Source organism: Pyrus communis, chromosome 3 (genome assembly GCF_963583255.1).
Source record: "Pyrus communis chromosome 3, drPyrComm1.1, whole genome shotgun sequence".
NCBI lineage: Eukaryota > Viridiplantae > Streptophyta > Magnoliopsida > Rosales > Rosaceae > Pyrus > Pyrus communis.
In genome coordinates, this window is record NC_084805.1 from 1,085,772 (window position 1) to 1,369,867 (window position 284,096).

General features: G+C 36.7%; 22 protein-coding genes, 3 long non-coding RNA genes, 2 other non-coding genes and 6 pseudogenes across 45 annotated transcripts in view; 14 read left to right on the top strand and 19 right to left on the bottom strand.

Annotated features, from left to right (window-relative positions):
- Positions 1-257, top strand: part of LOC137727859 (TMV resistance protein N-like) — a 4,774-nt pseudogene extending 4,517 nt beyond the window's left edge.
- LOC137727862 (uncharacterized) overlaps positions 1-5,839 on the top strand; it is an 11,045-nt gene extending 5,206 nt beyond the window's left edge. Inside the window, exons 2-3 of the long non-coding RNA XR_011067876.1 lie at positions 4,239-4,704; positions 4,791-5,839. This is a non-coding gene — a long non-coding RNA (uncharacterized lncRNA). The remainder of the gene's footprint in view (positions 1-4,238; positions 4,705-4,790) is intronic.
- On the top strand, positions 2,020-4,216 carry LOC137727863 (uncharacterized). The gene is made up of 3 exons (XR_011067877.1): positions 2,020-2,334; positions 3,024-3,108; positions 3,457-4,216. It is a non-coding gene; the product is annotated as an uncharacterized lncRNA (long non-coding RNA).
- An 18,948-nt stretch (positions 5,840-24,787) lies between the features above and the next one.
- Positions 24,788-31,971, top strand: LOC137727858 (disease resistance protein RPV1-like). Of its 6 annotated transcripts, XM_068466692.1 has the most exons (10): positions 24,788-25,146; positions 25,442-25,476; positions 25,615-25,707; positions 26,179-26,263; positions 26,552-26,614; positions 27,140-27,827; positions 27,914-29,015; positions 29,115-29,393; positions 29,712-30,809; positions 30,914-31,970. In XM_068466692.1, exons 6-10 carry the CDS (start codon positions 27,304-27,306, stop codon positions 31,457-31,459), a joined length of 3,549 nt encoding a protein of 1,182 aa, XP_068322793.1. In that variant the 5' UTR covers positions 24,788-25,146; positions 25,442-25,476; positions 25,615-25,707; positions 26,179-26,263; positions 26,552-26,614; positions 27,140-27,303; the 3' UTR covers positions 31,460-31,970. The 6 variants fall into 6 exon arrangements, with proteins under 6 accessions (XP_068322793.1, XP_068322796.1, XP_068322794.1 ...); XM_068466695.1 differs by lacking the exon at positions 25,615-25,707; XM_068466693.1 differs by lacking the exon at positions 25,615-25,707 and having other exon boundaries at positions 24,788-25,142; positions 25,223-25,476.
- A 1,473-nt stretch (positions 31,972-33,444) lies between these two features.
- Positions 33,445-38,343, top strand: LOC137727861 (disease resistance protein Roq1-like; annotated as a pseudogene).
- Positions 38,344-41,199: 2,856 nt separating this feature from the next.
- Positions 41,200-46,521, bottom strand: LOC137727554 (uncharacterized). The gene is made up of 11 exons (XM_068466399.1): positions 46,498-46,521; positions 45,701-46,407; positions 45,239-45,480; positions 44,417-44,521; positions 44,073-44,323; positions 43,502-43,793; positions 42,861-43,382; positions 42,423-42,519; positions 41,700-41,777; positions 41,490-41,607; positions 41,200-41,394 (listed from the first exon to the last, which is right to left on the bottom strand). Exons 1-11 carry the CDS (start codon positions 46,519-46,521, stop codon positions 41,200-41,202), a joined length of 2,631 nt encoding a protein of 876 aa, XP_068322500.1.
- Positions 46,522-47,977: 1,456 nt separating this feature from the next.
- Positions 47,978-48,189, bottom strand: LOC137730404 (small nucleolar RNA U3). The gene has a single exon (XR_011068163.1). It is a non-coding gene; the product is annotated as a small nucleolar RNA U3 (small nucleolar RNA).
- Positions 48,190-55,125: 6,936 nt separating this feature from the next.
- Positions 55,126-58,615, bottom strand: LOC137727860 (serine carboxypeptidase-like 42). 3 transcript variants are annotated; one of them, XM_068466700.1, is made up of 10 exons: positions 57,923-58,615; positions 57,394-57,501; positions 57,181-57,273; positions 56,940-57,032; positions 56,660-56,745; positions 56,287-56,565; positions 56,040-56,095; positions 55,839-55,931; positions 55,621-55,738; positions 55,126-55,526 (listed from the first exon to the last, which is right to left on the bottom strand). In XM_068466700.1, the coding sequence occupies exons 1-10, from the start codon at positions 58,170-58,172 to the stop codon at positions 55,359-55,361; spliced, it is 1,344 nt and encodes a 447-aa protein (XP_068322801.1). In that variant the 5' UTR covers positions 58,173-58,615; the 3' UTR covers positions 55,126-55,358. The 3 variants fall into 3 exon arrangements, with proteins under 3 accessions (XP_068322801.1, XP_068322799.1, XP_068322800.1); XM_068466698.1 differs by having other exon boundaries at positions 56,040-56,173; XM_068466699.1 differs by having other exon boundaries at positions 56,040-56,100; positions 56,265-56,565.
- A 4,419-nt stretch (positions 58,616-63,034) lies between these two features.
- Positions 63,035-67,668, bottom strand: LOC137729818 (pentatricopeptide repeat-containing protein At3g09040, mitochondrial). 2 transcript variants are annotated; one of them, XM_068468861.1, is made up of 2 exons: positions 64,235-67,668; positions 63,035-63,431 (listed from the first exon to the last, which is right to left on the bottom strand). In XM_068468861.1, exon 1 carries the CDS (start codon positions 67,641-67,643, stop codon positions 64,578-64,580), a length of 3,066 nt encoding a protein of 1,021 aa, XP_068324962.1. In that variant the 5' UTR covers positions 67,644-67,668; the 3' UTR covers positions 63,035-63,431; positions 64,235-64,577. The 2 variants fall into 2 exon arrangements, with proteins under 2 accessions (XP_068324962.1, XP_068324961.1); XM_068468860.1 differs by having other exon boundaries at positions 63,036-63,431; positions 64,205-67,668.
- Positions 67,669-68,800: 1,132 nt separating this feature from the next.
- Positions 68,801-71,486, bottom strand: LOC137727555 (putative UDP-glucuronate:xylan alpha-glucuronosyltransferase 3; annotated as a pseudogene).
- A 4,528-nt stretch (positions 71,487-76,014) lies between these two features.
- On the bottom strand, positions 76,015-80,442 carry LOC137729304 (putative UDP-glucuronate:xylan alpha-glucuronosyltransferase 3). 2 transcript variants are annotated; one of them, XM_068468205.1, is made up of 4 exons: positions 80,186-80,440; positions 79,419-79,625; positions 78,550-79,187; positions 76,015-77,579 (listed from the first exon to the last, which is right to left on the bottom strand). In XM_068468205.1, the coding sequence occupies exons 1-4, from the start codon at positions 80,242-80,244 to the stop codon at positions 76,549-76,551; spliced, it is 1,935 nt and encodes a 644-aa protein (XP_068324306.1). In that variant the 5' UTR covers positions 80,245-80,440; the 3' UTR covers positions 76,015-76,548. The 2 variants fall into 2 exon arrangements, with proteins under 2 accessions (XP_068324306.1, XP_068324308.1); XM_068468207.1 differs by lacking the exon at positions 79,419-79,625 and having other exon boundaries at positions 80,186-80,442.
- Positions 80,443-82,236: 1,794 nt separating this feature from the next.
- Positions 82,237-88,513, top strand: LOC137729114 (vacuolar protein sorting-associated protein 45 homolog). The gene is made up of 13 exons (XM_068467944.1): positions 82,237-82,444; positions 82,550-82,751; positions 82,857-82,936; positions 83,649-83,876; positions 84,101-84,226; positions 84,355-84,435; positions 84,524-84,665; positions 84,781-84,959; positions 85,150-85,305; positions 85,645-85,752; positions 85,833-85,954; positions 87,375-87,506; positions 87,983-88,513. Exons 1-13 carry the CDS (start codon positions 82,355-82,357, stop codon positions 88,038-88,040), a joined length of 1,704 nt encoding a protein of 567 aa, XP_068324045.1. The 5' UTR covers positions 82,237-82,354; the 3' UTR covers positions 88,041-88,513.
- A 9,089-nt stretch (positions 88,514-97,602) lies between these two features.
- Positions 97,603-98,950, bottom strand: LOC137727556 (uncharacterized). Its single transcript, XM_068466400.1, has 3 exons — positions 98,813-98,950; positions 98,121-98,313; positions 97,603-97,928 (listed from the first exon to the last, which is right to left on the bottom strand). The coding sequence occupies exons 1-3, from the start codon at positions 98,948-98,950 to the stop codon at positions 97,603-97,605; spliced, it is 657 nt and encodes a 218-aa protein (XP_068322501.1).
- A 2,134-nt stretch (positions 98,951-101,084) lies between these two features.
- On the bottom strand, positions 101,085-106,542 carry LOC137729909 (GDP-mannose transporter GONST1-like). Of its 2 annotated transcripts, XM_068468962.1 has the most exons (10): positions 106,255-106,542; positions 106,122-106,155; positions 105,634-106,008; positions 105,383-105,522; positions 104,857-104,986; positions 104,053-104,151; positions 103,215-103,369; positions 102,265-102,381; positions 101,601-101,698; positions 101,085-101,488 (listed from the first exon to the last, which is right to left on the bottom strand). In XM_068468962.1, the coding sequence occupies exons 3-10, from the start codon at positions 105,850-105,852 to the stop codon at positions 101,436-101,438; spliced, it is 1,011 nt and encodes a 336-aa protein (XP_068325063.1). In that variant the 5' UTR covers positions 105,853-106,008; positions 106,122-106,155; positions 106,255-106,542; the 3' UTR covers positions 101,085-101,435. The 2 variants fall into 2 exon arrangements, with proteins under 2 accessions (XP_068325063.1, XP_068325062.1); XM_068468961.1 differs by lacking the exon at positions 106,122-106,155.
- A 795-nt stretch (positions 106,543-107,337) lies between these two features.
- LOC137729393 (ABC transporter I family member 10) lies at positions 107,338-112,280 on the bottom strand. Of its 3 annotated transcripts, none has more exons than XR_011067994.1 (8): positions 112,128-112,280; positions 110,954-111,166; positions 110,641-110,812; positions 110,384-110,470; positions 109,721-109,846; positions 109,506-109,628; positions 108,189-108,476; positions 107,338-108,003 (listed from the first exon to the last, which is right to left on the bottom strand). XR_011067994.1 is itself a non-coding variant. In XM_068468337.1 (7 exons), the coding sequence occupies exons 2-7, from the start codon at positions 111,025-111,027 to the stop codon at positions 108,267-108,269; spliced, it is 792 nt and encodes a 263-aa protein (XP_068324438.1). In that variant the 5' UTR covers positions 111,028-111,166; positions 112,128-112,280; the 3' UTR covers positions 107,338-108,266. The 3 variants fall into 3 exon arrangements, 1 of the variants encoding a protein (XP_068324438.1); XR_011067995.1 differs by having other exon boundaries at positions 112,086-112,280; XM_068468337.1 differs by having other exon boundaries at positions 107,338-108,476.
- A 1,690-nt stretch (positions 112,281-113,970) lies between these two features.
- LOC137728873 (protein LAZ1 homolog 1-like) lies at positions 113,971-119,569 on the top strand. 3 transcript variants are annotated; one of them, XM_068467664.1, is made up of 10 exons: positions 113,979-114,095; positions 114,930-114,977; positions 115,131-115,454; positions 115,564-115,620; positions 116,602-116,710; positions 116,941-117,125; positions 117,223-117,311; positions 117,601-117,856; positions 118,487-118,738; positions 118,839-119,569. In XM_068467664.1, exons 3-10 carry the CDS (start codon positions 115,239-115,241, stop codon positions 119,133-119,135), a joined length of 1,461 nt encoding a protein of 486 aa, XP_068323765.1. In that variant the 5' UTR covers positions 113,979-114,095; positions 114,930-114,977; positions 115,131-115,238; the 3' UTR covers positions 119,136-119,569. The 3 variants fall into 3 exon arrangements, with proteins under 3 accessions (XP_068323764.1, XP_068323765.1, XP_068323766.1); XM_068467663.1 differs by lacking the exon at positions 114,930-114,977 and having other exon boundaries at positions 113,971-114,095; XM_068467665.1 differs by lacking the exons at positions 114,930-114,977; positions 115,131-115,454 and having other exon boundaries at positions 114,022-114,095.
- A 761-nt stretch (positions 119,570-120,330) lies between these two features.
- LOC137730385 (small nucleolar RNA Z221/R21b) lies at positions 120,331-120,416 on the top strand. The gene has a single exon (XR_011068145.1). It is a non-coding gene; the product is annotated as a small nucleolar RNA Z221/R21b (small nucleolar RNA).
- Positions 120,417-128,207: 7,791 nt separating this feature from the next.
- On the top strand, positions 128,208-130,547 carry LOC137730133 (pathogen-related protein-like). The gene is made up of 4 exons (XM_068469195.1): positions 128,208-128,396; positions 128,633-128,765; positions 128,867-129,168; positions 129,790-130,547. Exons 1-4 carry the CDS (start codon positions 128,259-128,261, stop codon positions 129,931-129,933), a joined length of 717 nt encoding a protein of 238 aa, XP_068325296.1. The 5' UTR covers positions 128,208-128,258; the 3' UTR covers positions 129,934-130,547.
- Positions 130,548-131,240: 693 nt separating this feature from the next.
- LOC137730287 (glycolipid transfer protein 3-like) lies at positions 131,241-134,090 on the bottom strand. Of its 2 annotated transcripts, XM_068469346.1 has the most exons (6): positions 133,885-134,090; positions 133,678-133,733; positions 133,070-133,200; positions 132,306-132,441; positions 131,940-132,083; positions 131,278-131,849 (listed from the first exon to the last, which is right to left on the bottom strand). In XM_068469346.1, the coding sequence occupies exons 2-6, from the start codon at positions 133,714-133,716 to the stop codon at positions 131,814-131,816; spliced, it is 486 nt and encodes a 161-aa protein (XP_068325447.1). In that variant the 5' UTR covers positions 133,717-133,733; positions 133,885-134,090; the 3' UTR covers positions 131,278-131,813. The 2 variants fall into 2 exon arrangements, with proteins under 2 accessions (XP_068325448.1, XP_068325447.1); XM_068469347.1 differs by having other exon boundaries at positions 131,241-132,083; positions 133,885-133,999.
- An 8,340-nt stretch (positions 134,091-142,430) lies between these two features.
- On the bottom strand, positions 142,431-146,025 carry LOC137729693 (uncharacterized protein C57A10.07-like). The gene is made up of 3 exons (XM_068468697.1): positions 145,067-146,025; positions 143,617-143,738; positions 142,431-142,898 (listed from the first exon to the last, which is right to left on the bottom strand). The coding sequence occupies exons 1-3, from the start codon at positions 145,659-145,661 to the stop codon at positions 142,569-142,571; spliced, it is 1,047 nt and encodes a 348-aa protein (XP_068324798.1). The 5' UTR covers positions 145,662-146,025; the 3' UTR covers positions 142,431-142,568.
- Positions 146,026-148,985: 2,960 nt separating this feature from the next.
- On the bottom strand, positions 148,986-151,172 carry LOC137728720 (eukaryotic translation initiation factor 6-2-like). The gene is made up of 6 exons (XM_068467469.1): positions 151,011-151,172; positions 150,738-150,920; positions 150,572-150,616; positions 150,329-150,459; positions 149,507-149,617; positions 148,986-149,392 (listed from the first exon to the last, which is right to left on the bottom strand). Exons 1-6 carry the CDS (start codon positions 151,018-151,020, stop codon positions 149,135-149,137), a joined length of 738 nt encoding a protein of 245 aa, XP_068323570.1. The 5' UTR covers positions 151,021-151,172; the 3' UTR covers positions 148,986-149,134.
- Positions 151,173-152,571: 1,399 nt separating this feature from the next.
- LOC137729049 (uncharacterized) lies at positions 152,572-155,305 on the top strand. Of its 2 annotated transcripts, none has more exons than XR_011067960.1 (6): positions 152,572-152,873; positions 153,539-153,617; positions 153,716-153,775; positions 154,368-154,547; positions 154,656-154,712; positions 154,856-155,305. XR_011067960.1 is itself a non-coding variant. In XM_068467872.1 (6 exons), exons 1-6 carry the CDS (start codon positions 152,629-152,631, stop codon positions 154,946-154,948), a joined length of 579 nt encoding a protein of 192 aa, XP_068323973.1. In that variant the 5' UTR covers positions 152,573-152,628; the 3' UTR covers positions 154,949-155,305. The 2 variants fall into 2 exon arrangements, 1 of the variants encoding a protein (XP_068323973.1); XM_068467872.1 differs by having other exon boundaries at positions 152,573-152,873; positions 154,503-154,547.
- Positions 155,306-163,069: 7,764 nt separating this feature from the next.
- On the bottom strand, positions 163,070-164,095 carry LOC137727425 (dof zinc finger protein DOF3.5-like). The gene has a single exon (XM_068466288.1). The coding sequence runs from the start codon at positions 164,075-164,077 to the stop codon at positions 163,169-163,171; it is 909 nt and encodes a 302-aa protein (XP_068322389.1). The 5' UTR covers positions 164,078-164,095; the 3' UTR covers positions 163,070-163,168.
- A 7,744-nt stretch (positions 164,096-171,839) lies between these two features.
- LOC137729993 (uncharacterized) lies at positions 171,840-177,442 on the bottom strand. 3 transcript variants are annotated; one of them, XR_011068072.1, is made up of 9 exons: positions 176,911-177,442; positions 176,723-176,813; positions 176,533-176,616; positions 176,360-176,409; positions 175,715-176,009; positions 175,489-175,556; positions 175,083-175,160; positions 174,308-174,418; positions 171,840-173,362 (listed from the first exon to the last, which is right to left on the bottom strand). It is a non-coding gene; the product is annotated as an uncharacterized lncRNA (long non-coding RNA). The 3 variants fall into 3 exon arrangements; XR_011068070.1 differs by having other exon boundaries at positions 176,498-176,616; XR_011068071.1 differs by having other exon boundaries at positions 175,083-175,173; positions 176,498-176,616.
- A 2,733-nt stretch (positions 177,443-180,175) lies between these two features.
- On the bottom strand, positions 180,176-184,352 carry LOC137729462 (ABC transporter G family member 22-like). The gene is made up of 9 exons (XM_068468420.1): positions 183,893-184,352; positions 183,482-183,570; positions 183,088-183,320; positions 182,636-182,791; positions 182,144-182,327; positions 181,758-182,027; positions 181,090-181,668; positions 180,886-180,993; positions 180,176-180,793 (listed from the first exon to the last, which is right to left on the bottom strand). Exons 1-9 carry the CDS (start codon positions 184,350-184,352, stop codon positions 180,536-180,538), a joined length of 2,337 nt encoding a protein of 778 aa, XP_068324521.1. The 3' UTR covers positions 180,176-180,535.
- A 21,997-nt stretch (positions 184,353-206,349) lies between these two features.
- Positions 206,350-207,795, top strand: LOC137730295 (protein MKS1-like). Its single transcript, XM_068469359.1, has one exon. The coding sequence runs from the start codon at positions 206,694-206,696 to the stop codon at positions 207,387-207,389; it is 696 nt and encodes a 231-aa protein (XP_068325460.1). The 5' UTR covers positions 206,350-206,693; the 3' UTR covers positions 207,390-207,795.
- A 4,312-nt stretch (positions 207,796-212,107) lies between these two features.
- On the bottom strand, positions 212,108-214,041 carry LOC137727327 (PHD finger-containing protein 1-like). The gene is made up of 4 exons (XM_068466192.1): positions 213,951-214,041; positions 212,843-213,687; positions 212,624-212,748; positions 212,108-212,497 (listed from the first exon to the last, which is right to left on the bottom strand). Exons 2-4 carry the CDS (start codon positions 213,082-213,084, stop codon positions 212,490-212,492), a joined length of 375 nt encoding a protein of 124 aa, XP_068322293.1. The 5' UTR covers positions 213,085-213,687; positions 213,951-214,041; the 3' UTR covers positions 212,108-212,489.
- Positions 214,042-216,532: 2,491 nt separating this feature from the next.
- On the top strand, positions 216,533-218,378 carry LOC137727707 (L-type lectin-domain containing receptor kinase S.6-like; annotated as a pseudogene).
- A 197-nt stretch (positions 218,379-218,575) lies between these two features.
- Positions 218,576-223,821, bottom strand: LOC137727706 (TMV resistance protein N-like). The gene is made up of 7 exons (XM_068466527.1): positions 223,685-223,821; positions 222,507-223,072; positions 221,198-222,305; positions 220,819-221,097; positions 219,703-220,695; positions 219,046-219,640; positions 218,576-218,907 (listed from the first exon to the last, which is right to left on the bottom strand). The coding sequence occupies exons 2-6, from the start codon at positions 223,028-223,030 to the stop codon at positions 219,065-219,067; spliced, it is 3,480 nt and encodes a 1,159-aa protein (XP_068322628.1). The 5' UTR covers positions 223,031-223,072; positions 223,685-223,821; the 3' UTR covers positions 218,576-218,907; positions 219,046-219,064.
- Positions 223,822-233,548: 9,727 nt separating this feature from the next.
- LOC137727564 (L-type lectin-domain containing receptor kinase S.6-like) lies at positions 233,549-237,201 on the top strand (annotated as a pseudogene).
- LOC137727565 (TMV resistance protein N-like) lies at positions 236,395-241,553 on the bottom strand (annotated as a pseudogene).
- A 16,357-nt stretch (positions 241,554-257,910) lies between these two features.
- LOC137727317 (L-type lectin-domain containing receptor kinase S.6) lies at positions 257,911-260,199 on the top strand. Its single transcript, XM_068466183.1, has one exon. The coding sequence runs from the start codon at positions 257,957-257,959 to the stop codon at positions 260,057-260,059; it is 2,103 nt and encodes a 700-aa protein (XP_068322284.1). The 5' UTR covers positions 257,911-257,956; the 3' UTR covers positions 260,060-260,199.
- A 1,633-nt stretch (positions 260,200-261,832) lies between these two features.
- On the bottom strand, positions 261,833-265,890 carry LOC137727320 (TMV resistance protein N-like). The gene is made up of 5 exons (XM_068466186.1): positions 265,373-265,890; positions 264,178-265,273; positions 263,724-264,002; positions 262,493-263,587; positions 261,833-262,399 (listed from the first exon to the last, which is right to left on the bottom strand). Exons 1-5 carry the CDS (start codon positions 265,888-265,890, stop codon positions 261,833-261,835), a joined length of 3,555 nt encoding a protein of 1,184 aa, XP_068322287.1.
- Between the last annotated feature and the right edge of the window lie 18,206 nt (positions 265,891-284,096).

Sequence of the window (284,096 nt, forward strand, 5' to 3'; positions counted from 1 at the left end):
ATTGGCAAAGCTGGAGTTGAAGCAGGACAAATACTATCCGACCGCCGTGGGGTCGGCCTCCATGTTTCTTCCTGGTACAAGAATGAACCACGAGGTTCATTTTCTGAAGACACCGGGGAGTTGAATTTATTTTTAACTAATGGAAAAACACTGTTGTCTTGGTCTGCAGTCATCTATTGTTGTACAAACAACAAAATTCGAAAGGAGTATTTGGATGAAACACGAAACTTAATTCAATCTTTCGAACATCATTTGAATTATTAAGTCCATCAGATTATAACAAAATGCTTGAGACCATGTCAATCATGATTAAACAGACAAGGCAACTCAGCATTTCATTACTATAAGACATCAAACACAATTTCAGACTACAAATTCTGCAACAAGAAGCTCCTACTTTCTCTTCCACAAACTGCACTGAAATCCTACTAATTGTGAGGTTACTTGATCTATTACAAGTTTTGTGCAGTAAACTTGAAGTTTAATTTGATGAAATGGTTTAGCTCATTCTTTTAGTATCAAGTGTTGTTTGAAAGCGTCAAATGTGAAACTAGTTAATTAATTCAAAAACATTTGACAAAACAAACAATTCAAAGTGACAAAAGATTTACATTGATTTGACATAAGTTTACATCTAGTGCAAAGACGGTAAAGAAATTTTACTAATAACCAATGGAGATCATAAATAGAATTTTAACTCTCAAACCCCAAATCCTAGAGACACCCAATAGTTCTCACTCAAGCAAAATATAAAGGGAGAAGATGAAAATACATAATCTCCCAAAAGCCAAAAAATGTAGCACCAATATCTTGGATGTGTAATTGCCAAAACCTTTTATTTTTCTCTTTGCTAATGGGAACCAAAAGAAAAGCATCCAATGCCTGCTGCTCCTTTTTTTTTAATAGGAAAACTAATGAAAATGATTTGAAAACTTTGAGTTTAAACAATAAGAACAAAATAAAGGGTAAAATAAATATTACCAGGATTAACTTTTTAGTATAAAAATATGATTTTTCGTTAAAAGGAACAGTACCATGAACTTTCGTTAAAGTTCTTTTTTTTTTTTTTTTTTTTTTTTTTGCCGGCCTTTGTTTTTAAGGAACCGAAAGTCATTGCTTGCCTTTCTTTTTCTCTTTGGTGATGCGAACCAAAAGAATAGCATCAAATGTCTTATAAAATTGGCTCCTTGCTGCCTTTAACATAGTCATCACGTGGCTCGACCGAAGTCAGAGAAAGTGAGCCAGCCTTCCGGAAATGGTGAATTCATAATATAATGTCCTTATTTTGACGTAGGTTAGGGTTTCCTTTATGTTTTTCCAGTAGTCCGCTTTCCCCTTTTCGAAAAGGGTTGGGGTTTGAATTCCGATTCCCACATACACCTTGATTTTGATGCCGTCGGTCGGTCATTATTATCTACCCCGGACGCAAGGAAATCCCGGAAAAGCAGAAGGCCGGCGTGTAACTTAACCAGTAATGGCCCGAGAACATGGAGCTATTAACAACCAATCAATTGGCTTCAGTCAAAGTAAACGGCCCAGTCGGAATGAGCCACTAAACCCATCAGTAAGCATCGGCTAAGACGATCAATTGTTTAGAATTTTAACCAAGAGTAAAAAATATTTTCTTCATTTATTTCCTATACTACCTCTCTGAATTTCCTATCCTACACCTCTGAATTTCCTATATCCTATAACTTCGCTGTGAGAATTTTCAGTGTGATTTACCTACTTTGCCTTGTCATTTGTCACTTTTGTGTACCTGTGTAAGTTTGTGTTGATGCTGTATTTTGTTTGGTAATTGTCAAAGTCCTTTCTCAGCCTTTTTGCTGTTGCACGTGTTGGTCATCGTTGCAAAAGGAAGGAGGTTCATTTTGCTTCCAGAACGAATCTCTCAAGTTCTCTCTCAGAACCACGAAACATCCTCATCCGTTCGACAGCATCTCCCCATGCAGGCTTCTCCCTCCTCCTCCGTTCGACAGCCTTTCCTCCGCTCCTTCTCGTGGGTATTTTTTTCATCTCTATTTTTCCTCAGAACTCTTGAGAAACTACTAACGAGAACGTCCTCTCACCGAAAAACAGCGAATCTGGTGTACATTCGAAGAAAATCTTAATCCCAGAAAATCTATTCTTTGGGTACTCTTTCCAGATTTATAATTTTGGCTTTTTATTTTTCTAATTTTTTAGGATTTTCTTCCATCAGCCTTTTTCTCTCCTAATCTTAGAGGGGGAAAAAATGTATTTCATTTTTTTGATTGTGTGGTTTGGAGGGTTGTTTTCTGATGGTTGAAATATGTTCCAGGAATCAGCTTCGGAACAAGCAATGAGCCTTCCAAGGTTAATTTTCTTTACTTTTTTTTTTTTTTTTACCTAATCGTGCATAATTTGTTTGAGGAGAATTTATGGAGCTTTCTGAGAGGTATTAACTATTTACTCTTCAGTAAAATTTCATAATGTAACTTCTGGAAATGCAGAGAGCAATGCAAGGGTTCACAGAAAAGACTGCGGAAGTGAAAAATTGTTTGAATCCCAGGGTGGTCCCATCATTCTCTCTCAAGTATATGAGCCCTTTTGAATTATAGTAATATATGTTAAATTTCTGAACCCCTAACTGTTTGTTTGTTTTTCATTTTTCTATTGATAGAGAAATATAATCAAGAAGGACATAGGCCAGAAATTCAAAAAATTAAGAAAAAGTCGGATGGATATGTGTTTGTATTGTATATTGTTTTCATAATGATTTGCGTTGAACTAATAATCAAATGGTTGTTGGATTTTGATTCCGCAAGAATTCGTTGAAGCATTTTCTTTTGGGATTTGATGATTTCATTCCACGTGATTTTGCATTCCATCTGTAACATTCAATTGTTTATGCGTACACTGAATCTTAACTGCTTTGATTTCGAACATCCTATTGTGTCACTCGGTGACATGGATTTGTGAGAAATTTATGTAAACTTTGGTGATTGGATGCACATGTTTGTTTCCCTTATATAAGTGCACTGGTGGTGATATTTTGAATGCAGGGAAAGTGGAGATGACAATTGTTGTTGTCCTTTTTATTTAGAGCAAGTGGAAATGATCTTCGGATAAAAAGATAAACTTGCCCAGGTACTTCAACTTTCCATTCTAATAACTGGCATTTGATTTTTTTAAATGTTTTACGCATAGAGATGTGTACTATGAGTATCAGATTTCGTTCCCTAGACTTTGGTTGTTTGAGGTTATGATCGTTTAAGTTTAACGTTGATGAATTTTGATTGTGTTTTCAGTTATATAGTACTAATACACTAAATGTATAAGGTCTGATCGGTTACAAATGAAACAACTTTTTATTCCCAATTGCTTTCTTTATCATTTTTCCTTAATGGGTGATCAATTCCTGGCTTTTGAACTGTTTTTTGGCTGTGGGTGCTTTGTATTTATGAGCTTCAAGGCATAAAAATTTCTGAAATGCAGGAAAAGGGGAACAAGATACTTTTAGTTCAATGGGTTCTATGCGTTCTGCATTTCTTTTCATGGGGCTACGAATTGCCTTATCAGTGCTGCCAATTGTGGCTATTTAGAGGATAGTCTTTTACAGATAATAGGTTGCTTGAACATTTTTCTTTACTCAATGTTGAATATAGCTACTTAATTAGGTGACATGTATAATATATCATTTTATCAGACTCACTTTGCAGACAATTTATTAATCGAAATAGTGAAGCTATAAATTTAGACACACAAAACTAACACATTTATTGACAAACTCTATGATGCAGATTAGTTCAATATGCAATTGTAAAGCTCACATCTAATATGTCATCAAATATCTTGATATTGTGTGTCTAAATAGTTTTATTGAAAAAGAATCTGGACGTTATTTGAACTGCCTATTGTTATAAAAAGATCTGTATACATAAGTTTATAATTATCAAAAGATTGGCACTGTTCAATTGCTCATTGTTCAAAAGATAGAGGTTCTATGAAAGCTAGATTTATATACTTACATCCATAGTTATCACAAAGAAAGCGTGTATGCCTGATTTTTTTTGTTGACTACGTTTTCTAATCTTTGGGGTTTAACTAATTAAATTGGCATGCCTGTAGTTGGACCTTGCTTTGTTTATAGTCTATTTTGGGGTTTTATTCACACACATACATATATAACTAATTAAATTCTGTTTGTCAATAATTTTACTCACTTAATTAGCTAAGAATTGGTTTACATTTGGATAATATAGGTGTTGGTATAACAGGGGAGCTTTATATCTGCAAATGGTTGTTGGGTTGGAAGGTCTGCTCTCAAAGAAGAACAAATCAAGAGTAGAGTGAAACTGTACTTCTCGTTGATCTTCTATCGTTTTACTTGTTCATTCAGTTACTGTTTGCAGTACCCGATTTACAACAACTGTTTGTTCTGATGGCATTGAGTTTGAGCACCCAAAGAGCCTCTGCATGTTTTCTTTCAAATGAATCAGCTCCTTGATGGAAGTATGATGTGTTTTTGAGTTTCCGAGGTGTAGACACCCGCAAGGGTTTTGTATCCCATTTATATGACGTAGATCCCTCCGACGTAGGAAATCAAAGGGGGTCTTTTGCCAAAGCCTTCGCTGAGGATGAAGAAAAGTTCATTAGTACTGAAGACAAAAAGAAGGTGACCCAATGGAGAGCAGATTTGAGAGAAGTATCCAAGATTTCTGGCTGACATTTGAAGAATTTTACGTAAGCATGCATATGTGAATGTTTCGTTGTTCTTCTTGCTTTGGTGCCCCTGTTTGGTTAACTTATTATGCTTTTCTTCCTTCCAGGTGTGAAAGAGAGCTGATTGATGACATCGTCAAATGCGTGTGGAAGAAAGTGCAAGCTACATGCACGCTATTAGATTCCTCACAGAAGTTAGTCAGAACTAATTCTGCACTCGAGCAACTAAGTTTGCTGTTAGCTCATGACGCAAATGATGTTCGATTTATTGGGATAACTGGGATGGGTGGCGTAGGCAAGACTACTCTTGCTAAGCTAGTTTATGATAAAATCGTCCATCATTTTGAAGTTCATTGCTTTCTTGAAAACGTTAGAGAGGTTTCTGTAACAGAGCCTACTCTAGTTCGTCTTCAAAAACAACTTCTTTGCCCAATCTTGAAAGAAAATATTGGAAACGTTAGAGACCAACAACGGGGAATCAATTACACGAAGAAATGCTTATGCAACAAAAAGGTTCTTCTTGTACTTGATGATGTGGATCAAGTAATCCAGCTACAAGTACTAGCTGGAAAGAAAGATTGGTTTGGCACGGGCAGTAGAATTATCCTTACAACTAGAAATCAACGTCTGGTGGTCGAGCATGACGTGACATTGTGTCATAATGTCGAGGTGTTAAATGATGCCGAAGCACATGAGCTGTTTAGCCTGCACGCCCTTAGAAAAGACCAACCTGAGGAAGATTTTTTGGAACTGTCTAAGCATTTCCTAGATTATGCTAGAGGCATTCCATTAGTTCTTAAAACCTTGGGGTCTTCTTTGTATGCGAGAGGCCAAGATGCATGGAACAGTGTACGAGATAATCTAAGGAAAATTCCTAATCCAACAGTTGTTGATTCACTCAAAGTTATGATGGACTAGGAAAGACGGAGAAGAGAAATTTTCTCGATGTTGCGTGTCTCCACAAAGGGAAGTCCATGACAGAAGTATTGCGGATACTAGACAATTCATTTGGAATTTCTAGTAGTAGTATGATAGATGTGCTAATTGAGAGATCTCTCGTATACAAATACAATTGTTGATGCACAAAATTGGTGAGGACTTTGGTACAATAGAAAGTGTGAAGTTTATGACATTCGCTAGATTGCTCTGGTCATTAGTGTGGATAAGTATGTAAATGAATAGAGATAGGGAAGCAAACAACACAAGATGTACGTGGTTCACCCAGATTGGTTACATCTACGGAGTAGAGGAGTTCTCATTAGTTGTGAAGGGTTTACACAAATACATAGGTTCAAGCTCTCTTTTAGTGAGTTCTAGTGAATAGTTTAGTACAAATAACATTAGGGATTATTGTGGGAGAATGATCATCTTTTATAGAAGAGAGTTTCTAGCTTTGTTCTGACATTGACACGTGTCGTGTTGTGATTAACCTCAGATATCAACACGTGTCGCGCTGTGATTGGCTTCTGATACCGACATATGTCGTGTTGTGATTGGCCTCCTGGTTGGAAGAAAAGTCTTGTGGGTCATTGACGGTATGCTGTTGACCGGTGCTTAGTAGTTTCGGGATTGGTCAAGGATGGTACAAACAGTGCTCCCTTAAGTTCCCGAGTGAGGGAAGCTCCTCGGTTGGGGACTTGCAAGATCCAAGCCATTGAGTAATCACGAAACTTTCAAGTACCGAAGTGTGGTGTCGCCTTCACTTGCCTTCTCTGTCCTGTAAGTAGATGTGGCATCTTCTCTTGGAAGTACTTTTCCTTCATCCAGGAGTGGTATCTTTGGTTAGCGTTGACGCACAAGGTAATGTATCATTTTCATTTGAAGCTTACTTGTAGTTTTGGGTTTGGTCAAGTGCGATACAAACCATATAGTAGGAGTCCCCCAAGTCTCAAAGCGAGGAGATCTGCCGAAGAAGGTGACATGCAAGGTAAGCAATCAGGGTTCCAAGCAATCAGTCTCAGATCGGTAAGTTGATCTTGGGTTCCGGCTGATTGTACTCATTCTCCTTGTCTCTCATTCAGCAACAAGGATAAAGAGAAGAAACAGGGAGAAGAGATGATATGAGGTATTCTTGTTTTTGGAGAAGACAGACGAATTGGTACATGCTTTGTTGTACTTGACTTTCCACAGGTGTATTCTTGAACTGAGTTGGAGGGTTTTTTGGTTTCCTCCAAAGGAGCAAGTCGACTCCAGAATTTGAGAGTCAAAACAAGTCCGTCAAACCTGTAGTATGTTCGATCCCGATGATATGAGATAATTTTGCTGTTTGACAAAGTAATAGATGTGGTATGGTGAAGCTTTGTTCTTCGACAACGGTGTTGGCAAATGGCTGTTGATGCTTCTCGCTCTCTTCAATTAGAGCAATGATGCCGATGCCGATGTTGGATTTTTTATTTTGTTGAAGTTTGCATGTTGAAACTTCGTGGGTGGACCCTGTAGGTTGAAGTAGTGCTCCCTTGATTTCTTGAGTGAGGAAAACTTCTCGATTGGGGACTTGAAAAATCCAAGGCACTGAGTAGTTGCGAAATTTCTGAGTACCAAGGTGTGGTATATGGTAGGAGTCCCCCAAGTCTCCGGTCGAGAGACTTGACGAGGTAGGTGGCTTGCTAGTAAACAATTTTCCAAACAAAACTTTACAATTTTCCTTTCTAAGTGGTTGCCCAAAATTCCTCCTTTATGTATATTTGGTATGAAAGTTATTAGGTCCAAAGAAGAGGAGGCCTAGGCTCATTTCTTTTTTTTTTTTGAATTTTTGGCTTTTGTATTGAAGCTTTGTAGGTGAAGCTTTTGTGTTGAAGTTTTGTGGGTGAAGCTTTGGTGTTGAAGCTTTTGTGTTGAAGCTTGTAGGTGAAGCTTTTGTGTTGAAGCTTGTAGGTGAAGCTTTTGTGTTGAGGATTTGTAGGTGAAGCTTTTGTGTTGAAGCTTTGTGGGTGAAGCTTTTGTGTTGAAGCTTTGTGGGTGAAGCTTTGGTGTTGAAGCTTTTGTGTTGAAGCTTGTAGGTGAAGCTTTTGTGTTGAGGATTTGTAGGTGAAGCTTTTGTGTTGAAGCTTTGTAGGTGAAACTTTTGTGTTGAAGCTTTTGTATTGAAGTTTTGTTGGGCACCGTAACTTGATTTTGCTTCACACTATCTTGATCAAGAGTGTGAAGTTTTTGAGAATTGTAGTTGCTCTCCATTGATGAAACTTTGTTGTTAAAACTTTGTTTGATGTTGAAACTTTGTAGGTGAAGCTTTTGTGTTGAAGCTTTGTTGGGCACCATAAATTGATTTTGCTTCACACTATCTTGATCAAGAGTGAAATTTTTGAGAACTGTTGTTGCCCTTCACTTGTTGAAGCTTTTGTTGGCACCATAAATTGATTTTGCTTCACACTATCTTGATTAAGAGTGTGAGGCTTTTGATATTTATTGTTGCCCTCCATTTGTTAAAGCTCTTGTGGTGAAGTTTTTGTATTGAAGCTTTGTAGGTGAAGCTTTTGTGTTGAAGCTTTGTATGTGAAGTTTTTGTGTTAAAGTTTTGTAGGTAAAGCTTTGTATTGAAACTTTGTAGGTGAAGCTCTTGTGTTGAAACTTTGTAGGTGAAACTTTTGTTTTGAAGTTTTGTTGGGCACCATAAATTGATTTTGCTTCATACTATCTTGATGAAGAGTGTGAAGCTTTTGAGAATTATTGTTACCCTTCACTTGTTGAAACTTTTGTTGGCACCATAAATTGATTTTGCTTCACACTATCTTGATCAAGAGTGTGTGAGGCTTTTGACATTTGTTGTTGCCCTCTATTTGTTGAAGCTCTTGTGGTGAAGTTTTTGTATTGAAGCTTTGTAGGTGAAGTTTTTGTGTTGAAGCTTTGTAGATGAAACTTTTGTGTTGAAGCTTTGTAGGTGAAGCTTTTGTGTTGAAGGTAGGTAAAGCTTTTGTATTGAAGTTTTGTAGGTGAAGCTCTTGTGTTGAAACTTTGTAGGTGAACCTTTTGTGTTGAAACTTTGTTGGGCACCATAAATTGATTCTGCTTCACAATATCTTGATCAAGAGTGTGAAGCTTTTGAGAAATGTAGTTGCTCTCCATTGATGAAGCTTTGTTGTTAAAACTTTGTAGGTAAAACTTTTGTGTTGAAGGTTTGTTGGACACCATAAATTGATTTTGCTTCACACTATCTTGATTAAGAGTGTGTGAAGTTTTTAAGAATTGTTGTTGCCCTTCAATTGTTGAAGTTTTTGTTGGCACCATAAATTGATTTTGCTTCACACTATCTTGATCAAGAATGTGTGAGGCTTTTGACATTTCTTGTTGCCCTACATTTGTTAAAGCTCTTGTGGTGAAACTTTTGTGTTGAAGCTTTGTAGGTGAAGCTTTGAGGTTGAAGCTTTGTTGGGCACCATGAATTGATTTTGCTTCACACTATCTTGATCAAGAGTGTGTGAAGCTTTTAAGAATTGTAGCTACCCTTCATTTGTTGAAGTTGTTGAATTTCCCAATTTCCTTTTCTTTTTTTTTTTTTTTTTTTTGGGAAAATTAGAAATTTGAAAATGTGGTAGAGACAACATATACAAATTTTGTGGAAGAGAGACAACATATACAAATTTTGCTTCCACACTGTTGAGCAAGAGATTGTGATGCAAGCCACACCTTGTAGTAGTCACGATAAACGGCTTTTGATCCTTCCACTCCTTCTGCAAGAAGGTGCCTTCCCCCACTTCTCCTGCTTCAGGTCGAAGCAGCTGGATTGAGAGAGGTTTCATGTTGATCAACACCTTGATGAGTAACTCGCTCCCCATTAGGGATATCCATGTTGAAGGCAGGTGATCCCCCGTGTTGGGGGGCACCCAGGTGGTGGTTGACTTCCCCGGGGGCAATGAGTTCGTGTGTTTGAGTATGCCTAGCTTTATGGAGCATTCCGAAGAGCTTCTCATACTGCTTCTGGAGGATCTCATTCTTTATTGCTATCTTGTTGTTCTGAGCCTCTAGCTCATCGACTTTAGCCTGAAAAGCAAACCTCTTTCGTTTATTCTTTCGTTGCTTTGCACTAAGTGCGATGGGGGTGTCGTTCTGCGTGTTGTGGCTTCCTTCACTCCCTATGTTGGAGAGGGGTGCCTGGTCGAAAGAAAGTGTGCGAATGGTGGAAACCAGCTTGACAAAGCTGGAGAGAGTAGGAATAAGTGTGATTCCCACAGACGGCACCAAATGTTGATGCACAAAATTGGCGAGGACTTTGGTACAACAGAAAGTGTCAAGTTTGTGACCTTCGCTAGGTTGCTTTAGTCATTAGTGTGGATAAATATGTAAATGAATAGAGGCAGGGAAGCAAATAACACAAGATGTACGTGGTTCACCCAGACTGGCTACGTCCACGGAGTAGAGGAGTTCTCATTAGTTGTGAAGGGTTTACACAAATACATAGGTTCAAGCTCTCTTTTAGTGAGTTCTAGTGAATAGTTTATACAAATGACATTAGTGATTATTGTGGGAGAATGATCCACTTTTATAGAAGAGAGTTTCTAGCTTTGTTCTGACATTGACACGTGTCGTGTTGTGATTGGCCTCTGATATCGACACGTGTCGTGTTGTGATTGGCTTCTGATACCGACATGTGTCGTGTTGTGATTGACCTCCTGGTTGGAGGAAAAGTCTTGTGGGTCCTTGACGGTATGCTGTTGACCGGTACTTAGTAGTTTCGGGATTGGTCAAGTATGGTACAAACAAAATGGACTAAAAAATACAAGTGGTTCACGTCTAAAAATTGAGCTACATCAATTGTGTTGCTCTCAATATTGATTTCAAGGCTAAGTAGTGTCTGACTCATATATTCACTCTATTCTCTCTAATTTGTCCGAACCATATATTGGAGGTCTCTATTGCTTTTTATAGGCCACCCCCTCTTGGGGCCTCTCAATCGGCATTTAATGTGTCAACTACTTGTACTAGCTTACTAACACCTCTAAATTTTCTAACTCAAAATATTTGCCCTTCATAGCTCTGCATTTCTGCAGAAAGAGTAGTACTTAGACACATATCATCAAACACATGATGTGTCACATTCTCATTTGCTTTTTTATGAGAACATTTGAACAAGATTAACTTCCAGTTTAGTAATTTAACAAATTAGAAAAAAATAAAAAAAAAAGAAAAAAAAAACCCAGAAATCTTGAAAAACTCTTCAAGAATTGAAATTTCCTCGAAAAGTTTGGAACGTTTCTGAGGCAAAACGTATATAAACCATTCAGTGAATGATGCTTCAGTCTCAACCAATTTCTCTCCATTATTTCATTGGTTGTTCGCTTTAAATTAATCCAATCTCACTAGTTAGAAAACGCTAGAGTCTTACCAAGCAAGTAGTTGGAAGCCGTCTAGATAATTGATGTTCCTAAAAGATAAGAAGAAAAATAAGGATTGAGTAAAGCAATGTTGGCCCCATAAAAAGAATAATTATTTTTGGTCCAACTTAAGAGCAGGAGTGAGAGTAGGTCGAATGCTTGCTGTTCACGCTGGTTGTTTCAATCTATTTTTGTCATTTTCTTGCCAATTAAGTCTGCTTATTTTGTGGCTTCTTTTTGTTGGATTGATTCGTATTGTCCCAATTGGCCAGCCTCCCAACACACACACACACACTCTCTCTCTCTCTCTGGCTTCTTTTTGTTGGATTGATTCGTATTGTCCCAATTGGCCGGCCTCCCAACAACTTTCACACACACACACACACACACACACACACACACTCTCTCTCTCTCTCTCTCTCTCTCCATTATTTCCTTTCACCAAAACCTTTGTTTTGGTCTATTCTTACTTTTAAATCAAATGTGCAAATAAAATAATGTGTCACTAAAAAAAAAAAAGTGATAATTCAATCATCAACAACTATATCATTTTGTTAAAATTTGGTCTCCTTAGTATTATCCTTGTGGTTTTTTTTTTTTGTTGGATTGATTCGCGTTGTCCCACTTGGCCGGCTTCCCTACAACTTTCACTCTTTCTCTCTCTTCCATCATTTCCTTTCACTGAAACCTCTCGAGTGTATTTTTGCTCATCACCCTTAAATGGTAGTAATGTTCACCACTATATTTATCATCGTTAATTGAGTTTGAATTTTGGATTTATGTATCCACTACACGAATTTTAAATTTCAAACTCGTCTAATGATGATAAATAGAATAGTGAGAAAACACCATAGTTTATGATGATAAACAAAAATACTCCCAAACGTCTGTCTTCTGGTCTACTACTCTACTTTTCTGTGAGTATTTTCATCGAGGTTTTCATTAACTTTCCATTACTTTCCTATGGCATTGAGCAGTCAGAGATCCTCTGCATCTTTTCTTTCGAATGAATCAACTACTCAATGGAAGTACGATGTGTTTTTGAGTTTTAAAACAAAAAAACAAAACAAAACAAAACAAAACGGCATGAATATCTTCTCTTTTTGGTCAAAGCGCGTAGCGAGGAAGAGTGTTCAATGTTGATTAGTACGATGACATGTCTTTTAATTTTTTGGATGATCAAATAATATTTAATTGTTAAATTGCATGATCAATCAAACCAAGAAAGTAAACAAAAGTTCCACATTTTGTAAACATTTAAATTTTCTCCCCCATTGAATAAGTCAATTGCACCGTTACTAGAGAGACTGTTTATGAGTAATATAGGTAATTTGATTTTCCTTAATTATGTTTACCAAAAAAATTATTTTCCTTAATTATTTGATTATTTGATCATTGACAACGAAAGCACATCTATTAAATTGCTTGCACCAATATTGTCTCTGACCTCACTGCTGAGGTCAACATTAGCCCAAGCTCATCCCCTCTGAATAAATACATATACATAGAGCCAAATCAGAGAACTGGGAAATATCGAGGAATCCCCAAGAAACAGTTGAACCCGGCCAATTCCAAATTGAAAGGACAAAACTTAACTACCAAAACCGCGTGAAAGGAGACTTGACTTAGTCGTTACGAAAGTTCAAGAAAGCTCACTCTTGATGTTTTGGGAAATTTCAAAGAAACTCACTCTCAATGTGTTGCGAAAATAACTAAATAATTACGTAAAGCGCATGTTTGTGAATCAAAGACTTTAGTTAATGGATAGAAGAATCCATTAACTAGGACGTTTATTGATTCTACCTCTTTCTTCAATTGAATTTCCGACTCAAATAGCAAGGCAAACCAGGCTCACCAACCGTCTCTAATTTTTCCGACTCAAAATTTTTGCCCTTACACAGCTTTGCATGTGTGCAGAAAAAGCTGTACTAATTCTGAGATGCATTTCATCGAACATGTAGTGTGCCACGTTCTCATATGCTTTCTTACGAGAATAACTGAACAAGATTAACTTCCAGTTTAGCAATTTTGTTTAGCAATTTAACAAATTAGAAGCAAAAAGAAATCGAGCAATCTTGAAAAATTTGCCTTCAAGAATTGAAATTACCTCGAAAAGGTTGGAACACTTCATTTCCTCAGACAAAACGTATATAAAGTATTCAATCAACATTTGCTTGGACGATGTGGGAGTATTTCCTCACTGCTATCCTGAAACGCACTGTATGACATATTATCTCTTGATAAGTACAAATAGATGATGGACAAACTCCCTATGGGATGGCGACTCCAACTCGCCTTAGTCAACTCGTTATTGTTATGAATGAGCATATTTTATTGTTTGTCGGACTAATTTATTGGGATTGTTTTCCGAAGGGTATAAAACCGAATTATAACAATATCGAAATTACTTTTGTATAACACACAAGCCGAAGCGCGTTTTTATATTTTCTTTTAACGTTGTTAAGAACTTATAGTTGATTAAAAGTATTCACATTTATACTTAAAAGTTTGAGTACGATTATGCCCTCCTGAATATCATTTTGTAATTTGCATATAAAAAAATAGAAAATACTACCATCATTCCTAAGATGGTGGACATAATAGTTTATAAATGTTGTCAAAAACTTGAAATTCCTCACGTATAAAAAAATAAATATCACTAGATTGTAGTACTATATGGTATAAAAAAAAAGTCTAAATACTTAATTTTCGCTCGAGTTCTAACTTATAGACAAAATTGATAGTTTACTTTTTCTTTTCCAGCTCATATTTCCCAAAAGATTTAAAGCCCAAAAAGGTGGAAAAGCACAATATACATAACACAAGTCTAGCTCGTACTACCGAAAGACAAAAGTAGACTAAACAAACTCAAGTTAAGAGTGACACAGAACACGAGATGACTTACTTATGAGAAGAGGCAAGTCACCGAGCCTAACTTTTTGGTAAAATCTTGTTCATTTTGGCACTTGTACTCTACAGTCTATACATATGATTTTATTGTTGTTCTTTGTCAATTATTCGGTGTTACTTGTTTTAGAATATATAGATAAAATAATGAAGTTGGGAAAAAATTTCACGTAAGCGTAGAATTGTAACGAATATTTGCAACTTCAACAAAACAAAGGCATTAAGATGTTAGACTCTGTCATACCGGTGTCTCGTATGCCTAAATTAAGACTTGGAAGATGAATGAGAATTAAAGAGCTAAGGGTTTCTTGTAGAGGAAGTGGTCTTTACTCTACAAAGTTTGGTTAATTATTCGGTGTTAATTAACATTTGAAGGATAATCATTGACGATGCCTCAATCTCAACCAATTTCTCTCCATTATTTCATATATCGTTTTCACATTGGTTTTTGTGGTTTTTTTTTTTTTGTTGGACTAGGATTCTCTCTCCCTCCTCTTTCTATACCCTTCCATCTCATCCTCTCATATTCTCTATTTTGTCTTTCTCTTTCTATAAAAAAATTAATATAAAATGTTGATGTGGCTTAACTGTGATCGTTCAAATAAGAGGGGAGGGAAAGGGAGGAAAAAAAGAGGGGAGAGAATCCTACTTCTTCCAACTTAGCTTTGGCTCGATATTGGATGCCAATGTTTAATTGCTGATGTTCTCACTCAGTTAGTATTTGTTCTTCCTTTTAATCGAAGTTTATCTTCATACTATGTGATGAAGCATTCAAATCAATCAAATGAAACCAATATGAGCAGTTTTGTGCAGTAAACTTGTAGTTTAATTTGATTAAATGGTTTAGCTCATTCTTTTAGTATCAAGTGTTGTTTGAAAGCGTCAAATGTGAAACTAATAAATTAATTCGGAAACATTTGATGAAACAAACAATTCAAAGTGACAAAAGATTTATATTGATTTGGCATAAGTCTACATCTAGTGCAAATACAATAAGGAAATTTTACTAATAACCAATGGAGATCATAAATAGAATTTTAACTCTCAAACCCCAAATGCTAGATACACCCAATCCTAGAATCACCGTTTTTTACCATTAGTGTCCAAATGTTGCGGTGCTTGATGTGGTTATGTCCTCTTTTACCGATCAGTAGGGGAAGGGGGAATAAAGAATTCTGATTTGGTTGACTGGTTTTATCAGATTTTGTGTTGCTAATTGCTGGGGTGATATATTTAGCATTTATATGTGTGTGCAATTCGTAACCTTCCACTGTTCCAATTCGTATACAATAAAAATGGGTTTATTGGTTCATTGGTGTAGCAGTTGTTATTTGATTCAGGGGTATTAAATAGATGTTTTTAATGGTGATCTTTGTCTAAATGTCAAGGTTTGTGAAATCACACTTTGTTGGCTGACTCAAAGATTAAGGGCGAACGGAAACATTTGTTTTTTTAATTTTGGAACTTTGGATTGTTCATATGATTTAAGGGTTGAATGGGTGAAATTTATATTTTATCCACATCACCTTAATACTTTATGCTTCTTCTGTTTGGTTGCTTATATGCAGTTAGTATTTTGCTAGTATTTTGGTTTGGGCCGTGGGACTTCCGATTGTTGTTATTTCCTGCATATTTATTAATAAATAGGGAAGAAAAACGCTAACGTTGATTATGGTGTACTAGATGCAGGTGACTGTTTGTCAAACGCGTGGGGACAAAGGTATCGAAGATGCTTTGCTCTACTGTGACAAGTGCCAGAATTACGCTCTTCATCGGTATAACTTGTTTCAATTGTGCTTTTGTTTTTCTTTTTTCAGTCCCCTTAAAAAGATGTGACAATACTGTTATATATGTGCCACATTATTAAATGGACTCAAAAATGCAAGTGGTTCACGTCTAAAAACTGAGCTACATCTACTGTGTTGCTCTCAATATTGATTTCAATGCTAAATAGTGTCTGACTCATACATTCATTCTATTCTCTCTACTTCGTCCGACCCATATATTGGAGGTCTCTACCGCTTTCTATAGGCCTCCCCTGCTTGGGGCCTCTCAACCGGCATTTAATGTGTCAACCACTTGTACTAGCTTATTGACACCTCTAAATTTTCTAACTCAAAATATTTGCCCTTCATAGCTCTGCATTTATGCAGAAAGAGCAGTACTTAGACACATATCATCGAACATGTGATGTGTCACGTTCTCATATGCTTTCTTATGAGAACATTTGAACAAGATTAACTTCAAATTTAGTAATTTAACAAATTAGAAGCAAAAAAAAAAAAAAAAAAAAAAAACCCCCAGAAATCTTGAAAAACTTGTCTTCAAGAATTGAAATTTCCTCAAAAAGTTTGGAACGTTTCTCAGACAAAACGTATATAAACCATTCGATGAATGATGCCTCAGTGTCAACCAATTTCTCTCCATTATTTCATTGGTAGTTCGCTTTAAATTAATCCAATCTCACTAGTTAGAGATCGCTACAGTCTTACCAAGCAAGTAGTTGGAAGCTGTCTAGATAATTGACGTTCCAAAAAAATAAGAAGAAAAATAAAGATTGAGTAAAGCAATGTTGGTCCCGTAAAAAGAACAAATATTTTTTGTCCAACTTAGGAGCTGGAGTGAGAGTAGGTCAAATGCTGGCCGTTCACGTTGGTTTTTTCAATCTATTTCTGTCATTTTCTTGCTAATTAAGTCTGCTTATTTTGTGGCTTCTTTTTGTTGGATTGATTCGTATTGTCCCAATTGCCCCGCCTCCCAACAACTTTCACACACACACACACCCAATTAAGTCTGCTTATTTTGTGGCTTCTTTTTGTTGGATTGATTTGTATTGTCCCAATTGGCCGGCCTCCCAACAACTTTCACACACACACACACACCCAATTAAGTTTGCTTATTTTGTGGCTTCTTTTTGTTCGATTGATTTGTATTGTCCCAATTGGCCCGGCTCCCAACAACTTTCACACACACACTCTCTCTCTCTCTCTCTCGTCCATTATTTCCCTTCACCAAAACCTCTGTTTTGGTCTATTCTTACTTTTAAATCAAATATGCAAATAAAGTAATGTATCACTAAAAAAAAATGATAATTCAATCATCAATAACTATATCATTTTGTTAAAAATTCGTTTCCTTAGTATTATCCTTGTGATTTTTTTTTGTTGGATTGATTCGCGTTGTTCCACTTGGCCGGCTTCCCTACAACTTTCACTCTCTCTCTCTTCCATTATTTCCTTTCACCGAAACCTTTCGAGTGCATTTTTGCTCATCACCCTCAAATGTTAGTAATGTTCACCACTATATTTATCACTGTTAGTTGAATTTGAATTTTGGATTTATGTATCCATTACACGAATTTCAAATTTCAAACTCATCTAATGATGATAAATATAATAGTGAGAAAACACCATAGTTTATAGTGGTAAACAAAAATACTCCCAAACATCTCTCTTCTGGTCTACTACTCTACTTTTCTGTGAGTATTTTCATCGAGGTTTTCACTAACTTTTCATTACTTTCCTATGTTATTGAGCAGTCAGAGATCTTCTGCATCTTTTCTTTCGAATGAATCAACTACTCAATGGAAGTACGATGTTTTTTTGAGTTTTAAAACAAAAAAAGACAAAACGACATGAATATCTTCTCTTTTTGGTCAAAGCGCGAAGAGAGGAAGAGTGTTCAATGTTGATTAGTACGATGACATGTATTTTAATTTTTTGGATAATCAAATAATATTTAATTGTTAAATTGCATGATCAATCAAACCAAGAAAGTAAACAAAAGTTCCACATTTTGTAAACATTTAAATTTTCTCCCCCATTGAATAAGTCAATTTCACCGTTACTAGAGAGACTGTTTATGAGTAATATGGGTAATTTGATTTTCCTAATATTTTCCTTAATTATGTTTACCAAAAAAAATTATTTTCCTTAATTATTTGATTATTTGATCATTGACAGAAAGCACCTCTATTAAATTGCTTGCACCAATATTGTCTTAGACCTCACTGCTGAGGTCAACATTAGCCCAAGCTCATCCCCTCTGAATAAATACATATACATAGAGCCAAACCAGAGAACTAGGAAATATCGAGGAATTCCCAAGAAAGAGCTGAACCTGGGCAATTCCAAACTGAAAGGACAAAACTTAACTACCAAAACCGCGTGAAAGGAGACTTGACTTAGTCGTTACGAAAGTTCAAGAAATCTCACTCTTGATGTTTTGCGAAATTTCAAAGAAACTCACTCTTAATGTGTTGCGAAAATAACTAAATAATTACGTAAAAGCGCATGTTCGTGAATCAAAGACTTTAGTTAATGGATAGAAGAATCCATTAACTAGGATGTTTAATGATTCTACCTCTTTCTTCAATTGAATTTCCGACTCAAATAGCAAGGCAAACCATGCTCACCAACCGTCTCTAATTTTTTTGACTCAAAATTTTTGCCCTTACATAGCTTTGCATGTGTGTAGAAAGAGCTGTACTAATTCTGAGACGCATTTCATCGAACATGTAGTGTGCCACATCCTCATATGCTTTCTTATGAGAATAATTGAACAAGATTAACTTCCAGTTTAGCAATTTTGTTTAGCAATTTAACAAATTAGAAGCAAAAAGAAACCGAGCAATCTTCAAAAAATTTGCCTTCAAGAATTAAAATTACCTCAAAAAGTTTGGAACACTTCATTTCCTCAGACAAAACATATATAAAGCATTCAATCAACATTTGCTTGGACGATGTGGGAGTATTTCCTCACTGCCATCCTGAAACGAACTGTATGGCATGTTATCTCTTGATAAGTAAAAATAGATGATGGACAAACTCCCTATGGGATGGCGACTCCAACTCGCCTTAGTCAACTCGTTATTGTTATGAATGAGCATATTTTATTGTTTGTCGGACTAATTTATTGGGATTGTTTTCTGAAGGGTATAAAACCGAATTGTAACAATATCGAAATTACTTTTGTATAACACAAAAGTCGAAGCGCGTTTTTATATTTTCTTTTAACTTTGTTAAGAACTTATAGCTGATTAAAAGTATTCACGTTTATACTTAAAAGTTCGAGTATGATTATGCCCTCCCGAATATCATTTTGTAATTTGTATATAAAAAAAGTGATACTTTGAATGCGGTCCCTAATCCTTAACATTCTTTGATTAAAACATTAATAGTATTCAAAGTTTGATCAAGGTTCATTGACTTTGTACACCTCATTATATTACTATTAATATTTATATTTTTATAGTTTTGACATTAATTGTTTGATATTTTATGAGATTTATAATCCTATAAATTTAAAATCCCTCACTATAATACTATTAGAAACGGTTACAATAAAAAAATTCAAACATTTTGATTGAATAAATGGATAAAAACTATGTAGAAATAAGAAAGAATAAATGGCAAAAGAATGTATCCATAGTGTTAAAAAAATTGGTATATTTTACAAATTAGGGTATGACACACCCCGAACCAAAAACTGGAGCGTGATGGCTGTCACATGAGTGTGATGTAGCCAAGTGCGCAATGTAGAAGTAAAAGAATGAAAATGCGAGGAAAATAAAGTCAACAAGATAATTTACAATAAAAGATCAGTGAGTGCTAGTGATAAACATGGAAGGAAAAATGCAAAGTAGGAGTTCAAGTATCCTAGGTGCAGTCCAGAACAAACAAACACTACACAAGTGACTACTAGAAAATCCTACATAGAGGGTGCTCTGTCAGAACTGCCTCGATGCCTCGCTCGCCACCCACGACCTCGCTACCTAAAACCTGGAGGGGCGCAAAACAGAAAACGTGAGTGGGCAAAAACAAAGTTTGTTTTTCAAACCATTTCAATAACAAATACTAACCCCTCTCTGTAAAACCTGTATATTTTCCAGAAAATATTATACGTACTCGTATCTCAAAACATGCTAAAAACAATAAAGCTCAAATATGCGATGCCAGAAAAATATGCCATGTCAGAATATTCAATCAACAATGTATGTATCAAGCAGGTGAGATAACACAAATCATAATAGGCTGATAATATCAACACGTCAGCCGGAGTCACCTAAAGTGACCTGTACGACTGAAACTATAACTCCTCAACCACTATCCTGCACATAAGTCGGAACCACCTATTGTGGTCTATACGACAGGCTAGTGTAATATAAATACGCTCAGTACTACGATCACGTGAAGGCTGTGCGATGTATCGCAAATCACCTACGAGTCGGAACCACCTATAGTGGTCTATACGATAGGCTAGCACCTGCCTTGGATCTAAGGTGAGCGTACGGTGCAGGAGGTGAACGATCACGTGAAGGCTAGGCCCTACTTTGGCAGAGCACAACCACCGAGGTGCAGGAATATAAGGTATAACTCAATCTCATCATCACCACATCGATTACTAACAAACATACTCACCTGACTTACCTGAGCGTCCACGGCACCAATGCATACATATAAGCAACTATTAATGCATAACTAAATATGCAAACGCTAGGCATGGCATTTAAAACATATAAATATTTGATTGCATTTTCTGGAAAAATACTCAACTATATAGGTATATACGGAAAACCAAAAGCCCACTTACTGATACGTAGAATGGTCGTAAGCCCCAAGCCTCGCGTGGCTGTGCTCGTCCTCCGAATAGTCTTCACCTATATGTGAAACAACTATAAAACCATCAATTTAACGCACATAACCAACCTTAGATAATAACTTCTCATACATTGCTCAAATGAGGTGTTTGAATATACCAACGTGATCTACTCAACCTCACGAACATCCCCATATTTTAAAAATAATTTTCTAACCTCCCACGCGCGAGCCAAGGCACGACCAGACGCGCCGGCTAAGGCACGCCCAGACACGCCGGCCACGAGCGGGCACGTGCCTGGCACGCGTATGAAACCCTAACGGCGTTAAGGAATATTCCGTTAAAACCCTAATAGTCGTTAATGGCCGTATCTGACACCATTAGAATATTCCGTTAACTCTGATGGAATATTCTCCTCCTTCTCCGGTGAGCCTCACCGGTCGCCGCCGTCTGCAACTCGATTTCTCGCCAGAAAACTGGGAAAATTTCAAACCTTAATATCTTCTTCATTTCTCAACCAAATTCCATGAAATTTGTACCAAAATGAAGCTTACAACAAGTAGAACAAAACCTTACCACTTTGGGGACCTAAAACCAACAGAATCTCGCCGGAGAAACCTCGAAATTCCAGCCAAACCTGCAACTCACTGAAACTGGGCTTCCCAACGTCCAAAAACCCTCAAAATTGTTCCTCGAGCTTCGTGAGAAGGTTCTAAAGCTCCCTATAACCTTAAAAACTTCTAAAAACCTCACGATCACGTGTGCATGAACAGTGCACCAAAACTGGGTTCACGGGTTCTAGGGTTTTCAAAGGTTTCACGTCCAATCAACACCACCAATCGACTCCTGAGCTTGAAAGGAGTCCAAAAACACCAACATCAAACATGATCCGTGCCTGGAAATGGTTGGATGAAAGTTGTCCGTACGATGAGGAAGAAAATGGAAGGAATCCGAGAGAATGTGAGAGAGAGAGAGTCATGGGGGAAATGTTAGGTGTGTGTGTGTGAGTGTGTGGTCCAAGTGACAGCCCACTAAACAAAAATAATTCAACCCATACACCGAACAACATAAAATACGTCCAGGTGCAAAATCGTCTTTTCACACTAACAGTACAAAAGTTCGGGACGAGCTGTCACAGGGTACATTATAAACAAATTAGGGTACAAATAAAAGATTAGAAATTATTAGTACAAATGAATTTTTAAAAATATAGGCGCTAAAAGAAATTAATACATGGGTACAAAATAAAACTAAAAAGAAAATACTACAAATTAAAAAAAAATGTTGCAAATTAAAAGTGGGTACAAACTAAAAATATAAATATATGATACAAAGTTTAGGCATAAAACATAAATATACCATACGTAATTTTTCCTTCATTGATTAAATATACAATGTCACGTGACGGTATACACATAGGTACAAACACAAATAAAACTTTAAAAAATATGGGCACAGAAAGAAACTAATATATGGGTACAAATTAAAAATGAAAAGAAAATTGGTACAAATTAAAAAATATTTGCAAATTAAAAATAGGTACAAAATAAAAATAAAAATATATGATAAAAAATTTAGCCATAAATATAAATATACTAATTGTAACATTTTTAACACTAAAGGAATATATTTAAAAATAAAAATATTTTATTATTCAAATAATTAATCATGTTATTAATACCTAAGGACCTTGATCAAAAATTCAAAATGAATAGGATTTTAATCAATAGAGTAATAAAAAGAAGGATGTGAACCTAATGTTCCCATAAAAAAAAATTAGAAAGTACTACCATCATTCCTGAGATGGTGGACACAATAGTTTATAAATGTTGTCAAAAACTTGAAATTCCTCACGTATAAAAAAATGAATATCACTAGATTGTAGTACTAGATAGTATAAAAAAAATGTCTAAATACTTAATTTTCGCTCGAGTTCTAATTCATAGACAAAATCGATAGTTTAATTTTTCTTTTCCAACTCAAATTTCCCAAAAGATTTAAAGCCCAAAAAGGTGGAAAAGCACAATATACATAACACAAGTCCAGCTCATACTACCGAAAGACAGAAGTAGACTGAACAAACTCGAGTTGAGAGTGACACAGAACACTAGATGACTTACTTATGAGAAGAGGCAAGCCACCAAGCCTGACTTTTTGGTAAAATCTTGTTCATTTTGGCACTTGTACTCTACAGTCTATACATATGATTTTATTGTTGTTCTTTCTCCGTCAATTATTCAGTGTTACTTGTTTTAGAATATATAGATAAAATAATGAAGTTGGGAAAAAATTTCACGTAAGCGTAGAATTGTAACAAATATCTGCAAGAAAACAAAACAAAGGCATAAAGATGTTAGACTTTGTCATACTGGTGTCTCGTATGCCTAAATTAAGACTTGGAAGATGAATGAGAATTAAAGAGCTTAGGATTTCTTGTAGAGGAAGTGGTCTTTACTCTACAAAGTTTGGTTAATTATTCGGTGTTAATTAACATTTGAAAGATAATCATTGATGATGCCTCAATCTCAACCAATTTCTCTCCATTATTTCATATATCGTTTTCACATTGGTTTTTGTGGTTTTTTTTGTTGGACTAGGATTCTCTCTCCCTCCTCTTTCTATACGCTTCCATCCCATCCTCTCATATTCTCTATTTTATCTTTCTCTTTCTATAAAAAATTAATATAACATTTTGATGTGGCTTAACCGTGATCGTTCAAATAAGAGGGGAGGGAAAGGGAGAAAAAAAAGGAGGGGAGAGAATCCTACTCCTTCCAACTTAGCTTTGGCTCGATATTGGATGCCAATGTTTTATTGCTCATGTTCTCACTTAGTATTTGTTCTTCCTTTTAATCAACGTTTATCTTCATACCATGTGATGAAACATTCAAATCAGTCAAATGAAATCAATATGAGCACTTTTGTGCGGTAAACTTGTAGTTTAATTTGATGAAATGGTTTAGCTCATTCTTTTAGTATCAAGTGTTGTTTGAAAGTGTCAAATGTGAAACTAATAAATTATTTCGAAAAGATTTGACAAAACAAATAATTCAAAGTGACAAAAGATTTATATTGATTTGGCATAAGTCTACATCTAGTGCAAAGATGGTAAGGAAATTTTACTAATAACCAATGGAGATCATAAATAGAATTTTAACTCTCAAACCCCAAATCCTAGATACACCCAATAGTTCTCACTCAAGCAAAATATAAATGGAGAAGATGAAAATACATAATCTCCCAAAAGCCAAAAAATGTAGCACCAATATCTTGAATGTGTAATTGCCCAAAACCTTTTATTTTTCTCTTTGCTAATGGGAACCAAAAGAAAAGCATCCAATGCCTTAAAAATGCTGCTCCTTTTTTTTTATAGAAAACTAATGAAAATGATTTGAAAACTTTGAGTTTTAACAATAAGGACAAAATAAAGGGTAAAATAAATATTACCAGGATTGACTTTTTAGTATAAAAATATGATTTTTCGTTAAAAGGAACAGTACCATGAGCTTTCGTTAAAGTTCTTTTCTTTTTTTTTTTGCCGGCCTTTGTTTTTAAGGAACCGAAAGTCATAGCTTGCCTTTCTTTTTCTCTTTGTGATGCGAACCAAAAGAATAGCATCAAATGTCTTATAAAATTGGCTCCTTGCTGCCTTTAACATAGTCATCACGTGGCTCAACCGAAGTCAGAGAAAGTGAGCCAGCCTTCCAGAAACGGTGAATTCATAATATAATGTCCTTATTTTGACGTAGGTTAGGGTTTCCTTTATGTTTTTCCAGTAGTCTGCTTTTCCCTTTCTGAAAAGGGTTGGGGTTTGAATTCCGATTCCCACATACACCTCGATTTTGATGCCGCCGGTCGGTCATTACTATCTACCCAAGGCGCAAGGAAATCTCGGAAAAGCAGAAGGCCGGCTGGTCGTGTAACTTAACCAGTAATGGCCCGAGAACATGGAGCTATTAATAGCCAATCAATAGGCTTCAGTCAAAGTAAACGGCCCAGTCGGAATGAGCCACTAAACCCATCAGTAAGCATCGGCTAAGAGGATCAATTGTTTAGAATTTTAACCAAGAGTAAAAAATATTTCAAATATTTTAACTGTTAAATAGTTCACCATAAATTATCTTAAAATTTTAGTTTTCTTACTCCTACTTAAGTAAGTAATCATACTAACTTCTCTTCGTTAAAGAAATAATTCACCTGATACTATCACCGATATTAAATCAATGATCCCCACCACCTCCATACCAATATCTCCCATTTATTACCTATACTACTTCTCTGAATTTCCTATCTCCCATTTATTTCCTATCCTACACCTCTGAATTTCCTATATCCTATAACTTGGCTGTGAGAATTTTGAGTGTGATTTACCTACTTCTTGCCTTGTCATTTGTCACTTCTCTGTACCTGTGTAAGTTTGTGTTGATGCTGTATTTTGTTTGGTAATTGTCAAAGTCCTTTCTCAGCCTTTTTGCTGTTACACGTGTTGGTCATCGTTGCAAAAGGAAGGAGGTTCATTTTGCTTCCAGAACGAATCTCTCAAGTTCTCTCTCAGAACCACGAAACATCCTCATCCGTTCGACAGCATCTCCCAATGCAGGCTCCTCCCTCCTCCTCCGTTCGACAGCCTTTCCTCCGCTCCTTCTCGTGGGTATTTTTTTCATCTCTATTTTTCCTCAGAACTCTTGAGAAACTACTAACGAGAACGTCCTCTCACCGAAAAACAGCGAATCTGGTGTACATTCGAGGAAAATCTTAATCCCAGAAAATCTAATCTTTGGTTACTCTTTCCAGATTTATAATTTTGGCTTTTTATTTTTCTAATTTTTTAGGATTTTCCACCATCAGCCTTTTTCTCTCCTAATCTTAGGGGGGAAAAAAAGTATTTCATTTTTTTGATTGTGTGGTTTGGAGGGTTGTTTTCTGATGGTTGAAATATGTTCCAGGAATCAGCTTCGGAACAAGCAATGAGCCTTCCAAGGTTAATTTTCTTTACTTTTTTTTTTTTTTTTACCTAATCGTGCATAATTTGTTTTAAGGAGAATTTATGGAGCTTTCTGAGAGGTATTAACTATTTACTATTCAGTAAAATTTCATAATGTAACTTCTGGAAATGCAGAGAGCAATGCAAGGGTTCGCAGAAAAGACTGTGGGACTGATTAAAAGTGAAAAATTGTTTGAATCCCCGGGTGGTCCCATCATTCTCTCTCAAGTATATGAGCCCTTTTGAACTATAGTAATATATGTTAAATTTCTGAACCCCTAACTGTTTGTTTGTTTTTCATTTTTCTATTGATAGAGAAATATAATCAAGAAGGAAACATAGGCCAGAAATTCAAAAAATTAAGAAAAAGTCGGATGGATATGTGTTTGTATTGTATATTGTTTTCATAATGATTTGCGTTGAACTAATAATCAAATGGTTGTTGGATTTTGATTCCGCAAGAATTCTTTGAAGCATTTTCTTTTGGGATTTGATGATTTCATTCCACGTGATATTGCATTCCATCTGTAACATTCAATTGTTTATGCGTACACTGAATCTTAACTGCTTTGATTTCGAACATCCTATTGTGTCACTCAGTGGCATGGATTTGTGAGAAATTTATGTAAACTTTGGTGATTGGATGCACATGTTTGTTTCCCTTATATAAGTGCACTGGTGGTGATATTTTGAATGCAGGGAAAGTGGAGATGACAATTGTTGTTGTCCTTTTTATTTAGAGCAAGTGGAAATGATCTTCGGATAAAAAGATAAACTTGCCCAGGTACTTCAACTTTCCATTCTAATAACTGGCATTTGATTTTTTTAAATGTTTTACGCATAGAGATGTGTACTATGTGTTTGAGGTTATGATCAAATGGTTGTTGGATTTTGATTTCGCAAGAATGCTTTGAAAAGTTTTTTCCTCTGGGATTTGATGATTTCATTCCACGTGATTTTGCATTCCATCTGTAACATTCAATTGTTGATGTGTACACTGACTCTTAACTGCTTTGATTTTGAACATCAGTGCATGGATTTGTGACAAATTTATGTAAACTTTGAACATCAGTGGTGATATTTTGAATGCGGGAAAGTGGAGATGATCTTCGGATAAAAAGAAAAACTTGCCCAGGTACTTCAACTTTCCATTCTAATAACTGGCATTTTATTTTTCTAAATGTTTTACGCATAGAGAGAGATGAATTATGTACTATGAGGATCAGATTTTGTTCCTTAGACTTTGGTTGTTTGAGGTTATGATTGTTTAAGTTTGAACGTTGATGAATTTCGATTGTGTTTTCAGTTACATAATACTAATACACTAAATGTATAAGGTCTGATCAGTTACAAATGAAACAAGTTTTTATTCCCAATCGCTTTCCTTATCATTTTTCCTTAATGGGTTATCGATTCCTGGCTTTTGAACTGTTTTTACAGATAATGGTTTGCTTGAACATTTTTCTTTACTCAAAGTTTAATATAGCTACTTAATTAGGTGACATGTATAATATATCATTTTATCAGACTCACTATGCAGACAATTTATTAATCGAAATAGTGATGCTATAAATTTAGACACAGAAGAGTAACACACATTGACAAACTCTAAGATACAGATTAGTCCAATTTATTAATCGAATTTGTGTTGGTATAACAGGGGACCTTTATATCTGCAAACGGTTGTTGGGTTGGAAGGTCTACTCTCAAAGAAGAAAAAATCAAGAATAGAGTGAAACTGTGCTTCTTGTTGATCTTCTATCGTTTTACTTGTTCATTCAGTTACTGTTTGCAGTACCCAATTTACAGCAACTGTTTTTTCCAATGGCATTGACTTGGAGCACCCAAAGAGCCTCTTCATCTTTTCTTTCAAATGATTTAGCTCCTGGATGGAAGTATGATGTGTTTTTGAGTTTCAGGGGTGTAGACACCCGTAGGGGTTTTGTATCCCATTTATACCATGAATTGTGCAAGTGCCAAGGAATTACGACTTTCTATGACGATCGAGAACTTGAAAGAGGAACAAGTATTTCTCCAGAGCTCCTAAGTGCAATCAAAGCATCGCATACAGCAATCGTTGTTCTCTCTCCAAAATATGCTCATTCCAAATGGTGCTTGGACGAACTCACAAACATTGTTCAATGTATGGAAGCGAGGAAATCAATTCTGCCAATCTTTTATGAGACAAATCCATCTGACGTAGGCAATCAGAGGGCGTCTTTTGCCGAAGCCTTCGCTAAGCATGAAGAAAAGTTCAGTAGTACCGAAGACAAAAAGAAGGTGACCCAGTGGAGATCTGATTTGAAAAAAGTATCCAAAATTTCTGGGTGGCATTCGAAGAATTTTAAGTAAGCATGCATATTTGAATGTTTCGTTGTTGTTCTTACTTTGGTGCCCCTGTTTGGTTAACTTATTATACTATTCTTCCATCCAGCTCTGAAAGACAGCTAATTGATGACATTGTCAATTGCGTGCGGAGGAAGGTGCAAGCTACATGCAGGCTATTAGATTCCTCACAGAAGTTAGTCGGAACTGATTCTGCACTCGAGCAACTAAGTTTGCTGTTAGCTCATGATGCAAATGATGTTCGATTTATTGGGATAACTGGGATGGGTGGCGTAGGCAAGACTACTCTTGCTAAGCTAGTTTATGATAAAATCGTCCATCATTTTGAAGTTCACTGCTTTCTTGAAAACGTTAGAGAGGTTTCTGTTACAGAGCCTACTCTAGTTCGTCTTCAAAAACAACTTCTTTGCCCAATCTTGAAAGAAAATATTGAAAACGTTAGAGACCAACAATGGGGAATCCATTACACGAAGAAATGCTTATGCAACAAAAAGGTTCTTCTAGTACTTGATGACGTGGATCAAGTAAACCAGCTACAAGTACTAGCTGGAAAGAAAGATTGGTTTGGCATGGGAAGTAGAATTATCATTACAACAAGAAATCAACGTCTGCTGGTCGAGCATGACATAACATTGTGTCATAATGTTGAGGTGTTAAAAGATGCCGAAGCACTTGAGCTGTTTAGCCTGCACGCCTTTAGAAAAGACCAACCTGAGGAAGATTTTTTGGAACTGTCTAAGTATTTCATTAATCGTGCTGGAGGCCTTCCATTGGTTCTTAAAACCTTGGGGTCTTCTTTGTATGCGAGAGGTCAAGGTGCATGGAATAGTGTACGAGATAATCTAAGGAAAATTCCTATTCCAACAGTTTTTGATTCACTCAAAGTTAGTTATGATGGACTAGAAAAGATGGAGAAGAGAATTTTTCTCGATGTTGCGTGTCTCCACAAAGGGAAGCCCACGATGGAAGTATTGCGGATGCTAGACAATTCATTTGGAATTTCTAGTAGTAGTATGATAGATGTACTAATTGAGAGATTTCTCGTATACAATTTCGAAAACATGATAGGGATGCATGATTTGATGCAAGAAATGGCGTGGACAATTGTTCATGAAGAGTCTGAAGAGCTTGGTCTACGCAGCAGGTTGTGGCTTTATGATGACATTTTTTATATACTCACGACCAATACGGTAAGAAGTTAAATTCTAAGTTTGAAAGAAGATACGATTTCTTTTTACACTAGTAGACTTGATTGTCAAATTAATTTATCCTTTTTTCTTAATTGTTAGGGTTCGAGAGCAATTAAAGCTATATCCTTACGCCCGCCCAAAGTAGAAGAGGTGCCCCAGTGGAATTGCGAAGCCTTCTCTAAGATGCATGGACTGAGGTTTTTGGAATTCAATAATTTGATATTTTCTTCGGGTCCGAAATTTCTTCCATGTTCCTTGAGAATTATAAATTGGAGTTGGTATCCTTCCAAGTTTCTTCCAACCAGCTTTCGCCCGTACTTGCTTACTGAACTTAACATGCCTAATAGCAATCTTCTTCGGCTTTCGGAGGGAAATATGGTAAGAGTAATATTAAATAAATCCCCAGTCAGTACTCATTTTCTAATTTTGTCCAATGATACTTTAACACATATTTTATTGTTTAAAAAAATAATGGACATGTTAAAAACAAGAACATGTGACATTTTTTTATTGGACCAAAAAAAAAAAAAAAATAGTCGATGTACTTGCTAATGAGTACCTAATTATTATCCATCCTTGAATAAATGTAGTTTAATTTACAAAATAATCATTTACTTTTTATTTATTTATTGTTTTGAATAAATTTTAAGATTGTAGAAGCCAAATATATGATATGAACCTTACGGTGTTGAATAGGACTTGCCCAAGTTGAAATATCTCAATCTTGCCTCCTCCAAGAAATTGATTAATACCCCAGATTTCAGTGGTTTTCCAAATCTTGAGATGTTGGATCTTTGGGATTGTAAGAATTTAGTTGAAATTCACCCGTCTGTTGCATTCCTCAAAAGACTTAAAATTCTGAACCTTAGAGGATGTGAAAGCATTAAGAGCCTTCCAAGTGAGTTTGAAATGGATTCTCTTAAATCTTTATCGCTTGGTGGCTGCTCAAATGTGAAAAAGATACCAGAATTTGGGGAGCAAATGAAGAATGTGTCCACGATTTACTTGGATGGGACTGCGATCGAGAAAATACCTTCATCAATTGGACATCTGGTTGGCCTTAATAGTTTGAGTCTAAGTCAGTGCAAAAATCTCTTAAACCTTCCAAGGGATATTTGTAATTTGATGTCTCTTACATATCTCAATGTGATGGGATGCTCAAAACTTGACAAATTCCCAGGAGACATGGATCACTTAAAGTTTCTTAGATGTGGAGACACAATGACAGAGCCGCTTGTGGGTATGAAAAATCTTAAACTTCTATTTTTTAAATGTGAACTAGATGCTAAACTAAGGGAAGGGTGGGGCCTTCTCCGCTTATTAGGACTTGGAAAGAGCCGTCCTGATCCTCCTTGTTGGGGTTTGGTGCTGTCTTCTCTAAATCATTTTTGCTCTATGAGACAGTTATATCTAGAAGATTGTGAACTCTATGAAGGAGATATCCCAAATGATATTGGCTGCTTGTCCTTTTTGGAAGAGTTGTATCTCGGCGGAAATAATTTCGTCAATCTACCTGAAAGCATTAGACGCCTTTCTAAGCTCCAGTATCTTGGTTTGGAGGGGTGCAAAAGCCTTCAAGAATTGCCACCTCTTCCATCAAATAGCGAATTATATGTACGTCTAGGGGAATGTACATCCTTAAAAAGGTTGACAGATGCATCCAAGTTGAGCAGCAGATTCACCAATTTGTATGACTTTGACTTCACTGGCACGAATTGCATTGCATTGGTTCAAGATGAAGGCTGGATTAATACAATACTCTCAAGGATTCCAAGATTCGTCGCTCAATATGAGGTACTCTCTCTCTCTCTCTCTCTCTCTCTCTCTCTCTCTCTCTCTCTCTCTCTCTCTCTCTCTCTCTCTCTCTCTCTCTCTCTAAAATAGTTCTTTTCTTACAGGTATCGTCTCCAGATCCCGCCAATAAGTACCTTGTATTGCCTGGAAGTGAAATTCCAAAGTGGTTCAGTAATCAGAGTGTGGGAAATTCAGTAAATGTGAAGCTTCCACCACCATCATGTACCGACTGGCTGGGGATTGCCTTTTGTCTTGTTTTTCAAGATCCTAACCAAAACTTGGCCAATCAACCTGCTTATATTGGTCATGTCATTGAGCTTTTAAATAACAATTTGCGTCATAACACAGGGTCACTTCTGTCGGAACATCTTTGGGTATTTTATTTGCCTCGTAAATATTGTCATGAGGAACAATTTTTATTCAGAACTTACATTTCAAATGTGAGAGTGCCAGAAAAACAATACGCAGACTTCAATTGTGTGAAGAAGTGTGGGGCTCGTTTGGTGTACAAGCAAGATTTGGAAGAACTAAACCAAACATTGACAATCCTGAAACGAACACATGAATATAGTGACGAGGAAGCTTCAAGTGGACCTGTAAGTGCTAGCTTTAACGACACAAAACAAATCCACAAAAGACATTGTTACTAGTCACCATCTTATAATAAATGCAGGCAAGTCCCCATCAATTTATCCCATCAGCTTTGTAGTTTTAAAAGATATTTTCTGCTTCACCATCTTAGTCAATGGATCTAATCTCACGAGTTATAAGGAACGAAGAAAAATCTGCTTAATTTCTCATTGCAATAGTTTTTCATTTCAGTCCCCTGTAAAGTCAGTTGCATCATAAACTTGGGAAGAATTGGCAAAGCTGGAGTTGAAGCAGGACAAATACTATCCGAGCGCCGTGGGGTCGGCCTCCATGTTTCTTCCTGGTACAAGAATGAACCACGTGGTTCATTTTCTGAAGACACCGGGGAGTTGAATTTATTTTAACTAATGGAAAAACACTGTTGTCTTGATCTGCAGTCATCTATTGTTGTACAAACAACAAAATTCGAAAGGAGTATTTGGATGAAACACGAAACTTAATTCAATCTTTCGAACATCATTTGAATTATTAAGTCCATCAGATTATAACAAAATGCTTGAGACCATGTCAATCATGATTAAACAGACAAGGCAACTCAGCATTTCATTACTATAAGACATCAAACACAATTTCAGACTACAAATTCTGCAACAAGAAGCTCCTACTTTCTCTTCCACAAACTGCACTGAAATCCTACTAATTGTGAGGTTACTCGATCTATTACAAGTTTTGTGCAGTAAACTTGTAGTTTAATTTGATGAAATGGTTTAGCTCATTCTTTTAGTATCAAGTGTTGTTTGAAAGCGTCAAATGTGAAACTAATAAATTAATTCGAAAACATTTGACAAAACAAATAATATAAAGTGACAAAAGATTTATATTGATTTGGCATAAGTCTACATCTAGTGCAAAGACGGTAAGGAAATTTTACTAATAACCAATGGAGATCATAAATAGAATTTTAACTCTCAAACCCCAAATCCTAGATACACCCAATAGTTCTCACTCAAGCAAAATATAAATAGAGAAGATGAAAATACATAATCTCCCAAAAGCCAAAAAATGTAGCACCAATATCTTGAACGTGTAATTGCCCAAAACCTTTTATTTTTCTCTTTGCTAATGGGAACCAAAAGAAAAGCATCCAATGCCTTAAAAATGTTGCTCTTTTTTTTTTTTTTTTTTATAGGAAAACTAATGAAAATGATTTGAAAACTTTGAGTTTTAACGATAAAGACAAAATAAAGGGTAAAATGAATATTACCAGGATTAACTTTTTAATGTAAAAATATGATTTTTCGTTAAAATGAATAGTAGCATGAGCTTTCGTTAAAGTTTCCTTTTTTTTTTTTTGCCGGCCTTTGTTTTTAAGGAACCGAAAGTCATAGCTTGCCTTTCTTTTTCTCTTTGGTGATGCGAACCAAAAGAAAAGCCTCAAATGTCTTATAAAATTGGCTCCTTGCTGCCTTTAACATAGTCATCACGTGGCTTTCACATGGAGCTATTAACAGCCAATCAATTGACTTCAGTCATAGTAAAGGCCAAGTCGGAATGAGCCACTAAACACATCAGTAAGCATCGGCTAAGACGATCAATTGTTTAGAATTTTAACCAAGAGTAAAAAATATTTCAAATATTTTAACGGTTAAATAGTTCACCATAAATTATCTTAAAATTTTAGTTTTCTTACTCCTATTTAAGTAAGTAATCATACTAACTTTTCTTCGTTAAAGAAATAATTCACCTGATACTGTCACCGATATTAAATTGTTGATCCTCACCACCTCCATACCAATATCTCCCATTTATTTCCTATACTACCTCCCATTTATTTCCTATCTCCCATTTATTTCCTATCCTACACCTCTGAATTTCCTATATCCTATAACTTGGCTGTGAGAATTTTGAGTGTGATTTACCTACTTCTTGCCTTGTCATTTGTCACTTCTCTGTACCTGTGTAAGTTTGTGTTGATGCTGTATTTTGTTTGGTAATTGTCAAAGTCCTTTCTCAGCCTTTTTGCTGTTACACGTGTTGGTCTCTCTCAGAACCACGAAAGATCCTCATCCGTTCGACAGCGTCTCCCCATACAGGCTCCTCCCTCCTCCCTCATCCTCCGTTCGACAGCCTCTCCTCCGCTCCTTCTCGTGGGTATTTTTTTCATCTCTATTTTTCCTCAGAACTCTTGAGAAACTACTAACGAGAACGTCCTCTCACCGAAAAACTCCGAATCTGGTGTACATTCGAAGAAAATCTTAATCCCAGAAAATCTAATCTTTGGGTACTCTTTCCAGATTTATAATTTTGGCTTTTTATTTTTCTAATTTTTTAGGATTTTCTTCCATCAGCCTTTTTCTCTCCTGATCTTAGAGGGGGAAAAAATGTATTTCATTTTTTTGATTGTGTGGTTTGGAGGGTTGTTTTCTGATGGTTGAAATATGTTCCAGGAATCAGCTTCGGAACAAGCAATGAGCCTTCCAAGGTTAATTTTCTTTACTTTTTTTTTTTTTTTACCTAATCGTGCATAATTTGTTTGAGGAGAATTTATGGAGCTTTCTGAGAGGTATTAACTATTTACTCTTCAGTAAAATTTCATAATGTAACTTCTGGAAATGCAGAGAGCAATGCAAGGGTTCACAGAAAAGACTGCGGAAGTGAAAAATTGTTTGAATCCCAGGGTGGTCCCATCATTCTCTCTCAAGTATATGAGCCCTTTTGAATTATAGTAATATATGTTAAATTTCTGAACCCCTAACTGTTTGTTTGTTTTTCATTTTTCTATTGATAGAGAAATATAATCAAGAAGGACATAGGCCAGAAATTCAAAAAATTAAGAAAAAGTCGGATGGATATGTGTTTGTATTGTATATTGTTTTCATAATGATTTGCGTTGAACTAATAATCAAATGGTTGTTGGATTTTGATTCCGCAAGAATTCTTTGAAGCATTTTCTTTTGGGATTTGATGATTTCATTCCACGTGATTTTGCATTCCATCTGTAACATTCAATTGTTTATGCGTACACTGACTCTTAACTGCTTTGATTTCGAACATCCTATTGTGTCACTCAGTTGCATGGATTTGTGAGAAATTTATTTAAACTTTGGTGATTGGATGCACATGTTTGTTTCCCTTATATAAGTGCACTGGTGGTGATATTTTGAATGCAGGGAAAGTGGAGATGACAATTGTTGTTGACCTTTTTATTTAGAGCAAGTGGAAATGATCTTCGGATAAAAAGATAAACTTGCCCAGGTACTTCAACTTTCCATTCTAATAACTGGCATTTGATTTTTTTAAATGTTTTACGCATAGAGATGTGTACTATGAGTATCAGATTTCGTTCCCTAGACTTTGGTTGTTTGAGGTTATGATCGTTTAAGTTTAACGTTGATGAATTTTGATTGTGTTTTCAGTTATATAGTACTAATACACTCAATGTATAAGGTCTGATCAGTTACAAATGAAACAACTTTTTATTCCCAATTGCTTTCTTTATCATTTTTCCTTAATGGGTTATCGATTCCTGGCTTTTGAACTGTTTTTTGGCTGTGGGTGCTTTGTATTTCTGAGCTTCAAGGCATAAAAATTTCTGAAATGCAGGAAAAGGGGAACAAGATACTTTTAGTTCAATGGGTTCTATGCGTTCTGCTTTTCTTTTCATGGGGGTACGAATTGCCTTATCAGTGCTGCCAATTGTGGCTATTTAGAGGATAGTCTTTCACAGATAATAGGTTGCTTGAACATTTTTCTTTACTCAATGTTTAATATAGCTACTTAATTAGGTGACATGTATAATATATCATTTTATCAGACTCACTTTGCAGGCAATTTATTAATCGAAATAGTGAAGCTATAAATTTAGACACACAAAACTAACACATTTATTGACAAACTCTATGATGCAGATTAGTTCAATATGCAATTGTAAAGCTCACTTCTAATATGTCATCAAATATCTTGATATTGTGTGTCTAAATAGTTTTATTGAAAAAGAATCTGGACGTTATTTGAACTGCCCATTGTTATAAAAAGATCTGTATACATAAGTTTATAATTATCAAAAGATTGGCACTGTTCAATTGCTCATTGTTCAAAAGATAGAGGTTCTTGAAAGCTAGATTTATACTTACATCCATAGTTATCACAAAGAAAGCGCGTATGCCTGATTTTTTTTGTTAACTACGTTTTCTAATCTTTGGGGTTTAACTAATTAAACTGGCATGCCTGTAGTTGGACCTTGCTTTGTTTATAGTCTATTTTGGGGTTTTATTCACACACATACATATATAACTAATTAAATTCCGTTTGTCAATAATTTTACTCACTTAATTTGCTAAGAATTGGTTTACATTTGGATAATATAGGTGTTGGTATAACAGGGGACCTTTATATCTGCAAATGGTTGTTGGGTTGGAAGGTCTGCTCTCAAAGAAGAACAAATCAAGAGTAGAGTGAAACTGTGCTTCTCGTTGATCTTCTATCGTTTTACTTGTTCATTCAGTTACTGTTTGCAGTACCCGATTTACAACAACTGTTTGTTCTGATGGCATTGACTTTGAGCACCCAAAGAGCCTCTGCATGCTTTCTTTCAAATGAATCAGCTCCTCGATGGAAGTATGATGTGTTTTTGAGTTTCCGGGGTGTAGACACCCGCAAGGGTTTTGTATCCCATTTATACCATGAATTGTCCAAGCGCCAAGGAATTACAACTTTCTTTGACGATCAAGAGCTTGAAAGAGGAACAAGTATTTCTCCAGAGCTCCAAAGTGCAATCAGTGCATCGCATATAGCAATTGTTGTTCTCTCACCAAACTATGCTTCTTCCAAATGTTGCTTGGACGAACTCACAAAAATTGTTCAATGCATGGATGTCATGCCAATTTTTTATGACGTGGATCCCTCCGACGTAGGAAATCAAAGGGGGTCTTTTGCCAAAGCCTTCGCTGAGCATGAAGAAAAGTTCATTAGTACTGAAGATAAAAAGGTGACCCAATGGAGAGCAGATTTGAGAGAAGTATCCAAGATTTCTGGCTGGCATTTGAAGAATTTTAAGTAAGCATGCATATGTGAATGTTTCGTTGTTCTTCTTGCTTTGGTGCCCCTGTTTGGTTAACTTATTATGCTTTTCTTCCTTCCAGGTGTGAAAGAGAGCTGATTGATGATATCGTCAAATGCATGTGGAGGAAAGTGCAAGCTACATGCACGCTATTAGATTCCTCACAGAAGTTAGTCGGAACTAATTCTGCAGTCGAGCAACTAAGTTTGCTGTTAAGCTCATGACGCAAATGATGTTCGATTGATTGGGATAACTGGGATGGGTGGCGTAGGCAAGACTACTCTTGCTAAGCTAGTTTATGATAAAATCGTCCATCATTTTGAAGTTCACTGCTTTCTTGAAAACGTTAGAGAGGTTTCTGTAACAGAGCCTACTCTAGTTCGTCTTCAAAAAACTACTTCTTTGCCCAATCTTGAAAGAAAATATTGGAAACGTTAGAGACCAACAATGGGGAATCAATTACACGAAGAAATGCTTATGCAACAAAAAGGTTCTTGTACTTGATGATGTGGATCAAGTAAACCAGCTACAAGTACTAGTTGGAAAGAAAGATTGGTTTGGCACGGGCAGTAGAATTATCATTACAACTAGAAATCAACGTCTGTTGGTCAAGCATGACCTAACATTGTGTCAAAATGTCGAGGTGTTAAATGATGCCGATGCACTTGAGCTGTTTAGCCTGCACGCCTTTAGAAAAGAGGAACCTGAGGAAGATTTTTTGGAACCGTCTAAGCATTTCCTAGATTATGCTAGAGGCCTTCCAATAGTGTTCTTAAAACCTTGGGGTCTTCTTTGTATGCGAGAGGTCAAGATGCGTGGAATAGTATACGAGATAATCTAAGGAAAATTCCTATTCCAACAGTTTTTGATTCACGCAAAGTTAGTTATGATGGACTAGAAAATGCGGCTTAACCTCCCAAACCAAGAGCCATCTCCAGTACCTTTGTTTTCTTCCATGGGAACGATTTTCTGGGCTGCTTTTGGTACTTGAATCTTCTGGTGAAGAGCACGTAAACCAGTCCCCTTCTTCAAACTCATCCGTAGTAATCCCGGTTGGAAGAGATCCGTAGTAACAAAAAATGGGATCCAAGAAGGATATCAACAAGCCCTGCCCATTCGAGGCAGAGAAACCGACACGCATGAACTCCTTGAACTGGTTGGAGAGGTCAATCTGAGCAACAAGAAGAGGCGTTGGAGGCCTAGTTGACGAGTATCCGACCAAAACCCGAACCATCTTGACAGCATCTCTGCACTCAATCAAGCAATAATCTCCTTCCCACTTTTCAAATCAATTCCTCTTAAAACAATATCAACACAGGCAACATACACAACCGTGTTCACATCAATACCAATGTGGTAACCATTGATGTCAGCAACCACAGGATCAAACCCTTCATTATCACCCACATCTTCGACCCTACGCATCGGTCGATCAACTCTGCGTATTTTCCAGGAAAAAACCTCTAATGTGGATTCATAGTTTGACTGAGAGAAAGATGGCCCCTTCCGAACCTTAATTCCCTCACATTCTTGCTCTAAATTTCCCCAAAAACTCTCGCATTGCAGTCAATTTCTCTGAAAATTGAGACGCTTCGACCTTCATGTTGGACACTGAGCTACTAACGAACTATGGTATGTTTCTTTGCCCAATTCCCAGTTCATTTTTCTTGCAATTTTTCAACTGACTTTTGCAAGTTATGGAATTTTAGGGTAGAAAGAAGTTTTTTGAAGTTAAGTTTTTGACAGTGAAGTGGGGGTGATCTGGGTTTGTGCCATTAGGAAAGTGAAAACCTTTTAGCTTTTGAACTTTGTTGATTGGTCTCCTCCTCCAAGTTTTGTGGTCATAAAGATGTCAGTTTTATCGGGAAACCGGTAGAGAAAAAGAAACAACTTTTGAACTACTCTGTAATAAGGAACATGCAAAGTGGATCTCTTTATCGTAAAGAGATTCATTGTTCTTGATCCTGCTTCACCTTAATTGTTATTTGAACGAGGAAAAGTTATGTCTTGGTCTAAGTGGGAATAGCATTTCTCTTTTGCATGTCCATTTAAATTGACATATTCCAAATAAAATTACATATGAAAATAGTGATCAAATTAATATATAATATATTTAATATGTACACATAAATCAACAAAATACAATAATAAAATCTTAATACACGTCTATTGTGGTAGTAGTGGTGGGGGATATGGTCTGATAGCATCCTAATCCTCAACTTTAGCCGTCAAAGTCTCGACAATTCTCTACGAAAAAATAAACATGGTCAAATAACCAAAAAACAACACAAAATAATATAAAAAAAGGGGCATAATCTCCCCTAAAATTGGCATACCCCAAATCCGACCCCAAACTCCACCCCCTCACCCGAAACTCGACCCTAAACCCCACACCAAACCCAAAATTAACTCCAAAAACATATATTAATGAAAAAAATTTAAAATTTGGGGAGAAAATACCTTTTGGCAAGATTGAGAGTGAGTGAGAATAAGAGAGAGGAGTGAGTGTGAGAGAGTTAGAGGAGATAGTGAGAGACATACGAGAGAGTGAGTGAGAGTGAGAGATAGAGAAGAGAGATTAAGTGAGAGGAGTGAGTGTGAGAGAGAGGTTGGATTTGGGGAGAGGGAAAGAGAGAGGAGAGGTAAGAGAATAGAGAAAGACATTGAGAAAATTGTGGATGAGTTATTTTGGTTTTAAAAACTTTATCACTTTGCACGACGAAGGATACGAGTTTGCACAACGAAATATAGGTCGCGCGAAGTCTTAGAAAAAAGGCGTCCCATTTTTAGGGTTTTGCATGAGGAAGTGTTGGTCGTGCAAAGTCTTAAAAAAAATTGTAAAAAAAAAAATTCCCATCCCATTTTTGGCGCCCATCCAAATTTAAGGATTTTGCACGACAAAATATAGATTCGTCACGCAAAATTTACAAAATAATTTTCATAAATAATAAAAAAGAAAAATTATTTAGGAAGAGTTTTTATGCATTAATTTGTGTTGGTAGATTGCTTGTATGTTTGCATCAAGTTCCTCTGAAAACTGAGGGTTTGTATGGTATTCCACTTGAATCCAACTTTTTAAACTACAAAACAATTTTGAAGTTTTAGGCCTTAAAAACTTGTTAGGTAGGACTAGGGGTGCATCTTAGGTTGGGCCAATCCGAACCCGTCCATATCCAACCCGACTTTAAACCCAAACAAGTGGATTTTTTTTTAGTTATAACCCGTCTGAACCCAACTCAATTTCAACCCGTTCATTAATTGAGTTGAGTTGGGTTGATCATTTGCCGGTCCATCCCCAACCCGACTAACCAAACCCAATTTAACCATATTGTTACTCATATCAATTAATGCTAATACTACACCCAAGTGAGCCAAGTCCAAAAACCAACGCTCTTTCTAATTTTATTTTTTTAATAAATTATCCTTTATAATTACTTAAGCTTTTAGGGAATAAGAGACTTTAATTAGTCAAACCATATTCGCAGTCTCTAAATCCTAAAGCTTTATAGTAGATTGATTTATGTAAAGTTAGCTAGCTTTGATGCTACTTGGCTTAATTTTTTAAAAAATTCTTGGAAGCTAAATTGTTACAAAATTAAACTTAAAAAAGTTGGGCAACCCGAACCCAACCCAAGTAAACCCTAACCCAATTAAACTCGAGCCCAAATGAACCCCAATGAAACCCAACCCGAACCTGAGCTCGAGCCCGAATTGTAAAAGTTGGGTTAGGATTGAGTTGGTCTTCCAACATGCTCAACTTGCCCAAGTTGCACCCCTAGGTAGGATTATTTTCAAAAACTAAACTCAAGACTAAATAAAAAATATAATCTATTCTCTAAAAACATAAAAAGTGAGTTTTTAGAGTTTTTAAACTTAAACTCACTCCTTTCTTTTCTCTCTCTCCTACCCTCTCACTCCAAATCTCTGTGTCTTTTCTTCTTTCTCTCTCCTCTATTTTTTTATACCTTTTTCGCCTCTCCTCCAATCCGCTCTCTTTATTTTCTCGGTTCTTTCTCTCACTACTCTTCCTCTCTATCTCGTCCGATCCTCTCTCTTCTTTCTCTTTCCTTCAATCATCTCTTACTTTCTTTCCTCATCTCTCCTCTTTCTCCCTCTCCTGCAACCTCCTCTTTTTAGATCTATTTGTCTAGTTTAAATCGTAAGATTTAAAATTTTTAAATCGCAAACCAATCAAGTTTTTGAGTCTTAAGGAAAATTGTTTTCAAGAAATGTTTGGAGAAATGATTAAAATTTTCAAATAGGATACCAAACAAGCCCTGAGCTTTCTTGGTGGTTGTTGACGAATCCACTCCAACCACCGACTTATTAGTTATTACTTCACAAATTCTTTCTTCGACGTTTACTCTCAATTGTTCGGCCACACAGAACTAAATTTCAACGATTCAAACTGTCTAAGTTTTAGATTTCTAAACATCATCTTTGCAAAAAAGTATAGAACTCCGAAGTCGTTTGACCATCTGGTTGTCTCTGTGAACATATAGTTCATTTAGAACATATATATTTTATATGATCCAAAAACAAAAGTAATCTTCCCATAAAGACTGCATCAAAAACAAGAGCTATCAATGAAATGTTATCGAACAAGAAACAAAGAATGCAGAGTTTTTCAGTTTATATTATTCTCTAAACTTATCGCCCTCCCTCTTTTCTTTTTTTTCTTTTTTTTTTCCGTACTTTTGCCGAAAACAAATCAACTTCTGAAACTAGCAACTTCTACCACTACATTGTACCAGTTCCTATAACTTGTTTACTCGTCAATGGAAGGACGCGCTGTGTTGGGCAGTCTCCGACACGAACAAATGCACTGAAGAGGTGCAGTGCTCTTGAAGGTTGAGCATAGGGTACCATATGAGCAGCCCTCCTTACTGTGGCAAACGTCAACAGATTCCCGTACTCTGTAGCCCAACCGTCCACCTATTCGTAAAACATGTACAGACATTCATAAGCAATGTTGGAGAGAGACAAACTGTCAAACTTGAACAGGATTACCGAAGGAAGCGCATAAGCACCTGTCCTTTGTGAAACCAAGCTCCGTATGGGACTGTTATCGGGAACTTTAGGTCGTGTGCTAGTTCACGCACCAGTGTCCGAGAGCCCAATAATGGTACAACGTAATCTTGATCCCCACTGCATTCGGTTGAAAATCATGTTATGTAGCAACACTAAAGAGTAGGTTATATTCAACTTAGCCCCTTGTACATAATAAGCATAACGATTACCTGAAAACCCAAACGGGTATACGGTTTTGAACTATCCTTGTGAGCAAGGGAAGGATGTTAATGCTACCATCTGTATCGCTGTAATTAAGAATGTTGTACAATACAAAAAAAAAAAAAAAAAAAAAGAACATCAGTCATAAGAAATATACAGATAAGTCACCAGATTCTATTGATGTATAAGAAAGGTTATATTCACTCACCGACTGCACATACTCCATGGATAAGGCAAATTTGTACGATTTGCATGAAGGGCTTTTTGAACTTTGGGAAGGTTCAAATAAAAACGTCTTTCAAATGTCACACATAAATCAACTCCAACACTTATCTTAGTAGCCTGCAGAAAAGCAATATAAAATACACTTCTCTTAGTGTATTTTATTTATTTGAGTTATGCAATATAAAGATAGAGAGAGGATTGAAGGATGCAAAAAAAAAAGAATGAATGTTCTTCTTCTCACTCGTAGAAATTGCAAAGAGGAATATATTTTCTCTTAATGGAAAAAATGAGCACACACATGTGCATTTCATGACCGTTTCGCTATAGCTGGATCCACACACACATCACATTTGATCTCAGCCACACATCTAACTAATTTCTAGGATCACTACACATGGCTATTTTAGCCTTACATATTGGAGCCTCGCACTTGTCATTCTATAAGACTAAGTGCATACACAATTAACAGTCAAAGCTTCTTATTTACTAATCAGCTCATTACTTACAATTCTACACTCTCCTTTAAGTTTTGAGCTGATTTCACTCCAAGTTTATCCCTGAGATAGCAAAACCGATCCTTAGCCAATGACTTTGTGAAGATATCTGCCAGTTGCTCATTTGTAGGGCAGTAACCAGATCAATGATTCCTTCTTGTAGAGCATCCTTGATGAAGTGATATCTTCGATCAATATGCTTATTTTTCTGGTGAAACACAAGATTCTTTGTGATGGCAATTGCAGCAGTATTGTCACACTGAAGTGGAGTAGCCTCAGTTTGAAATTCACCAAAGTTTTCCATAACAAATCTGAGCCAAATGGCTTGTGCAGTTGCCTCTGATGCACTGATATATTATGCTTCTGCAGTTGAGAGTGCAACACAATTCTGTTTAACCGAGGCCCAAGAAAAAACTCCACTACCAAAGGAAAAAGCATATCCTGAAGTACTTTTACTATCATCAAGTGAATCACCCCAGTCACTATCACAATAACCAATTAGAAGTGCATTTCTTCCCTTCACATACTCCAAACCATAGTCAAGTGTTCCTTTGATATACCTGAGAACCTTTTTGGCAGTTCCATAGTGTTTGTTGGTGGGGCAGTGCATGAACTTTGCAAGTAAACTTGCTGCATACATCACATCAGGTCTTGTGGCTGTGAGATACAATAGACTTCCCACAATCTTCCTATATTGTTCTTCATTCGCTGGACCACTACCATCATCTTTGCTAAGCTTCTCAGTTGTAACCAAAGGTGTAGCAACAGATTTACACTCACTTAAGCCAAATTTATTCAACAAAGATGCATCATACTTTCTTTGATGAATAAAAATGCTTGTGTGTGTTTGGATGACTCCCATTCCGAGAAAATGATGCAAGAGCCCCAAATCAGTCATTTCATACTTTGTCATCATGTCTCTCTTGAATTCTTCCAACATTGGTTGACTATTCCCCGTGTACACAATGTCATCTACATATAGAGACACAATCAGAATTTATGCTTCTCTTCTGGTTTTGGTATATAGAGTAGCCTCACTTTGACTTTTTTCAAATCCACATTGAGCAAAATAAGAGTCAATTTCACTATACCAGGCCCTTGGTGCCTGTTTAAGCTATACAAGGCTTTATGAAGCTTGCACACTTTGTCTTCACTCCCCTTGATCACAAAACCATATGGCTGTTCTACATAAACCTCATCTTTAAGTACTCCATTCAGAAAAGCAGACTTGACATCTAGTTGGTATAGTTTCCAACTTTTTTGTGCTGCCAAGGCAACTAGTGTTCGAATTGTATCAAGTCTAGCCACAGGTGCAAATGTCTCATTATAGTCAACACCTGGTTTCTGAGCATATCCTTTGGCTGCCAGCCTTGGTTTATTCTTCTACACTGATCCATCAAGGTTAAGCTTAGTCTTGAACACCCACTTAACCCCAATTATAGGTTTATCAGTTGGCTTGTCTACTAGCTCTCATGTTGCATTCTTTTTAATCATTGATAGTTCATCTTTCATAGCCTTCATCCATGATTCATCTTTAGCTGCATCATCAAACTTTTCAAGTTCCATAATGCAGAGAATGCATTGAGCTAGAACATCATCCAGGTTCCTTCACCTCAATGGAGTATGATCAAAGGCTTGAGATTTTCTCATGCTGCTACTCACATCACTTGCTGATTCATGAGAAGATAACAAGCTTGGTGACCGAGCATAGTCATGACCTTCAGGAGTTGCCCCTGGTGAAGTACTCTTGGGCATTTTAGATAACTCATCATGATTGAGCACAATTACATAATTCTTAGAGACCTTCTTCCACTCCCATGCTGCATCTTCATTAAACACAACATCTCGCGAGAGTTTAAGCTTCTTAGTAAGAGGATCATATACTCTGTACCCCTTTTCACATGTTGCATAACCTACAAATATGCCCTTAACACTCTTTGCATCTAGTTTCTATCTCAACTTACTTGATATGTGTACATAACACAAACAACCAAAAATTCTAATACGTGCAATCCTTGGTTTTCGACCACTGAATGCTTCAAAAGGAGTTATATCTCCGAGAGCTTTTGTAGGATACCTATTCAGTATGTAGGCAGCTGTGTGTATAGATTCTGCCCACAAATAGTAAGGTAATCTTTTATCATGAAGCATGGCTTTTGCCATTTCAACTACAATTCTGTTCTTTCTCTCTACAACTCCATTATGTTGTGGAGTATAGGCCATAGAGAGTTGTCTTTGAATACCTTAATCTTCACATAACTTGTTAAACTCACAAGATGTGAATTCACCCCCTTTGTCACTTCTCAGGCGTTTTACTCTAAAAGCACTCTGTAGCTCTACTATAGATTTGAATTTTCTAAAACAATTCAATGCATTTGACTTGTATCTGAGAAAATAAACCCACATCATTCTTGTGCAGTCATCTACAAGAAGCATAAAATACTTGTTACCAGCAATAGACTCATTTTGCATAGGCCCACATAAGTCTATATGAATCAATTCTAGGGGATTGCTTGCTCTCCATGCCTGACTCTTTGGGAACCACTCTTTATGCTGCTTTCCAAGCTGACAGCCTTCACAAACTTCATCAACTTCTTCTAAGTATTGAAGTCCATGCACCATTTCCTTATCTTTGAGTTGTTTTAACCCCCTTAGATGCAGATGGCCTAGCCTTTTGTGCCAGGTCCAAGTAGAGTGAGACAAACTTGTTTTCAGGGCTATATGATCATTAGGTAATAGTGCTAAAGGATAACATCTATTCTTCTTCATTTCTACTTTAATTACAAGGCATTCCAGTGAAGAACCATAAAAAATACTGCACATTTTACCTCCAAACAACAAATAATACCCATGCTCATCCATCCGTCCCACATTTAGTAAATTCTCCTTCAATCCAGGTAGATACATTACTTCCTTGATGTATTTTCTGCCCTTGCTAGTATCGATTACTAGAGTGCCCATTCCAGCTACATTCATAAGCTCACCAGTTGGCATTTGTACTTTGCTTACCACATTTGTCCTTATATCAACCAGTAGCTTCTCATTTCCAGTCATGTGGTTGCTGCAACCACTGTCAATATACCATTCACCATTGACAATTGATTCAGAGATAGTGCTATTGGCATAGAATAAGTTCCGTCACCTCTACTTGATTAGCACTGTTTGCCTTTTGCACTGGTTTGCCTGCAGTGCACTCTCTAGCCTAGTGACCAAACTTTTCATAGTTGTAGCATTTACGCTTCCCCTTTTATCTACACTCACCAAAGTGAAATTTAGAGCATACCCTGCACCGTGGTTTTGTAACTGTCTGACCCATTGACTGTGCATTTTGTGCAAGACTAGCAAGAAATTTATGCTGAAACTTGGGTTTTGAATCCCATTTCTTGCCCTTGGAATTCCAATTCTTATGGAATTGAGATGGACCAGATTGTGCTCCACTTCTATTTTGCCTTTTTGGACTCACTGAGAGAGATGTAAATGCCTTCGCAGTAGTATCAACAATATGTAGATCAAATCGTTGTTCTTGGCCCTTTAAGATTGCGATTACCTCCTGCAATTCTACAGTCTCCAAACATTTTGTATTTTCTATAACCAAACAGATAGGATCATACGGTTTACTTAGACTAATTAGAACCTTTTGCACAAGTCTTTCATTAGAAAGAGATTCACCAAATGTTTTCTGATTAATCAATTCATTCAGCCTTGTAAGATAACCAGATAGAGATTCATCATCTCGCATCCTAGCATATTCAAATTCTCGTCTAAGATTTTGAAGTTTTACCGATCTAACCTGATCACCTCCGTGGTATTCTCCATACAACAAATCCCATGCCATCTTAGCTGAATTATTGATGGCAATCCGAGGGAAGATCTGGTCAAAGATTGCATTTTGTATGATTCCTAGAGCCTTCGCATCCTTCATGAACACAACAGTCATTTCTTCATCGACTGCATCTTCAGATAACCCTTCAGCTTCCTTCTTCTTCTTCTTCTTCTTCTAGTCGAGGGTTGTAAGAGATTTGAAGATCGTTACCATCTTAATTCTCCAGAACTCATAGTTCTCACCGGAGAAAATTGGGGTTCTCACCTCCGAGCTTCCAGATCCAGACATCTTTGGCCTGAATGATGATTTCTCTTCTTAGATGATAATGAAACTCCGGCGACCTTCACCGAGCTTTGAGTGAGCTTCGATTTAGCTCAGTGACTTCACAGATTCACACCCAGGCTTAGTTGATCAAACCTGGCTCTGAGGCCATGTTAATGTATTTTATTTATCTGAGTTATGCAATATAAAGATAGAGAGAGGATTGAAGGATGCAAAAAAAAAAAGGAATGAATGTTCTTCTTCTCACTCGCAAAAATTGCAGAGATGAATATATTTCCTCTTAATGGAAAAAATGAGCACATACACGTGCATTTCATGACTGTTTTGCTATAGCTGGATCTCCACACACATCACATTTGATCTCAACCACACATTTAGCTAATTTCTAGGATCCCTACACATGGCTATTTTAGCCTTACATATTGGAGCCTCACACTTGTCATTCTATAAGACTAAGTGCATACACAATTAACATTCAAAGCTTTTTATTTACTAATCAGCTCATTACTTACAATTCTACAACATCAACTCCAACACTTATCTTAGTAGCCTGCAGAAAAGCGTAATACTTCATGGGTAGCAGGTTCAAGAGAATTTCGTTCCACAGATCAGGTACGCCCGGTAGGCACCAATGGCTACAATCAGGCACTGATGGATTATTGCTCCAGGTACCCACATGCCCATCGCTTCGGAATGATATCAGTCTGAAATTGCGCTCCGGTCCTTTCCACATGAGCTTGACCAAGGATGTTGAGTCACTTTGCAAGAATTGCGGTTTCGGCCACTCGTACATATACAAGAATTACCAGCAGTCGACTACATCAGCTTATATGTATCTCAACTCAGGAACAAGAATGAACAATTAAACATATATCACAATTTAAAAGATTTAGCTTCTACGGAGAAGAAAATAGGACAACTTTATAGATTACTTCAGATCAGCCAATCGAACGTGCATTTCCACGATTAACCGTTAACTAAATTATTTAGAGGCATTGAAATTCCTTGCTAACCCCAAACTACATTAAAACAAACTAAAAGTAGAAGAAAAAAAAAAAAATTAAGAACTCAATCATTCTTTTATTTCTCTAATAGTTTGTTAAGTTCCAACTTCCATGAGGACTTTTTAGCAAAACTGTCCATTAAGTGGTAATTGGCATTCCGAGCTTCAGTGATTTACGCACTTGAAAATAGCAGCCCCTGTCTAAAAAACTGTTAAAACTTGCATATTTTTGGGTCTCTGTTTGAAAATATAAAAAAATTCTAGAAGCGATCTCAATATGCTTTTCTGGAAGTCACTTTCTTAACTTCATCTCAAGTTTAATCACTGAAAACTCCACGAAAGCTGATTGTGAAGTCGATGATATGTAGAAAAAAAAGTTGCAGGTGCAAGTACATATCCACTCACACAAGCAATCACAAGAACGTGAGAACCCGAAGTGGAGTGAAAAAAAGAGGGGTTAACCTGTCAGACAACCGTGCGACCATCCCAGACAGTGAAACTGGCTGAGAACGATCATCTACCGCGTGATGGAACCGAAGTACCACAAGCTATTAATCACGCTCTGATCGCACGGTCATGATTCATCCACCAGGTTGAGGTTTCTGTCTCCTTAGAAATCAAGGATACAGAGGTACGATCCTATAGAACAGATCCTGTTCAAGTAAGGTCGTGACCCATCCTCCGTTGTCTAGGTATATGAAAAGCTTCATCATTCTGGAAACTGTCGATGTGGGACAAATGCGCAGTGTTTGGCATCCTAGCAAAAGAACTCGCTTTCTCCCCCTTCTTTGTTCATTTGCTTTTCAATACTTTGAGGGCCCCGAAACTGCCATGTGTAAATTCAATTTATACAGCAGAGCCGTGTCTTTAAAATATAAACAAATTAAAATAAATAAGGTTTACATGTCCAAATGTTGAATCGTTGTGCAAAAAAAAGATAAAGAAACTAATTTAATTTAACAATATAAAATATAAAATAAAATAAAAAATAAGTAAATGCGGTTTAAGAGACAAAATTTTGATATTCGTCACGCAAAGTTTTTGAAAAATAATAAAAATTTATGAAAATAATTATTTTTAAAATTTGTAATATAAAATTAAAATTTAGTGATTCACACATATTTTTAATCATTTTGTTGCATTATTGAAATTTTTACAGCTTAAGTAATATATAGAAGAAAATAATGTGTTTTAGGCTTGTATATTATATAATGTCTCCATAAGCACTGGTATACGTGAAGAGTGAAGATTTCGGAGATGGTTAATCAGATTTATCTACTATGATGAAAGATGTATCATTAGCAATTTTTCTTGTTTAGAGATTCATACATTTTTTTAAAACATGTTGTTGCACTACTAAATTTTTTATAGCTTTAGTGATATATAGAAGGGTTTTTGTCACAAATGGTGACAGGCCCAAATCCCGATATTCCCCGAATACCAAGATAGGCACGTGCTGACCGACATCCGAGGGTGACGAAAGCCATTTATTGAGTGCAAATGCTGAAAACAAGGGGTAGATAAGGCTTATAAATATAACAGAATAATGAATATGCATTTAAGGAATATGTTCAGAGCATACAACTAACTAGAATACTAAAAGAAATCATATAAAATTGAATGAATAAAAGAATAGGTCCTACACCGAAAGGACTCGAAGATGCCGATGCGGAAGTACCTTGAAGCCGGGATTGTATGCCTCGATTCTAGGTCCTGAAGGGGGCGCAAAACAAACACGAGTGGACCAAGTTGATATATATATATAAAATAAAACAGTTATCAACGTACTAACACCCAGGTTTTATGAACACACATACATATAATGATAAACATAGGTTTTCCAAAACCTAGCTTGTCGTACAATGTCTCAAATCATAACTTGTATATATAATAATCGCTAGTGAATGTCCGATAACCCCCAGGCCCCATGCCGGCTCCCCGTCTCTGAGCAGACAGTCAGAGGAAAATACACTCCAGGCCCCATGCCGGTTTCCCGTCCTTGTGCTAATAGCCAGAGGAAACACACTCCAAGCCCTATGCCAACACCAAACCGTCACTCGGGACGGACCAGAATCTATCCCTACGTCCCGTAGCGGAATAAGGACCACTAGGTAAGTACAAAACCATTGAACATACATATATTGAAAAGCAACTTCATAGTATAAAGTCATCCATCATCTATACTATAAAGAGATGTTCTAAACATGTTCTAAATATCATATCGTCATCCATCAGATATTCTATAAGAACACGGATTATAGGAAAAATAGTAATAATTCAAATTAGCCTCAATAAGCATGTTATCTCATAAAACGTTCCATAAAACATAGTCATCAAATCATGCTTTTCATGTATGCATTTCTACTATCAAAACATACATTTTTAGAAGGGGTCCGTCCACTCAAAATACTTAGCCGCTGAAGAGTCACGTAACTAATGAAAACAAAAACACCACAAATAATTGCCCCTAGGCACATAAAGGGTATATTTAGTCAAACTCTACTCAAATGATTGAATTTGGGAAAATGAACTTCAAAAACAGGTTCAGGACGTCGGAATTAGCCTAGGAGACGTCCTGGACGAAGACCCAAAAAGTCAACGGTCAAAGTCAATGCCAATGTTAACGGTCAAAGTTAACGTCAACGGATCCGGGTTAAGGGTTTTGGGTTAGACTGGGTTGGGCCTAAAGGGTTTGGGTCCAAGGGTTTAAAAGGTTTGGGCTTTAAGCCCAGCCCATTGTAAAAGGGTTTTGGGGTTTAAATAAAAAGGGATTTGGGTTGGGCTTCACAAGGCTTGGGCCTTTGGACATTTGTGCTTCGAGTTTAGGTCAAATGGGTTGGGTAACCCGACCCAAAGGCCTGGGTTGAGGGTGGTTTTCAGGCCACCCTTTGGCCGGTTTCTAGGTTGACTTTAAACGCCTATAACTTCTTCATTACTCAACCAAATCAAGTGATCCAAAAAACGAAAGTCATAGTTCTCGAAGAGACGAAGAGAATGATACCTCAATAGCTAACTCGCCGTAGTTTGACCAGAAAACACCTCGAAGCCTCGGAGGTCGTCGGAAACTGGGTAAGATTCAAATGGATATACCGTCTTCAATACTCAACGAAATTGAGTGATTCAAAAAGGAAAGTTGTAGTACTCAGCGAGATGAAGAGATTGATACCTTGAACGCCGACCAACTTGCTGTGGTTTGGCCGAAAATTGCCTCAAAAGGGGCGGTGCTTGCCGAAAAATTTGGAAAAGCTACTCCAAGCTATTTTTTGTGATTCAAACGTATACACAACTTAAAACAAGCTTCGATCTAACCCTAAAACACATCCCAAGGGTTTTTAGAAGCTTACCAATGTCGAAAAAATACGAAACACGACGGAGAATATGATGAACAGTACTGGCTGAAAAGAAGAGAAGGGTTTGTGGTGTTCTTTCTTTGTTTTTAGAACAAAAAGAGGTTGACTCGGGGGAGAACATAGAGGAGAGAGACCGGGGACACAAAAGCAAGGTGGGCCCCCTGGGCACACCATTTAAGACCCAAAAACCATTTTTTAAAAAGGAAAAATATCTTCAAACTTAATGAAAATACAAAAATACCCTTTTTGTTCTGTAAATCTCGGGACTGGTTGTTACAAATGGTCCCTCATATTGATCAAACTCATCATTTTGGTCCCTCACTTTCAAAATCAATCAATGTCGTCCTTGACATTCACCCCGCACATCAATTTGGTCATTCTGTTAAGATTCCATCAACTATTCTGTTAGTTTATATGTGGGATCCACAAATCCAATGAAATGGTGACATGTGGATTGCACAAAATAAGTGTTGTTATCGCAAATGGTCTCTAACATTGATCCAACTCCTCATTTTGGTCCCTGGGTTTCAAAAATTGATAAATTTAGTCTCTGACTTTCAATATCACACATCAATTTAATCATTTCGTTAAAGTTTCGTCAATATTTTTTGTCTCACTAATCCAATCATATGGCACCACATGGATTAACTATAAGAAACTTCTTTTTTTCAAGATTTAAAACTAAAAGTAAAATAAGAAACTAAAAACCAAAACTAAAAGAAGGAAAAAAGTCATCGTCGTCTTCATCAGGGCATGCTCAAAAGGAAAAGGAAGGCACCATGACCCCACTAAAGTACTTGGCCCCTGAACTCACTTCTTATTCTCTCTAGTTGGTTGTAAACCTAAATCCTGTCAAATTTGAATTGAATTTGAATTTGATTTTATCGAATTTAGATTGAATTTTTTTTCCAATTGCGGTTTGTGGGATGCGAGAAAAATGTCAACGCAAAATACTCTTTTTTTGGTTCACTCTTAAAAAAATAGTTTCTTATAGTTAATCCATGTTGAGCTATATAATTGGATTAGTGCAGGTTGTGGCTTTCTGATGACATTTTTCATGTACTCACGACCAATATGGTTAGAAGTTAAATTCCAAGTTTGAAAGAAGATATGATTTCTTTTGACACTATAGTAGACTTGATTGTTTTTTATTTTTTTATTTTTTTTGGTCAAATTAATTTATCCTTTTTTTCTTAATTGTTAGGGGTCAAGAGCAATTGAAGCTATATCCTTATGCCAGCCCAAAGTGGAAGAGGTACGCCAGTGGAATTGCAAAGCCTTCTCTAAGATGGATGGACTGAGGTTTTTGGAATTCAATGGTTTGATCTTTTCTTCATGCCCCAAATTTCCTCTGTGTTCCTTGAGAAGTATAAATTGGAGTTTCTATCCTTCCAAGTTTCTTCCAACTAGCTTTCGCCCGTACTTGCTTACTAAACTTCATATGGATAATAGCAAACTTGTTCGGCTTTGGGAGGGAAAAGTGGTAAAGTGTAGTATTAAATAAATCCCTAGTCAGTACCTATTTTGTAATTATGTCCAATGATATTTTAACACATTTTATTATTTAGAAAAATAATTGACATGTTAAAAACAAGAACATGTGACATTTTCTTATTGAACCAAAACAAAAAATGAGTCTTAAGTACTCACTAATGAGTATCTAATTATTATTCATCCTTGAATAAATGCTATTTAATTTACAAAATAATCATTTACTTTTTATTTATTTATTGTTTTGAATAAATTTGAAACTTACAGTGTTGAACAGGACTTGCCCAAGTTGAAATATCTCTATCTTGCCTACTCCAAAAAATTGATTAATACCCCAGATTTCAGTGGTTTTCCAAACTTCAGATGTTGGATTTTTGGAATTGTAAGAATTTAGTTGAAATTTACCCGTATGTTGCATTCCTCAAAAGACTTAAAATTCTGAACCTTAGAGGCTGTGAAAGCATTAAGAGCCTCCCAAGTGAGTTTGAAATGGATTCTCTTAAATCTTTATGGCTTGGTGGCTGCACAAATGTGAAAAAGCTTCCATAATTTGGGGAGCAGATGAAGAATTTGTCCCAACTTTCCTTATGTGGGACTGCGATCAAGAAAATACCTTCATCAATCAGACATCTGGTTGGCCTTCAGGGTTTGTTTCTATGTAATTGCAAAAATCTCTTGAACCTTCCAAGGGCTATTTGTAATTTGAAGTCTCTTAGACATCTCGATGTGAGTGGATGCTCAAAGATTGACGAACTCCCATTTTATGGAATGAAAGAATGATGTAAAACTAATAATTGTTGATTAAAATAAAAGGTTGTTTTCTCACCGTTTCATCAAGCAAAATGCAATGCAGAGATGTGTATTTTTGAGTAGTTCCGGGAATTACTGATTTCTATATTCTACACACGCGAGCTTTTACTTTAGCAGCTTTTGTATACGGACGTAATTCAGAGATGGAAGTTACCTTTACCTCTTCCATTCAGTCTGCTCAAACCAGATATAAATTTTATAAATTATAGAATTGTTATGATGCAGATGTTAAAATAAATATTTAAGTAAGTAATAATTTACTAGATATTAGTTGCATGAGAACATTATCTTACCTAAGTAATCTAGATAAATAAGGAGACAGAAGCTTATTTATGATTAATTACCTAACAAACAAAACCTGCAAAACAAACCATGAACCAAAAAAAAAAAACAAATTATATATCATAAATTTCTAAAAGGCTGAGAAACTAAATTTTAAAAAGAGCAAACAGATGGATACAAAAAACACATCCTTTTGTTATAAAAACCAGCAAAGACCGTTCAATTTTAAACAAAAAAAACAACAGATCAATTTCGTTATCTCTTGTTCAATGTCTAGACAAATCGTTCGTCTCAACAACCCATAATTGGCAAAGCTAAACAAAACCCCAAATTGATTTAAAAAAAAATAAAAAAAATAAAAAAATAATAGAAAACATTCCACCCCGTTGATATCGTGCATCTCTTCTATATATCGTCTGCATCTGAGACCAAATAAAAACGTCTAAATTGAACTTAACCACCCATGAAAAGGCACAATACAAAGTGGGTTAAAACATTTACCCAAAAAAATATTTAACTTTTTATATTTTCGAATCTAAGAAAACGAAACTTACAGTTTGAAACAAAACAAAGCAAAAAAGCTGAAATACCTTACACTGAAGGCGGAGAAAAAATGGAGCAGAAGTGGAATGAAAGAAAGAAGCAGGGGCAAAAGTGGGAGTACACTGTATAATAAACAGTGTCCACAGAAACATAAAATGGGTAAAAACGGAAATACACTGGCGAAGGAAGAGTGAAAAGGACACAAAGGAAATTAACCAGAAAGTTAGGCGTTTTGTATGTATATAATATTAAGAAAATTGTGGAGGTTGATTTTAAAAACCGTATCACTTTGTGCGACGAAGGATATAAGTTTGCACGACGAAATATTGGTCGCGCAAAGTCTTAAAAAAATTTCCTGTGTCTCATTTTTAGGGTTTGCGCGAGGAAGTGTTGGTCGCGCACGAATGATTGGTGGCAAAAAGTCTTTAAAAAAATTTAAAAACCTGTTCCCATTTTTCTAAAAACATAAAAAGTAAGTTTTTAGAGTTTTCTCTTCCTCCTCCCCTCTCACTCCAAATCTCTCTCCTCTCTTTTTTTTTTTTATTTTTTTTATTTTTAATTTACCTTTTTCGCCTCTCCTCCAATCCACTCTCTTCATTTTCTCGGTTCTTTCTCTCACTACTCTTCCTTTCTATCCCGTCCAATCCTCTCTCTTCTTTTTCTTTCCTTCAATCATCTCTTACTTTCTTTCCTTTTCTCTCCTCTTTCTCCCTCTCCTGCGATCTCCTCTTTTTAGATCTATTTGTCTACTTTAAATCTTAATATTTAAAATTTTTAAATCACAAACCAATCAAGTTTTTGAGTTTTAAAGAAAATTGTTTTCAAGAGATGTTCTTAAGAAATGTTTTGAGAAATGATAAAAATTTTCAAATAAGATACCAAACAGACCCTGAGCTTTCTTGGTGGTTGCTGACGAATCCACTCCAACCACCGACTTATTAGTTATTACTTCACAAATTCTTTCTTCCACGTTTACCTTCAATTGTTCGGCCACACCGTAGTAAATTTCAACAATCCAAACCGTTTTAAGTTTTAGATTTCCAAACATCACCTTTGCAAAAAAGTATAGAACTCCGAAGTCGTTTGACCATCTGGTTTTCTCTGTGAACATATAGTTCATTTAGAACATATATTTTATATGATCCAAAAACAAAAGTAATCTTCCCATATAAAAAGTACCAAAAACAAGAGCTATCAATGCAATGTTATCGAACAAGAAACAAAGAATGCAGAGCTCTTCAGTTCATATTATTTCCTAAACTTATCACCCCTCCCTCTTTTTTTTTTCGTACTTTTGCCGAAAACAAATCAACTTCTGAAACTAGCAACTTCTACCACTACATTGTACCAGTTCCTATAACTTGTTACTCGTCAATGGAAGGATGCGCTGTGTTGGGCAGTCTCCGACCACGAACAAATGCACTGAAGAGGTGCAGTGCTCTTGAAGGTTGAGCATAGGGTACCATATGAGCAGCCCCCCTTACTGTGGCAAACGTCAACAAATTTCCGTACTCTGTAGCCCAACCGCCCACCTATTCATAAAACATGTGCAGATATTCATGAGCAATGTTGAAGAGAGACGAACTGTCAAACTCGAGTAGAGTTACTAAAGAAGCGCATAAGCACCTGGCCTTTGTGGAACCAAGCTCCGTATGGGACTGTTATCGGGAACTTTAGGTCATGTGCTAGTTCACGCACCAGTGTCCGAGAACCCAATAATGGTACAACGGAATCTTGATCCCCACTGCATTCGGTTGAAAATCATGTTATGTAGCAACAGTGAAAAGTTAAGAGTAGGTTATATACAACTTAGCCCCTTGTACATAATAACCATAACGAATTACCTGAAAACCCAAACGGGTATTTGGTTTTGAACTATCCTTGTGAGCAAGGGAAGGATGTTAATGCTACCATCTGTATCGCTGTAATTAAGAACGCTGTACAATACAAAAAACAAGAACATCAGTCACATGAAATACACGAGTATAGACTACAGGTAAGTCACCAGATTCTACTGATGTATAAGAAAGGTTATATTCACTTACCGACTGCACATACTCCATGGATAAGGCAAGTTTGTACGATTTGCATGAAGGACTTTCTGAACTTCGGGAAGGTTCAAATAAAAACGTCTTTCAAATGTCATACATACATCAACTCCAACACTTATCTTAGTAGCCTGCAGAAAAGCGGAGTGAAGGAAAAACTCGTTGAAATGGCAAATTGCTGTAATGAGAATGAAAGATGAACAAGAAAAACCCATATTAAACAAAAAAGAAGTATAGAGGGTACCATTTTCCGCAGTCTCAACTCTTGCTCCACTATAGATGGATAACAAACATCAAGAATCACGTCGTAATTGTTTATGTACTCACCAACTATCTGATTGGCTTGAGATATTGCTTTGTTGCATTGATGGCTTACATTGTGAGGATTTCCCAAGACATAATCGTCAAAATCGCATTCGTTCATGATAGTAAGGCCAGTTTCATCAGAAATCATTCCATGAGACCAAAAGTATTCATATGTTGCCGGAGCATCACGATCAAGTCTCAGCAGTGGATTCCCAAGCTGACAGATAAGAAATAGAAAAGTCAAAAGAGGAAGTGACAACTATAGAGATAGATGAAAGCAAGGAATTCAAAAATATGTGCAGTCATCTTACAGCAACCCCTTTGAGATTGAACTTGAAACCAGTTGATTGTTTATTATGGTCCAATATGGCAATAGCCAATTGCGGTATGTAGTGCCCTGTACAGTAAAAGTACAGATGGTAAGAACCGATTCTAAATGATAAGTCATGTAGACAGATGTGCGAAAAAAAAGAGTAGAAAATAAAAGCGCAACTGCAACGATTATATTTGGAAAAAGGTTTGAATATATTGTAAGAGTTCCATTTCCTAGTACTCCATAATAGAATTGACATTATATCAGACTTTGCACACCTGCATAGCTTTCTCCGGTAAGAAACAACTCTCGCGATCTGAAAGTTGGAAACTTCTCATACCATTCCATCAAGAATGTGTGCATATCCCTTGCTGCCAAAATCAAATGAAAGTGAAAAAAAGGTTGCTGTTAAGCTTGGCTGCCAAGTTTTATCAGAAATAACCAAAAGCAAACATATAGGACAAGCACACCCTTAAATGAGTGTAAAGAAAAGGAAGCGGAATTAGCTATTCACTGTACCAGTTGAGGCATCCCCAGAGTCATAATCCGAACTTGTATTCGAGTATGACCATCCTACTCCAGCAGGAGACTCAACAAAAAGGAGATTTGATGCTACAAGGGAAAAGCAAATGGTACACTATTTAGTTAGGTTTCCGATTAATAGCTGAACAGTGACACACTCCGAAAAGAAGGAAAGTTGACATGTTCTGTAAATGTTCCATACGGATATACCTCTGTTCCATGACATTGGATTTCTCCGGAGGCCTCTACCGTCACCTGTTGGATAAAATGGACCCAGCTCGGTAAAGGCACCTCCGCCAACGGAGGAACAACCTGGACCTGAACAAAAAGTTGATCATCGAATGTTGTCAACTACTCAGTGTTAAAGAGCCTCACTTTCAAGACAATAGTAAAAGCTACAAACGTTGAGATAAAGTTTCATCCTGCAGAAAAGGGCATGGTGTACATAAGAAGTTGTTTAAACAAGCAAGCAACCATACTCAAGTAGTTTACAACAAATGCCAAAAAAAAAAAAAAATACTAACATAAAAAAATGCAGCAGATTTGAGTAAAAGTCCAGCTGAAGACAAAGGTATCAAAACCTTTGATTGACACCCTTTTTTTCAATATAATTTGAAGAATTCATTATTACAAATAACATGAAAAATATCTGTTAAATACACCCACGAATTACGCAACAGAGTTCAACTAATATTTACAATTTGCTCTCAAGAAACCCAGAATAAGGGTGAGAGGTTACCTCCATTGAGCCAAAGAGTGAGGGGCTTCTTGTCAGGCTGCTCATCTGCTTCAACAAAGTAGTAAAACAAGCTCCTCCCAGCTTTCACATCCACATCAACATACCCAGCATACTGCTTGAACCCAACACTTGGTTGACCAGGCAGACTCACCACCAGATCCTCAGCTGGGTATCCCTCCACTGCACCAAGCAGCACCAACCACACACACCCCAACACAATCAAAACCCCACTAAACCAACACCTGCCCATCTCCTGAAATCCCAAAATACCCCAGAAATTCCAGTCCCTTTTCAATTCCTAGGCAATTCTCTCTTACCAATGTGTGTCTATATATATTATCATCTGTATGACATTTGCATCCACGTACAGATTATACAGCCTCACTCACTCAAAGCATGTTTCTTTTTTTTGCAAAGGAGAAAAAAATGGTTACCCAAAAAGAGTTAAGGAGTATATGCAGGGTGTATGTATTATCCTTAATAAAAAGGCCAACTTTAAATGTATGACAGGAAACGTGAAATCTGGGCTGCTTTAACCGAGAGGCGTGTGTGTGTGCATATATAATTAATGGTAAATGCCAGATCTGATTTATGAGGATTTGGTATAATACATAAAGATAAATGCATAAATGCAGCCTCTCAGGAATCGAATGGAGAGAAAGAGACGTTAAGGAAGGTGCAGAGAAAGCAGAGTCGGGTTGTTTAGTGTGCTTTGCAGGAGTTGCAGTCATACTTATGAGAGTTTTATAGAGAGAGAGAGAGAGAGAGAGAGAGAGAGAGAGACGTTGGGAAGAGTGGCATATTGGCATACATAGTAATAATCGCATTGGCAATTTCGAATGTTGATAAGATAAAACTATGCAACACAGATCACACCTACACTGTCAAACACCTCCACATCTTATTTGGCTTTCATTGATCTCCTTTGGCCAAATTTCCATTATTTGCAAATCACACAACCCAACACATGTACAAATTAACTCATTTCTTACAAGAGGATATTTATGTTTGTCTACTAATTAGTGTAACTGTTATAATCGTTAAGCATCAATTCCTCAAATGAATAGATCAGTTATTCTTAAATTGATTAAGCAGTTGACTCTTCCTATTGAATTAAGTGTATTATTAGGCTAGTGTTATGTACACACTTACTTCTCACAATACCCGTCTCCATTTTCGATCGTTGGAATGAATTTAAAAATATCAAAGGACAAAAAATGATAAGGGTATGTGAGAAGTAAAAATGAGCGTATGAGTAGCACTATCTTTTGTGTAATTTGCCATGATAGTCACTCTATTATATAAAGGTGGAAATGCCTCACATTGTAACACACTAAGAAATTCTCTAATAAGAATTTTCTCACCCTCTCAAATTATTTTCCTCTACAAGATAATTTAAATTATAAAAAAAGAAACTTTTACGTGCATATTTAGTTATAATTTACCCTTTTTTTTTTTTTTTTTTGCCAGCGATACTCTATACTAATATACACTAAGCCTACTTCTGTAAGTGGGTAAGAAAGCTTGGAAATGGAAAAGTGTTGTCTTCTCCATGTTTGGTTAGTGTAGGCTTGGGAAATGATTTTTTGATTCATGGAAAAATAGGGGGAATGTGAAACCCTCCATCCCCTTGGTATTCCCTTTCCTCCTTCATGGGAAACCAAAAAAAGGCAGATTGCCATTTTTTATGACATTGACAGTATAAAATGCCCATTATATCTTTAAGAGTAGTATTTTCTACCCAATTTCTCATTGTTAGCAAACATAGCTGGAAATGGAAATTATTTCCAATAAATTTCATATACCAAACGCAACCTAGGAGAGTAGAAATAGAGAGTTTAAATTTGAGATGCAATCGGGCGAAGAGAAAGATCCTAATTATCAAGCAATCCACTTGTAATTATAATCTATCTTAGTGGAGAACGATTCATATTATTTATAGGGAGTCAAGTTTTCAATTTGTAGTTATGGCAAACCCTTGTGAACTTGCCATTCTTTTTCATTTTATCATCGAAATAGCTTTGAAATTTGACATAACATCAAATTAGTTTAACAATATAATCAGCATAATTTCATTCACAAAACAGCTTATCCGATTGAAATAGTTAACAAAATACGGTATACCAAACGAGGCCGATAATACTACTTAATCGCATGAAAAATAGTGTACAAGTAAAACTAACATGGTTCATCATGAGGGAGTTTTAGGACAACGACCCAAGAGTCATTTCACTGGACAAAAAGTTCATGGTTTGGAGTCTCTTTTGTGGTTAAAATAAGCATGGAAAGAAGATAAGGTTGCCGCCATCATTGTCCAACCGTTTGCTCTCCCTCACGGTCACCGTGCACCTTTCTACTTTACTACTTTGCTTTACAGCCGACATGAATATATATTTTATTCATTAAGAAATATAAAAAATTATTACCATTTTATATAATATAACCCATGCTCGTGGGGCTCAATTTGAAAGAGCCAAACTTGGTCATTCTCAATTCTAAATTAATACTTTAATTGGGGTCTGAAAAGAAAAACCTAAACAAACAAAATTAATCATATTAAGATAATGCAGTTTAAGGTGAGGTTTGACTACTTAATGTATTGTTTAGCAGCAACATGCAGTTACGTGCATGTACGTTCCCTAATTGGAGGAACTCATTAGGACTTTTCATTTTTCTATTCGTTTTTATTTCACGTTATACAAACGTTATCGAGGTCGAATCAAAACCTCAAAAGTAAGATGAAAGCTTTTTAATAGTGTGAATTTTATTCCGTTTTGAGAGTTGCTATGATACTTGAAAAAGATCATTTTACATTTTTTTAAGTACATTTTTTTTTTTATATTTTTACACATTTGAATTTTCATGTACAAGATGGCATTTTTTTAATTCTAAGGTCGTCTCCACTCATTTTGCCGCTCCTTTAAGATTTTGTGCTCAACGTCTCTCTCTCAAATACTTTGAGATTTTGTGCGTAATTTCTTCTCCCCCTCCCCCTCAATATAAGTTTTTTTAACTATTTTTTGTTCGATTTTCAGTACTGTTACTAAGCTAAAACCTGCTCTATAAATGTTACCCATAAGAAAAACGAAGAGGAAAAACATAAAATACAAGAAAAAAAAACATAAAATCTGACCTCGTGACAGAAGAATTTGACCCCTATAGAAACAAGTGAGAATATATGACCTCAAACAAACCTACACCAGGTGAGGAAATTGGAAACAATAAGTTAAACAAGGAGAGTGGCGCTAGTAGAGTAGACTGGTAGACTAGCATCTTCCAAAAATGCGAGTACAAGATAATAATGTGTACAAGGAAGAGTTAGAGAACTGAATTGGTCAACAGAAGAGGAAGGGAGAGTATTGGATTTGGAAACTCACCTCTACTTGTATTTTCATGTTTCTACTCTACAAAATGGCAATTCCACCACCTAAGTTTTAGGGTGCTCCGTTGTAAGGGATATTTAAGTGTTTTAATTATTAGATCTTGATTTTGCATTTTTAAACAAAAATCTAATTGTTAAAAAACTCAGAATATCGAATACTTCTAGATAGTTGTACAAATACTTCAATACCATCACCTATTGTACTTGTAGAGCATCAAAGGAAGAAGAAAGTCAAACAAAAGAAAAAGGATGTAAGTAGGCTCTGGCGAATAGCTCACTGGCCCCTATTTTGCACGGGTGGCTGGCTCAACTCCATTTTCCGTTCATCTAGTTTGTTCGTGGATCCTTCCTCTTGGTGGTGGTGGCGGATCGATGATGGCAGCATAGCTGGTGTGGTGGAGTCTTCATTCTTCCAGATGTAGGATTCTTTGTTGTTCTGAGCTTTGCTCTTTTTAGGCTTTTCTGTTTTATTTATTTTTGGACTATGTTTGTGTTTGGTTTACCTTTGAACTTTTTATTCTTGTATTAGTTTTTGTTTTTTAATTAATGAAAGTAATCTAGTTTGACAAAAAAAATGCAATGGGTGTTTCTTTTATACCAAAATAAGGAAAGCATTTTACTTGTATTTGAAATGCCTTTGTTTCATTAGGGTTTAGGATCAAATAATTGAGATTCATAGCAATGCCCTGTCCACGGCAATATCTCCTTCCTCTATTTGCTATTTCAAACACAAATTGGCATAAGAGTGGAAAGCAGAACAAATTGGAGATCATAACAAAGAATTCAAAGAAAAATAACATGAAGATTTGACTATATGTAAGCAATGTACATTACTTTCTCCCAAGAATGACCATGCATTAATCATGAAAACTTTAAAGATCAATATCAAGAAGTTTGTGGAACTTCTAGGGTATCCATTGGGGAACATGAAATATACGAGAAAACTTGAGTTGTGCAACCTAACCACACGCTAGGTTAGACTACTCTTACAAAAGCATGAGACCCTTCAGGGTTTTGGTCTCACCAAGTGTGGAAGCTGCCTTAATTAGCCATATGCACATACCGTAAGTTTCTCTCAAAACACACAAATGCATCGCCATAACATGTTTTTAATCCCCACTTAAGCTTCCCATCCGTCGCTCTTGCTGACCTAAACACCACAACAAGATATAATAAGGAAGCTGTTATTAACACTCCAAATGAAGAGTGCATAATGACCTTTTTCAAATGTCAATAACAACTCCCGATTAAAGGTTGGATACCTTTACTGTCACTCCTCTACTTAGCTTCTTGGATTTCAAAATGGATATTTTCTAATTTCTATGTGCTCAAAATATGGAGTTTAAGAAGCCAAAGAATAGCGCAAAAACGGTAGACATAAATAAGCAATCACGGTTTTTATACTCTTCCACAAGCATTCAAACAATAAAAACCTCAACCATAATATCTTATATACTATCAAAACTAGGGCTGCGAAACCAAAATAAAACAACTGTTAAAAAACTCTTTGCGGTTGTTTAGTATCCTTCTTGGATTCAATTTTAATGTAGCTACATTTACTATTTTTTAAAACCTAAAATTGAATCCAAGAAGAATATCAAACAGGCCCAAAACTACTCGCATAAGCCCTAATATGCAGCCAATAGACAGAAGAAGATAGATTTCGTTACAAATGTAAGCTCAAAATGTCCAGAAAAAAGAACAAAGAGCGAAGATGGCAAATTGAGAAAATGATCTTTTATCTCTCTATTATTCTTAGTTAGCTACTACAACACCATTAGATAGCAACAGACATTCAACTGATGTCGACACCTTGTCACACCAACATTAGATATTAGACGACCAAGTCTGATTACAGCCTACATAGTCCATTGATCCCTTCTTACTAGCTGCATGAGAGTATCCAAGTTGTTTACCAGTAGAACTCGCTCGTGTATCCAAGAGAACAATTAGTTTGACAAAAACAACATGAATCTCGAGTTTTCCAGACTCCAGATCAATTATTAGCTCTTCTTGACTTCATCTATGGAGGACAAGCAGCAGCAGCTAGATCCACTTTCTCAACATGTCAAAACATTGAGAGAATCATTCTTCTTGCCTTCACTAATACCAAGACCACAGCAGCTTCTATAAAAAACACAAATCAGACAGATGAAAGGATCAGCTACATTCATCATTGCACGTGTACACTTCAGTTTGGTTAAGTTTCAGTGGAGATTCTACACATGAGAGGAAGTGTTAGTGAGCAGTTCAGTAGTGCTTCATATGCATCATTTCGCTAAATAGCTTAACCTTTTCCTATGTATTGCCCCCCGCTAAAAATTTCAGATCAACTGCCCCCCAGTAAGAATTTTCAGATCATATAATAGCTATACATAGAAGATTAGTCATGAAGAGTTATTACAATATACGAAAACCATTCCCGTGGAGAAGGCAGAACTCTGTAGACATCTTTTCAAACAAAACATAGATGCCTGTTTAACAGTAACAACATTTCCATAAAACCTCCAACCCATGAAACATAATGTTGACAGAAACCAGCAAGTACATCAATCAACTCATTGATTGCTTCTCTGAAAATTTCCAAGACATGCCCTTAACATGGAAAATACAATCACCGTTCTTGCTGACATTTAGTTTTGTTAGATGCCTACCTATTAAAGAACATCTCTATATGCACTTTTTTTAAAACATTTTTTTTTTACTATTATTAGGGGGAGACAGCTAGAAACTATTACAATAATTTAGGGTAGGGGGGAGTTTTGAACCCGGGACATGGATAGAAATCCAACAGCCTATCCACTAGGATATTGGACGACATGCCAAAACAAATAAATGGTGAAAGTAACAGAAAATAAGGAACCTATGAATTACAGAATATAAATACATTTAAAAGTCACATTTTTTCCAAGGAACATGAAGGGGCTCACTTTTTACAATTTCCAGATATGTTCACTGGATTCCGTTGAAGTGGACCAGATGAACCAACCGCCATTGAGACAGTGAGAGGGAATTCCTTGTCAGTGTATGTTTCTGCTTCAACAAAGTAGTAAAAACAAAATTCCTCCAGGTACTGATATTGGCATCAACATACCCTGCATGCTGCCTGAACCTGGTTAACATCTCTCTCTCTCTCTCTATCTCTCTCTCTCTCTCTCTCTAGCAAAGTTGCAGAATACTACTGGGATCTTAATTCTGGTTGCAATCTCTCTGAGAGAGAGGCCTTGGGAAGTTCCATGCGTAGTGTTACATTATTACCACTGGGATATTCTCTCATTCTTCTTCATTAAAGATAGAATCTGTCTCATCAACATAGCCCTCTTCTTTCATTACTGCGGCCAAATACTTTAAAGCCGCAATGATTTCACTAGCATTAGGATGAGACTTATCCCCAGCAACAAACAAATTTGTTGTCTGTCCCACTACAATCCAACTACAACCAGGAACCTTTGTCAATTTCTTTTCTTTCATTTCTCTCCTCAAAGAACTAGCCGCATCCCAGTTTCCTGATGCAGCATGTATATTACAAAGCAGCACATATGTTGAAGAATTTTGCGGTTCTAACTCAATGAGTTTCTCAGCCGCATGCTGTCCCCTTATGTAATCTCCATGTAATCTGCAAGCACCAAGTAATGTGGCCCAAATCATAGCACTTGGTTCTGAATTTAGTCTGTCAAGAAGTTCCTCTGCTTCTTTAAGAGAGCCCCATCGGCCTAGAAGATCAACCATGCAGGCAACATGATCGACCCTGGGTTGGATACTATACCTATTAACCATAGAATCATATATCTGTCGGCCTTCAGCTACCTTCCCTGCATGACTACATGCAGTGAGAACACCGAGGAATGTGACATCGTCAGGCAAAATATGAAAGTGTCTCATCTCGTCAAAGATCTTCAATGCATCTTCTGCATAACCATTTTTAGCAAACCCAACTATCATTGAGTTCCAAGAAATGACACTATTTTTAGTACCCATTTCTTTAAAAACATGCACAGAACTTTCCATATCCCCACATTTAGCATACATGTCTACGAGGGCACTACAAGTTAACTCATCCAGATCAAAACCGGTATGAAAAATGAGGGCATGGATCTCTCTACCATTTTTCAAAGAAGAAATGACAGCACATGCTCGAAGAACACTGGCAAATGTTGCTTGGTCAGGTAGGGCATTATCGCTACGCATTTCTCGATACAACTGTAACGCCTCCTCGCTACAATCATTTTGACTGAGTCCTGAGATCATAGCGGTCCATAATATTTTGCTTTTTGGCCTTGGGAATTCCGAGAAAAGAATAGTTGCATCTATTTTGCCTTGGGAGTTCATGTACATGCCTAAGAGAGAGACACCCAATAAGTCACCATCACACAAAAGCCCTTTCTTTAGTACTATGCTGTGGATTTGCCTTCCCACTGTTAACATCACAGGCCCACTACATGCATCTAAAAGGATTGAAAAAGTAATTTCAGTTGGATTCAATCCTATGTCCTGCATCTCATGAAGCAAATTTACTGCTTCTTCCAAGTTGCTATAACCAAAACCAGCAATTAGAGCATTCACGGAGACTACACTCCAGTGGGGCATATAGTAGAAAGCTTTACGTGCATCCTCAATGACCCCACATTTGGAATACATGTCAATAAGGGAACTACCAGAATAAAGGCTTGTTTCCAGACCATTTTTAACTGAGAGACTGTGGACTTGTTGTCCGATCTTTAGTGCTTGAACATTTGCACATGCACTTAATATACTTGCTAAAGACACTTCATCAGGCACAATTCCATGCATATTCATTCTTCGAAACATACTGAAAGCCTCATCTTCGTTTTCTTCCTGTACGTACCCAACAATAATTACATTCCAAGAAATATTGTCTCGATCTCTTATGAGCTCAAATTGTTTCCTTGCTTCCTTCAGATCCCTTGATTTAGCATACATATCAACCAATGCATTTCCCACATATAAATTTGATGCAAGTTGATTCTTGATGATATGTGAATGCAACTGACAGCCCATTTTTAGATATTCCAAGCTAGAGCATGCGCTAAGAATGCTAGTGTACGTAAATTCATCAGGGCAAAGACCACACCCCTTCATATTGGAAAACAATTCTATTACTTCACTGGCATACCCATTTTGTGCATAACCCCCAAGCATTGCATTCCACAAGACAACATTTTTCTCAGGTAGATAATCGAATATTTTCTTCGAAGAATCCATCTTATCACACTTGGCGTACATATTGATTAAAGAACTTCCCACATAAACATTAGAATCTAACCCCAGTTTTATTGCCATATCATGAACTAGCAAGCCAATGTCTAGAGCAGCTAAACTAGCAATTGCGCTTAAAACACTTCCTAGTGTGGATCTCGTTGGTTTTTCGCCAGCTTTCCTCATTCTCAAGAAAAAGTTAACAGCTTCCTCCTCATTGCCTCTCTTGGCATGCCCAGAAATCATCACATTCCACGCTACAACATTAGGACTGGGCATCTGGGAAAACAACTCACATGCATCATCTAGCCTACCTAGACCAACACACGCATTTATGACAGTCACAAAACCTACCTGGTCCAGAAAACCGCCAACTCTCTGCATCTCCTTAAACACTTTAAGTGCCTCCTCAAGCAAGCCAGCTTGGGCATACCCTGAAATCATTGTTGTCCAAGCCACTGTATCCAACTCCAACACACCATCAAATATCTGTCGAGCATCACTTATACAATTGCCCTTGGCATACATATCAATGAGTGCACCTTCACAAAATGAACTCAACTCGAACCCCATCTTAATAACACCACAATGAACTTGCCTACCATATTCAACATCCACCAATCTCGCACAAGCAGACAAAACCATTGCGAAAGTGAACTCGTTCGGCATTACCCTGTCATTCCACATCGACCCGAACAACCTAACAACCTGTTCCACCAATCCCTTACTTGAATACATTGACAAAACCGAGTTCCAAGCAAACACATCCTTGCTTTCAAGGCAGTTAAATGCCTTCTTGGCACATCCCACATTACCACACTTGGCATAAAAACCCAGAATGGCATTTCCCAGAAACCCTTTGGACGCAATGCCAATTTTCAAGCTGCGGGCGTGGATAGTCTTGCAGGTTCTGGAAGCATGAGCCAGCAGCCTCTCAGGCATTTCGTCGAACACCTTGTGGGCTTTGATATACTTGCATTGCTGCAAACACATCTGCAAGAGGTGGGTGTAATGGGAGTCAGGGTCTCCATCTTGGCAGACCGACTCGGATGGAAAAGTCGAGAGGCTGTGCTTTCGGTGGAAGGAGTGTAAGGCTTTGGAGGGAGGAGGTCTGAGAGGCATTGACTCATGACGCAGTGGTGCCAGCCTTAACCGAGACGGGTGCGACGTCGTTCAGTGTTGGCTTCAAAAGAGCGCGCCGAATAAGAACGTTGGTGGGCCGTGGGCTCAACTAACCACTCCCTCCAGGAGCCCAACTTCTGTTTAAAAAAACAAGCCCATCTTCTTTCTCTAATTTTTTGGGGCGTGAGGAGAGAAAACGCGGGATTTAGACAGAGATGTAGGTGTCATTCTTTGGTGACATGCGCGTGAAAAAAAAAAAAAAAAATGCTGTGAAAACTTTCATGTGCAAAATTACCTTAATGTCCATGGTTTTGATTTTCTATTATTTTTATTGAATGGGAGCATTTTTGCTCATCATCATTTAGTACGATGTATACTCATCACCTTATTTATCACCGTTAGATGAGTTTGAATTTCGAGATTCGTGTGGTGGATAAGCACAAATCTCAAAGTTCAAACTCATCTAACGATGATAATAGAGTAGTAAGTATACATTACACTAAATGATGGTGAGCAAAAATGCATTCTTTATTAAGTTATGATTAAAATATTAAATCGTCTTTTCACCCCTCTTAGTTAATTTTTGTCAATAAATAGTATAAATACGCAACCATGACGGTGGCAGGACCATCAAAGGCGGCAGTGTAAGAGAAATCAAAAGCGGAGGAGGCAGAAGGATCGCAAGGATTAGAGGAGGAGGATTTTGAAGGATTGGAGGAGGAGGATGATGGTACTTCTGCTCTTTTGTGTGTTTGAGGAATTGTTTGGAACTCCTCCAATGGCAGCTTTGCTTAAGACATGAAAAGGGGGATTTGAGAGGGAAGTGACCTCTACAAGAAGCAGATGGCTCTCTTTTAGAGCAAATATTCTTTGTTTGACAAGATAATATTCTAAACTACCGTAATTTAATCGGAGGGAGTTTCAAACTTGAATTCGAGGGACTACAAAAGTAAACAATTGTGCCAATAGTTCTGAAAATTTGGAACAAGAGAGGCACTAGCGAACTTATAAAACAAATGAATGCCGCCTGGATGGAAAAGTTGGTATAGGGAAATACGAGTACAAAATTTTACAAGAAAATTGTTGAGCTATACTAAGTAAGGAGATACATTTTTCTTTTCTCACAGTCGTATTGATTTATGTCATCGTGACGGTATTCAAGTATGAAAGAAGAAAACAGGTCGAGAAGGAGTGACCGATCAAGTAGTGAGTGCTGGTAGTGTGGGAGTAACAATTGCGTTATCTGTCCAATTTTTTTCACCCCAGTGCTGTAACATGTTCTTCCAGGAGCAGAACTCCTCGTTGCACGTCTTCAAACGCTTGTCTTCGATCTTAATTTTCCAGTGACCATCCGTGTAATTTGCTTCTTCCGCTTGCCTCCGATCCCACTCAAGTCCCGCCTTTTGCTCTGTCCGAAGCAAACAGAACTTCTGCAAGTTTCCTGGCATAGCATCGTGCACTTTCCACCACGTTTTATGCGCAACATCACTCGCAAACTCCTGCATGAAATCCACGTTCCAATTGCAGTCATAGTCGCGGAAGCAAAGCCACGGTTTGTTACCAAGGTAATGGAGGACATAGAGGATTGGAGGGTCAGCTTGAAAGAGGTGCGTTTTCATTTGCTTTATCTCCGGCTCATCACCTTCCCAGAAATGTTTCAAGAAGTTCATGTGTTTCGGAATCCTGTGCCACCATGTATATACCTCATTCAGATACCCCTGGTCACCACCGTTGTAGGATACAATTTCGTTGATATGGTCCATGAGCAGCTGGAATGTACAATTTGAGGGTTCGACAACCATCACACCTGAGTTGAACAAAGTAGCATTATTTCCTGTGGCTGATATTTCTGGCATCTGAAACAGGAAGTCGATATTCCTGAGTATAAGCATGTCGGCGTCAATGAAAATGATCTTGTCGTAATCAGTCAACTGCCAAAGACGGAACTTGCTGTAGTTCCATTCGTTGTAAGCTTCGGCTTCAGCTTTAGGGTTCCTGATTCTTTGGATTGTGTGGATCTTCCACCCTGCAGCCGCCAGTCCTCCTCGATGATACTGAGTGATTGTTTCATCGACCAGTATCACAAGATCTCGTGTTGAACCAGCCATACGGATGCTTTGAGCTGCAGCAATGGCTCCACAAACATATACATCTGCAGAGTGTAGGATCGTTGCATATGCTTCTCGGTTGGGTCTTTCCGAGTCAAAATCTTCTGCGTACAAACATGTATCTGATCAGTTTTCAGGTATAATGCAGTTACAAATTCAGCAAAATTTCAAAGAAACCATGAACTTCTCGGTTGGGGCATACCAAAAGCTGTCATTGCGACAAAACAACTCAAAAGAAAATTCAAACTTTGAAACAGAAGAATTGAAAAAAGCAACACGAGACACTGTTTTAAATCTTACCTTTAGCCTTGAGAGGAACTGCAAGCTCACATGATCCTACAGGGAGCTGTAGCTTCTCTCTCAAGGTATTAAGTTTCGGTTCATAGAGCCATGCGTTCCCTTCATGTCTAACAAGATCTTTGCAAGTGAATAAATTTGGGATGGGAAAGCAGTCGGTCACCAAAAGTACATGCACCGGGTGATATCCTTGGGACAAGGCCGCCAGCCTTGCTGCTTCAAGCTGCAAGTGCAAACGAGCCACGTCTCTTGACCAGCTGCCTGACTTGTTGCAGGGAAGCTTGACAGCAACCAGATCGAGCGGTGAGCTTTCGGGAATTTGAATCTTTGGTAGAGAGGGACAAGCAGGAACTTCGGATTCTTGTTCTTCGTCTATCCATTCAGGATACAAGGATTCCCATGTTACGTTGTTTGGCGCATGGTTGAGATGCAGAACAACCTGCTCAGAATCTGGAAAGAGCTCCTTCCAATTGTCAATCTCGTTGTCATTAAAGTTTAACAGGCCAATTCTCCGATAATCATTTTTGTGAGTGAGTTTTTCAACAAAATCCAAAATTTCATTCCAGTTTATCTGTAAAGATGATACATAACGTAAGTCTGCAGGAACGCTCATTCTCATCCATCTGCGTTGAGAAGTTAGCCTGCAGCCAATAAACTTGTGTTACAACTATTGCCACCGGAGAGTGATAGAAAGAAACCGAAGAAGAACAAAAGGCAATGCCGTTTTGCCTGTTAATTACGAACAATACATTTTCCCCGGAAGAGGAAAAGGGTAAACTTTCAAAAGCCTCAACATCAGAAAAGAGACAAATGTTGAAGCAAGAAAATACCTAATTATGAGTAAACAAATACCACAAAATAACAAGTGAAAGCAAGGTGGTCAGCGCATAGGACTTACTGAGATACAGAGCTGGAGAGGTGATCTGTATTATAAACAGCAGAAGAGAGGAAGAGCGTCACAAAAGTCCCGAATACAAGAACGATCAACACCAGTTTCAAGGTAGGTTTGCAGTTTAAGATTCTTTCTTGAGCATGAAAGTGGAGGGCCTTTTCAATATCTTTAAGAACTTTGTTTCTCTGGGGCCTTCTTTTGTTGGTGTCTTCACTGAAACACAAAAGGGATTCATAACAACAAGAGCACATTCTAAATGGCAAGCGAAAGATAGTACGAAGAGCAACAAATGGAATTGGAAAAACTGTTTATAGCAGTAAACAATTGGATGCCACTGGAAACAAGTTCCGCTCAGAATTCTACTCAGAAAGACAAAAAAAATTCCGCAATCAACTCCACCGTACGAAATACATTGGAAACAACATAAATATGAATGTTCTACGTTCCATTCAGCACATTACAATTAGAAGTGCTCATATCATTTGCAAAAACTAGATCCCGAAACTTCGATTTTGAAATCTCAAATGCACCATGATCATTGACCATGACAAAGTAGCTAAATCCCCGGAATACATAACCTAACATGATCATTAAACATGATCATTGATATCAACTCTCCAAAACATTTCGGACTTTATCAAACACTACTCACAGAGCTGCATAATACATAAGCTGCACGATTTTCTGACGATGCTACCATACACATCTCAAACAGTGTAAATTGGACCTAATTATTAGCAAGACTTTACACTTAATCATAACAAGTACAATATCCATCATCAAAACTTCTACACCACTGTTCATCCTTATCTTAGGCCAAAATTTAGTGCTGAAAAAGAAAACTCTACCCAATTTAAAAAATCTAGTTTCATCTCTTGATCTGTATACACTATACATTCACATATATGTAACGGAAAAAAAAAAAACCATCTAGTGAAGTGGTAAATCAGCAAAACCATCAATAGCTTATGTCATCAGTAGTGAGTTGATATCATTATCGCCAACAAAACATATCAATATGTTCTTGATACAGTTTCGAGTTCGTTCTTGCAAAGGGATTTCTTACTTACATGTTTATTATTCTAAACTATGGAACTAAAATATCAAACACTCCTATCAAAATGAAGTCATTAATCACTAAGAAAATGTAAATTTGAATTGGGGGGAGAGAGAGAGAGAGAGAGGGAGGGAGGGAGGGAGACTGACTGAGGTGGTGAACAAAGGCGGTGTCTGGGTTCAATGGGAGTAGTAGTCGGGGAGGGACCTCTCATCTTTTCTGCTATTTCAACTGAACCATTTCCTCGTTTGATATATAAATACACCTATATATACATATAAAAGAAACAATGAAATTCAAAGCAATAGAAAGACTTGCAAAAAAAGGATTTACAGTCGTTATAAGAGCTCTGTTGTGTGATGGGATGGAGTGAGTTTGGTCGGCCGAGTGAGCTAAGTCACTGAGAGACAGACGAAGTCACGAGACGGTTGGTCAAATCGTGGAACTTGCTTTGGCTTTGCCTTGCGGGTTGGTCATCCTATTCTGGTTTTTGGTACACACCTTTTTCGGTCTTATTCATTCCTCATCAGTGCCACAGTTTTTACGCGAAGTTTTTCATTTGTTTTGCCTCTCTCTCTCTCTCTCTCCCCCTCTCCCTCTCCCCATGTTGGAAGACATTTTACGCAATAATGATTAATCATGAAGAAGAGTAGGCTCAAATGTAAAGCAAACCTACTCTGCAAACAGTCAACAACAATTCTTATCTCATTGTTATAACATTAAAAAAATTGACTGATTAGAAGCTTCTGTGTCGCGTCATTAGTTCATCTATTATATTTATATCATACGAGCTTAATTTTGTAATCGAAGTACAAGAGATCTCTCTTATACGTATCTTGAGCCAAAAAGGTGACGTGGCACCAAAGCAGAGGCGGTCTGAAGGCAAGTTAAATAAAATTTGTGCTTATTTAATACATTATTAAATTGAGAGTCACAAATAATAAGAAAGCCGATACATATCAGTGTTATTGTATGCATGGGCAAAGCTACATAAGGGCAAGGAGGGGGGCGGCCCCTTCCCAAGTCAAAAATGGGGTCAAAAATCAAGCCCAGGACCCGTGGTTCTGCCCTTTTGGTCTCATCTGGTTTTCTGGTGTTCTGGGTTCCTGCGCGCAGACTCTCTGTTTTTTTTTTTTTTCAAAATACCCAAGCTTTGCATTTTGCAGCTACTGAAAAGTAACGAAGAAGAAGGGTGAGAGGAAGAAGATATATTTTCTCTCTCACCCACCCCACCCCACCCCACGTGCCGTTTTTCAACTATTGTACCCAATCAGTTTGGGCCACATAGCTAGCTATTTAATGTGCTGATTATATTGAGATTTGTTTTGTTTTTTAATTATTAATTGATTAATTTGCCTACTTTTTCAATATTTTTTTAGCCACATTTTTCACACTATTATTTATCTTCAAATTTATTATAAATTCATAAGAACTTTAAAAAAATATTTTGTAAAGTAATACGAATTTGTAATCATTTGAATTTTTATCTCTACCGTCAAATGCAACAAAGTAATAAAAAATTTGTCAATATTTTTATATATTAAATGTTTTATAGTCAATGTTCTTACATATTATATGTATATAATAAATAGATACTTATTTATACAATATATAATAAATTTTTTCAAATTCATCTAATCCGTCTAGGTCAGGTTATGTCCAATTCCTATTTCGAATATTTTGATTAGTGCAAATTGTCCTACAATATTCCTCGTAGTTCACATTTTTTCAGAACCTTAAACCGTTTAAATTTCCCCTTCCCTCTGAACAATTTATGTCTTCGCCATGTATGCATATCCTTCCTTCATTTTGGTCAGAAATCTTCTTTAATTCCATGCCATTCCTCTGACCAAATTGAAGCCATGTATCGTTCTTTCATCTAGCTTTAAGCATTTTTAACATTACTTTCCAAGCCACGTCAGTTAGGTTATGTTGTCACTGTCAATTTTCTAGGTAACATTACAATTGTTATTTTTGTTGTTGTGGTGCCACAAAGCCTCTCCAAATTATGTGGAAAAAAAGAAGAGAAAAAATGGCATGTTTAAATAATTTTGTGGTGCATAAGTATCACGTTTACTTCGGGAGTATAGGATCGACTTGAATTGGTTAACTAAATAAATTTAGAGAGGTGTTTTCTCCACACCTACTTTTACCTGTCACATACTCGTCTTAGTTATCGATCGTCGGAATGAATGAATTGAAGAAGATCAATTGACAAAAATCAACAAAGGTGTGTGAAAGGTAAAAAGAAGTGTATGAATAGCCCTATCCTAAATTTAATGTACTGAAGTGAATGGAAGAAACTTTTAAATTTTGAATTTAATGAGATATCTTATTCAAGAAACTTTAAACGCCAAATGTAACACTCAAACGCATTTAAATGGATCAGAATAGCGTGCTTTCCTAATGCACCTCAAATCGAAACGAACACATTAGGTAGAATATCGCTTAATTCAAAACAATAATTATAAAACATTTTAGACGTGCTTATAGAATAAAATAGACAGCTAATCTGTATGTCAACCCTTTCCTAATTTTTGGTTAAAATCATCTGCATATTTATTAGCATTGCTCAGATAAGAATTCCGAGGCTTATCAAATTTTAGAAGGCCTTACCTTAATCTGACCTTAAATATTATTAGACTAATAAGATCTCATTAACTAATGGCTGGTTACAGTGAGTGTTTTCAAAAAAAAAAAAAAAACAAAAAAACAAAGGTGATGGTGATGTGATAGACACTTAACACTAAATTACTTTAATACGCTTTGTTTGGTATGTGGTTTATGTTAATTAGCAGTGTGATTAGATGAACCTAACCACTCACACCCCTTCTTGTTAAGTACCTATGTTTGGTACTGGTTTATCCATGTTAACTAATTAATGACATCTTACCCTAAACAACCAAGCTTTGTCTTTTATTTTCATTTTTTATTCATTTCTTTATTTTGGGAATATGTGGGGTTGGTATTATTTTTATCTTTTATTATTGCTTATTAGTGTAGTTGGTGATCCATCAATAATTGTGGTCAAGAATGTTAAAGAATGTTCCAAAAAGAAGTTTCAAAAAATCAAATGATTTTAGGAATGAATCATGGCAAACTTTTGATTCATCAACAACTCACTAAAAGAGAGAAATATTTTTGGTAGGTTACATTACACCCATCATATGGAGAATTTCTTAGGCTAGATTCATTGGCGGAGCTACAATTTAAAGTTGATAGAGCTTACGGATCTACGATAAATATCGTGAACAAAACTAAGAAAATGGTAATGTGTTAGTTTTTGCATGAAGAAATTCTTAGGTTAAATTCAGGGCATAGCACGAGAGTAAGGTAATACTAAGAGCATCTTTACCGATTGATGGAAGGCAAGAACAAGGGCACAAAAGATGCCTTCCAACCCAAAAGGCAACATTCACGAGTCCAAATTTGCAAGGGCAACTGGTGGCCATGCAAAACCTATCTAAATGGCTGAGCAAGATCGGGCAACCTTTTGCCTGGAGGCTGGCTGACGTCAGCCACATGAGATTTTTTATTTTTATTTTTTTTGTCAGACGCGTGTAACACATGTGCGTAGGAGAGTGTTCGACAAAAAAGTACAACGGTGGGCCCGCGACAGCAATTCAACAGTAGACAGCCCAACGGCTAGTTGATGTGGCTTCTTGAGGGTCCTTGGATTACCAACGGCCAGATAATTTAGACCGTGGGATTTCTAACCATAAAATCATTGAAATGCTAGTTAGGACACGTGGCTCGTTCTAGTGCGTTTGATTTAGATCGGTTTGAAAATCAACGGTAAAAAAAATAGAAAAAAAGCACAACAAAAAAAATTAGAAAAAAGATGTGAAAAAATATACTGTCACAATCTCTAACAACCCATCTTATTCATTTCCCATCACAACTCAATATTCAATTTTATTACAATATTCTATATTTGTTTTCCACTTTCCAAATTCTTTATAAAAAAAAAAATAATAATAATTATGCTTGTTGTAATATCATGCTTTTCCCTTGTATTTGAAATAATTTATTAGAATTGACAATCGTTTTATTCTCAAAGCATAAAAAAAATTAAAATGTTTGTGAATACTACTTGCACTTTCCAACCAAGTGGAGTTGCACAAATGCAAGTACTATTCCGAGTGAATAGTAAGGGCAAGTTACATGCTATTGCCCTTGCCGTCCACTAACGGGTGGAGATGTTCTAAAGGACATTGAGGTTTGACCAAACAACCAATTAGCAATAGAAAAAGTAACCCAACTCCTAATCACTAGTAAGGTTTGGTAAACTTTTGATGCGGGACAATTCTTCATAGTAAGAACAGGTAAAAGCAACCAAACCCAGCTGGAAATTTAGAAAAACAAACCGGACAACATGACACGCACCTTAAAAAAAAAACCAATGACTATGAATTGAATTACAAGGAAGTTGTTGAGCTAGATACTAACTGATTTTTGGGAGATATACTTTTCCTTCGCGCATTTGCAAGCATGCATTGTGTTTTGATTTGTGTCCTCAGTATGAAGTACGAAAACGTGACGCAAAACAAGTCACGAAGAAGCGACGGATGCAGTGGTAAGTGTAGGTGGTGATAGAGTAGCAGTAGCATTATCGGTCCAATTCTTTTCACCCCAATGCCATAACATGCTCTCCCAGAAGCAGAAATCCTCAAAGCATGTCTTCAAACGCTTGTCTTTTATCTTAATTTTCCAGTGACCATCAGTGTAATTTGCTTTCTCAGCTTGTCTCCGATCCCACTCTAATGCTGCCTTCTGCTTGGATCGAAGCAAACAGAAATTTTGTAAGTTTTCTGGCATAGCATCGTGCACTTTCCACCACCTTCTATGTGCAACATTACTGGCAAACTCCTGCAGAAAGTCCACGTTCCAGTTGCAGTCATAGTCACGGAAGCAAAGCCATGGTTTATTTCCCAGGTAATGGAGGACGTAGAGGATTGGAGGTTCAGCTGCAAAGAGATGTGTTTTCCTCTCCTTTTTCTCTGGCTCATCACCTTCCCAGAAGTGTTTCAAGAAGTTCATATGTTTTGGTATCCTGTGCCACCATGTAAATACCTCATTCAGATAACCCTGGTCCCCACCATTGTAGGAAACAATTTCATCGACATGATCCATGAGCAGCTGGAATGTACAATTTGATGGTTCAATAACCATGACACCTGAGTTGAACAGAGTAGCATTATTTCCTGTCGCTGATATTTCTGGCATCTCAAACAGGAAGTCAATGTTCCTAAGTATAAGCATGTCAGCATCAATGAAAATGATCTTGTCATAATCAGTCAACTGCCAAAGACGGAATTTGCTGTAGTTCCATTCATTGTATGCTTCTGGTTCAGCTTTAGGGTTCCTGATTCTTTGGATTGTGTGGACCTTCCACCCAGCAGCTGCCAACCCTCCACGATGATACTCACTGATTGTTTCATCAACAAGTATTACAAGATCTCGTGTTGAACCAGACATACGGATGCTCTGAGCTGCAGCAATGGCTCCACAAACATACACATGGGCAGAATGTAGGATTGTTGCATATGCTTCTCGGTGGGCTCTTTCCGAGTAAAAGCTTTCTGTGTGCAAGTATTTAGTTCATCAGTAAAATTTCAAAAGTATCCATGACTTAAGTAGCTTTCTTACGGGATGCAACCAAAGTCACTGAACCTACTATACATATGAGTTACAAGATGGAGTCTAGATTTAACAATAAAAACCCAAAAGTAAAAATAAAAAAAATGATCTTCACAAATTTCTTCAACAACTAACGTTAAAGCTGGTCAGGTGGTCAGCACTAACATCAATCACTGACGTAGCGGATCTCCTTAGCATATGATAAACATGGTGCATCAGTTCTGTGGTTTACACATTCATACATCTATAGGGTTTTCAGTTGGATGACAATTTTGGACATCATGAATCATGCTCTGACCACGTGATGAGCCAGCAACTACAATCAGCAGCACTTAAGGATGTCATGCATTTGCATCATGCATGCACGTCGGGATGGACCTGCTGTACTTGACCCAAAAAAGTTGACTAAAACTTATAAACACCTAATCAGTTGTTATAACAATCTCTGCCTATGTCTGGAATGAATACACAACTTGTTTCAAGATTATTTAGTTCATTTGATGTGGGATGACCTTTATATAAGCAATATTATCTCCTTGGTGTGGGTCACTACCTACACCTCAAACTAACTCCACATAATCAACTAAAGATTTCTGAAACAACTACCAATTGAATTCTACGATGCCCAGCTATAACATATAAAACCTACACCTCAAACTAAGCTCCACAGAAACAACTAAAGTTTTTTGAAACAGCTACCAATTGAATTCTACAATGCCCAGCCACACAAAAAATGTGAAAATCATTTATGAATGAACTGAAATCTACATTTTAAAAGAATCCAAGAAAGTGAAATTTGAAAAATTAAAAGGAAATAAAAAAGAAAGAGTAATTAAAGAGAGGCAGACAAGCAGCTCTCGTTGCACAAAAACAAATTTTGATTAAAAAAGAATAAACTAGTTTAAATCTGACCTTTAGCCGTGAGAGGAACTGAAAGTTCACATGAACCTACAGGGAGCTGTAGCTTATCTCTCAACGTATTCAGTTTTGGTTCATAAAGCCATACATTCCCTTCCCGTCTAACAAGCTCTTTGCAAGTGAACAAATTTGGGATTGGGAAACAGTCTGTCACCAAAAGCACATGCACTGGGTGATACGCTTTGGAAGCTGCAGCCAGCCTTGCTGCTTCAAGCTGCAAGTGCAACCGAGCCACATCTCTTGACCAGCTGCCTGACTTGTTGCAGGGAAGCTTGACAGCAATCAGATCAAGCCTTGGTTTTCCAGGAATCTGAAGCTTGGGTAGGGAGGGACAAGTAGGAACTTCAAAGTCTTCCTCTTCATCTATCCATTCAGGGAATAGGGTTTCCCATGTTATGTTGTTCGACGCATGATTGAGGCGTAGAACAACATGCTCACAATCTGGCAACAGCTCCTTCCAATGGTCAATCTCAGCATCATTAAAGTTTAACAAGCCAATTCCCTGATAATCCTTTTTGTCTGCCAGATTTTCAATAGCATCAGAAATTTCATCCCAGTTAATTTCTACAGATGATATGTAACGTAAATCTTGAGCAACACTCTTTCTTGTCGACCTGTCTTCAGAAGTTGGGCTGCAGGCAGTAAACTTTTGTTACAAAATATTTCCACAGTAGAGCGGGCAAAGCCAACCAAAAAAAGACCAAATCCCATTTTCTTTACAAAGAAGGGTGCACTGGCTATATTTTTCCAGGTGGGGAAATATTTCTCGAAAACCTCAATGCAAAGAAGAAGTATATATTGAAGAAAGAAAATGGGAATAAAATAATAAGTAAAAGCAAGGTGATGAGCTAATAGGGATATACTGAGATACAGAACGGGATTTATCATCTGAATGATAAACACCAGGCGAGAAGATGAGCGTGAGAAAAGTTCCCAATAAAATAACAGCCAACACAAGCTTCAAAGTGGGCTTGCAGTTCAAGGTTCTATCTTGCACAGGAACGTGGAGGAACTTCTCAATATCTTTAAAATCTTTGTTCCTCTGGGGCCTTCTTTTGTTAGAGTCGTCACTGAAACAAGGGGATTCATAGCTACATGAGACCATCATTCAGTAAATAAGTGAATGCAATTGGAACCAAGTTCCACCCAACAATACAATCGATTGTTCAGCAATCCACTCCATCATTGGGAACGCACTCCTCACTGATATGTTAAAACAGCACATATATGAATACTGTAGAACATACATCCCCATTGAAAGAACCAAGAACCCGATCGCGAAAGTAATCCCTTGCACCATCACCATTCACCAACTATAAGCCGTTCAATTCAGACAATGTAAATAAACTATAACCTAATCATTACCAAAACTCCTCAATTCAAATTCACACTAAAATAATAAGATAAAAATCATAAATCATAAATGGTTCCAGACCCACTATTCATCAAAATTCATGAATCCTGACCCAAATTTTGAATTTTGAGTGCCAACACATAAATTCAAGTGAGGGTTTTCTAACATGATCCTTTTTTTGGAGTATGGAAATTAAAAATCGAACACTGTCGGCAAAACGAATGCAAATTACACTAAAAGTAGTGAGAATATATATAGAGAGAGTGGGGTAGTGACCTGGCAGAAGCAGAAAGGCGGTGTCGGGGCTCAATGGGAGTTGGGGAGGAAGCTCTCATGGTTGCTGATTCAGTAGAAGAAGAAGCGTGGGGAGGCACCACCACCACCACCACCACCAGAGTCTGTTGTTGCTGATTTGTGAAAACGACCAGATGGGGGGAATATTTGGCAAGACACAAAACAATTGGGGAATATTTTCTATAACATTTATAAAAAAAAATATATATATATATGGAAAGAGACAAATCAACGAATTCTGCAAAAAAAAAAACCTGGGAATCCACGATCCGTGTGTGATGGAAGGACTCTCTCTCTCTCTTTCTCTTGCTGTCAGTATTATTATTGTGTGTAACGAAAAAGAACGGTCAATGCAAGTGTAAGAAAACGGCGAGTCAGAACAAGTAAATAAAATTGAAGTAATCCATATTTTCCTGTTTTTGTTTTTGGTCAAATAGTTTTCATAGTAAGTCTTTTTCATTATTCTTGAACCATTTCTCACCCACATACATTCACTCATTTGGGTTAATAATTTAATTAATTCAGGATTCGTTTTGATGTACTTTTAAAATGACTGAGACTCTTTTAAACATAAAATTTAAAGGTTTCAAAAGCACTTGAAGTGCTTCTTGGAAGAAGAAAAAGTTTTTTTTTTCTTTCAAAAAGCATTTCAGGTGTTTTTTTTCAAATTCACTTATTTTTTTTTACTAATGATAGATTCAAAAACCATTTTAACTAAAAACGTTTCTAAATGAGCTCTAATTGCATCTTAATAGCAAAGAGCCTTGGAAATTTGTTTTCTTTAGGAATGTTGCGGTTCTAACTATTCCCAAACCATAATAGCCACTTAGCACTACAGTCTAATAATATTTTTCTTCACTTGTAAGTAAGAGCTATTAGGTTTGATTCTCACAAACGGCGAATTTGAACCAATTATTGCTAGCCCATTGACTCTCATCCCCTTTGTAAATAATATCATTTGTTAAAAAAAAAAAAAAAAACTATTCGCAAACCACAGTAAAAGTAGTTTATATAAAAAAAACTACACTGATACTAAACCACGATAAGGGATGTGAGATTGGTGCTAAGCCTGGACAAAATTGATGCTCTCCATTTAGAGTATTACTAATCTCACCCCATTGTCTTATTTTTCCACCCACCTTATAATTTCATTTACCATAAAATGTTAAAAATGAAAAACTCTCTTTTCCCACCCACCCTTATTCCTAATATAAGCTTTTATATATCTCTAAATAATTTTAAATTTTATTTATAAGAATATATAGGATATACATACATATATATATATATATATATCTCTCTCTCTTTAACCAAAAAAAATGATAAAAATCCGTTAAAGAGAAGGTAGCCGTCATCGACACTGCCGTGAGGGAAGCGTGTGGTTGTGCACTTGTCGTGGTTATAATAGTGAGAACGGAGTGGAGGTTTACTGATTTTTTTTCTGCTATTTTAGTTTTTACTGAAAAAAAATCCATTGCTTACGTGACAAAATACAATTGGTTATTGTTTTGGTCCTTACGGTCGTTCTCTAAAAGGACATAGTTGTCAATGGAGTTTTCACATTTAAGTGGGGTGGGAAAATAAGAAAATGGGAGGAGGTAGATTGTCTGTCCTCTTGTTTTGGTGTCCTTCTCATCCCCTCCTATTTGTGTAGTCACGGTTAAATCATATCAATATTTTATATTTTTATTGTTTTTTGTCTTATTATCTTTATAAAAAACATCACTATAAAATATTGACATGACTTAACAGTGACCGCACAAAATAGAAATGGATGAAAAGGGCACCAAACATGAAGGTAGACAATCTGCCTCCAAAATGAGATGGGTTTAACGCTCATCCCCATTTATAATAATTTAGTTTCAAGGACGCTTTTATGAAAGTCACATTTTAACCTTTCACTAACAAAATGAGAAAACTGAGGAAGGATGAGTTGAGGCTTATTTTTACTTTTACCCTCACTGCAAAAGAGAAAAAGAAAATATTAAGGAAAACGTCGCGTTTTAGGGACCTGTCCTTCACTTCTTCTTCCTTCACCTTTCCCCTTTCCCCCTCCGTCTTCTTTGATCTGCAACTTTTTCTTCTCCTACACACAATTGAACACATCATCATCACAATCATCCGCTTCAGATCGTAGCCGTATATCTGAAAATGGTGCTGGTCTCGGCCGTAAGGGATTACCTGAGTCGGATGTTGCAGGACATCTCCGGCATGAAGGTTCTCATCCTCGATTCCCACACGGTAACAACCCTTTCCACTCTCGAAAAGTTTCAAAATTTTTCTGAAGCAATTTTGATCGAGTAAATAATGGGTTGTTTTTGTTTGTTTTGATTGATTGTGGCGTAGGTCAGTATAGTCAGCGTGGCGTATTCGCAATCCGAGCTTCTTCAGAAGGAAGTGTTTCTGGTGGAATTGGTAGACTCCATTTCCAAGTCCAGAGAATCCATGTCTCACCTCAAAGCCGTCTACTTCCTTGCACCCACTTCAGAGAATATACAGTATTTGCGCCGGCACTTGGTCGCTCCTCGATTCGGAGAGTATCACCTCTGTAAGTTTTGATGTTTCTTGATGTTATATTGGTTATGGAGTGTGTTTGAAGGGTACCCAGATAATATTTGGAGCTTATTTCTCTTGGCATTCTGGAATTTTACAGTTTTCTCCAACATATTGAAGGATACCCAGATTCATATTTTAGCTGATTCAGATGAGCATGAAGTTGTACAGCAGCTTCAGGTAATTCATCATTCACTCAAATGCTCTCTCGCATGTTCGTTACGATTATCGGAAAATTTATGTATGTAGTAATGCACATTGCTAACTGAATTTGGACTTCCAATTTTATTTGAGATGCCAGCAATTTGAGAAATACATCATAAGTAGTAAGTTTGTAACTAACAGCCAGAGAAATGTTCTTTTGGTCACCTAGTGACCAAGGAATGCATGGTCATTCATCCTTTGATTTGATATTGAGGTTGGATAAGAAATGAATGCGCATTTAATGTTTTAATCTCAAAACTTATTATCAAAGCCAAGGGTGAGGGACCATTCTGGGGTCACCTAGTAACCAAAAGAACGGGACTCACGTAACGGGAACATACATCTCAAGTAAGCTTATTATAGTATTATGTGGAAGCATGGTTTTTGTTTCACTCGCTTTTGTAAGGAAGTTGATGCAAAATATATTGTTTTTGTTTGAATATAGTTACTCTGTGCTCTGCCTGGTTGGAATCAGTTTTATTTCTGTTAAATCCTTGTTCTAATGCATGACTATACAGATCAAATTTCCAGTAAAGTTCTCTTTTAAGATAAAGAAAAAATAAATTCTTGTGTAACATAGTGGTTATGCCATTCTAATATTAAACTTAACAATAAAAAATTCGCCATGAAACTGTACATATGGGTTTAGTTTCTCAGTCTTCATATTAGGTTTATCTTGGTCTTGCAGGAGTTCTATGCAGACTTTGTTGCAACTGATCCTTACCATTTCACTTTGAATATGCCATCAAATCACATGTATATGCTCCCAGCAGTTGTGGATCATTCAAATTTACAGCGCTTCTGTGATCAAGTAGTTGATGGAATTGCAGCTGTTTTTTTGGCATTAAAACGAAGACCAGTTATTCGTTATCAAAGAACATCTGATATTGCAAAAAGGATTGCGCAGGAAACAGCAGTAAGTATAATATGTTCCAAAAAGTTTTGTATGTGGGCTTGTATTGATAGTACTATTTTGAATGTCAACTTTATCAGGGTTTTGTATTCTCCTGTCTCTCTTTTTCTATATGCTCAACTTTTTATGCATATTGTATGCCATATAAAGTGGATTTTACAGCATGCAGATTCTCTCCATGAAAGTCTGTACAGGGAAACTGATATTGCATTTTGGGCATGTAACAGAAGCTGATGTACCAGCAGGAAAGTGGACTTTTTGATTTCAGACGAACAGAAATTTCTCCATTGTTGCTGGTAATTGATAGGAGGGATGATCCTGTGACCCTATTGTTGAATCAGTGGACCTATCAGGTAATTGTGTCACGACTAACATTTACTGGATGTGTGACATTGTCTCATCTTGATGCTTGCTTTTGAAATTACAATGGGACAAAATCACCTGAAATATAAACAGAGCTCATTTATTAATCTAATTTCAGGCAATGGTTCACGAATTGATTGGTATTCAAGACAACAAAGTCGACTTACGAAACATTGGAAATTTTCCAAAGGATCAACAGGTTGAGTTTTGTTTTCCCTGAGTACTTTAAGTATCTGTATTTGTAATTTTTCTTGCTAAACAAATACATATGGTATTGATGCTCATAGGAGGTTGTGCTGTCATCAGAACAAGATGCTTTTTTCAAAAAGAACATGTATGAGAACTTTGGTGATATTGGGATGAACATCAAGCAGTTGGTTGATGAATTTCAGCAAATTTCAAAAAGTAACCAGAACATCCAGACGATAGGTTCGTAGGATGCAAAAATGAAAATTTGAGTCTTGACTTGTAGTTACTAACTATTGCATAGCCCCACAGGGAACCGTTGTTGGTAACTAACTGTGTAAATTCATTATTAATGCAGAGGACATGGCCAAGTTTGTTGACAATTACCCTGAGTACAGAAAGATGCACGGAAATGTTTCAAAGCATGTGGCACTGGTAACAGAAATGAGTAAGCTAGTTGAAGAGCGAAAACTTATGGTAGTTTCACAGACAGAACAGGAGTTGGCTTGCAATGGTGGGCAGGTGGCAGCTTTTGAGGTACAAACTAAAACAACATATTTCTCAAATAAGCAAAATGAAACTGAACTTCGCTTACATTCTCTCTACCCTCTTTATTCCTCTGTGTACCATAACTTGTTCTGTTATTGACTTTGAGATAGCAACTATTTAACCATCATCGAAATTTGAATTCAGAAGCAACCATCTCTTTTTCCTATGTACATTGCAGGCGGTGACAAATCTATTAAACAATGAAAGTGTATCTGATATTGACCGCCTACGTCTTGTCATGCTGTATGCCTTACGCTATGAGAAGGAGAGTCCTGTGCAACTAATGCAATTATTTAACAAACTGTCATCCAAGTCTCCCAAGTACAAGCCTGGGGTAATGTAACCAAGATAGCATCCTTGTTTGGATTCTTTCACCTCATGTCATTTTTTCCTTCATTTTTCTTTGGGAGGGAGTGGGGTCGCATATCTGTGTTTAAGTGGAAAATTTTAATTCCTAAAGCCTGACCCTTGAAGTTCAACAGCTACCTTCATTTAGATCATTGGTGATGGTAATTTTTATTTTAGTTTTGCTTATCCAATTGTTTTGGAGATTGACCCTTCTTTGGGAGGCTCAATAAGAGCAGCAATTATACCTTATGCTTCTAATGTAACTTTATTTTAGCTTCCAAAATTATTTCACGGGTTTAATAAATTGTCTATTGTGGAATTACAGCTTGTCCAGTTTCTCTTGAAGCAAGCGGGTGTGGATAAGCGAACCGGGGATCTTTTTGGAAATCGAGATTTCTTAAACATTGCTCGTAACATGGCTCGTGGGCTGAAGGTTTGTTTGGGAAAGTTACACTCTTTCCATATTATAGGTTGTGCTTTATAAGCTTATAGATAATATCTTAAATGCTGTAGGGGGTTGAGAATGTGTACACACAACACCAGCCTCTTCTCTTCCAAACTATGGAAAGCATCAGCAAGGGACGGCTGAGAGATGTGGATTATCCATTTGTGGGAAATCATTTCCAGCAGGGCAGGTTGGTCTCTGAAATCTTATTTTATTTCATTTTGAAGTACTTTCCCCAGGAAGTCAGTTTTAAGTTATAATTTTACTATCTCCAAGAGTAAAACCTCGAGGAACATTGAAATGAAGCTCCTGCACCCTGAAACCCGTATGCTATGCATGCTGCCTGGAGCCCATTTCTTGGTTGCTTCTTAATGACAGTTCATTCTTCAGTGTTGAGTTTACTAGTGAGATACATGAAAGAGTGGTTCTGTTTACACCCAAAATTCGTCTCTCGACAGTGGACACCCAAATTTACAAAATTTGTTTGAGGACAAATATATCCTTTAACAAAATGACCAAAAAGTCCAAATTATGATTGATTACATGATTTTGAAGATTCTGTTAAGGAAACTATAATTTAAAAAGTCAAAAAGGCCTCAATTAAAAAAGAGAGAAGGAAAAGGGGTCAGGGAGGTTGCTGGGACATCATGGAAGCTAACATATTAAGATCCTAAACCCTACATATTAAGATCCAAGGGTACGGATGTCGTCAAATATATGATCTGATCCTTAAAAATCAGAGGAACGAATTGCAAGAGTCTCATAGGTCGATACAACACCCACACCCGTCCTGCATATCTGTGGTCGCCAAACTTTACGCTGAACAATCCTCACAGGCTGTTCTGCAAATCTAGGTACCTGATTGCCAAAACTTTGTCTTTGTTCCCACCTTCTCTTCGACCTCTTCCTCCAAATAAACTAAGAACTTAGCCTTTGTACACTATTGCTACTGTTTTTTAGGAACTGACGGCATAGTTTGCCAGTGATGGCGTTGTCGGTTTAAAATCATGATTTTTGTTTCTTATTATTCAGTTTTTATCCTTCTCTTTTAAATTTTAAACGAGGTTAATAGTGGGATATTATAAAATACTATGGGTGTCCAGAGAAAGATAAATGAATTATATGGGTGTCAGGAGAAATTTGGTTGTCCAGAGAATACTAATGGGTGTAAAGAGAATCACTCTACATGAAATCAGTGCTTGCGGACAAGTTTGGAGGTCATTGAGGCCATACTACCTTCTGTAGACAGGATGACCGTCTAAAGGACCTTAAATTTAAGCACTGGTTTTCATGATTGCTTCGCAGTTCATAATTTTCATAATTTCAGACACTCCGTGTTAGTGTCCAGGTTTCTTGCTGGTTTCTCCTAGACATCTCAAATGACTTGAATATAAGCCTTTACTGTTTTTAATTATCAGCTGCTTGGTCGTACCTTTCTTTTTCTTCTCAAGTTACCCGACCTTGTTTCTGTCTACCCACTTCATTTTGTCCGGTTTAATCTCTAAGGACCCACAGACTACATTAATCTATGAAACTTGTCGTGGTGCGAGGGTAGAAAAATACAATAATTTGGATTAATATTCTAAATTACGCCTATGATCTCCATGCAGGCCTCAAGAAGTGGTCATTTTCATTGTTGGGGGGACAACTTACGAGGAGTCTCGTTGTGTAGCTTTACAAAATGCTATGAATACTGGAATTCGCTTTATACTTGGTGGTTCTGTGATTCTCAATTCTAAAAGGTATGTTTCAGATCACCGTTGTAATTTATGCAGAAATACTTGCATAATAAACTTATAAGTGAAAAAGAAGTTTACCTTGCTGTACTAGCTTCACTTAATGCTTGGATTTCTAAAACTGTCTTTTAGTGGTCCGACTTGATACCACTCCTTTCTTATGGATGTAAATTTGAGAGTTTTGGCATGATAAATATTCACTTATTTGGGTTATTTCGTGTCGCACTACTTGTTTGTATTGGTCCAATTCATCTACAAATTGAGTTCCTAGAAGTTTTCAAGAACATGATAAATAAGCATTCACTTACACCTAAACAATTACGGAAAATGGGAGGTCGTGATGAGTAAATACTAGTACATTTTCTTTGGAGGTCTTGAATTATCAGTGGTAATTAGAGGGTATTCTAGTTAGTTACTGTAGCTAATTGAAATTGTCTAAAATAAGATGCCCTGCTTCAATTATTTCTTCGCTGGCAATGCAGGTTCTTGAAGGACTTGGAAGAAGCTCAGAGACTAGCTCGTACTAGCAACGCCATCTGAGTTTCGGTTTCTGGTATGTCTAGCGTTTGAAGAGCGACGTGGATAAGTGGTTGTGGATGTATATGGGTGTTCTTTATGTCACTTGCTGTAATATAAAAAATTGCTACACGTGCTTGTGGGATCACCGAATCAACCCTCTGTTGCTGCGAGATGGCCTTTTGTTTACCATTTTGTGGGGGTCAGAACTGAAGGGAAGACGTATCCCATAAATTTGGAGGCTACAGCAGTTCCCACCCTCCCTCCGATAAGAACCGCCGAGAAAAACCAAATTTTCTGCTAACCAAGCCAGATATCCGTAGGTCTTAATTAACATAACATGTACTTTGCCTTGTTAAAAACATGCCAATACCAAGATCTTCCTATTCTTTTATACATACAGCTTGTATTCATGTAGTTGTACTTCAGATATTGTGAGAAACCGAGTGTAGATTTACAGCAGTGGTTTCTTGTTCCAATTTCAGCTTTTGGTGAGACTTTTTCGTTTTTGATCCAACGCAACTCTAAGGATTGGGGAGTACGAGGGTTTTTTTCCCTTCTTATTAGGGTTAGGGTTACTTGGACTTGGAGGCCACGTTCATGTTTCTTTATTTTACAAAGTCATGTTCTCCTAGACTCCGTGGTCCAAAGAAATGGTGGTCATTCATTGTTCGATCTTAATTTAACAATAGGTGGTCATTGAACTTTTGTTGTACTTTTTCCTCCACCAGTGGATTCAGATCAAATGTTTAGTGACCACATTTTTCTTGAACCATGGCTATTATTTTACTTTTATTTTACATCATCAAAGGATTTAGCTAATGAAATATTACATATACACCCTCAAACATATAAGTACTAGTATGTACAGCTTCTTTGTTGTAGATTGGGTGTATCGCAAGTTTGCCCCTATGAAGTTTTTGGTTATCCCAGTTTGGTTACAACACAAATTACATCCAATAAAAGATAAATGGGGCCAAACGGAAGTCACAATTCACAACCGTGAAGAGAAAAATTTGTGCGGAGTATAAATTACCACCTGGACGTTGCTAAATGACACTTCCAATCCACTCAAAATTCATCACATGGAAATCTTAGATATAATCTTTTATCATTCTTTTATATTTAAAATTCTCATAATTATTTTTCCCACTAATTAATATGCACCATGAAATTAATCTAGGTGGAATAGAAGGCTGTAGGAGAACCATGGTGTGAAGGAAGTAGATATAATTGTGAATCGGGGGATTAGATTTGGGTGATTAGTCAAAACTCACAGCTTTTGGTTTGCAGTTTTGAGGTGAAAGTGTAAATTGGGGTTCACGCATTGTTCTATGGATGGCTTTTGGTTTGCAGTTTTGAGGTGTAAGTGTAAATTGTGTTCACGTATTCTTTGTCATTATTAGCCTTTTAAGTCACGTGAAAAAAAAAAAATACTAATATAAAGATATTGTATCCTTTCTTTATATCTAAATAGAAATTTACATTTAATTTTTCGTCTTACATTTTAGCATGCATTTTAATTATTGGATCTCATTTTTAATGTTTTTAGTTAAAAAAATCTGTCGTTTAAAAGCTACAAAAAAAATCCGATATCCCATATTGCCATAAAAAATTTCTTCATAAAGGGCACCCACACAGGGCATATGTCATCAACTAACTTTTGTACTTGGGTCACTGATCTACTACGGTCTAGTATTTTTTTGCATGCATGGGAAAGTGAGAAGCGACAGAGATGTCTGCGTGCCTTATTTTTGGTGGGTAGTTGACAACCTGCACGAGACGAAAAAAGACCAGCAAGAACCTGACAAGCTATCATAGCTTCTCTTAGCTTAGCTAGCTTGAGAGTTGGGTGGACTTCAAAAACGTGAAATGATTAAGCTTGGAGGAATAGCAGACTAGGAGAGTGTACGAGACTTGGGGGAGGGGAAAGGGATAACGTGAAATGATTAAGCTTGGAAGAATGGCAGACTAGGAGAGTGTACGAGACTTGGGGGAAGGGAAAGGGATAACGTGAAATGATTAAGCTTGGAGGAATGCAGACTAGGAGAGTGTATGCGAGACTTGGGGAAGAGGAAAGGATACTCTCCAGATCCCTTCCATCAAATTCCCTCAATTAATCAATCTGAGTTCTTGAAATTTGATTCAACGGTTACAAACAGGAGGTCTCTTTAAAAGTTATAATAACTTTAACCGTTGGATCAAATTTCAAAAGTTCGAATTAAGTAATTAAATTGATTTGATGAAAGGAATCCGAAAAGTATCATTTTCCTGATGTCTGAAGAACAAGAAGCAAATCACAACTCTTGTCTCTGCTGCAGATCTATATAAATACTAAATGACCGACCTACCGATCCGTCCCAAGGACAATAACTCATCGCCCACCACCCTAGAAATGGAAAACCATCATTGCAATTTGCAGGAGATGAATATATTTGAAAAAAATGAAATGAAAAGTAAAGAATGCTTTTCAGAAAGGTAAACAAATGGAAACTACATAACAAGTGTATCTCAATTTCTCAAATACATTAATTTTATTTTAAAAAATCGATGGTACGACAGCAATTGTCTACCTTGCACTATACTTCTGAGATACATTATTTAGTTAGAACTGAAGGGAAGTCGTATCCCATAAATTTGGAGTCTAAAATCTGCAGCAGTTCCCACCCTCCCTGCGATAAGAACCGCCGACAAGAACCAATTTTTCTGCAAACCAAGCCGGATATCCGTAGCTCTTAATTAACATAACATGTACTTTGCCTTGTTAAAAACATGTCAATACCTAAACCTTCATATTCTTTTGTACATATAGCTTGTACATGTAGTTGTACTTATATTGTGAGAAACCAAGTACAGATTTACAGCGGTGGCTTCTTGTTCCAAGTTCAGCTTTTGGTGAGACGTTTTTGTTTATGATACAACGATACTCTACTCTAAGGATGGAGGATTGCCAGAGTTTTTTTTCTTCTTAGTAGGGTTAGGGTTACTTGGACTTGGAGGTCACAAGATCCGGGTCACAATTTGTATCGATTAGGCAAATCGTTAGAATTCCTAAAGTGATACATTCTCTGTGAGCCGATCATGTTTCTTTATTTTATGAAATCCTATTCTCCTAGGCTCCATGGTCAAAGAAAATTATGATTATCTACTGTTTTTATCTTTTTTTTTAACTGTCATGGTCATTGAGCTTTTGTAGTACTTTTTCCTCCACCATTGAATTAAGATCAAATACTTAATGAAATATTACATGTAGCAGTTACATAAATACTAATATGTACAGCTTCTTCGTTGCAGATCCGATTTATCGCAAGTTTGCCCCTATGAAGTTTTGGTTATCCCACTTTGGTAACTTACAACACAAATTACTACCTATAAATGTGGGCAAACGGAAGTCACAATTCACATGGTGTGGAGGAAGTCGATATAATTGTGAATCGGGGGATCAGATTTCGGTGATTAGTTGAAACGAAAGTCAAAACTCACAATATATGACACTTGAAAAAGTTCAAGGATTTACTTGGAACAAAAGATGAATTAGGGAATGAAATAGACAAATACAAAACTCCAAAGGCAAATGAATAATTAATTGTTGGACATAACATGATTGTTCTCTCAGAAAATTTTCAATTTGCTGGAAAAACGATCCGGTACATCCGGTATCATAATATACGTAGTTGAAATTTTTTTTTTCAAGTATTCAATTACTGGTATTATAATATTTGGTTTACCGGTCCTTATTTCCAACATACTAAAAAACATCTCGTTCTTTGGATAGCTTTTGGTTTGCATTTTGAGGTGTAAGCGTAAAGGAGGAGAATGTTCTTCCCTTCTAATCTCTTTCCCTTTTCTTCTCCTCCTACTTAAAGGATTACATTTACGTTAAGTTAACATCTTATATTAATTTTTTAATAGAGACAAAAAGATAAAAAACACAACGTAAGAATAGGAAAGGAGTAGGGAATAAGAGAAAAGAAAAATCTTACTCCAATTAGTTGGCATATTCTTTGTCTATAAATATTAGCTTTGAATTGTAAGTGCGTGTGCACATTATCCCGTGAAACGAGAAATACTAATATAAAACTATACTATCTCTGCTTTACAACTAAACACAAATTTGCAGATAGCATTTTGTCTTAACATTTCAATGAGCATTTTAACCTTCGGATCTAAATAATATCTACAACAATACGAAAAAGGAACTCCGTACAAGGCATATGCCATCAACTTTTGTACTTGAGTCATTGATCTGCATGCATGGGAAAGTGAGTAGTGAGAGAGATGTCTATCTTGAGGGGCGTATTTTTGGGTGTGTAGCTGACAAGCTGTCTGGGACTACAAAAGACCAGCAAGAACCTGACAAGCTGTCATAGCTTCTCTTAGCTTAGCTAGTTTGAGCGGAGTTCAAAAATGTAAAATTATTGCTAGGAGGAATAAAAGACTGTAGGAGACTAGGGGGAGGGAGGGGAACCTGTCTCAAGAACAAGATGCAATTACAACTCTGTCTCTGCTGCAGATCTACAGATCTGCAGATCCTCTACTTAAAAAAATACATCCCAAGTACCATAACTCATCCCCTACAACCCTAGAAATGGAAAACCATTGCGCGAGATGAATATATTGAAGAAAAAAAATGAAATAAAAAGAAAAGAAATGCTAATCAGAAAGAATGGTGAACAAATGAAACTACATAACAAGTCGTATTTCAATTTCTCAAATTCATTATTTATTTTCTTTAGCAGTGTTATACTATGATATAATGAACAGAGAGATCACATGAAATATCTTATAATAATTTACACTAAATTCATTTAAATTCTAGGAAGGAGAATCGAATATAAGATTTCTGATGCATAGACAAATACTCTTTAACTAACTAAGCTATAAGCTACTTAATGTTCTACATTATATATTAAAAAATTAAAACATTCGATGATGTAGTTATTAAGATACTGCCACAATGTCATCTCAATTATAATTAAATAGATATTATTTGTAACACAGTATGAGTCCTACATAGAATATTAGTGATTCCATAAATCTTACAAATTTCTCATGAATAAATTGTTATAAAAGTTGGGATAAAAGAAAGAGCTTGTAAGTAACGAGTACCGTCACTCATCAGCGACTAGTCAGTGCCATGAATTACGACGGCTTGGGTTAAATAGGAAATCACACATCAACTTTGGCTTTGGAGAACGTTTTCTGGCTTGTAGTGATGGAGTTGAGATCTATCCAGATCTTATCATTCGGAGTTTAAGGACTAGCAAATTTGAATCACTAAAATTGAATTTTACTGTTTTCATTAACTCATTCCGCTAGCCGTCTCATACAAACCAAGAACTTGGATCTCTCTTTCTCTCCTTAGGCGGTTTGAATTTGTTAGTCTTTAAGCTTTGGACAATGAGGTCGAGAAAGGATCTCAACTCGTAGTGATGGACTGAATCTCTCTTTATATTATGATTGAGTGTTTTATGAAGGTCTCTGCTAACTTTGGGTTCTGAGGCTCTCTCATCCTGCACAATGAATGACGATTTCATTTCTATCTTCGAATCTGTGAAATTTACACACGCTTTTAACTAGCATTGTTGCAACACTACCCCTAGGTCCCCTACAACAAAAGATATTTAAGTTTATTTATTTGCTCTGAAAAAAAAAAAAATTTCCATTGAATATTTTCACGGCAAAATTCTGAAGACAAACTTGTAGATATCAGTCTTATCAAATTAGATTGAATGAAATTGTAGATGACGTTTTACTGCAAAGATGAAAATCAATTATATTTGTACAATTTTGTGCAGATTTGATCTACATCAATTATCTTTTCCTCTAACAACCAACAATTTAATCATCTAACTCTATTGTTTTTGAAAAAAAGAATCACATAAAACTTTGACAGTTATATCTTCAGAATCTCAATTAATTGCGTTACACTGATATTTGTAAACAATTTTAAATTGTAAATCAACACATGATTTTTTATTGTTCTCATATATTTCAAGAAGGAAATGTGATTGCCAAAGAATTAGTTAACTTAGAGTTGCTCTCGTCTTTATTTGTTCTATCCACATCCCATACATCGAACTCACCACCCCAAATTAATGTGATGGACACCTAGAGATTGCTCGTTTTCTGCATTTGGATTTTTTGGACATCCCAACTTACACGTTGGTCTGCCCTTTTTGATGCGCCATTTTTCGTCTTCCCTAATCCTTTTACTTTGGTAGTGCAACCTGTTTTGCAAGCTCTTACTTTTTAGGTTTTATTTTACGGGGTTTGGTCATATAACCCCCTCTTCTTCTCGCCGGATCTCTTCGATCCTGCAACCGTTCACGGTCAAATACGCGCCATCTCTTTAATTTCGGTGAGATCGTTATCCCCCTTGTGTTGATTTGTCTTGATTCATTGTCTTTTTAACGGATCGATGACTCAGGAAGTCTATGCACTATCTTTTGTCATTTGGTGTATCTTTTGTTTTTCTTTTCTTTATTATCAGGAGTAAAGTTTATAATAGGAAGCTTTATATATAGAGACAAAAATTTTCATTATGTTTCAAAAAATTCCACTAGTTTTAAAACATGTTAAGGACGGACAAAAGCATAAAAACAACTAAAGCTCAGCACAAAAACATGGAAACAATGTCTAAAATGCCAGATATACCCCTAAAGCTTTAGGGCTGTTAATAGAACACAACCCTCACAACTCCAACAAAATTAATATATGTCATAAACTCAACTCATTATCAACTATTTTTGCAGAATTAGTCCAACCCTTCTTCGACCATTTTTGCAAAATTAGTTCAATCAGTCTCCAACCATTTTTGCAAAATCAGTTCAACCCATCCTCGACCATTTTTGCAGAATCAGTTGAACCGTCTTCAACCATTTTTGCAGAATTAGTTCAATCAATTCTAGACCATTTTTGCAAAATCAGTTCAATCCGTTTTCAACCGTTTTTGCATAATCATTTCAACTCGTCATCAATTGTTTTTGCAGAATCAGTTTAACTCGTCATCGACCGTTTTTGCAGAATCAGTTCAACTTGTCCTCGACCATTGTTTTTTATAATCAAATCAATTAGTCATCGACTATTTTTGTAGAATCAGTTCAATCTGTTCTCAACTATTTTTTTGTAGAATTAGTTCAACTCGTCCTCGATCATTTTTGCAGAATTAGTTCAAATATATGCAGAAGCAATTTTGGTATGCTTTTTAGTAGAACCAATTTGTAAATGCATATACTTACATTCAGTTCCCTATTACTGTAGCTGATTACTTCAACTATAAGTGTGCAGTCATACGCCGGATGATCAAAGATTGTATGATCATCTTATTCTAAGTAACTACAAGTCTACTATGCCCAAACATGAACCCACGATTCAACACTGGGGTGGGCTGAACTTTGAAGCCAAATTTCGATAGTGAAACTATTTTCTATAAAAAAAATAAAAAATAAATAAAAATTCACAATTAACAACCAACAACTAACAACTTTGAGAATTGCAACATGCCAATTAGCTACATCAGCTACATGGCCCAAGACAAGAGAAACAAGTGAGTGGAGGTGGTCAACAAGAATTGCCCAGATTGGCTCATTAAGCTATTTCACTGATTAATGATTAAACAAAGTTATTCATATTATCATACCCATAATTGTCCAGATTGGCTCATCAAGGCACAAATGATTAATGTTATATCAAGATGAAAAGCAAGAAAAACTCAGAAGGAAAATGAAGATGAAGAGGGTTAGAGGAGCTGCTGTAGCAGCAAGCCAAATAAAGGAAGACTCAAGCATAACCGACTCATATTTATCTTCTTGTACCTTTGTATCCATTATTTCATCTACTTTTGATTTTATCTGAGCATTGCTCTCTTGAACACAATCATATCCTAGAATAATTTAACATGACATTCACAGAATATCTATATTCTGTTTTATTGATGACTTTATATAAGCTTTTGAAAATCACATGTTGTGTTTTTCAAGGATTAAAAAAACAAAGCAACACTTTGAAATGTTGATTACTATATGATCTGAACGATGTTCATATAAAAATATAGAAAAATAATAATCAAAAGCATCCTACCTTTTTATATACCCATTATTAATGAAAAAAATCCCCATATCACATCGACCCCAGTCGCCTATGATGAATGTTTATGTACAGATGGAAAATGGCTGCGTGGGCATATGATGTTTGATGAATGTTTGATGAATGTTTGATGAATGTTTATGTCATTTTGTGGGGTGTTGACTTTAATCTGAATGATTGTAATGCTAAAATCTAAGTCAATAAAAGGGTATTTTGTACCTTAAAAAAAAAGCCAATGATGTCATATTTCACATGTATTAATTTTTGTCTTATTAAAATATTTAAAAAATATTGTTTCAATATACAATTAAGTATTAAAAGTGTACTGTATGTATAAATTTTCCTTTATATTAACGGAGTATATTATTTTTTTATTTAATAAAATTTCACTTAGTACCGGACAAGGAGGGAGCTATAATAAAAACAGTTTTTCTAAACTTCTTATTAACAATAAATCATCTGATAACTTTATTTAATAAAAATAACTTACACTTTAATGAAAATATCCTAAATTTGAATTAAAATGAAAAAAAATTAATATAATAAAAACAAAATAAAAAAAAACTAAAAATTGCGGCAGAACCCTGTGTGTCCATCACAAACTCTCTCCTTTTATTCACTATTTTTAAAAATATTAATTATTTCTCAAACTGAACACATGTATTGTACTACACTATTTCTTAAACTAAACGCTGACTATTTCTTAAAATTAAACACGAGTACAATCATTATTTCTAAAACTGAACATTGATACTATTATTATTTTTTAAATTGAACACTGATTATTTCTTAAACTCACTATTTTTGAAATTAAACATAGGCACTACACTATTTTTTAAACAAACCATTTGATTGGTTTTTTTTTTCTTTTATTCTTATTATTAAATAAATATTTTTTTTTATCCTTATCATTAAATAAATTTATTAGATGACTTTTAATTAAAATTAAAAGTTTTAAGAGCTTTTTTATTAATTTTTCTAAAAATAATGGACACAGAAAATTCAAAAATATCATCACCTTCGTGATGCTCTGACTCGGAGACTTGGATCCCAAGTCTCTCTGACTTGGACTTTTTGGTAGACAAAGGCGCCAATTGGCAAAACTAGCATTGGCCCACAAATTATTTATTTATTTATTTTGGTAGTGGCCACTTTTTGGCTGTAGTGAGGTGATCGAAGACAATCAGAAAAAAAAAAAAAAAAAAAAAAAAAAGCAAAAACAAAACATTGACACGCATTTCTCCTTTGATTCCTTCTGCTTCAAATACAATCTCAAAACTTCATGAGCAAGTTACTGTAAGCTAGCAACCAACGAAGAAGAACTTGCATAAAACAAATTAACTATCACGCAGTGTTCTTATCTTACAAAGCAACATTATGTGATATTGACCGAAAAGCTGCAACGACAAACTGGAAGACCTCAAAACACCAAAATAATTGGCTAGTAGTACCTCAAAGTGCAGTATCCAAAATTATCCCCTTCAACATTTTTTTTGGGTTAGATAGAGATTTTTTTGCAGTCCTTGGAAAGCCACTTGGACTGCATGTAGCTCGCTTGTCTCCAAGGAGGAATATGGAGGCCACTCTCCCTGAGAGATTGCTTTGCAGCTGAGCAAAGCAGAGATATGATCTCGTCAAGTTTCTGTTCAGTCCCAACAAAAATGGTGGGCAGAGTGTCTTTGAGCTGCTTGTAGTTCTGTGTAGGTCTTGCCACTTCAAATTGTGACCTGAAATCCATGTCTACTATCAGCCTTGTCACTTTTCCACCATCTTTAACATTGTTCTTCTTCTCCCTCACCATTACATCAACATATTCATATCCACCTGTATATTCAACGGCTTAAAAACCAAAATTAACCAATCAAAATCACAACATGGGTACTCAAAATGAAATTTATCCGATACAGCGAGAGCGGAGGAAATGGATCTCAGGATCTTTAAGTCCAGAATGAATACTCTTAACCAACTAAAGTACAGAATATCGCATAAAAAATGAAATTTGAGAGTGAGGGTTACCTTTAGGGAGCCTAAAAGATGAAACCCATGAAGTTTTGCAAAGGGAAGCTTCATAACCATCCTCATTTAGTTTCATCACAACCCATTTGTTTTTCAGATTGTTGGGTTCCACTACAGCCCCCGTGTCTCTCAAATACTTCAAGATTTTCTCAAGAATCTCAATCTCACAATCTATTGCCTTCCATATCAAGTCCTAATTAAAAATAAAAAAAATAAAAAGAAACACCAACATATATAAGATCAAATAAAGAAGAGGGTTTATATAATTTTAAACATATTTGAACATGAAAACATTCAAAATTCTAGTTCATTCAAGTGTGAGAGTTATATTAATTCCTTGTTTCAATTAGAGGCAAGCTCTTTGTATTCATCATCTTTCAGATAAATCTTTGTTTCTATTAATTTTCTTCGCTTAAATTCTCGTCTGAAAGTGTAACGGTATCTTAAAAGCCAAATACTTGTATTTGGCGAGTATCCGATGAGGATCGGATACAGAATATGCGACCAAACTAAAGCATCCGTGATTCATTGCCGTTCCGCTACAAAAATTATAAAATTAGAAACACAAGGAAAACTGAAGGAGAAATGTACATACAGATATACACACCCACCCACCACACACAGAGAGATAATATATATACATACAGACACATATATAGGAGTAAGAGGAAGACTACGAAAAGAGAAGAGACCTGTAAAGTGAGAAATTTGGGTTGACGAGTGGGAGAGAGAGGGTTTGAATTGGGAGCTGCTGAGGAGGAGTCTGATGAATAAGATTCATTGAAGTCTCTCACCATTTGCATCAGTTCTTCTTCTGTTAAGCTCCCCATTATTTTCTTTTCTCTTCTGCAATTCTTTGGTCAGTTTCCTTTCTTTCATCGGAGATAAGGAGCAAGAAGACTTGTAAGTGTAAATAATTTCTGATGAGAAAGTTTCCTCCTTCAGTTTATTTTTCTTGACTTTTTAGACATATAGAGTGATGTCATCAAGAAAAGACGGAAACAAATAAAAAGAAGTGAAAGTAGCAGTGCCATTGTAATCATTACTGCATATATTCATATCCCTGATTAATGTTATGCAGGAATTAATCCATTAGTAGCATGGCATTGATAAAGCTATGAGCCCATGTATTTATTTAATTAATCCCCTCGAAAAATAGAAATCTGTTTATTGGAGATTAATTGTTTTTTTAACTTTTTTATAATAAAGCTAAAACTACAAAATAAACCTCAGAAGCAACTGGATTCAGCTATAAAGTCAACTGAATCACGGATGAAGTATGAATAATGCTTTTCATACTAAGTTTTTATACCACATTTTTATATCATCTTAGGTGGCATCTGATGTGGACAGTCACTTCATTTGAAAAATTTGCAAAACCCAAGGAAAGGGAGGAGAAAGACTCCTCGTATACCACAATCATCATTTAATTAATTAGTTTTTCTTAATTATTAGTTTATTAAATAATGAATTAAATTTAAAAATCTGATTAATTCAAATGATGTGGCTGTTCACATCAAATATCACCTAAAATGGTATGAAAATGTGGTACGAAAATGTGGGAATAGCATTACTTATAAAGTATGTGCATGATTAGAGACTCGTTTGGAATTACTTTTAAAGTTTGAAAGCGCTTTTGTTAAAAATGTTTTTATAATCAATATTTAGTAAAAAACGCAACTAAATCTTGAAAAAGCACTTGAAGTACTTCATGAAAGAAGTACATAATTAGGGTTTCTTTCAAGAAGCATTTGTTCTGAAAAAATACTTGAAGTGTTTTCTGGAAGAAGTAGATAACTGGTGTTTCTTTTAGGAAACATTTCAAGTGCTTTTGGAATTCAAAACATTTTTTCTAAAAGCGTTTTTAGTCATTTTAAAAGCACTTCAAAATTAACCTAAACTCCAAAAGTGGTAGTGAGGTGAACCCTATGCATTTGAATTTTTTTTTGTGCGCATGAAGTATCGGTTTTAGACATAACTGCATCAATTATAAAATTAGTCTCTCTAAAAATGTATTTAAAGTATAAGTGGCGGTTTGCTTTCATGATTAATTAGGATATTTCTCTTCAATTTATTGTATTCCACATTCAAAATGCTCTCGCTTTCTTTGGTGTACAATGTTGTAAAATATCGTTCGTAATAGAAAAAATGAACCTTTTTTTTTGTTGAATGAAAATAAAAATGTATTTAATAGGAATATTTTGAATTGGCTTTTATGGGAATGTATTAGAGGGAAAAGTAATCAGTGTACACAATTGTATTCTGATTATGACATTTAATTACTACAATATTATCCGACAATTGCACTTTGACTTTGATTCGTTGCTGCAGTATAATTGGACTTTATATATAATCATCTAGTTACGCATAATTAATCATGCAACTTAGTTTATTAGAAAATGAAAACCATGTGAACTTACTTAGCTGCTAAAAGTCTTCAGGTTACATGGACATCTCAGTTTGTCCTCGTTACAAAATAAAAATTGATCGGATTCATTTGGCATAGTGTTGACGCGTTTTAATGTACTTTTTTTTGGCAGCAAAGTCAAGTTCAAGTTTTTAACTAGACTCTCACTTAGCCAACTTACGTAACTTATTTAGAACGTTGTTGTGCTCGCTTTTCTACATTCAAGTTTGATTTCTTCCTATAATTGAGATGAAATTAGTCTAAAATATGACTTCTATAAGAAAAACATAATGTAAAGAAAAACAAGACGTGAATGATTTCAGCTGTGCTCATTAACTCTTTTTTAGTTTTTTTTTTTGATCAAGATGTGCCTATTAACTCTTTATTTTACCCCTCACCGTAAATATTAGAAAACGAACTTTTAATCTAATGGTGCAAGCATTGAGCATTCATCCTTAACCAATTGTGCTTGGGTTCAAACTCTCGTCCTCCCCTTAGTATAGCTTGGAACACTTACATCGCTTGTAATAAGAAACACATTTAATCTAATGGTACTATTTTCTTCTTGAGGAGCTAATTTATTTCCTGATTTAGCAAAAGATGTTTCTATAGAAAAGATTAGCAAAGGTGATATAGAAGCATGAGTTACGGTACAAAAGAATGAGTGGTGATGTATTCCTTTTGGTACAATACAACATATCCAGATGGCCTGATGAAGTCGAATGGAAGTTTTCCGACGGGCAAAAATCTTCCTCACTCCTTTCTCCGTCACTTCACGAGACTCCATGAGAATCTACAAATGGTTTCCCACAATTGAAGAATGAGATATTAAAGCAGCCGGACGCAGCCTTCACCCAGTAAAAACTAGGCCGTCATTAGATAATCCAAACAAGTTACAATGTTCCGGGTTAAGCTCTCTCCCGCATTTTGGCTCTAGCGAAAAATACTCCGGCCACGAGACCTACAAATTGAAAGAAAAATTCATGGTGGGTGATGCTACAAAACTCAAGCTTGCATTTGCAAAGTTGTATGGTACATCATATTCTTGTTCCGGTTTAATGGAGAGAACTTACCAAAGAAAATGCTAGCAGCGTTCTCTAAACTGGTCGGCACTTTGAAGAGTAGAATACCGGCAACTGATAGAGGGATCTTATTCAACGAGCCAACAAGGCTGCAGATATAGAGCAGTGATTAGAGCTGTCCAGTTAAATGGATCACAAACACCACATGACTGGAAATAAGCATAGCAATGTAATCATGCTAAACCAATTGGATGGTATAACACAAACTAACAAGGTAATGTTTTCACATACAAAAACTGGGATCGTCTTAATTGACTTCCAAGTCTTGAGTTGTTTTCTTATTTTATTTTTATTTTTTAATTTTTTTGAAAAACCGAGTTCCAAGTTCTTATTAGTTATTACATAAATGGAAAGTCGAGAAGCAACCGGAGAAACTGACAAAGTGAAACACAAGAATCCTATGATCATCTAAACTACATAAATCACGAATATAAGCTATCAGCTGGCCCGATTATGTTGTGTAACAAAATTATTCAGCCTGGAAAAGGGGATATCAAATTTATCGCCCGGTCTTCTAAAGTTTATTTTAAGCAATAAATAGTTAATTTGAAATTTAAGAATGAGGTATCCAGCTTTAAGTTGAGTCATCAAAGTCTCACTCAAACCAGGTAGCAACAACATATATCATATTATGTATCGGCTACATTCATCTTACCTGTATGTGGTGGCACCTGTTTGATGAAGAAACCACATAGACGTGAAGCTGATTGCAAGACCCAAAAATCCACTTAGCGTCATTACCAACCAGAAGGTTGGAGACCTCAAAAGTGGTCTGCATTTTGATTCAACCTTTCATTAGATTCCGTAGGATAAAAGAAAGGAAGATTTATAAGAAAAACAATGTGAAACGCAACCCTAAAATTTCCTCCTTTCTGTTTTTCTTTTGACAAGTAAACAAGGTCCCAACTCCTAGGACATCCCACAATGTGATTCTAGACCTCACTCACAGCTAAAACAGTTTGCAACTTTGCATACACATTATTAGCTAGTAATTGTAGTTTCAGGCAGAAAACAAATAACATAGTAAACCAACAATGAAAAAACAAAACTTGGGAGACGTTGGAGTGCTTCATGCATACTTTTTAATGATTATATCATACGTTAGAGGAAGTGGTGTCAATCTGGAATGCTTCAAACTTTACAAATATTTCAGAAGGGAAAGAGGAAAAGGAATGGGCATTACTGTTAAACGACACCCATAAAATAGTAGTTGCAAGATTTCGGTCCATGCCTCTCATCTAGATTCTAATTTAATCATCAATATGACAAATTCTAAAGAGGATGTGAGTTTGTGTAAGTCATTCCTTTCCACTAGATGATTCACACTAGACTTTCTATTGTAGTTGTTTCCATACTTCTATATATCCCCAGAAACTTCCAAAGTTAACTACGATGACCAAAATGACCTCGAATAAGAGAAAAAGTGCTCTGATAATCCTCCCCCACATTGAACTATGAAATATGCCTAAACTTGTAACATGAAACATATCATTTAGACTCCAAACGTCCCATCTTTATCATCAAAACTTTCTTACATCAATATAGCACAGTAGAAAGAGTGTGGCGGTAAACATGGGGAAACAGTACCAGAAATAGAATACTCACGTTGTAAAGAGATAATCAACCTCTCTGAAAATAAAAATAAGGAGAATCCCCAAAGGCAGAGAAAGCGTGTTATTTAGCAAGACCATTGAAAACTCATTCAGCTTTCCAGATTTTGTGACAAGCTTTGCTGTATCCATGACCCTACGTAGGGTCAGCTGTCAAAATAAAATAATAATTAGCTTTATTCAACAATTAAAACATAAACCAAGTTAATCAATAGCCAGTAGACGGAGTCACAGATCATGAAAATACAAGCAAGCACTTATATTTCAGATCCAAGCAGAGGGCCCATTTCTGACATCTTGTTGATTTTTCACTATAAAGTAAAAATCTTATCAACTCAATAATAGAAGGGGTACAAAATCTCTGACATATAAGAAACTGAGTTGTATTAGACCTAACCAAAAGACCAGAAAAAAAAGGATACTGTTTTGCCACCTGATAAGCATGATTTGTTTTGTCTATAATTAGTTTTGGAAAGTACTGCCTTTCTTTCACTGAGGAATTGCATAACTAGTAATGGCCACAATTAACAATTAAAGACTTGTTTTCATAGATTTGAAAAGAATCCTCATCAAGGAATATCTAAAACCAAATTATGATGTAGCTTCCTAATTCATATTCTCAAATAAAAGAAATTAGGTTAATCATTTTTATTGCAAAAACTTCCTCACAAAGGAAAGGGTCTAATTACATGAAGTTCTGATATGAAACAATTTAAAATTCTTGTTTCAAAGTATACAAAAATAGGGGGGAGGGGAACGGATCATGGAAGGAGGTGGAATAAAGACCATACACAGAATGACATTCTAAAATGTACAGAACAGATAGAACTCACAGAATACGACGCAGTCAAGATACAATTCATAAATTGCCATGCATAGCCGATGGCATGGAAAGACAGATCAGTGGCCCCTCCAGAAATTGCTGAAATTATCTGCAAATGTTAGATTCAAAACCATATCATCAAATGAAAACTCACAAAATATGTTAGAATAGTATTAGGTTGGTGAAAATTGGTCTTGGAAATCAAGGAGAATAAATCTATGAGCATGCAACCATGTATGCAAATGCACTTACAGAACATCATCAGCTTACCCGACAGGACATCAAACCCCAAATTTGGAGAACTACTATAATGCATCAAAGATGTAAGTGTTGCCAGAAGACTCCTATAAGTTAATATTTTCATCAATTCAACAGAGTATTGGCCTAATGACTTTGGCTTGGTTCATCAAAATCAGAACTTCAACAATTAACTAACCCACGCATGCAATCTGATTTGGCCTTTTCAATTCTTATATTCATTGCCAAGCTCCAAACCAAAGAAAAAGACAAAAGAATTTTTTAGGATAATAATTTTGAAGAACAGATTTTTTTTACCTAAACATCATTTTGTTCTTAGCATCAATCTGACAAATTAAGATGTGCACACGAACTTTCAAAAAATAAGAACACAAGGGAAAATGATGAGGCAAATAAAAACACTAAAAGGGAAGACTGGACAAGAATTATCAGGTAAAAGCAACGAGCCATTAATTACAAGACGAAAGAGTAAGTTGATTTGTTGTTTTACATCCCGATTGAAACATTCATCAACAAGCGAATCTCCCATACTGACATTCTGACTTATTGAACGTACCATTAGAAAAAGAGCAGCCCATACTCTGCCGTCGTGGTGCTTCTGGAATAGATACATTTCACCAACCGCAGTTATCACATTGGTAACATTCTTTAGGACTGTGACCATCGCCACATTGATGTACTTCAAGCTGCAAACGTGAATTTAACTAAACTGAGAAAAGCAAGAGGGCATGAATTTTTAATGGTTATACACCGACAACAGATACACCCTAGTGCCCCTACGTAAGGGGGTCTAACCAGATGAGCAACACACTGGTTGTAGAATAGAAACAATGCACTAAATACTTAATACAATGTGGAGAAAAAAGACAACTTTAGGTCTGCGGGAATTAAAGACCCATGAATACTATCATAAATTGTAATTTTCTTAACGAATTATGGAAACCTCAATTCAAGATTCATACAAGATTTTATGTAACAAGAATATAAGCATAAGTATCACAAACCTAGATAGACTGCTTGTCAAGTGTTGTTTAATAATGTATCAAGATAAACTTAAATAGAACACACTTCCTACTTCATACCTAAACATGCTTGTAATGAGCATCCCAACGAATATAACATTCACAGGCAACCAGACCTTAACCAATCTCCATGTTAGTGGCTCTGTTGATATGATGCCCGTAAAATTCAACACAGAAACTATTATAACCGAGACTAGGTTCTGCATCCACATGAGCAACATGAGATAGTTAAATCTCAACAACTATTTATTCGATCAAATAAAGTTGAGTAAAACACTCTTTTTATGCAAATGCGATAACCATCATGTTACCTGGTACAGCATCAAAGAAATTCCAGCATCAAAGTCATAGCTTGAGAGGACAAATTTGTTAACTAATATCATACTGCAGGAGGATAGGCAATATGCAAGGCCAGACAACAAGGCCTGATTATGTATTTTAACCACCTTATTACCCCTTGTTGCTTTATCTCCATCTTTTTGCAAGTTTCCACCTTCCAAATCGGTATCATTCTTTTCAAAAGAACTCATTGCCAATACAAACCTATATAAAAACTGGTAACTACTTCTCAATCCAATACCGAATTCGAGTGACAAAAGAGGTCACTTTCCCAACTTCAGATAACTATATACTTTGCTGATCGGATGAACAGATGGAAAATTCCCAAAACTTTGTAGAAAAATCACCTGAAAAATTATCGAAATCGAATATTAAGAAGAGTAAAGAGGAGAAATCCCTAGAACCCTAAAACCCAATATTTAATCAGAGTTGTAAAATCATAATTAAGCAAAATCTAAACCTCAAGTACCCAAATTAAGCCAATAATCCACCAACTGCAGCAAATTAACAACTCTAATTAAGCTAAACCTCAACATAACAGAGCTCTCAGTACTGGGTAGGAAAAAAAAACGGCGGAGCTAAAGAAAAAGCACCTCTTTCAGACACCGTGAAGCATCTCTACGCGACCACCATGATGCAGTACAGAGAAAGCTCGAGCTTGTCCTCCTTCTTCTGCTTCTTCAGCTTAAATTAGGAGATGGAGGAGTGCGAATTGCCAAACAGTGACGGATGAAGGTGGTCGTTGGAGTTGGAGGTCCAACCGAGGAGGGAGGCGTCAATGCTGACATGAAAATCCAAGACTGAAAATTTTGACTGGAAATGGAGGAGATTCTTACGCGTATTTTTCATAATTATTTTTATTTATCTGTTGATAATTTAATAATGCAGCTCTAATCTAAGGACTCTAATTACGGCTTTTTTGTTGTTCTCATTTGTCGCATTAGATATTTTTATTCTGTTTCCCTCACTACCTAATCATCCTTCTTCTAGAAAAAATGGTTACACTTGCAAATAAATAAGAGTATGCATATAAAAATAAAAATATATTATATAAAATAAAAAAAAACTCTATTAATGCTTTTTGTTAAAAATAACGATGGGTGGTTTCGTCTTAACAATCCACTCTTCTGGATTGAAAAGATCATCGTGTGACTCACCAGAGCTAGAAATCGAACTAAAGCGTGCATTGTGAAATATAAGTCTGGAATTTGTCTCAACCACTAGACCATTTTGTAATGGTTAAAATATTGTATTAATTTTTAAACATGTTACATCATGCTAGGCAATTTTAATCATTATCCGTGAGATTTGAAATTAGATATAATTGAAAATTTATATAGAAAAATAGTTAGCATCTCTTGAAATCACTCTTTTATTCTTAACTTGGTAGTAGTGCTAAACATGTTATATCATGGTATAATTTTAATCATTATCCTTGAGATTTGAATTTAAATATAACAACAAAAAAGTCTTTTCTCACTTATGAGATTGACTATATGAATTTTAAAACGCCATTGTGTTCGATTTTAAATTTAAATATAATTGAAAAATCATATAGAAAAATAATTAGCATCTCTTGAAAAATATATTTGACATCACTATTGGAGATGTAGACATAAATCAAATTTGTCCATGAAAACGTTTTTCATTTATCTTTAGTAAAGGGAAAACACTTTATTCATAGTTTTACAACTCTAGAAACTGAATCAAATTGTATGTTACAAGCCAATAATTAAACTCATTAGGGGAGATTATGAACCAACAAAAGATGCATCATTCACGGGCTATTTTAGCATTTAAAAAGTGAAGCATGTTGGGCGATCATCCAAAGTCTGGTGGAGGCTCACCCAACCAAATTTGGCAGCCTTCAACTAAAATATTGGAATGCTCTCTGTTCAGCAACGAGCAAAGTTCTTTTTGAATTACTATTGGTGGATGTCCAAACCAAAACTTCGACATCGAAAAGGACACGAGCGTAACACCTCGGGCGAAATATGCTAGCGTCAGTCGCGTGTAGGCATGACGCTAACCAATTCATTGATGATTGCAGGTCCTCAACAAATCCCGCACTTGTCAAGGGATGTGCCATGAGTCTGATTTAGCACTTGATTCCACACACTGACCATCAAAGTAAAACTTGATGCAGCAAAATAGGCTTAAATTACAAATGATCCAAGCGTAACATATGTCGAGCGTTCTTTATATGCAAATAATGCCAGTTTTACATAGTTATGTTACATACAAATAAAATAGGCGCGCAGCCTTCTCAGACTCCGGAAAACCTGCCAAACGCAGAATCAGCAGTGTTGGTTTGCTCACAAATGCCTCTTCCCTCATCATTCCTGTAACATACATTACATAAACGACACAATCCCCTCTCCGCAGAAGAAAAAGAATAGAAACAAAATGATCTAGCTAGGGAACTAGGTTGACATAATGGCTTTTTATCACCAATCCACCTAAAAACTATTGCCCTGTTAATTTAGCACACGATATATGGATATATCAATTGCATCAACTTTGGTACCTGAACAATGGCGTTGGTCATCAATGCAGTCCCTAGAGTCAGACTTGTTAGTTTTTCTGCAAAGAGTGGGATGATCTCTCAAGAATTGATTTCCTTGATATAAGCTGATTGCCTGGTCATAATGAAATCCATGATGTCTGCTGCATTGCCATGCATTTTAACTCTCCCATCTTCCATATAGACAGCACCATCAGCATACTCAAGTTCCTCGAGACGATGGGTGACCCATAAAGCAGTAACATCTCCAGAATTATCCAAACAGTTCCTAACTGCTTTGATCACCCCAATCTGGTTATAAAAGCCAAAACTTAATAACAGTGAAGTAAGGTGAAACAAAGAAATGGAATTTAGTTTTGTCCAGAAAGTGTTTATTTCGCCTAGAAACTATCTCAGAAACTCACACTCAGTATATGGAACTGGGAATAAGATGACTGATAACGGAAGTTAAATAGTAGATAATAAAAGCCATATGAAGGTATCCAATTGACTCTACAAGCAGCAGCTTATTGTCTGATTATGACCTTAAGCACCGTAATATGGAGATCGCTAAACCAAGACCAGATTACAATAAGCCATGTCCTACCATCTGCCTTTGTGGTGGCTGTGTGTAAGCTATATGCTCATGAATTCAGATTTAAGTTCTTTGGTCCATTTGGATGGAAGGATTTAAACTGAGAGATCTGAATTCGAGATTTTAGTTCAATTTTCTTTGTTGAAGGTTAGAAATACTAATTTCTTGTGTTAATAAAGTTCTCATGTAAATTGATTAAGAGAAGAAGAGATTTCAAATGCTCAAGAAAAACTTGTTATTTCAAATCCCTCCATTTCTTAAATGATCAAATTTTTATGTAAATTTTATCAAAATAGAAATCAAAATTTTCAAAGTCCAAATTCACCGTTTTGCTTCACTTATGCTTCCCTCTTTAAATTACTTCTTTTCTATCTCCTCTCTACGAAACCCCGAAAGTTCTGGTTAGAGAAATAGATTTTCCTATCCCTCATGAAGATACACCAGTAATGGAGTTGTTCTCATGATTAATTTCAGGGGGCCGGAAATAGAGAAGACAATTTGTACAAAATCTACAAAAGCACTCATGATTTTATTTTTTTCCTCTTCACAGAAGATTCCTGACATTTTCTTAGTCTAAAGAATTAAATGGGAGTAATGTCATCTTGCCAAACTTATGTTGCAAGCAGAATGCTTATGTTGACCTACAAATCTGGACCACACATTTTGGCAAAAATCAACCCGATCAATGGTCCAACATAGTTTGGCAAGAAAACATTTCCCATTTGGATAGATGGTAGAAAAAGTACCTGATCATTTTCATCCAAAAATGTTGTCAGCTCATCCAATAACAGAACTTTACATGCTTCCGCTAAAGCACCAGCAATGGCAACCCTTTGCTTCTGGCCACCACTGAGAGTCTGAACTGACCTCTAACGTGACAAGAGATAAAGTTGTGAACTTCTTGCTAAAATATTTGGTGGATGTTGTAGAAATATGTTAACTCATATTGTTTCTACGTTACCTGCATGAACTTCGACATGCTGACAGCATCCAAAGCCTTTGACACTCTAGATTTGACTTCATCAGGGGTCAGGTTAAACTTACCAAGGCCAAATGCTACATCTGCTTCAACTGTAGGCATCACTACCTGCAACATGAAAAGATTCTGACATTGGATATTCGCACAGACACCAGTAGTTATGTCCATAACCTTTACAGTAGTGAGATACCGTTAAAACTTGTTTTAGTATTCAATTCAACCTAAAATTTTCTTATTTTCTTGTCAATATCCCAGTCTCACTCAACATAGAGCTCTCACAGGCCAATCCACAGTTTGAAGTTATATAAGAATAGGCCTCCTAAGGAATTCATCTTCAAATCAAAATTATCAGTCAGGACTCCTCTTTCTAATAGGACAATTGACTCCTATCTTGATTGGTTTAGCGTCGCAGTAAACATCCTCTAACCTTGACGACCAAAAACCATGCCTGACAATCTTGAAACCTAAGCAGATATCCAACACTACAATTTCATTCTCTCACATTTCAAAATCAAACTTCTGTACTGTTTTCTTTCTTGAAGCTCTCTACAACTCGAGAACATAATTTTTTTGATTTTGAAGTCACAAGGCCAGCAAAGTGAAACTAAAATTTAAAGCATAGAATCCATCATGATAATAATGAACCTGATGATCAGGATTTTGAAAAACAAAACTCCTAGGCCTCTTCACATGCACACTTCCAATTGTTGGATTCAAGAGACCAGCCAAAATCTGCAAATTTCAGAACAATATAGAGGAAATGAACTATTATTCCTTTTTTTAATTCCATATTGAGAACCAAAATTTTAGCATACAAACTTAAAGGAACCATGAGAAACAACATCAAACCAAATAACAAATATCCTTCAAGAAAGAAAAAGTATGCCGGGAATTTTATATACCTTCAAGAGGGTAGATTTCCCGCACCCGTTGGGTCCAAGAAGCATCCAAAACTGCCCTGAAGGTATGCGAAGAGAGCAATCTCTAAGAATTGGTAATGTTTTACCTTGCCTCGTCGCAACCGAGTAGCTCAGGTTGCGACCTTCAATAGCAATGCTCTCAGTTACATTGGTCCTGAATAGACGGATGGACACATACACATAAGAAAATTTACCAAACTGAATTAACTTCAACAAGCAAAACAGGTATTGGAAAATAGTGCATAAAAGATGTTTGAAGAAAGTTCCAGCTGAAAAGATATCGTGTTGTACGAACCTGGTGCGAGGAGTGGAATACAGAGGAGAGACAAAAGGCTTAGAGGGATGCATGAGCATTGAGGGATTCATCATTTTATGACTTCAAGAAGTTCGTGCCTGAGGTAGGAGAGCTAGGAGGGCGCTGCTCTTGTCTGTATGAGTGATAGTAGCTTCAGTTGCTAGCACAGGCACGGGAATAGTCTATGGCTTCTCATTTCTCCTCTCTTACAAGCTGCGTAACCAACTAGAGTGTAAGGGTGAAAATCGTTTTGCAGGTAGAATTTAAGTCAAAGAAAAAAAATAGGAAAAGACTGCAAAGAGAATTGTGACACTGGTATATTCTGCGTTTGGAAATCCTTTGTTCATTGGGAGAATTTGAGACGTGCATTTTCTGTTGCCTATGAGAATACAAGGTAACAAGAAAATGAGTCGGTTGTTCTACCACAAACGGGATTAGTGATTGTAAACACAAAATGTTAATGCTTAGTCTTGAAACTTATTCTACATGACAAGTATATGTTGTCTTTGTTGAAAGGGTACATTTTCGCTCACCACCCTCAGGTGATGGTAATGCTCACCACCCTACTTATTACTATTGGATGAGTTCAAATTTTGAGATTTGTCTCTGTCCACTATACACATCTCAAAATTTAAACTCATCCAATCCAATGATGATAAATAGGGCATTGGGCATTACTATCACTTGAGGGTCTTGAGAAAAAATATTTCCTTGTTGAAATGTAAAAGTAGCTTAATTTTGACTTCTGATATAGACAAGGAGTGAAAAATTTGTATATATAATCTGAAAATTGGAAAGGGAACTAAGAACAAAGTAGTGCCATTTACTTGTAAGAAGCTGCATTTTCAACGACTAAATTTCAAATGGTAAGGTTTATGCAAGGATTTCTAGTTTTTGTTTCTATTATTTAGTTTTCTTTTAGTTTAGGACATGTACGATTGCAAAGGGTAAATCGAATAAGAAGAAGAGGAAGGAGATTGAAATCCCTAAAACCCAATACTTAATTAGAGTTGTAAAGCGTAATCAAGCCAAATCTAAACCTCAACTATCTAAATTGAACTGATATTCCAATAACCCAGCAAATTAACACCAACAAATCAAAAGCAATCAACAATGGCAGAGCATTCGGTACCGAGTAGGAAACCAAAAAACGGCGGAGCAAATGAAATATCACCTCCTTCCGCCACTGTGAAGCATGAGCCACTTCTTCTTCTTCAGCTTAGAGACAGAGTGCCAAACAGTAACAGATGAAGGTGTTCTATGGCTCTTGCGTTTTTATTTTATTTTGCACTGACAGATGAACTAAGGTGTTCCAACTTTTCATGAGGATTTCGGATTTCGGAATTCGTGATCCTGATTCTTCATCATCGCATATTATACAGTCAGAAATTATTTAAAATTTAAAATTAAATATAAATAGCACTTATCAAAAATTAATCCGCATAATATACGATAAACATTCACGATTATGGAATTTCCGAAACCCTCAGAAAAAGAATCCAGCGAAGATCCTTTTCCCTAATCTAAATCCTATTTTAATTTTCAGTTTTTTATTTATTTATCTAAACTACGTCCTATTTATTTATTTAGATCTTATTCTAATCATCTAATTAAAATTAAATGTAAATAAAAGGATGTAGTTATTATTAAAATTGAAAATTAAAATTGAAGAGAGTAAGAGAGAACCTACGAGTGATGAGAGAGGGAGAGAGGTTGTTTTTTATTTTTTATTTTTTTTTAAATTAGAGATGATAAAATTACATGTAGGTAAGGTTTAGAAAAAAAATAACAAAATTTTGTTTTGTGAAATTACGTTATAGTCTTTAATTTTTTTGTTGTAATAGAAGACAAATATATATTTTCACCCTCATTTGATTGGCAAAGAAGGTTTCATTAATGTAGTTTTAGATGTTATGTTTATTTTGGAAATAATAGTAGGTAGAGAAATAAGATTTTAGTTTTTAAACTTTTTACAGTAGGAGTAATTATATGTAGGTAGAAAAATAGGACTGCAATATTTTTACTCACCTACTTTAGAGTAATAAGCAAAAATACACATATAGAAAAAAAAAATGATGAATTATAATCCCATACATTTTTCCCACTTATTTAGACTAAACATCTGTTTTTTATTACAAAATTTAATTAAGATACTTTGATTGATTGTCAACTCAACAAATAATTTGCTACAAGATAAAAATTTTAAATTCGTGACTTTATTAGAATTTAACTAATTCTTCATTATCATTAAAAGGTAATTTTTTACTTATTATTTTTATATTTAATTAGTCTCTTATTTAGAAAATGTCAACATTGTTAAAAATTTACGTATAGGTATATAAAAAGTATATTTAAGACTTATGACATATTTGAAAGTAGACATATCGACTTTTAAAACATGTAAGTTTAAAAAGTATCAAAAAAAACAAAACGTAACAAAAATATAAATGTATCATAAATTAAGTGTACCAATATTTTAGAAAATGTTTAATTAAATTCTTAAAAAAATGATATTTAATTAACGAAATTGAACACGAGCCACATATATCAAAACGCAAACAAAAAAGGATTGTGCTATCCATACACCTCTTTTTACTTCTCACATACTTTTTGTAATTTATATCTGTTAATCTTTTTTAATTCATTTGATTCGACAATCAAAAACTTAAAAAACATGAGAAAAGTAAAAATGGGTCATATCCCACAAAAAAATGTCTTGAACCGAGGCAGTGTAGACTGACGTGGAAACCGGGAGTGAGATCTTGCCACGTGCACTTGCTTGCGTGGAAATAAAGTTACCCTTTCCTAATTCGACGTCATACATCTAAAACCACAGCCAATGAGCTTTCTCGTAGGACGACAACCCGAAAGCCGCACGATCATACGCCACTGCCAGATGTAACGCTGGCACGGTCAGATGTAAATCCGTCGCAAAAATTTAGGTCACTGCCCTGTGAAGCTTAGTCGTGTTTCTTTATTTAATATTAAATTAAAAATAAAAAATTAATTCTACGACGGTCTTCCCCAACCAGCCGAAGCAAAAGGGAAAACGTCTTCTTTCCGGACGAATTATAATTTTCCTTGCGATTTTCGCGGAAAGTAATTTCACTGTCAAATTTTCCCGGGAAAAACCCAAGCACAGGTTCGTATGCAATCCCACCTATCAGTTTCCTTTTCAGAAATCTTTTCTATTCCTTTTTTCGTCTTGATGAATTATGACTGTTTCTGGTCCGTATTCAATTATTTCGCAAAAGGTTAAGATTTTTCTCTGTGATGGAAGTTTTAGGGTTTATCCTTTGATTTTTAGTGACGAATGTGAATTAATTGCTGTTGCTTTTTGAATTCTGCTTCTGGAAGTTAGAGGTTTTGGTGATGGAAATAAATTTGTTGCTAAATTTGTCCGGCTGCTAAGAAAATAAAGAAAAATAATTCTTATTTTTTGTACTAGAATGTTTTAATTTCATAGTCAATGGCAGATTAGTAGAATGTGTTACACTAGATAGGAAATAATATTCAATGGTTATTATTTGATACTGATTAGTGTACTAATCACTGTGTTTTGTGTCGATTTTATGTGTATTAGAGATCTGGTACTGTGTATTAATGATACAAATTATGACTTCTGTAAGCGTTGATAAGGTGCAAGGTTTGTACTTTAAGCTTTGTAATTTTGGTGCAAGCGATGATGACAACTAGGAATGGGCATTCGGTTGGTTGGATGAACCTGAACAGCTGAATCCAACCCGGATTAAACGCTGGTAGACAGACACTGGTTGTATTTGGGAAAAAGAGTTATATTTGTTTTTAACCCAAACTAAATGTTGGCAGATAGACGGGTTGAGGAACTCCAACCCTAGGACAACCCGCAGATATCATGCCTTTTGAAGCAAGCTATAGACTTTTGAATGTAGTGATTTGAAACTTATGAGTTCCTGACATTTATCTTGTTTGGTTTTGCATGTTGCTTGTAATGAAGAGTTATGTTGATGGAAGTCATTTGAGTGCATCTTTTGCTTTGATCACGGTATTATGTTGGAATTAGTATTATACATCTCTGTATGTTTCACTGGAAATATCACGATTTAAAAGATCGGTATCCGTTATGATATTTGTTTTCTGACTGTTAAATAGTAGTGCTTGTACTTTTTACATTAATTAAAATGTTCCATTCTTGCAGATTTTCGTTTTCCCTGGATGCTTCTTCCTTATGTTCTCAAAGCCTAACCAAAATTATAAAGCACGTTCATTGGCTCAAGTTTAACCATATATTTGAGACTCTAACTCAATGGGATGGAGGGGAATTTTATGTTCTTTCTTTTTCTTTATATCCCTAGTTGAGTCCTCGAGCAGATTAGGAGAAATGTGGTCACTCAACCTTGGTGCTGAATCATCAGCAGCTTTCAGCTGGCCAATCCTCAGTGCTAGCATTTTCGTACTTGTTGCTCTCTTTCTCTCCATGTACCTTATCTTCGAGCATTTAGCTGCATATAATCAGCCAGAGGTCTAATCTTTGTATTCCTCCTGAGAAATTTTATATTGCTTCTGTGTTTGAAGATAACTTTGATTCATCTTTTGTGACAATGTTTTCTTTTCCGTTTATCTATTTTCAGGAGCAGAAGTTTCTGATTGGTCTCATTTTGATGGTTCCTGTTTATGCATTGGAATCGGTATGACTGTACTTTTTGCTATCACTTTCTTCAGTTGTATGCTAGTTTTTCGCAATATTCTATATAAGTATAATTATTTATATTGCTACAAATCAACCTTTATATTAATATATTCAGAACAATTTGAGTTTTGTTGGGGGTGATGAAGTGCTTTTAGTTTACTGAGAATACGCATACTGTTCAAGGGTAGTTAAAAATGAAGGCATACCCTTATCAATTAGTTAGAAAATAGTTACAAATTTAGTATGTAATGGAATAACAGTTCGTGGAATTCTTTTCAAGGAAAATACGCTTGGCACTAGAGGTGTGACATAGTTATTATTATAGATATGGAGCTCAAATGAATGCACATTCCTTTGGAATGTGTACTGGATTGAGTATTGGCAGGATCTTATTTGGAAGGCTACAACTTCAAATGGATGTATTGGAAGAAGTTGTGTTTGCTTGTGTGTTATGAAAGAAAAATTGTAGTGTGCCAGATATGTTGATAAGTATAGGGATTCAATTGCAACATATTAGTTAGCTAATACCAACCTGTTCAAATGATAGAAAACAGAATTGAGATGTATTTCATGTCTTGTGCAAAATTATACTATTACCTCATTCGTAGAAGAGAGAGAGGGGGGGGGGGGGGGATTTTTGTTACTTGTTAAAACTGGAGATAATTTCGCAAAGTTTCTTAGAGGCAGGAATCGCCTTTTGACTGCAAATCCTAGAGTTATGACAGGCATAATATTTCTTCATAATTGGTCCTTTGTCTTCAATTCTTAAAGATATTCAATTTGTGAAGTCTGCTCTGGTTGTTGGAATTCTAATTGTTGGAAACTGTATTACAAAAGTAATATGTCGACATACAGTTGGTCTTTTTTCTTGGTATCTGTCTGCTTTTAGTCTTTGAGGTATCCAAATTGCTATTTTAATTAGTATTTACCATTTTGTGGATTAATTAGCTGTTGTGGGTATTTATGCTGTTTGCTGCAGTTTTTGTCACTGTTGGACTCAAATGCGGCCTTCAACTGCGAAGCAATTCGGGACTGCTATGAGGCTTTTGCACTATATTGTTTTGAGAGATACCTGATAGCCTGCTTAGGTATGTAACCGAAATGTGAATGCTGATTCCTCTGTGATTATTAATAATGAGATTAATCAGTATCTTTTTTCCTTAGGACTATTCTTTGCTCAGCGCACATTAATGAAACGTTATATGTTGATAAGTAATCTTCCTAGTGATGAGAAAATAACCAAGTTTTTTTAACATGTTTAATAATGTAAACCTGAAATAATTTACCTCCTTGTGGACATACATTTTTGTATGTGAAGGTGGTGAAGAGAGGACAATTGAATTTATGGAGAGTAAGAGCGTAGTTGATTCGAGCACACCTCTTTTGAAAGAAGCTTATGCTTATGGAGTTGTAGAGCATCCTTTCCCACTGAATTGCCTCATAGGAGACTGGCCTCTTGGCTCTACATTCTACCATGCTGTGAAAGTTGGCATCGTTCAGTATGTATGTACTCATTTTCCTGTTGAAAATTTATTTAAATTATTTGATTTCCTTGAAAATTTTCAGCCTTATTTGGTCATATTGAAACATTATTTTCCAGATGATAGTGAAATTGATCTGCGCTTTGCTAGCTATGATTCTCGAGACTTGTGGTGTTTATGGAGAAGGGAAATTTGACTGGAGATATGGGTAAGATATTTGTTTCTGTTTTATTTAGGTCTAAAATCTTGTTTGTCTGACCTTTACTAGTCAACAATTATTCCATGTCTTCTTAGATGACAGGTTGAGTATGCCTTATGTATTGATGCTTGATCCATACATGCGCACACTTCCACATACTTTCTTGAGCACATAAATGTTTGCACATGCTTAGGATGATTCACAACAGTGATTTTTGTACAATGGTTTTTGTAGTGTTGCACTTGTTTCTTTTGTAATGCTCATATACACTGTTCTGAATTATTTTGTTTGCTTGCAGCTATCCGTACTTGGCAGTTGTTCTGAATTTTAGTCAGACATGGGCCCTATATTGCCTTGTACAGTTTTACTCTGTCATTAAAGACAAATTACAACCCATTAAACCCTTGGCGAAGTTTCTGACTTTCAAGTCAATTGTGTTCTTGACATGGTGGCAAGGTGTCGCTGTTGCATTTCTTTTCTCTATGGGTGCCTTCAAAGGGTCATTGGCTCAGGAGCTGAAAACTCGGATACAAGACTACATCATATGCATAGAGGTGCGTAATGAGTGACTAACGACTAACCATTCAAGTGTGCTGTTGAATTGTATTACGTCCAATGTTGCAGGGCTTGAAGACCTAACATGTCCTTAACATTTGACATATTGATGATTGAATTGAATTTGTTCTGAAAGGAAGTAGGTTGGTTAATGAGTTGGACTAGTGTTTTGGATGGTCAGAAGAAACCCAGGATCTCATTGGAGATCAAGTTTATTCTAGATGGGTTGTTCTAATTTATTGTATTATTACTCAGGTTCGACTTTGAATTGTAATCGTACCATGTTTTATAAAGGAAAACAATGGAAAGTCACTCTCCTTGCTACTGTTAGTGTAAGCCACTGAAGTTCTTTAAAGAACTAGAGAAACAAAGGGTATCTTTCATAGTAAGATATAAAGAGTCTCTTGTATTTAAACCCTATATTTATTTGCGTATAGAGCCCTAAGCCCTAATTAAATAATTTATGACCTTCATGCATATAATAGTTTATGATACATGAGCCGAGCATTCTGAATAGGTCCTTCATGTACCTGTTTGTTGTAATTTTTTATTGATGTTCAATAGATAGAAGCTTTTAGCAAATAAGATCCTGAAATTCAACGGGTTTTGATTTCAAACTTGTTAAACAGATGGGTGTTGCTGCTGTAGTCCACCTGTATGTGTTTCCAGCTGTACCTTACAAACGTGGAGAAAGATGTGTTCGTAATGTTGCTGTGATGACTGACTATGCCTCACTGGGAGCACCTCCTGATCCAGAAGAGGTGCGTGATTGTGAAAGAACAACCAGAATGCATCTGGCAGTAGCACGGCATGATGAGAGAGAAAAGCGGCTGAATTTCCCCCAGAGTGTTCGTGATGTGATTTTTGGAAGTGGAGAAATTGTGAGTAGTTAATCCTAACAGTGCATGCTTTTTCTCCGTTTCATTTAAAACTCTTTTCTCGAATCAATGGTCACTCTGCTGTTCTAATTTGTTGTTTCAGATCGTTGATGACATGAAGTATACAGTTTCCCATGTGGTAGAACCAGTGGAAAGAGGAATTGCAAAGATAAACAAAACCTTGCATCAGATATCCGAGAATGTGAAACGCCACGAGGAGCAGAGGAAGAGCATCAAGGATGATACTTATCTTATCCCCTTGAACTCATGGAATAGAGAGTTTTCTGAAGTTCAGGACAATCTTGTTGGAGGTAGTGTCAGTGACAGTGGCATAGGCGGTGGTAGGAGGCAGCAGTCCCAGTCTAAAGCTTCAACGTCTCGGACTAGAGCATGGAGATGATGCCAACAACTGTACGTAATACGAACACGAGTGAATTATAAATGTTGTGATTTCGGCGTGATTTTTAGACGACGTCGTTATACTTGCGCTGGCCGGAAGAGTTGGTGGTTTATGGAGGTAACTCGTCAACAGGACGAACAACATTCATGAATTTCGGATCAAGAATGGATTGTTTCTTTGATCAGCGGTGGGGGGTACAGAATGATGGAGCGATGGATAGACATACTGACAGAGGTAATGCCATTTTGACTGTGTGAGCGTATCACCAAGCCTCAAAACAATTTGAATACAACCTTTGAAAATAAAATTTGAATTTCGGTATAGAATGTGTTTATATTAGCACGTGTTATCGCTCTTTTGAGACAAACTGATCTTCTCTTTGTGAATTCGTTTGAAAGAAAGAAATCTTAAAAGTAATTTTGCACATGATACTTCACCGAACGTAGTGGTGTTTTAGGATTCATATAGCCAACCTCACTTATGCAGCGTGAATTTAGCCTCATTCTGTTCCTCTAGAACTCAATTTGTTCCACCAAAGTCCATGGAACTCAAATTTTGTCCCACGTTGTCAAATCAGTGAAAAATCAATTTTGCCACGCGGCATTAAGACTTGTTAAGTGGGGTCCATGTTGCATACGGGAGGGAGTTTATAAACAGTACTTGATAAAAATTGATTGTACGATGAACGTATGTTATTGGAGGATCCGGCTAGGATCCTCTTTCATAAAATTCGATGTAATGTCTTGGTTTCAAAAAGAGAATCAACAAGGATGAAATAACTATATTATTATGCTTCAGTGTAAGAAAATTGTGAAACCAATCGAGTTCCGGAGAGAAAATAAGATTAAAACTGAGTTTTGAGCATTGCAAAAAGGCTAAAAAAAGCCTATCTGAAAAGCGAAAAAACAACCATGGGCCTTCTCTTCTAATTTCATCAGGCAGAAAAGAAAACGAATGGGCCTTGCATCCCTCAGCTTAGCCTGAGAGAAATATTAGGGTACATTTGTCTTTGCACCGTACAAAATCGAGGAGCTGGTAGCTAGGGTTTTGCCCACATCTCTATAAATTACACCGCAGAAGGACTCCAGAAAAAATAGTTCGTCCGTCGCGCGGTCTCTCTGTGGCTGTCTCTGCGAGTGAGTGAGTGAGTCTGCGTGTGTTTGTTTAGCAGCGTATGCATTTCTGGGGAGGGAGGGGGCAATGATGATCACCTGAGGAAGTCATGCACCACTCTGATGAATCTGTGCTGATAAATTTCTCATACCCAATTCTTCTGAGCCTCTCCTCTCCTCTCCTTTTTTCTGTTTTCTAATTTTGTTTTGTTTTTCAAATTTCTCTATGAATCCAGATTTCAAATTAAAATTCACAAAAAAAAAAAGAAAAAAGGAAAAAAAGAAAAAAAGAATGATAGGGATTTGATGAGAGGGACCAAGTGATGGGGTCTTTGGATCCAACCATGATGCGGACCGTACAGCTCTTTTGCTTTTGGGGATACAATTTTGGTGTCTGATGGTTCCTTCTAAATCTTCCATCTTCTTTCTTTTTTACTTTTAATTTTTTTTAAATTAATTTTCTGGGATCATATTTTGCTTTTCTTTGGGATTTTTGTATGAAGAAAAGCAAACCTATTTTTTTGGTCGGTTTTATTTTGGTTCTTGGAATGTAGTAGGATTTAAATGGTTTCTGCTGACATTTTAATTCCAACTTAATTTCATAATTAAAACATAATCAAACGGGTAAAACCCACAAATTTTTGATATAGATTTGGATTGAATAACTGAAATCAAATTGGTGCAAAGTTTCTGGAGAATTGGAAGAATTTGTACGATTGGCAATTTCTCAAGTTTTGGAACCCAAAAATTGCGGAGCTCTCGTATATATAACAGTTAATTGGTTGTGGGTTTAGGGTCCATTTGATCAAATTACACAAAGTTTCAAAATTAGCTTCTACAAAATTGAAGGTGTGCTTTAATTTCAACCATTCATTTTTTCGTATATACGAGTTTCGGCCCGTGGTCTACAAAATACGACTGGCACCCGTGGGCCCCTTGACGGCGAAAGAAGGATCCGTCCGGTGTGCGACTCAGTTTCGTGTAAATGACATCAACAAAATGGTTGTCCCTCGACCAATCTGTAAACACAAATATTAACCCGTTTTCAAAAAAAAAAAAAAAAAAAAAAATATCAAGCTTCGTCTCCAACTAGTCTCTTTGGTTGTAAATGTATTAACCTACTAAATTAAAGGTACGTTGAACGAAGAAATTTTCAAACTATTACCATTAGAAGAGGACAGTAGATGAATTACTCTGAAGGAAACTTATCCATTTGGACCACTTCATTTTTTATTAAAATGGTAGGATTAGAAATGGATGGATTCTCTTATCATCTCTTCGTTCACTTTAAATAAAAAATCATTAACGTATCCATTCTAATTTAATCATGTGTACCAAACATCCTTTCCAATAAGGGTTTAGATTATGGATAAACATTTTGTAATATTCAAGATAAACCGTTGACTAGGACAATAGTAAAGAAGGGTAACGAAATCAGCTACATCAGTTTTAGCTCGTTTGACTAGAATTCGAATGGAATAGATAATTCACTAAACTCAAGGTATTTTGAAGGTAGATGAGAGGATTGGAATGATACATTTTTTTTTACGTGTAATCCATTTCCTACTTTTAAGTTGGTCACAAAATTTTCATTTTTATTTTGACATTGAAAATAATTACTTATCCATTCCAGTCTAATCCTCTACGAGACCTAAAGATTCTTAAACCGTGAGGATAAGATTTGTTTGATGGGGCAGGCAATGCTAGGACGATGAGGTGTCTATCCATGTCATTTTAGTTTGGACAAGTCATTTGTTAAATGACAAATTCTGATTTTTCCATGTGTTCTCTTTTTAGTAGCTATTGGTTTATAATAGGTGGTTAGTTGTTAAGCAGTTTTTTTTATAGAACTTGTTAGCCCATTTTCAATCGAGGGCTGGTCAGATGATTCGTTTTATTTCTCTGGTTCTCCAAGAAATTAATATTTTAATGAATAGTGCATGACCATATTTCTTACCATCTCCAACCAAGGGTCAGAGGACTCGTTTTATCTTTGTTACAAAAAATCATCTCCAATTGAGGGCCAAACATAATTTATTATTTAAATTTAAAAATTACAAAAACTTAAATTTAAAAACTACAACACTTCTTAAATTTAAAATTCAAACTCATCATCATTTTCACTATTTTCATTATTTTCATCATCTTCATCATCCGCCATTATAGGAATATAGTCAGAGGTAAACAACTGCTGCCGGGTCATAATATCCTTTTTTTCCCTATCAAAATAGGCTTTACTCAATGGAATGTAATTCGAAGTGTTTCTTTCCATATTCTTATCATCCATCTCTTCTTGTATTTGTTTGGCCCATTCTTCAGCCTACGATTCCTTTCTTCCACAACAATGGCATTTTGCTCTGCCATTAAGCGCAATGACTCTGCCACTCCCTGTTGAGCGGCGTAATCATCATTTGCCTTGCCCTTTTCCTTCAACCTTTAGGCCTTGTTTCATCCCATAGCCCTAGGTATGGAAGCTTCACCCGAAGACGGAGGTGGCACGCTTGTTTGTTGAATGTTAGGAGATTCATCTTCATCCATATCTATAGCTGACGATGGAGTTCTAAACACTGGCATAGGAGCTACTCTATGTTGAGGTGGATCTTCAAATAACACCCACCCTTTACAAATTTCCCAACAACCTTGATGCTTAAAGGGTTTTGAGCTGCCCTCCATATATAATTCCTCTACTTGGGGTATCCAGAAAATATAATTACAAAAATTAAAGGAAATTAATTTATGAAATTAAATGTAATATAATTAAAGATTTAAAATAAATTGTGAAAACACTAACTTCGTTGTAGTAATTGGCGCCGCTTTTATGTCTACTTGCAGCTGCTAACAGTGCTTGATGCCATTTGTTCAAACTTGGTTGAAGATGTTTCTTCCATCTTGAAAAACAACTCTCGTGGTTTTGGGTATTCGGTGGAGTGGTGCCTTGTAGAACTCTAAGTATTTTTTGGACACATGAATCCAAACACTTTCACTTGTTTGAGAACTCCCCCCCTCACATTATCTTTCCAGACCCACCTATAAGCCCTGCAAAGAGCTTCATCTTCTTTTCGGGTCCATGATGCGAGAATTATACGCGCATAAATTAAACCCTCTTTTTGACAATTGTAGTATAAGTATAAGTAGGGATCGTTCTGGACCGGGGATTAGGAGGGATTGTTAATCACTTGGATTTGACTCAAAAACGTAAAAACACAAACTAAAACACTATACTAAACTCGAAGAATTCAAAACTAAAAATAAGAAAGATTAAGACTAAGACTTAAACGAAATATGGGGGGATTGATTTTGGACGAATTTAAACTAAAATGGATAGATTGTAAAGAAAACAAATTGTAAATATGAAATTGACGGAAATGAATGGATGGTATGGCTAGCTAAGGGGTTCATCTCCATACATGTTACACTTGCATAATAAAATGATTTCTAATTGTATTTCAATAAACCATGAATTCTCAACACCCCGGGTTAATTAGGTCCGCTTAAATTAACCGTCAAGTTTTCCTTAAGTTAATGAATTGGATGATTGCATACGACAACCCAAAGCATTCCTCACAAGTTCTCTACATGAATTGCATAATAGAGATACAAGCAAGAATCATTAAGCATCATGAAAACTATAAGTGTTGACGAGACATTCGTTACTATGATTGCATGAAACTTATGCCAAGAATTTGTTTAACGCGATTGTTTATAAGCAACCTCCACTACTTGTGAATATAAGTTCATAACTATTACGTGAAACTCACTTATATTCTAGCGTCAAATTCATGCATGAAAATTAAGCGTTCATTCTTAATAAACATACATAAATAGGTTATCAATCAAACAGTTAAACAAATTGAATTCACAATTTATGAAACGTAATTAAAAGTAATCAAATCATATTACAAACATAAACATAATTTCGAATCACCCCCAAGCTAAAGGGGGGTTTAGTTCCTCATACAAAACAAAGAGAATTGAAATTAAACATTGAAATCAAAGAAACGCCTAAACATTCCAACAACTCAAACTTGAATTGTATGAACGTTTAGGCCCTCTTCTCTTCCTCTTTATTGTAGCATAAGGTCTAGGGATAATTGGTTTGGGGGATGGAAGTGTGGAATGGAAAAATGGTGTTTGGATTATAAGGGGAGAGATGGGAAGCTCACGGCTAGGGAAGGGAGAATGTGTTTGTAATGTGTTGTGTATGAAAATGAGATGTCCATGAATGAATGAATGCAAGGGTATTTATAGGAGTAGTGGAGGGAACATATGGCTATGTCATTTGTAGGTGAAGTAGGTGGATGTTGTAGGTGAAGTAGGTGGATGTTGTAGGTGAGTAGGTGGATGTTGTAGGTGAAGTAGGTGGATGTTGTAGGTGATTATGAGTGATAAGTGATAAGTGTATGATATGTTAAGTGATAAGTGAATGATTATGATAAGTGATAAATGAATGTATGATATGATAAGTGGTGAATGATATGTGGTGAATGATAAGTGGTAGTGTTTAAGTATTTAAAATAGGGAACAAAGCCCTTCCTTGCATGGCAAGGAAGGGAGACACAAGGAAACACACGACAATGTCCTAAGGTTGCTAGGAATGTTGTTTTTGTGTTCTAAAATGCGTAGGAGTTTTCAATGATGCTCAAACATGAGGTCTTTTTAGGATTTAACTTTCCTACTTCAAGTCTTCAATTTCGTCCAAACTTTGGCTCCATGGATAAGCTATCCAATCCATGCCCAAAAATGCTCCAAATAGCCTCAAAATGCACTTTCTTGCTCCCTAAGCCCTTAGAACCTGAAAACACACAAAAGAAGCATAAAGAACTAAAATAACTAAAGAAACATAACGTAAATGTACGAGAACAAGCCATTTAAGTCGCATGAATATGCTCCTATCAGTCCAAGCCCTACCTTTCATTGCAGATGAGGTCATTTGAAAATTATTGAAAAGAATCGAAGGAAAGATTATTGGAAGAGGTAAGAAAATATGAGAATTGAAGTGGTATAGGAATGGTGAAAAATTTGTGAGGAATGGTATAGGAATGGCTTAGGCATTTATACGAAAAAATTTTGGTCTTAAAAAAATAAAAAACCAATGGTAACTGACGTCAACTAGTCGTTGGGGATTCAAAACTTTAGCCTGGCCCGGGCCCGGTTGGCTGGCTGGTTTGGGCTGGTCGGTTGGCCCTATGGCCCTTTTTTGTCCAGTGGGGCCCACCAAGTTACCAACCCTCTGGCCTGGCTCTCGGTTGAAGACAGTTTTTGGGCTATTTTCGACCCTCTGGATCTTTCAGTTGGAGATGACCTTAAAACATTTCTAATGGGCTCCCTAAATAAGCTCTGATTAAAGTTTAGGGAAAATTTGGAAGAATCATTCTCTAATCGCACTTCCTCCTATCCACCTCCTAAGATAAAGATTCTCTTAAATCTCGGGAGTGGGAAATTAGTTTCAAGCATTAATTACTAAAATTTTAAAGATTTTTTAAATAATAACTCTATTTTTATTGGTCCACAATTAATATAAATCTCGGGAGTAAATTTTTTTTTTTTTTGCTAGAGGGAGTAAAAAATTTCTAACGAGCTCCTACACTAACTTTCTAGTATTTTTAATTAAAAATTAGAAAACATAATTGGAGATGCTATTAGTATACATAGGCACCAAGTTGCCATAGCTCGAGTCTGCAACTGTTACAAGCTGATGAAATGTGCAGAGCTGAAGATTGTTGTAGAACTTTGGATATTATCACCAAGCCTGAAGTAACGGTACACCAAGCCTGAGGGTAACCAGTGCACTGAGCAATATAATGCGTATTTATAATCAGTGCACATTTGGTTCAAAGAATACTTAACCACAAACAACATTGTGCATCCGCCCTAGAGTATATAAGAAACTGATTTGAGAGACTAAATTTATAAACAATCCAGAATATGCAAAATATGAGAAATCGTTACAGAAAATGTAAAGTGAAGTGGAACATTATTGAGGAGTTTCTCTTTTACGTCTCTATTGTGATAAAATTCTAGCTTCAGTACTAAAGAAAGTTGAGATTTTATCATAAAACCAATTGACAATATAAGAAGTTGTTCAACTTATAAGTCTATGTAAGGTCTCTTCTCTTATCAATGTGGAATTCATTCTCAACATTCATACTCATGTTTGGTGATTTTTTAAACCCAAACACATGAACAACACAAATGGGGTGTATGGAGTGCGTGTGGCAATTTGACTTTACACTTGGAAGTGCATGTGATAGTTGAATTTTACAAATGAGACAATCTGCGCCGATACCATAAAAAAGATTAACCTCCATCGATGTTCACATAAAACTTTTCTAAAAATTTCTTAATATGTAATGTGAAAGCTAGAATGTTAGCAGTTTGATTTTTGAAAAGAAACTATTACACGCCTCTCTATTTTCCAATGAACTATTAAACTTCTCTAAGAATAATGGAGACGCTGTAAAATCCAAGAAATAAAGTTGACATTTAGAAGAACCACACAAGTAAGCACATTATTTTGTTGATCACATGGAAGCACATGAGATAAATATACTGAGAGACGTCATATAGTTCGATTAATTGGTACTATATAAGTATATAATCTGTAGTTATGTAGTACCTGAATCCATAATGTAGTTATGTAGCGTGGTACCTGAATCTATGGGATAATACCGATAATACTAATGTATGCGGTACCAATTAATATAGTTATGTAGTACCTGAATCCATAGTGTAGTTATGTAGTACCTGAATAGTGTATGAATGAATAATGACTTAAAAATAGACAGTCCAAATCGTTGAAACTCGATATATAATGGATCCCATAACTAGTTCTAATTTTACCAAAAAATGAAAATCCCCGCAACTAGTCTCTATTTTCACAAAAAAAAAAAAAAAATGGAGATCTCTTTGGATAAAGTCTCTGGAGTTTGACTTTTATTTAATTCAAACATAAACATAAAAAAGAAGTGTATGAGAAATTAAAATATAGATATGACCTCCTGTAAGATCCCACATCGCTTAGGGGTGAGAATTCTATAAGCTTTATATGTATATTCTCATCTCTACCTAGCACGAGGCCTTTTGGGAGCTCACTGGTTTTGGGTTTCGTAGAAACTCCGAAGTTAAGCGAGTTTGAGCGAGAGCAATCCTAAGATGGGTGACCCACTGGGAAGTTCTCGTGTGAGTTCCCAGAAACAAAATCATGAGGGCATGGTAGGGGCCCAAAGTGGACAATATCATGCTACAGTAGAGTCGAGCTCGGGATGTGGTAGGGCCCGGGCTGGGATGTGACAATTTGGTATCATAGCCAATCCTTGGCCTTATGAGATCTCACATCGCCCAGGGATGATGATCCTGTAAGCCTTATATGTATATTCTCACGGTGGAGTCAAGCCCGGAATGTGGTGGGGGCCCGGGCTGGGATGTGACAATTTGGTATCAGAGCCAATCCTTGGCCTTGTAAGATCCCACATTGTCCAGAGGTGATGATCCTGTAAGCCTTATATGTATATTCTCATCTTTACCTAGCACGAGACCTTTTGGAAGCCCATTGGCTTCGGGTTCCGTAGAAACTCCGAAGTTAAGCGAGTTGCCTTATATGTATATTCTCATCTTTACCTAGCACGAGACCTTTTGGAAGCTCATTGGCTTCGGGTTCCGTAGGAACTCCGAAGTTAAGCGAGTTCACGCGAAAACAATCCCAGGATGGGTGACCCACTAGGAAGTTCTCGTGTGAGTTCCCAAAAACAAAACCGTGAGGACGTGGTCGGGACCCAAAGCGAATAATATCGTGCTGCGGTGAAGTCGAGCTCTGGATGTGGAGGGGACCCGGGCCGGTATGCGACACCTCCCGTCGAAAAATATACTTTGTCTGATCATAAAATTATTATTTTATTTTATTTTCTAACTATATTATATCACCATTTGTTGCCTATATAATAGAGACCCCGGTTGAAGGAAATTGCAAAACATTTTATCCAGTAGTAGTCTTTGCTTCTACCCTACGTTGAGGATGGCATCTTTAGGTGTTGAGGGAGACAAGTACCGTTCCCATTTGACTGGAGATGGAGAAAAGAACACCAAATGGAATTTTGGTGCCACTCCTAGCTATGATGTTGCTAACAAGCTCTTTGAGGAAGGCAGAACAAAGGTCTCTTTCTCTCTCTCTCTCTCTCTCTCTCTCTCTCTCTCTCTCTATATATATATATATATATATGTGTGTGTGTGTGTGTGTGTGACTGCTTGCTATGAATTATAGAGACAATTAACAATATACTAGTTTTGTTGCGTGTGTTTGATATGCATCAACTTCCCTTTTTATATTTGTACAAGAGATCGACGTTTCATTTTCTTTGATGGATCAATTAAAATCTGCGTCAAACTCAGATATGGCCACCCGGGTCACTGGAAGAAGAGGTGCAGAACCTTGTAAAGACATGGGAGATGGAGCTTTTCCACAAGTCCAACCCTGATGATTTCAAAACACTTGATCCCAACAAATACACTGTCAGCGTAAATGGTAATTAACAAACTAATAGCTAGCTGGTGCAATCCAAAACTCATTAATTAGATACTTAATGTTTTCCATGTATACTAATTAATTACTAATACTTTGATCAGGAAGGAAAGGCATAAATATTGAAGAAATAGGGAAAATTGGAGGAGGATATAACTCTTTTCTGCAGACCTCACTGCCCGAGAAACTCAGGGGATATAATCCAGATGAGGAAACAGCAGAATCATCGCTCAAGTCTTTCACCACAACATTCCCTCGTGGATTTGCGTTGGAGGTCCTCCAAGTTTATTCTGGGCCACCAGAGATTATCTACAAATTCAGGCACTGGGGTTACATGGAGGGCCCCTTCAAGGGCCATGCTCCCACTGGAGAAATGGTTGAGTTCTTTGGAATGGCCATTTTTACGGTACTTCTGAGCTTCTCTAACCCTACTTGGCCAATCAAATGAAGCTCTCATTCTTTTTCATTTCACGTTATGTTACTATCCCTTTAAAAATTGAAATATTTCTCCATTTTATTAATTGTTTGTCCTAACTTTGTAAACATTCATTGTTTACCAACAATATCATCAACCAAACCATAAACTACATCAACACGAAATCATCACTCAGTAAAAGTATTCCATATAAATGTACAAGACAATAAGCTTACTTGCAGGATTCGCCATGAAAATCTAGCAGCAAGGTTCTACTCTTCTCTTGGATTCGGAATAGTTCTCACTTTCAATAGGACTAGTGCTATATGAACATGGTAATCTTAGAAGAGGGACCAAACTATTTTTATCGTCTAAAATGATAACTGCTCCTCATATTGTGGCAACAGTTACATGTCAGTTTTTAGAGTTTGAAACCAACTCTAATTCAAAAGTTTGAGTTCTATTGTTTCTCTCCTCTGTAATTTATCATAATTAAATTACTACAAGTCCAATATTAATATAAGTCCATTTGTTTTCTTGATATACCCTAAACTATGGTTTTATTATTACTCGCATCAAGGAAAAATCCTAACAAACTTACCAAACAAACAGGTGGATGAACACAAGAAAATTGTTAAGGTGGAGTTCTTCTATGACCCTGGACAACTACTTGGAGGTCTTCTGAAGGGTGCGAAATTGGGTAATTCTTCCGAAGAGACAGCTTCAACCTGCCCAGTCCTGAGGAGCACAGGGTAGTTTTAGTAACTCTCCTATGAAACCTAATAGTATTGCTAGCAAATAATAATTTATGCCCATTAGGCACACAAAGCTAGCTACATGTTAAGGAATTTTGTTAAGCTGTTTTTTATATGGAAATATTTGTGATTATCTGTAAGGTACTGGTGCAATATCTCATTGAAAAATAAAGACGATATATTTGCATGAATGTTACTGCATTTTTTGGGTCTTACATGCAATAACAACTGCATACCACACGTCAACCACTGACCAAAACACTGCAATTTGCTCCCAAACGAAATTGCACTGTGTCTGATACAATTGACATGCAGAAGCAATGGTGGTGGTTTTGCCATCTCTATCTATACAGATAAGAAGAGGGCACGTGGACGAATAGTTGGGCTTTTCTTTGCTCAGTGACGCAGGACGGAGTAAAAATTTGTGAACCAATTTTATCATCTAGTTGGTTAGTCAAAGTAGTACTTTTGATGGCGGTCGTTTTTGTCCTCATGTTTCTGTCATCTGAATTTTTAGAGCTGGCTTGCGGATGTAATGTTTTTGTTATTTTCATTTTTAATGCGTTGACAAGTCCTCGACTGCTTGTTCAAAGAATTGTCACTATCAGTCAGCCTTTCTCTTAAAATAGCATTGGGATTTATTTTTTTGTAAGTATGTAGCGCTATTTTTTTTTTGTCAAATTATAGGTTTTATTAGATAAGATGTTAGATTAGTCGTCAATGAAATTTGAACTCGTCATCATACAATGACTCAACATATTTTCACTACTGTAATAAAATGTTACTTGCTAAGTATGTAACGCTTTGGATTCTCTTCTTTAGTCGAAGCCCTCGGTCTTGCAGAATACTAATAGTTGCCCAATTCCTTGCACAAGAGAGAAGCTGAAGCGCGCTGGTTTTCTAGCACATGTTCCAATTTTGAAGGAGAAAACGAAGTGCCTTGCATTTAGTGAATATTTTTGCTCTCTGTCCTCTAGTGATGGTGATGCTTGTCACTATCCGATTTATCACTGTTAGATGAGTTTAAATCTCAAAATTTAATTTTATATAATGGTAATAAATAGGGTAATGAGTATTACCACCACTTTAGAATGATGACAAAAATCTACCTTTGCACTTAATGGTATAGCATGCAGGCTTGAACTACGATATAATGAGCTACTTGAACTTAGATATTCCTAGCCTTAATAATTACTATAAAAACACCTCTTAATTAAGCCCAAACTATAATCATATATAAAGAAATTTCATGAATCAAACTTTCTCTCAGACGTATCACGCACATGTGTATGGAATAAGCGTTAACTTACTTCATCAAATCTCAGCCTTTTATTTTTTCAAATGAAAACGAGTGACTATGATTTAATTAAGTAAGTTGATGCTCATTTCATGTACAGGTACGGGATGCGCATGAGAGAAATTTAATGCATAGTCTCTCTTGCTAAACTTGTGAGTCCTTAGCTTTCAGACCACATCCCACTCATCAAATCAAGCATAGTATTTGTGATTTAATCATTCCATAACAGCTCATTGCAATTGGAGCTAATGAATCCTCAAAACACTTTCTAAGGATTATGTCCTCATTTTCAAGTGATGCCTATGCTGGAAACCGACTATACGAAAAGCAAAGATTCATAAGCACCCAAACTCGTGAGTATTTTCCAATAAAACTGTACAGAGGATATCATAGATAGATGTTCCTTCATATTGAGATACATTAGAAACTTATACGAAACGCAAAGACAATTTTGCTTTATTAATTACACATAACCAAATACGATTTCCACATATTTATCTACACACACACATATACACAGGAATACTGGACTCTTTGACTCATGGCTGTACAATCATTAGTTTTGCTTTCTTTACGTTTGTACCTCAGTTAGACTTCAACCTATCCAAGTGATAAAATCTCTGCAAAAACCAAGTATAATCAAACATGTCAAAACATATGTTAGCCAAAGAAGAAGCATCCGGTAGGCGTTGGGTGGTTGAATACTTAACCAGAATCAAGTGGATTTCTTCCAGATAAGGCACGAGTAAGGAAACCATGGTCTCTATTTCCAGTTTCAAATTGTCATAGTTTTCATCTTTTGCCATGAGGCTACTAATGAATGTTTCATTGTCAGGCACTAGCATTAGAGCTACCTGCATACGGTATATTTGTTAGTAATTCCAAGTAAAATTTTATGTTGCTCCATGTGGGCCATTGTCTCCATGCTGTTAAATTTTAAGTTTCAGCTATTCACGGTCCTTCTTGGATAGCAATAATAGGCTTAGTTAGATAAGTTGCTTAAGTTTGGGGCAGTAACAGTGGAACAAATAATGAATAGCTATATAGCTAGCTTTTGAAAAAGAAGAAAGTAATACTTTAGAAGCAGCTGATGAAATCCACCTATGCCATGGCTTCAAAGTAACGTTGTAAGACTCTTCCACTGCCTGCTGCATATTCTGCCCGGGATCTCTCACTAAATTTTGCAACAAGGCCACGGTAAAATCTAGGGATCTGAATGTAGAACAAACCAATTTGTTTATAACGAAAATGAAGCATCTTGTGCAAGAAGTAGTTGATACATCCAAGAATTTGTGCCAATTATACACCTAAATAATGATTTAAGTACTATAAGGTTGTTATCATTAGCAATGAAAGACAACTTTGATGCATAAGTTATGTCTAATCTCAAAAAATAAAGTAGGGCCAATTAGTGAATTATAAATAATTGAATAATTGCACAACTCGCCACTTAGTACTACATTCTAATGAATCATTGATCATCTCTCTAAAATCTTGACAAGAACTATTAGATTTGATAATTCGTAAGGGGCCATTTGGATTTGATAATTTCAAATCTAGGGATTTTTATATATATGACATCATAAGATAAAAAAATTTATTTGTTTTAGATTATTATAATTGATGAAGACTCGGACAAGAAGGAAATAAAGAACAAAAATGGATTTCAAAATGATTCTTTTCACACAGTCATTTCATACGTAATAATCTCAAAATTTTGGGTAACATTTGGCTTTATTGTTAAATCCAAATTAATTTTTTAAATTTCTCCGCCCAATTATATATAGACGGTTCTCGTTGTTTTTCACATAGTCAAGGGCAAACACAGTAATTAAATTACCTGGTGAGCCAAACAAAGGCTCTACTACAACTGGTAACGTTTCTAGCAATGCCTTCAGTCGCCTCATTTTTCAACATCTCAACCATATTTGAATATGTCGAAAGATCTGATTCATGTTTCGTTTCCAATCTCTACACATATATATAAAACAATAAGTAGAGTGGTTACTAAAAAAGACAAATCAATCACTTTAGTAGTGCATATTGAACATAAAATTATCGGTGCACGATGAACACGGCTTGATACATCAAAACATCAATATTAGTTATTTGAAACATGCATCTTGGGTTGTTTCTCTACCATGAATAGTCAAAGGGAGATAGAGTGGACTTGGAAATAAAGTTTCACATTGGAAACCCGTTGCTAATGGATAAGAAAGCTTTCTGGAGACACTTCAGCATGTGGAGCGTATACTATATGTATTCCCACATGAAGGTCCTAGAAGAAACAATATCATGTTTTCTTGCATTGCATATATATATATATATATGCGTATTTAACTATTTAAGTGTATCAATATAAACATAATTCTATATGGTGTATAAATTGTTCATACATCGATATACAATATATGCATACACATAAATACTAAGATTCTTTGTAATTACCCGAATATTTTGATGAATATCTTGGCTTAGAACAGCCATTGTTGGTCCTATTTTATCTACAAAAAGGAAAAAACAACTGTAAGTGGTATTTGATCATGGCAGGGTGCGTAATATGTGTGTGTGTGTGTGTGTGTGTGTGTGTGTGTGTGAGAGAGAGTGAGAGAGAGAGAGAGAGAGAGAGAGGGGGGGGGGGGGGGGGGGAGAGACCAAGAACTTGAAGAAGCAAGCTGCAGAGAGAAAGAAAAGGCCTGAGTGACTGCCGAAATCTTGGATTTATAGAAACAGAGAGACATAGAGCTTCGAAATATATGTTTGCATCATTGTCGACGTACGACTCTCTTCTTGTTTAGGACTTGGTGATAAGGCACGCAACACACACGCCCCCACCCCAAACCAATTATTTGTTAATTAACTGTTACTGGATATAGACTAGTGCTGATGAGAGCATGGCCAGCTTTCATTGATAGTTGTTAAACATCTTTATGGTGTCGGATATATTTCTTTATTAAAATGCTCGTCTTATATGGATGTTCATAACTCATTGATGACGACCTTAGTTTTGACCTGTGATTTTGAAATAACGTTTTATTCTTAATGTGACCTTATAGTTATCTTATACCTTAAACCGTTTGATTCAGGAACTCCTCGAATAAGTTTATATGAGAAAAGTTTTGGTAGAACTTATTCCAAATTATATCTCTATAGTCTAACAGTCTATTTTAAGTCCTCCTCTGTAGATAATCTTAACTAAAAAATCACCAAAATCGAAAACCATATAACCATTGATTTAAATGGTGGTCATTTTAGTGGTTTTCTTTAATGGATGATATCATTAGTGTTAGGTGTTAGATGAGGGAGCTGACAGGTTTCAAATCCTCTCTATAATACAACAGCCTAACTAAAATGTTTTGTAACTCAAGCATATCTACACAACATAAATAGTCCAAAGCTCAAATAGAAGAACACCATTCTTTGGCCAGTAAGAAAACACTAGGACGATCTAGTGAGGAGAGAAGATGGTTGTAGAAAGAAGATGACTGAGAGATGAGGAATGAAGCAAATGATGGAGAAATGCTTCTAAGTATAGCTCTAGGATCACCCCTTCGTTAATAGGGTAATAAACACAAAAGATTAAAGGGTCTCAAACTTAATGGTGAATTACAAGAATTAAACATCTTTAGCTGAATTGTTTTGTAACTCCACTATCAATAATCATGAAAATAAAAATTAATTATTTAATTTTAAAACTGCACCACCGCATGTTATATTAATTTTAGCTGATATTGTTTTGTAACTCCACACTCCCAAATAACACAAACAAACCACACAAGTTTTTTTTTTTAGACCAACGATAATATTTATACTAAAGAGGAGGTGTGGTCTTAGCTTCACAATAGGTTAGTAATAATGTAGTTTAAATTTGTATTTGGTAATAATCGAACTAAGACCTCTTACTTATAAGTTGTTGACCCTAAAAATTACAACGCCTACATGGCGCCCAGACCGAGTAACTAATAAGCTAACTACGTCATTCGGTTGAATGTGGGGCATGCCAACTCGTCGGCCGAGCTCGGCGAAGGAGTAAAATTTGTTGATGTTGCGTTGAGCGCGTTGCTGACTTCTTTATCTTGCGACTGCGACCAAGGAAGGAACAAATCTCGGCCTTTGGATTCTCGAGCCTAAAGACAAGGCTGCTAGTTCTGCAAAGTTCACAAATCGTCGACGTCGGATTCGGTCACAGTGATTATATTTGTGAGAGTATAAGCACGTCGAATCGACACCAGACTGTACGGACACAAGTATTCAAAGGTGATGTATGTCTTGATGGTGAATGTGGTTCGGCCATCAGAATGCCAAACTCTGAAACTCACTTGTGAGTATCCAATCATAAAATCACTCGGCATTCAATGCGCCGAATGTCGTAACTCGTAACACCTTACTTCGTCGAGAAGGCTGATAAGATGACCTCTGCCAATAAGGATTCGAAAACCCTTCTCGACCGAGACTTGGATAGGTAACCAGTCGACCTCGATGCTGTGCTGTTTATCCAAACTGAAGGTGCTCCTTGGTCGGCTGATTCTACGGCAATAGTGCTGTTTATCCAAATTGAAGGTGTTCGCCGGTTGCCTTCACAGTGCTGTTTATCCAAACTGAAGATGTGTCGGCGGGTAAAAGAAAATGAAAAATCTCAAGATGTTTTAGAGGTTTTACGCAGGGCAGTTGTGTGTTGAATTAGAGCTCCCTCAATCGTTGCATGATGTCTTGTATTTATAGTGACGAGTACGCTCTGGTTGATAAGCTGATAAAGACTCCCAAGCTATTAAAACTCTTCCACTGACTTGATCCTCGGATAAGCCTTACTACACCCAGGACCCTGAACTTAGTAAAAAATGCAACCAAATTCGATCCTTGTGTTTAGTCTTATCACATTGAATCCCAAAATAATCTGCAAGCTTGGATTTGAACAAATAACGTTCATCTAAACAACCACCAATTATATATATATATATATATATATAGTTTGCCTTTCACTATTTCTCATGGCATGCAGACTTATCCGGCAACCACCAATTATCTATATATATATATATATATATATATATATATATATATATATATATATATAATTGATAGCTTTTCACACGGCATGCATGCCAAGTCCATCATCAATCCAATTCATCTGACAACATCCATAAACAACCTAGCCTACTTAGGTTTCCTATCTCACCATTATCCAAGCCTTGCAAATCCCATGCTATGCCACGTGATCAGAATCCAAGCCGAGTTGCTTTAATCCACACGGTACACTGCTAACAAATCCAAATTAAATTGGACTATTCTGCCTGCTTCATTATCTGATGTCGTGCATATCCCAATAGTCCACCATCATTCAAATTAATTGGGATTTAGACAAATATGAGGTTTAAATAATTTAATATATTACTAAGAGATAATATCATGATTAAAATCACAATATTATTTCTCAATAATAATTAAAAATTATTTCAACCATTTTGTCCTTCAATGGTCTAAAATTTTTCTCATTCAATGGCCTCGATTGCTCGGGCTGATAGTGTAACATCGGGTCCAAACATAAGTGAAGAGGAATATCACTAAACTATAATACTAAGCGGCAACAAACAACAAAAGTTAAATCAGCACAACCAAACGATATGAGTTGATTTGATTTGAAACTGTTTGACCATTTCATATTCAAAACCGAACCAAATTAACTGTCCATTACAATTATCGGCCTTGTTCGGCCAATTTTGCCGAACCCCTGCATTAACCGAGGAGTAACTTGTTCGGACTAATCTCTTTAGAAAATGGCAAAACAATGAAAAAGATATGTCTTTTTATCATCAAAGAAAATTGATGAGTCAATTTCATATTATATATTTTACCCTATTTTTAGTATATTTTGGTTAATAATTTGGAAGAATTTTGAAACTTTGAATTGTATTTCTAATATAGGACTTTCGACTTCCTCTGGAGTAAAACATGGTTAAATGGACGAATTTTGGAGTAATTCCAGCTGGAGGACGATCATGAGTTACTTAGCTTGATCGTATCAAAATATCAAATTTTTCTACCTAGCGATAATTTTCTGGCAATAAAATAAAGGAGCAATGCGCAATGCTGAAATAGTGAGGTTTTGAGCTTGAATTGCATTTTTGGATTCCAAGATGATTTCGGATGGGTTCGTGTCCTTCTGGAGATGTGTTCAGAACGTCCTGATCTTCAAAATAAGCTATATGGACCAGATTTGGAGGAGATTTGAGGCTAAAACGTGGCTGGACAGTTTCTGTGCAGTTTATCCTATCTTAATTAGGACTTTATGTTTTAATATATTTTATTATTAGTTAGCTTCCTAGTGGAAATAAGAGACTTGGTTCTTAGGTTTGTGCGGCTGACTTTGAGGGAGATATTTAAGGTTTTAGTTAGCCCTAGTTTGAGGGTATGCTTTCTTTTATGTAACTTTGGAGACAGAGAGTAATTGTTAGGGTTCTTGTAGATTTTCTACTTTAAGGTGTTTTCATTTCTTTTATTCTTAATAATATTGTCTATGATTTCAATTATGAATATGCGTAACTAATTCCTTTTGTTAGGGTGAAGCCTTGAGCCTTAGCATGAATATGTGATTTTTATTTAATTGCTTATGATTGATTGCATGCACACTTTGAATTATTAAACACTGTGATTAAAACTATCTAATTGTCTTAATACTTGATCACCATTAGGATCTTTGGAAGAGTAATTTGATGCAATTTTGGCCGGAAGGTTCCCTAAAATTGACGTTGGCTTCTTGTGGTTAATAATTGTAATTTCACTTAAGATGAACACCACGTCTTAAGGGTTGCATGGTTTTTCAAAGGGTTTTCATAAAGCATAATGAGTCTCTCGTGTTCAGATTTGATCCGAACGTTCGGACGAATTGCATGTTAGATATACGTTCTATGTTGAAGGTTCCAAGTAGATCATAAATTAGGAAAACCTAACCTTCAAAGTGGCATGTGTAGATCATAAGTAATTGGTAAAAATGCATAGGATTGCTAGGTGATGGTGAAATCCTAGTGCTTTTATAAATTGGCATTTTAAAAACTATTTCTTTTTCTTTCAGCTTTATTATTGCATATTAGTTTCTTTTATTAATTAAATTCGTTTTAATTTAAGTAGATTATAAAATCAATCATCTCAACATTCTGCTTTATAATAATTAATTGGAAATTGGTTTGCTTCGATTTATTTAATAATCCTTGTGGAGAACGACCTTGCAAGATTCGTTTATACTACAATAACCTTGTCATTCTTACAAGTATTATAGGAGTTTTTAGCTCGTTTGCGTGTGTGGTAAAATCTCTATTAAAAATCATATATGTAAGCATGGATTTTTAGTTGATTTTTTATATACAATAATATTCAATTCTATGAGGTGGGAGAGAGTACTTATTCAACTAATTCCTCATTGATTTTTCACAATAAGCTCATGAATATGTTTATTTTGGTCGTAGTTTAGTAAAGATTTTGATTTGGCAAAGCGACATATTGGATCATTCATAAGAAATAGGTATCAAAGTCGTCATTCAAGTGAGCAAGCCTAAAATCTCTCGCTATGAGTAAAAAAATCATTAAACTAGAGTACGAATCGCATAAATTTGGCATAGATTAAAAGATAAGAAATTTTTTTTACCAAGTAAGAGTAAGACTGCGTATGATAGACATTCCCCTTTCGACTCGTAAAACAGAGAACCTATTTGACATGTGTCCCTTTTAAACAAGTTTCACCAATGTACACAGCCTTTCCAATATACTATTACTACTAATAATTTAATAATGATTCATTTAAGCTTAAATATATATGTCCAAAGGAATATTAATAAGAAAGAAATTTTAATACCCAAGTGGTTATAATAATACTAATTTTCTCCCTAACTTTTGGGTGACAATCGATATTCCTTTCACAACAATTTGTCCATAGTTAAGTAGTAATATAAAATTTCTTTGAAAGAGATATATAAGATTTGGGGATAAAGTTCATTTCGAAAGGCTTCATAAGGAGTTGGATCACACATCTTATTTTGAAATGGTTTTGTGGTTGAACTTACGATCCAAATAAAATTGTCTGCGTGTTAGGCTTCCAAACTTTGCTACACATGAGGAGGCATGGATTTGAAGTTAACATCCCAAATAGATTCAACACCACAAAGGCATCAGCCAGACCGAGCCCCACTAGTGCCTATGGCAGATGATATCAAGTGGACGTCACGCTGATGTTAGCCACAACTCTAAATTAGAAAACATTAGAAAAAATTAATCTCATCCATACAATAATTTACTATTTACATTATTAATTTTTAAATACTATGAATAGTAATTGTGGAGACATAAGAGTACTTCTAGTGTAGGAAGGCCCCCATGACAATTGCCAATTGAATCTCCTCCACTGAATAGTAACTACCTTTAATGAACAGTAATTGCCTTTTGCATTTTCACCCCGAAATTGAATAGTCATGACAAGAGGTAATAAAATATTATTTTTTTTATTTTATAAAATAATAAAAAAATAATTTTATTTGTAATTTTGGATAGGATATTTAACCGATCTCGTTAAGCCACGTGTCATTATCCGAAAATACAATTTTTGGTGATAGATTTTGATAAGATTTTTTTTTCCAATTTCATCGCGCCACATGTCATTACCTTTTTAGAATCGTTGAGGATAGATTTCCGATAAGATTTTTAACCAATCATGTCGCACCACGTGTCATAATCTGTTTAGAATCAAATTAAATAAATACAAAATTACATAAAGTACTCTATTCAATAAATACAAAATTACATAAAGTACTCAATTCAATAAATACGAAATTACATAAAGTACCAAATTAAATAGATACGAAATTACAACCCGAAGTGATTGGAAAATTATGGGCTCTGATTACACAACAAATTCCCTAGTCCCTCGTGAATGGAAAATCATCACCTAACCAATTTGTGGTGTTAGGACCATCTCCACTTGCTCTCTCTTCTATTGCACGCCTCATTCACATCATGTTCGCTTTCTCCAAATTCCAAAAATATTTAGAATTCGGAGACATCACATCTACAGGCTCCTTCATAATGTCATGATCTTGTTGAGCCCTTCTTTCTTCTTTATGCTCTTCCCTTTCCTGCCTAAGTAGCTCTCTTTCTCTCTCATTAGCTTGAAATAATCTCTCAGCAACTACAACTTTTGCCCCATCTCTAGCCTTATCAGCCTCAAATTTAGCCATTATCTGCACCAAAGTCAATTCACCTTGGTGAACAAGTTCTTCTATATATTTTGCATAATCATTCTTGGAAGAACTCCCTTTTTCTCTTTGAAGCCTTCTTACCTTGAGGCCTAAGTGGATAACGAGTCGACCTCGACACTTATTCAGAGGTCGCTTCCAACACTTGTTCTGTGTCGCTTTCATGAACATGCGAGTCGTGATTTGGCATAGAGTGTGGATGAGTGCTGTTCATAACAACTTCTGGACCGACAGACACAACTTTGAATTTAGGACAATCTTTGACAATATTCCAACATTTCCACCGGTTGAATTATTTGTTTTTGTTTTTGGCGTTATACCAAGCTTGTGCTTGAAGTGTCTACAAAATGCAGGAGAAGAAAAAATTATAATCAAAGTAGCTAATGTAAATTTGGGTATAGTACAAACAAACAAACAAATAATATATTATTACCTGATCCGCGTAATTTTCTCCACTTCGAATTTTAGTACTAGCTTGTGCCAAGGCATTTCTCTAATGAGTAAACGATTGGCTAAGTATTCTTCAACGACTTGAGAGCGATTGTTCTGTTCTTTTGCCACCAATTTTCCCAAGAAAAAGGGAATGAATATTGCTCCACATTTCTCGCAACTGCATCTCATTACCCTTAATTAGATCATGAGTAACTTCAACCCAGCTAGAACACAACGTAACATCTTCAATAACCGTCTAATTCGTACCTGCATCATTAGCCATTTTTTTTGGAAACAAAAGTATATAGAAACTTTGAGAGAAGGATTGGAATGTGGTTGAAAGTATTTGAGACAATGTGAAAGTGCGATAAATTTTAAAAAAAAAAATTTCGGATTTTTTTTAAAATTTTTTTATTAACTTAATTAATTTCTACCGTTGGATTACAGAAAAATTGAAATCCAACCTTCCAGATTGTGACATGTGGCATAACAGTAACATATTAGATTTTTTTTTTCTTTTTGTTCTTTTTTTAATTTTTTTTAAAGCCGAAAAACGTGGACCGTTGATCTGGAATTGAACGGCTCAAATTGTGCCACGTTGCACCTAGTAACGGTAACATATCAGATTGTAAACCACAGGCCCCACTACCTGAAATCTTGTCGATGACACGCACCCACGCGCCTAACGCAATTTTTTTTTATAATGTGGCTGACGTCACATTGACGTCAGCCTTGCATCACAATGCCCCCAGGCACTCAGACTTTGGACTCACGCCTGCCTTCTCCCACAGTCCCCCCCCTAGCCCAATTGCCCGTATGGGTTGAAACAAGTTTGGGAGGCAATTGGATTAGATTTGCTCCATGTCCACCAGGCTACCTAACACACTGGAAGTGTTCTAAATTAACCACATCTAATAGAAGAAGAACAATTGTACTATATGCTCACTATGGCGGTTTTACCCTTGACATCGTCAACAAACCACAAATTATCTCAAAGGAATTGACATTCATCCGCCCTATGGGTATTGGGACTTAGGGCCACCGATGGATCATGGCACTCTAGGCCGCCCATGATATGTTATGTCATTGGACCAAGCTCAACCCAATAATGGCAAAAAGCCGACTCTTCGGAGTCTCATCTTGGATGTTTGAACCCTAAACACATACAAACATTAGTCCAAATAAAAAACAAATCTGAACCCTAAACACCAAGCATAGCAGCTAGGAAACTCATAATTACCACCTATCAACCTACCAACTAAGACAAGAGGTGAAATCATGCAACTATACTTGTCAACCAGGGACCAGTAGACTGTTAAAATTCTGAACAAATGATAATATCTATGCAAGGGGAGGGGGATGTTCTTAGCCTCACAATGGACTAGCAATATGTAATTCAAATTTGCCTATGACGAGAATCGAAGCTATGACATCTCTTTTACAAATGAAGAGGAATACCACTATACCGCAGTACTAAATAACAGTAGACTATTAAAATTGATAGTGCCCTAAATGGAAAACTCATCTTTTCATATACCTTTATTGATTTAAAGAATGTTGTTTACAAAGGAAAACAAAATCATATGTTATTGTGAGATTGGAACTCCCTTTATGACTGTTAGGTGGATTCTCCTGTTCTATACATCAAGATCAGTAGAATTATCCAGATTAATTTTGCTCTTTAGGCCACGGAAGGGACCCTGGATAAGGAGCTGACCCACAATATCTGAAAAGACCTTCAATTTCAGGACACCCATTTGGATAGGGAACGGACCGGTGAAACGGATCGCGCCCTAGTTTTTTACGGTAAAGTGAACCTCGACATCCATATGGATCTTCTTGGAATTGAGTCCGCACGACTGCTTCTCCTTTCCGGGCTGCTTCTTTTGCAGTAGAAATTGCCGGGGTGCCCAAGTAGAAGAACCTTGACTCAGGAAAGCCAATTGCAGCCCGGTGTAGATGCGCGAATCTCTCCTCCTTGAAATCATAACTTACAACCTGGTTTGAAAACAATCATGTTAGGTTATAAAGCAGGAGTCCTGAATTCGAATCCTTGCACTTGCAATGCAACCTCCCAATATGAACATGAATTCTACATGTTGGGTTCTAGGGGTGTAATGAGGCCAAAGTGAGAAAATGAAGTGCTAGACTATAAAATATTTTTCGTAATAGCTTGAGCTTTCAGTAATGGTGGCAAACCAACAAATTCAGTCAAATCATAAAGATACTACGAAGCTTAAGAAAATCCAAAAAGGAGCTTAACATGCTTAACATATATTGTGTTTTCAAACCAATATGGATACAATGCTTAACATGCTTCATGGAATACTCATCATGCAGAGCGGTCCTTTATGTGATATTCAAAGTAACTCATATAGAAATTTATATATTTTGTTTCAAACCTAAGAGAAAAGAGTATGAATGAACGAGCAATCACAGTTTTGTTCTCCTCGGCAACATACCATAAGTATATGCATAGAGAGAGAGAGAGAGAGAGAGAGATGTCTTTTGCATATTTCTATTGGATGATGCATATACTGACTTGTTCTAGTGTGCAGCTGAATGAAAGTTGTGTAGTACTCATAATCACATACATATATACGCTCAGCCTACGTTGTCGTTGTGCTTAACTGTTTCTCTATGACAAGAAATAAGCACACCATACTTGTATTTTAGCTTCAAAGATGACAAACCAGATTGGGTAGAATGGGCTTACAGTTATATTTTGAGGATATGTGCCAGTAAGTTCTCGGAACCGGCACACACTGAAGAGAAGATTCTCAAAGCTGTCCCTTGCATGCTCTTCTGTGAGTGTCCTCGATCGCAAATCTTCTTGGCCTAAACAAACCATCATGGCATAAGTTTTATACGAGTTAAAGGCCAGTAAAAGATAGTTCAGACCAACATGGATGTAAATTAACGCACAATCATGCTTTATTCTCCTTTACAAAAGCAACTACGATTTTGACAATAAAGTGAGGGGAGAAGAGGGAAAGGCAAAAGGAAGAATAAAACATTACAATAAGTAGCAAACCAGAAACAATGTAAAAAGCATATAACATGAAGGAACATTTAAATGGTAGCATAAACAAAATCAGCTCAGCATAAAACAAAAACGAATTTAAGTACTTCATGCATAAATGATACTGAGAGATGAGAAAGAGAAAGAGAAATATATCAGAGAGAAAGAAACAGAATAAAGAGGGAGCAAGATTACAGAAAAGAATATTTGGATGCACCAGATCACTCCACGATGGTATATGATTTGCCAAAAAAACAGGGGTATGCCTGCTTCCTTACTTATATGCCACTAAAAACAGGAAAAGTACTTCCATTGAACACAGAATGATGAAATGGATGAAAGACTTGAAGAGTTACCATTTTTTTGTTACAGTAAATTCAAGAAGTGAGAATAGTGACAGGGAACAATGGTGGACCAAAGTGAAAATTGACTACCATTTAGACTAAACTACTTGTACTTCCGATAAACTTACCCCTTGTGTAAATGACTTATACTTCAACGGATTTATCATTTCACAACTTGTGTAATTTGGTTTATCTTGTTAACAGCCTTGTCAACAAATTGAAATCTTATGTGCAGTTATTAGACTACCCAAATATGAAAAACAATCTTTAAAATAAATTCAAGTTCGCCAAGGGTTTTAAGTGGAAGTGATATCTATGGCCAACATGGAAACTGTGTCATGAATCACCATGCTTCAGGAAATTCAGTCCATATATTTATATCTGTCAGCAGTAAACTTATCAATTTGGCATTTAAATTGTGTGTGTATTGCATCAAACTACATTAGTCAACCTTTCTACTTGGGCACTTCAATAATAATAATTAAAAGATAACACCACCAGAAAGAATTAATTTTCTTTTTTGTAAGAACTCTTCTAACAAAGCAGTACAAAAGCAGATCATCTTTTCTTTCTAGCAAACTAATTATTAGCACAAATACTGTAGATTCAATGCAACTGTAGAGTGCAGAGAACGGCATAAGACAAAAGATTGTAAACAATCACGTACATAAGAACTAAACAGCATCCACATATCGTTCTTCATATAATCGGCATTCAATCGAGTCTTATCTTAAAAAAGAATCATATGGAAAACAAGTCAGGCCAAAACATGTCTAATGCAAGAGAAATAACAGACTCACCAAACCATCCTTTTGATTCAGCAACTGCCCAGTAACTCTGTGCCTCACTGCGAGGACCGGCATCTCTTCGAGTCTCTCCACCACTAAACAGAAGGAGAGCTCTATTGTCTTTGGCTGCGACTTCAATTCCCTCTTGTATATGAGCCACAAAAGTAGCAGCCTGACCCGGATTCTTTTGGTAAGACTCCAAAAACCAAGAATCCTCCTTATCAACTTTTCCACAGCTACTACTAGTATAAACTGAATGCCCGGCAACCATGACTAGATTCTGGAGATTCGGGAGCGGATAACTAGAAGAACCCACGTCATACTTTTGGTAGTTGTTCGTCATTTGATACCGGCTCTCATACAGAGACAAAAGTATGAGAATTGAGACCCCAACTGACAAGGAGAGGAGGAAAACTAAAAGGGGACGCAGCTTGCAATAATACTGCATTCGGTTTCCGATATACCTAATCATTTTGATGGGAAGCGATGGTGACCTCCTATGCTTTCGGGGTTTTCTAAATGTTCCAGATTCTAAATCAAACTCACCACTCGGGTAGGCTACGAAGGACTTAGGACTGCCGGGCCGAAACGGATTATTGCTCATCATAGTACAACAAATCCAGCTTACGCGGATTAAATTGAATGGAACTATTCATACCCAGATGAAAATTTACAGCAAAAAATCAATGGTGATCATGAATTCTACGATACAAATACAGAACAACATGAAAAACGGAGATCAACCCACTTCTGTATACAAGTTAACATACATAAAGTTTGCAGCCTTCAACGAGAATCAGACGGATTTGCGAACGAATTTACAATTGAATCGAAGCAAAAATGCTGAACCGGAGAGAAAAAGCTCACCGAAACTCCGTGGAATTGCTGTGTGTGTACTCTGCTTGCAAGGGAGGAGAAGAACGTTTCAGGTTGCAGAGGATCTTCTGTTTTTTAATTCTATTTTCCCCAGATTTGATACATTTTTATTTCTGTTTTTTTTTTTGGTAATGACAATTCAGATTTGAGACATTTGTTTACCGGGGTGGTATTCACACTCATTTTTACCTCTTATACATTTTTTCTTAACTTTTGTTATTTGATATTCTATAATTTATTTTATCCGACGATCAAAAATTAAAAGAATGTGTAAGAAGTAAAAATGAGTATGTTATACAAAATTGTTAAATGTCAATACATTTTTTCTTTTTTTCGTGTCAAAGGTCTAAAGTCGAACAAATTTTTTAATTTGTAGAAATACAGTTCGATATACAAATGTCAGATACTAAAAAAAATCAACAAATTATATTATAAAATTTAGCGGGCTGCGTTCCATTACATTGGAAAATCTCCCCTAAAGTTGATGTTTGGTGAAACTTCGTTTATTATGACAAAAGTCTAAAGTTTGTGATATTACTAAACCTTAGTAATATCGCACACACCGTATTGACCGACTCTTGCATGATGTAAGGCGCATATTTACGGGTCTACAAACCCCTCGTGCATGGCCCATTTTATGAGCTAAAATTTAGACAAGAGAAAGGAGATGCTTGAAAAAAAAGAAAAAAAAACAACTATCAAAACCGTTTACCCCGACTAAACCAAACCAAATCAATTTAAGTGGTTTATTCTCGCTTTCACACAAAAGAACTAGTCTCTCTAGTCAATTTGATTCCTAATTTTTGGGTGTTTGATGATGAGTTTTTAAGTGAAAAGTTGTACTTTTCTAATTCTTTACGTCTAAGTAAACACATGAAAAAGTTAAGGAGTGAAATGATTATTTTACTCATATTTTAGTTAATGCAGGGAACTCAAGAATCATAGTGATTCCAATTTCTATTCAAGTATACACACTTGATTATTCTATATGTTTGCACTACACTTTCATTTGTTCAATGCTCTTCTAAATGCACTTTTACTTACTTAAAGTAAGAGAAGTCATGAATCGAGAAAGGAAAACAGAGAACATCTTCACCCACCCTCCACCCCAGTCATCTAGTTTCTATTCTACAATGCAAATTTTAACATGGAACACACTATATTCAATACGTATGTGCACGAGTATGAGCAAGTCAAGAATTCGAATAATTCTAATTCATATTCCACATGTCACTAAATTTGCCTGAGTTGCCTTCGACATTCAGTTCGATGAGTTTGGCTTCTTGTTTTCTTTTGCCATGGTGGTTTTGAGAACTAAATTTTCGATTGGATCTGTTTCAATACGAATCCTATGAAAATTGGTTGAGAATTTTTTCATTTTGTTTGTTTTTCCATTAAAGCTTAATAGTTATTGGTTTGATAATCATATGGTTCGAAACAGGTGTAGTAACTCTATGTCCAGGCTTTTAGAGGGAGCTGTAGCTTCAGTCAACGAAATATTTTGATTCAGTTAAGAGAGACTTTATGTCTGTTATATCACAGTTGTCTTCTCAAGGGGCAACTTCCAGTGTGTTCTCCCATTGTTTGAAGGGACAGGACAATGAAGGTGGTATAATTCAGGTCGGCCTGATTCAGCACGAGCACGATTGGCCTAAAGTCACAGTTGTCATCGTGAGAGATAACTCGTAGTGTATTATCTCATTGTTTGAAATGATATGACAGACTATACTCATACTTTGGTGAGATTTGAGGACCAAGTTATGATTGTATTCCCCTTGTCAAAAAGTATGTCTCCATCTTTAAACTTTCTTTTATTTAATTGAAAGTTTTTATGATTTTTGTTATCAAATTGTGTTAATTATCCCAACTAATCTATGCATGTTACAGTTTCCATTCAACTTCTACGATCACCTTAACCCCATCTGCAAGATCATGAACCGTGTACTTCAAAATCCGAGTGGTTGGGTTCACTGCACGGCAGACAATGTAATTCCTAACAATCACATTATTCATTGATTTCAACACATAATCCAACATACCTATATCTCCAATATGTAACTGAGCTACATCTCGCACGTCTTGCCGGCAACTCATCCACTGCTGGGTTAGTTTCTTGTTCCGTAAAATTCTGCAAGGTTGGTTTACGATAAATTAGCGCAGCTATATTCTAAAATATGAAGGTAGAGATGAGACAGCCGGGTATTACATATCAAATGAATTACATTTTGATATAGTTCTAGCTTAGTCTCATGTTAAAATTGAGTCTTCAGCTCTTGTTTTTAGGTGAGCTGTCTTAACCTTTCTTTTTTAACAATCGACATTAAGAGAGAAAAAAATGATCAAGAAATATTTTTCATGTTGCTTAATTTTTCCATTAAAGCGTAATTATTACTTTTTTTTTTTACGATCATATTGGTTGGAAACAGGTGTGTAGCATCACTCACTTTAAAATTTATTTTATTTAATTGAAATTTGAGATTGGATGTTGTCAATAATCTATTGATTAGTCCACTTGTCCTCTTGTCACTACATGTCTATTAGTTGGTTTGTTAATCAATTATTTAGTTCATTAAGTGGTTGAATGGTTGTAGTATATCTGTTTTGAGCAAGTGAAATATAATGATTCGTGTTATTTGTTGGTAAATAATTGCACACCAATTATAATGTACACGAGCACAGCTAGCCTAAAGAGATGAAAATTTCAATATTAAGTACAAGAAGTTGGATCGGCCTAACTCATCACAAGCACGATTGCCCTAAAGTCGGTTGTAATCATGAGGGATAACTCATAGTGTATTATTTCATTGTTTGAAATGAAATGACTATGAGGTTAGTACATACTCATACTTGGTGACATTTCGAGGCCAAGTATTTAATGTATTCCGTTGCCCATCTCAAAGCATTAAAGCAACCAGAATCCAACTTCTGGCAGCAGGGAAAATTTTGAAAAGGAGGAACCGGAACACGATTAGCACGGTCGTGAACTTCCGAAACAAGAAGAATCGACGAACAAAACACAATTGTCATAAACAAAACGACGACAACATATTCTCCAAAGTAAATTGCCCAATTTCAACAAAATTTCAACACCAGATTGCACAGGTTAACTATACAACTTGGTAAATTCAGAGTTAAAACTATTTAAAAACTTTGACAATAAAGAAAACAGGTAATATCCATGAGTTTTACTAGCAGAGAGATTGTTTAGACATAGCTGTCAATCAATGATTTCCTCATTTCATCCACAATAGCACTAGGTTGAGCTTCCCTCAACTTGAAAACACTTTCAATAACCGAGAGTTCTGTGGCAGTGGTGTCTAGCCCGCAGAACGCTGTCCAGTCGTTCACTATCATGCCTGCACCTATCACTTCACTACCGCGGTTGACTGTTCCAGCAACAAGAGGGACCTGAAGGAGCGTTGACAGTTCATCCAGATCTTCAACAGATGTGTGGGGATGTACCTATACAAGTGTTTTTAAAATTAGGATTGAGAATGGGTCCAAAGGAACAAAAAAGATGAAACAATGACAGTAGAAATCTTTCAGAAACAAAAACTCAAAAAGAAGTATTCTTACCAAGCCACCTCTGTTGGTGAAGGCACAGAAGCTGCCGACAAGTATATTACCAGCAATCGTCTGCCTAAAAACTTCCACTCCAAGAACATCTGCAATCATCTCCTCAGTTTCCTGAAAAATAACAAATAAAAAGGAAATGAACAAAACGCATGGATTCAAAGTTTAATGTCATCTGCTAAATGGCAAAGAGGAGTCTAACTTCATATAAGAACTAAAGTCTTAACACAACATGCACATTCGATTCCTCTTTAATTTCTGAATAAAGTTAACAAATATATTATTCTGAACTCTGACGCAAATTCAAACTATATGGTGAATGGTCATGTTATGCATAATAAAGTGTCTCTTTCCAACCATTCAATTCCTCATTAAAGTCTGAACAAAATTACATTACATGTATATCAATCTGAAATAAATTCAAACTGTCTGGTGAACACTGAAAGTCATGTTATGCATAATAAAGTGACTGTCAACAATCACATACGGTCGATATAACATAGAAAAGCAGGACAACCATGACGTGCATGTGTGGTATTGACCGAGTCATCATTGAGTTATATTTTTCATTGAAGGTGGGTTTTAATATGTTCTGCAGTACAACCTGTGAATTCTTACATGCTAAACCGGGCACATCTTGTGATAGATGTATGATGTCTTTCTAATTTCCTAAGATTCCAAAGAGGTTGTACTCAATTTGTGAAGATGAGTTTGTGGGTTACTTGCATCGAATTCACATACACAATTGTGCTTTTTTTGCAGGAAAACAAAGACTGCACAGGATACAATGAAAAGAACAATTTCAAACAAGTATAGAAAGAATACCCTGTCAAGATCAGTGTGCGTAAGAGCAACATGATCATTGCAAGCGATGCAGTTACCAAGAGCCGATAGTCTCTCTTCGATACGCTGAACAACAACCTGATCAGGTAAGCTGTTCCTCAAGTGCTGGAGTTCTTAATTTTCAATAAATCGAAAACAGAAGCTCAATAAGTCAGAAAACCGAAACGCAATAACCACAAACATAAAATACCGAAAATGAAAAACAAATCGGAAGAACCAAAATACCTTGGTCAGTGGTGGTGTGAGGCACAAGAAGCCCGTTTTTGTTTCCTGAAATCGAAATTTCAACAAGTTTTTTTTTTTATATTCCTAAAAACACATCGAAATTATAACTCTTGATTGATACCGAAGAGAAAAGAAATATCAAAGGATATCAAATTGAAAAGAATACCAGCACAGAGGCGACCGATGATGCGAGTGCCGCCAATGGAGGTTTTCACAACCGGGATGACATCAGCCAACTCCCCCTCAAAGGTGCTGTAGAAATTCTCAGAGCCGCCGATGGCGACCAAACAGTACGCGTTCGTCAGCTTCGAAAACACCCCAACCTCGCACGAGTTCTCGAATTGCAATCCTGCAAATCCCCAATTAATTTTTCATATTAATTTTATTAGAAACAAATACGAGAACAATAATCGGAGTACGAAGAAGAAGAAAGCCTTACTGGTTGCCATGGATTGAGAGCGACGCCTGACTGCAAGGTACGAGTCTGGGAGAAGCTAGGGTTTTGGAGGTTGAGGAAGAGAGGGCGATTAGGGTTTTGGATTTGTTCGCAAACAGGTCAACAACCTTTTTCTCCTGTTCTTCTTTTTATACTTTTCAGGAGTCCGAATTAAATTCCAACAAAAGAAAAAATATTGTCCAAATTAAAACGATATAAATTGTAAATTAGAATTCCTATCGATAAAGATATATATTAACAAAATAAATCGAAAAAGATATAAATTGTAAATTATAATTAATAAAATAAAACAAAATAGTATAATTAAAAAAAGAAATAAATAATAACTAACCCTTTGTCAAATGATACTTTGTTTCAAATTCGAATACTTATAAAATCTTACCATATCCAACAAAATAAGATCACGCCTCGTTGATTAAGAGGAAAGCATATACGATGGTTTCAATATTCATAGAAAAATAAAAAGAAATGCTTGGGTAACAAACAAAAAAAACTATATTTAAAGTATATAATCTTATATTTTACGAAAGAGTTTTAGTTCAATAATTTTTTTTTATTTTTTATTAACACAGGAGCAGTAGAATTTCTTCAAATTCTAACTTTTATTGTTTTACTTACACATAAAAGAATAAATAAATAATTCATTTCATAGTTCAATATCTAAAATACAAAAATTACGTTAAATAGGAGCAATCTTCCAAATTCATTGACTTCCCTTGACTATAAAAAATTAAAACAAATTTAGGACTTTTTAGCCTTTTTGTTCTTTTGGGCCTTGTATTTTCAGGCCGCTCTGTGTTTTTTGTGTCGGGGTGGTCTCAACTTTGAAGTCTTTCTTTTATTTTTGGTCAACAAACTTTGTAGACTTTCGGGCAAAACAATAACTTCAACTTTGGCATATCTACAATATATCAAAATTTGAGGGTTCATCTGCAAATGCATTTAAAATGACCAAAAATACTTTGGGGGAAATACTTAAAAGTGCTCTCTCAAACAAGCACATTACTGGAATTTCTTTCAAGAAATATTTTAAGTGGTTTTGAAACTTAAAAATGTTTTTCTCAAAAATGTTTTTAGTCATTTTAAATACTTTCAAATGAGCCTTAAATCATTAGTAAACATAGCACAAAATTACTCAAACGAAAAAATGTGCATGAGTAGAATTAGTTAATAATTGACACACCTCATAATTCACCAATTATTTTCTCTTTTGCCGCCGTTCTTTCCCTCTTTATCTATTATTCTTCAATAAAATAGATTTATAACATAGTCCTATTGTTAATTTGTGGTTAATATATTTATTTAAAACAAAAAAAAAAGATATTTATTTTTCTGCCCACCTGACGCCTACATGGCACACACATAAGAAACACAGTTAATGAATTTCAACAGTAAACTGGGACACACAAACATACTTAGAGGGCAAGTGAAAAAAATATAACTATCATGGGGTAAATTAGTACTCAAAGACACTTTCAGGGCCACTAAAGTAATTAAACCTTTTTATTTTGACCCCGCACAAAAACGAGTTTCTTCTAGTTGTGGTCCGAACTCCAGTTTCTCAAACCCTCCGTCTCCTCTCTTTCTCTCTCCGCGAGACATGGTGGCATCGTCCTCATCGTTGTCTGAGTACTCCTCGGACTCCTCCTCGTCATCTTCGTCTTCATCTCGCCGTCGACATCGTCGCCACAACCGCAGTCGCCGAGACAAAGACCAGGAGAAAGACAAAGATGCCCTCAAGATCCGAAAAAAGATCAGTCGCTCCAACACCAAACGACGCCGCAGACACCGCCACCGCCACTCCTCGTCGGATTCTTACTCTTCCTCCTCTCCTTCCGATTCCAGGTCAATTTACAAAACCCTTCTATTGTTTTCTAGTCGTAGATGTAAATATTTGTGAGATACGATGGCTTTAATTTTGTTTTCAGTTTTATCCTCTGTTTGATTAGGGTTTTGAATTTTGTGGCTAGTTCTGAGAAACCCTAATTGGGTTATTTTATTCCGTGTTTGAGATGGTTTTTGTAATTTATTGCAATTTGTATGCAATTTGGTGCGCTGTGTAGTTCCTGTAGCTAACATGGAAAGTTTCGAAACGACCCAGATGGGAAAATTCGTTTGTTTTCAGCTCAAAGTTAAGGTCCCTTACGTTTTAATTTAGAAAAAAAAAATGCATCAGTTGATTAAAATCAATCATAAGTTAAATTGAAGCATGGTTTTCGATCTTGAACTTTAGTTGTCAAAGGGAAAGTAGTGGATTATATCGATGATGTGCGGACCTTGTGAGGTGCGTCGACTAAAGGAAATTGATAAGGGCTATATGGCAATTAGGCGAAGATTTTGAGTTGCTTAAGTGAATCATATGCTTTGTTATTGGTTTCTCTGCTTTTAGAATTTCAATTTGAAACTATTATGTTACTGGGCACTGCGGTTTAGAAGCACGTTAGAAATACTAACGGGCAACAATTGGATGGCTCTGCTTTTTGACATATTTCCTTCTTTGTTTAATGCAGAAGTGATAGTTCTTCGGACAGTGAACTAGAAACATCTAGTAAGTCAAAGAAGCGCAAGAAGAGTGACAGACATAAGAAGGTGCTTGTTCGGCATTTCTTTGTGACGTAATCATATTACCTTTACATTACATTTTCTGCTTGTCCTTTGGTCTCATTTAATTGATCCTTTCTATCTAGAGCAAGGAAAAGGACCAGAGCAAGAGTCATCGCCATAAACATCATAGGAAACTCAAGGAGGTAGGCCAGTATGTTTTATGTTGCTCTCTTGCCTCCATATGATTGCTCTGTTAAAATTGTGTTAAGGCTGTTATCATCGTCCTTTTCTAGCTTATCGTGCATCTTCCCTCCATTTGATTTTTTGTTAAAATTTGTGATAATTTGATTCATTGTATGTTCCAGACCATGGCTTAACTAAGATATATGTGGGAACTCTAATGCGGTTATTTATATAGTTGTGGATGCATCTTGATCCAGCTTCGGAGAGTAGTAGATAATTTTAGGACAACTAAACAAAAAGGGGTGAGCTATCCACACATCTCATTTTACTTCTCACACACCGCTTGATAATTTCTGTCCGTTGATCTTCTTCAATTCATCCGATCTGACGGCCGAAAATTCAAAAGGTGTGTGAGAAGTAAAATGGGGTGTGTGGATATCACACCCCAACAAAAATTGCATGAGGAAGTTGTACATAGGAAATTTTCTTTTCAAACTTGCCTGTGCTGTTCTGCTAATTAAAAATGTGACACACACACACAGTTTCTTGCATTCACTGTGTTGGGCACTGAATGCATATGATATTATGTTTCAATTGCTGAGGTGCTTATAGTACTTTCTGCCTGTTTTATGGATTGGCTCTTCGAAATTGGAGCTGGGGTCTGTGGCATGGTGCTGGGTACTCATTGGCTTGCCTGGATAATGTGTTTGGATTGTGTTTTTTCCTGGCAATGGGAGCCATATATAGAAACAGAAGAATGAGAGAAGTAGCGGCCCTGTTCAGCTTTCAAAGGTTTTCATTTCACTCTCTTATAATTACGTCTTCAATATTCTTTTTTATTTTAATGTAGTTTGTTTTATTAATTTGTCTCTCAGTGAAGTAACATTTTGCTTCCTACAGTTTTTAGGGCGTGACAAAGATGATGGAGTTCGTCGCAGTGCTGTCTCTGGAAAAAAGGTAAGCCTTGCTCTGTAATATATATGTTTACTGTTTATCAAAGATTTATTAGAGATCTTAGGGGCATCTACGCTGGTCTATCCCTTGTTATTTTGTCGTGGTTAAAAATAGAAAGAGAAAATCCGTGTTCTTTCTTTTTGCAGATTCTACTGAAACTTGAGAAGACAAAGGAGGACAAGGCGGCCGAAGACAAAAGGAATGAATTGCTGAAGTTCTTAAATGCTAGTTTTGATTGATGTTGTGGAGTCCATGCATGGAATCAACAAGTGAATGAAGGAATTGAGTAAGTTCCAGCTGCTGGCCTATATCTTAATGATTTTGAAAGGATTTTCTCCGAGCTCGAAGCGCAGTCATATTTTGTACTTGTGTTTGCCAATTGAAGTGTGGTTGAAAAACTGTGGTTTGGGTGTTGTATTAGTATTCATTTGGTACTGTCATTATATATTATCTTATATCGAGGATTCACCGCAGTAAGCTTTCAAATTTGATAAATGTAGCAAACTTAATAACCCTCCTTGATGATTTGCCTGTGCATCATGCTACTAACCAGATTAATTGATGTATTTGTATGGAGCATTTTACCATTTTTTTTTTCCGTTTGTTTGACGTTTATTTAGGGTGATGTGTGTGCAGTAGTGCAGGCTGCGTGTTATTTTAGCGTCTTTAACGAGATGAACAAGTTTTTTAATACATCGATATTTTTATACTAAGGGAAGGAGGAGTTCGGCAGAGCCAAATTGTTTTTTAAGTAGAAAGAGATCATTAAGGAGGAGCCACGGTTTTCATGGTAAACGAATTCTGGGCCATTTATACCGACTTTTATTATTTCTACGAGTTCGAGCAGATAAAATCTTAGGTGTGCATATCGGTAACTTCCATTGCCTACCGGTTAGCGAAACTTTTCTAGTAGTACGAATCGTCATGCTTTGCTTGTTTCTATATGATAATATGCACCTTGGTTGCTGCAATCCCTGTGGATAATATAAAGAGTGAAGAATGAATGATCCTCTAAACAAAAATGTGATTTTGAGCGCGATTCAAGTGAGTGAGTGAAAGGGGCGACAAGAGCGAGTTGGACTTACGAACGATCGACAAGTGGAGGGCCGATCCGTTTGGGTCAATACCGAGAAAAATCAATGTAATTAGAGATTTTTCATCTCATGTAACTATGTTTTAGTCTTGGTAATGTCAATGTTCAACAAACATTTATCATGTATTCAAAGTATGTACTACCGTCGAATAGATGATTGTCACGCAAAGAGATAAGTGGCAGTCCATTTGGCTCGACGGTAGCACACAAGAATTTCTCTTGCTTCATGGGTCTTACAAGACTAGAAAAAGGTCCCGTTCCCAAAGTCTAAAATTTTACGCGTGTTAAGAAAATGATAGTATTCCAATTTGCACGACAAAACTAGGAAGGGAGAAAATAGTCATTTCACATCACAAGTAGTTCTTATAGGAAAAGAATTTTCACCGGATCATTTTCTTGAGGATCCTGTGATTGTTATTGTGATTGTTCATCGTACATGCGGTCAGAAATCATTTAAAATTTTAAAATTTAAAATTTAAAATTAAATATAAATAGTACTTAACGAAAACTGACCACACGATATACGATGAATGGGTCACGATCACGGAATCCTCACGAAAAGAATCTAGCTAGGATCCTTTTCTTCCTTTATAATCCAATCCACCCTTGCGAAATTTGGGCTACAACTTCCGCAATGGCTTTTGATCCTCCACCCAATCGACTGAGCTCTCTCTCTCCAGATGGAAGCGAAAAGTTGTGTGGTGTTGTTAAATTTGTGGTCGCACATAGTACTTCTTGGAATGTTATTCTCTGTAAAAATTTGTTCCAGGATTTATCTGTGCGTAAATCGAAATATCCTTTCTGCTTGAACCTTCTCCTTCATAAACACCCATGGAGATGTGTTCCAAGCTTTATTGGATTACACCTTTTATTCCTTCTACTTTTTTTTATTCTTTTTTCTTTTTCTTTTTTACCTTGGATTCTTAGTTGCTACTATGTTTTTGCTTTTTTTTTTTTTTTTTTTAAAAAAAAATATTCTGGTTTTAATATTGTGTTTGCAAGAACTAAAATTATTATTGTTTTTTATTTGGGATTTAATATGAGCAACTATTTATTCATCCTGCAGTTTCTTGATGGGAGGATTTTTGTACGATGAAACAAATATTTGAACAAGGTTGGCCGATAGAGTTGTGATCCTGAACTAATTATTTATTATTCCGATTGCTCCGTAAAATAGAATAATATGAATAATTTTGAATCAAATATTTGGACTCCAATTTCTAGCTCAGGCTCAAAAGACAAAAGCAAAAAGAAAAATTTCTAGAATAATTTTAAATATCGCTTGATAATCGATAACAACAGTATCGCTTAATAATAAAAAAGAATTTTGGACACATAATAGATCTTTTTGAAATCGTGGAAACAGTAAATAAATTAAAAAGGTTCAAAACACTGAGACTGAAGATAATTCTGGAAGGTTTACCAAAAAAAAAGAAGATAATTCTGGAAATATAATTTCCTACCCTATTTTAGTATTTTGTACAAAAAGAACAATGACTGAAGATTAAATAATGTGAAGAGCGGAAATCCATACAGAAGTTGCTGATCTTGATCATTCCTTCTTCTGTTCATTTTTCACATTATCACAGAACTATGCCATGCAGAAAGAAACAATATCAGTATGCTGCCCAAACTTCAAAACCAGCACTTTTATTTTTTCACTTTTGCTCTCTTCGATGTCTTGGGGAATCGTTCTTCGGGCTCTAAAACAAGAAATTTTTAGTTGCGAAGGAAATACGGATGGTACACCAAGTGTTTTTATGCAAATGGTGAAAATTTTTAAGTTATTAACTTTTTAACACACATAACCCACCATTTATATAAAGACACGTGATGTATCATCTCGTATGACGGTCACACTGAAAAATAATCTCTCCTCTAAAACAACTTCAATCTGCATCTGCGACCAGAGATTCGAAATACTTGCGGCGCAAGCTCTCAAGAAATCAGTCCAGGAGTTCTGTTTTCAATTCGCTGTGATTCTCTTTCCAGACCTTTCTTAACATAGCACATCTGTCCATCTTTTTCATTCTCGGCTTAGACAAAAGATTACATGCCCGTGCTTGACGTGCTGCCTCTGGCCTTAACATAATATGCACCTTGGTTGCTGCGATCCTGGCGGATAATATAGATTGATGAACGATTGATCCACCAAACAAAAAAGTGATTGAGTTTGACTCAAGCAACTGAAAGGTGTGACAAGAGAGTGGGCTCGACTCACGAACGATGGACAAGTGAAGGATTGATCATTTTGCGCCAGTATTGGAAAAACTCAATGTAGAGAGATTTCAACTATGTTTTAGTCTTAGTGATGTCAACGTTCAATAAACGTTTGTCATGCATTTAAAAGATGCACTACCGTCCAATAATCGATTGTTGGATATTAGTGACAGTCTACTTGGTTCCACGGTAGTACTCAAGAATTTGTCTTGCTCGATGGGTTACAACTTACAGGACTCCAAGAAAAGGACCCATTCCAAAGTCTAATACTACGCGTGTTAAGAAAAAAGATAGTTTTTGTGGGACAAAATTACAAATAAAACAAAACACTATAAAAGGATAAATCGTCTTATGGAATTCGTGGGGACAAAATAGACATTTAACGTCACCCTTAGATCCTATATAACTCCCCTTTGCGAAATTTGGGTTAACAACTCACCCAATGGCTTTCAGCCTCCACCCTAGGGGTTGGTTCGAAAAATCGAAAACTAAAAAAAAAAAACCGGACCGAAAACCGAAACGAGGCCAAAAAAAATCGAACCAAACCAAATTTGGTTCAGTTTAGTTGGTTTTCTGAGGTTCGGAAACCGGATCAAATTGAACCGAACCGAAGTATAAATTAATGATTTTTTTTACTTGAAATGGCGTCGTTCAGTCTTCAATCCTGTATTGGTTTGTCGTTCAGTCCGAATTCTGGAACCCTAAACAATAACATTGATCCCTTTCCGCTTCGTCTCCTCTGGACTCTGGACCCTCTCCTTCCCACTCCCAACTTCGCCGCTCTTCCCCTTTGTCTTCTTCTTCCTTCATCTCACATCTCACCATCGCCGCGCAAGTGTTGCTGTCTCACTCTCAGTCTCGCTCCTAGTGACCTGTGGCCGTGACCCACAACTTCCTCTCGTTGTTTCGAGTCTCTACCCATGACTGACTTCCTTTGCAAGGTTAGTCTCATCGTAATTTCTCTCATGTTCTACAAATTTTGTTTTCAATTTGATGCGTATTGCAGATTTTGTTTTCAATTTCATGGGTTATGTAGCTTTTCAATTTCATGGGTTTTGCAACTTGTTTTGGGTATACTGGATTTGGTTGGGTAACTTCATTTCTGAACACTATTAGTTGAGGTTTGATTAATTTGTGAGAAATTTTGGTTCTACAATTTGTTTTCGGTATGCTAGATTTGGTTCTGCAGCTCTCACTCTAGGGTTTTCTTTGCAGTTTTCACTCTAAGGCCATGAAACCAAGCTAAAACCCACAGAAATATGCCCCAGAAAATACTTGAAACGGTCAATTTTATATCACCAAATCCTTCTCTTTCAATTTACTCACAAAAATATGCCCCTAAAAACCTAATTTTTATTCATAGTTCATGGAGTCTGAGAGGAACCCATCTGGGACTTAAAATTGTCAACAACTTATCTATAACTGGATATATACTCCTTCGTGTCGTCTCTAGTCATTTGATATCACAGAGGAGTTTTTGTCATCATCTTTTGTATTTGTAAGTTTATATATCTACCGGCCTTTTTTGTTTTTTTTCCCTTCAGAAGCATGCTTAATTGGAGTGTCAGGTATTGAACAATTGGATTGATAAGCAGACAGCAGTTGTACTGTTGTAGTATAAGGGTTTAGCTTTTAAGATTTTTGAGGTTGCCCTCTATGATTCTCTGAGTGAACTGAGAAACTGAGCAAAAGGGTAGCTTAGCGGTGGAGTCTACATGAGTGGGCAAGCTTTTAGAATATAGTTTCTAATTTCCTTATGCACCATCTAATGAAAACCACTCTTCTAATTTCCTTGTGCACCATCTAATGAAAACCAGTCTGCAACTCTCCCAAAACGTACACATTTATAATTTCTGCAGTTTGGTCATCAATAATACTGCAGAGACTGAATAGGGATTAAAATTTGGTGGTCCATCTTTGTTTCATGCACACCTGACGCCACGGTGCAGTAGTTAATGTAACCGATTTGTGTGTGAAAATTTAAGGGGACTTAAAATTTATGTTTGTTGCACTTTCTATGTGTTTGTGTGTGCCTTTGCAGGGTTTTGAAAGACAATTCTGTAGCTTTTGCATGTGCATCCTACCTTTGACTTTATATAGAAGGATTATATAAAAGCGAAGGTAGGATGTTATGTTGCCTCCTAGGCCGCCTAAGCATTGAGCTTGAGGACTTGGAGATTTTATTTGTGCAAGACATGAAGTGATGAAACCTTGAAGGTTTCTTTGACTTGTGTGATGTTTATATTAAATTTGGACTTTTTGAAGAGTTAAACTTTGATGGTTATTTTAAGTTTGGACTTTGAAAGGCTTAAATTTTAAATGTTTATTTTCATTGTCTTTGATTATAGTTGGAATTCTTATGTCATGTTGGAGATGTTAATTTTCATATTTCAAAATTTTTCCGAAACTAAACCGGAAAAACTGCACCGGAAAAAAACCGAACCGAGAAAAAATCGAAAAAAAAGGACCAAATTGAACCGAAATTTCGATTTGGTTTCGGTTTTGGCAAAAAACAACCCAGCCTTACTCCACCCTATCTCTTTGTTCCGTTTAATATGAGTGATATAAGGTTTGTGTGTTGTTGTTAAATGCGTGGCACATAGTTCTTGGAATTTTATTCTCAGTGAAAATTGGTTTCAGGAGTTTATTTGTGCGTAAATCGAAATATCCCTTCTGCTTGAACCTTCTCCTTCCAGTGGAGATGTGTTCCAATGTTTATTGGATTACAACTATTATTCTCAGGTAATTTAGTTAAAAATCAATAAAAATTGTACTATTTAGCCATAAATCAATGACATATTTTTGTTTTGAACTTAATTAATGTTATATTTTTATTAATTAGGCATTGGTTAATGATGAATGCCACATGGGCTTTAACTCATTATAAAAAACTAGAACTTGACTCTTCTATCATTCTCTTTCTTTCTCTTTATAAATGTTATATGGGCTTTAAGCTATTATAATAGTTATAACATGAATATTCTATCATTCTCTCTCTCGCGCCCTTCACTTACATGGAGGAGTCTGCTCAACTCAAGGAAATGGAACTAGAAAACAGACACTGCATTGCAATGTCTGAATCCAAATGTAAAAACAGAACCAGGAAAAGGACATTGGATTACAGTGTTTGAATCCAAAAGTAAAAAACAGAGCTATGAAACAGACACTGCATTAATTACAGTGTTTAAAGCTTAGGAGTGTGTGAGCGATGGAAAAAACAGAACCATGAAACAGACATTACAACACAGTGTCTGAATTCAAAAGTAAAAAATAGAACCAAAAACCAGATGCTGCATTGCAGTGTCTAAATGTAAATGCAAAAAAAAAGAAGGGAAGATTAGTGTGAGTGATGGAAAAAATAAAAGCAGTAAATGGACACTGTAACACAATGTCTAAATCCAAATGTAAAAAACAGATTTAGGAAATATAAAAACCATGAGAAAGGGGGTGTTAGTTGAAATCGGTGCCAGGTAATGGCAAATTTTGTAATTTTTGTTTATTCTAAATGTATATAAGTATCACAATACATGATTGATCTATTTATAATTAACATAAATATTGTTGATATATTGTTAATATACAAAAAAAAAACACCCTTTAAAAAAATGAAACTTTAACGAAAAACTCCAGGTCCTATTCACTTTAACGAAAAATTATATTTTTACCCTAAAAAGTCAATCTTGGTACTAAAAAATGATAATTGCTAAAATAAATATTAAAAAAAAGTTGACACAAATAATTATTTACAATAATTATAACTATAAAATTATAATTAAAATGTATAGTTTGAATATTTTAAGAACCGACTCAAATTATATTTAAATAACTTTAGAACGAATCAAACCAAATTTCGTATTGTTCATGTCTAGTCTCTATCTAATGACAAGCGAATTTTGTACCCGAACCATATATTACTAATTATTCATGTGTAACTTCAAATATATCTTTCTTCTTATTTCTAAATTTAAGAAATAGACTTGTTCACTGTTAATGTTTTTTGTAATTCCGTATGACTTTACAATGGATTAACAAAAGCAGTACCATTTTTTTTTTTCAAAATTTAATCACCATTTGAAAAGTTAATTATGTGTTTTAGTATTTAAATCCAAAATCAACCAAGCCTAGTGTTGCAACAGAAGAAATTAAAAGTTAGAAGAAAATTAGGTATTAAGAACAAAAGGCGATTTAATTGTTAGATGATCACTTGCTTAAATTGCTATACATGTGTCGTACTATTGGTGGAGCCTCCTCGTTCCATCAATTTCATTTAACGAATATTTCTTATACATATACATATATATTTTACTCGTTCAAAACAATTTTTTTTTTTTAAACGGTTCTGATTCTTGAATACGATATATATATATATATATATATATATATATATATATATATATATATATATATCGTATTCAAGAATCAGAACCGTTTAAAAAAAAAAAATTGTTTTGAACGAGTAAAAGTATAATTGATTAAGTAGCAAATTTTAATGGGGGTAATCAAGTAGTGAAAAATGGTCTTATGCATACATAACCACCCTCACATGACCTATAGTAGTTCGTGCAAGGTCGTAGCTAGCTTGTTTCTTATAGTGAATATGGTCCAAAGCTTTTTAATATAATATAAACGTTCTGGCGATTGAGAGTGAGCATATTATAAGGACATATATGATAAAGAAAAATTAACCCTAGAAGCCTCTTATTTGAATGTACATATATATATATATATAGATGAAACTTAAGGTGAGGAGATATTTTTCAATGTGTCCAAACACATGGTAGTACACTATAGGTTATTATACAAGTGGAGAGAAGTTTTTTTTTTTTTTTTTTCAAGAATCACTCCACTTGTATAATGACATAAAGCATATGTGCCAGTATTTCGGGTCCACTGAAAAATCTCTCCAATGTGACAGCTCAGCAGAAATTAACACTAATAATAAAGTAATAATTGACTATTCGCTCCATAACATATTATGAGAAAAAAGTTTATTTTATTATTTTAGTATTTATATATATGCCTGCCATGGTATTCCTTTCCATGGCAATGTAACAGTACTAAACTTCTAAATATATAGGAACAAAAATTGTAAATTAAATGAAATTGACAACAAATAATTAATCAAAGCTTGTAAATTTGTATGCACTTAAGACCGTGAGAAAACTTCAAACCCCGAAAATTCAAAGGAGCTCCAATTATCGCCACACAAATTGGTCGATATCTTCATTTGATCATCGTCGGATGGTGGTGAACAGTCCAACTCTTGCGGATCCATCATAGGTTGCCATGTAAAACTAGCAGTACTGCTCGTCAAGGACGTCATTGCATCATCGGACCAGAACATATCTTGCACCACTTGTTCATCATCGCCTAGTAAACCCTGTAACTCAAATTCATGAATGTTCATATCATCATTGTGATTAATTCCCATAAAAGTTTGAATATTTTCTTCTTGTGATTGATGTCCTTCATGTAAATAATGATGACCAACTGCTTCAACAAGATCATCAGCCTTTGAAGAATTATGCGAGCCGTCACGACCGTTCAATGCTGAACTTGAAATTACCAAGTTGGGGTCATGGTCATGACCATCAGGGATAGTGGAGTTGTGGTTCAAGAATTTGGCAAACACCACAGCTAAATCAATATCTGGTGCATTAGATCCACCTGGCTGCGTATTTCCGGCCAGATCATCTTCAGTAGTAGTTGATGAGTTGTGATGCTGAAAATAACTTGATGAACCGTGGTCAGCCTGTGAGAGCCTGGCTACCTTACCACGGCGGTTCTTGCGGCAGCCGCCACCAACGGGGATGTTGCGTAAGGAGCCGCCTTTAGTCCAATATCTCCTGCACCCTTTGCAAAAGTACCTTGGCTGTGAGAGGCTGTAGTTGTTGTAGTAGCAAAATTTTGTGTTGGAAGAGGCACATCGAGGGCAGTTTGGGGCAATCTCAATATGGGATTTGTTCCATGGTCTCTTCATCTCCATCATCATGAATTGCTCTAGCCCAGATGGAGGGCATTGTAGTATTTGTTCAACGCTAGGAGCTATGAACATTTTGCATAACCAGTTGTGATCACAATTTGGAAGTGGGATTGTGAGGAGAGAGTTTTGGGGGTATATAAAATATAAGAGGGTTTTGGAGTTTGGAGGGTATGTGTTGGAGTTAGTGCAAAAGCATGTGTGTGCGTGTGTGTGGGAGTGAAATTTGTATGTGAATCTCTTACTAATTTGGAAGGTGGGGTTGGAGATGAACGTGGGCGGTTGGGGAAGCGTTACGACCAAGGAAGGGTGTGAGATTGAGATTGTGATTGTGATGGTGATTGTTATCATGATTTTAGAGAAATTTTAAATGTACTCGAAGACGTTCACATGATTAATATGTTATTTTTTTAATATAGGAAGTATTTTATCATACATTGATGACTGAATAATTTCTCTTCCCATGTAATTTTGATGCCATATAAAGTGGTATCGTACTTTTGTTCTCTGATATGCAAAAACAAAGCAAGTGACCCCAAAAAAAAATGCATTACTTTAATTTGATCTATTTCCACTAGATCAACTCCATGGCATTATGTAGTTATATGGCTCGTTTGGAAGTATTTCTAAAATAACTAAAAGCGTTTTTTGTGGAAATATTTTTAGAATTAATTCTTAATAAATATGTAAGTGCTTTTAGAACCCAATAACATTTTCTTTAAAAGCACTTTTTAAGTGTTATAATATGTGATATTAATAGAGTTGATTTGCCTCACTTCTAGGGTTATCAATACACAATAAACATTGTGTTCACAATTCTATTAAAATTATAACACAATGTTTATTGTGTATTGATAACCCTAGAAGTGAGGCAAATCAACTCTATTAATATCACATATTATAACACTTAAATAATACATTACATTACAAAGTATTCCTTGTACAGATAACAAATCATCATGATTTTAATATTGTGAAGTGAGTTCATTATCTTCGTGTTTACATGCACGTTATGGTATGCTCTTTACTAGGCGGGTTAGTCGTGGCTCTTTTCGATTCATGTGTTATATCTTTCATTGGGGAGTTCATATGAGGGTGATTGAGGTTGATAAGTCAAAGCTTCTTCTTAGTTGTCATAGTTGCTGTGTCTCCAAATTACAAAAATGCCTTGCCTTGCCTCAATAACGTATAGAGAAATGCTAGAGAGAGTCTTTGTGAACTCTCCGTCACTTCATATTTTTGGCGCAAATTTATGTCAACATTATGTTAAAAATATGAGGTTGTGGAGAGTCCATGAAGAGTCTTACTTTGAGAGAGTCTCCTTAGCATTCTCTACTTAACATTTATTATATGGTCCCTAGGATTAGAGAACTTGCAATTAGGGCAATGAGTTTGAGGAATAAATGCTTAAGTATAACTTAAGAGGATGAAGGTTATTAGAAGCATGATTAACATGAGGAGCAAAATTACAAGTATACCCAATTAGCTTTATGTGGACCTTCCCTGACTATAATTAATTAATTAAAAAGGATGACGGTTATCACTAACAGCTTTAATGATAGGAATAAAGTTACAAGTATAAACAGGGTGACTAAACTAAATAGTCCTGATTTTTTTTTAATTTGTATTTTATCCCTCTGAGTTTGTAAAATCAATAAAAATTCAAATAATATATATCAATCTTAATAACATGCATGTTTTTTTTTTTTTTTTTTTTAACAAACGATATTTATACTAAGGAGAAAGGGATAAGCTTAGTTTGATAATAAGATAACAATAATGTGATTCAAAATAACATGCATGCTTAAATGTAAGAAAATGTTGCAAATGGTGAAATGCCCCTTATGATTATGGTCTTTTTCTTTAATTATTGTGTTTCAGGTTGAAGCTTTTTATTAATTAGATTAGTGCATATTATTGCTTGCATTTAAAAAACAAATTGTAAAAAAAAAAGTTAAAATTAAAGTTAATATATATTAAAGAATGCAATCTTCATCAAAGTCAACAAATTAATTGTCTGCATGAAATGCATGTATGGATTATGCAGTGTACGTTGCTTCTCGTGATTAACGAGGAATGAGTGCAACTGTGCAAGGAGATTTCCCTTTCATTAATCAAATCATAATTCATAAGGCTAACGTCGCAGGTGCGTATCTTGCACCTACTTTGCATTTCACGTCCCATAACCCACATGACGCACTCTGTTTGGTGGCACCATTTCATTCCTCTCAAAATTTTAATTTTACGTTAATTAATTAAAAACATTAATATATCAGGTCATCTGTACGTGTTGGTCCACAACTTTATTTACGATTAATCTTTTAATTTCGTAATCTTAATCACAGTCAACGTATCTGCTGCTCTTTATATATACCAGCCATGCATTTCCCTTAGTAATCTAACTACCTTTAGTTGCTACTGCTGCTAGTTGTTTGTATATTAGCTAGGTGTGCTTCATAAATTTCAAGTAAACATATTACATAAAGGGAAAATAATGAAATTTGCGAGTTTTTGTTAATGCAATGGAAGAGAAACGATCAATTTTGTGAGTTTTTAATAATGCAAGGGAAGAGAGAAATCGAATTTTGTATCTCTTCCAATATTTGGAACTGAAATATAACCAAGAATTAGTTGGTAAAATTTTTGTGAATAAACTTGTAATTAAGTATCACTAGGTAAGAGCTAATTTTAATTAGGATATCAAATTGCACTCATCATGCATCTAAACCTGCAATTCTTTTGCTAAGATAGAAATCGACCTTGAACTTATATGTCATTCTCATTACCCCATCCTCCCTCGCCAATACTTGAAATTAATATCAAAGACTTACGCATTCCTTTCCAGTGTTCGGTGCCAACGATACTTCTAATTCAAACTAACAGTGTTATAACATAACATCTGTGCATATAATCAGAGTATAAAAGAACATTGCATAATTTAGGTACATATATATAACACAAGAACACAACTTCACATCCTTCGATCGCCATTAATTTCCTCATTTGAATTTTTCACAAATGCTATTTCTAATTTGAGTTGTCCAATTTCCTATCAACCACATTCATTTCATTTTCATGGCCATATACATAACATGCTTTATTATAATATTTTGGGTATTGTTATCCACATACCCATTTTTACTTCTTACACACTCCTCTCAACTTTTGGTCCTCGGATCGAATGAATTAAAAAAGATCAATGACCAAAAATTTAACAAAGGGTGTGTGAAAGGTAAAAATGAGTGTGTGAATAGCATTATCATAATATTTTACGTTGAATTTCATTAAAGTAAAGATTTTGACAGGGTTTCATTTGCAAAGAGATTTAAAACTTTTTACGGTATTCATGCATGTATCACATGATAATTAATACTTCACACAAAACTGGCACTCTAACAATTGACATTTTCGTCATTACTATGAAACCATTTATTAATGTTGATATGATAACCAACAAGAAACGTATATTACTGTCGGATTTTAAGCAAAATCAGACAGAACATGGATGCAGTGGCGGATATAATAAATGACCGAATTGCCAGCGTCAGGAAATGAATTTTCCGACAGAAAATACTCTAAAACTGATAGAAATTGTGTCGGATATAACCGACAGAGAATTTATTAATAATGAATAAATAAAAGCATTATCTATCGGATAAAACCGACAGAAAATATATTAATAATAAAAAAAATATAAACCACTATATGAATCATTTCTTTCCCTTTCAAGTTGGCCTCCCCTACATTCATTGCATTTTCCAGCGAACGGATCTCGAGTATTCTTGCAACAAAACAACTAGCGAAAGGATCCGTGAGCACCCTACACAAACTACCCCCAAACTTTATCATTCTTGAAAATCAACAGATCTTCGACATGCAAAACCAACACAATCAACTGAGGGAATGAATCTTTAATTTGGATATTGATCCGTGTTTTCTCTCACTTGCGTAATGATGTATCCAAGATTTGGAGTCCGCTCTTGTGCATACATTAGAACACGGATGGGTGTAAAAATCACAGCACAAAAAAACTTTGAAAATAACATCATCAAAACCGAAGTTTGGGGGTGATTGCGTTTTTACCTAAAGATGGGGGAGTCTTGGACGATCCGCCATGGATCTGGAACTTTTGGGTGTTGGTGCACCTCCCTTGTTGTAGATCCGTGTACTCTTGAAAAAAAAAAAAATGTTGCATGGATGTGTTAGTTCTTTGATTTTTCCATGACAATAAACTCAATTGAACTCCATGGTAGCAAAATGACATTTTTAACTTTGACTTAGGGGTTTCGCTACTGAGATCCAGTGCAGATGATGGCTTCCATGAATAGGACCAAGAGCCATAGCGGCATGGATTACAGTTTCAGATCATGAGAAATGGAGGTAAAGGGTTTGTGTTGAACAGCAATGAAGACTAGATTTTGTGTAGGTCGAGAGTTATGAAGACATTTATCATGGTTGATGGAGGAGCGGCTATGGCTTCTACCTAAGGTTTGTGTTGATTTGAGAAAGGACTAAGAGAAATGAGAAGACCTCTTTCAGTTTCTAGAGAGAGAAGGACCTAGGGTTTCTAATTACACTCAGAAATGAAAGCAATGAGGGAAACCTATGGCTTTTCATTTGGAATCCTAGGGTGATCCTTTTCCTGATGCATGACACGTGTGCGCATCGTAAGCTTCTGGGCTTACCGAGGACATTGTGGACATTTGCGGAAGTAGAGAGCCATGTGGGCTCTGGGCTCGAGGTCATCAAAAGCTGAAATAAGAATGGGTGTAGCTGCTAGGGTTTTGCTTTGTTCGTGTCGGTTATAACTGCCAGAATACTAAAATAATAACCGCTAGAAACTAAAATAATAAAATATATAATTTATGTCGGTTATAACCGCCACCATTAACTTAAAAATAGCCGAAATATGTTAAAAATATTTATTTAAAAAAAATTCAAAAATACTAGCGGTTATAATAATTTTATGATGGTTGCATCCGACACTAAATATTCGCCAGGAATTTATGTCATATATAACCGACAGGATTTCATTATTATCCGACACTAACTGAATGATGTGTAGGATATCTTTTATCCGACATAATGGCTTATTAAACCGCCACCATCATCCGACACCTAAAGCTAATATTGTAGTAGTGTGTGTTAGACAACACTATTACGCAATGATGAAGCCATAAATTGTTAGGTAGAGGGGCAGGATTTTAAAGGGTTGGCCTAAAAAATTTTAGACAACCAAATCTTTTCAGGCAATAGACAATATTAATGTCTATTATAACCCGTACCTAAAGTAAATGTTTTTAGTGTGAAATGACCAAAATACGCCTGGTGAGAGTGTCTTGAATAAATATAGGTTGAGTTGTGATTTTTGGGAAGGGTGAAGGGGCGGACCGTCACTCCTGGGCTTGATTTCCGACGAGAGGAAGGGATGCCGCCCCTCCTTGACCCTATGTAGCTTCGCCACTCCTATTACATGAAATTAAAAATTAGCATTTTCGTGTTATCTAAACAGCATTATTCTTTATGTACATACATCAAACTAAATCTTAAATGGGTTTTCATCATATGTGATAATATATGAAATAAATAATATGTTTGGGACCCTGATGAATGAAATAGTTAATCCAGGGTTTAATGATTTTATTGCGATACGTGTGTCATAACTGACAGAGAGAGTGATGAACCCGTCCATCTCCCAGCTACAACTTTGTTTAGCTAATAGATAGTGATCAGCTGGTCCATATACCGCCTAGATTTTTGTTTACAAGCCATGGAAATTTCATAACAACAATGCTGGCCAAGAAAACAAACGAAGTCAATTCAGATGACGTCCTCGTGATACATTCTGGATTTCCTCCCCCACCCCCCAAAAAAAATCAATACAGTTGAATGTCACTATTATTGCACGCAGAAAGGATTCATGTTAAAAACTTAAAATTGGTGTTTAATTGTGGCCAACTATCAATCTCACACGATCAGGAATTGCAATATATCAATCAATTCTATGGGATTCAAACCTTTGATCATGGGCTAAATCACGTGGGGGTTTGGCGTCGCTTTCACGATGTAGATGCGAAGTAGAGGATCAATAGCTTCCACGTCTCTACCTCTCCTTAGTTTTTAATTTTTCAGATACACAATATCACAAATGATCACTAAACAGAGTGCTTCCTATCTTCCTCGTTGCAAGTTGCCAAGGCTGGGAAGGATTTATATATTGTGAGCAATACCATTATCATGATGTTCCGTATTAATAACACAATAATATGCATAAATTTTTATTTATATGTCTTTACATTATTAATACGGAACACGTGCATGCATATCATGAAAGTTGTTGTCGATCCTTCTTTTAAATTAATAAGATATCATGATCAATGTGCCTTAAACTAAACGCAGCTACAACCGGTGGAATAGCACGTGCACAATATAAAAATCTGTTGCATGCATGACCCGTATGACTAGAGTCCGGGTAACCTGTGCGAGATGATTCATTATCTTCTATATAGGAGAAAGTAGCTAGACATGTATGCATGCTTAACGCCAGCCAGATAAGGTTTTGGGTGGGACATTTCAATGTCACCACTTGATGGTTGCCTAAACGCATGCAGTTGATGTATTCCGATTGAGATATCAATTAAGCTCTTGGTGCAAAATCCTTTACAAGTTTTTCATGTTGGATTATTTATTATAAGAACAATATTTGTATCCATTCCATGAGGTGCACTATCTTGTCTGCTTCTTTGTATTGATGTATTTTCACCGCAATTTTAATAATAGAAACTGTAGATCAATTTCAATTTTATAATTATAAACAATCAATCAAACCAAAGTTCCTTTAATCATCTAAATGTAATAGTAAATGGATAGTTCATCGTGAATATGTTACTCGATGTTAACACTGTCTATTTGTACAACACATATGGATGATTAAACAATATATCTCCGATTTGATTGAGTTTTTGTAAAGATGATCTTTTCATGATAATTAAAAAAATAAACAATTTCGATTTGAGTATTATATGATGAAAATACGCTAATCACAAGGGGTAAACATGACGAATCACCCTCATTGGATTGTTGCAAGTATTTTATTGTGAATACTTGTTATGAAAAAAGTACAAGTCTATACAAGAAGCTTTGAAACGTCAAAATTAAGATTTTAGGAAAATGAAACTCCCACATCACTAATGTGAGACTAATTTATAAGTTGTAGCCTCGAAGATAAATAACCATGCATGCAACTTTTTCTACTACTCCATTACCTCCTGGTTTGACAACTGATTTTTCAATGTCCAGTTAGCATTCACATTTGCACTTGCCCCTGCAACAATGGTGGCTTTTGAACTGTCAGGTTCGTTAGTTACAACAGTTCTTACTTCACCCGGATCAACTTCATGGTGTTTTTCTCTGGTCAACGAGGACAAATGGCATTCACCGTGTTGACTGAAATATCATGAAAAAGAACAATGTCGATGCCCATGAGGAATTGGTTTTTTAGCATCAAACTGTCCATTGTTATAGGGCTCGCTTAAAAAGTGCTTTTAAACGGCTAATAATATTTTTAATGAAAATATTTTTAGAATCAATTCTTAGTAAAAATGAAAATGAATATTGGAAAAGCACTTGGAGTGCTTCCTGCAAGAAGCACATAACTGGAGCCACTTCATGTGCTTTTGGAACCAAGATTTTTTTTTTTTTTTCTTTTCTAAATGCGTTTTCAATCATTTGAAAGCACTTTCCAAACAAGCCATAATCACCACGTAAATTCGGGGAGAGTGCTAGCAACCTTTGTACTAACCTTTGCATTTGGACTTTTTCACTGTATCAAAAGTCATGCGAGTCTTCTTGGAGGAGGTTGAAATTTTGGAAGGGTGGATTGCCGTGGCAAAGCCACCGACTGGTCCACTTTTTTTATTAAAAAAAAAAAAAAATCAAGTGTCATTTTTTATTGAAAATATGCCAAAAAAGGCCAATAATGAGATGATACATTGTAGACGTTTCACATATTAAACTAATTTAGTTTAACCTAATTAGGACAAAGATTATTGTTTTGAGCCATCACACTAAGTGTTGTATGCCTAAACGATAAGTCTAAGGAAAATATAATAAAGAGAATGTAATCTAAAGAAATTAGATTCAAGAGACCTTTCCCTTCCATACACATACCCTAAATGTCCCTGGCCATAGAAGCTAATTAGGCATTGACAATCCAGTAAGATCAGTACATACTATGTCATTTCTTTTTAGAAAGTGACTAGTCTTGTCACACTCCGATCCGGAGAATATGTTCAGAATTCACATGTGACACCAAAACGCTCATGTTCCACTATCATATCTTGCTTCTGAGACATGAGAAAGAAAACAAAGACCAACAGTTCAAAAGCTTAATAATTTTTCTTTTTATTTCATGGTTGCATCCAATCCTTAGATTAGACCCTAAACAGGAACCATTCGTAGTACATCTTTCTATTTTATTTTTTTATTTAGGGTTAATCCCATGAACCATAGTCAACCCAGTTTTCATATCCAACAACTTTTGAAAGGTTTAATTCTACACAAGAGTGTTACTGGTCACAGACATATAACATAATAAAAATGATTGAGTGAAATTCCAAGTTTAATGATATATTATACGAGAAAATATGCCCGCGCGTTGCTGCGGGACTTGAATGTACCCGCCTTAACTACATAAATAAGACATATTTAACCTGAATAAATTAAGACACATGCACCATGCACTCGTCTCTCAATTATAAGAAAACTTGTTTGCAATACTGAGAAAAAGCTTATTATTGTTGATAAAAATACACACGACACCAATGGATCATGCCATAAAAATTACACCATGAAAAATCCAGAGACCAAAATCCCTGCCGGCAGAATTTCTTCACATCAAATTTAAATTCTAACACCATACGATCAAATGTTAATCAAACACACAATCTCAAAAAGCCGAAACCATGTTAAGCAAAAGAAACAGAAGTCTTCTTAAAAAAAAAAAAAAGAAACAGAAGGAAAAGAGTGAAGATGTAAGCATTGATAAGAATAAGAAAAGTGGCAGCACTGATATCATGCACAGATAGGACAATGAAATATCGGAACCAGCAGCAACATATAGAACCAAGAAGGAAAAGAATTGATAAAATAAATAAATAAGAAATAGGATAGAGGCACAAACCAACGACATGAGCTCAGTTTTTTCACCATGAATTTTGCATGGCTTGAAATCAAGAAAAGGATGTGTTTACCAGGATTTTGAAGTGGATGCCCGCAGTCCGAATGACAGCGATCATCCCTCTTTTGATGGTCCAGAACCGACCCGGGACACTCATAGGTAATCCAAAAAGGTAGCATTATCTGGAAAGAACATGCAAAGCCGTCAACAACAACGAAGTAAATATATAGTTCCATAGATGCAAACAAAATAACACTATGGCATGATATTTGATTAAGATCAGTCTCTACCAATTTGGTGGCAAAAACACACCTCTCCCATACGGGAATGAACCTAACCATTTAACGAAAAAAAGACGAAAACCCATGCGGGAATGAACCTAACCACACTGCATGCACTCACATAGACTGCATACACATACACTCACACGCACTGAAGAATGAACGCATTATATTCAGTTAGCACCATTCAACTTTAAAAGCAGTGAGACCTTCCAAAGGCACAGCCTAACTGGCCTTGGTTCAAATAACCAAATTGAGAACAACAGTTCAATTTTAGAAAAGCTGTACAGAGGGAAAACAAAAAAGAAAAAAAAGAGAGACAAAATAATCCTATAACCACAACTGAAAAACAAAATCAAAATGAACAGAATAAAATATCAGCAGAGCATGAACACTAACTAACATCCTTTGGAAACATGTGCTGGTTACGTATAATATATATGCGCATAAATTAAGAAAATGGCTTGAGTGCCCTAGCAGTGGTCTTTACGCTGAACCAAATCACTATTAGGTTAATTGTATTAATTCACGCATCTTCTTTTATGTCTAAATCTCTACTAAATTGCCCTACGAAAATGACATAAAACTAATTAAAATTCCCAATATATTTGAGAAATACAACTTCTAAAAGTGTAAGAATATATGCAGCACCAGGATGTTGCAGAACTCACTGCCCCAATTTAAGATTCGGTTTTTGTCCAATGTATGTATATGCTTAGATACATCTGAGAATTTGCTTTGCAACAGTTGCTACTCTCATCGTCTTTTGAGAGAGATAGATACAAAGGCAAGGATTACAATGGGGAATAGTTAAGTATCCCTCTAAACTACTAAAGAAAAACATACCTAGAACGGAGTAAACAACTGTTTGTCTCCATAGCAGTTTCTCAGAGCATTTATGCTGTCAGAAAGATAGTGCTCCACTCCAGAAGGATGGACAAATGTACGAGATGGAGACTGACCCAAAGAAAACATAACTAAAAGTTAGCATCTGATGAACAATTAAGGTGATGCAAAAGGGCAACACGTGATGTGAAATTATTATACCAAAATATCTAAGGTCTGTTAATCTAATCACCCAATAAAATAAAACAGAAATTAAGCACAATAATATCAAAATTAAAAGGAAGGAATAACGTGAAACCTTGTGCATAGAACGTTCGTGAGAATGAATCACACAACAATCAAGGGTGGAAAAATCACAAAAGTGACAATTATAGGGCACCTAACGGACACCCTCATCTCTCTCTCTCTGCAATCGCAAAAATCCCTTGGGTTTGAGGAAGCAAATGGAAAATGAAATGTTTTTCCATCCCCTACCCATACCCAAACCTCCCTTACCCGTTCCCTTTACCCTCGCAGAAAATCCTCCCATCTCTCTCTCACCGTTGTCCCATCTCTCTGTCTGCAAATCGCAGAAAAGAAACCCTAAACAAATCCCTGAAATCCCTCGCCTAAATCCTCCCACATTTCTCTCTGACACCCCCTATCTTTCTCTCTGCAAAACCTAAACCAGATCTCCTAAATCCTATCTCAGACACCCCACAAACAGCAAAGAAGCCAAGATATTAAAGCAATCTCTACATAATACTTTGGAACAATGAAACAAAATGGTACTTACTTATTCCTTGTCCAAAACCGTTGGTGCCGCCGTACATTGTTATCAATTGTGGGTTTATCAAATCCTTCATGGCTCAGACTGCATGAAGAATCTAAAAGATAAATATATGTTGTAAATCACCATATAAATGTAACTGCATTTAAGAAAAAAAAAAAAAAAAAAAAAGGGAATGAAAAAATTGAATTATATTTCATCATTATGTAACTGCATGAAAAGTTACATTGAATACAGACTCAATCAATTTCCCCAAAGTCATTGTTAAGTGAAAATCAATACCAAACCCATAAATACCACCATTGAGTTTGGCAAAACCCAAAAACAAAATACATAAATTTACTTATATAATCACAGAAAAACATGAAATTTGAGCACCCATTTGGCCAAGTTAAAGGATAAAAGCACTCACATCATCATAGTACTCTTTGGGAAGATCTTCTAATACTGTTTCTTCCTTTTTCTTGCTCTTCCTCAGAACTGCCATTAAAAAACCCAGAGAAGCACACATATTCAGAAAAGATAAGGTCCAAAACTGCCATAAAAAATCCAGAAAGCATACAAATTTATTAGAAAGAAAAGTTCAAATTACAAAAACCAACTGATGTGAGTGGGTAGTGAGAGGTTGTGTTAGGCACCTGAAACACGTTTTGGTTACAATTGAAAGGGCCAGAGCCTTGCATGCTTGGAAGATGACGATAGGATTCCAGAGACAGAGAAAGGAGGAGTAAGACGACGGAGGTGAGAGAAGGGAGACGGCGGCGAGAGGAGGATAGGACAGAGGCGAGTGCCAAAGTTTCTGCTTGTCTACAAAATTGGCACACAGGTTCACAACTCATCGTCTTCCCTTGATCAATGGCTCCTTTAAATATCCTAATGATCAAGGCCGATCGTGCTCGCAGAATACTTGATGAGCTCCTTTTGGTAATCCACCTAAAACAAATAAGCACAATATCTATGTAAAATGGCATTTCACTCAATTATACATTAGTTATGGCATCTTTGGAGCTAAATGACTTCAACCTTAATATCCTATAAGCAGTATGTTTCTATATTTTAAATCCTGTTATGATAACAGGTAAATATAGATGATACAAAAGTAATTTAGTTTCATCATGCATATTTTCGCACTATTTAGTAAAGAACTCGGCCAGACTTGATTCCGAATAACATTCACAATTTCATATAGAATTTCAAAAGTCAGAGACTATAGTGTAAATTACAATAAAATTTCACAAAGAAAACAAATTGTAATATAAGTCTGATCTACAATTCGGATTTACCTGGATATGGTGATTTACGTTTTCATTGGAATTTTTGCATGCATTTACATCTGATGAAAAAATAATACATCATTAGTTGGCAGGAAGGAACTTTGATAAGCTAATAAAGAAGCAAGATTGAATATAAGTTTCGTGTACCCTGAAGTTGTTTGTTCTTGCTACAGAATACTCACATCCGTTGCAGCCGCTTCTATTTTCTTCATGGTTTCAATAAAGGTATGCTTGGGTCCAATTCTTGTTGTCTTTTATTTCTCATCCTAAATTAAGTTAACAGTTCAACATTATTCGTTATAAGCTAAAAAAGTAGGATTAGTTATTTTAGTAAATCTATTTCTTGTAAACTTGCCTGTTCCTTGAACATACCTGACAAGTCGAGATCATTTGACATGGCTATCAATTGGAATGCATTCATAAAACTCGAGGATTTGGGAATTATTGTCTCCACCACATTTTCCTGCAATGAAAATAGCAATTGTAACAAAAATCAGATATTTGGATCAAAGGTAAGATTCTAGCATTTTCTCCGTATCACAATCATGCAGAGCTTTTACCTCAATTGAATCAAATCCAACACCAACCCATCACAGCTCGATGATCACTCAGAACATTGAACGCAAAAATCAACAAAATTTCACCATTTTAAATTATAATTCGTTTCATATTGTTTAATCCACTGAAAAAGCAAAAAATTAAAATTAAATTAAAAGTGAACCTGGTGGTCGTGGGTGCGGCCACCGATGAGGAGGTTGAAGAGATTGATTTTAGCTTTTTCGTTGAAAAGCTGGCTTTCTTCTTTTCCTTGCGAATCAGATTCTATTATGTGTAGCTCTTCTTCTTTTTGTTCCTTCAAAACTTTTTTCAGCATTCGCCTGAGGAAAGGGGAAATGATTCAGAGCGAGGTGTCTCCATTGCTGCGACCTTGTCCATTGAACTTTCTGCAGTTGCTTTTAAGCTTCGCTCCCTCCCTTCCTCCCTCCCTCTGCAAGTCACATACCTTCCCCTCACCAAACCCTTCTCTCTCCCTCCCTCATCTCTGCAAGTCGCATGCATTCCCCTCATCAAACCCCTCTCTCTCCTCCTCTCTGCAAGCAGCATGCCTTCCCACCAAATCCCACATCGAGCCATCAATCCCACCGAATGCAACCCTAACTGACAACAATGCCCACCCAACTTTTACCCCCAACCGTGTGATGTTAACCCCAGACGGGCATTCCTGTCATTCAAACTGATGCTGGCATCTTCGTAAAAAGCTAAAAGCATCTGAGTGGTAATCTTGCAAATAAACTGAAATGTGGTCCAAAACACTGTTCATATGAATAGTGCGATTTCCCCTCCTACTTTAGACTAAAGTAATACCATAAGAAATGGTAGAAGAAGGCACACGGATTTAATCAATTATAAATTAAGCTCAATGTAAAGAGAAATTGATGGTCATGATCAACTATCACTGATCATCAAAAGCTACGAATTTCAAGTAAGTTCAGCGTACATTTGGACTTATGGACTTTGCAGTTTAACTAATAGAATAAAGTATTAAACATAAGTAATAATTCCGCAACTGAGAACTCCACATTGAAAACCAACAAAATTCCAACTAACTTCAGAAGCAATCATCCAAATAACTTGCTTTTGTAGTTTACGCGCGTGAAACCGTTGTTCATGAAAAAAAGAAATACTGTGCAGACCGTTATAATGTCCAATATATTGTCCTTTACTCATAGTCCATACTCCATACTCCATTTTCCATACTCCATATTCCATTCGAGTAATCGCAAACGAATATACCTTCTTATTGCCAGCGGAAGAGCCTCCTATGACAATTTACCCGAGGTTTTAACAGTCGGATTCGATAAATGTTTCTCCATTTACTTTATCAACTAGTCCCATGGAATCATCAAATCAAAATACAATCTTCAAAGCGTTCAATTTATCGGCCCATAACTATCAATTAGATGTGAGTTATCCCATTGAAGCAAAGAAAATATAAGAGAGCTTCAAAGTAAAAGATTAAATAATTGAATTGAATCATTCTATATATTCATCAATTACCAAAAATAGCAGATCAAGGTGGAGAGTGAAGAGGAAAAAGAACCTTGCAAATTGGACAGCGGATTATGAGAGCAACGGCTTCGGCCTCAAACTGAGACCCTTTTTTTCCTTTTGATTCTTCTCCGCATTTCGTTATGGCTTCCCTCCTCTATTATTTTTTTTCCGTGCCTCCCTTTTCTTCCTTTTTCCTTTCTTTCTTTCCTTCCCTTCCTCCTTTCCCGTTACTTCCAGAAGCCTCCCTTTATTTCTTCTTTTTTTTTTTTCTTCATACTGATTGATGCTTGTCGAGTTCTATGGAGTGGTTCTGAAAATCTATTTTTTCTTGCTAGGTAGCCATGAAGGGTTTTAAAACCTAGCTATAAAGTGTACACTTCGGGCCAACGGTGCCTCCATAGCCTTATAATTTTATACTGAAAACTCTTCCGTTTCCTCCTGAATTTGGGTTGAGTCTTTGTTCGGGTACACTACTAGACTTTGAATTTCTTGATTAAGAATTGTTTTGAGTGCATGTATACAATTTCTGCCTTTTAATTGTTAATTTCTCTTTGTATGTTGCTCAAATGATCTTAGTTTTGCCAAAATTTTCCTTCAATTTTGTACCCATAAAAAAAGACCTTTCAATGATTTTAGCTAGGGATTGAAGATGAAAAACATAAAATATAATTTCAAATGGCTAGTGCAAAGAGGATGCTAGCATTTTTCTAAATTTAATTCCTGATTGGACACCTTTTTCGTGGGATGTGCCCGGAAACTATGCCAATTGAAGTATTTTCTTTTAATTAGAGGTTAGGCACCTTTTGGTTTGAATCGGGTTTAATCACTTTAGCGCCCGTTTGGTAATTATCTTATTTATTATTATTATTATTTTGAATTGAAATTTTGTTTGATAACTACTTGTTGTTTTCAATTAAAAAATAATAAAAATTGAAAACCAAAAAGTGAAAACTCAATGCTAAATTTTAAAAACTCAAAAAGAGTAGTTTTAGAATTTTGCTTTTCAATTTTCGTTTTCTTGAAAACTAAAAAATGAAAGTAGTTATCGAACAAGAATTCAGTTTTCAGTTTTCAAAAAAATGAAAACAAAAACTAAAAATTAAAAATTAAAAGGTTATATCTAACGGTCCCTTACTTTTCACCAATCCATCAGTTACCTTTCGTCAAATCAAAGGAGTAGTTCTTGAACGTTGCGGCTTCTTAGGAACGTAGCCTCCTAAATGTTGGACTGGTTTATACTATTTCACTGGCTTCGTTAAGGTCTTGACTTTCACTGGATTCTTCATATTGTTGATTGCAGCAGCAGTGATTTCATACTTCTCGTCTTTTTGTTCGTTGTCCATAAAAAGTATCTTCTATTTGTGGTCAACTGTCGATCGATTTGGGTAGTAGCTTAGAATACCAATGAAAAGCCTTGATTGATAAAGAATTGTCGAAAAGCCTAAGTTTGAAGAATTGGTTATCCTCAGTTGCGATGCACTGAGCTAAGAAGTGAAGGTAGGTTATTATACCACACGAATTAAAAACATGAAAAAGTGCGCAAGTTACTTTTATCATGTCGAGTCTAATAGTATTAGATTGTAACTAAATAGGGCATTAAAATACTTTATTGTGTGGATGAGGTAGATTGGGTTTGCGAGGTTGTTTTGGTATATCCACCGTTGCCTCGTGTTATGATTGCTTTAAGCATATACCTTAAGCCCTCAGGTTAGAAGGACAGTACCCCACCCATTACAAGTTAGAAGGGAAGTTGAGAAATTTTAAATCATAATAAAATAAAAACATCAATTAAAGTATCTTATTGTCCATCATACAAAATGAGAACTGGAAACTAAAATACATAATTCATACAATAGTTCTCCTTTTCTGAATCAGATTCTTCAACATGAGCAAACTTGAAGATAATAACTTAGTTCCTAGTTTATTGCAAGGACAAAGTACTCACATAGCCTCAAATGTCGAGAAGACACTTAACCTACATGCAAGCTGACGGTTTTATTTTTTATTTTTGGAACGAAACTCAACTAATACTTATATATTGAATGGAACATATTAGCAATGAAACTTTCTTCCGTGGACAGAAACATTCTGAGAAGTCTAATTTTTCAAGTAGATATCGTCTAGAATGGGAGACTATATCATAGTCCTGAATTTCATTGCCCTGAGAAATAAATAGGCTAGTAACCTATACCCAATGATCATCACAATCATAGCTCCAACTTCCGTCACACCTGAATCCAGTCTTAATTCTTTGATTAATTGAGACTCACATGTTTCATTTCCAGAGGTACCTGAACCTGATGGGCAACCATACTGAATTTTCAGTAGCAGCCTGTAAGAGTGGTAGTTGAACGAGATATAGCGTATCCACGAAACATTTGATGGAACTTTCTGCAACCACATATAGTTTATAATGTACGTGTCACGCTATATTTAACAAATCCACAGTGAGCTTATTGGTTCAGGTTATATATTTATCTGACCTTGATAAAGAATCCACCAGATAACATAAAGGTCATAACGACGATGGAAGCTAGCGTTGTTGCCTTTTTCACATCGACAAATGCTGCACCTATGGTCAATCCAAGACCCTGCAATTTTGATGTTTACAGTGTCATCCAATATTGTTTTTATTTTGCTTCAAGGAGAAGAACAATTATTTACCAGAAAATATCCATAATTTTTACCTGAGAGGCGACAATGCTGAGGAAAATTGTTAGCATTGTTTGGATAAATGCAGTAAAGGTCAGCTTCAAGCCTGTCATTAAGTAAACAATGACGAGGAAGGCTAACGGCAGCAGGAGATCCAGAGGAATATCACTAGTGTTTCTAGCTAAAAAGTATGCACTGAGTTTGTACATCTCCACTGATCTCTCTTTAGCAAGTATTGCTCTTTCTTGCGGAAATGTGAAAACTGCAGTGAATAAAGGGAAGAAGGTCCAAAATACTGAAATGAAGAATAACAATCCTGCTTGATCTTGAAGCTGTCTTCGGGAAGAAGTATCAGACTGCCACCATAGGAGTCCTATTATTAGAGCAGTTGAGACAACTTGAAATACACGCAAACAGCTTAAGTATTCGTGGCGTCTCTCCTTAAGGCCCCTCCTAAAAAGAATTGAAAACTGTTCGCACCAAGTTGCATTTGATTCCCTCAAGTATGTCATCCCTTTGCCTTGCAACATGTTCTCCCCGTCTGTCTGCACATAACTTAGGAGCTTTGTTTTTTTCATTTCTGCAAGTCTGATTTGATTGGCCTCTACCAGAAACTGCAAAATTATGTAAAATGAGATTCTGCGCCGTGATAGCTATTAGAAATTTACAATTGGGTTTTGAAAGTTCAGTTTTTATTAGCAACCTCGTGGACATCAACCGTGGAAGGCCTTCCATCCTCCAGTTCTGTTGGAAGTGATTTGTCATTTGTGTTACCATTTGCAAGATCAATGAGAAACTCTGCGGGGTTCATAGCTATAAGCGGTGCACAACCGATTGAGGAGAAGTATGTCATCGATTCAGAGGCTTTTCCAAAGTACAAGGAGCTTCCTCTACCCAAGAGGATGAGTTTATCAAACTTGTTAAATATTCTACTAGACGGTTGATGTATTGTAGTCACCACTGTCTTGCCAGCCTACATTTATATAAACACAATCTATCTAACTTGATTTTTTTTCTTTTTGATATGATATTCATATGATCAAGTAATATTGTTCATATTACAAGGGATTCAATCAATAATTCCAGTACCTTTGCAATAATGTGGAGCATCTGAAGTATTCGAAGTGCTGAGGTTGAATCAAGACCGGAAGTTGGTTCGTCTAAGAACAGAAGTGATGGATTGAGCAGGATTTCATTTCCAATGCACACTCTTTTCCTCTCACCACCAGAAACTCCTTTAACAAATGTGCCACCAATAAGTGTATCCTGGCACCTGAAAAATTAGTGAATCTTGCTATATGAGTAACAAATAGCTTCATAGTGACTGAGTTAGCTTGGAAGTTAACTAAGAAGATCATTTCAACAGTGTTGACGAATACAAGAATCTTACACCGGATCACTGACATGATCAAATATGACGTAAATTGAGGGGTTTCTAATTATACCGATGTCTTTTGCGACAAAACCCATACACTTGCCATGCTGTGTAAGTAGTAAAATGCAAGGTGGGAGGCAGTATCGGCGAGTTCATCTTGACAAATAGATGGATGCTTAATGTTAGATGGAATATTATATATATACCTTTCTAGGCCTAGCTCATTAATCACATTCATGGCCCTTTCTTTTTTCTGATTTCTGGTTAAGGTAAGTGGAAGACGGAGTAGAGCAGCATAAGTTAGAGTTTCTTTGACTGTAAGATGGGAGAACAGAAGATCATCTTGCATTACAAATCCAATCCTGTTCCATGAAAACCAATATCAGAAAAAAAATTCCCATATTTTATATGTTAAAATAAATATGCAAACTCTTAAGAGTATATCAATTATCAACTCCATCAACTCTTAATATCAATTATGTTTTTTCAAACCCCAACTCACGTGACAACATTTCATTTGTTTACATATTTGCGGTCCACTTGAAGCTTGATTTTTTTATAATTCATTTAAAAGTGTCATGGTATATGTAAAAATTTTGGGTAATGGTCAGTGTATTACGTAGTAAGCAACTGTCGTGTTATGTATCATGTTATATACCTCCGTTTGAGAAACTTGGTGTATGGTTGGTCATTGTAAGTGATGGTACCGGTTTTGAGTTTCACTCTTCCACTGAGGAGATTCAGCAAAGTGGTTTTGCCACCTCCAGAAGGTCCCATTAGAGCAAGAACCTCTCCTGGAAGCACTGAGCCAGTGATTCCATGCAGTATGTACTCTGCATTTGAGCTTTTCATACCCTTTGCAGCAGCAACCTTATGCTTGACATCTTGGAACTGCAACACAATTAATAATTTATACACACACACACACACTCTGAAACAATTAAATAAGTTAAATTTCCTTTGCTTGATACACACACACACACACACACACACACACACACATATATATATATATATATATATAAGCATCTCTAGGGTTAATAATGTGTTACCTTGAGATAAATTGGTAAGCTGGGTTCCACATGGAGATTTCTCCCTTTGTCTGCATCTGGACCTCCTTCTTCAGTTGACATAGACTTAGCTGTTGGAATATTTTCTTTTAGTATAAAGATCATAAAAATTTGTCATTGAATCTGAGACTTTTGCACAAATGAGGGGTTGTAGTTTTAATGGTTAACTATTGTAGTATTTTTTTCAGAAACGGGAGAAACTTGAGACATTCTACAAAGAGACGTATGACTGCAACAAGAACTAGTTGGTTTCTAATGGTAATTAAGCATGTAGTTTTAGAGAAATTTTTATAAATACCCGAAACAAATGTAATATTTCCTAAATAAGTTGGTTCTGCTTTTTTTCAAGACAAGTCTATTAAATATAACTTGAGATTGGCTTCAGTTTCGTACTGCGTTGTTTTGGACTCTGCACTCTCAAGGCAATATTATCTGAGATGTCTCCTTCAGCAAGAGAGAGAGAATTTCCTAAGCCATTGCTAGAAGTCCTGCTTAATATGGAACCTCTCTTGTCAAAGCTTTCAGTAACGGTATTGCTATTACCTTCATCCATGTTGATTAGTAGGTGGGAGCCAAATGACTCTGTTTTGTGAATCATTCTCCCACTTGGTGGTTCCATTTTCTTCTCAAAACTTCGTCTTCCAAGTTTGCGCAATATTCCATCTTCATTATTTTTCTTTTCTTCATGCTGAGTTATACAAGTTGAAGTTGTCATACAGCAGCCAACGTTTTCTTGGATTACACTTATGTCATTGTTTCCGGTACTCTTGGGTGTTTTTGCAGCTTCATTCAAACCCCCCTCAACAAAAGCAGAGTCACAGTCGAACTCACGATGATCTTTGCCAAAGTCCATGGGTAGCGCAACTGCATGAAAAAAATATAAAACGTTGTACAATTAGTCTCAAATATAGAACGGGACTTGGCTGCAGAAAAATCAACAGTAGCCCCTGCTGATGATCAATCATAGCTGGACACGTGTTCAATTTGGTGATTTTTTTAATCACAACTTGAACACGTGTCCAGCTGTGATTGATCATCAACAGGGTTGCTGCTGATTTTTTTAGCAGCAAAGTTCTTTCCTCAAATATATTAGCAAACCAATAAATCTTAAAAGCAAACCAAAAAAAAATTAAAAAATTATTCTAGTAATAATTAAAATCATAATTATCGATGGTACTCTTTGTCCATGTAGTTACTGATTACTCCATTTTTTTCACTTTCTTCTTTCTCACAAATTCGAATTCTTTGAACGATAAACTAACATCAAAACAATTAGTAACAAGAAATTGAGTGAACTAGAGAAAGTTGGAAAGAAGAAGGTTAATTACTTGAGAGCTAGAGAACTTGCAAATCGAGTACGCACTTAAAAACGAGAAATGTGGAAAGCGCAAGGGATGGGAATATGGATTTGGAAGGGTTGGTTTGGAAGATCTTTATAGGCCAATTTTGATGATGCGCGACAGTGTCACATCATTTTCAGTCTATAGGTTTTCAACTAATGAGCCCTTATATCGCATGTGGAAGTAACTCAGTTTTTCTTTCTGCACTTTTTTTTATTTTTTTTATTTTGTCTTCGTTCTCCTATATTTTATTTAATTATAAGTCTGAGATGTGCAGAAAGAAAAAAAAAATGATTGCGAAAATCATTTCCATTTGTTGGATTCTATTGTCTTCCTTTTTCTCTTTTTTATTTTTTGTGTGGAAAGCAGGAGATTAAAACCCGAGTTATAGGCACATAAGAGTAAATATTCGCCACCACTAAAAGTACAAAGCCCCTGTAATATTATTACTCCTCAATAAAGGGAAATGATAAACAAACATATTTTTTAACTTTTCACGTACTTTTATTTAATTTTGACTGTTATTTTTATTTAATTTATTCAATTCAATAATTAAAAATAAAAATTATGTGTGAAAAGCTAAAAGTACATGTAAAAATCATTTCCCTCAAAAAGTGGGAAACAATCTATTTGTTTTCTAGTGACAGGAAAAACTTTACGAATTATGCATGAAATCCAATTGTCCCCGCATCAAAGAAATAATGTTTTAGCATAGAGTGAAAAAAGCTTCAACGTTTTAATCTTTATCTCTACTAATAGAATGCCAGAAGTGAGTTTTGACGTCTTAAGGCTTCTCTAAAAAAAAAATGGACACAAAAGTCCTTGAAATAAAAATTTTAAAACTGAAGTAAATTATGAATCTAAATTTTCCATGGGCATTTGTGTAAATAAAACCAAAAGAAAAAAAAAAGAAGAAATTCAAACGTGGGAAAAGGCTGGAGAAAACTGCACCACGTTCCATGCAAAACACTTTCCCTCAAACTGTGTAAGTTCTGTAAATCCCATTTCAGACCTCACGCTTTCTTGGCAGTTAGAACTTAGAACCCAATTGGTAAGATTTAATTGGCAATACATTGCAGTGGAAGCTTTTTTACTAACTGTTTTTTATATTATTTTGGCATTCTTTTTTAGTACTGGGATTTACTTGAGTTTATGTTATTTTTGCAATGGTGTTGGATGCGTATGAAGAAGAAAGAGGGAAGAAATCCGTGATTTCCCATATCTGAAAGGTACTACAATTTTCCGTTTTGTAAAAAGTTATTAACTTTCTATAAGCCAATGTCAAATAGTTAATAAGTTGTGTTCTATTGTAATGCTTCAGGTTCATGGGGATGAAAGCTGCTATTTACAAACAATTCAAGTTTGAAATCTTTTGGTACCAAACTTGGTTTCAGCATGTTCCAAATTGACAGTTTTTTTTTTTTTTTTTTTTTTTTTTTTTTTAAACAGTCCAACCAGCACTGAACAACCAGTTGATTTCGGGCCATCTAAGTTTTTGCTTTATTTTAGCTGAAGGAAGATATAGGTTGTTGTTTTGTTAATGACGGTGGATAATTTGGATGAAAGTATGTATCTTGAGAATTTTTTTGCTTTCATTTGTTTAGGCCCGAATTGAAGTTTTGTGGAATGAGATTCTTATACCAAATTGTTTCTCCGTTCATTGCAGGTAATATAAGATTCAACGATTTTTCTCTGTTTATATGCCTTCGTCAATTTTCTTGAACCAATTAATTACATATTTATAACTAACTTTGATAGGTGGTTCAACAAGTAGCTGATTTCCTTTTGCCCAAGCTTGAGTACTCTCAAGATTATTGCTCAAGTTAGAACAGGGCAAGTTGAAGACTATTTCTGAAGTATGATGTGATCTCCTCTTCCCTTCTCTATTAATTTTTATTTTACTAGATAAAAATATCAATCCTTGCAAGTACACACTAGAACAAATGTTTACCAATACCAAAGGATGCAAGGCCAGCAGTACTGGGGGATGTGGAGTGAAGAGCAAGCCTTAAATACTTCACTGCATTCTTAAAATTGTCATTAAAAATTGCCGTGCACAAATGCATGAAATCCTCACTATTTGTAGAGTATGGCAATGGTATGGGCATGAACACTGACTTCAAGCCCTCTGGTATGGGAACAATGTATTATAGGAGAAAGGTTGCTTTCAGATTCAATCACTATTATAAGCACATGAATTGAATTAGTTGGTGATTTTGAAGTAATATGATATCATTTCCAACTTTATTGTTGTCTTCCATGAGAACTGAGTCTCTTTCTACATGGTGACATTGAAAATAATTTGAGTTCATTTTTGTATTCGTATTTGTCACCCTTTTAATGATTGGGGTAATGAACTTATTTCAAGGGATTAATGAGGTCAAGTTAGTCTTGAATGGACTAGAAATGTTTGATAGATACCCTACATAATTGTTACAAAAGGCATAGGAGTTATGAATGACTGATACCTTCATTCACAAACCTTTGTAATGCTTATGAAGTGCAATTATTTTCTTCTTTAATAGTTTGTAGTTCATTCCTTACTAATTTGACCTTAATTCTTTGGAACTTTGATGTCCCTCTCACCCAAACATATGATCTTTAGGGCGGTCTTTTGCATGCGCAAGAGCAAAACGATTAACATGAACAAATATATTTACTTCGTTACGTATTATGTCTTTATACGTGAGCGAATGTAAAAAGAAAAAAATAACTCTAGACACCGCGCATAGCACACCGTGATGTAATAAAGGCCTTTCACACGCACATAAGTGCGTGCAGAAAGGCTAGTTATATATAAAGCCAACAATCCCTTTTGAGGTCACAAGCTTCACCAAAAAGTTTTGGACAAAAATCCCCCCAAAACAAAAAATTTCAAAAGCAACCCAAAATAATGAATGAAATGATGTAGAGTATTTTCGTTATTTTAACAATGTTTTTTAATAATTAATTCTTTTTGTACATTTTTTAAATTAGTACCTATTGAGCTAGCAATAATATGATTCAATCAATTGTTTATTAAATATTATTTTCTCATTTTTAAACACGTTCAAAACATCTTAAGATGCGTCTAATGCTGATTATAAAAAAGGTCTTTCGCACGCGCATAATAATGTGATTAAATTAGTTGTCAAATTATTATTATTATTTTTTTTTTTATCAAACGATATTATCTACATTAAGGGGAAGGGGGTGGCTTAGCCTCACAATGGTCTAACATAATGTGATTCAATCAGTTATTTTTTAAATATTATTTTCTCTATTCTTAATGTAAATTCAATAGAATGTAGATGGAAATTAAAAGACTGATTTTATCATGTGAATTGAGCTGCTTTGATTGGTTTGTGATGGGTTTTTTCTAGCATGATCTAAGATTGTTCATTTACTTTAAATCGCCCCTACTTTAATGTTTCAACGACTAGCATGATCTAAGATTATTCATTTACTTTAAATCGCCCCTACTTTAATGCTTCAACAACAATTCTAGCTCCATACCTATTCATGGCATCTCATGAGTTGAAAATTAGATTACACTTAATAGACGAACAAACAAACGATGAAACTACATATATTATTTTATTAGTTATTTTGTAGATTGGATTTCTTGTCTACGCTCCATTGCGTGTGCTCGCGGTAGATGTATCGCCATGTTATTAAGTATTTTGATTTAAATTCTTTTCTTTCTAAGAGGTGGAATAGAATATCCCGGTTGTAGCGTAATAATCATATGTCCATAATGGATTGTATGTCCCGTAATAGTGCCCATACGTTTACCCTTTGAGTCAATGCAATTCATAGCTCTTACCTTGACACCAAAGAAGAGTTCCAAAACAAATTGTTACGGTCCATCTCTAATTTGGCGTATTTTATTTGTCTAAAGTTGTAAAATGACGAAAATGTCTATGTTGGGCTAAGTAGAATCCTAGAATCCTACAAAGGTTTTAATAAAACCTTATTTTTTTTTTTCCCACTCTCACTTTCTATAAGGCACCCTTACAAAACTTAGTAGCTGGATTTCGATGGTGAGCGAGGGATAACTAGTGATTATGACATTTACTCCGGTTAATGTCAGAAATTTATTTCTTGTTTGTAATGTAATATCCATCCTACCCAGGATGGGAATATTCTTTGATGTATTGTACTGTTATATATGCTTTGACACTGCATGCTATTGAAATAATGGTTTCATGCCACACTGCACACTCTCACTCTTAGAATATATTAGTCTAGACTTTGGTTTTAATTTATTGCACTTTTTATGCGCCAATTGCATATTATACTTAGTCACCTTCCAGGTGCCGACCATCACACTTTGATTCTAGTATCCACTTGAATATTCGGGTTGAGATGTGTCACAAATAAACAAGATTGTTGTGACGACTACAAATAGACGGCTACATTTTGATTAGCTTACCTCTCAAACTAAATTACAAGCCATATTTATGGAGAACTAAATTTACAAAATCTTAATACGTAAAACACCAAAAATACCCAAACACTAAAATAAATCTAAAATACAAATATTTTCCAACGTCATATCCTTTCTAGATGTTGGATCGTTTCTTTGTCTTAACTTGGAGCAACTTTCATTAATTTCAATTTTTTTTTTATCAAACATGATTTCAATTTCAGTTGCTAATTTAAGCATGGATTTATATGATATTTTCTGTTTTTGGATCTAGAAAGTGTGAGATCAAAGTACGCTTTATAAGTACTTCTGAAATTTGGTGGCAGCAAAGTATTGGGCGGTGCCCCAACTGGCAAGGCACATCGATAACCAATCAAGATTGGTGAGTGGTCCGTCTGTACGGACCGACTCTTAAGCAAACCGAAACCGATTAGATATCATATATGTGCAGCTATTAATTAGACCAGTTGTCACTATTCATGCAGTCCTGTTGTCACTGGTCATTCATGTTACTTTCTATTTGCTAAAGAGTCAGGACTTGTAATTGGACTCTAAAGTTTACGTAACTTGCACATGCAGGAACCAGAATGCGTGTTACTTTCAGTTTACCTTGTAATTTTGACATGCAACTAGCTACATTTTACCTTGGACAGGCATCTGGAGATTCTGGCTGTTGACATTTAAGTAGAGTACTACATATATACTATAAATGATTTAAGCAAATTTAGTAAAGAGGAGCCTTAAGTTCTCATAGGAGCTAAAAGGCATTTGACTGTCGGATATATAAAATTTTCTTCTTTGAATCGTGATGAAAAGCTCTAAGATGATTTTTTTTTTTTTTTTTTCCTCCCCTTGTGGGAACGTTGCTCAAAGTTACCGAGTTCATGGGGCATGTCGGTTGGTGAAATGAGTATAGGGTATGAGATAAGTTGGGAAGGGGCGATCACTTTGACTGGCTCATGTTATATGTAGACAGCCATACTTTATACTATCTGTCGTACACAATAATTTCTCCGAAAGTGACCAAGCTTTGGATTACACATCAAAGTTTGAATTTCCCTGAAAACTCACATGATTATAAACGTGGAAATCCAATGAAACACCCTCAGCTAGAGGGTGTTGAACAGCACTGGGGCTAAGTTTTTAGGGCTTTGAAGAAAGGGACAATATATTGAATACAAACATGCAGAATAAATTCATTGAGGTAAGGAAAGCAACACAAACCTGCCATTCATGGCCCTCATCTAAATTTAAAGGTGTAGGTTAGGTACACTTTTGTCCGAGTTCCCTAGCTGCGGCTTGTCCTCACAGACAACAGAAACAGCTCATTAGTGATTCCAAAGAGCTGTCATTTTCGACGCATACTTTTGCATTAAAACGTCGCTCATCAGAGGCAGAAGAAGTGGACATCTCTTTAAACAAGGACAAGCTTGGAATCTTCAATTCTGAATCCAAGCACAACATAAGTTAACTCTTGGAACGTTTTTACTATGTTGCCCCCTATTTTTCTAATCGAATCCATCCTACAGCTTTAAACTTCCAACGTAAGTGCAAATTTATTTTTCAAACTAAGTTATAAGTTTAAAAAAAGTCTCTCCTACGACAGCCAGGAGAAAAACTTGCTTAGTAAAGTAGGTTTATTCATGTCACATGGCTGTATTTGAGTTGCAAAATAGTAACACTAAAATATTTGGATGTGTCGAAAAAGCTAATGAAAATCATATATTTTACATTTTCTATACAAGTTATTTTTTATCTCTATCGTTTTGCTACTCAACATTACTCTGTGACATGAACATGTAAAACAAATAAGAATTGCATGTTTATTCAATGCGATCAGAGAGATCATTAAAAGGTTATTAAGAGATCGTTAAGCAATAACCGCATTCAATTCCAAGTTAGAAAACTCTTACACAGCCCTGCACAAGTTTCCACATTGGCAAATCTAGTGTCGATCGGAGCTCATTATGTGTGGTCTTGTCTTTGTTTTCTTGCATGTTGTTTGCGGTTTGTGTGTTCGAGTTGGGTTTTGTGTCATTCCAAATTCTTGGGTTGTGTTTTGAAGGCCCATAATTCAGGAGCTAAACTTCTAGTTTGCCAATTTCTCAACTCCCATGGTCTTCTTATGCTGCCTTTGCCACAGTCGCGGTCAAGTCACCCTCAGTCCACACCCACTGCGTTTGACCAAGCCTTGAGCTTTTCCTTACATCAGTTATGGCAAAGAATTTGGCAGACTACTTTTCCCATTTGGTTCGAGGATTTTCTAGATTCTCTTCAATCACAGGGGACTCAAATTTATTAACACGATGTTGGACTTTGTTTACTAGTTCAATTCATGAGTCCATCATCATCTCTTCATGCACCATCGAAATAACATGGAGGAGTCGATGTCCACGATAAACATGCATGATGCATGTTCTTTTGATTAGCTATTTTTTATTTCTATATTTTTTGGTGAAGCTATTATTTTTTTATAAATATATATGTTTGTCACAAAAGCTTAGGTCATTTGATTACGTTTAATAGTATAATGAGCCTAGCGAGTCTAGATTATATCATCCTGCAAGAGAGCATGCACCCAGAAATTGTAACAAATACTTCTAGGTTGAGAATAAATTACATAAAACAGGTTTACCGTTATTGTAGCGTCAGTGTTAATATTCTTATGTCATATATAAGATTTTCTTCATATAATATAATGTTATTAAATTAAAATGCTATGCGTCACTAAATCTATTATGTATAAATTGTTTTTTTATTGGTTACGGAAGATAATACAATCCTTTTAATTGGGGACTCACAGAAAGCATTGTATACCATACCACATGGTACTTTTTTCGGAAAGAAGCCTCCAAATCCGACCAGACCTAGAAAACTTTTGATACAACGTATATGTTGACATTGACCAGGTCTGGTTGGAGCTAGTAGTGGGACCCTAACAACGTTCAAGACAACATGATGCTTTACAATTTATGTTGACCTTGACCAGGTGTGGTTAGAGCTAATTAATTAATCTACATTCAAAGATGGGGAAAAAGAAAAATACATCTATGGTATAAACCCGGTGTGAATTACGATGTGCAACACAATTGTCAATTGTTTTTTCCTAGGACAAATTTAGGATCAAATCATCAATTTGGTTTTTGGAGTTATATATAAGTTAAATTGCATTAGCAAGTCTTTTTTATATTGATCAATAACACGATAATAGTCTAGAAAAAATTAAAATATCTTTTTATATTTTCTAAATCTTTAAAATAGTAAAACTATCGTGAAGAAATTATCAACTGATTCATTTAAAAAAAAAAAAAAAAAATTAAAATTGCAGACTTGAGTCACACTCCCATGGATCTTCCAAACTTATCCAACTCATGATCTCTAGCTACTTGATTGGACACGTCCAATCATGCCCAGTTCAGGGCAGGCAGTCTTATCAGATACCCGGCAACACACGATGCCCTTTATTTAGTTGTTAATTGCCAATGATAAGTCATTGATCTGTATCATTGTAAAGTTGCACAAAAACATATTTTGTTGTGTAAAATCATGTGGATATTTGCACGTCGCCTTTACGTATATTACTGTAGTTATTTCGTGTATATGTTAAATCTGAAATCATACTTATAGTGATTACGACCCATAATCTGTACATACATTATTGATATGTTATAGGGTATGTTTGAAATACTTTTAAAATAATTAAAAGTGTTTTCGTATTCTCTAAATAAAGTGCTTCTGACTATATTCTGCAGAAACAAAAAATACTTTGAAGTGATTTCTAGAAGAAGCACTTGACCATATGTTTGGCAGAAACTTCAAGTACTATTCCAATAAGCAGTTGCACTTTTATTAAAAAGTAAAGTGCTCCTAATAAAAGCGTACACTCTCCAATCAATTGCTTTTGATCATTTTTCGCGTTTTTTGTACACAATGGTCTATTTTTTAGACCGCATTCGAAATATGATTTTCTACTCCTCTCACATATATCGCAAAAGAAATGTTGCAAACAATTTTGCTAACATGGGCTTATTTTCTCCAACTTTGGTACGGCATGGTTCTCCTTTGATTACGGTTCGTGCTGCTTTGTTTTCATATAATGTTTGCTTGCCTGGCTTCTATTTCTAAAATTAATGCATCTCGTCATATAGGTTTGTCTCAACTTTTTCTTTTTCCTAACCTTGTGGTGTTGTTCAACTTATTTTATAGGTTTAGGCCCTTTAAGTTTGGCTTTAGAGGGGTTAGGTTTCATGTTTACCCCTCTTTTCCTCGTATTTTTTTGCTTTCGTTTCTAAAGGAAGGTTTAGGTCCCCCTTCTTTTTTATGTTCCTTTCTCCTTTTCTTGTATTATAATGGGCAAGGTTTATATCTCATCTGGCTAGATGTAAATTCTTTTTTCGTTATTAATAAAATTTCTCTCGTACCACTGAAGTTTTCTAAAAAAAAAAAAAAACAAAGAAATAATTTTGTTTATTCTACTAACTTTTCATATGGTATTATTTCTTGTTCTTGTAAACACGAAAAATTTCCTGAAACAAGAAACAAGAATACGTGTACAAAATATATTTTGTATTAATTAATTTTGGGGTTACAATCTCTTTGTAATTTGATCCTCTGATTCTATCTTCGTAGGGTGTATATTTGTGGATGAGTTGTTGATCCGAAGGGCCGTCGGGGCTTGATCTAAGGATGAACAGTTGATGAATGGGTCTTCAAGGGGCGTTGGGTTTGATCTTGAAGAATGGGTGTATGGGTTTGTTGATTTTTTTGTTAATCCAAAGGGCCGTTGGGGCTTGATCTTAGGATGAACAGATGATGAACGATGAACACTTTCTTCAAGGGCCGTCAGGGCTTGATCTCGAAGGTTGAAGGAAGTTTCTTCAAAGGCCGTCGGAGCTTGATCTTGAAGGGGGATTTGACGAAGAACAAAGAGGGTTTTACTGATCCTTCGGGATTTGCTTGAGAGCTTTTAGAGTTTCAAAGCTTCAAGGTTTTGGTGTGATGTCCTTTTTTTTTTTTTTTTTTTTTTTTAATCACACTTTTGCAAGTGGTGCCGTGCACCATCCTTCCCTTATTTTCTTCTTTGCAATAATTCTGTCGCCACCACCTCTTTTCCTTTTCCTTCTTGACTTGCTAACAGTAGGTTGCAATTTCTTTATGTGTGTGTGTACATTGTTCTGATGATGAGTATGACAGTCTGGCACCGCTGGGTTCTTGGCTGCACTGCATGCGGACCATTTATTTATTTGCATTCATCTTATTATATTCTTCACTGCATGCGCGTTTCTGTTTGCACAGTCATCTTATTACATTCTTCACTGCATGCGGATTGCTATTTGCACAATCACTGCAACATTATTTGCACAGTCGTTGCACTTCATTCGCTTCCCTGGGTTCATGTGCACATATATATATATATATATGTATTTATATGGGATCGAATCGTCACTGCACAACCATTGCACAACCACTGCATTGCCTGCCTTCTTGCATCCCGACTGCTCTGTCCTGCAACCATGCGCTGCCGGTAACCGCACACACTGCTTCCTTGCTACACTGCGTTCTCCACATTTGCTGCCCGTTGAACTGGGTGCTAGACCAAAAAGGGTGGTTGCGAGCGTAGGTTTGAACTGCCAAGGCGAGTTGCTTTCCACTTCTTCAACCTTTGCAGCTCTCTGTGCTATTTGTGGGAGTTCAGTTGCTGTGGATGGGAAGGAGAGGAAACAGTCGCTTAGCAAGTTTCTTTGCACAGCCTTTGCTTTGTAAGGTTTGTTCCTTTTAAGCTGAAGACGATTTTGATATGTACATATATATATATATATATATATATATATATATATATATATATATATTGATTTTGACATGCATTATTATATATATGTACGGACGTTGGGTGTCCCGTGTGTCCGCGCGCCTTATATATATATATATATATATATATATATATATATATATAAGGTGATTGTCCCATAACTTGTCCCGTCACTCCATGTTTGTGCATATATATATATATATATATATATATATATATATATATATATATATGTTGATTGTCTCATCATTGTGCGTATAAAATATGTAATGTGTGTACCCCACTGATGGATTTCCTTATTGTGATGATACGAGGATTGCCTGATGGATTTCCTTAATGTGTGTACCCCACTGATGGATTTCTCTCTGCAATCGCCGAGGATTGCCTGCGAGTTGTCGCTGTTTATTTTGGGCATATCACAAGCTTTCCCAAGATGCTCGAGGTAAATCAGGCGTGAAGATTTCTTCATGGATCCGCTTCTGGTATTGGGAGGACATAAGGTACAAGAAGTCCTTGAAGAAAAGAGGTTGCAACAAAACCACTAAGCCAAAGGGAGACCCATATCCGTCTGGTGTTATTGGTTCAGCTAGGCGCCGTTCCCCTGCCGAGTTGAGAGCGTTTGAGGACCTTGGCATAGCATCAGAGCATGTGGAAGAATCTTACCTAGCTGCTTTCTTAGCTTGTTGGCTTTGTAAGTTTGTTTTTCCAACCGGCGACGTCAACTTTGTTCGTTCTAGGGTTTTCAAAGTTGCTAGCAAGATGGCTGCAGGATAATCTTTCAGTCTTGCTATCCCGATCTTGGCCAACATTTATAACGGTTTGAGTGTTGTTTCGAACTCGACAAACATTGAAGATCGTGCTACGGTTCTTCCCTACCACTATGTGTATGGTTGGTTGGGTGAGTACTTCGGCACTCATTTTTTTTCTTCAACTCTAGACAAGTCGGGGCCTTTGATGACGAAGTATTCTGGCGTGCTTTCTTCGAAGAACCTCAATGATTCCCAGGCGCAAGCACTGTTTAGAAGCTGTGAAGGCTTGAAGATGGACCATCTGGCGAGGGTTGGGTCGATGCGGCGAGGCATCATGGATGATTTGCATCTTCGCTTCTCGGACTTATCTTACCTTATAAGTCTTCGCTCGGGGTATGTTTCTTTGCGGCAAGAAGATCGATGCATTTTCAGCCGTATAGTCCCCACCGTTTCAGCAGGCAATTTGGTTTTGTCCAAAATGTGCCAGGCAAGTTGAAGGAAAAAAACCAATTAGACTCCTTGCAAGCCGTGTATATGCATTGGGAGTTTTGTACCCGTGCATGTACAAATGCTTTTATCACCTGCCGGCCAAAGACGAGTTCAAAAGTAGTCCAGTGACCCATGCTTACGTAAGTTGGTGGTCAAAGGTACATTATGAGAACTTGGGGATGGCAAGTGGTACCAATTCTTTTCATTCACGCCTTGATGTATCAAGGGGGGTTGTTCTGTGGTTCCTACACAACTGATACCTTTTGATTGCGCGAGTGCTGTTACTTTGTAAGATAAACCAGTGGTTTTAGTCCCTTAATGCCCACGCTTGTCTTCTCAACATCTAGATGTATCTGAAGAGGCCGGTGATGAAGTTGATTCGCACGAAGATGGACTTGTTTTTGCGACAGCGTCAACAAGTTTTAAACAAGCGACGACTTGAAGGTGCTCAGGTCGATAACGATGTCAATTTTCGTCATAAGAAGAAAGAAGTGTTTAGGCTCCCTCAACTCGATGGCAGTGTGTCGTTTGAGAAAGATGTATGCATTTTCTTCTCTTTTATGACTTCTTCTGCTTTCATTGTTCTAGCTTTTGTTTTTAACAGCTTTCTTTGTTCTCTTTAGGTTGGGCTTTCTTGTTCTTTTGACTTGGCGACCACATGTATTTATTCATATACGGAGATGCTATTTGGAGGCAACCTACCTACAGGCGGGGATATCGGGGATCCACCTGGTACAGAGCTTGTCTCAAATCCGTCAAGTTTCCCAAGTTTGTCGTGTGTAGGCGGAGGTATGCAAGATCCCGTCATGCGTTCTATACCTTTGCCAGCTAGCTCTGAGATCTCTCTAAGAGGGCCAGACCTTAGTGGTACTAAGTAGCTTATTCATCGCATCAATCTTCGTGCAACATGGATATCAAGAGCCATATTGAGGAAAGGATTTCAAAATGCCTGTTTTAGGACCTTGCGTTGCTTAAAGAGGATTTATTGAAGCTTATTTATGCAATTGCCAATCTTAACGCTGATTCTTCATCCTTGAAGATTAAGATCGCCGAACTTATGGTCGCTTCAACTGAGTATTCTTCCTTGCGTGTTATTTCCTCGAAAAAGTTGAGTCCAGATGTTAGAGCTCACCAGCTTGCAACAATAGACTTGTCACTAACCCAAGGTCGGTCTTCTCAGCAAGCTGCTTCGGGAGATTATCAAGCCATATAAACTTCTTTAGCTTCCGTCCAAGTACGTCTAGATACGTTGATACGAGAGCAAGAACAGTTGGGCATCAAAGCATCACGACTTGAAAGTGTTCTCGGGGAGCGGGGAGCTACACTTTCTCAATGCCAAGAGGAGATTTCATGCCTAGAACAAGAGAAAGACATGGCTATGGATTTGCCCATCTTGTCTCTCATCGAGGTAGAGACTTTGAAGACTTTGGAAGGCTTGCTTGAAGATCGCCTCTGCAGTTTTAGGGACATAGTTTTCGAGTAGTGTCTTCTGCCTTCTATTTTGTAATCAGATTTTTTCCTTCAAAGAAATAAAGTGTTTGCATTCTTTAACTTGCTTTTTATTCTCCAAAGTGTTTGTGTTTTTGTTGATGATATGACTGTACTTGAAGTTTTGAAGTTTCAAGTTGCCTACGTACCCTTGGTTGAGGAGGGATCAAGTCATGACGTAGTTCAAATGAGTGATGTTTTTTTTTTTTTTTTAATGGTGATTTTGGTGATGATTTTGCCGTACACAGTTTATGCTCTTGCGGGCTAGGAGCGTGGTGCGTTTGCTTTAGGGGTAGTAGCGCTTCAAAAATCTGCCGTTGATGGGGCCGATCTTCAAGCCGTCTTCTGCCATGATTAAGTAGGCGCCATTGGTGTAGACTTCTTGTATTACGTAGGGTCCATCCCACTTTGATGTGAACTTGCTTTTTGTCTTGTGAGTTGTAATGATAGGCCTACGCAATGCCAGCACGAGATCTCTGGCTTAGAAAGACCTTGGGCAGACTTTCTTGTTAAATGCCTTGGATAATCGTGCTTGGTAACATTCCAAGTATTGTTGAGCTTCAAGCCTTCTTTCATCCAGCGCTTCCAACTCTTGAAGGCGCAACTTTGCATTTTCTTCATCAGTCAAGCTTTCTTGTATAGCCATCCTTAGTGAGGGGATTTGACTTTCGAGCGGTAGCACAGCTTCCACGCCATATACGAGAGAATAAGGCGTAGCTTGGGTGAGAGTCCTATGTGTAGTCCTATATGCCCAAAGTGCTTCACTTATTCTTTCATGCCAGTCTCTTTTTGTTCGGCCGATTACCTTTTTCAGGAGGTTGCATAACGTCTTGTTGAATGATTCCGCGAGGCCGTTGGCCGGAGCATGATGCATGGAAGACTTGTGCTGCTTGAACTTGTATTTGTCGCAAAGCTCGTCCACAAGTCAGTTGGAGAACTGTTTTCCGTTGTCAGTGATAATGTAACGAGGCATACCATATCGGTGGATGATATGCTCCTTGATGAAATGAACAACAGTTTCCTTTTTTACTTCCCTTAAAGGTATGGCTTCAGCCCACTTGGAGAAGTAATCTGTTGTAGCTAGGATGTAAGCTTTTTCTGCAGATGACTTTGGCGTAATTGGTCCTACAACGTCCAATCCCCATATGTCGAACGACCATGAAGCAACTGTAGGGTGTAATGGTTCAGGCGGTTGATGTATGAAGTTGGCGTGGAATTGGCAGGCTTGGCACCTTTTGGCATGTTCCAGGCAGTCCTTCACCATACTCGGCCAGTAGTAACCTATTCTTTTGAGCTGGAAATGTAGATTTGGCCCAGACTGATGCGCCCCACACACACCTGAATGTGCTTCTTCCATGGCTTGATTGGCTTCTTCTTCACCTAGGCATCTCAGGAGCACTCCTTCAAAAGAGTGTCGGTAGAGTGTTCCTTTGTAGTAAAGGAAGCGAGGTGCTCGTCGACGTATTTCGGAACGGTGTCTAAGATCATCTGGAAGCTTTCCGTGCTCTAAGTAGTCGATCAACGGCTGTCTCCACTCTTCAACATCGACTGGAAGTACTGAGATGACATTTGTATCATCCAGTGACATTTCATTCACGAGCGGAATCACCCATCTTTGGCAAACTGGCACGTCTGCAGCTTCATCTTTTCCTAGTGTCATACTCGAGGCTAGATTGACGAGAGCGTCTGTCATTTGATTTTCCTTTCTTGGCATATGTTCTAGTGTCACGGCCTCGAACTTTTGTAGCAGTTGAGTTGCCAGCAAGAAGTATGGGACGAGATCATCTTTCCTCACCTCATATTCAGTTAAGAGTTGATTGATTATGAGCTTGGAATTGCCATATACCTCAAGAGCTGTGATTTCCATGTTGATCGCCATTTGGAGCCCGATGATCAATGCTTGGTACTCAACAACATTGTTGGAGCATAGCTCACTCAGTTGGAAGGAGTAAGGTAGTATTTGCCTTTGTGGCGACATGAATACTACTCCTGCCCCCGCTCCGTCTGCTCGTGCAGATCCGTCGAAGAACATCGTCCATGTCGAGAAGATGTCGATGTAGAACACCTCCTTGTCAGGCAAGTCGTCTGAGATTTTCCAATCAGCCGAGATTGGATGATCGGCAAGGAAGTCTACTAGCGCTTGTCCCTTGACGACTTTAGCTGGGACGTAGATGATCTCATATTGATTAAGAAGCAAAGCCTATTTAGCGAGTAGCCCCGTCAAGACTGGCTTGGACATGACGTATTTGACAGGGTTGGCTTTAGCAACCAGGTGGATGATGTAAGCATGCATGTAATGTCTGAGCTTCTGAATGGCAAACACCAAATCGAGGTATATCTTTTCTATTGGGGAATAGTTCAACTCAGCACCGGTGAGAGTTCGACTGAGGTAGTAAAGTGCTCATTCTTTCTGGGATTCATTCTCTTGTGCCAAGAGTGCTCCGATTGAATTTTCCTGAGCAGCAATATACAATATGAGCAGTTTCTCGGGTACAGGTGCCCCCAGGACAGGTGGACTTGACAAATATTTCTTTATGCTTTCAAAAGCATTATGGCATGCTTCGTCCCATACGAATGGAACATCTTTCTTCATAAGGCGACTAAACGGTTGACAACGCCCTGCGAGGTTGGAGATGAAGCGTCTGATGAAGGCTAGCCGTCCTTGTAGACTTTTCAGCTCGTGCAGGTTTCTTGGCTCGGGCATACTTTGAATGGCCTTGATCTTTGATTGGACCACTTCAATACCACGATGCTTGACGATGAAGCCGAGGAATCTTCCAGAGGTGACGCCAAACGCACACTTTAACGGGTTCATTTTGAGGTTGTATTTTCGCAGCCTTTCGAACACTATTCGCAAATCCTTCAAGTGGTCTGATCTTTTCTTTGTTTTAACCACCACATCATCTACGTAACATTCTACGTTTTTGTGTAGCATATCATTGAAGATTTTCTGCATTGCACGTTGATACGTAGCTCCAGCGTTCTTTAGACCAAAGGGCATCACCTTGTAGCAGTAAATACCTTTTGGAGTACGAAAGGTTGTTAGTTCCTCGTCTTCGAGGGCCGTGCGAATTTTATTGTACCCAGAAGAGTCATCCATGAATGATAATGCCTTATGGCCAGTGGTTGCATCCACCATGATTTCAATGATTGGCAAGGGGAAGTCATCCTTTGGGCAAGCATCGTTGAGGTCCCGGAAGTCTACGCAAACACGTATTTATCCTGATTTCTTAAGGACAATGACGATGTTGAAGATCCACTTGGGGTATTACACTTCTCGAATAAAGCCTGCTTCGATTAGCTTGTCGATCTCGACCTTGATTTGTGGGATAAGCTCAGATCGCTAGCGTCTTTGAGTTTGTTTTATCGGTCGTGTTCCAGGCCTGACCGCAAGATGATGAACAACGATGATAGGGTCCAGGCCGGGCATTTCTTTGTAGGTCCAAGCAAAGACGTCTTTGTACTCTAACAACAGCTGATAATACTCCTCTATCTCATTCGTACTTAATAACGCACTTACGAAGATAGGTTTTGGTTCCTTGTTTGTACATAAGTTGAGTTCCTTGAGATTATCAACCATGGCTTGCCCCCCATCTTCGAGCTGTGGTAGTGCAGCAGTGACATCTTCCTCGGGGATTTCGTCTTCTTTACCTTCTTGAACCGTGATGTGGAAAACATCTTGGACCTCCTCTTTAGTGCTGTCTTCTCGAGCTTGTTGGCATAAGGATTGTTTGGTGTAGATGATAGTACGCCTTCTTACTTTCAGTGGTCCATTTGTGTTGACCTCTAGGATTGTTTGGCGCTTCATCCTTGAAGGAATCAAGCTTCGAACGTCGCCTTTTTCTGTTAACCCATCGAGCTTTTCTTCCTTTGGTGTTGTCTTCCTCTTTCTAGTTTTCAAATCTTTCTGAAGCTGATCGTCGTAGAGGAGAGACAGTTGTGTTGCTTTGTTTCTTAGGCTTTAACAACCTTTCAAAAACAGAGCTTTGGGATGTTGGCGCGTTAAGCCTCTTGAAGACAGAGGTTCGGTCTTGACCACCAATGCGATTAAGTACTGAAATTCTGGAGCTTGAATGGCTCATCCTATCGAAGACCTACGTCCGACGGGCGGGTTTAAGCTCTTCTTGGTCTTGTTCAATGCTCACGCTGACGTATTAAGCGTTAGTGTTTTTCGCTCTGTTTGAAATCATCACAGGTGCATTTGGTGTGAAGCCAAGTCCGGCTTTGTTGTTGTCAACTCCGTAACCATGCTCTTTCAACTTCTTTTGAGTTTTGGTGAGGTTACATTTTTTGTCATTGACAGTGTTTGAAACCTTCTTTCCAGCCGTAGCAGAAGAAGCGAAGTCGTACCCGGCCTTCAACATGAGTTTGTAGGCGTTTGGGTCGAAACCTTCCTCGGTCCTCTTGGTTGGAAGAAAGCTTGATTCCACCTTTTTTGGTAGAGCTTTTATAAAGCCTTGTGGTAGTCTTGCGACCTTAGCACCCCCTAGCTATGTCAGAGGCAAAACTACATTCATCTTGAGCAACTTCACATTATCCGTGTGCCAGTGTGTGTCGACTTTTCGTGTTCCAGTTTCGAATGGAGATTGACCATTTTTTCTTCTTGACATCAGGATATATCGGAATATGGGCGCGTTCGGTCCTTCTGAAGGCATCCTACTCCCTTTGGTTGTTGCAGGTTTAGCCAACTCGTCATCGTCTTTGCTTGAAGATGGCACGACTTGCTCTTTTTGCTTTTTAGGCATGACTTGCCACTCCTGCTTTTTAGGTGCTGTTTTGCCCGTGGATTTGATCTCTTCCGGAAGAGCTTCGGGTACCATGTCTTCTTCCATGTAGAACTTGGCGTCTGCAAAGTGTGATTCGGCTTCTGTGAATGGCTTGGTGTCACCTTGGATCACCTTCACTCCTTCTCGGTAAAATTTTAGGCATTGGTGAAGGGTGGACAGCACTACCCCATTTGCGTGGATCCAAGGTCTTCCTAGGAGCAAGCTGTAGGAAGTTCTTGCATCAATCACGTGGACTATCGTGCTTGATTTGAGCTCACCAATGGTCACTTCTACTCGGATCATGTCCATCGCCCTTTGTCCTTCTTGGTTAAAACCCTAGATCAGCAGACGACTCAGGGATAATTCATTCACCTTGATGCCGATTATGGTCATTGTTGATTTTGGCATGATGTTTATGGCCGATCCACCATCCACAAGCATGCGGTTGACTTTGTATTCCCTTACGTACCCCGAGATGAAGAGATGACGGTTGTGAGGCTTTGATCCCAGCAGTAGGTCTTCGTCAGTGAAGTTAATTGCGTTATGGGTGACACAACATGTGGCACATTCATGTGGTTGAAGCTTCGAGCCTTCGTCGTTACTTTCTCGCACTTCATGGTCGCCGAGACTTACCAAGACTGCTGCTAGTGCTCTTCGCATCCTTTTTGGCAATTGTAGCGCTTCCTTGATGCTAAAGTGTGTTGGCAGACATTCTTCGGGGGTGAGGGTCTTTTCTACCTCAGTGGCGATAGCTTTGCCTTTTGAGGGATTTTCTATTTCTACTTCAACTATGTGATAGGCCACGGTAGTGCAATGTTGGAAAAAATCATTCAGGAAGTACTCGTGCAAGGAAACGGGAATGCGTGGCTCCTGCTCCATAGGTTCCCCAACATATGTTGTCTTATCATCATTTGTGTTTCTTTTAGGCTTCGCATTGTTGCGGCCGTGGTGATTTTTTCTTTGTTCCACCTTTGGCTGTATGACTTGTGGTCTTGGTTTCCTTGTCTTTTTGTAGGTTACCAATGTCCATCATTCTTCATCATCGGCATGTGCATCTTGGTTGCTTCCCCCCAGTGATGGTTGCGTAGGAGGTGCCGTGCAGCTTGAGTATTCACGGGAATGGTCAGGTATCGCTTAGAGAGGCACAGGATCGAACAATCCAAACACAATTGTAGTGGTATGCGTTGCAGCTGTGTTCTCAAGGTCGAGCTCAATTTTCCCTTGCTGTGCTAGCTTCATGATGAGCTCTTTAAGAACGAAGCATTTGCCAACAGGATGGCTCACAATACGATGGTACTTGCAGTACCTAGGATCGTTTATGCGATTCATTTCTTCAGGACGCTTACATTCGGGTAGCTCAATCACCTTTTTTTCCAGCAAGTCATCTAAAATGACAGCCATGTCAGAGTCAGGAAAAAGGTACGTTTTCTGTTCCAACTCTCTCAATGTGCTCTTGTATCTGTCTTGGGTGCGAGAAGGCTCACATTTCTTTATCTCCTTCGCTTTCTTCTTGGGGGAATCTTAATGGGTGCTGATGAGGTCTTGATGGGGGTAGTGTTGACGGTGAAAGCTTCCTTAGCGGGCTTCTTCCCAGTCTTGTCTACATTTGGGGCGAACACTTTATCCTTCTTGAAGTTAGTAATCGACTCATTTTTCCCGTGATTAGCAATACTCAGCTCCATGTCGTGGGAACGAGTTGCCAGCTCTTCGAATGTTCTTGGTTTTATGCCTTGGAGGATGTAATGCAACCCTCAGTGCATGCCTTGAACGCACATCTCAATGGCAGAGGTTTCAGAAAGCCGATCTTTGCAATCCAGACTTAAGGAGTGCCATCTATTGATGTAGTTGACGACAGGTCAGCTCTAGCATGCTTACAGTGCGGCGAGTGCTGTAGAAGCGGTTGAGGAATTCCCTTTCTAGCTGGTCCCAACTGTTGACAGACTCATGTTCGAGGTCAGTGTACCAGTAAAAAACGTTACTTTTCAGGGAACGCACGAATTGTTTGACAAGGTAGTCCCCCTCTGTCCCAGCATTGTTGCAAGTTTCAATGAAATGGGCGATATGTTGCTTCAGGTTGCCTTTTCCATCAAACTGCATGAATTTTGGGGGCTGATAACCCCTTGGCATCTTCAAAGCATCAATCTTCTTGGAGTAAGGCTTTGAGCACAGTACGGAGTCGTGTGAGCTTCATTCGTACTGTGTCTTGATAGTGTTTGCAATCATCTCCTGTAGCTGCTGGATAGAGAGAGATCCCATGAACGCCGTTGCTTGGTCTAGCTTCAGATTCTCTTCGACTTTCTCCGCTAGACGTTCATCTTCTTCGTCGACTTCTTTCGTCGGGCCGCTCATCTAGTTGGTTGACAAGTGTGGCAATCTGCAAGTCCTTCTCTTCCACAGTCCATGTGAGCTTTGCGATTGCTTCATTCATCTGAGCTAGCTGCTCCTCGATTGAAATTGCTCTAGTGGTCATGACTTGCATGGTTGTACTGCCGCTCGAATCAGCGTCGGAGAGTAAGGACTCTGAGTATTTCCTCGGGCTCTCACGTCTTGACGCCCTTAGAGAGGCTAGGGTGATCACAGGCTCGTGCCTCAGGTGCTCTTGTTCTTTTGACAGAGTTAATGCAGGGGTGGAAGCCGCGGCAAAAAGTGCTCTTGCCTTACTTCGGGTTGTGATGCCCGAAATATCACCAGTTGAGGTGATAATGTCCTTGTTCTTCGCTTTGATTGCGGGAACAGCTTGATCCTTTCTTGATGCCATTTGCGTTTTTCGATGATTTGAGGATAGAGATGAGAGGTAGAGATGTCCCACCGGGCGTGCCAAATTTGTAAACACGAAAAATTTCCTGAAACAAGAAACAAGAATACGTGTACAAAATATATTTTGTATTAATTAATTTTGGGGTTACAATCTCTTTGTAATTTGATCCTCTGATTCTATTTTCATAGGGTGTATGTTTGTGGATGAGTTGTTGATCCGAAGGGCCGTCGGGGCTTGATCTAAGGATGAACAGTTGATGAATGGGTCTTCAAGGGGTGTTGGGTTTGATCTTGAAGAATGGGTGTATGGGTTTGTTGATTCTTTTGTTAATCCAAAGGGCCGTTGGGGCTTGATCTTAGGATGAACAGATGATGAACGATGAACACTTTCTTCAAGGGCCGTCAGGGCTTGATCTCGAAGGTTGAAGGAAGTTTCTTCAAGGGCTGTCAGGGCTTGATCTTGAAGGGGGATTTGACGAAGAACAAATAGGGTTTTACTGATCTTTCGGGATTTGCTTGAGAGCCTTTAGAGTTTCAAAGCTTCAAGGTTTTGGTGTGATGTCCCTTTTTTTTTTTTCTCTTGATGGAGAAGGCTATTTATAGGCCAAGAGAGTGAATCACCACCATCCATTTTTTTGGTGAAGTGAGTGGAGTTGGTAGGTGAAGTAAATGTGTAATGTAGGTGAAATGAATGTGTGATGTAAGTGAAATGAATGTGTGATGTAAGTGAAATGAATAAATGTTGTAATTTTAATACATTGGTTAACATTTATTTCACTGAAATTTCGGTGTCTACAGTTCTATAGTTGGAAGCTGGAATTCCTGCTTCCGAATTAACTAAAAATATTATATAAAAAAAAGGTTTCTTAAAAGAAAAAAAAAAGAACAAGAACAAAGAAAATTGGTTTTTATTAATCAAAACTATAGATAAGTTACATGGGCACATATACAACGTCACGACCTCTGAGTCTGACGAAGCACACAAAGACACCTTCCAAGTCCCACATCAGAGCAAGTTAAATTCAAACACCACCCCACTACGAAACCGGCCTTTGCAGATCCCCTCGCGTCTCCTCTCTCTTACTAAAATATCACTTTCACATGCTAAGCTTATTGCTAGTAGCCAATTTTTACTAATTTCATGATTGTTGAAATATTTAATTAAATCCCCTTCGAATCATTGACTTGCTCTCTCCTCTGTTAAATATTTCATCTCACCACATTTCTTCCTCTTTATATCTGTCCCTTGCCCTTTTAGTTCTGACTATTAATGTATAACTTGATAGATAACTACTACTTAAAATTCCCAAACATCATCATAAACCCAGAAGATCTCCCGTATTCTTTCAACTCCCGTGTTCTTCCTATCGATCTTCACCTTCATCGGCATGGATTATTCACCAGGAAAATCTCCAAGAAGAGAGCTTCAACTCCAAGGTCCACGTCCAACGCCTCTCAAGATACACAAAGACTCTCACAAGATCAAGAAACCTCCAGTTGCACCACAACCGTCACAACAACCAAACCAGCAGCAGCAGCCCCATCACTACCAGCAGCCACGTCAACCGGTCATAATCTACACGGTGTCCCCGAAGGTCATCCACACAAACCCTAGCGAGTTCATGGATCTTGTCCAACGCCTCACCGGCTTACCACCATCGAATTCATCTACTGCATCTTCTTCCCCGCCTAGTAATAACAATATTAATCCTCCAAATTACGATAACTATAATAATCCTCCAGCTCATGATGATCAAGGGATGAAGAAAGCTAGTACTGCTCAAGATGTTGTGGAAGAAATGGAAATTATGGATGGTGGTGGTGGCGGTGATGGTGATGATGATGGTGATGGTGGTGTGAGGCAAAGGGGTATGTTTCCAGGGATCTTGTCGCCTGGGCCCGCTTCGCTTACTCCGATTCCTTCAAACTTCTTCTCTCCGCCGGCGGATAGCTTCTTTCATGATTTGAGCCCCGTGCTCTATGGCAACAGGAACTTCATAGAAGGTAGTTTCATGCCTAGTCCGTCAAACTTCTTTTCCCCGTCTACATCCATGGACTTATTCAACAATTTTCCATATCAATAGTTTTTCTCATTTATTTTCTTGTTATCAAATTCTTTTACTTCAAAGAAAGAATGGGAACATATTGTAGGAGAATTATTCAGAGATGTGGATTCTCTTAGTTTAATTTCTTGGAGATTTCTGGGTTTCTTGAGGTTCTTTTTTTTTAGCAGAGTTAGAGGGTTGAATTTCATTGGTGAAGACAATAGAATATTAAGGGATTGAGCTGGAATTTTGATTTTCTTTTTGGTGGGAAGGCAGGTGGGAAAGTTATTGCTTAGTAGTTAGTTTAATATTGTGGACCATAAGATGGAGAGTGCCTAGCTCTCATAATCTTATGATACCCATCCTTGTGTTTTTTATACCATTTCTTGTCATGTTCCTTTGGCATGTAATTTCCAATACATATATAGTTGACCTTTCTCATTGCTCTTTTCAGTTTGTTTTCTCTGTGCTGTTGAACTAACTTATACTAATGCACTTTCACATCCTTCTGCTTGCAACACACATATAGCAATCGCAAGTATAATGTATAATTGTACATGTATGCATGTTTCTTTTGTATACATAAAAGCAATATTTAGGGAGAGAAAATCGAACATATACAAATGCACACACATATTAGTTATTGATAAAACTTGACATGAAAATTACAAGGAAATTTTGTTTTTCTTGAAAAGTATAGCATATCATATATGCATTGTTAGCTGTCAACAATTGAGTTGTAATTGATAACTCATTATATTTACGCTATGTTTGGCCAAAAGAATTTCAAAATTTTAAAAGATTGAGGTCAAGTTAGTAAGTAATGAATTATAGAATGTTAGATAGATGGATTAAAAAATGAACTCCATGAGCATTAATTGCAAAGGCATTGTATGAAGGATTCGTAAATGCCTTACTCAAACAAGTGATTTGCAAATCCCCTCGCATGTCTTTGTAATGCTCACGAAGTTGATTTCTAATCCTTCTAACATTTTGTAGTTCATTCCCTACTAACTTGGCATCAATCCTTAACACAGCCTTAAGTATATTGAATGTGGAGGTGAATGAGTTTTCCCTTTGACAGCATTAGTCAAATTACACATAAAGAAAATTTATCCTCTTCCGATCCTTCAATTTTGAGGGATTATAAAGTTTCTTAGTGAGTAATCATCTTCTACTTTAAATTGTAGTATCAAGTTGAACACAATTTTTTCATTTCAGCCTTGCACATTTCTTTTCTCCCCTCTTCTCTTGTAAACACCAATACCTGACAAATTATACTTGAAAAAGAAGAAGAAAAAAAATACAAGGGAGACTTGTCCCAATTTCTGTGCGCGACAAAAAAACACAAGAAATGTCGAAACAACTTTGTGATGTTTCAGCATATGCTTTGAATATAGTGAGATATTTTTCAATCCAATCCTAGAAACAAAGCCTATAATAAAGAATTGGTATCATCCAACTATTAAGGAAGGTCGCAACAAGTAAAAAGTTGTGTGAAGTACACGAAGGGTCTTTCAACATATTTAGAATACTGTGAGTTATATTCCAATCCAACCCTTATCATCATAGAGGGATGTATCGAATCCTGGACTTGTACCAATTAAGAAGAAAAATATCATTAAGCTTAATTTCTCTTTTTTTCTTGCTCCCAAAATTTATGTACAAAAAAAAAAAAAAAAACTACGCAGCTGGCGGTACCTCTATATGATTTAGGGAATTTTACACAAATGACACTAACTGAATCTTATCATTTTTGTGTTTTTACCAACTGCGACTACAAAATAACAGTTAATTACCTAGCTAGGCTTGAAACACAATATGCTACATTCAATTACCTACCATGCACACTTTTGTTTTGTTAGTCGCGTGACTTGCATAGTCTCAACTTTTTTAGGTCAATTTCGTTAATTTACAAGCAGTAGCAGAATAAAAGTGAAAAGAAAATTCTTATTCTTATTATATAGCGAATTGTTATTGACACTTCAATAGAATAATGATGATTTTTTATTATGAAACAGAAGCTAATATTATAGAGTTTTGGAACATTCTAAAAATTGCAATTTTGCATGCATGCATGGGACTATGCCCAGGTTATTCAAATGGAAAAATAAAATTGAAAATGTTGTATGGCCAATTCATCCCTCCATAAATCTACCGACCGGACCCGAGCAAAAATTGTTAATGGCCAGCCAAGCTAACCCTACGAAGTACCAAGAACAAAATGCCTTGTGGCTTGTGCTTTAATTACTTCAACCTTGAATTTTACAGACTCCTCAAAACTCCAGCACTAATTTGTATTCTCCACGAGTAGTCCAGGACTCTCCAACCACACCATATAAATATAAATATATGAGAAAATGCTAAGGGGACTATCTCAAAAGTATGACTCTCTATAAACTTTCTGCCGCCTCACAGTTTAACATCAATTCTCATACCAATATTATAAAATATGGTGCAAAAAAAATGAGGTGACAAAGGATCCATGGTGAGTCTCCTTAACATTTATCTAAAGGGTAATGCTAGGGAGACTAAATTTTGTAAACCAAATGCTAAGGTTGTTGATGATTGGATTATTACTTAACTATTGATTAACATGTTTATTTCTTATTAGTGACACATCATTTGGTTTGCAAATTTGGTTGTACTTAACATTATCCTTCTCTCTCTCTATATATATATATATATGTATATATATGTGTGTGCGCGCGCGCGCATGTGTGCATGTGTGTGTATGTGTGTGTATGATTAATCTGACTTTTACAGATTAATTTTACTTTAACTAATAATAACAATGTGATTAATCAAAGAAGTTTCCTAGATTTGGTATTTTTGACTACGTAAAAGTAAACTCCTTCACTTGCTCACTTTATTATCGCTTCCCTGTAGAAGATTAGAATAAAGTATTGCCGTTAATTATCTGGTGCCTAACGAGACATCCATTTTCTGAGGCCTCAAAGTCAACATATTCATTTGCGTGCTTGGTATACTTTTATTTTTAATAATTTTATTCTAAGTATCGGATAACAATGCTTGGAGTGGTTAAGTGCACATAATTAAGGATAGATTATTCCACAAAAGATCAATTTGTAACATTAATTGTTGAAAAAAAGAAGTTGCATTTAGGTTGGCGGCCTCAACAGGCTGGATTAATACAGAAGTCCAGGTTAGACATCAGCCTTTCTTAACCTAATACACGGATATACAGACACGTGCAAGTTATATAACTATAACTACAAAGAAAGGATACTATTTGTTTCACGATAGATGATAAAAGAATAATATATATATATATATATATATATATATATATTTATCGGCTTGAAATAATGAAAATAATAAAATCTCCAACATTAAGTTAAAATGATGTAGATTTTAGTTATCAATATTGGACCGACTAATCTCCTACATTAAGATAAAAAAGAAGTTCGAGTCTCTCATCTCTCACCGACTCTCTCATGGATCTTAAGATATCGTCATTCAACATCGCAAATAGGAATGGGGGCAGGAGATGGCCAACTAAGACTAGTGGTGGCAGTAGTTATAGTAACGGTGGCGGTGATGGCAATTGTAGTATAGGTACCTTGATGCTCATCGGTAATTGTAAATTGAGTTCCATCTCCTTAAACGCAACATCTAAAGAAAATAACAGCTCTTCACGGTGAAACTTGTGTGTTCCCAATGTGAAAACTATATATTGTGAGACTCTGCACTTTGATAGTCTGATGTCATGGTACGCCTAATCAACCAATAATTCACGTATTAATTGAAGAAAGAATACTTCGGTTTAAGTTTGACATATCTATAAAGTGTTCTTAATTTAAGTTGATAGTCGATCACATGAGCATGATGACGGGTATGACTATACTGTCAGTAACAATTCCACTTATATATTTACCTATACTTAAACAAACCAAAAAAAAAAAAGTGTTAAAAAAGTTATTAACAAGCAGGGTTAGGGCAAGTAACCAATATTCAAAATTATGCAAGATTTGAGTACCCTAGACACAATTGTTTCATCAATTACCTTTTTTAAACAAAGTGTGGTATGACAAATGAGACACATGCCTTGACCATTAAGGCCTATTTCCTTCTAGTTGCGTAGACTATGAGAAGTGAAAATAATAACATTAGTATTTTGGATCGTTTATAACATGCTGAAAAGGACTGGCAACAACTATAGCACTATGGCTTTGACAATTTTTCATTTATCACTTGAATCTCGCACTCGGCATTCCTTCTTTCTTTTCAATGTTTTCATACTGTGACGAGAGAGAGAGAGAGAGAGAGAGAGAGAGAGAGAGAGAGAGAGAGAGAGAGAGAGAGAGAGAGAGAGAGAGAGAAATGACATGTAAATTTCTCTCCTTCCTGGCAGCTTCGGCGGATCATCCTTTACTTAAAGCTTCTGGAGTTTTTCTTTTGTGGCCACTCTTGGGCCTCTTTATTTTGACCTCATTGGGTGTGGGGTGAAGCCCATTTATGTCCTTGTACGTAAATATTGCAGGAGACAAAAACTGTAGTAAATCTCTCCGCACATTCTTTTTTAAGGTATTGAGATCCTCTCCAGATGTCAGAGTCTACGAATCCAACAATCCGGACACTTTAAGACAGATATATAAACGTTGGTGAAAGATTGTGCGTGAAGTAAGCCAATAGAATGGGCTCATGGGGCTGCATGACTTAAATTCAAGAATTTGGATTACTGAGTCTGTCGACTCCAAAGTGTGAGATTCAGAGAGGATCTCAATCCGGTTTTAAGAAGTGCTGATGTGCATTATTTGGACCCCAACCATACTTTGTTAGGTGGTAAACTGTAAAAACTTTTAGTTCATGGTAGTATTTGCGCACTTACCTAAAAGTCCGAGTGCCATATGTACAGATTTCACAATTAGTTTTCATTCAATGGGAACAAAGCTGCCCTAAACATGACAGGCAGGACAGGAGGTCTAGCACTAAAAACTACATCCATGCATCACTAAAATTAGTAGCATCTTGAAGTTAAACTAAACATAATATACAGGGACTCTGCCCGTAACAGGTTAAGGGCTTCGCAACGTCTTTCTCCCCGACACCAACACTACTATTTGTTTACTGTCGAAATTGCTTTGCCCTAAATACTCCCCACAAATAAAACTTTGTCTAAAATCCTACAACCCGATAAATTCAATCATGTTATTAACTTGTCCAGAAGAGCTATAAGATTTTTGTTTTCTTTACTTGTGAAAGGAAAGGAAGTAGAAAAGCTACAAACAAGCAGAGATTTCGGGACTCACTTCGATACTGCTCTGGCAGTATAACTGACGTGAAAACTAAGAGCTCAGCATCCTCCAGCACAGCTCCCATAGCTAAATCATCCTGGATCATGCTAACCACCAGGGTATCAAAATCCTTCTCATCTCTGTACCAAAAAATAAAAAGAAAAGGGATGTTGCTTAAATCCAATCCAAACAGGAAAAGTAGATGGAAACAAGAAACACGGTCAAATTTATCACCTTTCGTTATCAGGAAAGAAATAAAGAGCAATACTCTGATCGTTAGGTCCACACTTCTCGAAAGCTTTGGGCCACACATCTGTTCTATTAACCAGTTCTGGAAAAAGCAGCAACGGTAGCAATTCTGCCTCCTCACGTACTTTAGGACATGCTAAGCTAGAAAGATGGGCTACAAGTCCACTAACAATGTTGAAGTCTTTGTTGAATATGCTGAGACTTCCCCTGTCATTTAGACAAAGCATCTCACTGTTATACCCTGCATTAGATGTGCTTGAACACGTTCACCATAACTCAAAAGAGTCGGAAAGCAAAAAAAGTTTTACCTCCAGATTGGATCAATAATAGGCTGTGCAGCAACATAACAAATGATTGCTGAGATTTTTAAAGGGTTGCAAGTAGTAACTAGAGAGGTTTCCACAGATTTGCCAACGTCATCGGAGGAATTGAATTCATCCTTATGAACCTCACTGCACCGACCACCAAGCTTCTGACCATTATCACAATCATTACTACCCTCGGCCTCATGTTCAGGGGTACTACCTTCACATATCTGCACCTTTGTGTTAGCCCCTTCATATACCTTCATGTTAGGCCCTTCACATATCTGCACCTTCATGTTAGCCCCTTCACATTTCCGCACCTTCTTTTTAGCCCCGTATATAGGTAAAGTCTTTCTGTTACTCTTCTTTTTCCTCCTCTTCTTAAACTTCTTGTTAAGACAAATTTCCGTGGATCTTACTGATTTATCAATTCTAGAAGGTTTTACAATCTTTGGATCACAATCCTCACAAAGCCAAGTCAGATCTTCATCAAAAATATTTTGTGCTGGTACATTAAGGCAATAACTGGAAAACAGAAATAAAAGAGAAGATTCGTCAATCAACCAGCAGCACATGCAGAACCAATTACAAAAATATTGAGGGTTCGAAGTAGGTCACTTTGTGTGCTCTTATATTTGTACATATGATTTCAAGGACTGAACCCAAACTTCAATAACCAGGAAATGAGCATATTTTAGAATATTGTGGCACATATATAACAGTATTGTCACATCTTTTTAAGGGGACTGAAAAAAGAAAAACAAAAGCACAATTGAAACAAGTTATACCGATGAAGAGCATAATTCTGGCACTTGTCAAAGTAAAGCAAAGCATCTTCGATACCTTGTCCCACACGTTTGACAAACAGTCACCTGCATCTAGTACACCATAATCAACGTTAGCGTTTTTCTTCCCTATTTATTAATCAATCGGCAGAAAATAACAACAATCGGAAGTCCCACAGCCCAAACCAAATATATACTTGCAAAATACTAACTGCATATAAGCAACCAAACAGAAGAAGCTTAAAGTATAAAGTGATGTGGATGTAAAGAAGCTTAAAGTATAAAGTGATGTGGATGTAAAATATAAATTTCACCCATTCAACCCTTAATCATATGAACAATCCAAAGTTCCAAAATTAAAAAAACAAATGTTTCCGTTCACCCTTAATCTTTGAATCAGCCAAAAAGGTGTGATTTCACAAACCTTGACATTTAGACAAAGATTACCATTAAAAACATCTATTTAATACCCCTGAATCAAATAACAACTGCTACACCAATGAACCAATAAACCCATTTTTATTGTATACGAATTGGAACAGTGGAAGGTTACGAATTGCACACACATATAAATGCTAATATATCAGCCCCAACAATTAGCAACACAAAATCTGATAAAAACAGTCAATCAAATCAGAAGTCTTCTTTATTCCCCCTTCCCCTATTGACTGATAAAAGAGGACATAACCACATCAAGCACCGCAAAATTTGGACAATAATGGTAAAAAACGGTGATTCTCAAACACCTGTAAATATAGGGGTTTGATATCCACAAATCTTTTTTTATTTTTCACACACCTTTGTTAATTTCTGTCATTTGATCTTTTTTAATTCAGTCGATCCAATGCCCACAAATTAAGAGGGTGTGTATGAAGTAAAAAGGGGGTGTGTGGATAGCACACCCCTAAATATAATGCATGTTATGCAGTTTAACTGGAGAATGTACAACTACTAAAAGTGAAAAATTAGAACCACTAAAGTACAGGCAGGTATATTGTAATCTGATTAACCATCATTCTCCCAAATCTTAATACTTTCGCCGTCATCAAGTCAGTTGGGTTTTTTTTATTTTTTTTTATTTTTTTAACTATTGGGTTTGAAGTGTTTTTCTTTACAGATCAAGTACCATCATCTTTTAGGATAATATACTCACTGAATTCGTTACTCACTTGTAAATTTCGGAAAAGAACCAAATAGTTTCAAAATGAAAGCGAAAATATGGTACAGCACATGCACACTGCAGATATAACAGTCAAAATATGGTACAGCATATATACCAGTCTCTACTTTAGACAGTCAAAATATTAAAAAAAATTAACATAATGAACCATCGTTGAATGACGTCCTCACTAAAACGCAGCATAACATATGTCAAATCTACTCCTTTCCCGATAAAACCGACATCTTTTTGGCCACAAAACTTAAAGGAGGAGACCAATCGACAAAGTTCAAAAGCTAAAAGGTTTTCGCTTTGCCAATGGCACAAAACCAGATCACCCACCACTTCACTCTCGAAAACTTTACTTCAAAAAACTGCATTTTGCCCTAAAATTCCATAATTCTACTCCCTCAAACACCCCACCAGAGAGTTCCTACTAACTTAACCTAGGCCCATTCAAGTCTAATAGTAATTGGCAGATCCAAACTTTCAAAAAGAAAATTTCAAAAAATCAAACAAAAATTACAAAATTCAATTGAAAAATGCAAGAAAAATGAACTGGGAATTGGGCAAAGAAACATACCATAGTTCGCCAGTAGCTCAGGAGTCCGACATGCAAGTGAAGCGCCTCAATTTTCAGGGAAATTGACTGCAATGCGAGGGTTTTACACTATGTTTGGATGAGGGAAATAAACATAGAATTTTGGTAAAAGTTAGAATTTATAAATTGATAGGCACCAATTCTCTTGTTTGGATTCATAAACATAGAAATTTAGAATTTCCGCGTGGAAAAAAAACTTGGAATTTGGGACCTCCAAATCCCAAGTTCAAATTCCATGTAAATAGGTGTCATTTCTCAATTTCTATGATTGATAGTTTAAAAATAACAAATTCCGTATTCAATTCTATTGTTCTTTTAGGTTAACCAAACAAGAAAATTTACAAATTCTAGAAAATAAGATCTCGTCATTTCAATTTCCGTCATTTTTAAATTCCTTAATAATTTTAAATTTCTTCACCCAAACATAAGGGAAATTTAGAGCGAGAATGTGAGGTAATTAGGGTTCGGAAGGGGCCATCTTTCTCTCCAGTCAAACAATGAATCCAAATTAGTCAGGAATTCCTTCTTCTTTTTTTTTGTCAATTATCAGTCAGAACAACTCAGAAGATATACAGTTGAACTCAAGACACACGTCGAAACGAGTGGTCTTCTCAAAACTGCTTCCGCAAGAAGCAATGGGGAGCTCTCGATGGAACTTTTGAAAGGCCTAAATTAACCCCTATATAATATACAAATTACAATACTTACCCTAACTTGGCTCTCTTTGGCGTCTTGGGAGCAGACTAGATTTTGCTGTGTGTTTCTCAACCAGTGAAAATTTTTATTTTTGTGAATGCTTCAACTTTTAGATTTATTAATGGGAAACTTATTCAAAGAACAAGACAGTTGCACGTTAATCAAACAGAATTGTCTTTGTTAGTATTTCAGTTAGAAAATTGATCAGGGAAAACAGTTTATTGGAGAAGTCTGAATCGAGCTCTTACAAGTAATAGGTAGTACAATTCATCCAACGGAGTATATGAGCCTTCCGGAGCCACCCTCGATGTCGAAAGACTCGTTCATCGCTGTGAAATTCGATACCAGGTTTGATCCTATGGTCGCTGACCTCAGTGGTTACCACATTGGTACTGATGTGAACACGGTTGTGTATGTTGCCTGTGTCGATGTTGTTTTAAGAGGAATTGATTTGACGAGTGGGAGGGAGATTACCGCTTGATTGAGTACAGAGATGCTGTCAAGATTTTCGGGTTTGGGTCAGATACTCGGCAACTAGGCCTCCAACGCCTCTTCTTTGTTGCTCAGATTGACCTCTCCAACCAGTTCAAGGAGTTCATGCGTGTCAGTTTCTCTGCCTCGAATGGGCAGGGCTCTTCAATTCACCTTGTTGACAGGCAAGACTTTCAGATCTCTTCCAACCGGGATTACTAGTTACTACTGGTGAGTTTGAAGAAGGGGACTACTTCACGTGCACTTCACCGGAAGATTCAAGTACCAAAAGCAGCCCAGAAAATCGTACTCATGGAAGAAAAATAAAGGTACTGGAGATGGCTTTTGGTTTGGGAGGTTGAGCCGCATTTGTCCTCTCCATATTCGCATTCCGTTTCATTATTTGTTTTGTATGTGTGAAGGAGAGAAAAGTCACTGCCAGAAGGAGCAGAGAGGGCAAAACTTGTTGAGTTGAGGCGAATAAAGTTCTGATAGGTTTGTCACTAAGATCAGCTACAATGGGGTTTAACCAAAACAGGGTTGTTGGGGAAGGGGCATCGGCTAAGGTTTATAAAGGGTCTCTGCCCTCTGGTGATAAGTGGCAGTGAAAATGTTTGAGAGGGCTGTGGAATTGTTAGTCTGCATCATCCTTAAACCATAGAGTTTGCAACTATGGTGAGTTGTTTGCGGCACAAGAATCTGGTTCAGCTTCATGGGTGGTGATGTGAGGGTAATGAGTTAGTCCTGGTGTACGAGTATGCCCAATGGAAGCCTCAGCTAAGTTCTTCACAAAAGCTTCAATTCAGCAATTGTTCTATCCTAGAAGCAAAGACTTAATATAGTTCTCAGAGTCTCATCTGCTCTTGCATATCTTCACGAGGAGGGTTAGAGGCAAATAATTCATAGAGATGTTAAAACTTGCAACATAATTCTCGATGCAGATTTTAAGCCAAACTTGGAGATTTTGGTCCAGCAGAAGTGTATGAGCATAGTTCCATCAGTGCAAGAGAAAAAACTATACCGGCCGGAACAATGGGATATCTTGCTTCGGGATACGTTTATTGAGGTGTTCCAACTGTTAAAACTGATGTTTACAGCTTTGGTGCGGTGGTATTAGAGATGGCGACGGCGAGAAAGCCGGTGGAGGATGATGGAACAGTGGTGGTTGATTGGGTTTGGAGCATGTGGGAAAAAGGGAAGCTGATCGAAGCTGCTGATCCGAGGTTGTTGGGGAAATTTGATACGGTAGAGATGGAGAGGATGCTGATGACTGGACTTGCTAGTGTGCACCCAAACCTTGTGAAGAGGCCAACGGTGAAGGAAGCTGCAAGAATTCTTAAGGGCAAAAAGACGCCTCCTCTGCGGCCTTCAAGAAACCAAAGGTGAGCCTTTGGCCTGTTTTGCCTGATGAGTTTGAAGAAATCTCGTTCGGCTGTGGTGTTCGGCCATGTCTTGAACTCAATGATGTACAATATTTGACTCCGAATAACCACTTTGGCAAGGATTAGTTGCTCGTAATAGATCAAGTAACCTCGCAATTAGTAGGATTTCAGTGCAGTTTGTAGAAGAGAAACTAGGAGCTTGTTGTTGACTGGGGAACTTGAGGAACCCCTCAAGCATTTTGTAGTCTCAAATTGTCTGTTTTGTCATGATTGACATGGTCTCAAGCATTTTGTTATAAGCTGATGGACTTAATAATTCAAATGATGTTGGAAAGATAGAATTAAGTTTCGTGTTTCATCCAAATATTCCTTTCGAATTTTGTTATTTGTACAACAATAGATGACTGCAGATCAAGAGAACAGTGTTTTTCCATTAGTTACAAAAACAGACTGAAACACGTCAATTCTTTCTGTAAGAATTTGAATTCAACTCCCGGTGTTTTCAGAAAATGAACCTCGTGGTTCATTCTTGTACCAGCAAGAAACATTGAGGCCAACTCCACGGCGATTGGATAGTATTTGTCCTGCTTCAACTCCAGCCAGCTTTGCCAATTCTTCCCAAGTTTATGATGCAACTGACTTTACAGGGCACTGAAATGAAATGAAGAAATGAAAAACTATTGCAATGAGAAATTAAGCAGATTGAATTCATTGACTAAGATGGCGAAGAAAAAAATTATCTTTAATGACAATAAAGCTGATGGGATAAATCGATCGGGACTTGCTTACATTTATTATAAGATGGTGACTAGTAACAATGTCTTTTGTGGATTTGTTCAGTGTCGTTGAAGCTAGCATTTACAGGCCCACTTGAAGTTTCCTCATCGCTATATTCATGTGTTCGTTTCAGGATTTTCAATGCTTGGTTTAGCTCTTCCAAATCTTGCTTGTACACCAAACGAGCCCCACACTTCTTCACACTATTGAAGTCCACGCATTGTGTTGGCAGTCCGATATTTTGAATGTAAGTTTTGAATAAAAATTGTTCATGATGACAATTTTCACGAGTCCAATAAAATACGCAAAGATGGTCTGACAGAAGTGACCCTATTTTAAATTTCAAAAGGCTATTCCCTAAAAAATTCAAAAGGTTATCCAGTAAAAACTTAATAATAATATGGTCAGGGTGAAGTGCATTGGACAAGTTTTGGTTAGGATCTTGAAAAACAAGACAAAAGGCAATCCCCAACCAGTCGGTACATGATGGTGGTGGAAGCTTCACATTTACTGAATTTCCCACACTCTGATTACTGAACCACTCTGGAATTTCACTTCCAGGCCATACAACATTTGGGGCCTCTTTTCTGGAACATGGACGAAGTACCTATAACAAAAGAACTATTTTAGAGAGAGAGAGAGAGAGAGAGAGAGAGAGAGAGAGAGAACCTCATAATGAGTGACAGATCTTGGAATCCTTGAGAGTATTGTATTAATCCAGCCTTCATCTTGAACCAATGCAATGCAATTCTTGCAAGTGAACCAAAAATCATACAAATTGGTGAATCTGCTGCTCAACTTGGATGCATCTGTCAACCTTTTTAAGGAAGCACAATCATCTAGAGATACATATAATTCGCTATTTGATGGAAGAGGTGGCAATTCTTGAAGGCTTTTGCACCTGTCCAGGTCAAGCCACCTGAGCTTAGAAAGGCGTCTAATGCTTTCAGGTAGACTGACGAAATTATTTCCACTAAGTTTCAAACTTTCCAATAAGGACAAGCAGCCAATATCATCGGGGATATCTCCTTCACAGATTTCACAATCTCGTAGATATAACCTTCTCAAAGAGCACATACGATTTAGAGAAGACAACACCAAACACCAACAAGGAGGATCCGGACGACTCTTTCCAAGTCCTAATAAGCGGAGAAGGCCCCACCCCTCCCTTGCTCTAGCATCCGATCCCTCAAATGTTAGCAAGACGAGATTTTTCATACCCACAAGCGGCTCTTTCATGGTGGCTCCCAAATCAAGTATCCTTAAGTGATCCATGTCTCCGGGAAGTTTTTGTATCTTTGAGCATCCACGCACATCGAGATATATGAGAGACTTCAAATTACAAATAGCCCTTGGAAGGTTCAAGAGATTTTTGCAATTATATAGAAACAATTCCTCAAGGCCAACCAGATATCCTTTTGATGAAGGTATTTTCTCAAGAGAATCCATTTCAACCTCACTTGGGAGGCTCTTAATGCTTTCACACCAACTAAGGTCTAAAACTTCAAGTCTTTTAAGAATTACAATAGTTGGGTGGATCTTAACTAAATTCCTACAATTCGAAAGATCCAACGTCTCAAGATTTGGAAGACCACTGAAATCTGGGGTACTCTTCAACTTATTGGAGCTCTCAAGACTGATATATTTCAAGTTGGGTAAGTCCTGTACAGCACCGATAAGGTTCAGATCATATATTTAGCTTCTACAACCTTAAAGTTTATTCAAAATAATAAATAAATGATTACTTTGCAAATTAAAAAGCATTTATTCAACACTTCCTCTTACCACTTTTCCCTTCCATAGCCGAACAAGATTGCTATTATTCATGATGAGTTCAGTAAGCAAGTGCGGATGAAAGTTGGTTGGAAGAAACTTGGACGGATAGAAACTCCAATTTATAATTCTCAAGGAACATGGAAGAAATTCGGGACCTGAAGAAAAGATCAAATTATTGAATTCCAAAAACCTCAGTCCTGACATCTTAGACAAGGCTTCGCAATTCCACTGGCGTACCTCCTCTACTTTGGGCAAGCATAAGGATATTACTTCAATTGCTCCTGTTCCCTAACAATTAAGAAAAAATGACAAATTAATTCACATTCAAGTCTAATATAGTGTCAAAATAAATCATATCTTCTTTCAAATTTGGTATTTAACTTCTTACCGTATTAGTCGTGAATACACGAGTAATGTCCTCGTATAACCACAACCTACTGCGTCGACCAGGCTCTTTAGACTCGTCACCAATAATTTTCCATGCCATTTCTTGTATCAAATCATGCATCCATATGCAATTGGGATGATCTTGATAGAGGAGAGATCTCTCAATTAATCCATCTATCACAATACGGCTGGACATTCCAAAAGGATTAGAATTATGTAGCATTTCAATTACTTGCTCCGTGTGCTTCCCTTTGTGGAGACATGCAACATCGAGGAAAATGCTCTTCTCCCGCTCTTCTAGTCCATCATAACTTATTTTAAGTTTATCAAAAATTGTTGGATTAAGAATCTTTGACAGACTATCCCGTTCACTATTCCAAGCAGCTAGCCCTCTCTTAAACAATGTCGCCCCGAAAATTTTAAGAGCTAATGGAAGGCCTCTAGCATGATTAATGAAATACTTGGACAATTCCAAAAAATCTTCCTCAGGTTGGTCTTTTTTAAAGGCATGCAGGCTAAAGAGCTCAAGTGCTTCGGCATCATTCAACCCCTGAACCTTATATAATGTTTCTATACCATGTTGGACTAGCAAACGCTGATTCCTAGTTGTCACGATAATTCTACTCCCCATACCAAACCAACCTTGATTTCCAGCCAATACTTCGAGTTGCTTTAATTCATCCACGTCATCAAGTACGAGAAGAACCTTTTTATTATGTAAGAACTTCTCAATGAGAATGCTTACGCGCTCTTCATCCCAAATTTCTTCAATCCTTTCCCTCAAGAACGGGAAAAGAAGTTTTTTTGCAAGATCAACCATACCATTTTTTGCACAAACCTCTCTGACGTTGGCAAGAAAACAATGAACTCCAAAATGATGGCAAATTTTATTGTAAACTAGCTTAGCAAGGGTTGTCTTGCCTATGGCACCCATCCCCGTTATCCCAATAATGCGAACATCATTGGCATCAAGAGCTAATAGCAAAATTAGTTGCTCGAATGCATAATCAGTTCCGACTAACTTCCGTGAAGCATCTGATGGTATGAATGTAGCTTGCCCTTTCCGCCAGACACTTTTGACGATATCTTCGATAAGCTCTCTTTCAGATCTACAATGAAGAAAAGTAAAATAAGCAATCAATGGAAGATAAACAGAGCATTTGTACTTTTCATCTCCCTGCTGGGAGTGGAGCTTTTGGTGGCTCCTCTGTTTTACTCCTTGTTGTTAATGAAGTTCAGCTTTATCACATAAAAATAAAAAATAAAAAAATAAAACAGATCTGGGAAATTAATTGTCCGTGCATGCTTACTTAAAATTCTTCAAATGCCACCCAGAAAATTTGGATATTTTTTTCAAATCAGCTCTCCACTGGGTCACCTTCTTTTTGTCTTCGGTAGTGATTAACTTTTCTTCATGATCCGCGAAGGCTTTGGCAAAACATCCCCGTTGATTTCCAACGTCAGATGGATCCATATCATAAAAGACCGGCAGAACTGAGTTCCTGCCTTCCATGTATTGAAGAATGGTTGTGAGTTCGTCTAAGCACCATTTGGAAGAAGCATAGTTTGGCGAGAGAACAACGATTGCTATATGCGATTCTTTGATCGCACTTGGGAGCTCGAGAGGAATACTTGTTCCTTCTTCAAGCTCTCGATCGTCAAAGAAAGTTGTAACTCCTTGGCACTTGCACAATTCATGGTATAGATGGGATACAAAACCTTTGCGGGTGTCTACACCCCTGAAACTCAAAAACACATCATACTTCCATCGAGGAGCTGATTCATTTGAATAAAAAGATGCAGAGGCTCTTTGGGTGCTCAAAGTCAATGCCATCAGAAAACACAGTTGCTGTAAATCGGGTACTGCAAACAATAACTGAATGAACAAGCAAAATGATAGAAGATCAATGTTTTAAAATTTAAAAAAAAATTAAGTGATAATAAACAATTAGGCAATTAGCAAACTCACTCGCTCAAAAAATTCCATACTCTCAAATACTCTAAAAATGAAGTGATATTAAGTGATATTAAGAGAGGAACTGTTAAACAATTAGCAATACTCACTCGCTCTCTCTTTTGTATAAAGTGATATTAAGAGAGGAACTGGTTTTGATTAATTTCACTTTGAAGTTTTGATCACACTAACCAACGGTTAAACGATCTTTGTTTGATCGCTTTGGTCAAGGGGATTACTACTAAAAAAAAAAAGCAAAACCATTTAATCAAACTAAACTACAAGTTCATTGCATCATATTGGTTTCATATGACTGATTTGAATGTTCATCACATAAGTAAAAAGATAAACTTCGATTAAAAGGGAAAAATAATTACTAATTTAGTGAGAAAATGGGTTCTGCAAACAAAACCAGTAGTCAATGAACAAGTGAAACAAAAATGAGCAGTTAAAAAGAAAATAGAAACTTTAAATCTTGTTTTCGTAATTGAAAATGTATATTAAGCGAAAGAGATTAAGGAATCAGAGAATTACCAGAAAAACAAAATACAGGATCAACACAAGCTTGCACAGGCAGAGAAAAGTGACAAATGGCAAGGAAAGAAGCAGAAAAATCGCACTAAAATTCTCACAACAAAGTTGTAGGAATAGAGGAAATTCACAGAGGTAGGAAAGGACACAAATGGGAGGGAGATGGACAATTGAGTGCTTATACTGGTAGTGGAGGTGGTGGGGACCACACGGTTCAGTATAGGTGATATTGTCAGATGATGACTTATTTACAAAGAAAAGTTCGTATGACTGTTTAACCAAATAGGACTAAAAGAACCAAAATTTTAAGATGATTTATGGTAAATTATTTAACGATTTAAACATTTGGAATATCTCATACTCTCGAGGACCGTTAAATTTCAAACAATTACTAATGGTCCCAAAAAAAAACAGAGAAGCTAAGAAATGATTAAATGATCTCAGTTTGATCGCTTTGACCGATACTTACTGTTGAATTTAGTGACTCATTCTGATTGGGCCGTTTATTTTGGCTCAAGCCAATTGATTGGCTGTTTTAATAGCTCCATATGAAAGCTAAGAGATTTTTTAATGTGACCGTAGTGATACACCACGTGTTCCTATATAAATGATAGAATATGTATGCTAAAAAGTTAATAACTTAAAATTTAAAATTTTTCACTACTTACATAAAAACACGTGGTATATCATCCGTGTTCTCGTCACAACTAAAAATTTCTCATGAAACCCACGTGATGACTACGTTAAAGGCAGAAAGCAGCCAATATTAGAAAGGAAAACTAATAAAAAAAGCTTGAAAACTTTGAGTTTTAACGATAAAGACAAAATAAAGGATAAAATGAATAGTATCATAATTAACCTTTTAATGTAAAAATATGATTTTTTTGTTAAAATAAACAGTACCGAAAACTTTTCGTTAATGTTCCCCATATTAGAAGGCATTGGATGCTTTTCTTTTGGTTCCCATCACCAAAAAGAAAAATAAAGGCAACCTATGCCCTTCGGTTCCTAAAAAACAGGGAGAGGCAGATAAAAAAAAAAAGAAAAAAAAAGCAGCATTATAAGGCATTGGATGCTTTTCTTTTGGTTCACATTAGCAAAAGAGAAAACGAAAGGTTTTGGGCAATTACACATTCAAGATATTGGTGCTACATTTTATGGTTTTTGGGAGAGATGTATTTTCATCTTCTCCATTTATTCTTTATTTGAGAGAACTATTAGGTGTATGTGGGATTTGGGGTTTGAAACTTAAAAACTCTATTTGTAATTTCCATTGATTATTAGTGAATCTTCTTGGCCATTTCTGCACTGGAGGTAGACTTATGCCAAATCAGTTTAAATCTTTGTGTTACTTTGAATTGTTTGCTTTGTCATTTTTTTTGTTTTTTGTATTAATTTATTCATTTCATATTTGAAGCACAACATTTACTACTAAAAAAATGAGCTAAATCATTTAATCAAATTAAACTACGAGTCCAGTGCATGAAACTGCTCAATGTTCACATTGGTTTCATTTGACTGATTTGAATGTTTCATCACATAAGGATAAACTTGGATTAAAAGGAAGAACAAACACTAATTTAGTGAGAACATCAGCAATCAAACATTGACATCCAGTATTGAGCCAAAGATAAGTTGGAAGGACCTAGCAAGCAGCTCCATCAGCCAAAATTTCTAATCAACACCGGCACACAAGCGATCAAGTAACAAAACAAATTACTCTCAAGTCTCAACATAAAACGTTCTATGTAGGAAAGAATGAATGAATTACATTAAACTAAAACGTCAAGACAACAATGTAATCAACCTATTACATGTTGTCACGCCTCAAAGTTAAAATCTCCCTCAAATAAGCAACAAAGAAATCCCCACGCAAGAGCTGTCCACTTTCCAATACACGTTAGCGCATGGACTCCTAAAGTGAAATGACAAGTATTTTACACAAAAAAAAAAAAAAAAAAAAAAAAAAAAAAAAAAAAAGAGGTGGAGGACTGACTGAGAAATTTCCAGGAAGCTTCCCCATTGGGACGTGTTATCTTTCTTCACCTTTTCTCTTCTCACCAAGGTGATTGGATGCAAGATATGTGACTTCTCTGTAAGTTCCCAATTTTCCAATCATTTCAAGAGGAAACTATTAATGTCACCCACTATGAAACTTTTTTGTAAAATTAAAAAAATTAAAAACAATTTATCTATACTAAGGAGGTGAAAGGTTGGGTTAAACCTTACTATGGACCATTAATAAAAGTAATTGGATGCAAGACTTTTTGAGTAAGTTTCCAACTTCTTATCAGAAAATATATTCATGTCTTTTTTTTTTTTTTTTTTTAAAGGAAAATATTTATGTCACCCACAAATCTAGGTTGTTTCACACGAGCATTCCAATGTCAGGTTCTCCTTTTTGATATATGGGTGGATCAATCTGCCCAATGCCTCCCAGTCCCACTATTAAATATGAATGACATGTTCTTAGCACGATTCACTAACATAATGACAATGTTCATGTTGATGTTCATGAGGCTTACAATCTTCACGAAGCAAGTAAATTACTCAAAGGTGTTCTGACACAAGACTATTTTCGATTTGTAATTTTCAAAGAAAACTTGTTTGACTCCTTCTAATTTTTAGTTTTTAAAGAAATGCAAACTAAAAACTAGTTTCTTGTGATTTCAAAATTTATATTTTCAGTTTTTAATTTTAGTTTCTAATCAACACCATGACACAAGCCATCAAGTAACAAAACCAATAAAAAGTCAACTGAAAACATTATATGTCAAAAAGAACAATGAATTACATGAAACGAGAACGCCAAAATAGTCATGTAGTCAACCTATTGCGTGTTTTCACGCCACAAAATTAAAATATACAATGTGAGGTGGCAACAAATTTGAGCCACACCGCTGTAATGTTTCCGTGCAATGTAAATCCCCCTCAAAGAAGCAAAGGAAATCCCCATGCAAGAGCTCTCTACTTTCCAATACTCGTTCGTGAGGAAAAGCTGAAAGGACAAGTATTTTCCACAAAACAAGTGGAAGACCGACTGTTGGAAATTTCCAAGAAACAAAGATTTGATTTCTGAGTAAGTTCCCAACTTTCTTCTGATTTCAAAGTCACCTACTTATCTTATTTCTTCACTAACTTTTCAAAAAGTGGAAGACTGACAATGAGAAAGTGACCTTGCTGGGAGTCGTTATCTTTCTTTACCTTTTCTTTAAGAGGAAACTATTTATGGCACCACCAACCATGAAACTTCCATATAGGTTTTTTCACACATCTTTTTGTTAGGTCCGCACTTCTCCAAAGCTTTAGGCCACACATCTGTTCTATTAATCAGATCTGGAAAAAGAAGCAACGGTGGCAATTCTGCCTCCTCACGTACTTTTAGTACATGCTAAGCTAGACAGATGGGCTACAAGTCCACTTACAATGTTGAGTCTTTGTTGAATATGTTGCGACTTCCCCTGTCATTTAGACAACCCATCTCACAGTTACACCCTGCAATAAATATATCACCCCCAGCAATTAGCAATATCAAATCTGATAAAACCAGTCAACCAACTGAGAAGTCTTCAATGCAAGCTGCAATGTAAGAGTTGAGTTGAAATGGTCCATACATCAAAGAAAATGAGCATTCATAAGAATCATGAAACCTAGGCTAAGTTCCATGGACTCTTAAGGTCTCTCATCCAAACATAGTATAAACACTGGATTTGGATGATGGTATTTAGATTTCCATGAAGCCTAGGCTACACCTTTCAGAAACGTACTAAAAAAAAAAGATAAAGGGGCTTCAAAATGACTAGATGCAAAACATTTGAGAGAACTTTCAAATGATACCTTAAAAGTCCTTTGTTGTGCGTCTTTCTATTGCATTGTAGTGTTTTAGTGGTAACTTTGTAGTGCTTTAGTAGTTCATCAGTAGTGTTCTTGTAGTGCATTTTTAACAATTAAGTCTAAAGTTTGTCCCTCATTCAAACATAGAACAAAACACCCTTGACAACTTTATGTTTTATACAAAAAAACTTCAAGAGCTCAACTGGAAAAAAAAAAAAGTCATCGTCTATCCACTTGTCATGCTCTAGTTGATTCTTAGTCGTGAAAAACTTCTCTCCATCATCAAGTCAGTTGGGTAATTTTTTTTCTTTTTTAACTATTGGATTTGAAGTGTTTTTCCATAAAGATCAAGTAGCATCATCTTCCAGGAGAATAAGTTTCGGAAAAGAACAAATTACTTTCAAATGAAAGCGAAAATATGGTACATCACATACACACTGCAGATATGACATAGGCGTATACCAGTATCTACTTCTTTACACACTCAACATCAACAAAATTTACATAATGAACCATTTATGAATGCCCTCATCACTCAAACGTAGCATTACATGTGTCAAATGTACTGCTTTCCTGGTAAAACCGACATCTTTATGGCCACAATACTTAAAGGAGGAGACTAATCAACAAAGTTCAAAAGATAAAAGAGGACATCACCAAATTAAGCAGGCCGAAATATGGACACTAATGGTAAAAAACGGTGATTCTCAAACACCTGTAAATATAATGCATGTTATGTTGTTTAACTGGGGAATGTACAACTATTAAGAATAGCCAAAAGTGATACATTAGGACCACTAAAGTATAGGCGGGTACTATAGTGCAATCCGATTAACCATCATTCTCCGGAATCTTTACTCTTCATGCATATCAGTGCTTATAGAGACATTATTTTATATACAAGTCTAAAACCCATGATTTTCTTCTATATATTACTGAAACTATAAAAAAATTTAGTAGTGCAACAACATGATTAAAAAAATTTGTAAGTAATCACTAATTAAACACGAGAAGCCCTGATGATAAATCTTTCATTATATTAGATAAATCTAATAAATCATCAATCTCTGAAATCTTCACTCTTCATGCATACCAATGCTCATGGAGATATTATATGATTTCTTCTATATATTGTTGGGATATAAAAAATTTCAGTAGCGCAAGAACATGATTAGAAAAATGTATGAATCACTAAACTTGAGAAACCACTGATGTTACATCTTTCATCATATTATATAAATCCTCTCACCAAAGGATGAAAACAGGAAAAGTGAGAAAAGGAGTAGCTATCTTAATTTATTATTTATACTTAAAAGAACTGAGGTTAGCAGATTTTGATACTGGATGGCTTAGGCAGCAAAAAGAGCTACAATATCTATATTTAAAATACAAGCATTATTTCCAATTGATTAACCCTCTCAGGCGAGATCCGCATGGAGAGAGAAAACAAAAGTCCAATTTATACTGTGCTCTAAAGCTGCTTAATAAATGCACGAACAGAGACATTCCAATAGTGTCATAATTTCTTTTGTTTTTTGATGACTTATAGCATCACCATATATTTAGGGAACAAAAAGACAAATAAAAGTTTACATGTTTACTAAGTTAGAAAAACACAAAATATTGGTTCACAGTTGCCTGCTGAGTACTATGGTTCTTTGCTTTTTACACCATTGGGCTTGACTGGTTCCAACATTGTACTTCTTTTACTTTTTAAGTCTTTGTTTCTAATTAAAAAAAAAAAAAAACTGAGAGAGAATGAGAGAGAGAGACTAAAAGTACTCTGATTCTGGTCAATAAACATTGTAGGAGCAGGCATATGAAATATAAAGCATGGATTAACAAACAGTAATGAAAATAATAGCTTAGAATGGAAAGCAAGGCTCACAGAAAAGTAATCTCTAAACACTCGAAACTCTGGAGTTATTACATGGGAGTTTTGAGTATGGTGATTTGCATAGAAACACACTAACCCTGTGTTTGGTTGCAGACTTTCAAAGTACCAGGAAATTTGGACTCAGTTTTTAAAAATGTACTACATAACACCATCATTGAGCTACTCAACACTGCAAATCTACTTCTAAAGCACTAGAAATGCCTTACAAGACACTAAACAAGGGATTTTAAAAAAGACATTTTGAACAATTGAAAATTCTATTAAACGTATTGCATCTAGTCATTTTCAAGTCCCTATCTTGTTGTTGTAAAGAACTCCTAACAAATTTAGCTTAAGTTCCATGGACTTTTAAGGTCCCTCATCCAAAATAGGGTAAACACTGCATTTGGACAATGAAACGCACTACAAAAAAAATAGATAGTCTTCAAATTGACTAGATGCAAAACATTTGAAAGAACTTGCAAATGAAACCTTGAAAGTCCCGTGTTGCACGCCTTTCCACTGCATCTGTAGTGTTTTAGTAGTAACTTTGTAGTGCTTTAGTAGTTCATCAATTGTGTTCTTGAAGTGCATGTTTAACAATTAAGTCTAAAGTTTTTCCCTCATTCAAACATAGAACAAAACACCCTGATAACTCTAAGTTTTATGCAAAAACACTTAAAGAGCTCAACTGAAGGGAAAAAAACCCTCGTCTATTCACTTGTCATGCTCTAATCAATTCTTAGTTAGTGAAATCCTTTCTCCATCATCAAGTCAGTTGGGTTTTCTTTTTCTTTTTTAACTATTGGGTTTGAAGTGGTTTTCTCTAAAGATCAAGTAGCATCATCTTCCAGAAGAATATACTCACTAAATTCGTTATCTCTTATTAATAAATACGCACAAAATAACAACAATCGGAAGTCCCACAGCCCAAGCCAAATATATACTTGTAAAATACTGACTGCATATAAGCAACCAAACAGAAGAAGCTTAAAGTATAAGGTGATGTGGATGTAAAATATAAATTTCACCCATTCAACCTTTAAATCATATGAACAATCCAAAGTTCTAAAATTAAAAAAACACATGTTTCCATTTGCCCTTAATCTTTGAGTCAGCCAAAAAAGGAGTTATTTCGCAAACCTTGACATTTAGACAAAGGTTACCATTAAAAACATATATTTAATACCCCTGAATCCAATAACAACTGCTACACCAATGAACTAATATACCCATTTTTATTGTATACGAATTGGAACAGTGGAAGGTTACAAATTCCACACACATATGAATGCTAAATATATCACCCCTAGCAATTAGCAAAATAAAATCTGATAAAACTAGTCAACCAAATCAGAAATCTTCTTTATTCCCCCTTCCCCTATTGACTGATAAAAGAGGACATAACCACATCAAGCACCACCAAATTTGGACACAAATGGTAAAAAACTGTGATTCTCCAACACTTGTAAATATAATGCATGCTATGCAGTTTAACTGGGGAATGTACAACTACTAAAAGTGATAAATTAGAACCACTAAAGTACAGGCAGGTATATTGTAATCCGATTAACCATCATTCTCCAAAATCTTCACTCTCCATGCATACAAGTGCTGCTTATGGAGACATTATATGATAGACAAGTCTACAACTCATGATTGTGTTCTATATATTACTGAAGCTATAAAAATTTCAGTAGTGCAACAACATGACTAAAAAAAATGTATGAATCTCTAAACGCAAGAAACTGCTGATGATACATCTGTCATCATAGTAGATAAATCTGATTAACCATCTCCGAAATCTTCACTCTTCACGCATACCAGTGCTTCTGGAGACACTACATAATATACAAGTCTAAAACACATGATTTTCTTCTATATATTACTAAACCTGTAAAAATTTCAATAATGCAACAACATGATTAAAAAAATGTATGAATCACTAAACACAAGAAACCGCTGATGATACATCTTTCATTAGATAAATCTGATCAACCATCATTTTCAGAAATCTTCACTCTTCATGCATACCAGTGCTTATGGAGACATTATATCATATAAGAGTCTAGAACTCATGATTTTCTTTTATATGGTACTGACGCTATAAAAATTTCAGCAGTGCAACAACATGATTAAAAAAAATGAATGAATCCCTAAACACGAGAAAACCCTGATGTTACATCTTTCATCATATTAGATAAATCCTCTCACAGACGGATGAAAACAGGAAAAGTGAAAAGAATGGCTATTTTAATTTATCATTCATTCTTAAAAGAACTTAGGTTAGCAGATTTTGATATTTCATGGTTAGACTGCAAAAAGAACCAAAAAAATCTATATTTAAAATAAAAGCATCATTCCAATTGATTAACCCTCTCAGGCGAGATTTGCATGAATATAATGGAGAGAGAAAAAAATTCCAATTTAAAATGTGCTCTAAAGCTGCTTAATGAATTCACGAACAGAGACATTCCTATCATAATTTCTTTTGTTTTTAGATGACCTATAGCATCACCATATATTGGGCTGTTAGGGAACAAAAGCACTTAAATGAAAGTTACAAGTTTACTAAGTAAGAAAAACACAAACTATTGGTTCACAGTTGCCTACTGAGTACTGAGAACTAGTCATTTTTAAGTCCCTGTCTCATTGTTGTAAAGAACTCCTAACAAATTTAGCTTAAGTTCCATGGATTTTTAAGGTCCCTCATCCAAACATAGGGTAAACACTGCCTGTGGATGATGGTCTTCAAAGTTCCACGAAACCTAGGCTACACCTTTCAGAAATGCACTAAAAAAAAAAAGGAGATAGAGGGGCTTCAAAATGACTAGATGCAAAACATTTGATAGAACTTTCAAATGACACCTTGAAAATCTTTTGTTGCGTGTATTTAAGCTGCACTTGTAGTGTTATAGTGGTAACTTTGTAGTGCTTTAGTAGTTCATCAGTAGTGTTCTTGTAGTGTATTTTTAACAATTAAGTTTAAAGTTTGTCCCTCATTCAAACATAGAACAACACACCCGTGACAACTCTAAGTTTTATACAAAAACACTTCAAGAGCTCAATTGAAGGGAGAAAAAAAAACGTCGTCTATCCACTTGTCATGCTCGAATTGATTCTTAGTTGTGAAACCCTTTCTCCATCATCAACTCGGTTGGGTTTTCTTTTTCCTTTTTTAACTATTGGGTTTGAAGTGTTTTCAAGTACCATCATCTTCCAGGATAATATATACACACTGAATTCGTTAATCTCTTATAAGTTTCGGAAAAGAACCAAATAGTTTCAAAATGAAAGCGAAAATATGGTACAGCACATGCATACTGCAGATATGACATAGTCAAAATATGGTACAGCATATACACCAGTCCCTACGTATTTACACAGTCAAAATCAATAAAATTAACATAATGAACCATCGTTGAATGCCATCGTCACTAAAGCGCAGCATAACATATGTCAAATCTACCGCTTTCCCGGTAAAACCAACATCTTTATGGCCACAAAACTTAAAGGAGGAAACCAATCAACAAAGTTCAAAAGCTAAAAGGTTTTCGCTTTGCCAAAGGCACAAACCCAGATCATCCCCACTTCACTCTCAAAATCTTTACTTCAAAAAAACTTCACTTTGCCCTAAAATTCGATGATTCTACTCCCTCAAACACCCCACCAGACAGTTCCTACTAACTTAACCTAGGCCCATTCAAGTCTACTAATAATTAGCAGATCCAAACTTTCAAAAAGCAAAGTTCAAAAACTACAAAATTCAATTGAAAAACTGCAAGAAAAATGAACTTGGAATTGGGCAAAGGAACGTACCATAGTTTGCTAGTAGGTCAGGAGTCCAACTTGCAAGTCGAACCCCCTCAATTTCCAGAGAAGATATAGGGTTGAACTCAAGACACCTGCTTACACTGAAGTGAGTTCCTAATTACTGTTTCACAAGAGAGGGTAGCTTGTGTCGAAACTGCTTCCGCAAGAAGCAATGGGGAGCTTTCAATGGAACTTTTGAAAGGCCTAAATTACCCCCTATGTGATTTACAAATTACAACACTTACCCTAACTTTACTCTCTTTGGCGTCTTGGGAGCATCCTGGATTTTGCTCTGCGTTTCTCTCCTGGCGTCAAGTTGTTGCTGCCAAAGCTCTCTGCTTCCAATGGCCGCCAACAATCCGTCCCAGCGACTCCCATCAGGTTTGCCCACTCTTTTCCTCTTATTCTGCGTTCGGTATTTTCTCGAGAAAATTAATCGGAAAATGAGAGGTTTTTTCCTGAAAAATACGCAGAGTTGATCGACCGGTGCATGGGGTCGAAGATATGGGTGATAATGAAGGGAGACAAGGAGCTCGTAGGAACTCTGAGGGGTTTTGATGTTTACGTCAACGTGGTCCTCGAAGACGTCGCTGAATGGTATGATTCACTCTCTCAGTTCTTGTTGCATAATGTAGCCCGAAACCCTAGCATTTGGGGGGTTTTTTTACTCGTTTTCTCGACAAGTGTGAATCCTTATTTCTGTGAATGCTTCAACTTTTAGATTTATTAATGGGAAACTTATACAAAGAACAATACAGTTGGAAGTTAATCAAACAGATTGTCTTTGTTAGTATTTCACTTAGAAAATTGATCGGGGAAAACAGTTTGTTGGAGAAGTCCGAATCGAGCTCTTCCAAGTAATAGTCAGTACAATTCATCGAACCTCGGTAATCTCTTATGATGATGTCGATTCTCTGGGATCATCCAGAGGGGGGGTTATGTGAGCCTTCCGGAGCCATCCTCGGTGTCAAAAGAATCGTTCATCACTGTGAAATTCGATACCAGGTTTGATCCTATGGTTGCTGACATCAATGGTTACCACATTGGTATTGATGTGAACAGGGTTGTGTGTGTTGCCTGTGTTGATGTTGTTTCAAGAGGAACTGATTTGACAAGTGGGAGGGAGATTACTGCTTGATGGAGTACAGAGATGCTGTCAAGATGATTCGGTTTGGGCCGGATACTCATCAACTAGGCCTCCAACGCATCTTCTTGTTGCTCAGATTGACCTCTCCAACCAGTTCAAGGAGTTCGTGCGTGTCGGTTTCTCTGCCTGGAATGGGCAGGGCTCTTCAATTCACATTGTTGACAGGTGGAGATTCAAGACTTTCGGATCTCTTCCAACCGGGATTACTACGGATGCCTTTGAAGAAGGGGACTGCTTCACGTGCTCTTCACCAGAAGATCCAATTACCAAAAGTAGCCCAGAAAATCCAGTAATCTCTTATTATGATGTCGATTCTCTGGGATCATCCGGGAGGGGGTATGTGAGCTTTCCGGAGCCATCCTCGGTGTCGAAAGAATCGTTCATCACCATGAAATCCGATACCAGGTTTGATCCTATGGTTACTGACATCAATGGTTACCACATTGGTATATTGATGCGAACATGGTTGTGTATGTTGCTTGTGTTGATGTTGTTTTGAGAGGAATTGATTTGACAAGTGGGAGGGAGATTACTGCTTGATTGAGTACAGAGATGCTGTCAAGATGATTCGGGTTTGGGGTCAGATACTCGTCAACTAGGCCTCCAACGCCTCTTCTTGTTGCTCAAATTGACCTGTCCAACCAGTTCAAGGAGTTCATGCGTGTCGGTTTCTCTGCCTCAAATGGGCAGGGCTCTTAAAGTTCTGACAAGTTTGTCTCTTGCGGATATAAGATCAGCTACAACGGGGTTTAACCGAGGGGAAGGGGCATCAGCTAAGGTTTATAAAGGGTCTCTGCACCCTTGTTGGAGAAGTGGCAATAAAAAGGTTTGAGAGGGCTGTTGGGATTGGTAGTCTGCATCATCCTTTTACCATGGAGTTTGCAACTATGGTGGGTTGTTTGCGGCATAAGAATCTGATTCAGCTTCACGGGTGGTGTTGTGAGGGTAATGAGTTAGTCCTGGTGTACGAGTACATTGCCCAACGGAAGCCTCAACAAAGTTCTCCACAAAAGCTTCAATTCAGCAGATGTCCTATCCTGGAAGCAAAGACTTGATATGGTTCTCGGAGTCGCTTTTGCTCTTGCATATCTTCACGAGGAGTGTGAGAGGCAAATAATTCACAGAGATGTTAAAATTTGCAACATAATGCTCGATGCAGATTTTAATGCCAAACTAGGGGATTTTGGTCTAGCAGAAGTGTATTGAGCACAGTTCCATCATTGCAAGAGAAGCAACTATACCAGCTGGAACAATGGGATATCTTGCTCCGGAATACGTTTATTCAGGTGTTCCAACAGTAAAAACTGATGTTTACAGCTTTGGTGTGGTGGTGATAGAGGTGGCAACGGGAAGAAAGCCGGTGGAGGATGATGGAACAGTGGTTTCTGATTGGGTTTGAAGCATGTGGGAAAAGGGAAACTGATTGAAACTGCTGATCTGAGGTTTATGGGGAAGTTTAATATGGTAGAAAGGGAGAGGATGCTGATGACTGGACTTGCTTGTGTGCGCCCAAACCATGTGAAGAGGGCAACGGTGAAGGAAAGCTGCCACCAAGAAAACCAAGGGTAAGCCTTCGCCCTGTTTTCCTGATGACTCTGAAGAAATCCCATTTTGCTGTGGTGTTCGGCCAAGTCTCGAACTTGATGATGTACAATATCTTACTCCAAAGAGCCACTTTGGCAAGGATTAGTTGCTCGTAACAGATCAAGTAACCTCATAATTAGTAGGATTTCAGTGCAGTTTGTAATAGAGAAACTAGGAGCTTCTTGTTGACCGGGGAACTTGAGGAACCCCTCAGGTGCTTCAGTTAATTTGCAGATTTTGTAGTCTGAAATGTGTTTGATGTCTTATAGTAATGAAATGCTCAGTGTTTCCTTGTCTGTTTTATCACGATTGACATGGTCTCAAGTATTTTGTTATAAGCTGACGGATTTAATTATTCAAATGATGTTCGGAAGATTAAGTTTCGTGTTTCATCCAAATATTCCTTTTGAATTTTGTACCTGGTACAGCAGCTACATAGTATTGGCATGTTCTAAAAATTCACTGACTAGATGTATACTGATTTATGGGTTTGTCTGGTTTTTGCGGAAGGGCCCTTTGGAAACCGAACAGAAAAAGTATTGCAGTTTCTGGACTGCACAACCAGTTTCCATTAGTTACAAAAACTAACTGAAACAAGTCAATTCTTCCTTTCTATAAAAATTTGAAATTCTTTGAAATTCAACATTAAAGGTGTTTTCAGAAAATAAACCTCAAGATTAGCAATGACAGCAGGCAAGATAAATCACATTGGTGATCAGAAACCTGTGGTTCATTCTTGTACAAGGAAGAAACATAGAGGCCAACTGAACGGCTCCAGGATGGTACTCGTACTCTAAGTCCGGCTACTCCAATTCTTCCCAAGCTTATGATGGGGACTGGTTTTACAGTGAACTGAAATGAAATTAAGAAATGAAAAATTCTTTGTTAGTGTTAGATGTCTCTGTTAGATTTGTTATTGGCACATTACAAGCTCAATATCAAATACTAAATCAATCTTCTTTGGAAATTGTTATTGGAACTCTAAAAATCTCATTTTACACTCTAAACTTTCTATAAGTAGAAAGAAAAATATACTTATGAAGAGTGTAAAATGAGATTTTTTGAATGCTAATAACAGTTCCCTCTTCTTAATGCAATCAGCAAAAGTCTTGATACATCAACATTCTTATCCACTCGCCTTTCAATAAATATGGCCATCTTAATATATATAGCTTGTGGGATTTGAGTCCATTGACTAAAATATTTTTAAAGACAATTAAGCTGATGGGATAAACCGACGATGACTTACCTGCATTTATTATAAGATGGTGAAGATGGTGACTTGACAATGCCTTTTGCAGATTTGTTTTCTGTCGTTGAAGCTAGCACTTCCAGGTCACTTAGAGTTGTCTTGTCACGATATTCACGTGTTTGTTTCAGGATTTTGTCATTGGTTGAGTTCTTCCAAATCTTGCTTGTACTTGGTTGAGTTCTTCCAAATCTTGCTTGTACAGCAAACGAGCCCCACACTTCTTCACACGATTCGAATAAGTTCTATTACCATTAAAGTAAGTTTCGAATAAAAACTGATCTTGACAACAATCTCGACGAAGCAAATAGAATACCCAAAGGTTTTCTGACTCAAGAGACCTTATTTTTTTTGTACAAATCCCAGGGTAATCCAAGAAAGATAAACACTGAATTTCGAAATAACCATCGGCAGCTAGAATGGCCGAGTATTGGTTACGATCTTGAAAAAGAACGCAAAAAGCAATCCCCAACCAGTTGCTACATGATGGTGGAGGAAGCTCCACATTTACTGAATGTCCCACACTCTGAATACTGAACCACTCTGGAATTTCACTTCCAGGGCATAGCATACCTCTCCTAAAATATGAGATTCCCTGTAGCAGAAGAAATATCAATTATTTAGAGGGAGAGAGAAGATCAATTATTTAGAGAGAGAGAGAGAGAGAGAGAGGGGGGGGGGGGGGGGAAGAGAGAGAGTACTTCTTGATCAGTGGCAAATTTTAGAACCCTTGAGAGTATTGTATTAATCCAGCCTTCATCTGGAACCAATGCTATGCAATCCAGGCAAGTGAAACTAAAATCATACAAATTGGCGAATCTGCTGTTCAACTTGGATGGATCTGACAAACTTCGCAAGGAAGTACAATTGTCTACATCTACATGTAATTTGCTATTAGATGGAAGAGGTGGCAATTTTTTAAGGCTTTTGCACCTCTCCAGATCAAGATACGAAAGCTTAGAAAGGCGTCTAATGCTTTCAGGTAAACTGTCGAAATTATTTCCACTAAGATCCAATCTTTCCAGAAAGGACAAGCAGCCAATATCATCGGGGATATCTCCTTCACAGAGTTTACAATCTTTTAGAGATAACTCTGTTAACTCTGTCAAAGAGCATAAACTATTTAGAGAAGACAACACCAAATTCAAACAAGGAGGATCAGGACGACTCTTTCCAAGTCCTAGTAAGCGGAGAAGGCCCCACCCCTCCCTTGCTTTAGCATCCGATCCGTTACATAAGTGATCCATGTCTCCTTGGAGTTTGCCAATTTTTGAGCATCCTTGCATTCGGAGTCTTCTAAGATACTTTAAATTACAAATAGACCTTGGAAGGTTCAAGAGATATGAGCAACCAACTAGACACAACTCTTGAAGGCCAACCAAATGTCCAATTGATGAAGTTATTTTCTCTATCGGAGTCGCAGTTAAGTCAATCGAGGACACATTCTTCATCTGCTCCCCAAATTCTGGAATCTTTTTCACATCTGAGTTGCTAAGACTTAAAAATTCAAGAGAATCCATTTTAAGCTCACTTGGGAGGCTCTCAAGTTTTAAGCAGCAAGTAAAATTCAAAAATTCAAGTTTTTTAAGATGTGCAATAGACAGGTGTATCTCAACTAAATTGAAACAACCTTCAAGATTCAACTTCACAAGATTTGGAACACCACTGAAATCCGGGGTACTCTTCAATTCAATTGAGCTGCGAAGATCAATCCATCTCAAGTTGGGCAAGTCCTGTACAACACCGATAACATTCAGATCATATAAATAAATAAATGATTATTTTGTAAATTAAATAGCATTTATTCAAGGATGAATAATAATTAAGTACTCACTAATGTACTCTATATACTCATTTTTGTTTTGGTTCGTGTTCTTTGTTTATAAAGCTCAAGAAAAATTAAATAACATGTCCATTATTTTTTAAAATAATAAAATATACTTATCCAAAAAGTGAGTACTGATTAGTCAGTACGCAAGTAGTATCTTTTTATTCAACACTACTCTCATCACTTTTTTTTTTTTTTTTTAATGGTAAAAAAATACTTTTACCTCTTTTCCCTCCCATAACCGAACAAGCCTGCTTCCATACATGTGAAGTTCAGTAAGGAGGCGCATGTTGGTTGGAAGAAAATTAGAAGGATATTGAAGCCAGAATATAGTTCTCAATGACCACGGAAGAAATTTAGGAGCTGAAGAAAAGGTCGAATTAAAATTATCGACTATCAAAATCCTCAGTCTATCCATCTTAGAGAAGGCTTCCCAATTCCACTGGAGTCCAAATTCTGTTTTAGGAAAGTGTAGTGATATGACTTCAATTGCACTCGAACCCTGACAATTAAGAAAAAAGGACAAATTAATTTCACATTCAAGTATAATAGTGTCAAAAGTTCTTTCAAACTTGGTATTTACCGTATTGGTCGTGAATACATGAGAAATGTCATCGTAAAGCCACAACCTACTACGTAAGCCAGGCTCTTTAGACTTGTGGCCAATAATTGTCCATGCCATTTCTTGTATCAAATCATGCATCTGTATGCGTTTTTCATGATCTTGATAGAGGATCGATCTCTCAATTAGAACATCTATCACAATATGGCTAGAGATTCCAAAAGAATTAGAACCATCTAGTCTTTCAATTACATGCTTCGTGTAATACCCTTTGTAGAGACATGCAACATCGAGAAAAATGCTCTTCTCCCACTCTTCTAGTCCATCATAACTTATTTTAAGTTTATCAAAAATAGTTGGATTAGGAATTTTTGACAGATTATCCCAAACACTATGCCAAGCATCTAGCCCTCTCTTAAACAAAGCCGACCCCAAAGTTTCAAGAGCTAATGGAAGGCCTCCAGCATGATTAATGAAATACTTAGACAGTTCCAAAAAATTTTCCTCGGGTTGGTCTTTTTTAAAGGCATGCAGGCTAAAGAGCTTAAGTGCTTCGGCATCATTCAACCCCTGCACCTTATACGATGTTGCAATATCATGTTGGACTAGCAAACGCTGATTCCTAGTTGTAACGATAATTCTACTCCCCATACCAAACCAACCTTGATTTCCAGCCAATACTTGGAGCTGCTTTAATTCATCCACATCATCAAGTACGAGAAGAACCTTTTTATTGTGTAAGAACTTCTCAGTGAGAATGCTTGCGTGCTCTTCATCCCAATTTCCTGCGATCCCTTCCTTCAAGAACGGTAAAAGAAGTTTTTTTGCAAGATCAACCATACCATTTTTTGCATAAACCTCTCTAACATTGACAAGAAAACAATGAACTTCAAAATGATGGCAGATTTTATCATAAACTAGCTTAGCAAGGGTTGTCTTGCCTATGCCACCCATCCCCGTTATCCCGATAAAGCGAACATCATTGGCATCATGAGCTAATAGCAAACTTAGTTGCTCGAATGCATAATCAGTTCCGACAAACTTCCGTGAAGAATCTGATGGTATGAATGTAGCTTGCACTTTCCGCCAGACACCATTGACGATTTTTTCGATAAGCTCTCTTTCAGATCTACAAGGAAGAAAAGTATAATAAGCAATCAATGGAAGATAAACAGAGCATTTGTACTTTTCATCTCCCTGCTGGGAGTGGAGCTTTTGGTGGCTCCTCTGTTTTACTCCTTGTTGTTAATGAAGTCCAGCTTTACCACAAAACCAAAAAAAAAAAAAAAAAAAAAAAAAAAAAAAAAACAGATATGGGAAATTAATTGTCCGTGCATGCTTACTTAAAATTCTTCAAATGCCACCCGGAAAATTTGGATATTTTTTTCAAATCAGCTCTCCACTTGGTCACCTTCTTTTTGTCTTCCGTAGTGATGAACTTTTCTTCATGATCCGCGAAGGCTTTGGCAAAACATCCCCGTTGATTTCCAACGTCAGATGGATCTATCTCATAAAAGACCGGCAGAACTGAGTTCCTGCCTTCCATGTATTGAAGAATGGTTGTGAGTTCGTCTAAGCACCATTTGGAAGAAGCATAGTTTGGTGAGAGAACAACGATTGCTATATGCGATTCTTTGATCGCACTTGGGAGCTCGAGAGGAATACTTGTTCCTTCTTCAAGCTCTCGATCGTCAAAGAAAGTTGTAATTCCTTGGCACGTGCACAATTCATGGTATAGATGGGATACAAAACCCTTGCGGGTGTCTACACCCCTGAAACTCAAAAACACATCATACTTCCATCGAGGAGCTGATTCATTTGAATAAAAAGATGCCGAGGCTCTTTGGGTGCTCAAAGTCAATGCCATCGGAGAACACAGTTGCTGTAAATCGGGTACTGCAAACAATAACTGAATGAACAAGCAAAATGATAGAAGATCAATGTTTTAAAATTAAAAAAAAAAATGAAGTGATATCAAACAATTAGCAGTACTCACTCGCTCTAAAAATTCCATACTCTCGAGTACTCTTAAAACTAAGTGATATTACTGTAAATCTCATACTCTTGAGTACTCTAAAAATTCCAAAGAATTGGTAATGATCCCAAAAAAACAAACGGAGAAGCTATAGATTAGAAACTATTAAACAATTAGCAATACTCACTCGCTCTCTCCTTTGTATAAAGTGATATTAAGAGAGGAACTGGTTTTGATTAATTTCACTTTGAAGTTTTGATCACACTAACCAACGGTTAAACGATCTTTGTTTGATCGCTTTGGTCAAGGGGATTACTACTAAAAAAAAAGAGCAAAACCATTTAATCAAACTAAACTACAAGTTCATTGCATCATATTGGTTTCATTTGACTGATTTGAATGTTCATCACATAAGTAAAAAGATAAACTTCGATTAAAAGGGAAAAATAATTACTAATTTAGTGAGAAAATGGGTTCTGCAAACAAAAACAGTAGTCAATGAACAAGTGAAACAAAAATGAGCAGTTAAAAAGAAAATAGAAACTTTAAATCCTGTTTTCGTAATTGAAAATGTATATTAAGCGAAAGAGATTAAGGAATCAGAGAATTACCAGAAAAACAAAATACAGGATCAACACAAGCTTGCACAGGCAGAGAAAAGTGACAAATGGCAAGGAAAGAAGCAGAAAAATCGCACTAAAATTCTGACAACAAAGTTGTAGGAATAGAGGAAATTCACAGAGGTAGGAAAGGACATAAATGGGAGGGAGATGGACAATTGAGTGCTTATACTGGTAGTGGAGGTGGTGGGGACCACACGGTTCAGTATAGGTGATATTGTCAGATGATGACTTATTTACAAAGAAAAGTTCGTATGACTGTTTAACCAAATAGGAGTAAAAGAACCAAAATTTTAAGATGATTTATGGTAAATTATTTAACGATTTAAACATTTGGAGTATCTCATACTCTCGAGGACCGTTAAATTTCAAACAATTACTAATGGTCCCAAAAAAAAAAACAGAGAAGCTAAGAAATGATTAAATGATCGATCGCTTTGACCGATGCTTACTGTTGAATTTAGTGACTCATTCTGATTGGGCCGTTTATTTTGGCTCAAGCCAATTGATTGGCTGTTTTAATAGCTCCATATGAAAGCCAAGAGATTTTTTAATGTGACCGTAATGATACACCACGTGTTACTATATAAATGATGGAATATGTATGTTAAAAAGTTAATAACTTAAAAATTTTAAATTTTTCACCACTTACATAAAAACACGTGGTATATCATCCGTGTTTTCGTCACAACTAAAAATTTCTCATGAAACCCACGTGATGACTACGTTAAAGGCAGAAAGCAGCCAATATTAGAAAGGAAAACTAATAAAAAAAGCTTGAAAATTTTGAGTTTTAATGATAAAGACAAAATAAAGGATAAAATGAATAGTATCATAATTAACCTTTTAGTGTAAAAATATGATTTTTTTTGTTAAAATAAAGGAAGTTTTTCGTTAATGTTCCCATATTAGGAGGCATTGGATGCTTTTCTTTTGGTTCCCATCACCAAAAAGAAAAATAAAGGCAACCTATGCCCTTCGGTTCCTAAAAAACAGGGAGAGGCAGATAAAAAAAAAAAGAAAAAAAAAGCAGCATTATAAGGCATTGGATGCTTTTCTTTTGATTCCCATTAGCAAAAGAGAAAAAGAAAGGTTTTGGGCAATTACACATTCAAGATATTGGTGCTACATTTTATGGTTTTTGGGAGAGATGTATTTTCATCTTCTCCATTTATTTTTTATTTGAGAGAACTATTAGGTGTATGTGGGATTTGGGGTTTGAAACTTAAAAACTCTATTTGTAATTTCCATTGATTATTAGTGAATCTTCTTGGCCATTTCTGCACTGGAGGTAGGCTTATGCCAAATCAGTTTAAATCTTTGTGTTACTTTGAATTGTTTGCTTTGTCATTTTTTTTTTTTTTGTATTAATTTATTCATTTCATATTTGACACACAACATTTACTACTAAAAAAATGAGCTAAATCATTTAATCAAATTAAACTACGAGTCCAGTGCATGAAACTGCTCAATGTTCACATTGGTTTCATTTGACTGATTTGAATGTTTCATCACATAAGGATAAACTTGGATTAAAAGGAAGAACAAACACTAATTTAGTGAGAACATCAGCAATCAAACATTGACATCCAGTATTGAGCCAAAGATAAGTTGGAAGGACCTAGCAAGCAGCTCCATCAGCCAAAATTTCTAATCAACACCGTCACACAAGCGATCAAGTAACAAAACAAATTACTCTCAAGTCTCAACATAAAACGTCATATGTAGGAAAGAATGAATGAATTACATTAAACTAAAACGTCAAGACAACAATGTAATCAACCTATTACATGTTGTCACGCCTCAAAGTTAAAATCTCCCTCAAATAAGCAACAAAGAAATCCCCACGCAAGAGCTGTCCACTTTCCAATACACGTTAGCGCATGGACTCCTAAAGTGAAATGACAAGTATTTTCCACACAAAAGAAAAAAAAAAAAAAAAAAAAAAAAAGTGGAGGACTGACTGTGAGAAATTTCCAGGAAGCTTCCCCATTGGGACGTGTTATCTTTCTTCACCTTTTCTCTTCTCACCAAGGTGATTGGATGCAAGATATGTGACTTCTCTGTAAGTTCCCAATTTTCCAATCATTTCAAGAGGAAACTATTAATGTCACCCACTATGAAACTTTTTTTTTAAATTAAAAAAATTAAAAACAATTTATCTATACTAAAGAGGTGAAAGGCTGTGTTAAACCTTACTATGGACCATTAATAAAAGTAATTGGATGCAAGACTTTTTGAGTAAGTTTCCAACTTCTTATCAGAAAATATATTCATGTCTTTTTTTTTTTTTTTTTTTTAAAGGAAAATATTTATGTCACCCACTAATCTAGGTTGTTTCACACGAGCATTCCAATGTCAGGTTCTCCTTTTTGATATATGGGTGGATCAATCTGCCCAATGCCTCCCAGTCCCACTATTAAATATGAATGACATGTTCTTAGCACGATTCACTAACATAATGACAATGTTCATGTTGATGTTCATGAGGCTTACAATCTTCACGAAGCAAGTAAATTACTCAAAGGTGTTCTGACACAACACTATTTTCGATTTTTAATTTTCAAAGAAAACTTGTTTGACTCCTTCTAATTTTTAGTTTTTAAAGAAATGCAAACTAAAAACTAGTTTCTTGTGATTTCAAAATTTATATTTTCAGTTTTTAATTTTAGTTTTTAATCAACACCATGACACAAGCCATCAAGTAACAAAACCAATAAAAAGTCAACTGAAAACATTATATGTCAAAAAGAACAATGAATTACATGAAACGAGAACGTCAAAGTAACCATGTAGTCAACCTTTTGCGTGTTGTCACGCCACAAAATTAAAATATACAATGTGAGGTGGCAACAAATTTGAGCCACACCGCTGTAATGTTTCCGTGCAATGTAAATCCCCCTCAAAGAAGCAAAGGAAATCCCCATGCAAGAGCTCTCTACTTTCCAATACTCGTTCATGAGGAAAAGCTGAAAGGACAAGTATTTTCCACAAAACAAGTGGAAGACCGACTGTTGGAAATTTCCAAGAAACAAAGATTTGATTTCTGAGTAAGTTCCCAACTTTCTTCTGATTTCAAAGTCACCTACTTATCTTATTTCTTCACTAACTTTTCAAAAAGTGGAAGACTGACAATGAGAAAGTGACCTTGCTGGGAGTCGTTATCTTTCTTTACCTTTTCTTTAAGAGGAAACTATTTATGGCACCAACCATGAAACTTCTATATAGGTTTTTTCACACATCTTTTTGTTAGGTCCGCACTTCTCCAAAGCTTTGGGCCACACATCTGTTCTATTAATCAGATCTGGAAAAAGAACCAACGGTGGCAATTCTGCCTCCTCACGTACTTTTAGTACAGGCTAAGCTAGACAGATGGGCTACAAGTCCACTTACAATGTTGAGTCTTTGTTGAATATGTTGCGACTTCCCCTGTCATTTAGACAACCCATCTCACAGTTACACCCTGCAATAAATATATCGCCCCCAGCAATTAGCAATATCAAATCTGATAAAACCAGTCAACCAACTGAGAAGTCTTCAATGCAAGCTGCAATGTAAGAGTTGAGTTGAAATGGTCCATACATCAAGGAAAATGAGCATTCATAAGAATCATGAAACCTAGGCTAAGTTCCATGGACTCTTAAGGTCTCTCATCCAAACATAGTATAAACACTGGATTTGGATGATGGTATTTAGAGTTCCATGAAGCCTAGGCTACACCTTTCAGAAACGCACTAAAAAAAATAGATAAAAGGGCTTCAAAATGACTAGATGCAAAACATTTGAGAGAACTTTCAAATAATACCTTAAAAGTCCTTTGTTGCGCGTCTTTCTATTGCATTGTATTGTTTTAGTAGTAACTTTGTAGTGCTTTAGTAGTTCATCAGTAGTGTTCTTGTAGTGCATTTTTAACAATTAAGTCTAAAGTTTGTCCCTCATTCAAACATAGAACAAAACACCCTTGACAACTTTATGTTTTATACAAAAAAACTTCTAGAGCTCAACTGAAAAAAAAAAAAAAAAAAAAAAAAAGTCATCGTCTATCCACTTGTCATGCTCTAATTGATTCTTAGTCGTGAAAAACTTCTCTCCATCATCAAGTCAGTTGGGTAATTTTTTTTCTTTTTTAACTATTGGATTTGAAGTGTTTTTCCATAAAGATCAAGTAGCATCATCTTCCAGGAGAATAAGTTTCGGAAAAGAACGAATTACTTTCAAATGAAAGCGAAAATATGGTACATCACATACACACTGCAGATATGACATAGGCGTATACCAGTATCTACTTCTTTACACACTCAACATCAACAAAATTTACATAATGAACCATTTATATGCCCTCATCACTCAAACGTAGCATTACATGTGTCAAATCTACTGCTTTCCTGGTAAAACCGACATCTTTTTGGCCACAAAACTTAAAGGAGGAGACTAATCAACAAAGTTCAAAAGATAAAAGAGGACATCACCAAATTAAGCAGGCCGAAATATGGACACTAATGGTAAAAAACGGTGATTCTCAAACACCTGTAAATATAATGCATGTTATGTTGTTTAACTGGGGAATGTACAACTATTAAGAATAGCCAAAAGTGATACATTAGGACCACTAAAGTATAGGCGGGTACTATAGTGCAATCCGATTAACCATCATTCTCCGGAATCTTTACTCTTCATGCATATCAGTGCTTATAGAGACATTATTTTATATACAAGTCTAAAACCCATGATTTTCTTCTATATATTACTGAAACTATAAAAAAATTTAGTAGTGCAACAACATGATTAAAAAAATTTGTAAGTAATCACTAATTAAACACGAGAAGCCCTGATGATAAATCTTTCATTATATTAGATAAATCTGATAAACCATCAATCTCTGAAATCTTCACTCTTCATGCATACCAATGCTCATGGAGATATTATATGATTTCTTCTATATATTGTTGGGATATAAAAAATTTCAGTAGCGCAAGAACATGATTAGAAAAATGTATGAATCACTACACTTGAGAAACCACTGATGTTACATCTTTCATCATATTATATAAATCCTCTCACCAAAGGATGAAAACAGGAAAAGTGAGAAAAGGAGTAGCTATCTTAATTTATTATTTATACTTAAAAGAACTTAGGTTAGCAGATTTTGATACTGGATGGCTTAGACAGCAAAAAGAGCTACAATATCTATATTTAAAATACAAGCATTATTTCCAATTGATTAACCCTCTCAGGCGAGATCCGCATGGAGAGAGAAAACAAAAATCCAATTTATAATGTGCTCTAAATCTGCTTAATAAATGCACGAACAGAGACATTCCAATAGTGTCATAATTTCTATTGTTTTTTGATGACTTATAGCATCACCCTATATTTAGGGAACAAAAAGACAAATAAAAGTTACATGTTTACTAAGTTAGAAAAACACAAAATATTGGTTCACAGTTGCCTGCTGAGTACTATGGTTCTTTGCTTTTTACACCATTGGGCTTGACTGGTTCCAACATTGTACTTCTTTTACTTTTTAAGTCTTTGTTTCTAATTAAAAAAAAAAAAACTGAGAGAGAATGAGAGAGAGACTAAAAGTACTCTGATTCTGGTCAATAAACATTGTAGGAGCAGGCATATGAAATATAAAGCATGGATTAACAAACAGTAATGGAAATAATAGCTTAGAATGGAAAGCAAGGCTCACAGAAAAGTAATCTCTAAACACTCGAAACTCTGGAGTTATTACATGGGAGTTTTGAGTATGGTGATTTGCATAGAAACACACTAACCCTGTGTTTGGTTGCAGACTTTCAAAGTACCAGGAAATTTGGACTCAGTTTTTTAAAATGTACTACATAACACCATCATCTGACATGCAAGTCGAAGTGCCTCAATTTTGAGAAATTGACTGTAATGCGAGAGTTTTTGGGGGAATTCAAAGCGAGAATGTGAGGAGGGAATTAGGGTTTTGAAGAGGCCATCTTTATCTCGGTCAATCAATGAATCCAAAATTTTCAGAAAATCTTTATTTTTTCTGTTAGCAAATTGGCCTGCCTCACACAACTCCCCCTGCAAACATGATGAATTCCAATATTAGTTTGAAAGTGTCAATATTAAAGAAATAGAAACCAGAGTTATAAGAGACAGAGTAGCAGAGAACACAGAGAGAAGTAGGAAGGTAAAAGAGATTTCTGTATTGTTTTCTTTAGGGTTCAGGTCGGGATCTCAAACCACAATTCAAAGTCTGAATCCCAAACCAATAATTTTCGGAACGAGATTCTAAGATCCGAAACTGAACCGAAATTTAGGAATACCGAACCGAAGTTTCGAGATTCCTAAATTTCGGGATTCCCAAAAAATGCAGTATAGATAGTCCTTGCACTTCTAGTAACTAAGTTGATTCATAAGATGCTAGTAATTTAGCTAATCTGCTAGTTTTTGAACTTTCTGCACCAACATAACTAGCTGCTTGCTCTTCTGTTTTCATTATAATTGTTTTATCACGATCGTTTTGCTTTGAAGCTCTGATAGAAGCTCCCGTTGTGGAATTAAGTGGCAGGGAAGATTCAAGGTAATAGGAAAAAGAATTGGCCATAACAAAGTCCTTTTTAATTGACTCCATTGAATCATAAACTTGAAGCTGATCCTGCAAGTTTGATATCGGGTAATAGATGAGTTGGTAGTTTGTAACAATGGGCAGCAAGATGATCCTTATGTGAACAAATTTGACATGTAGTAATTTCAGGTGGCAGAGAACTAGGATATGGAGATGGAGGTGAGCCAAGAATTCCATTATAACTATCAACATTATTACTATAGCTTGACTGGTATGAACTAAAATTAGATTAAGCATGATAACCACCATTGAAACCAGCATGAAATTGAGAGCTAAAGAGAGGAAAGAAAGAACCTTTTGTCTCACATTCACCAAATTTAGTTACCATAGCAAACATAACGAGTGTCACATGAGTTGTACGATCCCACATCGCCTAGGTGTGAGGATCTTGTAACCGTTATATGTATATTCCCATCTCTACCTAGCACGAGGCCTTTTGGAAGCTCACTGGCTTCGGGTTCCATCGGAACTCCGAAGTTAAACAAGTTCGGGCAGGAGCATTCCCAGGATGGGTGGCCCACTAGGAAGTTATCGTGTAAGTTCCCAGAAACAAAACCGTGAAGGTGTGGTAGGGGCCCAAAACGGACAATATCGTGCTACGGTGGAGTTGAGTCCGGGATATGGTGGGGGCCCAGGCTGGAATGTGACAATTTGGTATCAAAGTCAATCCCTGGCCAAAAGTGTGCAGACGAGGACGTCGGGCCCCTAATGGGGGTGGATTGTAAGATCCTACATCGCCCAGGTGTGAGGATCATGTAAGCCTTATATGTATATTCTCATCTTTACCTAGCACGAGGCCTTTTGGGAGCTCACGGGCTTCGGGTTCTATCGGAACTCCAAAGTTGAGCGAGTTCAGGCAAGAGCATTCATAGGATGGGTGACCCACTTGGAAGTTATCGTGTGAGTTCCCAGAAACAAAACTGTGAAGGTGTGATAGGGGCCCAAAGCGGATAATATCGTGCTACAGTGGAGTTGAGCCCGGGATGTAGTGGGGGCCCAGGCGGGGATGTGACATGAGCACAATCCATAATGGCTTCCTCAGCGAGCAATTGTTCACAAAAGCCCTTGAGTGAAATGATATTCTCACGCCCTCTGATTACACATTTAAATGTGTTGTATTTTTGAGGGAGTTCATTCAACGCAATGATCACAAAGTCTTCATCCGCAAATGTGACACAAAGAATAAAAAGTTCATCCCTTACTTCTTTAATTCTTCGAAGATACTGGAAAAATTGAATTTTATCCTTTCTTAATGTTGTAAAGATCAGTCTATTATTTGATTATACTGGTTTTTGTACTTGAAAAGAAAAACTAGTTTTGAAGATGAACCCACATCTCTTGAGAACTCTTGCTACCAATCACACATGAAATAAAGCGTGAAGAAAGTGTTGCAATAAGTAACAACATCAAGGCATGGTCATGCATTTTCCAAACTTTATACACATCAGTTTCAATTCTTGAAGATGAAATACCAGATGTTACCCTTGAATCTCCTGAAGAAGTAGAAGAAAACTGAGCAGGACACATTTGATCCGTCAATGAACCCCATAATTCTATGGACTTCAAGCATCAATTGCACCTGAAAATATCATTATACATAGTTGGTCTCATCTAGTTTCATAGTAACAGACGTGGAAACGAATGTAATCAATCCAGTGATCGATGATTGCAAGATTTGAAGTTAATTCGCATTTACCATTTCGGAAAATTGTAGAGAAATCTGTTTAAGGAAAAGACTCAAACACCTGGTGTGCACAAACTTTCAACACAAAGAATAAAAAACTGGGTAATCTTGATACACCCACAAGACAGAAGAAGAAAGAATTTCGTGTAGCAGAAGCAAAAGAAATGATCGAAGAAGCTGATCAAGCTTTAATGGCGATTGATAATATTAAAGAATATAAACCAGAGTTAGAAGAAAGTGATAGTAGCAGAGAACAGAGAGAGAAGTAGGAAGGTAAAACAGATTTCTATATTGTTTTCTTAATGATGGAGTAATTACAAGTGTATGTATTTATAGTGAACTAGTCACTCTAACATACTTCTTAACAAACTATCTAATCTAACAAACCACCCAATCTAATTACAAATGGCAAGATCTCAACCATACAACATTATATTCTAACAGAAAGATGCCTATGTGGAGCCTTTGTCAGGCTCTCAGGCTTTCTAACAAGTTAAGGAAAATGTTGAGTGTCAAATCCTATCTCCAGAAATTCATTATTTAATTACATATTTTGTATCTATTTGATCTTAATTGACTATATTTTGTTAGTATTAGAATTTAATTATTTGGTTAAAAAAAACAGAGATTGGAAGTTGCCAGATGGCAGCCAGAGAGATAAGCAAATAAAGTTGCGAGAGAGAATGGAAGGGAAGGGAGAAGCCACGTGGGTAGCTGTGACTGGGGAAGGAGAAAGGGACCAATGACATGATGAGAAAAGGAGGGAAAGGACAAAGAGGGGAAAACAACAAACCGGGTAGAAGACTTCCCCCTAAAACTCGACACCCCACCACGATCCGACTCTAACCTGTTCTGGCGACTTTCCATCGCCGTTTTCGTCGGATTTCCGACGATTTGAAGCTATCCAACACCACCGCCAGACTCACCAATGTCCCATCTTCAATTTCCACCCAAACTCGGCTGGGTAAAGCCCCAAATTTGTGAGGGACCGAGTTGGTACGACCAAAGGCTTCACGATGGCAATCCGCCGTCTTACAAGAATTCCTTTCGACCACCACCACTAAAAGACTTTCCTTGAGGCCAGGAACAAAGCCCAAATAGGTTTGGGGGCAGTGGAGTTGCGAATTTGTCGAATTGGATAACATCAATTTCTAAGGTTTCAAACGCATTGAGGCGTTTTCAAGCCACTTCCCGACCGAATTGGGCTTCGGCCCATGTATGAAAATTACTCCCCTTATTGAGATCTACATGCCTATAAAATTTGGTAATTTTTGGAGTTAGGTAAATTTTCCAGCGAGCTGGGGTGGCCGGTCGCTATGTGTAGCGACATGTGGCAGTGAGGTGTGGCCCGAGGAACCACTTGATCCTTCTAAACTATATTTGATACCATGGTTCTATATTTGACACCCGATTAGTGAAATTCTATCATTTGAACCTAGTTTCATTAAGGAAGATCACTTGACCATTGTAGCGAACGATGATCCAACCGTTAAATCATTACCAAACTGTAATATTTTATTTTACATAATATTTGAGGTCATTAGGAACTAACAGATCAGGGATCCGATGTATGGATCTTCCCGAATTAAATTTCTAAGTTTGTAAAACCAAACGTCAGCTGCCACCTAATTTTAGCAATTGGTGAAGATCCGACCGTTGGATCATTCCGAAATTTTAGGATATTATTCTAGATCAATAATGAGACTCTCGGGAAGTTAAGGATTGGAAATCCGATGGGCGGCTCTTCCTGACTGAATTACTTGGGTTGTCTTTGATCAAAATGTTCCTAAAGACTAAGTAGAGTCTAGTGGGCCTATCTTGGTTAGTGAGCTATTCCAGTTAATGCTTGCCTCGGTTTACATGATTGGAACGCCTTATTGTGACATGCATATGTGTATTTAAATTCTTGATGATATGAATGATGTGTATGATTATCTTTATAACGATGTGAACCTAGAATCTTATTAGAAGTATTATGTAGAACTTTTAGGCTTGTATGACAAGATAGTTATTAGTCAAGATAAGTTGATAGTGCAGGTACCCACCTTGTAAATCATAGGGATTGAGGTAAGGATAGATTGTGTGTTGAACTGATTGCACTAGATAACAGTGGTACTTGGACGGTCCTGCTTGGTATATCGGCGATAGGGGACCATACGTATTTCAGGGGTGATCATGTTTGGTATAGTCACGCTGGATGATCAAGACCTGCACAAATAGACTATGCTTATGGTCCTGCTTAGTTTATCTGTAATAGGGGACCATACGTATTCTAAGGGTGATCATGATTGGCATATCCACGATAGGTGATCACTACCTAGAGTTAGGATGTGATCCTGCTTGGTATATTCACGATAAGGGACCACACGTTAGACTATGCCTATGGATCTGGTTGGTTTATCCGTAATGGGGGACCATACGCATTTTTGGGGTTGATCATGTTTGGTATATCCGCGATAGGTGATCACTATCTAGAGTGACATGATATAGTCCTGCTTGGTATATTCGCGATGAGGGATTGTTAGAAATGAGCATGCTTGGTATATCCGCGATGGGTGATCACTGCCTACACATTTAAATTATGCCTATAGTTTTGCTTGGTATATCCGTAATTGGGGACCATATGCATACTAAGGGTGATGATAATTAGTTGTACTTGGTATATTTCGATAGGCGACCTTATTTTAGCTGGATTTCGTTGAGAGGTCTAGAATCCCTACTCTTACTCATTTCCATAAGGTTAGTCCGGCCTTAGATTCAAGTGAATAGTAATTGCTCACAGTAGGCATCATGTTTATAAATTAGATTTACCATGTTATTATTTATAATCTATGTGGGGAATTGTATAGACTTCTTTTATTAAATTTTGTGAGGTGATACATGATTTTGTTAATTGATTAACGTAATTAAATGTTAATATCGTGCCTCATTGATTCATGGAATTGATTAATTGGAGTGATTGTGGAATGACGTTGGATATGATTGTTATTAATATGATTAGATTAGTTGATCAATGTGACTAGAGGATAATGTGCTTTTTTGATTCTTTGATATGTTACATGCTATGAATTATGATTTTATATGGAAAACATAATGATTTATATGATGGATGGAATGGAAATCTTGAATATCATGTGGGTTGTGATGTAGTCTTGACTTTAGAAATTCATGCTTGTCGAGTTCCAATGCTTGATGGAGGAATGCTATGTTTTTCAATTAGAAGCTACGAAGTTAAGTATCGAGTGTAGTGAATGGTGAACTGCGAATGGTTTGATCCCTGTTTAGGGTACGTAGACAGTCTAACGAGGAGGTTAGATGCAACCATAAAGTATACAAAAAAATTACTACGCAATTCGAATCCTGTGTTATGCTTTGCTCATATCCTGGAGACGAGGTATGTTAGATGTACGAGTTTTTGGTATCGTCATGTGTCGATCCTGGACGTATGTTGGGATTGAGGCGTGACATTGAGTGTGCCATTGCTATTTAAAACTAGCAGACTAAAAGTTATTCGGGCAAGAATAAACTGGTTACTTACGCCCCAAGTTACCAAAATTCTTCGATCAAAGGATTGTTTATAGAGAGGTTAAGTCCACAAAAAGTACTTTTCTTTGCCTTGGGATCACAGACTTTTGGCTAGTGTAATATGCCCTTTTCACATGAATTAAGAACAAAGGAAAAGCTTGATTTGTTGAAGTTATTGAGCCGAAGCAAAGTAAAGCAAATGTAAAGAACGTTAAATGATAACTTTGGAAACTGAAATACTGGTAAGTAAATGCTGAAAATAACTTATAATGAAAGTGCAAGGTATTTAAAGGCAGAAATTAACACAACAATGCATAAATATTAAAGGTTCAGGCATGTTTCAACGTCTTCTGGCATTGTTAGTTCCTTGATGGGCACACCTTCTCCAGTTTACAAGGTAAAACCTTCAAAACAATAACAATTGAAATCGATACCACAAAAAGAATGCAGCAGAGCTAAAACTAAAATGGAAAGATGATTTGGTCTACAAAAGGAATGTAAAGAACGTGATAGAGCTTTTAGGAGCCTTTTTTGGGAGTTGATTTGAATGTCCTTCTCATCTGGTCCTACTGCCACTTTTATAAAGTTTAATTCTCGATGAATTAAGCTTATAACTCCTTGATGCATCCCTTTTCTTGCCAAGTGGTTAATGCGACTTCTAGCGGAGGGTGAATTCCCACTTGATCCCCTTGAAATGACGAGTGTTTGCCCCTAAAAGTGATTTCCCTTCTAAAACATCTTCTCTGTAACATCCCCTAGTCTGATTATTCTTATAGGTTTGTCACCCATAGCTGCCACATCATATTAATATTTAAATCTTGGGCCGAGCTACTGTCCACATCTCTTGAAATTAAAGACCCAATAAGTTCTCTAAGGTTTTACGTGGGTTTGGGCCGCAACGCAAGCCCAATGTCCATTTTGGGTTCAAATAGAACAACTTAGAAGATATAAGGAAAACAATGACAAGAAAAATCTAAATTAAAAAGGTGAAAACGGAGTAAAATCCGGATCTCAAAGAGCTTTTGTACTGTTTTTTTAATTTAAAAGATGAAATTAGAAGTCACTTAGTACTATGATTTAGTGGTATCAGTTATATGTAACTCAGAAGATATAGTGAAAGCAATGAAAGGGAAAATCTAAATGAAAAAGGTGAAAATGAAGTAAAATGCGGAACTCAAAGAGCTTTGCATTTTTTTAAATTCAAAAGAGGAAATTAAAAGTCATTTAGTACTACGACCTAGTGGTATCAGTTATAAGTAAGAGGTCTTAGATTCAATTCTCGTCAAAAACGAATTTGAGTAACATTATTATAGTTAACGTAGTGTGAGGCTTAGCCCACCTCCCCCTAATGTGAATAATATCGTTTGTTTGTTATTTAAAAAAAAAAATAAATAAATAAAAAATTAAAAAAAAAAAAAAAAGAAGAAGAAAAGAGGAAATTAAAAAATTTATTTTGTGGGAAAAATAAAATTAAAAAAAAAAAAAGAAAAAAGGGAAAAAAGAAATTGATCTAAAAACATCTCCAAATGAGATTTTAAATTTTAAACATAAAATATAATTTTGAAAGCATATATGACATTTCAATTTTTTTTAAATTTTATTCTCAATCTCATATGTCAAATCAAACTATTATTTATTATGTTAATTAAATATTTTTAAAATAATAAAAAAAAAATAAAAAGTATTTGTTAATCAATTAAAAATAAATTTGGGTTAGGGTCAATTAAAAAATATTCACGCACTCTGTGTGTATGGCATATGGTAGTACCAATTATAATTACTGTTAAAAGAGAGCCCGTTGAGTTCCTAATTGCCGTTAGTGAGAGGGTAGCTTGGGTCAGTTGGTGCTTCTCAAAACTGCTTCCGCAAAGAAGCAATGGGGAGATTTGAATGAAACTTTCAAAAGGCCGAAATTACCCCCCATAATTTACAAATTATAACACTTACCCTAACTCGGCTTTCATTGGCGTCTTGGAGCAAACGGTCCTAGAATTTCCTGAGAATTTATCATATATGACCGAAACTTAGTCTCTAATTTCACAAATGTCATTTTTTCTTTTTATATAAGAAAACTATTTTTTTTCCTAAAAAAACTATTAATTATAGCAAAAAACACACTTGAATAAACTTAAATGCCGTAAAAATTAACTCCCAGTTACAATATGCCTGAAGTTCTTAGATATTAGAGTCAATTTTTAACCTAACTCACAAGGAAAGTCTCTACACCATGGGAATGTCAAAAACACTAACCAACATCAGTCAGCGCCAAATTTTACTTCGTTCATGGAGGATGAAAAAAAATTAGGATAGCAATCCCCCAACATGGTATGGGTACGTACTTTGACCAAATTAGGGTTGTAATTCCCCCCCCCCCCCCCCCCCCCCCAAAACTTTGGTAAATCAACATAAGTCGGTCATAGGAGTTTAATGGAACTCTTTGGCTTGCTTTCACTAATGATTTCCTTCATTGCAGAAATTGTTAATGGATTTTCTTAATTTCCTTTTCCACTCACTTGAATCAACTTCATGAAATCTAATTTTTGACGATCACTAGAATTCAATTGTTATGTATGTGATATCGGCAGGGTTGGATCAAACAGAGCTTTACTTTTCGCTAAGATCAAATAGAACTGATTTTTTCTGATTTGATGTGCCCTTTTATTAATGATAGAACTGATTCTATTGTTGAAACCCCTTTGCAGGCCCGGCCCAGGCCCAATGCAGGCAAAACGACTGTCTGAGGCCCAAAAAAATTGAGGGCACCAAAATTATTAAGGCGATGTATTTATATATATTTTCATAAGAGTATAAATTTATAAAATTTGGTTCAATGACACAAAAATTTGGCACCAAAATTACAAAGGGGCCCTTTGGCTAAGTGTTGTAATGAGCAACCATAGATACGACACTATCTTCAAGTGATGATGATCCTTACCACCTTATTTAGTCATTCTGGAGAAAAAGTATTTGAAAATAAGAAAACAAATAAAGGATGAGGTGAAATGGCCAACTTAATAATTTTCTTAACTTTTTTTTTTAAGCGCATCCAGGAAACCTATTGAAAATTTGGGTAAATTTACAAACAAGAAACACTAATGCAACTTGGCACAAATAGCAGTATTTCAAAACTAAAAGCAGAATTTCTCACTACAATTGAATGCCTTCAGAGTTTTAGCAATTAATTAGGTCATTGAGTTTCTACGAATTATAAATTAACCGGATCACTATAAAATTATAAAATGAGCCACCGTGCCCCTCAAATAGTATTATTTGAGATAGCCAATCTATTATACTTTGATTCGTGAAGACAACAAAATGATAAAATGACGGAATGTGTGAATTAAAAATGAATTGAACACATGACTCATTATCTCTTAGTTCAAGGAGAGACATGAAAACCTTAGTGACCTGTGTACCACCTTACAACCGTAGAGAAGAAAAAGAATCGTACGGGACAAAGACAATACACAATTCTAGATATTTCAGTGATCAAAACATAAGTCTCATTCTACTTACAGCAAGAAGTAATCTTTTATAGTCCTTTTGAATCATGTGCCCTGCTTCAGTTCCCTTACCAAACAGGATAAAAGTCTTATCCAAGGCAATCCCTCCTAATCCTGTGTAACAAACGGGTCCAAAATACTCCATCCAAGTTCTACCCACCACACAAACAAGCAGGCCCAGTTCTCGTGCAACATAGCAAACTCTTAACTCGGGACCTAAAATTGGGTTTTCGTCGATCAATCAAATGGAGCAATTTTCCCTCTCAAATCGCTCCGTCTCGCAGTCCCTCTCTCTCGTTCATTCGACTGGTTGAAGCTTTCAAGTATCAAGATTGGCAGAAGCATCCGCAGAAATGCAGAGGGGAAGACAATCCTGGTACTACTTGACCACTGTTTCTTTGTAATTTTCCCGAGAAAGTTTACGCCTTTCATTTTCCCGAGAAAGTTTCTGCATTTGGGTTTACAGCAATGCATTCATCTCGTCCATTTCTCTTCTGGGTCCTTTTCTTTTTCGTCTCCAACCTCAGTTTCCCTTCGCTTTCTGTCCCGTTCTTGCCTGCGACGAACAATAACCTCACCCTCTTCGGCGACGCTTCCATCACCAACACCGCGATTAGTCTCACTCAAGAACTCACCACCTGCCCCTCCTCCTCCCCTTCTGCTTCTTCTGGGGTTGGAAGAGCATTTTACGCCTACCCAATTCGGTTTCTTGACTCGAAAACCAACGCCACTGCCTCTTTCTTGTGCCGATTCTCTTTCTCAATCACCCCAAGTTCCCGATTGTGTTCTTCTGGAGATGGCATTGCGTTTGTGATCACCCCCGATGTTGATTCTCTGGGATCATCCAGAGGGGGGTATATGGGACTTCCGGAGCCATCCTCAGCTTCGAAAGAATCGTTCTTCGCTGTGGAGTTCGATACTAGGTTTGATCCTATGGTCGGTGACATCAATGGGAACCACATTGGTATTGATTTGAACACAGTTGTGTCTGTTGCCTGTGTTGATGTTGTTTCAAGAGGTATTGATTTGACAAGTGGGAGGGAGATTACTGCTTGGATTGAGTACAGAGATGCTGTCAAGATGATTCGGGTTTGGGTCGGATACTCGTCAACTAGGCCTCCAACGCCTCTTCTTGTTGCTCAGATTGACCTCTCCAACCAGTTCAAGGAGTTCATGCGTGTCGGTTTCTCAGCCTCGAATGGGCATGGCTCTTCAGTTCACGTTGTTTACAGGTGGAGATTCAAGACTTTCGGGTCTCTTCCACCTGGGAATCCTACAGATGCCTTTGAAGAAGGGGACTGCTTCATGTGCTCTTCACCAGAAGATTCAAGTACCAAAAGCAGCCCGGAAAATCGTTCCCATGAAAGAAAAACAAAGATAGTGGAGATGGTTCTTGGGTTGGGAGGTTTAGCCGCGTTTGTTGTCTCCATAATCGCATTTGTTTTTGTCATTTGTTTTGTGTGTGTGAAAAAGAGAAGGGTCACTGCCAGAAGGAGCAGAGAGCGCAAAACTTGTAGAGTTGAGGCGAATAAAGTTCCGACGAGTTTGTCTCTGGCAGAAATAAGATCGGCGACAATGGGGTTTAACCGACACAGGGTTGTCGGGGAAGGGGCATCAGCTAAGGTTTATAAAGGGTCTCTGTCCTCTGGTGGAGAAGTGGCTGTGAAAAGGTTTGAGAGGGGTGATGGGATCGGTAGTCTGCGTAATCCTTTTACCACGGAGTTTGCAACTATGGTGGGTTGTTTGCGGCACAAGAATCTGATCCAGCTTCATGGGTGGTGCTGTGAGGGTAATGAGTTGGTCCTGGTGTACGAGTACATGCCCAACGGAAGCCTCAACAAAGTTCTTCACAAAAGCTTCAATTCAGCAGTTGTTCTGTCCTGGAAGCAAAGACTTAATATAGTTCTTGGAGTCGCTTCTGCTCTTGCATATCTTCACGAGGAGTGTGAGAGGCAAATAATTCACAGAGATGTTAAAACTTGCAACATAATGCTCGATGCAGATTTTAATGCCAAACTAGGGGATTTTGGTCTAGCAGAAGTGTATGAGCATAGTTCAATCATTGCAAGAGAAGCAACTATACCAGCCGGTACAATGGGATATCTTGCTCCAGAATATGTTTATTCAGGTGTTCCAACTGTTAAAACTGATGTTTACAGCTTTGGCGTGGTGGTGTTAGAGGTGGCAACGGGAAGAAAGCCGGTGGAGGATGATGGAACAGTGGTTGTTGATTGGGTTTGGAGCATGTGGGAAAAGGGGAAACTGATTGAAGCTGCTGATCTGAGGTTGATGGGGAAGCTTGATATGGTAGAGATGGAGAGGATGCTGATGACTGGACTTGCTTGTGTGCACCCAAACCATGTGAAGAGGCCAACGGTGAAGGAAGCTGCAAGGATTCTTAAAGGTGAAACGCCTCTTCCTCTGCTGCCACCAAGAAAACCAAGGGTAAGCCTTCGCCCTGTTTATCCTGATGAATGTGAAGAAATCCCGCTTTGTTGTGGTGTTCGGCCAAGTCTTGAACATGATGATGTACAATATTTGACTCCGAGGAGCCACTTTGGCAAGGATTAGTAGCTCATAATAGATCAAGTAACTTCAATTTAAGAGTAGGATTTCAGTGCAGTTCGTAACAGAGAAATTAGGAGTTTTTTGTTGACTGGGGATCTTGGGGAGTCCTATTCAATTGCTTCAGTTAATTTGTAGATTTTGTAGTCCGAAATTGTGTTTGATGTCGTATAGAAATTAAACGCTCAGAGTGTTTAGCAGAACTTTTCCTTGTCTGTTTAATCATGATTGGCATTGTCTCAAGCATTTTGTTATTATAGCTAATGGACTTATTAATTCAAATGATGTTCGAAAGATTGAGTTAAACTTCATGCTGTAGGCTGCAGCAGATTGATATGGGTTTTTGATTGTCGTATCAAATGTGAAGCCTAAACAGTATTTGAATCCTATATGACGATGGCGATACATTGAATGATCAAGAGCAGGATTCACGTCCCCTTACCTGGTAGAGCCGCTAAGATAGGATTGACATGTTCTAACTCACAAACAAAATGCATAATGATTTAAGTTTCCATTCGTTACAAAAGCATTTTTACATTAGCTGATGGACTTGATACTTTAAATGATGTTCGAAAGATTGAATGAAGTTCCTTTTGAATTTGTTATTTGTTAACTTGATGTTGTAGCTAAAAAAAAAAAAATGAAATATCATCACGTACAACAGCAGATGACTGCAGATCGAGGCAACAGTGTTTTTCCAGAAATTGAGCTTTATTCAAACTACTCATTCTCCAACAAGCACTTCCCATGTCCATCAACATCGAAGAAAGTGTTTCGGAGTTAAAGTCATAAGTGTGCAATTAATATGGGTTTCGTATGTAATGTGAAGCCTAAGTAGTATTTGAAACAATCGTCTCCTTACCTGGTACAGCAGCTAGATAGGATTGGCATGTCCTCAAATTCACTAACAAGATGTATACTGATTTACGGGTTTGTCTGGTTTTTGCGGAAGGGGCCTTTGGAAACTGAACAAAAAAAATTATTGCCGTTTCTGGACTGCACACCAGTTTCCATTAGTTCCAAAGACAGACTGAAACACGTCAATTCTTCCTTTCTACAAAAATTTGAATTAAGCTCCCTGGTGTTAACGTTAATGGTGTTTTCAGGAAATGAACCTTGTGGTTCATCCTTGTACCAGGAAGAAACATGGAGGCCAACTCCACGGCGCTGGGATAGTATTCATACTACTTCAAGTCCGGCTTTGCCAATTCTTCCCAAGCTTATGATGCAACTGACTTTACAGTGAACGGAAATGAAAAACTATTGCAATGAGAAATTAGGCATATTTTTCTTTGTTAGTGCTAGACTATTGTATCGTATTTTATATTTTGTAAGGAAGAAGAATTTGGGATTGGATTTTTGGCTTTTGGATTTCGGATTTTCTGGGAACAGCAGAGAATTACGGAGAGAATTTAAGATGAAATGATATTTCTTCTTTCACACAACGATGGTTGGTAAGAGACTGGTCAGCATGATATATACTCTTAACCATCCAAATAAGTCATCTTATGAGATGCTTACCGATGATGTGAGCTATGACACTTAGGGTTCACATGGATTATGATACAATGGTCCATATTACAAGCTCAATATTAAATACTAAATCAATCTAGCTAATGCCCAAATAAATTGCAAAATTGTCTATGCATAAACATTCATGCCCCTCGCCTTTCAATAAATATAGCCATCTTATAGTTCAAAGCAAAATATATTTTTAAATACAATTAAGCTGATGGGATAAATCGATGTGATTTACTTGCATTTATTATAAGATAGTGACTAATAACAATGCCTTTTGCGGATTTGTTCTATGACGTTGCATCTAGCACTTTCAGACTCATTTGAAGCTGTCTCGTCACGATATTCATGTGTTCGCTTCAGGATTTTCAATGTTTGGTTGAGCTCTTTCAAATCTTGTTTGTACACCAAACGAGCCCCACACTTCTTCACACTATTGAAGTCTGCTTTTTGTTTTCCCCCGTCAATATCATAAAAGCAAGTTTCGAATACGAACTGTTCCTGGTGACAATTTTCACGAGAAAAATAAAATATCCAAATGTGTTCTGACTCAAGAGACCCTATTTTACAATCCCATCGCAGAAGGCAATCCCCTAAAAACTGAATATTGAAATAATCATAATGACAAAGGGTAGCTAGATTAGCCAATTTTTGCTTAGGATCTTGAAAAACAACACAAAAGGCAATCCCCAGCCAGTTGGTACATGATGGTGGTGGAAGCTCCACATTTATTGAATGTCCCACACTCTGATTACTGAACCACTCTGGAATTTCACTTCCAGGCCATACAACATCTGGGTCCAGTTTATCGAAATATAGATTCAGTCCCTGCAACAAAAGAACTATTTTAGAGAGAGGGAGGGAGGGAGGGAGAGAAAGAGGGAGAGAGAGGGGGGAGGGGGGGAGATAAAGAGAGAGCACCTTGGTCTGAGTGGCAATTCTTCGAATCCTAGAGAGTATTGTATTATTCCAGCCTTCATCTTGAACCAATGCAATGCAATTCTTGCAAGTGAAGTCAAAGTCATACAAATTGGTGTCTCTGCTACTCAACTTGGATGGATCTGACAACCTTTTTAAGGAAGTACAATTTTTCACATTTACACATAATTCGTTGCTAGATGGAAGAGGTGGCAATTCTTGAAGGCTTTCGCACCCCTCCAAATCAAGATACTTGAGCTTAGAAAGGTGTCTAATGCTTTCAGGTAGACTGACGAAATTATTTCCACTGAGAATCAACTCTACCAAAAAGGACAAGCAGCCAATATCATCGGGGATGTCTCCTTCAGAGAGTTTACAATTTCTTAGATATAACTCTCTCAAAGAGCATAAACGATTTAGAGAAGACAATACCAAACCCCAACAAAGAGGATCAGGACGACTCTTTTCGAGTCCTAATAAGCGGAGAAGGCCCCATCCGTACGTTACTTTAGCATCCGATCTGTCAAACACAAGACGTTTGAGATTTTTCATACCTACAAGCGGCTCGGTCATAGTGGCTCCCAATTCAAGCACCTCTAAGTGATCCATGTCTCCTGGGAGTTTGTCAAGTTTTGAGCATCCCATCACATCGAGATATGTAAGAGACTTCAAAGTAGAAATAGCCATTGGAAGGTTCAAGAGATTTTTGCAATTACGTAGATACAAACCCTTAAGGCCAACCAGATGTCCTATTGATGAAGGTATTTTCTCGATCGCAGTTCCTTTTAAGGAAATCAGGGACAAATTCTTCATCTGCTCCCCAAATTCTGGAATCTTTTTCACATTTGAGCAGCCATCAAGATTGAAAGTCTCAAGAGAATCCATTTCAACCTTACTTGGGAGGCTCTTTATGCTTTCACAGCCATGAAGGTACAAAACTTCAAGTCTTTTGAGGACTCCAATAGATGGGTGAATCTTAACTAAATTCTTACAATCACAAAGAATCAACTTCTCAAGATTTGGAATACCACTGAAATCCGGAGTACTCATTAATTTATTGGAGTAGTTAAGATCGATATATTTCAAGTTGGGCAAGTCCTGTACAACACCAATAAGGTTCAAATCATATATTTAGCTTCTACAACCTTAAAGTTTATTCAAAACAATAAATAAATAAATAAATAAATAATATATAGTTATTTTGTAAATGAAATAGCATTTATTCAATACTAACCTTTTTCCCCTGCCATAGTCGAACAAGTTTGCTCTTACGCATCTTAAGTTGAGTAAGCAAATGTGGTTGAAAGTTGGTTGGAAGAGACTTAGAAGGATAGAAACTCCAATTTATAATTCTCAAGGAACATGGAAGAAATTTGGGGCCTGAAGAAAAAATCAAATTATCGAATTCCAAAAACCTCAGTCCATCCATCTTAGAGAAGGCTTCGCAATTCCATTGGCGTACCTCTTCTACTTTGAGTTGGCGTAAGGATATGGCTTCAATCGCCCCCGTTCCCTAACAACAAAGAAAAAAAGACAAATTAATTTCGCATTCAAGTCTAACATAGTGTCAAATAAAATTATATCTTCATCCAAACTTGGTATTTAACTTCTTACCGTATTCCCACCTTCTCCCTGTTAGTGTAAATGATATAGTATGTTCAAAAAAAAAAAAAAAAAAAAAATCTTACCGTATTCGTCATGAATATATGGTAAATGTCATTGTAAAGCCACAACCTACTGCGCAGACTAGGCTCTTTAGACTCGTGACCAATAATTGTCCATGCCATTTCTTGTATCAAATCATGCATCCACATACGTTTTAGGTGATTTTGATAGAGGAGAGATTTCTCAATTAGCGAATCTATTACAATACTACTAGAAATTCCAAAAGAATTATCTAGTGTTTCAATTACTCGCTTCATGTACTTCCCTTTGTGGAAACATGCAACATCGAGAAAAATTCTCTTCTCCATCTCTTCTAGTCCATCAAAACTTATTTTAAGTTTATCAAAAATTGCTGGATTAGGAATTTTTGATAGATTATCCCGTACACTATTCCAAGCATCTAGCCCTCTCTTAAACAAAGCTGACCCCAAAGTTTCAAGAGCTAATGGGAGGCCTCCAGCATAATTAATGAAATACTTAGACAGTTCCAAAAACCCATCCTCAGGCAGATTTTTCTTAAAGGCATTTTGACTAAACAGTGCAAGAGCTTCATCATCATTTAACACCTTGACATTATGACATAATGTTATGTCATGCTGGACTAGCAGACGTTCATTTCTAGTTGTAATGATAATTCTACTTCCCATGCCAAACCAATCTTTCTTTCTAGCTAGTACTTGTAGCTGGCTTATGTGATCCACATCATCAAGTACAAGAAGAACCTTTTTGTTGCATAAGCACTTCTCGGTGTACTTGATTCCACATTGTTGGTCCCGAATCTTTTCTTTCAACATCGGTAAAAGAAGTGTTTTTTGAAGACCAATTAGGGTAGGGTCTGCTTTAGAAACCTCTCTAACGTTGCGAAGAAAGCAATGAACATCAAAATGGTGGAAGGTTTTATCATAAACTAGCTCGGCAAGAGTAGTCTTGCCTATGCCACCCATCCCAGCTATCCCAATAAATCGAACATCATCTACATCATGAGCTAACAACAAACTTAGTTGCTTGAGTGCAGAATCAGTTCCGACTAACTTCCTTGAGGAATCTAATAGCGTGAATGTAGCTTGCACTTTCCTCCACACGCTCTTGACGATTTTTTCTATGAGCTCACTTTCACCCCTACATGGTATAAAATAACCAATCAAAAAAGCATAAACGAAGAATTCAAGTTTGACTCTACTAAGACATAGGAAATTAAAGTTGTCCATGCATGCTTACTTAGATTCCTTCGAATGCCAACCACGAATTTTGGACACTCTTTTTAGATCAGCTTTCCATTGGACCACCTTCTTTTTATCTTCGATACTGATCAACTTTTCTTCATGCTCCAAGAAGGCTTTGGCAAAACATCCCCGTTGATTTCCAACGTCAGATGGATCCATCTCGTAAAAGACCGGCAGAACTGAGTTCCTGGCTTCCATGAATTGAAGAATGGTTGTAAGTTCGTTCAAGCACCATTTAGAAGAGGCATAGTTTGGTGAGAGGACAACAATTGCAATATGCGATTCTTTGATCGCACTCAGGAGCTCAAGGGAAATACTTGTTCCTCCTTCAAGCTCTCGATCGTCAAAGAAAGTAGTAATCCCTTGGCACTTGCATAATTCATGGTATAAATGGGATACAAAACCCTTGCGGGTGTCTACACCCCTAAAACTCAAAAACACATCATACTTCCATCGAGGAGCTGATTCATTCGAAAGAAGAGATGCAGTAGCTCTTTGGTCGCTCAATGCCATCAGAAGAAAAAAAAAACAGTTGCTGTAAATCGGGTACTGCAAACGGTAACTGAATGAACAAGTAAAAAGATAGAAGATCAATGTTTTAAAATTTAAAAAAAAATCTAAAACTTTAAATTTTCTTTTAGATGCATCTTTTATTCATAAATGTTACATGGACTCACTGTGGTCTGATATTTGACTCAATGCCAACACGTATTTGACAATTCGATTTGATCTTACAGTCCTTAATAACTCAGTTTAAGCTGTTGAATCATTTTCAATTACCGGAAAATGAGTTCTGCAAAAAAAAAAAAAAAAAAAAAAGAACTAGTAGTCAATGAACAAGTAAAACAAAAATGAGCAGGGAAAAGAAAATAGAAACTGGTTTTTTACCACCTCATATATTGTTGAATACATTCAGCATAAAATTTTTTATTGAATGACTTATACACCCTAATATGCAATGATTATTTAGGCCTCGTAAGTGTTTTTTTTTTTTTTTTTTTTTTTTTTTTTTTTTTTTTCAATAGAACTTCTAAGACCATCTTTAATGGTTGGGCTAAAAGTCAAATTTTTTAGCCCGAAAAATTTAGCTTTTAGCTCAAAAACAATTTTTCTACACCAACCGTTCTACCCGAAAATTTTAGCCCGGGATTATTAAAGAATGAACTTAGGCTATTTTTTTTGTTAAATTATTTTTTTTTTTTAAATAAATATGTAGATTATCGTAAATTAATTTTATGAACATTTTAATCTAAAAAAATTTAAATTCCGATAAATATTGGGTAGAGTCCACCCCGATTTCTGGGCTAAATTTCGGGGGGAATTTGGCATTGGTTTAGCATTTAGCATTTAGCTCAAAATTCCCCCTTAGGTTGGAGTGGGTTTGGGGGGAAATTTTGGGGAGTAATTTGGCTTTTAGCCCACCATTGAAGTTGGTCTAAATATACCCCAATCACTTTTTTTTGAATAAAATTAATTATGCAAATATTATTTTTCTCTTCAAGCTGTCCAAGTCACTCCCACCCTTCATCGTAGAACAAAACTCTAATTTATAAAAAAATATATATATAGAAACACATTGATTGAAATTTTTTTTTTTGAGGAATGGAATATGAAATCAATGTTTTAGAAGCTTCACATGAGATATGATTTTATAATTTTTTTTATTGTTTTAATGATTTCATGCAAATTAAGGCCTTTTATATGCAACCAAAGGCTGGTGAGTGGAGATTTTTCCTTATCAACGAAAATAGTTTTTTAACTGGTTATGGAACCTAAATGGTTTAGTCAGTGCTTCTTTGACTAGTTATGGAAAACTAAGGGTTGTTGTAACATCCCGTCCCGAAACTAACGAGACGTACATTTAAAATGACAATTTTACCCCTAATCTATTCGTTTACGTGTATATTTGTGTTGTGTGGGTGGTGGGACCACACACAATCATACATTTTTTCTTTCTTTCCGGGATTCCCTCCCTCATTCCCTCACTCTGTCTCTTCTCTCTTCTCTCTTCTCTCTTCTCTCTTCTCTCAGTCTCTCTCTCTCTCTCTCTCTTCCTCCCCGAGCCATTTTCTCCTTCTTCTTCCTCTACACACGGACACACATACAAACCTAATCAAATCTTCACCAAACAAGAAACCAAGACCACCATCGTGTTCGTGGAGCTGATAGGAGTTCAAAGGTGCCATTTTCAGGTAAGGAAAACACCATTTTCACGTCGATATCACGAGGTCCGATTTGAACACTGTTCATGCAAACCTAATCTAGCTTGTTTTTGGAATTTCTAAGCTTGTAGTTGTGCTTGTGAGGTCCCAAGGAGCCTCGGAGTAGTTCGTTGGGTGAATTTGGACGTCGGGAAGGCTAGGTTCGAAGTTGGCCGAACTTTGATCGTTGTTGCAGGTATGATCGTGTGATTTTTAGGCCTTAAAACTAGTCTAACGTTGTTCTACTAGTCCTAGGCTTCATTTTGGTATAAAGAACGTGAAATTTGGTTGAAAAACGAAGGAGAAAACAAGGTTTGAAAATTACCCAGTTTTCCGGCGCCGTCGCCGGCGCCGGAGTCTCGCCGGAGAAGACAGGGGAATATTCCGTTAAGTATAACGGAATATTCCTAACGGCAGTGGACGGAATCAGTTAAGTTTAACGGAATATTCCGTCAGTTTGACGGAATATTCCTGACGGCGTCAGTTGATGCCGTCAGTGTGCAGTGCACGTGGGCCGCGCGTGGGGGCGCGTAGGTCCGTGCGTGTTCAGGCGCGTGGGGGCGCGTGCATGGTCCAAAAATTTTTCTAAAAATATGGGCGTGATCCTGAGGTTGTGTAGGTCACGTTGGTATATTCATATGTCCAATTTGAGCAATGTATGAGAAGTTATTACGAGAAGTTGCTTAGGTGCTTTTAAATTAATGTTTTCGTAACTTTGTCGCGTATAGGTGATTCGTTTTCCGAGGACGAGCGTACACACTCGAGGCAGGGGGGCTACGACCCTTCTAATTATCAGTGAGTGGGCTTTTGTTTTCCGTATATACCTATATACAGTTATATTCCCAGAAATTAAATAGAAAATGTTATTTGTTTTATGCCATGCATTATATGAATGTTGTTTACGCATCATTGCATGTATTATTGGTGATATACATACATATATACATGTGTATTTGGTGCGGTGGAAGCACAGGTAAGTGCCAGGTAAGCGGTATTCAGGTGGTTATGCATTCCTGTTTATTATGCAATAGTAGTTTGAGATGCTTAGAGAGCTCATAACCTGCACCCCCGGTGTTAGTGCTCCCGTCCAGGGCCAGGGCACAGCCTTCACGTGTATGTTCACCAGCACCGCATGCTCGTCTTGGATCCAAGTTAGGTGCAAGCCTGTCGTAGAGATCACATTAGGTGGTTCCGACTTGTAGGTGACCCGCGATTTATCGCCAGCTTCACGTGATCGTAGCACTAGAGCATACATATATATAATACACCCAGCTTGTCGTACAGACCACGTTAGGTGGTTCCGACTCGTGTGCAGATTCAGTGATTGAGTTGAGCGTGGAGCTCTAGGTGCAGCGGTACATGTCACGTTAGGTGACTCCCGGCTGCCAGTTTATATGTTGTTGATGTGATTTACGCTTGAGCATTTATATTTGATTATGAGATTCTGTCATGGCATATTCTCGAGCATAAATGGCATATCATGGAGCATGATTGACATACCTATAAATACGTATATACGTTCATTTTCTGGGAAGTATACAGGTTTTACGGCGAGGGGTTAGAATGTGTTTTGCTAAAGAGTTTTCAAAGAACTTTGTTTTTGCCCACTCACGCTTTTGTTTTTGCGCCCCTCCAGGTTCTAGTGGTCTAGAAGGTTCGGTGGTTTTCCCCAGAGGGCGTCCCGGCAATTTCTGACAGACACTCACCATTGTAGGGTCACCTTCGGGTGTACATATGTCGTATCTTTTCCTTTTGGACTGTTGTAGACTTGCTCTGAATTGTGTCTCACACACACTAGTACTTTGTATGTTATTAGGTTTTTAATTATTCGTACTTTTATATTACCTTCTTAATTAGCTTCCGCACGCGCACATGGTTACGTCACCTTCGTGTGACGGCCAGCACGCCCTGATCTCGGTCGGGGTGTGTCAGCTTGGTATCAGAGCCTAGGTTTGGCAGTCCTGTGTCTTTGTGAGTATTCTAATAGTTGGTGTCTTCTGTCAGAATCATGCCGCCTCGTCGGGAACCACGTCGCTCAGATGAGTCTAGTTTCCCTGATCTTACTCAGTTGGGGGAAGTGATTGCTACAGCCCTTCAAACAGTGATGCGCCCTCCCCAGAGGACTCCTCTGGAGACTATGTATAACTTGAAGTTGGATAAGTTTAAAGGTAACGAGGGTCACGAAGGCGCAGAACGTTGGTTAGAACACATAGAGAAGACTTTTCGTGTGTTGCATAACCAGGGGAACCTTCCAATGGAAAGGTGGGTTGAGACAACCTCTTGGTTTCTGGAGATGGAGTCTGCAGCTTGGTGGGAACAAGAACTTCGTAGGTTAACTCCAGCTCAGAGGACCGATTGGAATGTTTTCAAGGACGTGTTTCAAAGGAGATTTGTACCCCCTGAGTATATCGACCGTAAGAAACAGGAATTCACTGAATTAAAACAGCGAAAAATGACGGCTAACGAGTATTATCGTAAGTTCACTGATTTATCTCGTTACTATCCTGATGTCGCTGGTAATCCGGCGGAGATGCTTCGTCGTTTTCGCTTGGGCACTAGGAAGAAATGGCGTTCTATGGCCACTACTACTCACTGCGAGTCCTACCAGGAGTTCTATGAGATATTGTTGAGGGTAGAGGACTCAGAGAATATGTCGAGTGACAGTGACGAAAAGAAAGATGACAAGGGGAAAAGTCAAGTGTCGCTTGGGCCTCGCCAAACTCAGAACTTTAAAAGGGGTGGTGCCAGTTCGAGTTCGTCTAGTGGTGGTTTCAGTGCCTCTGGACAAGGACGTGGAGGTAGATTTTATGGAAGTGCTCGAGGCCAGAGACAAGGTGATGGTGGCCGAAACCGACCCCCATTTTGCCGGAGGTGTAATAACCGACACTTCGGCGAGTGCAGGCAGATCAACGGTGCTTGTTTCACGTGTGGACGGACGGGACATAGAGCGGTGGATTGTCCCCAGGGTCAGCAGCAGAAGCCGCAGCAGACCTTTCTGCCGCCACCTGCACCGATTCGGCAAATCCAGGGTCCGAGTACTTATGGGCAAGCAGGTAGAGGTGGTGCCTATCACTATCAAGGTGATGTTGTTCCCTATGCTCCGGGACCGTATCAATACCCCCAGGACCCGTATTCACAAGGTGGTTATCCCCCGTATCCCAGCAACTACATGCCGTATCCTCCAGCTCCAACGGGTGGTTCTCAATGGTACCAAGGAGGACAGTATCAGCAGGGTGAGATGGCCACTAGTAGTGCCGGGTCTTCGAGACAGATGGGTCAGTCCAGTCAGGGACGTGGAGCTCAAGGTCGCGGTGTTCAAGCGAGCAGAGGTCGTGGCGGACGACAGCAGGGCCAAGGGCGTATTCACAATATTTCCCTGCAGGATGCTCAGAACAACCCGGACTTGATAATGGGTACGTTAAACATTCTTGGTTATTTTGCTAGAGTCTTAATTGATTGTGGAGCTACACATTCCGTTATTTCTCATACATTTGCTCAAGTAACGCAACCTCGCCCCACACCTCTAGGGTACGATTTAGAATTCGCTATGCCTAGAGGAGAAAGATGTGTTGTAGATTGTTTATACCCAGGATGTCCAGTGATAGTAGAGGGTGTTGTTATGCCCGCTGATCTTATCCCGTTAGATATTGTCGATTTTGATGTGATTTTGGGCACGGATTGGTTGCACTTCTATCGTGCTAACATTGATTGTTACGGGAAAGTAGTTACTTTTCACCGTCCTGGATTACCTGAGGTTACTTTTGTGGGTGAGCAGAGTGGAGTAAGACATGGTGTTATTTCAGCTTTGCGAGCAAAGAAGTTGTTGACTAAAGGTTGTCAGGGGTATCTAGCTCATGTGGTGCTAGAAGAGACTGTTCCTAGCAGAATTGAGGATGTGAGAGTGGTTAGACACTTCCCTGATGTTTTTCCTGAAGATTTACCTGGTTTACCCCCAGATCGAGATGTGGAGTTCAATGTTGAGTTACTTCCAGGTACTAATCCTATTTCTTTAACTCCTTATCGTATGGCTCCTGCTGAGTTAAGGGAATTGAAAGTTCAGTTACAGGAATTAGTGGATAAAGGATTCATTCAGCCTAGTACTTCACCTTGGGGCGCTCCAGTGTTGTTTGTGAAAAAGAAAGATGGGACTTTGAGGCTATGTATCGACTACAGACAATTGAATCGGGTGACGATTAAAAACCGTTATCCATTGCCTCGTATCGACGATTTGTTTGATCAGCTGAGAGGTGCTTGTGTATTTTCTAAGATAGACTTGAGGTCTGGGTACTATCAGCTGAAGATTAGTAGGGATGATGTTCCTAAGACGGCGTTCAGGACTCGTTACGGTCATTACGAGTTTCTGGTTATGCCATTTGGGTTGACTAATGCACCAGCAGCTTTTATGGATTTAATGAACCGGGTATTTCAGCCTTACCTGGATAGATTTGTCATTGTCTTCATTGACGATATTCTGGTGTATTCTAAGTCCAAAGCGGAACATGTTCGACATCTTACTTTGGTGTTGAAAAGGTTGAGAGAACACCAATTGTATGCTAAGTTTAGCAAGTGCCAGTTCTGGTTAGATCAAGTCGCGTTTTTGGGGCACATCATTTCTGCTCAAGGTATTCTTGTTGATCCTCAAAAGGTTGCAGCTGTGGAGAGTTGGGAGCAACCACGAACCGTCACTGAGGTGAGAAGTTTCATTGGTTTGGCGGGATATTATCGGAGATTCGTTAAGGATTTTTCGGTGATTGCCTTGCCACTGACGAGGTTAACAAGGAAAGATGTTAAGTTTGAGTGGAATGATAAGTGTGAGCAGAGTTTCCAGCAGTTGAAGCATTGTCTTACTAATGCACCTGTTTTGGCACTCCCGGACGATAGTGGTGATTTTGAGGTTTATAGTGATGCTTCTTTGAATGGTCTGGGATGTGTATTGATGCAGCATGGTAGGGTGATTGCTTATGCTTCGCGGCAGTTGAAAACCCATGAGATGAATTACCCTACACATGATTTGGAATTGGCTGCTATCATCTTTGCGTTGAAGTTGTGGAGACACTATCTTTACGGAGAGAAGTGTAGGATCTTCACAGATCACAAGAGTCTTCAGTATCTCTTCACCCAGAAGGAACTTAATCTTCGTCAACGGAGGTGGCTGGAGTTGCTCAGCGATTACGATTGCACGATTGATTATCACCCTGGTCGTGCGAACGTAGTAGCCGATGCACTTAGCAGGAAGTCACATGGTCGTATCAATGCGTTGTACGCTAGTCGTATTCCTCTTTTGGTGGACTTGCGTGCTACAGGAGTAAGGTTAGAAGCAGAAGATCGAGATGTGGCATTACTTGCTAATTTTCAAGTTAGACCAATCTTGGTTGATCGGGTGCTTGAAGCTCAGGTAGCTGATGAACAGATTCAAGAACTAATTCGAGCTCGAGATCAAGGAAGGAGGCGAGATCTCAGAGTTCGTGATTCTGATGGCATGTTGATGTTAGAGGGTAGAATGTTCGTGCCTAGTAATGTGGAGTTGAAGAAGGAAATCCTCGATGAAGCACATATCTCGGCCTATGCCATGCACCCAGGAGCAACCAAAATGTATCATACCATTCGACCATTTTACTATTGGCCGGGTATGAAAAGGGAGATAGCTGAGTATGTGAGTAGTTGTGCTGTTTGTCAGCAGGTTAAAGCAGAAAGAAAGAAGCCGTTTGGATTGTTACAGCCGCTTCCCGTTCCAGAGTGGAAATGGGAAAATATCACTATGGATTTTGTGTACAAGTTGCCGCGTACACATAATGGCTTTGATGGCATTTGGGTGATCGTTGATCGGCTCACTAAGTCGGCGCATTTCATTCCAGTGAGAGAGAAGTACTCTTTGAGCCGGTTAGCAGAATTGTTTATCTCAAAGGTTGTGAAGTACCATGGTGTCCCTGTAAGTATTGTCTCGGATCGTGATCCACGATTCACATCGAAGTTTTGGGTAGCTTTTCAAGAAGCTTTGGGTACGAGACTACTTTACAGTACGGCATATCATCCACAGACAGACGGACAGTCAGAGAGAACTATTCAGACCTTGGAAGATATGCTGCGAGCATCAGTGTTACAGTTCAGTGATGCTTGGCATCAGCGGTTAGATTTGATGGAATTTGCTTACAACAACAGTTTCCATTCGAGCATTGGCATGGCGCCATTCGAAGCTTTGTATGGTAGATCTTGTCGCACTCCGTTATGTTGGTCAGAAGTTGGCGAAAGAGTCTTGGTAGGTCCGGAGATTGTCGAGGAAACTACTCAAAATGTTCAGGTAATTAGGTCTAACCTGAAAGCAGCTCAAGACAGGCAGAAAAGTTTAGCAGATCGGCATGCTACGGACAGAACGTATGAGGTCGGAGATTGGGTATTTCTGAAGCTTTCACCATGGAGAGGTGTTGTGCGGTTTGGAAAGAAGGGGAAGTTGAGTCCCAGGTATATCGGACCGTACCTAGTCACAGAAAGAGTTGGTGAGGTAGCTTACAGGTTAGAGTTGCCTCCGGAGTTGGCTAAAGTGCATAACGTTTTTCACGTGTCTATGCTCCGACATTACGTTGCTGATCCATTGCATGTGATACCTCCTCAACCGTTAGAGATAAATCCAGATTTGACGTACGACGAGGAACCGTTAACGATCTTGGATTGGAAAGAGAAGGTTCTAAGGAACAAAACAGTGAATTTGGTGAAAGTTCTGTGGAGGAATCACTCGGTTGAAGAAGCGACATGGGAGACAGAAAATAGAATGAGGGATTTGTATCCTAGATTATTCTTTGACTAATAGGGGTGTATTTTGGTTGTTTTGAATTTCGGGACGAAATTCTATTAAGGAGGGTAGGTTGTAACATCCCGTCCCGAAACTAACGAGACGTACATTTAAAATGACAATTTTACCCCTAATCTATTCGTTTACGTGTATATTTGTGTTGTGTGGGTGGTGGGACCACACACAATCATACATTTTTTCTTTCTTTCCGGGATTCCCTCCCTCATTCCCTCACTCTATCTCTTCTCTCTTCTCTCTTCTCTCTTCTCTCTTCTCTCAGTCTCTCTCTCTCTCTCTCTCTTCCTCCCCGAGCCATTTTCTCCTTCTTCTTCCTCTACACACGGACACACATACAAACCTAATCAAATCTTCACCAAACAAGAAACCAAGACCACCATCGTGTTCGTGGAGCTGATAGGAGTTCAAAGGTGCCATTTTCAGGTAAGGAAAACACCATTTTCACGTCGATATCACGAGGTCCGATTTGAACACTGTTCATGCAAACCTAATCTAGCTTGTTTTTGGAATTTCTAAGCTTGTAGTTGTGCTTGTGAGGTCCCAAGGAGCCTCGGAGTAGTTCGTTGGGTGAATTTGGACGTCGGGAAGGCTAGGTTCGAAGTTGGCCGAACTTTGATCGTTGTTGCAGGTATGATCGTGTGATTTTTAGGCCTTAAAACTAGTCTAACGTTGTTCTACTAGTCCTAGGCTTCATTTTGGTATAAAGAACGTGAAATTTGGTTGAAAAACGAAGGAGAAAACAAGGTTTGAAAATTACCCAGTTTTCCGGCGCCGTCGCCGGCGCCGGAGTCTCGCCGGAGAAGACAGGGGAATATTCCGTTAAGTATAACGGAATATTCCTAACGGCAGTGGACGGAATCAGTTAAGTTTAACGGAATATTCCGTCAGTTTGACGGAATATTCCTGACGGCGTCAGTTGATGCCGTCAGTGTGCAGTGCACGTGGGCCGCGCGTGGGGGCGCGTAGGTCCGTGCGTGTTCAGGCGCGTGGGGGCGCGTGCATGGTCCAAAAATTTTTCTAAAAATATGGGCGTGATCCTGAGGTTGTGTAGGTCACGTTGGTATATTCATATGTCCAATTTGAGCAATGTATGAGAAGTTATTACGAGAAGTTGCTTAGGTGCTTTTAAATTAATGTTTTCGTAACTTTGTCGCGTATAGGTGATTCGTTTTCCGAGGACGAGCGTACACACTCGAGGCAGGGGGGCTACGACCCTTCTAATTATCAGTGAGTGGGCTTTTGTTTTCCGTATATACCTATATACAGTTATATTCCCAGAAATTAAATAGAAAATGTTATTTGTTTTATGCCATGCATTATATGAATGTTGTTTACGCATCATTGCATGTATTATTGGTGATATACATACATATATACATGTGTATTTGGTGCGGTGGAAGCACAGGTAAGTGCCAGGTAAGCGGTATTCAGGTGGTTATGCATTCCTGTTTATTATGCAATAGTAGTTTGAGATGCTTAGAGAGCTCATAACCTGCACCCCCGGTGTTAGTGCTCCCGTCCAGGGCCAGGGCACAGCCTTCACGTGTATGTTCACCAGCACCGCATGCTCGTCTTGGATCCAAGTTAGGTGCAAGCCTGTCGTAGAGATCACATTAGGTGGTTCCGACTTGTAGGTGACCCGCGATTTATCGCCAGCTTCACGTGATCGTAGCACTAGAGCATACATATATATAATACACCCAGCTTGTCGTACAGACCACGTTAGGTGGTTCCGACTCGTGTGCAGATTCAGTGATTGAGTTGAGCGTGGAGCTCTAGGTGCAGCGGTACATGTCACGTTAGGTGACTCCCGGCTGCCAGTTTATATGTTGTTGATGTGATTTACGCTTGAGCATTTATATTTGATTATGAGATTCTGTCATGGCATATTCTCGAGCATAAATGGCATATCATGGAGCATGATTGACATACCTATAAATACGTATATACGTTCATTTTCTGGGAAGTATACAGGTTTTACGGCGAGGGGTTAGAATGTGTTTTGCTAAAGAGTTTTCAAAGAACTTTGTTTTTGCCCACTCACGCTTTTGTTTTTGCGCCCCTCCAGGTTCTAGTGGTCTAGAAGGTTCGGTGGTTTTCCCCAGAGGGCGTCCCGGCAATTTCTGACAGACACTCACCATTGTAGGGTCACCTTCGGGTGTACATATGTCGTATCTTTTCCTTTTGGACTGTTGTAGACTTGCTCTGAATTGTGTCTCACACACACTAGTACTTTGTATGTTATTAGGTTTTTAATTATTCGTACTTTTATATTACCTTCTTAATTAGCTTCCGCACGCGCACATGGTTACGTCACCTTCGTGTGACGGCCAGCACGCCCTGATCTCGGTCGGGGTGTGTCAGCTGTTTTATTCACACTCCATATAATGTTGAATACATCTCATGCTGAATGCACCACATCCAGTTTTTTATTTAAAGTTTGTCTTGATACACCTCATGTATTGCCGATTAGTACTACGCTCTAGTGATATTCATCTTCACTTGTAAGTGAGAGCTATTAAGTTCGATTCTGGTCAAATACGAATTTGAACCACATTATTGTTAGCTCATTGTGAAGCTAACCCATCCCCCTTCCCTTTATTATAGATAATACCATTTCTTCAAAAGAAAAAAATACACCTCATCTACTTTTCCATACTACCCTTACACCACATACTTTAAAATACACCCCCATATCGGAACTTTTCTGCATTTTGCGCCTCAATTCTGCTATATATTGATCAACTAAAGCAGCATCATCTACTTCACTTTCACAACATATATTTCGACTTAAGTTGTCCATTTTTTCAATAATTGGAAGGAATAATACATTTTTCACAAGCATGCTGCGTTTAGTGATTCAAATACAGGGTAAGGGTATAGAGTCTAAAAAAATATATCGCAGACAATAAACATTCAATCTGAATACACATCGAAAATGATTTCGCGTGTATTAAAAAGTAATTTTCTTTTTTAACATCTTTGGAGGCTTAAATAGTCGTTTCATATCATGGTATATAATTTGTTTAATAATAAATTTTAGGGGAAACTTGATATAAGTCTAATTTTTTGAGCTAATAGTAGGAATAGTCCAACTTATTAAAATAAGTCTAATTTGGTATATTTAATTATTTAATTATCAATAGTTATCTATTCAATTATAAGATTTATTATATAAATCAAATTTCTTCCCAATTATCTCTTTGCTTATTTCTTTTTATTTATATTTTTGTTATTTCTCGTTCTTCCTCTTGCTTTAAACCCTATTTATAGATTTTATTTTAATTTTTATAATCAACCTATATCAAAGGTTGATCATATTTATCTACCTATATAACAAATTCTTTTTTTTATTTTTATAATTAACCTGTCACAGATTAATGTGTCTTACTTGTAGCTATGTTATGTTTTTTTTCTACCTTTTAATTAGGTTTCATATCTCACGTATATGCATAATATACACATTTATATATTTGTTACTTGAGTTAGGGTAGAATGTTTTGTAGATAAATTTATGTTAGTCTATTAGCCTTTTTTTTTTTTTTTTTGGTTATAAGATATTAAATATATTTTTTGGAGTTGGAAAATGCATAATATTAGAAGATTTTAATTGATTTTTAATATTTTTAGAAAATATAAAATGAGTATAAAAAAAATAAAAACATATAATTAAATAACTGGACTCACTCCAAAAAACACTTTATGTTTTTGGACTTGGATCTAAAAACCCCTAAATTTTATGTGGGGTGTATCCAACAATATGTGGGTGCAAATCAAAACTGTATATTCAACAGAGGAAAGTTTTCATATCAGTAAATATTTTTGTGTGGGTAATTTCTTTTAAAATTTTATAGTGCCTAAATAGTCATTTCACATTAAGATACATGAGTCATTTAATAATAAATTTTTATGTGGGATGTATTCAAGAATATACGAGGTGCTAATAAAAAAACTCAAAAATAATTCCTTCTTTCCATTATCATTGCTAAGACAGTAAAACCCACCCATTGAAATAAAATCCTCATTCACAAAATGAATTGTTTCATGCAATTACAAATTACAAAATCGATTGCAGCAAGTTTTTGTTATTCGACGGTAATAAAATTCATGTTATTCAAAGATAATAAAATTCTTTGTTTCGTTTAACACCTAAATCTGTGAGGATTCCAGTTGACGGTTACCAATTTTTGGTTAGTTATCCAAATTTATCAATTTTTGTGTACTTAAATAGGATCGTTCACAAGGCGATGCCTCTACATTTAACATTGAGGCTGCACCTTGGATGTGGATAGTGTGGGTGTAGGATTTGGATTGTGTGGTGTGTATGTAGAAAATGTGGGGTATATATAAGGAGTATAGTGTTTGACAGTATAATGGGAAAGTACGTGAAGGTCCGTCAAGATCAAATTTAATTGGAAAAGCAAATGTGAGATGCTTTAAGTCTGTGAGATATATTCAATAATGAGACATGAATAAAACTACCCAACTTTAAATCTTCTTTTGGTAATTGAAAATGTATATTAAGCAAACGATATTAAGGACTCAGAGAAAATACTAGAAAAATAAAATACAGGATCAATACAAATTTACACATGCAGAGAGAAGTGACAATAGGCAAGGCAAGAAGCAGAAAAATCACACTAAAAATTCTCACAACAAAGTTGTAGGAAGAGAGGAAATTGAGAGATAGGTAGGAATGGAAATAAATGGAAGAGAGATGCACATCAGAGTAATTCTACTGGTAGTGGTGGTTTAGTGTCGGAAATAGTGTCAAATGGTGAATTATTTCATTGACAAAGAAAAGTTAATACGACTATTTAGGATGCTCCATAATATATGATATTTAGGGGTTATAATTATTATATTTTGATATTTGTATATTTAAATAAAGATTTAATAGTTAAAACATTTAGAGTATTTCATACTCCTTAAAATTTCCATATAAAAAACAAATGGTAATGGTCCCAAAAATAAAAACCAGAGAAGCTATAGATGAGAAATGGTTAAACAATTAGTAATACTTACTCGCACTTTTTTCATATGAAACATGGTGTAATCGACATATTAGGTATTGTCACACCATAAAGTTAAAATACGATGCTGAGGCGGGGATCAATTTGAGCCACACCAGTGTAATGTTTCCGTGCAAGTGAATCTCCTTCAAAGAAGCAATAAGGAAATCCCTGTATATATGTACTAGTACTACCATTACAAAGTGAAAGGACAAGGATTTTCCACAATAAAAGTGGAAGACTGACCATGACAAGTTTCCAGGAAGCTTCCTTGTTGGGGCGCGTTATCTTTCTTTACCTCCTCTTATTCGCAAAGTCATTGGATGCAAGACTTTCTGTCCAGCTTTCTTATCAGAAAAGATATTCATGCCTCTCTGTTTTTTCTAAAAAGGAAAGGGTAATGCTTATGTCTCCCACTAATCTAGGCTTTTTCACACGAGCATCCCAATGAAAAGAAGCAAAAAAATCACAATGAAAATCTCACAGCAAAGTTGTAGGAAGAGAGGAAATTAAGAGAGAGGTAGGAATGAAGTAAATGGGAGGAAGATGGTCAACAAAGTAATTCTACTAGTAGTGGTAGTGGTAGTGGTAGTTGTTGGGACCACATGATATAGTCGAGATAGTGTGAGATGGTGAATTATTTTATTGGTGAATTATTTCATTAACAAATAAAAGTTAGTATGATTATTTACCTAAGTAGGAGCAAAATAACCAAAATCCTTGGGTGGTCTTTAGTATGGGATACTCCATTGTTTTAACTGTTATATTTTGATATTTGTATTTTTAACAAAAATTTAATAATTAAAACATTCACTACTTAATACCAAGGTTTTAAAAAACACTAGGCGCTAATTGGATGGTGAGCTAAGGCCTAACGCCTAGGGGGCTAGGCGACCGAGGTGAATTTAAGTAAATTTACTATCTATCATTTAAATTAATTGAATTTACAATATTGTGTGTGTGTGTGTGTAAATGAATTGAATTAAGGGAGCGTTATATATATTGACAAAAACTTTTAATATATTTTAAAGAACTCCACTAGTTTTTAAACATGTTAAGGAGAGACAAAAACATAAAAACAACTAAAACCCAGCCCAAAAACATGGAAACAATGTTTTCAATTATCAGCCACACCCCTAAGGCTTTAGGGCTGTTAATAAAACTCAGCGCTCACAACTTCAACAACCCATCCTGGACTATTTCTGCAGAATCAGTTTGTATCATTTATTACTAGAATCAATTCAATCCATCATCGACCATTTTTGCAGAATCAGTTCAATCATTCATCGACTATTTTTGCAAAATCAATTCAATCTGTCATCGACCATTTTTGCAGAATCAGTTCAACCCGTCGTCGACCATTTTTACAAAATCAGTTTAACCTCTTTTCGACCGTTTTTGCAGAATCAGTTAAACCGGTCATTGACCATTTTTGCATAATCGATTCAACTTGTCATCCTTCAGCTCAACCCATCATTGACCATTTTTGCATAATCAATTCAACATGTCCTTGACCGTTTTTGCATAATCAGTTCAACTCATCCGCATTTCAACTCATCCTCTACCATTTTGGCTGAATTAGTTCAACCCGTCCTCAACCGTTTTTGCAAAATCAGTTCAATGCAGTTCAACCCATCCTCAACCATTTTTGTTGAATTAGTTTAACCTGTCCTCGACCATTTTTTGTAGAATCAGTTCAACGTTTTTGCAAAATCAGTTCATCCCATCATCGACAGTTTTTTTAGAATCAGTTCAACCCGTCCTCGATCGTTTTTGTAGAATCAATATCCATCTTCGACCATTTTTGCAGAATTAGTTCAACTCGTATTCGATAAATGACAATGTTTACAAAATTTCACTAATTCATCTTTTGGTTTATTAAGTCGTGGGTGTGTTCGATAAATTTTACATTTGCAAAATCTAATTCTTGTATTATTTTTTTCCCTTTACAAATTCGAATTTTTGATAGATTTTTTTTTGTTAACAGAGGTTGAAATAAAACAATAGAATTTTGGGGGAGAGAAGCAAGGCAAAGGCTAGGTCTTCTAATTCAGAATTTGTTTGATTTGAAACTCATCTTAAATTGGTCAATGGAAGGTTATTTGTGATAAATTGTGTTTGATTTGAATATCATATATTATAAAGTAGTAAGAACATCCTGCAATCCAATTTCAAGGCACATTGAACTTGAAAAGGGAAAAAAGAAGGGAATTATACCTATCTAACAAATAATTAAAACTAGATGGGAACTTTAATTGTCCAACTAGGAATGGGAATGAGATGATAAACTGGGTAGAGGTCGTAGATCCACAAGTTCATTCATTCATTTGAATAATTAAATTGAATAATTAAACGGAACCACCAATGTGGTCTATACGACAGGTTAGGTGTAAATAAATACGCTCAAGTGCTACGATCACGTGAAGGCTGTGCAAAGTATCGCAAGTCACCTACGAGTCGGAACGACCTAATGTGGTTTGTACGACAGGCTGTCACCTGCCTTGGATCCAAAGTGAGCATGTGGTGCGGGAGGTGAACGATCACATGAAGGCTAGGCCCTGTCCTCGGGAGAAGCACGAAGATTGGGGTGCAGGATATAATTCACTAAAAACAACTCATCAAAATCATACACACTACTATCACAACCATCACAATCATCACTATATACTTACCTGAAGCTTACCTAAGTGTCCACAGTGTCGAGCGGTAATATGCACAGCTATATTAAAGCATACTCTAATATGTAATGCATATGACATGGCATTTAAAACGTAAAAACCATTTAAACAATTCTTGGGAAACATAAGGTATATATATGTATATTTATACATATATATATATATAACCAAAAGCCCACTCACTGGTATGTAGTCAGGTCGTAACCCCCAAGTCTTGCCTGGCTGCGCTTGTCCTCTGGAAACGTCTCACCTATATGTGAAACACTTATTTTAACGTTTTAAGCACATAGCCATCACTTTGTAATAACTTCTCATACGTTGCTCAATTGGGGTGTTTGAATATACCATCATGGCCTACTCAACACCATGAACATCTCCATATTTTTTGAATAATTTTCCGACTTCCCACGCGCCCTCACGCGCTGGCCAAGGCACATTCCTAGCACGCTGATGGTAACCCTAACACCGTTAGGGAATATTCCGTTAAATATACCTAACGCCGTTAAGAATATTCCATCAAAGTTTACGAAATATGCTCTGTCTTCTCCGGTGGTTCGCCGGGATCAGTCGTCGGCCACCGCTGCACTAGCCGGTTTCTGGAAAAACTTTGAATCTCAATATCTCCGTTGTTTCAACACCAAATTTCATGAATTGTATATCAAATTGAAGCCCTGAACTAGAAAAACACGATCTCACCCATTTGGGGTCCTAAATTCGATGGAAAATGACCGGAAAAATCCTTGAAAAAACCGGCTACTCTTGCCAACCCACTACCGAGCTTATTTCAACGTCCAAACTTAACCAAAAGTAGTCTAAACCACTAGAGGAGTTGTAATAATACATTTCTAAGCCTCAATAGTAAGTAAAACCTCGACAATCACGTCGGGGAAACAAGGTAGCCCACCGGAGCTTCTAAGTTCTCAGGTTCTCGTGAACTATTCTTCGTCCCAGAGGTGTCACTCGACTCGTGGAGCCACAAAGAAGATGATAGTGACCTCCAATCACTCGATATGTGAGTGATTGATGGTGTTTGAAGGTTGGAGAACTCAGTTGTACGGACAAAAAGGAAATTTCGAGAGAAAGAGGAGAGAGAGGAAGGTTGCATGTGTGAGTATGTGTGGCTCACGAGATTGGGCAATTTTAAATTGCCTCAAATCCTATTGGGCTACAAGCTTAGGCTAACCATTTGGTCTAAAAACAACCCTACAATTTTAATTGGACCCAAGAAAGTAGGAAGTGAAATAATTGGTCCATTTTCTTAGCCCACTTATACATTCACATCACAACGTTTCAAGGACAAACTCGTCATTTCCACGCTATCAAGAATAAAATATATTATAATTCGGGATGGGTCGTCATAGTGGGGTCCGTCTCAAGTTACTTAAGTATTTAACAGAAAAATTAACAGAAAACATGAGGTATGAGATTGTGGTTCGATCCATAATCAAAGTAATTTTGTGTAATTTATTTTTATAAATATTATATGAGGTGGGAGTTTTAGGTTAATAGTTTGGTGGGAAATATGTGGGGCCTTAAAAGAGAAAAGAATAGGATAATATATTCAAAAGTTAAGTGAGAAAAAAAAAGAAAAGGAATTGTTATTAGCACTCCAAAAATCTCATTCTACACTCCAAACTTTCTATGTTTGGAAAGAAAAATATAATTGTGAGGAGTGTAGAATGAGATTTTTGGAATGCCAATAACACTTCCCCAAAAAAATTGAATAACGAAAACATAAAGTCATCTAAAGAAGCAAGAGTAAAACGACGACGTCAAGCTGTTATATTAAACAGCCAAATTATTATCTTCTTCACGAGTTCGTGCCGTCGGCTTTGCATCTAAAAAGTTTTCAGATTCTAGCGAAGTCCTTCACATGGCCTTGTCCAGTCCCACCCAACCCACCTTTCCCCCTAGTCCTGCCTAGTCGTGCCTAACCCCACCCAAGCGCCCGCCGAATAAGCTATTCCGATTTCACAACCGATTCGAGATTAATCGCAGCGGCTGCCCACTGTCTAACGCTTAG

What these genes read in the sequence shown, in the direction of transcription:
- LOC137727858 (XM_068466692.1), top strand. Translation starts at nt 27,304, where the DNA reads ATGGCATTGACTTGGAGCACCCAAAGAGCCTCTTCATCTTTTCTTTCA. An exon ending in TGGCATTCGAAGAATTTTAA is followed by an intron (nt 27,828 to 27,913) that starts GTAAGCATGCAT and finishes TCTTCCATCCAG; the next exon opens with CTCTGAAAGACAGCTAATTG. An exon ending in GATTCGTCGCTCAATATGAG is followed by an intron (nt 30,810 to 30,913) that starts GTACTCTCTCTC and finishes CTTTTCTTACAG; the next exon opens with GTATCGTCTCCAGATCCCGC.
- LOC137727554 (XM_068466399.1), bottom strand. Translation starts at nt 46,521, where the DNA reads ATGTCTGGATCTGGAAGCTCGGAG. An exon ending in CTCATGAATCAGCAAGTGAT is followed by an intron (nt 43,794 to 44,072) that starts GTGAGTAGCAGC and finishes GGATCAGTGTAG; the next exon opens with AAGAATAAACCAAGGCTGGC. An exon ending in AAACAGGCACCAAGGGCCTG is followed by an intron (nt 43,383 to 43,501) that starts GTATAGTGAAAT and finishes CTCTATATGTAG; the next exon opens with ATGACATTGTGTACACGGGG.
- LOC137727860 (XM_068466698.1), bottom strand. Translation starts at nt 58,172, where the DNA reads ATGGGCAGGTGTTGGTTTAGTGGGGTTTTGATTGTGTTGGGGTGTGTG. An exon ending in TCCAATGTCATGGAACAGAG is followed by an intron (nt 57,274 to 57,393) that starts GTATATCCGTAT and finishes TTTCCCTTGTAG; the next exon opens with CATCAAATCTCCTTTTTGTT. An exon ending in CCATGGAGTATGTGCAGTCG is followed by an intron (nt 55,932 to 56,039) that starts GTAAGTGAATAT and finishes TGTATTGTACAG; the next exon opens with CGTTCTTAATTACAGCGATA.
- LOC137729818 (XM_068468861.1), bottom strand. Translation starts at nt 67,643, where the DNA reads ATGCCTCTCAGACCTCCTCCCTCCAAAGCCTTACACTCCTTCCACCGA.
- LOC137729304 (XM_068468205.1), bottom strand. Translation starts at nt 80,244, where the DNA reads ATGAGAGCTTCCTCCCCAACTCCCATTGAGCCCCGACACCGCCTTTCT. An exon ending in CGCCTTTCTGCTTCTGCCAG is followed by an intron (nt 79,626 to 80,185) that starts GTCACTACCCCA and finishes CCCTTGTTTCAG; the next exon opens with TGACGACTCTAACAAAAGAA. An exon ending in AAATCCCGTTCTGTATCTCA is followed by an intron (nt 79,188 to 79,418) that starts GTATATCCCTAT and finishes TACTGCCTGCAG; the next exon opens with CCCAACTTCTGAAGACAGGT.
- LOC137729114 (XM_068467944.1), top strand. Translation starts at nt 82,355, where the DNA reads ATGGTGCTGGTCTCGGCCGTAAGGGATTACCTGAGTCGGATGTTGCAG. An exon ending in AAGTTGTACAGCAGCTTCAG is followed by an intron (nt 82,937 to 83,648) that starts GTAATTCATCAT and finishes TTGGTCTTGCAG; the next exon opens with GAGTTCTATGCAGACTTTGT. An exon ending in TGAATCAGTGGACCTATCAG is followed by an intron (nt 84,227 to 84,354) that starts GTAATTGTGTCA and finishes ATCTAATTTCAG; the next exon opens with GCAATGGTTCACGAATTGAT.
- LOC137727556 (XM_068466400.1), bottom strand. Translation starts at nt 98,950, where the DNA reads ATGGGGAGCTTAACAGAAGAAGAACTGATGCAAATGGTGAGAGACTTC. An exon ending in CCAAATTTCTCACTTTACAG is followed by an intron (nt 98,314 to 98,812) that starts GTCTCTTCTCTT and finishes ATTTTTAATTAG; the next exon opens with GACTTGATATGGAAGGCAAT. An exon ending in ATCTTTTAGGCTCCCTAAAG is followed by an intron (nt 97,929 to 98,120) that starts GTAACCCTCACT and finishes TTGAATATACAG; the next exon opens with GTGGATATGAATATGTTGAT.
- LOC137729909 (XM_068468961.1), bottom strand. Translation starts at nt 105,852, where the DNA reads ATGAGTTCTTTTGAAAAGAATGATACCGATTTGGAAGGTGGAAACTTG. An exon ending in ACAGGTGCCACCACATACAG is followed by an intron (nt 101,699 to 102,264) that starts GTAAGATGAATG and finishes CTATATCTGCAG; the next exon opens with CCTTGTTGGCTCGTTGAATA. An exon ending in CGCTGCTAGCATTTTCTTTG is followed by an intron (nt 101,489 to 101,600) that starts GTAAGTTCTCTC and finishes TTCAATTTGTAG; the next exon opens with GTCTCGTGGCCGGAGTATTT.
- LOC137729393 (XM_068468337.1), bottom strand. Translation starts at nt 111,027, where the DNA reads ATGATGAATCCCTCAATGCTCATGCATCCCTCTAAGCCTTTTGTCTCT. An exon ending in TATTCCACTCCTCGCACCAG is followed by an intron (nt 110,813 to 110,953) that starts GTTCGTACAACA and finishes CCGTCTATTCAG; the next exon opens with GACCAATGTAACTGAGAGCA. An exon ending in GGAAATCTACCCTCTTGAAG is followed by an intron (nt 110,471 to 110,640) that starts GTATATAAAATT and finishes TGAAATTTGCAG; the next exon opens with ATTTTGGCTGGTCTCTTGAA.
- LOC137728873 (XM_068467663.1), top strand. Translation starts at nt 115,239, where the DNA reads ATGGGATGGAGGGGAATTTTATGTTCTTTCTTTTTCTTTATATCCCTA. An exon ending in AAGTTGGCATCGTTCAGTAT is followed by an intron (nt 117,126 to 117,222) that starts GTATGTACTCAT and finishes ATTATTTTCCAG; the next exon opens with ATGATAGTGAAATTGATCTG. An exon ending in AAATTTGACTGGAGATATGG is followed by an intron (nt 117,312 to 117,600) that starts GTAAGATATTTG and finishes GTTTGCTTGCAG; the next exon opens with CTATCCGTACTTGGCAGTTG.
- LOC137730133 (XM_068469195.1), top strand. Translation starts at nt 128,259, where the DNA reads ATGGCATCTTTAGGTGTTGAGGGAGACAAGTACCGTTCCCATTTGACT. An exon ending in TTGAGGAAGGCAGAACAAAG is followed by an intron (nt 128,397 to 128,632) that starts GTCTCTTTCTCT and finishes CGTCAAACTCAG; the next exon opens with ATATGGCCACCCGGGTCACT. An exon ending in ATACACTGTCAGCGTAAATG is followed by an intron (nt 128,766 to 128,866) that starts GTAATTAACAAA and finishes TACTTTGATCAG; the next exon opens with GAAGGAAAGGCATAAATATT.
- LOC137730287 (XM_068469347.1), bottom strand. Translation starts at nt 133,716, where the DNA reads ATGGCTGTTCTAAGCCAAGATATTCATCAAAATATTCGG. An exon ending in ATATTCATCAAAATATTCGG is followed by an intron (nt 133,201 to 133,677) that starts GTAATTACAAAG and finishes ATATATGTGTAG; the next exon opens with AGATTGGAAACGAAACATGA. An exon ending in GCCTTTGTTTGGCTCACCAG is followed by an intron (nt 132,442 to 133,069) that starts GTAATTTAATTA and finishes TTCTACATTCAG; the next exon opens with ATCCCTAGATTTTACCGTGG.
- LOC137729693 (XM_068468697.1), bottom strand. Translation starts at nt 145,661, where the DNA reads ATGATGAGCAATAATCCGTTTCGGCCCGGCAGTCCTAAGTCCTTCGTA. An exon ending in TGAATCAAAAGGATGGTTTG is followed by an intron (nt 143,739 to 145,066) that starts GTGAGTCTGTTA and finishes TGGTTTGTTTAG; the next exon opens with GCCAAGAAGATTTGCGATCG. An exon ending in CATATCCTCAAAATATAACT is followed by an intron (nt 142,899 to 143,616) that starts GTAAGCCCATTC and finishes TTTTCAAACCAG; the next exon opens with GTTGTAAGTTATGATTTCAA.
- LOC137728720 (XM_068467469.1), bottom strand. An exon ending in CATCGGTCGCCTCTGTGCTG is followed by an intron (nt 150,617 to 150,737) that starts GTATTCTTTTCA and finishes TTTCGATTTCAG; the next exon opens with GAAACAAAAACGGGCTTCTT. An exon ending in CGCACACTGATCTTGACAGG is followed by an intron (nt 149,618 to 150,328) that starts GTATTCTTTCTA and finishes GTTATTTTTCAG; the next exon opens with GAAACTGAGGAGATGATTGC.
- LOC137729049 (XM_068467872.1), top strand. Translation starts at nt 152,629, where the DNA reads ATGGTGGCATCGTCCTCATCGTTGTCTGAGTACTCCTCGGACTCCTCC. An exon ending in ATCATAGGAAACTCAAGGAG is followed by an intron (nt 153,776 to 154,502) that starts GTAGGCCAGTAT and finishes AGCCATATATAG; the next exon opens with AAACAGAAGAATGAGAGAAG. An exon ending in GCCCTGTTCAGCTTTCAAAG is followed by an intron (nt 154,548 to 154,655) that starts GTTTTCATTTCA and finishes TGCTTCCTACAG; the next exon opens with TTTTTAGGGCGTGACAAAGA.
- LOC137727425 (XM_068466288.1), bottom strand. Translation starts at nt 164,077, where the DNA reads ATGTTCATAGCTCCTAGCGTTGAACAAATACTACAATGCCCTCCATCT.
- LOC137729462 (XM_068468420.1), bottom strand. Translation starts at nt 184,352, where the DNA reads ATGGACTTTGGCAAAGATCATCGTGAGTTCGACTGTGACTCTGCTTTT. An exon ending in CCACGGTTGATGTCCACGAG is followed by an intron (nt 181,669 to 181,757) that starts GTTGCTAATAAA and finishes ATAATTTTGCAG; the next exon opens with TTTCTGGTAGAGGCCAATCA. An exon ending in CTGGTGGATTCTTTATCAAG is followed by an intron (nt 180,794 to 180,885) that starts GTCAGATAAATA and finishes ATGTGGTTGCAG; the next exon opens with AAAGTTCCATCAAATGTTTC.
- LOC137730295 (XM_068469359.1), top strand. Translation starts at nt 206,694, where the DNA reads ATGGATTATTCACCAGGAAAATCTCCAAGAAGAGAGCTTCAACTCCAA.
- LOC137727327 (XM_068466192.1), bottom strand. Translation starts at nt 213,084, where the DNA reads ATGCTTTGTCTAAATGACAGGGGAAGTCTCAGCATATTCAACAAAGAC. An exon ending in TTCTTTCCTGATAACGAAAG is followed by an intron (nt 212,749 to 212,842) that starts GTGATAAATTTG and finishes TTTTTGGTACAG; the next exon opens with AGATGAGAAGGATTTTGATA.
- LOC137727706 (XM_068466527.1), bottom strand. Translation starts at nt 223,030, where the DNA reads ATGGCATTGACTTTGAGCACCCAAAGAGCCTCTGCATCTTTTTATTCA. An exon ending in GTGTATTCACGACTAATACG is followed by an intron (nt 221,098 to 221,197) that starts GTAAGAAGTTAA and finishes CTTAATTGTTAG; the next exon opens with GGAACAGGAGCAATTGAAGT. An exon ending in GATCTGTCACTCATTATGAG is followed by an intron (nt 219,641 to 219,702) that starts GTTCTCTCTCTC and finishes CTTTTGTTATAG; the next exon opens with GTACTTCGTCCATGTTCCAG.
- LOC137727317 (XM_068466183.1), top strand. Translation starts at nt 257,957, where the DNA reads ATGCATTCATCTCGTCCATTTCTCTTCTGGGTCCTTTTCTTTTTCGTC.
- LOC137727320 (XM_068466186.1), bottom strand. Translation starts at nt 265,890, where the DNA reads ATGGCATTGAGCGACCAAAGAGCTACTGCATCTCTTCTTTCGAATGAA. An exon ending in TGGCATTCGAAGGAATCTAA is followed by an intron (nt 265,274 to 265,372) that starts GTAAGCATGCAT and finishes TATACCATGTAG; the next exon opens with GGGTGAAAGTGAGCTCATAG. An exon ending in GACTATGGCAGGGGAAAAAG is followed by an intron (nt 263,588 to 263,723) that starts GTTAGTATTGAA and finishes GGTGTTGTACAG; the next exon opens with GACTTGCCCAACTTGAAATA.